The sequence below is a fragment of the Rhinopithecus roxellana genome, chromosome 4, assembly GCF_007565055.1.
Source record: "Rhinopithecus roxellana isolate Shanxi Qingling chromosome 4, ASM756505v1, whole genome shotgun sequence".
Lineage (NCBI taxonomy): Eukaryota > Metazoa > Chordata > Mammalia > Primates > Cercopithecidae > Rhinopithecus > Rhinopithecus roxellana.
The window spans coordinates 149,528,372-149,816,729 of NC_044552.1; the positions used below are offsets into that span (position 1 = coordinate 149,528,372).

The 288,358-nt window shown below is 47.2% G+C and overlaps 1 protein-coding gene across 1 annotated transcript; it reads right to left on the reverse strand.

Moving 5' to 3' along the window:
* Nucleotides 1–10,710: 10,710 nt before the first annotated feature.
* SMOC2 (SPARC related modular calcium binding 2) lies at nucleotides 10,711–228,405 on the reverse strand. Its single transcript, XM_010388342.2, has 15 exons — nucleotides 228,388–228,405; nucleotides 227,876–227,945; nucleotides 226,948–227,462; nucleotides 159,580–159,751; nucleotides 143,714–143,820; nucleotides 142,430–142,529; nucleotides 127,134–127,181; nucleotides 123,741–123,791; nucleotides 121,689–121,763; nucleotides 79,808–79,994; nucleotides 68,516–68,598; nucleotides 26,750–26,852; nucleotides 24,250–24,524; nucleotides 14,533–14,570; nucleotides 10,711–12,231 (listed from the first exon to the last, which is right to left on the reverse strand). Exons 1-15 carry the CDS (start codon nucleotides 228,403–228,405, stop codon nucleotides 12,214–12,216), a joined length of 1,860 nt encoding a protein of 619 aa, XP_010386644.2. The 3' UTR covers nucleotides 10,711–12,213.
* Between the last annotated feature and the right edge of the window lie 59,953 nt (nucleotides 228,406–288,358).

Here is a 288,358-nt window from a genome sequence, read left to right on the forward strand (position 1 = left end):
AACCCCCACGTGTTGAACATTTGGGGTGCCCTGGGCACCATGCTGAACACCTGCACCTGTCCAACCAACCAAGCAAGCATCATCCATCCAAACTCATCCACCCATGCATTCAGAGCTGGTAGCTCTCACGAGCTCAGGAGGAGGAACGCCTGTCCTCGTTGTTTGAACCGGCGGAGGGTACAGAGGACAAGGACAAGGCACTCAATGAGTCAGTGTGAAGATGCCTTGCCCTGCAGGGAGGGGATAGTCTCCCTGAGATGGAACCCAGGGAGGGCCAACTGGAGAGAATGGTGAGAAAACACGGCCTCGCTCAGGAGGGGAATGTAAACAGGACTTGATGGGTTAGGAAGCTGCTTGGCGAAGGGATGGTGGGCGGGCAGGCCTGGGTATGGGAGGGGCACCGTCAGGGCTGAGTCCCTGCTGATGGCTTGTGATGCTGGAGCGGGTTAGTTGTTCTGGAAGGAGTTGCATGACGGAAGATCCATGCTTTGGAATTGGAAACCATGAGACATACGGACAGATTGTAAGAGTGGCTCTTCCTCAGGCCTGGAGCTGGGCCCATCTGGACCGTCCACACGGATGGTAAAAATAAACTCACAGACCCCAGTCAGGTCTGATTGGAGCTTCCTCAAGCAAGGGAAATACAGGAGGTGCCCGAGAGCAGGGAGTTCCTTCAGGTTCCTTTCTGCGTCTCGTGTGGAGCCCAGGGAGGCAGAAATCCACCAGCTTAGGAAAGCGTTGCCAGAAGGACCCAGGAACACCTGCTCTCCAGGTGATGATGACCCTTGAGGAGCTGGTTCTGGCTCCAAGCCTGGCTCTGGGGCCTGCAGGACCTACTTCTCAGTCTGTGCTGTGCCTCCCTCCTGCCCCTACCCAAGCCACACAGACTGACTTTACCTCCCCTGTGTCTGAGCCTGAGACCGCCAGGCATATGAGAGCTTCCTCCGGGCAGGACTCAGAGGGTTTCAGTTTTACGGTTTGAAAAAGAGGAGGATATTCTGAGAGGCTTTTCTTTCAGCAGGGAGACACTGGAGCAACTGGGCAGATGACAGAAATGAGGAGGTGGGGAGGGGGCCAGGGTCGCAGGAGGGTGGGACCATCAAACCAACAATGGCAGGGCGGGGAAGGGGCAGTGTCTGAGCCAAGCTGCAGAAGGAAGAGGAGAAGCCTCACCCTCTCCATAGACACCGGAGGGAGAAGGAACTCCTGGGAGATTTGTGGGGTTAGGAGAATGAGGGTGATCCCGCCTGAAAGACTGAGGAGCCTCAAAGGTGTGGAGTGGGTGAGGTAGGTTCGGAGAGGCCTGGACCCAGAGTCAGGGGTGAAATCGTCTTGGAGAAAACGAGAGGAGGGTGAAGGCAGAGTGTTCCAGCACCATCAGATGGTCTCCACCGTACTCTTAAAGTGGAGATAACAAATTACAAGTGACATGAACGGACATAATTTTCCACCATTTCTCCAAGAATGCTCACCTGGAGAGGTGCAAAAACAGTGGGAAGGGGTATGGGGTTCACTCAGTGTTTGACTTTGCCCAACAGGACTCATGGAGAATGCCGTGATCCAGTGAGGACTCCTGATAAGCTGTAGGCAGCAGCCCGAGTGGAAGTCCAGGTGGCTTGGCGGACACACAGAAGGCAACTCACTGCCCATAGTCTGTGTGTTCATGAAACTGGAGGGTCATCTCTTAGGGTGGCTGATTTGGAGGGAGCAGGAGCTCGGGGTGAGATGCCCAGATTGGTGTCCTTGGAGGTGAGTTGTCTGCGGGGATGCCAGGTCTTGGGGTGCCTTTGGGAGAGGAGGACTCAAGCTGAGTGGAAAACTATTCACATGAATAAGATGAAAAACTGCAGAAATAACCAAGAATGACACAGGCATTGGGTGGAGAGGGAAGATGTGAGCCAGATGCTGAAATAGCCAGGAACGTGAGCACGTGCCCAGGAAGGCATGGATGCTGGCAAACGGGGGAGACCGGGGCAGGGCCAGACCCCCGGGGCTTCCTTGCAGGGAGGCTGGGGTAGGGGAGGGAAGAGGCATTGAGGAACAAGAGCTACACTGAACTTTCCACTTCAGCCAGGTTCCCTGCAGTCCTCAGACAGGCATTCATGGTCTCAGTTTCCAGGCAAGAAACTAGAATTCAGAAAACCTAAATAATTTGCCCAAGATCACAAACTAGTAGAGCGTGCCATGAGGTTAAACACCCCCTCCCAAATCAATTTAAACCTGCACAACTTCTCCTACCTTCTTTTAAAACTGGCATTATTTCTTCCTGTATTCATTTATTAGCACTCAGTGCACCTGGCCGGGGCCCTTGTGTTTGCTGGTCAGGTACTAGAAATAGAGAAAATGTCGGCCGGGCGCAGTGGCTCAAGCCTGTAATCCCAGCACTTCAGGAGGCCGAGACGGGCGGATCACGAGGTCAGGAGATCGAGACCATCCTGGCTAATACGGTGAAACCCCGTCTCTACTAAAAAATACAAAAAACTAGCCGGGCGACGAGGCGGGCGCCTGTAGTCCCAGCTACTAGGGAGGCTGAGGCAGGAGAATGGCATAAACCCGGGAGGCGGAGCTTGCAGTGAGCTGAGATCCAGCCACTGCACTCCAGCCCGGGTGGCAGAGCAAGACTCTGTCTCAGAAAGAAAAAAAAGAAAGAAAGAAAGAAAATGTCTCAGAGAAGAAGATTGAATGAGTACAAAGGGAAAGAAAGGCCAGGACTGTCTCCCACGTCCTTTGCACATGCAGAAACGCTGGCAGCCAGACCTTGGGAGGAACTACAGGAGCGACCAGAGAAGTATTATGGCCAGGTCCACCTCGCTGTGAGCACATGTGTGTCTGACTTCTAAGAGAAAAATTCCAAAAAGGAACCTGCTTTAATTGATTGGAAATGCATTTGATTTATAATCAAAAAAGGAACACTTTGGGCTCACTGCCAGGTGATATTAATCTCCAGGGCTTTTCAGTACCCTAAAGGTAACCAGCTGGGCTTGCTAGAAGGTCTTCCTATCCAAGTTGTACATAAGTGAATGATTTTCCTTTTAATTGTCAATCTGCACTTCATCAACCAGATAGAACACAGCCTTTAAGCCTTACTCTGCAAAATAGCAAGCTTTGTAAAACTTGTGGGTGTTTAGTATTTAACAAAAAAATAAGTTCTACATTTTTTTTTCAGACACAAAAGTCCAAAGAACTTAAAAAATAGTATGCTTAATGCAATTTATCGAATGACATTTCCATGTCACCATCTGAATATGAAAAATAGAAATCTTAGAAGAAGAAGAGTTTTTATTAACTAACAGATATAATTAAAGACAATGGAAATAAGTATATTAAGAAAATATATTCATTTAATTATAAAGAAGATCTTCATTTGATGTCTACTGTGAGGTCTGGACAATCCTTTGTGGAATCCAAGGTTTTTGAAATAGTGGCCATCATGACTTCATTTAATGAAATAATTAATATTGGTCATGGCTGGGCACGGTGGCTCAAGCCTGTAATCCCAGCACTTTGGGAGGCTGAGATGGGCGGATCACGAGGTCAGGAGATCGAGACCATCCTGGCTAACACGGTGAAACCCCGTCTCTACTAAAAAATACAAAAAAAAAAAAAAAAAAAAACTAGCCGGGCGAGGTGGCGGGCGCCTGTAGTCCCAGCTACTCAGGAGGCTGAGGCAGGAGAATGGCGTAGACCCGGGAGGTGGAGCTTGCAGTGAGCTGAGATCCAGCCACTGCACTCCAGCCTGGGCGACAGAGCGAGACTCCGTCTCAAAAAAAAAAAAAAAAAAAAGGTCAAAAATATAGCCTATGGTATCTAGAAGAATATACTTTCTAAATAGTGGCATGTGTATTCTCAAAAGAAGAAAAAACTGGTGAAACAGTGATGTGTTTATTCACATCAAACCTTCAAGCAAAGAAATTCTCAGCAGTCCCTATGGATCAATCGTGCATTGCAGCTCAGCTCTACCAACACACTGCAAACAACTAAGACTCACGTGAGCAAACAAAAACAGCAAGTTCTAGGAATGGTTGATTTTTTCTAGGAATGGTATGAAACAAAGGTGCTGTTGTTCAAACTCTGGGTGAAGGAATAATCCAGTGGCTGACAAACGTGGACACTGTTTCTGAGGTCAGAGTGAGAAAATAATCTTCCAAGAGTTAAAGAGCTGAGGTTCACAGCGGTAAGCTGCCCACTGCTTCTCCCTGCTGGGCCACGAGGTTAGCAACTTTGAAAAGTTTCCTCGCTGAAGTTTCCATGATCTTCTGTTGCTGTTGTTATTATTATCTTGCCTGGGGCATGTCTTGATAATGGTAATTAATGGCAGGACATAACTTATTTCTCAATATGCCATTTAATAGACACATTTTCTAGGCAAATATTTGGAAAAGTCAAAAATAACGGTCACTAAGTCTAGGGGTTGAGGGAAGAGACGAAGTGACACACATTCTCTTCTAAAGAAACCTATTGATTATTAAACATCTTTGTAGACTATACAGAGATTATTTTCATCCTTCCATTCAAACAGTGCTTTTGAGTGGCTTTTTCACATGATTATGAGGTGCTGTGGGGAATAGAAAATGCTTAAGTCGTAGGCTCTGCGTTAAGGACCTTGTGACATATGTGTGCATGCGTGGGAAGGATTTCCTCCCCAGAGGTGCAGTGTTTCTCGTTCATTCCAAATTAAACAATGGCAAGAATCTTGGAACTCTCCCTCCTTATGGGTTGGAACGTCAGAATCGACAGGTTCTGCTTTTACATTTTTCCTCTTTCCCAAACTGGAGAAGGCATTTAATGAAGGGCTCAGTGTGTAGCCCAGGGTCGGAATGTCTGGAAGGGCCTGAAGAAGCTGTTTAGATGCAAGGTTGGGGGAAGCCAGTCTTGGGTGCATGCATGCTCCAGGTCACACCTGTCTGCTTGGAGAAGCCAGAACTGACCACTGTTTCCTTCTCACATTTAAAAAACAATCTAACTACTAAGTCAACCTCCTCACCCCATCTGAAAACACATTTAACAGGCTAAGGCAGGAGAATCCTTTGAACCTGGGAGGCAGAAGTTGCAGTGAGCTGAGATGGCGCCACTGCACTCCAGCCTGGGCAACAGAACAAGACTCCGTCTCAAAAAAAAATTACATATTTTATTTTACTTTAAAAAATCCATTTCTTTTATTATAACAGGGCTCAGTTAATAAAATTACTTACCAAATTAAAAAGCCCATTTTCTTAGATGAAAGAGCAAGTGAGTTGACATATTTTAAATAATAAAACTGACATCTATTACAACGCTCAGAGATTCATGAATAAAACTGACATCTATTACAACGCTCAGAGATTCATGAATAAAACTGACATCTATCACAACGCTCAGAGAATCATGAATATGGGAATTTGAACTACAACATTCAGAGCCTTACCTCAGGTCACACTTTCAACATCTCTAGAAGCGATAAAAAGACACCTTTCCTCTCAACCGCAGTAGCCGCAGGAGACTGAAAAGGCAGTGTGAGGGCAGGCTGGTGGTGACTATAAAAATTCCAGCGTTTGCAACAAAGACACAATCTTTGTACTGAGCATGATTCCAACTTCAACATAAGGAAGCAAAATGTTTTTTCCTGAAGTTAAACACGAATAACAAGATATATCAAACTTTTTTCCATGTAACACACACGAATTGAATTAACTTTGAATCAACTTCATCAGTACTTACTTACTAAGCATTCAAATGTCCAGAGAAAGTAAATAGAAAATAAGGCATTTACTCTGTATAAAAGCTGGAATAAAAATCATTAGGTGTAAATGTACCATTAAGCCTGAGCCACTGGCACCTGTGGCTCGCGTTGCCCGCAGCCTGCCATAACCACGGTCCCTCCTCCGCCTGGCTTACAGAACTCCCATTCTTTCCTGGGCAGCAAATGTCCAGTTAAAACCCTGAAGCCAGAGACGCCAAGAAGAGACGTCGGCGGCCCATGAAATTCAGCAGCCTTCCACTAGATGGGACAGGGGAAAACTAAAATCATGAAATCTGCCATATTCTGCTTCCTGCCCTTGTTCTCCACCCTGGGTCCTGTCTGCTCAGACGCACAAAGACACAGGAGCCCTCTGGGCAGCGTGAGGAGGAAGTGGAGGGACCAGGGCGGAGGGGCCAAGACTTCTTCCACAGAAGCGGAGGGACCGGACTGCAGGGGCGAAGCCTCCCACGTGGATGGGAAGGAGAGGAGGGCCCGGGATGCAGGGGCGAAGCCTCCCCCCAGGGATGCAGGACGGAGAGGAAGGACCAGGGCGCAGGGGCGAAGCCTCCCTCCAGGGATGCAGGACAGAGAGGAGGGACCAGGGTGCAGGGGCGAAGCCTCCCTCCAGGGATGCAAGATGGAGAGGAGGGACCAGGGCGCAGGGGCGAAGCCTCCCCCCGGGGATGCAGGATGGAGAGGAGGGACCGGGATGCAGGGGCGAAGCCTCCCTCCAGGGATGCAAGATGGAGAGGAGGGACCAGGACGCAGGGGCGAAGCCTCCCCCCGGGGATGCAGGATGGAGAGGAGGGACCAGGACGCAGGCGCAAAGCCTTCCCCTGGGGATGTAGGATGGAGAGGAGGGACCGGGATGCAGGGGCGAAGCCTCCCCCCCGGGGGATGCAGGGCGGAGAGGAGGGACCAGGACGCAGGCGCAAAGCCTTCCCCTGGGGATGTAGGATGGAGAGGAGGGACCGGGATGCAGGGGCGAAGCCTCCCCCCGGGGATGCAGGGCGGAGAGGAGGGACCAGGACGCAGGCGCAAAGCCTTCCCCTGGGGATGTAGGATGGAGAGGAGGGACCGGGATGCAGGGGCGAAGCCTCCCCGCAGGGATGCAGGGCGGAGAGGAGGGACCAGGGCACAGGGGCAGCGCTGCTGGCTGCATCAGCACACAGGTTAGATTTCTGCCTGTCCTCTTGTTAACTGAGAAAAATCACTCGTGGACTTAGGCCGCTGGGATTTGGTTTTTCCATTTTCTATTTCTTATAAGCGAAGTCAATTGCTAACACTTCTGAGGAGTCAGCATGAAATTCCCCTATCACCTTTGGAGGGTTTCCCTCTGTGGGTGGTTAAGACCTGCCATTTCAGCCTGATGTGTATTGCTCAGGTTTGTGGATTCGGCTTTCCCCCGTCCTTTGTTCTCTTTCAAGAGGAAAATTCAGAATCATTTGATACAAAATGGTTCTGACAGCCACATTTGCGTTCCTGATGGCCTTTACTGAGCGCCTGTTTCACATCAGGCTCTACACCTACAATCTCCTGTTCCTTGTACAGTAACTCTGAGGGGGAGATTTCAAAGAACTGTTTTCTGGCCGGGGCTGAAACTGAGGAGGCTGGGATCCTACGGCCTGCAGGTCATGCTGCTGGTAAGCCGGGAGGCCCCTGTTCCATCTGCCTTTAACCCCCGTATCTGTGACTTCCCACAGCCTGACACTGCCCCGGCGTGCACGCCCTTCCTCAGCCTTTCCACTTTGTCAGAAGAAGGTTCAGCAGACAAGCGTGTGGAGATGGGAGTTTGAGTGGTGAGATTTCATTACTGTGAGGGCTGTTCTGCTTCCATTCCCTGTCACAGCCTGGTGACTTGTCCTGACCCACGTGACAGACTTTGGCCAGCAGATATTAGCAGACAGGTCACAGCTGAGGCTTGAAACATGCTTGTGCAGTCCCACTGACTTTCTTGCATTTCAGCCGCAGCTGAGCAAGAACCTGTCCCTCAAGACCCATGAGTCCCAGAGTCCCTGAAGGATGAGACTCCAGCCCACCCGTGCCCATCCTGACGCACAGAGCCAGTTCAGCAGCGCCCAGCCCACCCGTGCCCATCCTGACACACAGAGCCAGTTCAGCAGAGCCCAGCCCACCCGTGCCCATCCTGACACACAGAGCCAGTTCAGCAGAGCCCAGACTACCATACTAGACCCATACTAGCCTGACCAACCTCGACAACACACAGGGATAAAGACAAAGGTAAATGAGCATCGTATAATATTCATACTTTCTTTTTCTCGAGCCAGAGCCTCGCTCTATCCCCCAGACTGGAGCACAGTGGCATGATCTTGGCTCACGGCAACCTCCACCTCCCCGTTTCAAGTTGTTGGGAGCAGGCGCCCCAAAATCTGGTCATAAACTGGCCCCAAAACTGGCCATAAACAAAATCTCTGCAGCACTGTCACGTGTTCATGATGGCCATGACGCCCAGGCTGGAAGGCTGTGGGTTTACAGGAATGAGAGCAAGGAACACCTGGCCCGCTCAGGCATTCTTAAGCCTTGATCTGCCCCTCCCCCACACCCCACATTAAAGGCATTTTTAAGCCACAAACAATAGGCTTAAAGGCATTCCTAAGCCACAAACAATAGCGCCAGCGATCTGTGCCTTAGCGACATGCTCCTGCCGCAGTTAACTAGCCCAACCTATTCCTTTAATTCAGCCCATCCCTTGTTTCCCATAAGGAATACTTTTAGTTAATTGTATATCTATAGAAACAATGCTAATGACTGGCTTGCTGTTAATAAATACGTGGGTAAATCTCTGTTGGGGCTCTCAGCTCTGAAGGTTGTGAGACCCCTGATTTCCCACTTCACACCTCTATATTTCTGTGTGTGTGTCTTTAATTCCTCTAGTGCCACTGGGTTAGGGTCTCCCCGACTGAGCTGGTCTCGGCACAAGTGATTCTCATGCCTTCGTTTCCCGAGTAACTGGGATTACAGGCACCTGTCACCATGCCTGGCTAATGTTTTGTATTTTTAGTAGAGACAGGGTTTCGCCATGTTGGCCAGACTGGTCTTGAACTGCTGACCTCAGGTGATCCATCTGCCTCGGCCTCCCAAAGTGCTGGGATTACGGGCATGAGCCACCATCCCCAGCCCATATTATCTTTCTTGAGTAGCTTTGTTGTTTGCACACCTAGATTGTCCAATTGGCAGCTTATGATCATGTCAGTCATTTCTGCACATTGATTTCAGAAAAAAAGCTGAAAACATTCACCTAGATCATTCAAAAAATTTCTGGTGTGGCAATGATAGGCATGATTTATGAGTTGGTCGGTATGCTTCTAAAATAAACCTCCAATCAAGATATTTTTGACAAAAATACAGGAAAGCCTTTTCAGACATAACGAGGAGAGTGGGGGATGGTTTGGGGAGGGAGGCATCTTTCACTAGAAACAGGCACATGGCCTGGGTAAGAGAAACAGATTTCTGGTTTGGATTTGCAATCTTAATATTTTGCAATAAGAACCACCTGCACCCGCTCCATGCCTCCCCACTCCCTTTCCCTTACTATCTTTTTCAAGCTCTTTCAGTCTTGTGGAACACTTCATCCTCTCCTACCTACTCCAAAATCCCAGTTTAAGCCCCACCTCCACTAGCAGCTTTCCCTGACAACAGTCCTCTCCTAATGTCCTTCCCAGTATTGTCTTTACTGCACAATTGATCATCGCCAATGCTAAGACAGAGTTTTACAAAGATCACTTTTTTCTGAATAGAAAGAAAATTGTGTATGGGGTTGGGGTGGGCTGGGTGAATTTACCAGGACCAGGAGGCAGTAACTAATCCTGGAGGAAGTGTGTCCAGTTAAGATGCTACCACGACAGTCCAAGGAAAACACAAGGGTCTAAGCAAGGCAGGGATGCAGGTGTGGGGGAGGGGGACACAGGATGCAGGTGTCGGGGAGGCGGACACGGGATGCTGTGTGGGGTGTGGGGGAGGGGATGCAGGTGTGGGGAAGGAGGATACGGGATGCTGTGTGGGGTGTGGGGTGTGGGGGAGGGGATGCATGGTGTGGGGGAGGGGAACGTGGGGTGTGGGGGAGGGGATGCACGGGATGGGGGAGGGGGACCTGAGTGTAGGGGGGCGGGGTGTGGGGGAGAGGAATGTGAGGTGCGGGGGAGGGGGACAGGAGGTGTGGGGGAGGGGAATGTGGGGTGCAGGGGAGGGGCAGATCAAGGCATCCTCAGGCTTCTAGTTGTGTAACTTTGAGAAAAGCACCAGCTTTTTTTTTTTTTTTGGACACTGAGTCTCATTCTATTGCCCAGGCTGGACTGCAATGGCGTGATCTCAGGTCACTGGCAATCTCCCCCTGGCAGGTTCAAGCGATTCTCCTGCCTCAGCCTCCCAAGTAGCTGGGATTGCAGGCACCTGCCACCATGTCCAGCTAATTTTTGTATTTTCAGTAGAGATGGGGTTTCACCAGATTGGCCAGGCTGGTCTCAAACTCCTGACCTCAAATGATACACCCGCCTCGGGCTCTCAAAGTGCTGGGAGTACAGGCATGAGCCACTGTGCCCGGCCACCAGCTTTAATCAAAATAAGGCACTCTTTTTGTTTCTTCTGAAGTTTCCTATAGCACTGGGTGACGTCAGCAGCACTGGGCAGTGCGGAGTTAAGACTCACAGACAGATGACCTTCCACACGGTCAGGGCAAACACGTGTACGTGGCACACCTGGGGTGCAGGTTCCAAGCACTTTGCATACGTTAACAACTCACATAATTCTCTTCCCATGTGTGGAAGGAGGAGGTTCATGCATGCCACCAGCATCCCCGCATCCCAGAGGGGGAACTGAGGGGTCATGTCTAAAGTCACACCCCACTCAGGGACACAGCCAGGATTCCAATTCTTTCAGCCCACAGCCCTCACCTTTCCCTCCTGTACGGTAGACACCTGTACAATTAAGTAATTATCAAAGTCTGCATTTAGTTGGAAAAAAAGAGACTAACATAGTTTTAATAGCATACTTTATTTTAATCTAAGAAAAATGATTAAATTCAAAGGTCAGAAATATAAAAGATTATCCAAAAAGTTTAGGATCATAACTGTTTCTTAAACAACATTGGCATGTACTTGAGCTGGTTCTGTGGCTTCAAAGGCTTGATTTTTACCTTGCACAGTTTAAATAAGTAAGAAGCCTTATGCGATGCTCCACAAGCATCCCAACCTCACAAACATCTTCTACAAGGCATGTGTCAGGGGATTTGGGGCCATGAAGATGCTTTTCCAAACAACAGTCTGAGCCGAGATAGAATCACATTGAAGTTTCCGCTCTCAGACCATCCTCCAAACAGTTCCTCACAGACAGAGGGCGCTCTGAGCTCCAGGCCCAGGCCTGAGGGGGGCAGCTGGCTGTGCACGCAGGCCAGTTCTTTGGTCACCGTGTGGGCATTCCAATCCTATCCTTCTCTGCCAGTGCCACCCAGATGAATTTCCCATTGGCAAGTTCTTGTACCCTTGATGCATTCAGAAAAGTAGAAAGGAACCGTGGGGACCCACAGGCACTTCTCCCCGGCTGCCAACACCAGCCCTGGGGGCACCATGGATCCAGCTGTGCCTTCAGTAAGGAGATTGCTCATAATTGGTTCAGGTGAAGACTTTACCTTCCGGTAGCCCTGGGGTGGACCAGATAGGAGGATCATGTGGGGGAAAAACCAGGCAGACAAGCCTGTTAGGCAGCTCGGTCACACCGTGACTGGATTTACATTTTGGAAGGATGGGCCCCTCCTAGGCAGCCTCCCACCACCAGAACGACTCTCCGGGACTCGCTCAAGCCCCAGGGCAAAACTCAAACAGAAGCTTAAAATGGAAAAGCAAACATCCTTTGAGCCAAAGTATCACACCAAAGACAGTTTGGAAATAGTATTTCCTCCAGGGGAACTACCTGTACTTAACTGGATAGCTTTAGTGGTTGCGTGATTCATTGTACGAGCAAGATCTCTGGAAAGCAAAACAAGACAAACTAACAGAAAATCCCAAGAAACAAACCAGCCCGTGCATGTTAACTGCCTGAAGGGTCAACCGTACATCACAACCTTCCACGGAAATGTGGAGCTTCCAACATGATTCCGCAATGCTGTAAGCACAGCCATCTGGAAGTGACTGCAGGGGTTAGGGAAGCCATAGGATTGCAACCAGAGTGCCTAGAGCTCCACTGTTAACATGTGGAAGGCGAAGAAATTAAGCCTAAATGCATTCAAATACATCTCCACCACATACAGATTTCCAAGGTCAAAAGAGGACACATACATTGTATGTGATTAATTTTCTGAAGCCAACTCTCCATTTTCACAGATTAAAACAGTCTGTTTAAATATCTCATTTCTACAAAGTGAATTTACATTTAAAGTACAAAGTGCAAATACTATGTGTTTCTGTTTTTGTTTTCTTAATTGCTCGTTTGGTGAGGGAGTTTCCCACATGTCTAGGAACTGCCTTCGCTGTGGGAGCCATTTATCCTTGTTTCCTGGGCTGAAAAGACAAGACAAAAAGAGACATTATATTCAGAGGTGTGTGTCACTCGCCTGAGAAGACGAAGGGGCTTCCGGGAATGAACTGAACCAAAGAGGGCTGGGCAGGTCGTGAGGGGTAAGGATGAATGAGAAACGAGGAAGACATTTTGGACACTGGTAACTTTTTAACACTTTCCTTCCTTGACATGATAGAAATATTGGGGAAAATATATCATTTCAAAAAAGTAACATCCACTATAAATATTTTAAGTACTCAATACATTAAATGTTTTCCAGAATGTCTTATCACCTTGATTATACAAAAATAATTTTAATAATATAACTTATGCTTCAAATTTGATAAAGGCATAGTTGATTCTTAATTTTCCTTTTTATCTCTTTTGTTCACTATTTACCTCTTTAAGAAGAAATCCAACTTAAAAAGTTTGCTGATTATAATGATAAACAACGGTAACTCAGCACCTTGACTTTCAATTAAAAGTAATTTAGAATGAAAAAGAAAAGTAATATACAATCTCCTAGACTCAGTTTTCCGAGAGGGCCAATTCTTACAAATGTTGATCTGTTCTTCTGTTTTATTATTTAAGTAATTAAATTCTAAAGTTTAGGAGGTTTCTGAGTTGGCTTTTATTCCCCTTGATAAAGATCTGAAAAGGTAAGAAGACAAACCCATCTCCAACACTAAACTTGAGGTTTAAATTCGCTGTGCATAAAGACAACCCGTCAAAGTATTTTACCAGTCATTAAAGATGGCCAGGATGGCTGGAGGAGAAGGTGGACTAACATCTTAACTTATTTAATAACAGCTCTGACTACTCTGGAGTTGCAGTGGAAGCTGAAGAGATCAGGAAATAGCTTCTTTGGATTCTACGTTAGCATCATGCACCCTCCTGTGATCCCTTCTTTTGATAGTTCCTGTCTGGGTCATGCACATAGGGAAACCCTGGCTGGCTGGCACCATGTTATTCTTTGAGATGCTTCAAAGAAACATGGTGACCTTCAATGGCCACGGCCGGTAGGAGCCGCAACTAGCTTGCCCGTTAGGATCAATCCCAGTATCACAGTTTGCAGAAATAGCCACAAAATGAAAGGCATGAAGGTCCGCGCGTCCACTAGAAAAGGAGGGGAAACTGCTTCCGTTTCTCTCTTTGGAAAAAAAGAGCTGAAGCAGGAGGCGTGTGCTTTGAACTGAGTTCATTTAAGATGCGTGGAGTGCATGAGTACAGTGATTGCCGTTCTCGAATGAAAACAACTTCTGGAGGTCTTGGCACTCAGGGAGGGTAATTACTTTCAGACCAGCCCTGTTTTAAAGTGTAAGTGATTTGCGGTGAGATTTAAAGTTAAAACCATAAACATTTGCTAAACAAAGGAAAACGTATCACACATCTTTCCTCATGAAATGGTTTTAAATTACATCCAAGGTGTGTGCTGGCTGCCTCCACTTAAACCCACAACAAATACAGGGGCTTGCCTCAGGAAATGTCAACCTGACATCAAACAGGTGCAGGCAAAATAAATCACAAATTGACTCGTGGTAGCAAAGAAGTGAGGATTTTGCCCTGGCTTTGAAGGAGAGAGACATGAACCCACTCATGTTTATCTGCTGGAAAATGTTCTTGACATGTGATAGGTTGTGGCTTTGGGTGCTGGAGGACACCACCATCGCATCCTTTACTTGCAAATTGAGAGGGAGAACCAGAAACACAAACACATGTTTGTGAACACACAGCAGGAGCCGAAAGTCCCTTTTGGGAGCCCAACGCGTGTCTTGCTGGGACCCCAAAAAGAAACAGAAATTCACCCGTGTATGAAGGATGCCTCCTGTTCCTGCAACCTCCCTGACAAAACGCAGGAACCAAATTACAAACACTCAGACAACTGCTTGAAAAAATTCAGCGGGGCACAGTGACTCACACCTGTAATCCCAAGTGGACTGCTTGAGCCTATGAGTTCGAGACTAGCCTGGGCAACATGGCAAAAACCCTTCTCTTAAAAAAAAAAAAAAAAAAAAAAAAAAAAAAAAAAAAAAAAAAAAATCTACCAAACAAGGGAACTCAGAAATTTGTCTTAATAATTGAAAGTTAAAGTAATAAACGTTTTCAGTCAACAAGTTGGTGATTTTGGATAGAATTCTATAAGACTGCTTTAGTCCTCACAGGGTGTAGACAGTATGCTTGCCTCCCTTGAATTATTTCTTTTCTTGGAAGGTACTGGCCATTGCAAATCTACATAACTCTGAATTGTTATTGTATATAATTAAAAAAGGAAATGGTTAACAGTAAAATATAAACATACTTACCTGTCTATTAGACGTACTTTCAGTATTACCTCTGGGGGCTAGCAGGAAAAAAATATATATTATTAAAAATCAGAGACTCATTATTTAATGAAAGGTTCAACATAATTTCAGGAAGGAGTCCACATCACTTTAGGAAGGTGTTATCAATTGGCAAACTCATTTACATGAAAAAAAAATACATACAGTCATTCCTCAGCATCCAGAAGGGATTGGCTCCAGGAGCCCCGCAAACCCAAATCCTGCAATTCTCAAGTTTCTTATATAGTATGGTGTAATATTTTAATATAATATAAACACATCCTCCTATGTACTTTAAATAATCTATAGACTACTTATAATGCTTAGTGCAATGTTAACGCTGTGTAAATAGTTGCTATATACTACATTGTTTTTTATTTGTATCTTTTTTGTTCTCTGAGAATTTTTGATGCAAGTTTGCTTGAATCCACAGAAGAGCTAACTATACATGCATTGAACATAAATTATGAGTAGTGGATTATGAAAGTTACTATGTAAGTACTTTCTAACAACACAGATAGTCCAGCCTTAGAAGAATGTTTTACTTTACCCCAAACTCTAAGGTAAATCCACCTTCTCTGGAGAAGTGAATTCTAGATGTTTCTCAACCTTTCCCCAGAAGGAGAGGGTTCACGTCCCTGGGGTACCGGGAGCGAAGCCATCAGGATTGCCCCAACTAGGGCTCTTTGAAGTCTTTTGCTTCTATATTAAAACCCGGAGAAATGAAAGTGTTTGGCTCAAAATAGTTTTTTCCAAAGCTTCGAGTAGAGTCAAAGCCTGAGGGAGCTGTGCTGTCTCCTGGCTTCACGGCCCCTGCACAGCGGAGCTTCCCTGGAAAGTCTCCTTCCTGCTCTCAGCTCAGCTTCCGCACCTGCGTCTCCATGGAAACCTCTGGGACGCCTCCTAGGGGCTTCAGCATCCTCATCCCTTTCCCACTTTCCCGCACTCACTAGTGGGCTCAGTTGGTCTCAGGGTTTTAAATACTCTATTTCCTGACAGCTCCAAGGATACAAATTGCTGTCATCTTCAGCATGGACCTCTTTCTTTCCTCAGTCCAGATTATCACATCCAACTTCGTTATCTCCATGTGGATTTTCATTCAATAGGCAGCTCAAAAGAAACAGGACCCAGCCGGACTCATTATCTTCCCTTGCAAACCTACTTTCTGACATATTCCATTTTCAGGATACAGTGACCCCATTCTTGAGCTGCTCAGGGCAAACTTTTGGAGTCATGATCACACCTCTCTTCTCCTACCTTTCTCATCTCATCTGGGAGCAAATCCCGACCCTTGGTTCTCCTCTGCTCCTCCAGTCTCCAGTCAATCTCACTTTGCAGGGCCTCCTCCCTGTCCCCATCTGACGTTCCAGCCCTCCTGACCCTCCCTTCTGCCTCCTCCACAAGTAACCCCTATCATGCTGTGGGGTTTCCTATTTATCTGATGACTTGCTTCCATACCAAAGTGTAATCCCAAAAGAGACACACATTTCTGTGTGTTTACTGTTATTCTGTCAATGTCTAGAGCAGAAAGCACTTGGTCAATAGTCTTCAAATGAATCAACAGATGAGGGAAGCATCCTTCTTTCCATATTCCTTGATTAACTGTTGATTTCCATCCACTCAATAAAAAACATGGAATAAAGAGCAAAATTGTTCTATTTTCAAACTGTCTCCCCTTTGCCATAACGCAAGTAGAAACACAGTGTGAAAAGGTGCAAAACAAGCATATTAGGTAAATTGCAAAAACATTAAGCAGTGGCTAAATCTATGATTTTTTTTAAATAGCTGGTTTTAATGGTCTAAGTGCCCAAATGAATATTGCTGCTCATCTACTTGTCTTGACTGAAATGATTACTTTACAGGAAAAAAACAGGCCTTTCAGCCAACGGTTCAAATTTAAATACTATTAGAGTGATACTTTGAATCTATTCTGAGCCAATTTGGCTATTCACCAATTGCCAGTTTTTTGTTGGATTGTTTGCTGATTAATAGAATTCTCCCTTGGAGTTAGAAGTAGCTGTAAAGTTATAAAAGGAAGTAGCTGTAGATTACAGTTATAAAAAGAAGTGTTATAACTTTGTAAGTTTTATAACTGGGCTATGCTGGAGGCAGGGTGTGCTCTGCCCTGTCCATCCATCCTTCCAACGGTCTCACTCAGAGAAGCAGCCAGAGGCTCCTGGGCTATGCTGGAGGCATATAAATATCCTGGGATATGCTGGAGGTTAATTTTAAAAAGTTAATATTCTTTTTTTTTTTTTTTTTTTTTTGCCGGGGAGGATGGGGTCTCACTCTGCCACCCAGACTGGAGTGCAATGGCGCAATCTCGGTTCACTGCAACCTCCGACTCTCAGCTTCAAGCAATTCTCCTGCCTCAGCCTCCCGAATAGCTGGGATTACAGGCTCGCACCACCACGCCTAATAATTATTGTATTTTTACTTGAGACAGGGTTTCACCATGTTGGCCAGAATCATCTCGAACTCCTGATCTCATGGCCTCGGCCTCCCAAAGTGCAGGGATTACAGGCGTGAGCCACTGCGCCTGGCTGATTTCTCATATTTTTTAGAATAAAAAGTGTGCTGTTCAGTAGTGAGCAAACATACAAGAAACAAAAAAACTTAGTAGCACGGTGGTTAGAATGTTCTCGCTAATTTCTTCTTGGATCTTAAGGTTTTTCTGACTTTTTGCTACTACAAACTATACAGGGTAGAAAACATATGACTGATAATGAATTTTTTTTAAGTCAGAAAAAAGAAAAATTCCGTAAGGAAAATGAAAGGGCTGCAAAATCAGCTAAATATGTATCCGAGACCACAATGTTCATTTTTAACCATGACCAAATTGCCTCTTTTGCCAAATTGCAGTTTATTTTTCTAGGAGCGATCATATGCTTTCTTCTTGATTACTAAGAAGACAATAAAACTGAGACATATCAGATTATTCAGAGGGATCTAAAGAAGATAACTCAAACTTCTGCAGCAACTTAAACTTTTCACCTAAGATGATGGCATCAGAAGAGATCACGTTGTGCTCCACCATCCATCTATTCTTCCTTGCCAGGGTCTAAGCACTCCAGCCCATCCATGCCCCTTCCCTGCCCCACACTGTGCCTTGAGCCTTTGGAAGGTTCGCACCTTCCAAAGGTCTGAGAGGTTCCATCTCTGAGCATCCACCTCCCCTGTGGCTGTGCGAGTGGCTCAGCCTCTCACGCTTCTCTGCCACATCTCCCCAAGACCTGTGCTGACCTGTGCTGAACCTGCATTCCCACCCAGGGTAGCATGGTGGCAACCCACAGCCTTTATGCTATGTAAACCAGAAGGAAACGCTTGGGTCCTAAGCCATTGCGATTCTGTAGTCACTTGCGTGAAGCATGACCCATGGAAGGTCATGACTCATAAAGGTCACCTTCATTTCAGTCTATCAATATATGCAAGGAAAAAACATTTCCTCCCAGGGCTTTCTCCCAGAGCTACTGAGAACTCCATGTATCCTTCAACACCAGGGTCCTGCTCAGCCTTAGCACACAGCAACGTGGACCCGTCCTAGAAGGAACTGACAACCTTTCCACATCAGGATATGCGGCTCACAACAGTTGTCTGTATGCTGCTGCCACGTTCCAAAGAGACTGTCTAGGGGATTTAGCTTGCTCATGAGGGACTCATATCCTTCTATCAGAACCCAATCCATGGGCCAGCTCCTTGGAGAGTGGGTGTATTAACCATGACTTTCACTTCCTTTATCTAATGCTTTGACATCTGAACCTTGCTTATGCTGAAGAGGCTGCCCTCTGAGTTAGCCCATCCCCAGAGACAGTGAGGAGCAGCCTTTCCTATTCAGGCCGACCTACAACCTCCACTCTCACCCAGCCAACAACCTCCACCCTCATTCAGACAACAACCTCCACCCTCACCCAGCCTATAATCTACAACCTCACTAACCCTATAACACCCACACTCACTCAACCTACAAACTCTACCCTCACTCAACCTACAACCTCCACCCTCACCCAGCCAACAACCTCTATCCTCACCCAACCTACAACCTCCACCCTCACCCAGACAACAACCAACACCCTCATCCAGCCTACAACCTCCACCCTCACCCAGCCAACAACCTCAACCCTCATTCAGACAACAACCTCCACCCTCACCCAACCTATAATCTACAACCTCACTAACCCTATAACACCCACCCTCACTCAACCTACAACCTCCACCCTCACCCAACCTACAACCTCCACCCTCACCCAACCTACAACCTCCACCCTCATCCAAGCTAAACTTCCACCCTCACCCATATTATAACCTCCAACCTCAATCAGCAAACAAGCTTTACCCTCACCTAACCTACAACCTGCACCCTCATCTAAGCTACAACCTTTACCCTCACCCAGTCTACAACCTCCACCCTCACTCACCATACAACCTCTACCTTCACCCATATTATAACCTGCACCCTCAACCAGCAAACAACCTTCACCCTCACCCAACCTACAACCTCACCCAACCTACAACCTCTACCCCTACCCAACCTACAACCTCTACCCTCACCCATACTACAACCTCCACCCTCAACCAGCCAATAACCTCCACCCTCACCCAACCTACAACCTCCACCCTTACCCAACCTACAACGTCCTCCCTCACCCACCCTATAACCTCCACCCTAACCGAACCTACAACTTCTACCCTCACCCAGCCTACAACCTTCATTGTCACCCAGCCTATAACCTTCATCCTCACCCAACCTATAACCTGGCCACCTCATTTACAGGCAAGTCTGCCTGGGAAATCATGATAAGGGCTCAGGCCCAGTCCCTCACTTCCTCTGTCTCTTGGCTGACACTGGTGTCTCCCATGTGGCCTCCCACAGCACAGCATGGCCTCGTCTCCTTCGGATCTGTGAGTAACAAATTATCTTTTAATTGTCTCCTGATCTGTTTGCCAAATGACACCTCAAATTTCCTATCAATATACTATGTTTTAAAATAGTAGGACACATAGATGAATGCCAGACATTTGCCCTAACAGACCTTGATCCAGCCCAGAACGCCAATGCTAGTGTTTACACACCACACACCTTACCTACACACCACGCACACACCCTGCACACTGCATACCACACACACACAAACCAACCCCCCCACACACATATACACACACACCCCATATTTATACACACACCACACACACATGCAGTCTGAGCTGTGTCCTGCAGGTGGTGCAGGATGCGGGGAGCTATGGGTTCCTCTGGAAGGGTAGCATAGGAGCAGGGCCTCCAGGAAACCATCTTCTTAACTGCTGTGGATCTATCTTGAAATCATTTGATCCCGAAATTTTCAAAATTCTGTCACCATAATCACAGCTCTGGGCCCAATTATTCTACTTGAAAACCCACCAATTGCTGGAACTCACCCACCCCCCTCACAAACTGGAATTCACCCACCCCTCACAAACCAGAACCCACCCACCCCCCTTACAAACTGGAACTCACCCACCCCCCTCACAAACCGGAACTCACCCACCCCCCTCACAAAACGGAACTCATCCACCCCCCTCACAAACTGGAACTCACCCACCCCACTCACAAACTGGAACTCACCCACCCTCCTCACAAACTGGAACTCACCCACCCCTCACAAACCAGAACTCACCCACCCTCTCACAAAGAGTCTACATTTACTTCAGTTTAACGGAAGAAATTAGTAGACAGGAATCTGCCCCAGCAAGGGCCATGAACCACATGAACCTGTAGCACCAGGCTGAGGAGGGCAGAGGCCATATGTGGCTTAAGTTTTGGGTGCTACTCAAGCCACCTGACAATGGCTAACAGGAAGGAGTCCTTGCAAAGAAAAGACCAGCCTGCACCATCCAGGAATGGAAGATTAAAAGGTCAAAAATAGATCTACACTTGGCTCTGTCCATCCTTACTTTTCTCACTATAACCATAAAAATTAGCCTTCTATAGAAATGCAGAGACTGGCTTCCATAATGGAGGAGGAGCTACACAGGAAACCCCCAGGTGCCACAAGGTGTCACTCATCATGTGCAGATGGGGCAACAGCAGAATGTGAGCAGTTCCCTTCGTGAATCGCTGAATGGGTGTTCATCTTCCCTATGTGGAATCATCAGGGGTGAGGGACACCATGGTTCCCTGGCTCCAGTTGCTAATCTGGCTGTTACCTGCTCTCCATCTCCCCATCACTCCCCCAGGCCTCCCATGTGGACCCTGCTGGTAGGTTTTAAGTCTCAAAGAGCAATACACCATTTGTCTTTTGGGATCCTGAGCAGGGACCAAAATAAGAGAAAAAAGTGAAGAAAGCAGCTTGTTATGGTCTGAAGGTGAGCCCAAAGTTCATGTGCTGGAAACTCAATCCCTAATGCAGAAGCGTTGGGAGGTTTAAGAGGTCTGCATTTTGAGGACTCTGCCCTCATGAACAGGTGTATGCCATTATCTTGGGAGTGAGCTCCTAGGAAAGAACGTGTTTGCCCCCCCTTGCTTTCTCTCTCTTTCTCACCCTCTCTTCGCCCTTCCATTTGGGGATGACACAGCACAAAGGCCCTCACCAGATGCTGATTCCACAATCTTGGACTGCCCAGCCTCTAGACCCATGAGCTAATATATTTGTGTTCGTAAGTTACCCTATCCATGATGTTCTGTTACAGAAGCACAAAGTGGGCCGGGCGCGGTGGCTCAAGCCTGTAATCCCAGCACTTTGGGAGGCCGAGACGGGCGGATCACGAGGTCAGGAGATCGAGACCATCCTGGCTAACACGGTGAAACCCCGTCTCTACTAAAAAATACAAAAAACTAGCCGGGTGAGGTGGCGGGCGCCTGTAGTCCCAGCTACTCGGGAGGCTGAGGCAGGAGAATGGCGTAAACTCGCGGGCAGAGCTTGCAGTGAGCTGAGATCTGGCCACTGCACTCCAGCCCAGGCGACAGAGCAAGACTCCGTCTCACAAAAAAAAAAAAAAAAGAAGCACAAAGTGGACTAAGACACAGTCCCAGTCCACGAAGCCAAAAGCAGTATCGGGTGGCAGTAAGAGAGAAGTGCCCAGGAAACCCAATGGGCAGGTGCTGAATACAAAAAAAGGGAAAAGCAAGGACAAAATCACACATGGGCAACTATTGAGACTGGGCATTCTTGGTTATCCATCCAAATGCCTGCAGGGTTGCAGGTGTACCCCGGTGTGGGTGAAGGAGCCCTAACAGGAAGTGCAGCCCAGCACAGTGGGCGATTTCCAACAGCACTGCCCTTGCTGCATGCAGCACTGCTGAGGAAGACTCAGATCAAAGTGCTGATGACTGCAGTGCCTGTGTGTCCTTGTCTGCAAGTGTCAGGGATGGCAGCATCTGTCTGTGACCTCGTCCCCCCCAGGATGGCTGTGAAAATGAAATGAGGTCTTGAGCCATGAAGTGGGATTGGATATTGGATCATGAGCCTTGCCAGACTGTGGCAGCACGTTTAGTGCCCCTCTTCCCACAGTGGTGAGTGGGCATTTGCTGCCTTCATGCATCAGAGTTGATCAGCCCAGAGTGATTTCTTTTCTTTTTTGTCATGTGAGAGGCGAACTCCTCCCACACTTGCCAAAGAGTCCTTGATGGAGACAGAACATTGAACATAACTGAGGATTCTCTCTGACCTCATCGGATGACCGGGCCAGCACAGAGGGCAGCCTCCTGCACACAGAGCGAAGGGAGTTGGCCATAGGTACAGCCATCCACTCTCCTGTGAATACATCGTCAGGGTGGCAGGATGTGCATTAACCACAAAGGCCCTACACAGAAAGCTTCAAAATAAAGCTTAATTTTTCAGAGCTGACTTTTCACAGAGAAATTAGTAGGAAGTGCTTCACCATGACACAGATCTAGGCTGTCCCTAATTTGGTTGAATAGCACTGAGTGACTGTGGTGACAAGCACTAGGCCACCGAGAAGAGGAGGCAGACGATGGTCCTGCTTCCTCCAGGAACCCTCGGTCCAGGTTAGATCAAAGGGCCCCTGTCTCACAGCTGAGCTTCAAACACAGGAGGGTTTTTTTTTCTCTCTCTCTTTTTAACACGGAGTCTCACTCTGTCACCCAGGCTGGAATGCAGTGGCATGATCTTGGCTCACTGCAACCTCTGCCTCCCTGATTTAAGCAATTGTGCCTCGGACTCTGCAGTAGCTGGGATTACAGGTATGAGCCACTATGCCTAGCTAAATTTTATACTTTTAGTAGAGATGGGGTTTCACTATGCTGGCAGGCTTGTTTTGAACTCCTGACCTCAGGTGATCCACCCACCTCAGCCTCCCAAAGTGCTGGGATTACAGGTGTGAGCCACCACACCTTGCCAGGAGGATTTTAAAGACCATGGTAAAGCAGACCTCCTTCTCTTCCACATTTGTTACTGAAGTTAACAACAAATAAAAGAGTCATAAATGACAGGAATTTGAGAGGTCTCTGCTAGCCCTACCCAGCAAGTATTATACAAATCAGGAAACAGAGATCCCCAAGGACAGTGAGATCTAATGCACATGTGGAATGAGATCCAGCACACACGTGCAGTGGAATCCAGTACACGTGTACAGCAGGATCTAGCATATACATATGGGGGATCTACACACACATGCAAGGGATGGAGCACATATGTGCAGTGGAATCTAGCACAAGTGGGCAGGGAGATCCAGCACACACATGAAGGGGAATCTGGCACACGTGCAGTGGGATTTAGCACACACACGTGCAGGGGGATCTCACACACGTGTGAGGTGATCAAGCACATACGTGCAGGGGTATCTAGCACACGTGCAGGGGATCCAGGACACATGTGCAGGGGATCCAGGACACATGTGCAAGGGATCTAGCACACACGCAGGGGATCTAGCACACACATGTGCAGGGGGATCTAGCACACATGTGCAGGGGATCCAGGACACACATGTGCAAGGGATCTAGCACACACACAGGGGATCTGACACACATGTGCAGGAGTATCTAGCACACATGTGAAGGGGGATCTGGCACACATGTTCAGGGAGATCTAGCACACACATAAGTGGGATCCAGCACACACATGCAGGAGTATCTAGCACACATGTGCAGTGGAATCTAAGGCATGCGTGCGTCTCACAGTGCTGTCTCTGAGTTGAAAAGTCAGACCTGGGTTTTCCTGGCTTGCCTCCTGAGGACACTTGGGCTCTGGCCATCACAGGATTCTCTTGCTTCCTGTCACGGTTGGTTGGGTAGGCCAGGCCCACAAAAAAAAAGTATTTTCAATTGGTAAAACTGCTATAAGCATTGGAATGACTGGTCTGGGCCTCAGCAATGATTTTATGCCTCGTGAACCGGCCTGAACATATTGTTGGAGTTCAGGTACAGGGTTGGTGAGTTATTCCAATGGTTCCCAGGCTTGCACCTCAAATACCAGAAGACAATCCATTCTGGGGGAAACTAACCATGGTGAACAGTGAAAAGGCTCATTGCAAAGCAACACGGAGTTCATGCCCTTTGAGCCTGGGCTCTCCTGGGCAAGTAGCATGACATGAGTCATCCATTATCGTTATTATTCCTGCAAACAGATGACCTACAATTAAACGGCATATTTGATTTTTTTGCACCCCCAGGCCATAAACACAATCTGTAATTGTGCTTGTGAGAAGTGACCTCCCAGGCCTCAGGGCCTGACCACGGCCCAGGGTGGGGGGTGGGAAGGCTCTTACTGTGGCGCTTCTTGGTGTCTGCTTTGCCGTCCTCTTTAGCCACACCCAGGCAGCCCATCAGTTCTTGTACTGAGATGGACTTGTCATTATTCACATCACAGTATTCAACAAACTTCTTCACGCATTTTTTGGGCTTTGATTTTTTGCGAAGGAACCTCTTGAAGGGTTTGATTTCCTTTTTGCCGATGTCTCCACTGGAGTTTTTGTCGAGGAGTCTGAAGTACCAGTGCACCACGCGCTCCTCTAGGGTGTGGCTGGGGTCGGGTTCCGAGAGCCTGGCAGGAACACAGACGCCGTCAGGATGCTGAAACCCCTCATCTGCCCCTTTCTCGCCACTGTCCTTCCATCAAACCCACAACCCCTGCTTGTAGTTCTCATGGTCCTGGTGTCTAAGCCTGCAGCATTGGTAATCAGATATAACAATTTCAAGAAATAATTTAGAAGAACACTTTTAGCAAAGATTTTTCAGGTTGGATTCAAAATTGCAAATGATGCAGTGAATTTGTGCCCAGCAAAGATGCATTTGGCCTGTTCCTGAAGGACAAAAGCCCCCTTATCCTGGCTTCTGTGTGCACAGGACTGGCAAGTCAGCACATGCAGCTATACCCACCCGATACACCAGAACCCTGAGCTTTTCTAGCCCTGTAACTTTAATTCTTTTACACATCCTTTATGTCATAGGTATACCGGACGATGCAAATCAAAAACATTTTAAGTTGGAACTAGATAGTTTTCCTTGGATTACAATAGGTTCCATATTTTATGGCATAAATAAGTAAAACTCTTCTAGAAGGTCTGGATGGGAGTCAGATCTTTAAAAGTGCACCAAATGGCAGAAATGCACCTTCTCGTTGAGATGGAGGGTGTGTGTGTGTGTGTGTGCACGGGCAGGCCCCCCTGGAGGTGCTGGCCTCTGGATTCTGCCTGTTGGGATGAGCTGCGCATTTCCAGGTATGAGAACACCATGAACTCCAACACCACTGCCAATTTCTCAAACTTTCAAAGGAGTTTTTCAGATAGCAATCCATTTACTGCCTTCACTTTTAGTTTGCATTTAGTTTAGTTTGCAATTTAGTTTAGTTAGCAATTCATTTATTGCCTTTGTTTTTAGTTTGCAGTTTAGTTTAGTTTGCAAAATCAATCTTTCCAAGATAGAAGATGTAAAGTTGAAATTTACATAAAGTTTGACTCTATTAAATTTCTTTTCTTCTTTTTTTTTTTTTTTTGAGACAGAGTTTTGCTCTTGTTGCCCTGGCTGAAGTGCAATGGTGTGGTCTTGGCTTACTGCAATCTCTGCCTCCCAGGTTCAAGTGATTCTCCTGCCTCAGTGTCCTGAGTAGCTGGGACTACAGGTGCCTGCCACCATGCTGGGCTAAGTTTTGTGTTTTTAGTATGAATGGGTTTTCACCATGTTGGCCAGGCTGGTCTCAAACTCCTGACCTCAGGTGATCCACCCGCCCTGGCCTGCCAAAGTGCTTGGATTCCAGGCGTGAGCCCCCGTGCCCAGCCTGCTCCATTACATTTAATTTCCTACACATTCATGACATTTTCTGTTAGCATTGCCTTTTTATTGCCTTAAGTCTTCTTTAGCAGAGAGACAGTGAGAGGAGAGGCTTTTAGTTCAGGAGACCAAAAAATTCATCTAAAGTGGCTGAGATCATCAAGGGTTTGGGTGTCAGGGCTCTGGGGAGAAAGGTCAACATTCTAAAGAAAGAAAAAAGTGAAAATCTCCATGAAAAATTTATTTGAAAGAAACAGATAAACTATTGCTAGTTCAGGGGGAATATCCGATGCTTGAGATGCCATCGCAGTAAAACCCTGGGGTTCTCCACTCTCCCGAGGCTGATCTACAGAGGGTGGAAAAGAGGAGTGATGGGAAATTCACTGAAGTCCACTACACCGTGCTCCAGGCCCCAGGTGCAGGAGTGCGGGAATGTCTACAACGGACTCAGGGAACATTTCCAGGGTTCCAAAAATCCTATTTTGAGCAGTGTGAAAGTCTTTGACACAACCGAATCATACGCCTGAAAGTAGTTAGGATGGCAAATGTATGTGCTGTACATTTTACTGCAATAAACATAATCACACTTTGAGAACTTCAAATTAAACGTTGTCATTCAAAGTATTTAAAATCCAATGGATAACTCTAAAGTGCAATTTCAAAGCACAGAGCCCTCTGCAGGAGGTGCTCCCCCTGCCCGAGGTGTTCTGCCTGCCCTACTCCCCACCAACAGGGCCAGGGTCAGAGCCCACTACCCCATGGAGGCCCAGGAGTCACGGCTCAGGACCACGGACCCCAAGGGAGTGCCTTCAGTGATTTAGTCATGCTATAAGAAAAACCTGCTAAGCAACTTCCTGTGTTTGCAGAGGGCTCCTTTTTAAGGCCCTACTGTGTCCAAATAAGCTGAGAAGGTCGCCAATATGTAATGTTCAGACTTTCCAGATTCCCCGGAATTCTGGGACCCCACCAACTCATTGTCCCGCAGCGAACACAGCATACCTGCCTGACGAGGAGGAGGGGTCGGAGACAGCGTGGACCATGTCCGTGGACAGCGCATCCAGAATACTGGTCAGAAACTCATGCTTTTTGGCACCCGGGCAACCTGAAAAACGTGTATGTTTTCACAGTTAACTCATAAAGCACAACAGATTTTCCTCTAAAATACAGGGAAATGTTGTTTTAGTGTTTGGAAATGAGTATTTTGGGCTACCTTAATCTTAATGAGCTAGTTTAAACACAAACACATTGCGCTATGTCTATTGATTTTGAGCCATAGTTATTATTAATTCCTGTATTGTTTGAATTATTATGTGCGACTAAAATTCACAGGCATTAGTGTCTCACTGATCTTCAGAACTGCACTCAGAGGTGGGCGGTGTCACTCACCCAGCAAGCGTGACAGCAGAGGCACTGGGTGCTTAGGGACACGGGACATACGGAGTACATGCTGGGAGCACATGAGACTGGCCATCCTGGCAAACGAGGCCAGGGCCTGTGATTCACCACCACGCCCACCCACCCAGAGCCACCTCGCTTCTCAGAGCAGAAGGAGGCAGTAGGGCAAAGAGCAGGAGGTCCGCAACGCCCGTCTCCTGGGGACTTGTCCACACCATGGCATTGGCGCAAACAGCATCGGCACGAACAGTCTGCATCCGCAACACCCGTCTCCTGGGGACTTGTCCACACGGCGGCATCTGTGCGAACAGTGAGCATCTGCAATGCCAGTCTCCCGGGGACTTTTTCACACCATGGCCTCAGCGTGAAGAGTCAGCATCCGCAAGGCCTGTCTCCTGGGACTTGTCCACACCACGGCATCGGCGCGAACAGTCAGCAGCAGGGTTTAGTGCTCATAGCTTTGGAGCCCAGAGCTGACTGTGTATGGATTCTGGGATCAGGGAACCCAACATTCTGCAGTGTGCCTTTCCCCTCCATCCTTCCCTCAACACCACTCTCCTCTCACACCGGTTAGGCATTCCCTGAGCTCCATGCCTGAGACGCTTGTCCCACCCCAAATTCAAGATAACGTTTGAAAGAAGCTGTCCACTTTCTCTGGCGTCTTTCCTCCTGAGACGGCTCCCGGTGCTACTGCCCCAGTCACAGCTGGACACAGGCAGCATCCCGTGTCCTTAGGCCCAGGGCGGCATGGACAACGTGGGTCTCCTTGCTCTGGATGCCCTTTCGGCATAGAGAAGCCACTCAGCCGCCCAATACATGCTTGCTGGATCAATAAGCAAATGCAAGAGGTAGAAGCCCCACTCTCGTTTCCCCGATGAGAACGGCGGGTTTAAGAGCTTCACAAGTAGGCAGTAGAGAGCAGGGAGCAAAATCTGCCAATTCCAACTGGGTCTATCTGTGTGTAAATAGCCATGGGAGAGGTGACAAACGGAGCTCGTCACCATTTACATTTTGTTAAGTTTTTCTAAAGAAAGCTCTTCCAGAATTCAGTAGAAAGAAGAGAAAGATACTGAGGGGAAAACAGAAGCCAGAAGCCAGGCACTGGCCCTGGAAGGACGGCGTCCCCACTGCGCCACGCCGTGCACTGAGACTCCCTGCCAGGGGCGGCTGCCCCTCCCTGGGGCTATGCTGGGGCTGCGGATGTCCCACGGTGACTTCTGAGCCTGGAGAGCACCTCGGGCATTAGAACGTCTGCTCCGACCGTCCTCACCACAGCAGGAAGGGAGTCTACACCACACACCTTCTGTCCAATTTAGATTCCGTTTTTTACTAAGAAAAGTTTTAGACAGCCCCTCCAAAGAAAATCTCAGGAGCCCACTCAGTAAGTAGAAGATGTGGAGAGCTGCAGAGCCCAGGCAGGAAGCCGAGTGGGACTGAGGACAGCCCCTCCCCTGCCTTCCCCATGGCCCTTGGAGGAAGAATTGTCTGAGATGAGAAAGGCTGTCTTGGGACTCCTCGGGGGACAGGACAGGCTGACGGTGCTGTGGGGAAAGGCAGTGCCACACGTGCTTCTCAGGCCCCTGGGTCGAGGGCACATTGGCCTGGACCACCCTGGGTCGAGGGCACATTGGCGTGGACTACGTGGCCGTGGTGTGGACAGCAGCCGGGTCATTAGGAGACCAGCATGTTTATGCAGTTAGGGACGCCCTGGTTTTCCTACGTTTCTTTGTGACACTGGAGTTTTGTGTGATTGCTATTGAAGCGCACACAAGGTGCCAACAGCAGGACTCCAGTCATGCTGGCTTCTACTTCATTCAACACACATGTCAGAAAACAAATGTGCAGCCTTCACCAGGCGGTTCTGAGAGTGAAAAAAGGTCTGCCTTAGTCCCTTTGCACACAACTGAAAAAGGAGATCAAAATCTATAGAAAAAAGCCTCACGGCCACAGGGCAAATGCTACTTTCCAAGAAAGAAGTAACAATCTCATCGAACCCCTCAGAAAGGCAGAGGACCTGAGGCTGCAGAGGCTGCTGGCCGTGGTGCTTCCAAAGCTGCCCAGCCCACCCGACCTCGACTCCCTGGGATGGGCCTCCTGGTCTACAGAAGGCTGACCTCCCCGGCTGCAGGACTAACCAGGAAAGGAAATGAGAAAAACAACCTGGAGGGCTGAAAATACCTCCAGGGCACAGGCTCAGGAACACGCAGGCAGAAGCCCTGCTAGGCCAGCCATCCAGGAGAACTTGTCCAGGGTGAGGAAGCAGGTGCCGGGGCAGGTGAGGCTGGGACCCACGACACCTCGGGCACCTGCCTGCCGGGGCTGCTCTCTATGAATTCCCAGTCCTCCACTGGCCTCCAGAGATTCTGAGAGTAATATGGTGTTGATGAAGAAGAATATTATTGCCTGGGAGAAAAGGCATTTTAGATAATCCTCAGTACTGAACAGCTTTAAGAAAGAATTATGCTTATATTTGGTGTGGTAATAGGAATATACCCAAGGGGATTTTTTTGGCTGTTAATTTAATCATATTTCCCCAAATGAGATAAAGCAACACACTATTTCAAATGAGAAAATAATAGATGTTCATCACGAAACATGACTAACATAATGTAAAAGCCGCCGGACTCTTTAATGCCAAAAGAAAAACTGAACATGAAAAGCATAATGTACTTCTAAAACAAGAAATAGTACATCAGTCCTGCTCAGTCCTGGCTGCTTCTCCCACATCGCAGTCACCCCAGAACCTGGAATAATGCTTGTTACTGCTCAGCAATGACTGTACTTCAAAACTATTTCTGAAGGAAAAAAGATGAATAAAAATGAAAGATTACAAGCGATCAGAAGGAAAAAACTAACTTTCATTAAGTTAAAGTGAATGTTCACTGCATGAGAAATCACTAAAGTACCATGAAGTGAAAATTTTATCACCCTGAAATGTCCCAGATCTAGCAAATTCATGAGAGGAGCAACGAGGCTTGAGGTAAAAGACAAACGACCCCAGAACAGCTGGGTTTTCCCCACTGCTGCCCACAGGGAGCTATTCCGCTTCTCCCGTGATAGCTGTGTCTGGCACAGCGATGGCTGCAGAGACCCTCGTCCCTCACAGGGGTGCCGGCCCCTGCCGACCCTTGCTATAACTCCTCTGGCCCATCTTGAGAGCAAAGCCGCCCTTTGCTCTGGCGTTTCGCGGTGTGTGATTCAGCCTGGGGAAGCTGCTTGCTGAGAACCTGTGTGAGGAGCCTGGTGTTCCGGGGGGTCCTTTCTAGCACACTCCACCCCCGGCCTTCTTCTCACTCAGCTGCCTGCACCGTGGGGTCTAACGGCCCCTGTGAATACTGCATCATGGGAAGGTTGGCGTCAAAACCGCCGCATGCAGGCTCAGCGATGTACCCAGAGTCACTCTTTACTTTGGGACAGTTCCACTCACAGTAAGTTCTCCAACCACCCGCAGAACTGAGTTCAGAACTCTCAGGTCAACAGAGGCATAGCAGGAAGGTGCCACCCCACACACACTCCCACCTGGGTTAGACGTGCCAGGCCCTCTCCCAGCCCACACAGTGTGGGAGCGTCCTGCGCCCAGGCTCCTGGGGGAATAAGAAGTCAATTCAAGAAAGAAAACAAGATTGTTCTTTTCAAAGTAGAAACAGAGTAAGTTCACCGATTTATTTCCAATGTGTGGCAAAACAAGGAAGGGGGCAGCTTAGCCCGAGTACACTCAAGTGCTCCGGTCCGTCTGCAGAATCCGAGTTCTTGACGTCTGTTAGGTTTCTGTGCAAGCACTGGGTTCCATCCTGGTTTTGCCCCACGGTAAAGGTGCTGCACCTTACAAAGCCCTGGGTCCGTTTCAATCCTGGAGCCCGTCCAGTCAACAAAGTGGCTGAACTGGCTGGTCCCTGAGACCCCAGCCCATGGACCAGGGACTTTTCAGGAACTGGGTTAATATTCTAGGTGCTTTAAAAGCATTTTTGACTTTCACTCTTTCAAAATGAATGTGTTCTGCGCTTTCTATGAAACAGCCTTATTTTAAGAAACAAAAACCTTTTTTGTATAAAAATTCCTGTTTTTAGTAAGTTTATGTAGTTTCTTCTTTTCTCTTTGTCTTTTAAATATAAATGAATACAAGTTCCCAGCTGCTCCCTCAGTTACCTCCTCTCTGGATAATAATTAACTTTCACTTCCTTCCCATAACCTGGAATACTCAGTACTGCCGCTAAAGGAAATCAAACACAGGAGAAAGTGGAATTGAGTGGTTTCCTCATTCACTGATCAAGAGAAGAGACGACTGGATAACAGTAACCACACACTGGCACAATCATGGGGTCTGTGCATTGCCTGGCAGGTGAGGCCTGCAGGGTCTGGATAGGGAACACGAGGGAAGCAGGTGTATGGAGGGGGGCCAGAGATTTCACAGGTAAGTAACATTATTAGCTTATCAGGCATGAAGTGTCTGGGGATAATGAGACTCATTCATCTGGTTTTCAGTATCTAGCAGTGGCTTAAAAATTGGTTCTCTTAGTTTTATATTCAGCTCCAATGTTTAGGAAACTGGTATAGATGAGAAATGAAGAACAAAGAATGGATACCGAAAGTGCTTTCTTCTCTAAGTTGTTCAGATGCTTCTGAGGAGTTGTGTGTGCACACAGGCATTCACACCATCATAATTATCTATGTATCCACTCACAGGTTTAACTCCTCTGGCTTGGAAGTCCATAATTTCTATCAAGCAATCAGCCCGTGCTCTGATTCGCCAGCCATGGACCCCAGGAACGCCTTTGCTGGCCTGACGTGAGGGGTCAGGTCAGCCACCTAGGAAAAGACTGTCCTCATCTCCCATTGGGAGCCTGTGTGGTGAGCTAGGGGGAAACAGGTTCTCTCCGTCTGGGCCAGGAATGTGTGCCCTGTCTGCTGAGAACAACTGCTGGGCATCTTAGGGTCACTTTGCGGGAGGCAGCAGTAAAATGCCGTTTCCACTCTTATGCCCGGGCTGTCACATGTGGGTTAGGAGAAAGTCCACGGGGTTGGATGTTTGAAGACTTGGTCAGAATTTTAAGGTAGGAACTGAGCACTCTCAAAGCCTGTGTGGTGCCCTGAGGGGAGAAAAAGCCTGAGAAGAGGAACTCAGGTGAACTGAAGAGTCTCCATCTGGTGCTAACTTGCTGCGGGTCTCAGTTTCACTGGAATAAGGCAGAGGTTTCCCTGTCGGAGCGGCACTTCCCTGCGGGTTTTAGGCACACTTTCTCCACATTTTAAGAATGTATCATAGAAAAGTTTGAGTGTGCTTTAGTTTTGCGCCATTTCCCCCAAGGTAATAGAAATACATTTTAAACTGCAGAGTTAAAAGTAGACAGAAAATGAGACTTTTTTGTTGCTTCTAAGGGTTGAGAGAAATGGAAATAATGTTACTAAGATGTTTTTGTGACTCCTTCTCTCCTCCAGGAATCTGTAAGAAAGGCGCTGATAATTTCTCCTTTGCTATGAGTTGAATCCAGTTTTGCCTTGACACTAACAAAATTTTACGTTGACTAACTCTATGATGAATTTTAGGAAGCAGGATTTTAAGTCCCTTTATTGAATATAAACTATTTCAAACTACATAAAAGCAAATAGTTTCTAATTTTCTTTCTAAGTTATCTTTACTTGTAAACAGGCATTCACGGGTGAGTGCGGTGACTCACGCCTGTAATCCCAGCACTTTGGGAGGCTGAGGTGGGTGGATCACTTGAGATCAGGAGTTCGAGACCAGTCTGGCCAACATAGTGAAACCCCATCTCTACTAAAAATACAAAAATTAGCCAGGCGTGGTGGTACATGCCTATAATCTCAGCTACTTGGGAGGCTGAGGCATGAGAATCGCTTGAGCCTGGGAGGCGGAGGTTGCAGTGAGCTGAGATCGCACCACTGCACTCCAGCCTGGGAGACAGAGCGAGACACTGTCTCAAAAATAATAATAATAAATACATAAAATAAAATAAGAAAGGCATTCGCATCGGCCCAACGTCTGATTGGTCCTTTCTTGTGCACAGCTGGGTGCATGGAAGGAGCTCCAGGTACTGGGTAGTTTCTCCCTGACCCTGAACATCACTGGGGACTTACGATGAAGGTTCCATTGTGTGCACACCAAATAAAGGGCATCTGTTTTCTGGTAGAAAAAGCTCTTTTCATCTGGCTGGGGAGGGAGAAAGAGGGTGCCAATAACAGTGCCTGCATTTGGCTGGTCTTTTCACAAACAACTAGAAATAAAATGTAATGGCTACTCATTCTTACAGTTTAAAACACACCAACCTGGTACAGAAAAGAAGGGAAGATGAGCCACCGAGGGACAGCCCTGCTGACGTGAAGGCATCAGAGAAACAAAGAGGACACTCCCAGGGCAGAGGGGCCCCGAAGCCGTGCCCGTAAACACGTGTGCTCTCACACTTGGCAGCTCGGGATCACTGACATTTGCTGAATTTGTAAAGTCTGCTTCAAATCCTGACATTGCCAGAGTTAAAAAGCACTGCAATCTCAACGCTGCATCCCCAGCCAAAGCAGACTGCTCTTTCTAGGTAGTAAACGCTCACGTATTAAATGCTATGCTTCTCTGTTTTATTCCAAGCACAGATTTTTCTCCAGCAATCTTCAACGAGCATGTCCCGGCTGTGTGGTCCAGGGAGTGTCACACGGGTGATGGGGTTCACAGAGGCAGGACCACAGCATTCCTGTCTGATCTACACGTGGGGCCGTGTGCACGTCACCCTCATGCAGCTGACACTCAGCACCACACCGTGGCCTTGCGACCACCTGGGGAAACGAATCAGCACGTCAATGTCTGAGGGAGACACTCGGCACCACACAGCGGCCTTGCGACCTCCTGGCGAAACGAATCAGCATGTCAGTGTCTGAGGGAGACACTCGGCACCACACAGCGGCCTCGCAACCACCTGGCGAAACGAATCAGCACGTCAGTGTCTGAGGGAGACACTCGGCACCACACAGTGGCCTTGCAACCACCTGGTGAAACGAATCAGCACATCAGTGTCTGAGGGAGAAATTGAGGCCCACGTCTCACTCAGTGGGAGGCTGAAGGTTTGGATGTTGTTAAGAACCCTGACCTGTCTGGGGGTGGAGGCAGTAGTGCATCCTACATCCAGGTGGACGTGTGCCAAGCAGCTGTGGAGCTCTCCCCGCTGCCCCGTGGCCACGATGAGGCCAGAAAGAGCAGACCAGGTCCCTGCCCTCCACCACGTCTGTCCTGGCAGGGGGGGGGCACTGGTGTCATGTTAACCTCTGCTTGCCAGGCAGAGACGCGGGGGTGTGGAGTGAGCCATTTGGAACAGGGGGGAGAGTGCTGGGGGCACAGGGAAGGCCCCCAAAGACCCCGCATCCCAGGCAGCGCAGCATTCCCGAGGCCCTGAGGATGCCAGGGTGTGTCGAGCAAGGCAGGAAGGATGGTCCTAGGGAACAAGGCTGAGGAAATGAGGGGGACCCAAAACCCAGGGGGTCTTAGAGTCCAGAAACAAGTGGGCCTTATCTGAAAGGAAACTGGAAGCTGCTGGGAGAATCTGAGAAGTGGCACAATCTCATTTCTGTTTTAAAGTGTCACAGCGCTCCCTCTGTGGGTCTCAGCCAGCTGTGGGAGGCCCAGGAGCACAGCTTGAGGCTGCTGTGTGGTCCAGGGAAGGGGCTGTGAAGCGAAGTTCAGAGCGGGGCCTCTGGAGAGTCTTGTGAAATACGTTCAGGAGAAACCACGGAGCTAGAGGGCCTAGGGCTTTGGAGGTTTGGTTATAACCAGGGCCAAATAGAGCCTCTGGAACATAACAAGTACACAGAGATATTCCAAGTAGAACACAGCTCTGACGTCGTCCCCCAAGCCCGTCCTTGGGATTTAATTCAACTTCCACCATCGTAGTTCTACAGCCACAGAAAGGGGTGCGAGATGTTTCCCAAGTACCCCACTTGCTCCATTAAGCATCTGATGCCTGTCATTACATTTAAGACAAGGCTTTCCAACTTTTAACTTTCTATGCAGTTTAAACGTAAGAAGTAAAAGTATAGTGTTAGGGAAGTTTCTTCAGGTACTTTGATTTTGAGATTCATAAAGTGCCTGCAGCTTATAAAATGTATACAAAGTCTATTTTGATAAATCCCTCTCCAAATTGAGACCTGGTCAGGGCGTCATCCTCAAAGGCTTGGCCTTGGACCCAGGAGGCCCCTGATGTGGGGAACGCTGACAACATCAAGCACCTTTTTTGGACGATTCAAGACAGATGCAGTTTCCTCACGACAGGTACGTGCTTTAACCACCACGCAGTGGGGAAAGAAGTCCCGGCCAGTGACGGTGAAGAGCACATCAGTTGTACGAAATCAAGTTTAGCCTGAAGCTGCTTCCTTATCTATTTTAAGTTCGGCCTAGAGGTTTCTGTGTACGTTGTGAACTGTTAACAAGTGGAGGCGTCAACAGAACGTAGCCTACACTTGCGCCAGTCACCGAGTTTTGGCCAATCCAATGTCGCCAACTGTTCAAACCGTGTTCAAATGAGGCCGACTCCGAGCTGTAACCAATCCGGCCGGTCTGGGCCTCACTTGTGTTTTCCATCCATCACTTTCCTTTTTCTGTCCGCAAATCTTCTTCCACCCTGTGGCTGTGCTGGAGTCTCTGAGCCTACTCCGGCTTGGGCGGTTGCCCTGTTCACGAATCATTTACTGCTCAACTAAACTCTTCCAAATTTAATTCAGCTGAAGCTTTTCTTTTATCCGATGAAATTTGCTGGTGACTACTCATACTTTAAAAGAGGCACTAAAGAAAAAGCATAAAACTTCACAACCTTAAGCTGAAAAGAAAATCACTACTGTTATGCACTAACTCTACTTTTCTACATTTTCTAGATTCACGTTTTCGATACGTATTTTCATATTCTTGATTTTTCAATATATCTTCATTATTCTAGACAAAGAGGTCCATAGGCTTTAGATAGTGCTTTGATGAGTGAACACTGATAACTCATACACTGATAGAAGTGAGCACTTGGTTAGAAGTCAGCGCCTGAAAAGAATCAGGAAGTTCCTCCAGTGAAGAAGCAACCAGGAAAACCAAGGCTTTGGGTGCAGGTGCCTGCTCTTGGCCCTGCCTCCGGTCATCCATTAAACTGAGTGCTGCCGTAAACTCCCCAAGGTTCCTTTGACCATCACATTCCCGAAATTCTTCACCTTTGACTTTAATTCTCTTTTGGGTCAGGTCATCCAAGGCCAGGATGTGCACTCGGAATTTATCTCAGCTAATAAGTTAACTCTGAATATTTACCTTAAAGACTGACATGTGTGTTTCTAAAGTCCTCCTGCATTTCTCAAGGACAACGTTATGTCATTCAACCATTTTTTGAAAATAACAAAATGCTTAGTAAAAAGCACCAATTTTGCCCTCAAGGAGCTTTAGAATGAAGGTATTGGTGAAGAGGCATGGAGGGTTTATGGTGATATAGGTAGGACTGACATCAATGCTGTAGAGTGCACGGACTTTCTTCGGGTTTCACAGGCTTGAGGACGCATCTAGCATTTGAGGGGAGATCAAGCTGATGTCCTCTGCCATCCGGCGAGGAGCGAGCATTTCAGGGCACACTCATGCTTTAAGGAGGTGTTTTGTGCAATCAATATTTTGCCAAGCGTTAGGATTATTTCTGGTGTCAAAGCCTTCCTGATTTGCAAGACTTTGTTCTCACTCTCGGTGTTACTCAGCATGACAAAACAACTATTTCTGCTTGGATTTTCTCCTGAAAAAAATTTTTGGAACATTTCCAACTGACAATGAAATCCTTAGGTAGAACTAAGTCATTCTTAGGAATGACTTTTAAGTGTTTACTTTCAAAACAACTGGCCCCGGCAGGCTGCTCTAGGCCTCATGAGGACACCAAATATGCAAAACCAACTGCCCAGGAAGCACTGACAGTGTCCAGATGTTCAGGCACAGGCGAGCGCTTTTGTCTCTTTCTTTCCCCACGTATATAGTCTAGGAAATGCTTTCAAGTCAAAAGAGAAACTTTTCTTTCCAAACTCCTAATTTGTTTTTACTTCTAATAGTTTTTTTCTACAACATTCCCTCTTTTGCATCTTTTATGAGAAACTTAAGTCAGTCTTAACAACAAGATAGACTCTCTCTCTGTTTTTAAACCATAAAACTCTAAACATTCATGTATTGTTGTGATAAGAAATAAGCTTCCATGTACTAGTAAATATTTTGTAGCTCCAATGTCCTTGATTGATTTCAAGTGAGGTTACATTTTACTAAACTGAAAATATTTAGAGCAAGTGTTTTCTGCGCACGCTGTGATGTTGGGTTGTCTCCTCAAGGGCTAATCAGCAAACTACCACCGCCGAGGGGTTAGTCTAGTGGGGACTCTGGGGTTGGTGCCTGGCTGCCTGGTCCCCTCAGTGTCTGCAGCAGCCCCCGGGAATGCAGCAGCCCCCCGCCGCAGCCTGCCCCATGCTTCCTCTCCATGCTTCCCCTTCCCTTATCCAGCTGACAGGCCCCCCACCACCAATGAACCCTACCATGGAAATAGAGCGGCTAATTCTTCCAAATTGGGAACCACACAGTGACTACCACAACACAATCGCAACACAAGCACAATACAACACCAACCCCAAGACCGTGTGCTGATGTCCACGAGGACCTGGAGGGAACAAAGACTGGAGGTCTGACCATCAGGAGAGAGCAGTGAGTCGCCCTGGGGCTTCAACTACCCAAATACATGGAGTGCTTACCTCCTCAGAAACCCAAACACAAAACACATCTGCGCCCTCGAACCACAACAGGCAAAGGTGATGGCAGAGAAAGCCGACCCCCTGAGCTCCTCAGACAGATCTGCCCATGAAGCGAGGGCTCCCTCTCAGGAGGCTGTGGCTGGCCCCCGTTCTAGCGTCCCGGGTCACACCAGGGATTCAAACAGGACTGGGAACTGGGCCATTCTGCAGTCTCTGTTATCTTTTGGTTGAGTTTGTTCTGAAATGAGGGATGCAAGTAGCAGCGAGTGAGAAACGCTTTCCTACGCTGACATCCCAGGTACCTGCCTGGCGGACTCTGGTCCACCTGATGATGGAACCGAATGCGTTCTGAGTATTTGCCAGAATGCCTTCATTTAAGAATAGTTCCTAATTCTCATCAATTTCCAATGAAAAGATTGACTTAACCTACAGTTAGATAGAAGGAATAAGTTCCAATATTCAAAAGTACAATAGAAAAATTATAGTTAACAATAATTTATTGTATATTTCAAAACAGCTACAAAAGATCTGGAATGTTCCCAAACACAAAGGAAAGATAAATATTGGAGTTGACGGTTATCCCAGATACTCTATCCTATGCAGGTATCAAAATATCACATGCCTCAAAAACATGTACAACTGTCATATTTCAATGAAAACTTTTTAAAAGCATTTACCTCATTGATTTTTCTTTTTTGTAAACTATGGAATGAAAACAAGTTTGCAATAGTAGCCTTGGCAGAATTTGAGCAACAGAGGTTGGGTCTGATGGAAGCAGGTCTGGCTACATTTTGGAAGTAACTTTAAGCAAGGATTTTCTTTACATCTATACATGCCACTCAGAGCCAGAACGGGGAGCTCCAATGACGATTCAATGAATGAGATGCCAAACTATGGCTGCATCTGAACAAAGGAATGCTCAATGCTGACAACTTCAGCCTCTGAAACATTGCTAGGATGTCGGAACCAAGCCTGTAGAATCCCATGGTCTGTTTGTTTTAAATTTGTTTGTTTGTTTTTCCATCTAGATTTATAACTGAAGCCAGGTCTACACACAGTAAATGCACATGACACAAACATACAGGAATCATTTTCTCCTCTCAGGTCTCGTACACTACGGATGGGGCAGCTGGGCACTGGAGATTTTCTCCTTTTAAAAGACCGTTGGTTTCTTCGTTACATCAGCTCAGCCCTCTGTCTAACTATGAATCCTTTTCTTGGTTTGAATCTCAAGTAGAACAAGGAGCAGGAACACAGCGCTTCTGATTCCACAGTTGTTCCTGTATTAGAGACTCAACTGGATTTCCAGACCCTACACCTGGCAGCAGCCCACCCCAGGCCCCCAGCCCGGGGCACCGTCGCAGAGTCTTTTCAGTTAGGAAGGGCTGGGAGCAAGACTCCACTCCGCAGGAATTCCGGCTGTCCCTCCTGGTGGGCCTTCCCGGCCTCCTCCTCCCCAGCTGAACTCCTCTCTGAGCGGGAGCTCTGTGTGCTCTGCTCACCCTCTCGTTGAAAGCATTCCCTCCAGACCCAGCTTCCAGCAGCTCCAGGGCTAAAATCCACCCCGCCCCCACCAAGTAGAGCTAAAGATAACAGTAAAACAAGGCTGCTTTCATACCCCATCACAAGAAACATGAAGGAAGACATGTTTGCTTAGCGTCTAACTTAATGACACTCGCTCTTAAAGTTATGTTCCCAACCTAACAAAATGGAGTTGACTCAGTTTCTCAGGGTGTGAAGTAGGTTCTTAGAAAAACAAAGTCAAAAGGGTCTGTCTTTATACTTTCTATTTTTGTAAATAATAAGTGTTATTTAAAGAGAGCATTATTTATCTGGGGACTAAAGTCTGTGGCCCAATCAGCTGAACGGTGTCCCACGAACTGTGCCAGGGCAGGGACTGGCCAGGGAGTGCGCTGATGTGCAGGGAGAGGAAATCCTTCCTGGGCGGGGCGAGGCAGGGGCGGGAAGGGGGGTGGGGAGAGGGCGGGGAGGGGCGTGGGAGGGCAGGGAAGGGCAGGGAGAGGGCAGGGAAAGGGTGGGGCGGGGCACGGTGAGGCGGGGGGGCGGGGGAAGTGGGGGGAGAGGGTGCGGTGGGGCGGGGCATGGGGCGTGGGAGGGCGGGGCATGGGGCGTGGGAGGGCGGGGCATGGGGCGTGGGAGGGCGGGGCATGGGGCGTGGGAGGGCGGGGCATGGGGCGTGGGAGGGCGGGGCATGGGGCGTGGGAGGGCGGGGCATGGGGCAGGGGCACGCCTGGCCTCCTGCTCAGCATCCAGCACGCCCACCCGGGAAACACACTCACGCATGCGGCCTCCGCAGTCCCAAAGGCAAGGGAAGCGGAGGAAGAGGCTGCTCCTGAATTGCAAGCAGCACAAACAGGAATCCTTCTCTCTTCTCAGGGTCTCAGGCACTAGTTTTGCAGTTTTGTTAGGAAGAAGCAGTTTTTAGATGGAGGCCAATGTCGTGGTCTTTCACAGATTATACCTAACTTAGGAATTCGATGAATCAGTGGACTCGATGAAATGTTACCAGCCTGGTGGAGGCCGGGAACAGAAATGATGTTTTTTGCAAAGGAAAACGCAAACATTCGGCAGCTCAGCTGTATGCTTCTTCAGGATCGTCTAGCAAGTCTACACCCACAAAGCTGGGCAGCATTAATTTCTTACAAGTATTGTGATAGAATTGCGTAAGAAGACGCAAGGAGTAGAAAAGCGTATTCCATTAAACAAAGCAACCTCCCTGCTGCTGTCACCACGATAAGGTGACGAGCATGCAGGATTTCAGCCATCCTGTGGATGCCACAACTCACTTCCAGGTCCAGGAAACTGCAGAAAGAGTGACGACCTTCCCCACAAACACAGTCCAGCTCCCAAGAAGGCCGTGGCCACCCTGGCACACAGGCATCATCTGGGTTTATTAATGGAGCACACCCAACTTCACAAACTCCTTGGTTTTCATCCACACTTTCTTTTTCAGGTAAGGTTAACATGGTATTGTTTTTATTCCCAACATGCTGGCTTTCAAATTACTCTGTTAGATCCTCTGGGCCAACTACCTCAGTTAGAAAGATCAAAAAAGTGAATAAATAAACTCCATTTCCTCGTGTACCTCGCATCTACGTCTGGATTGAGTTGACTTGAGTGGATGCACAGAGAGGACTTGGAAGGATGAGGGAGGTGGGAGGAGGGAGGAGGGAGGTGGGCAGGAGGGAGGCAAGAGGAGGGAGGAGGGAGGTGGGCAAGAGGGATGAGGAAGGGATGAGGGAGGAGGGAGGCGGGAGGAGGGCAGAAGGGAGGAGGGAGGTGGGAGTCATATTGCCCACTGCTGGCCAGGGCCAGGCATGTATGCCCTTGGGAGCAGCGCAACACCAGCCTTGGTCACCAGCTCTCTTTAGGGTGAGCAACAAGCAGTTCTCAGGCAGCAGTCACAGCAGGGTCAGCCAATTCCTGACCTCAGGATCACAGTGACAGGGAGGTACCCTCGTCTGCAGTAGTCCAGCAGCAGCTTTGACCGCTATCACTTTCTGTCCCTCCAGCCATGTTGTGAGTCTGTACTCCTTCGTGGGGAGTCCCTGTGTGCCTGAAATAACTACAGTGGTTTCTAGCTCTACTGTCTGGTACATGTTTAAATAGAGAAACCTATCCAAAACAACATTATTAAACATGTGATCAGTTAGTCATGACACTGACCTCAACACTGGCATCTACAATCAACACGTTATCAGGAAATAAAGTGCATACATTTAGGAGAAGGCTGACTGCAGCTGTTCACATTGTACCGTACGGCTCCTGATGGGAAGACGCGTCCCTAAGAAACAGGCACTGAGACATAAGCGTCTGTCTACGTTGCTCTTAGTGTATGTGCTGGCGTAATGAGCTGGTGTGACCACCTGTGCCGGGCACCATGCCACTCATCCTTAACTGAATGCAGCTGATAAACGACTCCCAGGAATGGGGACAGCTGCATTAGAACCACTGAATCACATACTGGGTTGAAAACTTTCATGGTAGAAGTCTTTGCAGCAGTCAGCAGCTCTGAGTGCAGACGCTTCTCACAGGCTGGGGTCTGTCCTCATCAGTCACACAACACACCTGTTACTCTCCCTCCTCCCACCTCCCTCCTGCCTACCTCCCTCCTCCCTCCTCCCGCCTGCCTCACTCCTTCCAAGTCCTCTCTGTGCATCCACTCAAGTCAACTCAATCTTCATTGCCAGATTTCAATTTTATGTAAGATTGCTTTCAAATTAGGAGGATATAAATTAATTAGTGAGCAAAATGTTTATTTTTATAAGCTTCCTGGAATGATTTGAAGCGAGAGTCCTATAGAAGTCTCACCAAGAAAATGGTTAAACCAGTAAACTTTTATTTATTTATTTATTTATTTGAGACAGCGTCTTGCTCTCTTGCCCAGGCTGGAGTGCAGTGGCGCGATCTCAGCTCACCGTAAGCTCTACCCCCCAGGTTCAAGCAATTCTCATGCCTCAGCCTCCCAAGTAGCTGGGATTACAGGCATGTGCCACCGTGGCCAGCTAATTTTTGTATTTTTAGTAGAGATGGGGTTTCACCATGTTGACCAGACTAGTCTTAAACTCTTGACCTCAAGTGATCTGCAAAACTCGGCCTCCAAAAGTGCTGGGATTACAGGCGTGAGCCACCGCGCCCAGCCCCAGTAAACTTTTGACTCAGCAAGATTTATGCTTTAAAAGCAACCTTTAGACAGATGAACCTAAAAAATACTTTCCTCCAAAAATAGTTTCTTAAACATAAAAGGCTGATTAAAATAGACATGAAATAAAAGTGCTGGCAGGGAGGTTTGGGTGGCCCCACGCAGGGCCACGGGACCCCTGAAAGCACTGCCCCCATGGAATGGAATGATCTGAGGGTTTATTTTTTCCCTACGCTCTTTACTTCCTCATGGGATTTTGCATTAGCACCAGCTTAGTACATGTTAAACCTCCACAGCTAGATGATAAACTGCTCGATGTCAGGTGTACGTCTGATGAATACCCTTTATCCTGCCTTTTAAATTATTTATCACCTAGAGTAGGAACCACAGTTAGAGGGTAATAAAATTCTTGATAGATTTTGACCACCCCCATAAAATAGCTCTAAAGTTTGAAATAAGAGAGAACTCATGAAGCGCTCATGAGGCATGAGAAGGCTCTTCCTAGGAATCTGTTTATTGACCCTTTCAGCAAGGCTGTGCTCTACACCCTGTGGCATCAGGAGTCACTTAAGCATCCTTGAAGACGTGCGGGCTGCTAACTCATTGTTTAAATGAGCATCTGAAAATTGGCCTCTGAAAGTAATGTATCCCTTGAGCCAAATATAATATAGCCTATTTTATGAAACCACAATAAAGTCATGTTGAAATAATGCTTAGAAAGTGACTAAAAGCCACACACATTTTTTAGAGTCAAAGGAAATCAGAAATCAGGCTGAGAGCTCCCAAATGTTTGCTGTCCCTGGATTCACACAGAGAAACAGTGTCTACTATGGCCCATTTCTGCAACTGGAAAGCATTTAAATAACACAGCTTCTCCTATAGGAAACTCTCCAAAATAATTATGGTGCTCAGATGTCTGCCAAGTTTTGGTCTTGTAGCCTGGCCCTTGGAAAATCAGATGCACTATGCAAAGTTTTAGCTCCCATCTCAATTGCTGGACTTCTCTCTTACGACCATGAACTTTTAATAGTTCTGAAACAATGTTCTCTTCAGCGAGGGCTGTTTGCAGTATTCATTACAGACTCGAATTGGGCACGAAGTGGTAGGATCCTGAGACCTATGACCCACTCTTAAATCTACTGACCACCTGGGGAGAATATCCCCATAAAAAGGTTATAAATATGCTCATTTTAATCACAGCCAACTCTTGATGCGCAATTATCTCATGCAATAAGTAGTCCTGTGCCATGCAAAGTTACAGACACGGGCTCATGCAAATCTCAAAATAACCCAACAATCTCAGGACTTAGTATCATTCTCTTTTTCCTAATGAGTAAACGGAGGCTCAGCCGTGAAGTAGCCAGTTCAATGATAGACTGCAGGCTCTAGAAATCCCCTAGCCAGACTGCAAAGCCTGTGTGTATTAGTCCGTTCTCATGCTGCTAAATAAAGACATACCCAAGACTGGGTAATTTATAAAGGAAAGAGGTTGAATGGACTCACAGGTCCCCATGTCTAGGAAAACCTCAGGAAACTTACAATCATGGCAGAAGGGGAAGGAAACATGTCCTTCTCCACAAGGCATCAGGAAGAAGAAGTTCAAAGTGAAGGGGGAATATCCCCTTATAAAATCATTAGATCTCTTGAGAACTCACTCACTATCATGAGAAGACCAGCGTAGGGGTAACCGCCCCAGTGATTAAATTACCTCCCACCAGGTTCCTCTCACGACACTTGGGGATTATGGGAACTAAAATTCAAGATGAGATTTGGGCGGGGACACAGCCAAACCATATCACTGTGCCATAACCACATACTGTCTCTGTACAAAAACTCAACTTAAGCCCAAAATGATAGTGTCTCTGCTCCAAGAACACCCTTCCTGCTTTCCCACCTTGACCTCTGTTATTTTCTACCATGCTTTTGGCCCTTCTGTGTCTCCTGCAAGGAGGACTCACTTCTTCTGCCTCAATGGCAAGTGGCCAAGCATTGTATTGTGAAAGCTTCTGTATTGTTTTTTGTTTGGGGTAATTCTTAAATTATTGAGTTTTTCATATTTTCTTTTCCTCTTTCTTTACGACAGTTCAAATCTTTGTGCATGAGGGCCAAGGGCCTATTTCCTTGCTGCTCCAGAGTCCATGTGGCAAGGCAGGTGTGCAGCGAGCCAAGTGCAGGGAGCACTTACTTGTCCCCGCCCTTATCTGGGCTCCTCTCCTGCACATCCTGGGCCATCTACAGAGCTCTGGGGATTTGTCCACTGAAATTAAGAAATAGGGAGATGCAGATCAGGACCTCTGTGGGGTGGGGCATGTCTGATTCAGTTTCTGAAGATTTCAAATAGCGAAACATTTCACATGCATACATTCCTCCAGGTTCAAATTATTATCTGAATACAGCAAATTTTCCGAAGTTTATTTTGTGCATTATCCACCTGCCTACTCATTCCTGGCAGGAGACAGAGAGGAGGAAAATGAAGTCATCTCAGCCCCACATCCTCAAACAGCAGTGCAGACTGGGTTTACCTGGTTTCTCATCAACACTTGACAGAGAGGGAACTCCTGTGACCTGAAGCTGGAGAGACAGCTGGGGCTCCTGGGAGCTGATCCAAGGAACCCTGGGGAATGGGGAAGCCGCTCTGCACCTGCAGACCTGAGAGGAATGGGTGGGACCCGCAAGGCTTCCCCAGGAGCCACCATCTCTGAATAGAGGTCAGCGGATTCGCATCTGTTTCAATAGCTTTAGGGAAAAGGCATCGAAAGAATGGGCTGATGACAGTCTCTGGGAGCTTCTGAGGAGGAGCCACAGAATTCTGTCCTTAGCCTGCTCCTTTTCCAAAACCAGTTACAATGTCGTGGATGAAGAGACATTAGCCATCTGTATATCAAACAGAAACAGCATAAACACAAGGATAGCTTATAATAGGCTGGATAGCAAAATTTTAAAAAAATCATAGCTCAAAATTATGGTGGCTGCAACACTGAGCTGACACCTACAATATGAAATATAATGAAGCCAAAGTCATGCACCTGGGTTGTGCACGTGCTGGAGGTGCAGTGTTTTCAACAATCAAGTAATCACCAATTTGAAACTAGGCAGTGAAAAAGCAAATGCTTAGATAATTTCATCAACTCTCTAGAGTGAAAGCACTGCCTTTGGTAAGGGGAGAGTGATTATTTTCATACATGTTTCTGGTGTTGTACTTTAAAAGCAATTATCTCACAAAAATTTGTCAAAGAACGCAAAGTTGTTGATTCTTGGCACAACTATGTTCTGATAACTTGTTCTATGACTGTGTATGGCCAAAAGTTTTTGGAAAGAGATCTAATTAAGGACGCCCCCGGCCGTGGAGATGGATGGTTAATATGAATGTCACTTCTGATGTTCCTGAGATAGGCCATTAATTATTAACCAACTCAACCAACCATTAATCAAACAGGTAACCAAAAACCTCCTGTCATTGAAAAAATTTCAGATGAAGATGTTTGTAAGATTTGGGAATTATCATGCAATTTCATGGTGACAAAGCATCAGGTCTAGAGATGCTGAGTGAGGGGAACGGAGCTCACGTGTGATGACTGTGATAGGCCTGGATCTTTAGGGATTGCATGTGGAATGCAGGATCCACTCAGATCCCTGGTGGAGCAGCCCTGTCCTCCTCCAGGTCATCATCATCATGAGCCTGGTCTGGAAGGCTGAGCTTTCAGTCGAGGTGTGCAGGAAATGATCCCCTCACTCTGCTCTTCAGGGAGAATTCCTGAAGAAAGACCTCATGCAGCTTCTCACCTGGACCCACAGTCAAAGGCTGTAATGGGAAACTCTATCCTCCTTAGAAAACATGTAACACGAGGAGGAAAATACGAAAACACAACCAACCAGAAACAAGCGCACCAAACCAATGTCTGCATTCCTTCAAGAAAAGCATTTCCCAAACACACACCCTTCATTTTATTAGTTGCGTCCTTTTGTTTTCGTGTCTGCGGCGCAGCCCATGTCACCCTCATAGGAACATCATCTATCCTCCACCTACTCACATCTTTTTCATTGTTAATAAATTAGTTCAAAGCCCGTTTTCTCTGGAACACTCATTTCCTAGTCTTGCAGAGCCAAACCATTACTATCCTCTAAGTTTCTCGTGCCCAGTGTGTACCTACTTCAAACCCAGCACACTGCCAAATGCTCTGAGGGGTCATCTCTGATGTTCCAAGGCCAGACTTTTCTGGGACAGACTTCTGTTGAGTTTAGGGCATCAGGCCAGGCTAAGAGGGCCTCTCTTCTTTCGACCTCACACATCTTTAACAAGAAGCGGCCACGGAGGGAGAGCATTGGTGTGGCACCCTGAGTTGGAGACGAATGACACACTGCAAACATCTAAAGCTTTCTTCAGATGCCCCACAACATGACAGGCAGCCCCAGAACCCTGATAAATGAGGGTCCTCCTGAAGAACGGGACGGGAGCTCACAGCGCAGCGGAGCTCCCCGAGGGCTGCCTCCACCAAGCCACCCACCCCCGTGTTTCAAGCAACAGAACAAGCATTGAAAGAGAATGTAAGTAGGTTGGCGAAAGGATTTACCAAGTCAGCTTCATAAACACCAGTAACGGTTACACTTCAGCAGAGCTTTAAAAACATACTATTCCCCTAAACCGGTGATGGGAACTCTGCATGGAGACAGCTCTGGGACCAGCTTCCCCGTGCACAGCTTCCCCATGCACATTCGTCTGTTCACAGAGTCAGCTGCCCATTCAGCCGCACGTCCGCTTAATTAAAGGCCTGAACAGTCCATTTCATTCCTTGACGACTCTCAGCTTCCCCAGGCTGTACTCGAGGAGGGTGCTTTTAGACAGAAAAGGTGATATCTAGCTACAGGGATTCCTTCTTATGGAAACCCTGGACAATGTGATTTGTGGACAGTAATCCCAGCTGGATTAAAATTTCCCAGATGACAAGAGACCAGCTGAATTAAATCCCTGGGGTCCAGAGCTCAGGCAGCCTGGCACCCAATCAGCCTGTCCTGCAGGGACAGATGCCCTGCCTGGGACCCAGAGCCTTTGACAGCCAGCAGAACTGGGAGAGCAGCAAGCCCATCGGAAGAGGGCGATGAATGGGGTTTCTGGGGGGGCCGCCCCATCTTGATCCCTTCCCATGTGGGAAGAATCAAAAGACAGCACTGGGGGCATTTGGGGGTGACGAGGACCTGTCAGAGACCCTGAAGCCAAGGCTTGTGTGCTGCAGCTTGAGTGAGGGGACAACAGTGTGGCAGCTCCTTCCAGAGGACCAGCGATGTCACACATTGTGTGCACACAACTCCAGGAACAGCAAAGGCAGAAGCACAGCTGTTCCAGTGACTGCGAAGCCTCCTCTCAGAGCTCGAGGCAGCAAGCAGGGCTGTCAAGAGCATGTTTCCCCCAGAGAAGAGAGCTGAAAAGAGGCCGTGAGTCCCCCTCGCCTGCCCGCCGGCCAAAGCGGAGGGTGGAACCCCTGCACAGCCCACGTCGTGGATCCCCCCGTCCTTCCCTCTCAGGGACCGGACTGCCTCCCGCCCATGCCTCCGTGGCCGGCCCAAGGTTGGAAACTGTGTTCGGAGAAGAGTGGTCTCTGCAGCAGTGAATGGCCTGGATAAAGATCATTCTCCGGTGGGGCACCACGCTCAAAAGCAGGGCCAAGGGGCTGAAGGAAAGGCCTTCAGAGGTGGGCATCTACGAAGAGCAGGTAATGCCTTCGGCACAGTCCCACCGACTGTACCATGTACAGTTTAGTAATTGCAGCAGGCCCTCCAGAATCCTTGTTAAATAGACAGACAAGAGTGAGACACGGGGACTTAAGAAAACGAATTAGTCAAATAAAAGTATAATTTATGTTGGATACATGCTGCTAGTTTTGCATTTTCCAATTTAGACTATTTCTCCAAATTACATACTCCCATTTCCTAATGTGAAAGCTGTGTTTAGTATCTACTACAGAGTGTCCGGAGACCTGGCCCACAGTCTTTTAAACAGACTGTCACAAACCGTTACTGAAACAGGAAACAGAAATCCAGTTCCATTTCGGAACGAAGTGTTTCACTTAAAGCTCAGTGTTTACTTATATTTTTCCAGGTGATATTAATTTATGGCAGCACGATGTTCTCTAGCCCTCGGTTTTTATTTGGGAGGTAGCCACAGAGAGGACAACGGGATGTTACTGTTTTGTTTTCAAGAACGTGTATGTCTTGACCAGGCCCTTTGTTTTGTCAACCTAAAATATCAACAGAAAGAGAGGCTCTCCAAAGTGTGTGTTTATCTGGGAATGAACAAAGAATTGCAACCGCAGAATGCGTGAGCCATGGCAAACCTAGGAGGCCACAGGCGTGCCCAGGGAGGCCGAGGAAGGCAAGGGCTTGTGGGGTGAGGAAGGTGTCTGTGAAACACGCCTCCTCGGCAGGGATGGATGGCAAGAGTGGCGTTAGTCCAGGGCTCAACAGGCAGTTGCTGGCTGATGTCCACACAGAAGGCGTCTCCGTGGGAGCCTGCAGTGCCTTTGTGCAAGGCTGTGGTTTTCCCCACCAGTGTGTGTGACGGCCCCTCCTGTGGGCCTTTCTCCTCTGCTTAGCTGGGCTTGGCATAAACGACTCCATTTGGATTCTGACAACTTTCAGTTTCTAGCAGAGGCACAGTGTGAAAGTGCCCCTTGCACGTGCCCTCACGGCTGTGCAGTACAGTCCACCCCTGTGCAGGCTGATTACAACCACATCTCAGGGCGCAGTGGCTCCTGCTGTATGCTGAGTGCTTGCTGCCTCTCCCTGAGACGAGGACCGCAGGCTCAGAGCTAAAGGCCATTTGAATCTGCCAGTGACAAAGCAATATACGACTCCATTGAGTGGAAGTTTTTAACTGATTTCTTGTTTGAATTGGATCACATTGAGCAACTACCAGAATCACTGGATTTTGTAGTTTTCAGTTGCTTTCTCCTTAAGGAACACATCATTTTTCTTCCTGACATCCTGCCCCCAGAGAGTAATACAGACAAGAAGAAGAGGGAAATCTAATACAAATTAAAACTCAGCATGAAGCAAGCAATCAGGACATAAAATACCAATTCCTGATATTAAAACGAGAAATCTTTTCTGTGCCGCTGACATAACAGCTAACGGTGCACTCACCTAAATCTCAACAAACAATATCACACTTTTCAAAGGGCAATTTTTATAAGGTGCTTCAATTGTCAGCCTTTGGCATAACCCTGTGGTCGGTAGAATCAGTTTTACTAGAGGAGAAAGAGTGTCTATAATATACTCAGCTCACAGCTAACCCAAAGTCAACACACTGGCCTCTCAGGAACTGGGGGTGTGTTTTATGGTCATTTTCTACACCTATTTTTCTTGGGCTAGATTTTTACAACTATCTAACTCCTCCGAGGCTATGGGGCCTGGAGTGTGTCTCTTCTCTGAAGCTGGTTAAATGAGAAGCTCCTTGTCTTGAGAATCACATAAACTAAGATGCCTATAATCAAACACAGCAAGTAGAAGAATGACCCTCCTGGCATGTCCAGACCAACCCAGACCAACCCCAGCCAACCCAGGCCAACCCCTGGCAACCCAGGCCAACCCAGACCAACCCAGACCAACCCCGGCCAACCCAGGCCAACCCAGGCCAACCCAGACCAACCCAGACCAACCCAGGCCAACCCAGGCCAACCCCGGCCAACCCAGACCAACCCAGACCAACCCCGACCAACCCAGGCCAACCCAGACCAACCCAGACCAACCCCGGCCAACCCCGGCAACCCAGGCCAACCCAGACCAACCCCGGCCAACCCAGGCCAACCCAGGCCAACCCAGACCAACCCAGGCCAACCCAGGCCAACCCCGGCCAACCCAACCAACCCAGACCAACCCAGACCAACCCCGGCCAACCCAGACCAACCCAGACCAACCCCGACCAACCCAGGCCAACCCAGACCAACCCAGGCCAACCCAGGCAACACAGAACTGGGCTGTCAGGGCCCTGGGTCTCTATCACCACATTTTCAGCCTACAAACAATTCATGCGGGTGTAGCCCAACATCTCCTTCAGCTGTTACCTGAAATTCTGGTAAAGACCCCTGGAATCTGAGTGATGTCACTTCCTGGCGCACTCTCCAAGATACGCTGGCCATTAAACACAGGCCTAGGTAACAGAATGCATTAAGTTGCCATGCACTTTAGCTAAATGATGTTTGGCTTCAGAGTGACTGGCCTATAAGCCCTTCCTTTTGGGTGATAATCAGAGGGTAGGGCCCATTGCCTTCTGTGGTCCACAGTGATGCAGAGGAGACGCAGGCTGGAGCAGAATGTGGAGTGTCGCAGCCAACACAGACGGAACCCAAGTGCCTCAGGCCTGTCTGCAGAAACGCCGTGGCCAGGTGTTCCTATTAACTGCATCAATTCTGATTTCTTCATAAAACATAGGGAAAAATGCAGCTGTCTCCCACTTCTCTGGACTACCTCAAGTAATCTGGAACTGTGCCTGCAGAAATCTCGCACACATTGTCAGTTATTCCTGATGAGGAAAAAGAGGCTGGCGTCAGAATTCAGAGTTTTCTACCTTCTTTCCAAGCCACAGTGGCGAAGCGTCTGCCTCTGCACAGGGAGCAGAAATGCAGACGCGGATGTGAGTCTGTGCGAGGAGTGAGACAGGACTGTCTCACATAACCTAAAAGTAAAAAGAATTAATTCCTCCACAATGTAGATTGTCTTTTCCTAATCAGTGTAAGGAACTTGCCTCTTTCATGCGGCAAGACCTCTGCTTCATGTTGGGGCTACCTGAATAATTTCTTCAGTGGCTGAGGAAACAGGTGGTGAGCTCTTAGCTTTCTTAGAAAGGCAGTTCTCCTCTTAACCATCGCCTTGCTCACTGCAGAACAGGGGAGCCAGATCAAGACCTTCACCCTGCTGTCCAACAAGGCTCCTGCCAGGCGATTAAATATGTAAACATGGAATTCGCTTCCTCCTCCGAGGCCCCTCGCCTCTAGAGTGAGAAAGCCCAGAGCTGGCCTGTTTTCTCTGGGCCCACAGGCCAGCCTTCCTGGCTGAGCGGTGGAGCTGGAGCGGCTGCCCTGCCCTTACAAAGGGAAGAAGCAGGTCTGGGTGTGGAAGGCGTATTTGCTTTCAGTTGCTCCTGGGGCCCAGGGCTCACACGGACACAGGCACGTGGCTTGGCTTGGCTGTGTATACGCCCTCAAAGAGTCATAAAGAAAACTTAGGCTTTCCAAGAGCGAGTGCACAAAACCTGGCAGGAGACTGAGGGCTAGGTATTTGCTCCCTGGATTTGAGCCTATGCTATTTATTTTTAATAAAGAAAGAACAAGTAGGTGAGAAAGAAAACCACCAAAAGCAAATGCTACGATAAAAAGAAACTCGAATCCCAAGAACGCCATGAGGGGCATTTGAGCTGACCTTCAGGCCACACTGGGCCAGTTCCGAACCTCTCCAGGCCTCTCCTACAGAGCGAGGAGCTGAACCGGGTGCTCTCTGCTCACAACCTGCTCCAGTGTTCCTGCATCAAAGTTGCCGTCTGCCTTGGGTCTGAAACCCCAGCAAGCTGGAGGAAGGGGGCTCTGCAGTCCTACCATCCAGTGGCTTGATTCCTGAGGGGCAGCATCCTAAGCTCCATCTCCTGTGCCTGAGCCGATGCGGGTCTTCACGGTGAGGACGACCAACGTGCACCACCAGCCGCAGTGCTTTTCTACTGCCTGGAGCGCCAGGCATCTCGTGACCTTGGGGAGCAAGCGTGAAGCAGGAGCCCCTGGGAGGAAGGGTCGGGGCAGCACTTCACAGCATCCAGCGGGCAGGCATGGGGTCCACATCACTGTGTTCATTTTGGGAATTTGAGCCCCATTCCAGTTTGACCCAGATGCTGCTGGTGGCGGTGGTGGGGTGCCTGTGTGTCTGTGTGTCTGTGTACGTGTGTGTATGTATCTGTGTTTGTGTGTCTGTGTCTGTGTATTTCTGTGAATGTGTGTCTGTGTGTCTTTGTGTTTCTGTATGTCAGTGTGTGTGTGCGTGTGTCTGTGTGTGAATCTGTATGTTGTCTGTGTCTGTCTGTGCACATCTATGTGTGTGTATCTGTGTTTGAGTGTCTGTGTTTCCGTATGTCAGTGTGTGTGTGAATCTGTATTGTCTGTGTGTCTGTGTCTCTGTGTGTGTGTGCACACATCCGTGTCTATGTGTGTGTATCTGAATGTCTGTGTTTCTGTATGTCAGTGTGTGTGTGTATGTGTCTGTGTGTGAATCTGTATTGTTGTCTGTGTCTGTGTCTCTGTGTGTCTGTGTGTCTGTGCACATCTGTGTGTATGTGTGTGTATCTGTGTTTGAGTGTCTGTTTCTGTATGTCAGTGTGTGTGTGTGTCTGTGTGTGAATCTGTATTGTTGTCTGTGTCTGTGTCTCTGTGTGTCTGTGCACATCTGTGTGTATGTGTGTGTATCTGTGTTTGTCTGTTTCTGTATGTCAGTGTGTGTGTGTGTGTGTGTCTGTGTGTGAATCTGTATTGTTGTCTGTGTCTGTGTCTCTGTGTGTCTGTGCACATCTGTGTGTATGTGTATCTGTGTTTGAGTGTCTGTTTCTGTATGTCAGTGTGTGTGTGCATGTGTCTGTGTGTCTGTGTCTCTGTGTGCACATCCGTGTCTATGTGTGTGTATCTGAGTGTCTGTGTTTCTGTATGTCAGTGTGTGTATGTGTCTGTGTGTGAATCTGTATTGTTGTCTGTGTCTGTGTCTCTGTGTGTCTGTGTACATCTGTGTGTATGTGTGTGTATCTGTGTTTGAGTGTCTGTTTCTGTATGTCAGTGTGTGTGTGCATGTGTCTGTGTGTGAATCTGTATTGTTGTCTGTGTCTGCATGTCTGTGTGCTCCATTACATGAGAGGACAACTTCATAACAATTCTTTTCTAGTTCCTTCAATAATAGACTGCAGAAGGTTCTCCATATGAGCCTGCCTTTCAACGAGTGCTTTACTGTACAGAATGTTTCTCTAGTGAGCTCGGTCTACATGTGCGTGTGTTCACATGCAGCTCAGATTCGCTTCCATGTGGGTAAGACAGGTCCCCACAGCACTGAGTGAAACGAAGTTACAGAGGGTGGTGCCTTTAATATCAATCCACTAATCTATGAACAAATCAATAGCGCTTCCTCATAGCACTGTCAGGAGTCATAAATGAACTCATAGGGAAAGTGCCTAGGCTGACACCATCTAAGTTCTCAATAAATATTTGCCATTTTGAATGTTGTGGTGGTGGTTGTTGACCCTGCTACTGTGTCCATTTGGTCCTAAGAACGGCCCTGTGGGAAGTCGGGGCTTCTGTGCAGCGGTTCAGGTCAGCGCCCATGAGCTGCAGGAGCCTCCTCTGTGGAGATGCCCCACCCAGTCGCCAGGCTCTGTGACCTCGAGCAGTTGAGCACACCTCTCTCCCTCCTCCCTTCCTCTGCCCTCCCTGCAGCCACCGCACAGACAGCCCAGGCCTCAGCACGCATCAGCCACTCTGGCTGCCCCAGTCTCGTGCATCTCTGAACCATTGTCCAGGAGGCTGTTGAAGTGATTTTTTGGGGGGTCTCTATGTTGCCCAGACTAGATAGGAACTCCCAGGCTCAAGCAATCCTTCCGCCCAGCATCTCAGCTTCCTGAGTTGCTGGGATTACAGGCATGAGCCACTGCACCCAAATGATTTATTAAAAATAAAAATATAATTATTGGCCAGGTGCAGTGGGTCACGCCTGTAATCCCAGCACTTTGGGAGACCAAGGTGGGTGGATCCCTTGAGGTCAGGCGTCCAACACCAGCCTGGCCAACATGGTGAAACCCTGTTTCTACTGAGAAAAAAGGAAAAAAAAAACATTAGCCAGGGTGGGGTGGTGTGTAGTCCCAGTTACTCGGAGGCTGAGATGGGAGAAATGCTTGAACCTGGGAGGGTTGTAGTCATCCAAGATCACATCACTGAACTCCAGCCTGTGTCACAGAGCAAGACTTCATGTAAAAAATAATAATAATAAAAATGATAATAATGATCCATGTCTCAGCCAAAACTCTTGCAGGATATGGTCCAAATGCCTTAGTGGGTCTGACTGGAATCCCTGCAGCCCCCTAGCCTGCTCTGTCCTTTTAGAGTATTGCATGTTGACCTTGGTTTGCTGACTCAATCTCTACTAACTCCTTGGGCTTCCTATATTTAGAGCATTTCTATAGAAATACCCTGGACAATAGCGCAATAAGATAATTAAACAGAAACAGATAATCTCACTTACTTACATTTATGTAGAAGCAGAGCTAACTCACTGTCCAGAGGGACGAGCTATGGAGGCCAGAAACTCCTCTACCCAGAGGGGTTCCAGAAAAGATGCCACTGCATGCCCTTCCCAGTGTGCACTGAGGCTGACTGCTCGGAAGCTCAGTCCCACACTCAGCCCGAGTGCATCCAGCTTTCTACAGATTGTCCTCTTCATGGAGAAATGTGGGCATAGTGTCGGTCTCTGAGGGTGGCCTTGCACGTTCTCTACCTTGTCCCTTTTATGTACCCCAGGCACCAGGTACAAAAGACGGCTACTTTTGCAGTAAAGCATTTTGTACCTCAGCTTCCCCCTGACAAGGAGACTCTCTATGGAGATGTGGATTAGAGAAATGGCATCTCAGGGTGGAAAGGGCTTGGAAATAGTGGTGGGAAGACAAGACAGGCAGCCCCGCTCCTGTTGCTCTCTTGACACGGCAACAGCCTCACCTCTAATGAGTCAGTTAAGTGGTCAGGAAGAAACCATGCATACGTGAACTCTAGGGCTGCCTGTTGGGAAATGGTATGTGCAAGAAAAGCCAGGGCTGTAAACAATCAAGAGTAATGTCGACACATAGCACGCCATAGTGAGAACAGAGGGAAGCCTGCAGGGCACCAGGAGAGGCCCAGGCCTATCCTCTTCTCTCTCTCTCTCTCTTTTTTTTTTAATGTAAAGGAGTTTAATTGAACAATGAACAATTCATGAATCAGGCAGCCTCTCAAGCCAGAATAGGCTCTGATACTCCTGTGCAGCTACATGGTGGAAGAAGATTCATTTTTGTTCCATTCTTTGCTTCAAAGAGATTTATCCATTAGAGGCTGGGTGCAGTGGCTCACACTGTTATCTTAGCATTTTGGGAGGCTGAGGCAGGTGGATCATGAGGTCAGGAGATTGAGACCATCCTGGCTAACACGGTGAAACCCAGTCTCTACTAAAAATACAAAAAATTAGCCAGGCATGCTGGCGGGGGTGGGGTGCCTGTAATCCCAGCTACTCAGGAGGCTGAGGCAGGAGAATGGCATGAACCCAGGAGGCAGAACTTGCAATGAGCTGAGATCACACCACTGCACTCCAGCCTGGGCAACAGAGCGAGACTCCATCTAAATAAATAAATAAATAAATAAATAAATAATCCATTAGAGAAATTCCAAAGACAACAATGCTATTCTGCTGCATTTGAATAAACAATTTTACCCCTGAGTAAGGCAATGAGTGGTGATATGGTTTGGCTCTGTGTTCCCACCCAGATCTCACCTTGAACTGTAATCCCTATAATCTACACATGTCAAGGGTAGGATCAGGTGGAGGTGACTGGGCCATGGGGTCAGCTTCCCCCATGCTGTTCTCCAGATAGCGAGTGAGTCCGGATGAGATCTGTTGGTTTTATAAACATCTGGCACATCCCCTTCTCTCTCCTGCTGCCATCTGAAGAAGGATATCTGGCATTTCCCCCTCTCTCTTCTGCCGTCATGTGAAGGAGGACATGTTTGCTTTCCCTTCTGCCATGACTGTAAGTTTCCTGAGGCCTCCCCAGCCATGTGGAACTGTGAGTCAATTAAGCCTCTTACCTTTATAAATTACCCTGTCTCGGGTATTTCTTCATAGTAGTATGAAAACAAACTAATACAAGTGGGTTACTATTTAACAGAGCAAAATTGTAAATAAAACATGGACTTCAACTATATTTTTAAAGGGCATATCAAAGAATGCTCCAAAAAGTAGCATTTCATGGTAGATAATGTGTGTTCCTTAGGGGACACTTTTAAAATCAGAAATCTGACACTGGGAACTAACACTATTCTCCGGAAATCAGGGGATTATACGTTTCGAGTAAGTTGATTACATCAGGAAAAGCATAGAGAAAAGATGCATTAAACAGGACAGAAACTCAAAACACTAAAGTGTGTCTGCTGAAATTCACACTTGAACAATTTATCTCAGGAATTTCTGAAAGCTAATTAACAACTAACAGGCAGTCCACTTATCCTTCTCTGTCAGAGAGGGAAACCTCTGACGTTTCTGAAAGATGGTCCTTAATTTGACAAGTTAGAAGAGAACTAAGAAAAAAAGTAAATCATGCTGTCCGAGAAAACATCATAGGGGTTTCCATAGCCTGCGGTTATTCATCACAAGCCAGGTTTTGAGAGGTTTTCTACCTTGGTTGGTTATCCAGGGTGTCCAAGTAGTTTGACATGCAGCTTATGCATCAGGGCACTGCAGCCTTCGTCTGTCCAATTAAATTCTTAAGGAATTATCAGGAAGAACATAACTCAATTGCTCCTATCAGCTGGGCCATTTCCATTAGTCTTGCCTTTATTCTGGAAGTAATAACTGCAGTGCTCTGGCCAATATCCAACCTGGATAATTGGATTTTCCCTGTCTCGATCCCCCTTGGAATTAATTTCTCCTGCAGAAGCGATTTTTCACGTTCACTCCTTCACTCTGAACAGTGTCCGTGCTGCCCACACTGTCCGGGGTTCCATGACTCAAAGGGCACTATCTGGGGTGAGGGTGAAATGTTCTTGACATTGGCACAAGTCTGGAAAAGAGTTTACAAGAATTCTACCATAATCTTTTTAGACATAGGGAAAATTTTCGTATATATCAGTCTCCATTTTCCCAATATTTCAAACTGAAATAAGGTTGCTTTCTTGTTCAAGAGCATTCATCCCAGGGTCATAAACCTGCAATCCTCACAGCCAGGTCTCCACTCCAGAGTACAGGAGCTGGATCTCTATTGACTTGCATCTCCCAGAACATTGGCAGGTGCCGCCTATGTAACAGGCATGTAATAAATATTTGCTCGCAAAATTAGAAAAGAAAGGGATTTGTAATTCTCATGAGAAGGTAAAGCAGAGAAGGCACCATGCAGTCTTAGTATTCTGCCAGCTTTGGGTTTAAAGACACAGGGGAATCAGGAAGACAAGCGCTTCCAAGTGAAAACAATACACATGATTCAGTGACGAGATGAAATACAGATAGCTAAAGAACGCTCAAGGCATCTGACTTGCTTGGTTTGGTGGAGGGGAGAGACCACAGGCAAATATTACCTGCAGGTAGAGCTGTGTGTTTCATGCCTTCTGAGCAACCTGGTGCAGGGGATCTGAAGACCTGAAGGTGGTGACCACCAACCTCAGGGAGCACAGAGCCCGTATGGCAGGAACCTTGAGAGCGAGCTGGATAACAGCCTGCAGGAGCACAGTGACCATGACTGGTACGTAGAGTAAAAGGGCCGCAAGACACAGCGCATGTAAACCGAAGCTGTAGGCTTTCTAACCATGGCAGGCACCGGCTACACAAGGGACAGCTGGCCATGGAGACCTTCCGATTCCAGGCAGAGTCCCCACTGTCCGGACTGGCCTCACTGTGGTCTCATCTGAAGCGCACAGCCTCAGAGAAAGAAGGGCCCTTTTAGGAATACCATGGTGGTTTCCTGCCTGAGTCAGTGGCAAACATGAAGTAAGTGAGCCTTGCACTATAGGAGGTTTTAATTTGATTACGGTAGAGCCTCAATCAATTCAGATGAGATAGGAAGGAAGTCTAAACTAATCACTGTAGGCCAGTTAAAAGCATACTTGTTATTTTCAAGTGTATACCGTACTTGGAAGGCTTTTAAAGTAGTTAATCATTTAGGATAAACTGCTTTAACAGAGTTAGGAATTATTTGCAATAGAATAACAATTGTTTAGAAATTAATTTAATATATTTGATAGTGTTGGAGACCAGCTTGTTCTCAAGTTATTTAAACTGTCTCTGAAATATTGCTTACACTATTAATTTGTCTGGCAGACGCCTTTTTCAGGATGAATGTAAATCTAAACTTTATTCCGTCTCTCTTCTGCATAATCATAACTTTCAAAGTAACGCAGGCCAAACTGGCCAGAGCTGACTGTCCTGTTGTCGTTCAGAATGCTCCCTGCTGTCTTTGGGAATTTTTTAAATGGCACTTTATCTTTAAAAATCTGGCTCTAAAGGAAACCATAAAAGAACACAAGCCACATTGCTTCTAAAATAGCTCAACAATGTGATGTTGCAGTCACCAGCGCTGCTCAGAACTCAAGTTCCCTGATTCATGCTGACGGTCATTTTGTGTCAGGTCATCTAACACTTGGTTCTCTGATATTCTAGCAAATTCCTGGGTATTTTAAGATTGAGATATTTATTGTCCTATTATGTTGAAAAAACAAATAAAATTAAGCCCGTAAATTTCAGAAATTGGGTCCGAGTCTAGTGGAGTCTATGGAGTAGTGGTTGAAGGGCGCTCCAGCTTTCCTGCCATCGCTGTCTCTCCCCAGCCGGATGCCCGTGTGCCTGCTGTGTCGAGAGCCCATAGTCCCCGCAGGAGATGATGGCACCTTCCCCATCACCTAAGCTAGGCTGCTGACGTCCTGAGCACACCGTCTTCCTGTCTGCATCTGTGCACACCCCATGCGGGACATTCCCAGCCCATCCATCGTCATTCCCTGGCCCTGTCTTAACTCTTACAACCTCTCCTCAACTCTCCTCTTTTTTTTTTTGAGATGGAGTCTCACTGTCGCCCAGGCTGGAGTGCAGTGGTGCGATCTCTGCTCACTGCAAGCTCCGCCCCCAGGGTCACACCATTCTCCTGCCTCAGCCTCCCGTGTAGCTGGGACTACAGGTGCGGCCACCACGCCCAGCTAATTTTTTTTTGTATTTTTAGTAGAGACGGGGTTTCACCGTGTTAGCCAGGATGCTCTCGATCTCCTGACCTCATAGATCCGCCAGTCTCGGCCTCCCAAAGTGCTGGGATTACAGGTGTGAGCCACTGCATCCGGTCAACTCTCCTCTTAATGCCACTACCCGCCTCTCCTCGACACACCTCTTAATGCCACTACGCTGGCTCTTTGCCATTGGATGCCCAATGAATTGCAAGCCATGTGTTGTTAGTAATACAGACCAGCTGGTTTGTAGGGCCCAATGCGAAATGGAGCATGGGGGCCTCGCATTTAAAAATTAATTAGTTGATGGTGGTGATAGCACAACAATAAAGCGAGGGTCCTGTTGGAGCACTGGGCCCCGGGGCAATGGTCCAGGCCACTCCCACGCAGCCGGCCTTGCGCTAATAATACGCCATAGGACAGATCTGTTTCCTTGGATGGGAAATAAATGGGTGGATTAACAATCTCAGATTATTTTATCCCTGGCAGGCCCCATACACTTGGCAATCCATGTCAGCATGCCTCTCAGGGAAGCAACCTGCGTCCTGTGTGCTGGAGGCGTGGCCTCTCAGCGAGGTACTGGGCACATCCCCCACCTCTCCAAGCAGGCCATCCAATCAGGTGAGACACAGTCCCATGCATGGCAGAGTGAAGAACACAGTAAGGCCAGGAGGGGTCCCATCGGTCACAACAAGCAGTTCACATTTAATCTGGAGCAAGGAGACCCTGACCATCGGAAGCAACACAGGCCAGGTCTGGGGTTTCCAGACACTTCTTCTCGCTGCGTGGATGGGGATCAGAATCTACTTACAGTCTATTTGGAAACTCACCTGGAGGAAGCAGCAGGGCAGCCAGAGAGATGCCGCAGAGCTAGGAGCAGAGACAGGACTTGTCCAAGCAGATGTGAGTGTGGGACAAGAGCAGAGTGCCCCTGGCCCATCAGAGTCCTAAACTTTTGCTTGAAAGGTCGTGAGAGAAACCATGGCTCCAGTTTCCTGTCCTGTCTCCAGAGTCCACGAATGTAGTGCCCTGGGCCCCTGGGAGACCTGTCCTTGTGTGTGAGAAAAGCCCCTGCCCAGCCGCATCAGTAAGAAAGAGCCAGCCCACTCGGTTATTCACACCCAGCCGTCGAAGTGTCAATTAATAAACAGAAAAAGCGCCCAGCACCCTCCCGTACATAATTAGACATTTGTTAATCTTTCCTCTACATGTTGAAGACAATAAAAAGCCTTTGTTTATTTAATTTCTCTTTTCCTGTTCTTGTTTTTTTGAGAATGATGAATTCCCACGTTCCCCCAAGCCTTCTCCAATGTCTCCTCACTCTTAAACATGGAGACAAAATATCAACTAAAGGAAATATTATAATAAAACCCCACTGAGAATTTTGCTGGCCTTGCTGCAAGAGTAGCCATATCGCTCCTTCATAGTTCTCATCTTTCATGTGCCCTCTGCAGGGTGCATCCTGTCCCCCTTTTTTCCCAGGAGAAAAGGCAAGCACTGAGTGAAAGGCTCGCTTCACCTGTGTCCCCTGCACCTGCTCAGGCTCCCTCATCTGCTGGAGAGGAGCTCCCTGCAACACCCCCGCAGTGCAGCGGCATCTCAGGATGCTCCCACAGACACTGGTAAAAGGTGAAAACCACCTTTTACCAACCACTTGAGTCCACGGCACCCCTTGTCCCTGCTGTTCCTGTCTCATGAAGCCTCTGGGATGGCAATTATATGTGTGATTCTTCTAAGTTTTTATTTGCAGCAGTCTTTCCTCAATAAAACTGATTTAATGGTCCATTTCACTGTTATGCTTCCTAAAAACTGCAATTTTCTTCAAAAGTGTTACTAATCTTATTCATCTGCAAATTTAATTTCATATTTAGACATCAAATTTACTGGTCAAAAAATAAAATAATGTAGATTCAGCTCTCTCTTCCCAGTGGTGCTGTGTGGAATGGTCTCTTGCCGTATCTGGGACTCCCCATCCATACCCAAGAGGCTGAGTTGATATTCTTTAGGGATCATGCCACCAGACAGCTCACAAAAGCAGAATGCCAGGTTAAAAATCCTCTGTCACGGACAGCCTCGCATCCCAGCCTCCTCGACACCCAGTCCTCGTCCCAGCCTCACAGAGCATCTGAGCCTGTGCCCTGAGCAGCTGGTTCTGGCGTGAGCCTGTATGGGCACAGAGTACAGACAGCTCACCCAGCTACCCACATCCCCAGGATTCCAGTATTATGTTTTGTTCCCAGTTCAACTGAAATTTAGAAGACTCATGTCTGTAAATTCAGTTTTGATCTGACAGCAGGGATCACAGAAGTTGACATTTTCAGTAGCCAGAATACTGACACCTCATGCCACCTTTGCGAGGCTCTCAAAGGCCACCAAGCGAGGTCCTGGCCGGCTCCTGTCTGCTTCGTAGGAAAGGGAAACACTGAGGTCCTTACGCGTCACGTGATACCTGGCAGGAACGTGTTGCTCCTGGTCTAATTACCTTTTGGAAAATGTCCTAAGCTCCACTTAGGGCGAGGTAAGGATCATGATATGCTCTCTTAGAAAACCATAATTAATCTTGAAAAAAATTAGAATAGTGCTAAAATCGTGTTTGAAAAATCCAGTGGCTGCCTCTAAGGTTTCTACACGAGTCCAAGACTGTAATTACGCCGGCAATTGCTTGCGGCCCCAAGAAAAGAGACGCTCCTGGCTGTAGATGTGAAGAGGCCCTGTCCCGTGCCCTTGAGGGAGAGGAGGGAGAGGACTTGACCATTCATGAAGGCTGCTGGGTCTACAGAGCTTCCAGAGACACTTGGGAGAGAGGCGGTTTGACCAAAATAAAGACCATTTGCTAGACTGCGTGCCAGGCGGAGAAGCTCTGGGGACCCAGGAGGGGACCCTGGCTTGGGGGACAGGGCAGTAACAGAGGGGCCATGCCCTGCCCAGGCTCCCTGAGGGGCTCCTCATGCCACCCCCTCTGTCCTCACTCTGGTGCCATTGCTGAACCACCAACACCAGGACACCCACAGAAAGACAGTGCAGTTTTCCCCTGAGCTGGTGAAGGAAGGAACGGCTCCCAGAAGACGTCAGAGTTCCCCTGCACCTTCCTGACCCCCAGGGCCCAGCTCCTGTGCTGCCTTCGGGGAAGCCTGGACCACAGTGCCCTAGAGTGAGATCAGACTGCACGCAGCGCAGTTCGTCATGATCAGGAAAACGGGGGTGTTCCCCGCCAGTGTAGACCAAAACGAAGCAACACCCAGAGGAAAGCCAGTCTGCTCATTCGACTAAGATTGCTCCTGAGAATGAAAGTCGGCCAGAAAAACCACATCTGAGGAAGAAAGACACAATTGCATGAACAGGAAATGTGAGAGGAAGGCCTGCACTCTAGGCCATGAAATCACTTATTTTGACTTCACTTTAGATCAAAGTCTCCACTGTAAGTTTTTGAGCCAACTCCCCTCGGCCGATACTCCTGCCCTGAACCCGCCGGCGACTTGGCCCGCTCTGCTCTGGACAGGTACATCTCCCTGCACCTCTGTCTTTCGTCTGCATCTCCTCTCTGCGAAGGTCATGCCAATGGCCTTTTGCCTTGCTGCACCGAGGGCCTACGAGCCTGAATCACAAATGAAGCTGGTGCCACAGCTAAAGCAAGCAAGGGGCTGTGCTGGCTCTTTCCTCTCTCACTCAGCAGGAGGGGCCCTGAGGACTGATGGAGGTCACGAACCCAGCGCTGCTGTTTGAGTAAAGGCTGGGGTCACCCTCTCCCTGGATGGAGATCACAAACCCAGAACTGCTATTTGAGTAAAGACTGGGGTCACCCTCTCCCTGGATGGAGATCACAAACCCAGAACTGCTATTTGAGTAAAGACTGGGGTCACCCTCTCCCCGGATGAGATCACGAACCCAGTGCTGCTGTTTGAGTAAAGGCTGGGGTCACCCTCTCCCTGGATGGAGATCACAAACCCAGAACTGCTATTCGAGTAAAGACTGGGGTCACCCTCTCCCCGGATGAGATCACGAACCCAGTGCTGCTGTTTGAGTAAAGGCTGTGGTCACCCTCTCCCCGGATGGAGATCACGAACCCAGCACTGCTGTTTGAGTAAAGGCTGAGGTCACCCTCTCCCCGGATGGAGATCACGAACCCAGCACTGCTGTTTGAGTAAAGGCTGTGGTCACCCTCTCCCCGGATGGAGATCACGAACCCAGCACTGCTGTTTGAGTAAAGACTGGGGTCACCCTCTCCCCGGATGGAGATCACGAACCCAGCGCTGCTGTTTGAGTAAAGGCTGAGGTCACCCTCTCCCCGGATGGAGATCACGAACCCAGTGCTGCTATTTGAGTAAAGACTGGGGTCACCCTCTCCCCGGATGAGATCACGAACCCAGCACTGCTATTTGAGTAAAGACTGGGGTCACCCTCTCCCCGGATGAGATCACGAACCCAGCACTGCTGTTTGAGTAAAGACTGGGGTCACCCTCTCCCCGGATGAGATCACGAACCCAGTGCTGCTGTTTGAGTAAAGGCTGTGGTCACCCTCTCCCCGGATGAGATCACGAACCCAGTGCTGCTATTTGAGTAAAGACTGGGGTCACCCTCTCCCCGGATGAGATCACGAACCCAGCACTGCTGTTTGAGTAAAGACTGGGGTCACCCTCTCCCCGGATGAGATCACGAACCCAGTGCTGCTGTTTGAGTAAAGGCTGTGGTCACCCTCTCCCCGGATGAGATCACGAACCCAGTGCTGCTATTTGAGTAAAGACTGGGGTCACCCTCTCCCTGGATGAGATCACGAACCCAGCACTGCTGTTTGAGTAAAGACTGGGGTCACCCTCTCCCCGGATGAGATCACGAACCCAGTGCTGCTGTTTGAGTAAAGGCTGTGGTCACCCTCTCCCCGGATGAGATCACGAACCCAGTGCTGCTATTTGAGTAAAGACTGGGGTCACCCTCTCCCCGGATGAGATCACGAACCCAGCACTGCTGTTTGAGTAAAGACTGGGGTCACCCTCTCCCCGGATGAGATCACGAACCCAGTGCTGCTGTTTGAGTAAAGGCTGGGGTCGACTGGGGTCACCCTCTCCCCGGATGAGATCACGAACCCAGCACTGCTGTTTGAGTAAAGACTGGGGTCACCCTCTCCCCGGATGAGATCACGAACCCAGTGCTGCTGTTTGAGTAAAGGCTGGGGTCACCCTCTCCCCGGATGAGATCACGAACCCAGTGCTGCTATTTGAGTAAAGACTGGGGTCACCCTCTCCCCGGATGAGATCACGAACCCAGTGCTGCTGTTTGAGTAAAGACTGGGGTCACCCTCTCCCCGGATGAGATCACGAACCCAGCACTGCTGTTTGAGTAAAGACTGGGGTCACCCTCTCCCCGGATGAGATCACGAACCCAGTGCTGGTGTTTGAGTAAAGGCTGAGGTCACCCTCTCCCCGGATGGAGATCACGAACCCAGTGACACTCTTCAAGTAAAGGCTCAGGTCATCCTCTCCCCACACTGGAAAGCCCATTCAAGACCAGTGCTGCGGGGCCCTAGATAAGCAAAACCACATGGCTAGTAAGTCAGAGCTTACCAATATCACCCAGTACAGATTAGCCGAAAAGGTCTTCTAGTAGGAAAAGAAAAGCACCTACATCCTTCGCTCCCACCTCGCAGATGCCGGGAACACAGAGATGCAGTCTCTGCCTCCCCAGGAACCCTGTGAGGCACGGGGCAGAGCCTGCAAGTCCACACCCACACCACACAATGTACCCCAACAGGTGGGAACACGCTGGACAGGTGCATGTGAGTGGCCAGCCACCTGGGCATCCCAAGGAAGTCATCCTGAAGGATGCATGAGAGCCACAGGGGCTAAGAGAGATACAGCTCAAGCAGAGGGAAGAATTCCTGCAAGGCTCAGACACAGGAGCCACAGTGGGGCCCAGACACGGGAGCCACCGTGGGTCTTGGACACAGGAACTACAGTGGGGCCAGACACGGGAGCCACAGTGGGTCCTGGACACAGGAGCCATGGTGGGGCATGGACAAGGGAGCCATGGCAGGGCCCAAGAGACACACCATGGCCCCGACACAGGAACCACAGCTCAATGCAAGTGTGTGGTTCTCCAGCCTCACAAGAGGACCTGGGAGGATGTCAGGGGACTGGGGAGGCTGGAGAGACAGAGTAACCCTGTTATTTAAAACTCCAATCAGAGTGTGATCAGAGATGCCAGGGCAAGATAAAGTGAGGTGAACTTATCCAAGAAGAAGGTGTGGTTTTTAAAAAGGTCTGGTTTAAGAAGATCTGGTGTAGGAAGGTGTGGTTTAAGAAGGTGCAGTTTAAGGTGTGGTTAGGAAGGTGTGGCTTTGTGCCTCTTTTTAGAATTTCTGCTACACAGGATGCGATAGTCCCAGGAGGAAACCTACCAATGAAAGAATCTTCAAAAGTCAAAACGGTGACCCAGTCCTCACTATGTAGTCTCTTAAGCCAGACCTTGATCTCCTGTGCCATATAATAAAATGATGGCCTCCAAAGATTCAGGGGTCATTTGCTGCCAAACACCTGCTAAGTGTCCTACATAAGATGTGAATAAGTATTTGGTGACAAATACATGGCTCACCCCAAATAAGTGAATTTTGTGGGAAAATATTATCAGCTTTACATGGAAAATAAAGGAACTTCATTGGCAAAACCTTAGAAAAGCAACTTCAAAAGAAAACAGTACCTTTTAAGAAGAAAATATGTCAGCCTACATGGGACTTGAAGGATCTTTCTACTCAGATGTTGCCATGTTATTTTGGAAATAGGTTTCTCCTCTCTACCAGGAACAGCCTCTATCCTGGAGCTATTTTAAGACCTACTTGTTTTTTCCTAATAAGGATAATTATCTCCAAATAATCAAAATAATTAAGTGGTCATGAACAGCGCACTCCCAAACATCACAGCAACAGCACAAGCTGACCTTTGCACAGTTTGCGTCACACGGCTTCGGTGCCTCAGCAGCCTGGTTTTCGTTTGAGGTGCAGGCAAGGAAACGCCGTCTTCGTGGTGAGCATCTAACCATCCTTCTCCTCCTGTCTTAGCAGAGAGGAGCATGGTTTCTGTAGCCCTGACGTGCCCATCCTCACAGTGTGGGATGCTGTCTCTCCAAACGGCACGTCTGACACTCAGAGAAGACAATGACATCATTCCATGTTTCTCAATATCAGGGACTAGTTGTTCTCACTGGGCAAACGACTGTGTCATCTTTAAATCAGTAGTCTGGGTCTGGAGTGACACAGATTCGATTCCACCATGAAAAGGTCTTCCTACCACGTGCACTCCTGAGAGGCAGCAGAAGCTACCCTCTGTCATGGTCCCTTTTACCAATGAGAAGCACAACGTGACTTCCATCAATTGCACTCGTACCACATGTGTGAAGACCACAGTGCAGCTTGGCTTAGGAGTCATGCAACTTTGTGTTATAGAAAAAAAAAATAAGTTAAGAGTCTTGGACCATTCAAGAAGTACCCTAGGGGCAAGAGACAGACTGAAGTTTATGTGACAAGGTCAAGACCAACCAAAACCAGCAAATGTTTGTTGAGGGCTTTCCATGCAGCAAGCACGTGGGAAGTTCATTACGTCTTTTAAGGAAACATCTTGCCCACCAATATTAAAATCGGACTTCAGAGACAAGAGATCACACCAGATAAGGGAGGAGGAGAGCTCCCTCCTGACAGGGCCATCAGGGGGATGGAATTCAGCCAGCAGCTGAGCACAGCCTGCAGACACGGTGTCAAAGGCAAAACGCCCTCCACTAGGCGTGTGCATGGATGGGTGTCATGTTCACACCGTCATGATCTCTTCCCCCACCCTCACCTGCAAGATCCAGAAAGAAGCTGATTGGTTCAACAGAAAGCAAGTTGATTGCTCACACAAGGACCATACTCTGATTTAAAAAAAAAAAAAAATAGTAGAACCAACAGATTCCTCAAACCTGCCTCACAAGGAAGACACTGGGGAGGTACACGGCTGGGAAACCATGAAGAACTAAGACAAAGACAGCTCCGAAGAAGCCAAGTCAGTCAACAGCGTGGTGTTTACCAAGAGCTGGCAGAACAGCCACGCTGCGTGTTCCCAGAACCACGTTCTGCCCTCTGCTTCCCCGTGTCAAGCATTTTCATTACTAATGTTGTGGAATCGCTACGAACACGTAGCAATGAAAAATGTATACACTGTGGATATTCTGCTCTCCTCTGTCCTCATTTACAAACCGAACATCTTTACTTTTTACAATTTAAAACCCTTCTATCAATGACAGTATAAATAGTACAGGAACCACAAAAGTTTACTAATCAGGAATTCATCCAGTTTCTGCGAGAGACCAAGATTAAGCACGCACTCTAAACAAAGTACACGGTAGTGTGATTTTCATGTCTCTGAGATGCTGGTTAAACATACACGATCTGGAGATATTTAGAGAAAAAAAGGTCAAAATGAAACAAACAGCAAGTAGCTCTGAAGCTTCTCAATGATGTCAAATTTACCCCACGACGTCTTTTTGTGACTGCATTTTTCAATTATTTTAAATTTTAATTCACCTCTGTTTAATTCCAATATTTCTTTGTAATTAAACTCAATACATACATTCAACTCATGTTTTCTTAAAACCTCAACTTCAGCTTCATAAACTGTTGATTCAATGCAAAAGGAATGTCAGAAAATGACAGTGAACCATAGGTAGAATCAATAAAGGGTTCTTTGGGCTGTGGGGTTCGGGAACATCTAGAGATGTTGGGGTGCTGTGTGATCTGATTTGCAAGGGCCCTTTCTTTCTCTTCCGTGTCTGACCTTCCATACATAGCAGCAGGGAGGAGCCCCTCAGGTGCTCCCCGTGTGGCTCCTGGACCCCTGTCTCCCTGCATGGACTCAGCGCCCTCTGCAAGGAGGCAGGAGGCCCCAGAGTCAGACAGGCCACCTGGGAAATGGTCAGATATACTCTTTCATTCTACATTTGCAAAAAACTTCATGATGGGGCCTGTGGATTTGGGCCACACTTGTGGGTGCTACTTACCTTGTAGCTGGCGGCCCTTGTACAGGTCCCGGGCTTTGGCTGGGTGGGCCCTGGCCGTGTTGTCACATTTTGGCTGCTCATACCTATGGGTGGGGGGAAGGCAGGGGAAGGAGAGAGAAAACAACGGGCTTGAGACGGGCTGTGGTTTGTCTTCCATTTCTGCAGTGTCCTACCCCAGCATACACTGTGACCTGTGGCTCTCATGCTGCAACACCCATGACCTCACTCCTTTCTGTCACCTTTGTGGACATTTGGCAGAGAAAGCTATTCTTGCAGTCAGTAGGAAGAAGCACACTGTGACTTCAATCACACTGCAGGGCCGTCTCTCCATCGGTCTCTGAAACAAATCTCATCTAGCAGCTGCCAAGTGCCCACACCGCCCCTCCTCCTACTGCAGGGCTGTATGGAGCACACACCTCCCCTCCTCCTACTGCAGGGCTGTATGGAGCAGCGTCCACACCTCCCCTCCTCCTACTGCAGGGCTGTATGGAGCAGCGTCCACACCTCCCCTCCTCCTACTGCAGGGCTGTATGGAGCAGCGTCCACACCTCCCCTCCTCCTACTGCAGGGCTGTATGGAGCAGCATCCACACCTCCCCTCCTCCTACTGCAGGGCTGTATGGAGCAGCGTCCACACCTCCCCTCCTCCTACTGCAGGGCTGTATGGAGCAGCGTCCACACCTCCCATCCTCCTACTGCAGGGCTGTATGGAGCAGCGTCCACACCTCCCATCCTCCTACTGCAGGGCTGTATGGAGCAGCGTCCACACCTCCCATCCTCCTACTGCAGGGCTGTATGGAGCAGCGTCCACACCTCCCCTCCTCCTACTGCAGGGCTGTATGGAGCACACACCTCCCCTCCTCCTACTGCAGGGCTGTATGGAGCACACACCTCCCCTCCTCCTACTGCAGGGCTGTATGGAGCAAGTACTTGAGGTGTTTCATCGGAGCAGGAGTGTGTGCACGAGGACAGAGGGTGTGACCACTACCCCCACCCCGCCCAAGGAAAGGACACAAAGGACTTCAGGATTTAGATTCCTGTAGCACCAAAGGCCAACTCTTCTCCAATCCACCTCATGAAGCTACGAAAGTTTGCCTCAGTGTTAAAAAAAAAAAAAAAAAAAATAGACTCTCTGGTCCCACTTAGCATGAGTGGCAAACTGCAGGTTAAGTCCTGAACAGCTGGGGCTGACATCCAAGAGGGCAGGTGCCCTGGCTGCTGCGGCTGCCGGGCTCGTGGGAGCAGGTGGCTCCGAGGTTCTACTGAATTTGCGGTGGGAACCAGGGCGCCTGTCCCTAAGGGTGTCAGATCCAAATCCGGATAAACAGCTCATAAACACTGACATATGCGTGCCGTTCAGCAGCGCTTGACCAAGGCCTGCTTTGCCCAGGTTTTATCCTTGTCCTGGGTGTAGGGCAAGGACACCCCTCTCACGCAGACCACCAGCCTCATCCAGCAGAGGAGGTGGACATTTAAATAGAGCTAGGGCCACCCTGAGAACCTGCCTCCCGGAGCCCCCACCCCAAAGGAGGACGATCTGCTGCACACAGAAGTCCTTCACCGTGGCTTTCACCAAGAAGTGGAGCTTCTCAGTGGCATGAAGGAGACGCTAGGGAGGTGCGTTACGGGAGATGGGAGATTCCTGGGTCAGCGCACCCACTGCCCCTTCCTGTGGACTCGCAGGACCCCAGACAGCCCACATCAACCTTCCTCGCTTCCCGTCCACTCAGCTGACCTTACGCTGCATGGCGGCTCCCCAGCCCCCCGCCCCTCCCGTCCATGAGTGTCAGGCACGTGGAATCCTTCGTGGTGGCCTCCTCAGGCCCTGTCAAGTGACACACTGGGAGACACAGAGTCCGCCGGCACCGTCATGGGGCACAGGCACAGTCTTGGGGCTCTGGAAAGACTCCTTGGAAAATGAGGAAGATAAGCAGGAGGCCAGCAGGAGGGGGTGTGGGAGGAATGTGCCGGTCCGCAGCCCTGAGGCTGTCAGGAGGCCAGCGTTCTGCCGGTTCTCATCCTCTCCCTCTGCCCTATTTTCCTTTTCCATTCCTAAAGAAAGGGCTACAAGATCCTATTTACTTCACAGAGATCATTTTAGGTTCTATTTTTTTTCATTGCTTACATGCTTTTCAGTCATAGAAAATAAAACGAAATTTCTCTCTAAAGGGACATATGTAAAGTGTTCTAACAGAGGCCCCAGAGAGTCCAGCAGTCCCTGAGAGAGGACCCCACCCAGCTGTCATAAGAGTCAGGAACCGCACACTCCTGCCGCCCTTGGCTCCGAATAGCCTCTTCGATACCAGAAAACCTGCTGTCCCAGTCACACAAACTTAACATATCTTTTTGAAATGTTGTTTTTGAAATTAAAGTCTCTGACACACTCTGGCAAATAATTAAGTTATCACATTCTAACCAAAAGCCATCCTGGCTAACACGTGAAACCCCATCTCTACTAAAAATACAAAAAAAAAAAAAAAAATTAGCCGGGCATGGTGGCAGGAGCCTGTAGTCCCAGCAACTCAGGAAGCTGAGGCAGCAGAATGGCATGAACCCGGGAGGCGGAGCTTGCAGTGAGCAGAGATGGCACCACTGCACTCCAGCCTGGGTGACAGAGCAAGACTCCGTCTCAAAAAAAAAAAAAGAAAAAAAATGTGGGGATGGGGGTCAGCCCTAAGAGGTTACAAGAAAGGTGAACTCAGTAAAGGACCTGTTACCCAGCCAGGAATCTCCTAATGCAGCTGCTGCTGCGGCCGGCAGGTGAGGACCTGTTACCCAGCCAGGTATCTCCTAATGCAGCTGCTGCTGCGGCCGGCAGGTGAGGACCTGTTACCCAGCCAGGAATCTCCTAATGCAGCTGCTGCTGCGGCCGGCAGGTGAGGACCTGTTACCCAGCCAGGAATCTCCTAATGCAGCTGCTGCTGCGGCCGGCAGGTGAGGACATGTTACCCAGCCAGGAATCTCCTAATGCAGCTGCTGCTGCGGCCGGCAGGTGAGGACCTGTTACCCAGCCAGGAATCTCCTAATGCAGCTGCTGCTGCGGCCGGCAGGTGAGGACCTGTTACCCAGCCAGGAATCTCCTAATGCAGCTGCTGCTGCGGCCGGCAGGTGAGGACCTGTTACCCAGCCAGGAATCTCCTAATGCAGCTGCTGCTGCGGCCGGCAGGTGAGGACCTGTTACCCAGCCAGGTATCTCCTAATGCAGCTGCTGCTGCGGCCGGCAGGTGAGGACCTGTTACCCAGCCAGGAATCTCCTAATGCAGCTGCTGCTGCGGCCGGCAGGTGAGGACCTGTTACCCAGCCAGGTATCTCCTAATGCAGCTGCTGCTGCAGCTGGCTGGTGAAAAGTAAAACATTCACCCAGAGATGATGTGTACAAGAAGCTGGCTTCCTGAGGGATTAGTAAGCTCTTGTTTTTACCTATGCATGTTAAATTTGTAGAACTAGGGCACTCTCAGGGCTGAAAGATCTTCACTTCAAGCTCTGGGTCAGTGTCTTGGGGGCTGAATTGAGACCTACATTAGAATGGACACCTTCCTACCCGAGGCTTGTGAAGGGTGAGCTGCAAAGAGCCAGGCAAATGTCCCAGCTCGGAAAGGATGACGTAGACTCTGAGGATAGTCCCAGCCCTCAGGGGCCATCTTGCTTCTCAGAGTATCGGAGGGCACACCTGGTTGGAGCCCTGGACTGCTCTGTAGCATTAGAAAAAGGAAGTGTTAACATGAACTCTGTGTTGTGCTCCTGAAGCCCTTCAGGGTCAGTACTTTTATCCTTCACGCGGGCGGCATGAGACTAGATCATTTCTTTTTTTTTTTTTTTTTTTTTTTTTTTTGAGACGGAGTCTTGCTCTGTCGCCCGGGCTGGAGTGCAGTGGCCAGATCTCAGCTCACTGCAAGCTCCGCCTCCCGGGTTCACGCCATTCTCCTGCCTCAGCCTCCCGAGTAGCTGGGACTACAGACGCCCGCCACCTCGCTCGGCTAGTTTTTTGTATTTTTAGTAGAGACGGGGTTTCATTTTGTTGGCCAGGATGGTCTCGATCTCCTGACCTCGTGATCCGCCCGTCTCGGCCTCCCAAAGTGCTGGGATTACAGGCTTGAGCCACTGCGCCCGGCCGAGACTAGATCATTTCTTACCCTCATTCCGAATCTCCTAGCTCCAAAGCCATCTGGAAGCCAGCCACCCTGGATGGGCATTTCGGTTTTGTTCCAAATTTGGGCTAGAGGTAGGTTGCAAATCTCATCACTGATGTTAATATAAAAATATATATTTAAGTGACAGTATTCTGCTTCTTTTAATGAGTAGCATGAAATGCCTATGACTTGAAGAGTTGGCATTCTCAAGAGAGGAGAAAGAGGAGAAATAAGTCCGTTTATTTCAGCTTTGACCTACATCACCATTCTTTTCAATAGGTTTAGTTTAACTTATTTGTATAAGGAAAAACACAAATGTCTCTTCTCTCATTGCCCATCAGATACCAGGATCTCTGCCAGGGAGAAATGCAGTCCTATGCCCACATGACCCTCTGCTCACCCCACTGAGAGACACGCGCTGGGGTTGGAGAACAGAGGCTACAAACCTCACTGAGACACATGCTCTGGGGTCAGGGAACAGAGGCTGCCCAGATGTGAGGTAGGAACAGCCAGCGGTTGGATGGCAGACAGACAAAGCCTTCATCAGCCTCTCTGTTCTGGGCACAAATGCAGAATCTGGCCATCATCCTGACTCAGCTCAGTCTGACAGCCCCTTCTCACTCTCTCCCCACTACTGTTAGTGGCCAAGGGGAAACTTGCCCCTTGGCTCCCACCTGGACTCTACCATTCATGGGGGCCTGCACTCATGACAGGTGCCTGGACCCCTCCTTCCGGGATCTGCAACGACCAAGATGTCAATTTTGACACAAAAGTCGGGAGCACTAGGAAGGGCTGAAGCCTCTGCCCCTCCTCCTGTCTCCTTCAAAGTGATGGCTCCAACCAGGAACTGCACCAGAGCAAGCTGCCCCCACCCCCGCCTCGTCTGGGCACAGTGGCGTGTGTCTGTGGTCCTTGGGATGAGTCCACCACAAAGCTAATGCCTTTTAATTCTCATGCACGGCGACATGAGGAAAAGACAGGTCACATATAAAGGATGATGCATTTTATGTTTATAGCTTCTTATTGTTATTGGATTATTCAATGTTTCTTCCCCATCAGGAAATTTAGAGGATGATTAAAGAAAACAAACATTTTATCTGCCAACCCAGGTATAAATCAAAACTATAAAGTATCTCCCTGGGACTACTTGTTTCAGAAAATTAATAAGAAAATTGCACTGATGGAACAGCAGGTGTTTAAACAGAAATGGGACCTGGCTACTCAATAATGGCAGAATCACTGGGAGATGAGGGCTAGTGAAGCTGGCTGTGGCTTATCAGATACTGCCTAATACTGATTATTTTGCCTGGTGCCCAGTACCCATGTCTCCCCAGGTGATGAATTTAAACCAGTTTAAATTGCCAGCAGTGGGTTTAGCCATGGGCATATGATCTAATTCTGACCAATGATCCATTAATTAAATTTGCTGGCAGAATTCTAGGGAAGGTATTTTTGGCTCCAAAGAAACAAAGAGATGGGTTCCTGTGTCCTCTGAGCACTGTGGCATCTGGATGAGATGTCCAGATCTCTTGCAGCCATCCTGTGACCAAGAGGGGAACCTGCCTCATGGCCAAGAAAACAGAATGAGGGTGTCAGGGCAGATTTGGGAGAGGGAATGTCCTCGGCAACATTGCCAGGTGACAGCCTCAACCGAAGCTGAGGCTGCTCCACTGCTGTGCCTCTCAGGGAGATCACGCCGTCTCTGGTCATTTGTATTTATTTGTCAGTTTCTCATCACACTACATAAAACCAAAAGCTTTCTAACTGATATACCCCACCTTTTGATAAAAAACTGCACTGGGTTCTGGGGCTGGGCCCTCTGTGGCATTCACCACCTCTGACCGGGCTGGCCTTCTGCAGGCTTCCTTGCTCCCCTACCAACTTCTTGAGGTCTCGACTCTGATGTCAGCATTTCAGGGAGTCGCCCCTGCCATTTCCTTCAAGCTGTGCCCCATCCCAAGTCCCTCTTGTGGATTGTTTTTTTTTCCTCCAGAGCATTTGACATGATACCACATGTTTACTCATGTCTGCTAAGTGTGATGTGTTTGTTTGGCTTATTTTCTGCGTCCTCCCATTAGCATGCAGGCTCCATGGAAGCATAGACTGTGCCTGTTTTGTTCACTGGTGTACCCCCAGCTCCCAGAACGATGCCTGGAACATTGAGGGCATTCACATGTTTATTGAATAAAAGGTGAATGGATAAATGTGAGTATTTTTCAGGATTGTTGAGAGATTATATCACTCCTCTGCTAAACTGTCCCAGCAGCTTCCTAGGGGAGCTGGGATGTGACAGGTGTTGCAGTCCCATAGTGAGTGGGTCCACTCTGTTCTCTGGCTTCTACCAGCTCTCTAGCTGCTCCCCATCGCCCCTCCCCTATGACACCCCCAGTATTAATCTGTTCTCATGCTGCTGTGAAGAAATACCTGAGACTGGGTAATTTCTAAAGAAAAGAGGTTTAGTTGACTCACAGTTCAGCATGACTGGGAGGCCTCAGGAAACCTACAGTCATGGAGGAAAGCAAAGGAGAAGCAGGTACCTCTTCACAGGTGGCAGGATGGAATGAGTGCAAGCAGGGGAAATGTCAGACACTTATAAAACCATCGGATCCATGAGAACAGCAAGGGGGAAACCACCCACATGATCCAATCACTTCCCACAGCATAGGTCCCTCCCGCCACACGTGGGGATTATGGAAATTACAATTCAAGATGAGATGTGGGTGGGGACACAGCCACACCGTGTCACTCCCCATTCAAACACACCAGACTCATCTCTCCCAGGACTGTGCACTCCCTGCCCTCTGCCGGAAACAACCCTCCCCATGCACTGTGGCTACAACTACCTCCAGCATCTCAGCCTCAGAGAGGCCTGTGCCGGCACCCTGACCTGCCCTCACTGGGCCCAGCCTTGGTCTTCCCCCACCACCTCTACCATCTTTGTGTCTACCACCTGTCTAACTGTTTGCATGAGGAACCAGACCCTGCAGGCTGCCTCCCCTTCCACGTTTGTAACAAAAGCAAGACTCTCTTAGCCACAGACCCTGCTCCAGGTGGCTGTGGCCGCCAAGAGGGTAATCCTAGTCCAGCCCTGGGTACTGAAACAGGAACCACAACAGGTCCCTTCCCCTTTTCTCCCCAGCCCAGGGCAGGTGTGGGTCTGGGTGTTCAGTGATATTCCGGCCAATCAGCGTGAGGCAAAACCACCGCAGGTGGGTGGGGAAGGGTTTTCTCTGCTGACAAAAAGAAAAACAGTCTTTCTTTCTCCAAAATACATGATCACTCCTACATACGATGCCCTAACAGCTATGACATAAACAAGCCACAAAGCACCCCAGGAAGAGGAAGACGGCAGAACAGACGAAAACAACAACTACCACCCCCTCACCCACAACGATGTCTGACAATTATGTCTCTGAACTGCTGAAATCGTCCAGAACTTTCCTGTCTCTATAGAGTTGAGTGAGAAGTACATTTTGAGACTAGGTAAGCTTGAGGGCTTTCTGTTGGCAGCAAGGTACAACAGTTCTGGGTCTGACGCCCCCCTGGCAGAGTGTAAACCGCAGGAGACGTGGGGCTTCTCTCTTATTCAACGCTATTTCCTCAGTCCCTGGAAGAGGGTTTGAATGTTGTTGACAATCAGTATCTGTGGTGAATGAATGAATGAATGAATGAATGAATGAGTGATGAATGGAAAAGAATAAAGGTAAAATCACATGCCGAATCTAAGGAGTTGTCTCCATTTGTTTAATTTCAAGTTCTTTCTGAAACTCCAAGAAGACGGAGCTGCCCCCTTCTGTAGGCAGAAATAGGGAACGGGACAGCCAGAGACTTTTCTTTCTACCGTGAAAGCAGGATGAAGTCCAGGCGGAATGAAACCAGCAGCGATGGATGGGAAGAGAGGGGTTATCGTGTTTCTAGCCTATCACAATATTGGACGTTGGCAGGTTCTTCAGGGACAGCGTTATAAATGCTGATCTCATAATTTCAGAGCCAGTTTGAGGAGCTCTGGGTTTGACAGCTTACAGATTTTCATTGGCGTGTGTAAAACAGCGTCTGCCAGCGGTCTCCACCTCTGTTAGAGGGGCCTCACTGGGGGCTGGGGCTGCCCCAACTTATATGCACAGCAAACCAGCCAGAGCTCTAAGAGACGCAGAAACATTGCTTCCAAGAAAGGTTTCTTAGACAACAGTACTCCCTGTACACCTAGGCACAGAAACTAAAACAATCTTGGTGAAACAGGCATTAGTCAGCTTGAGCCCCTGGAAACTACAGTTTCCCCTACAAATGTCTACTGGTGACACTTGATGACAAATTTGGAAAATAATTTAGGAATTATTATATAATTCTCATACCAACACCTTGAAAAGGGTTGTGTTCTCTTCAGGCCCCGCAGAGCACACAGGTTTACGTTCTCTTCAGGCCCTGCAGAGCACATGGGTTTGAACCAATCCCCCATATATCAGCCCCGCAAAAGCCAAGCCTCAGCTGCTGGCCTCAGCACCCCTATGCAGTGTCGGCTGAGGGGGGTGTCAAGAGCAGGCGGTCAGTCAGGGCGGCCGGACGGTGGAGCGCCGGCCAGGAAGGGGCGGCACTCACACCCCGGCGTCATCACACTCCCCAAAGCAGGACTCCCACTGGGCCAGATGGTGATGGGTGGACCCGATCTTGGTGAAACAGGCATTAGTCCCCTTGAGCCCCTGGAAATTACACAGTTTCCCCCACAAATGTCTACTGGTGACACTAGATGACAAATTTGGAAAATAGTTTAGGAAGCATCCAAATGCTCATGCCTAAGCATCAGAGGTGACATCAGTGGCTACATTTGATAACATTTAAGAGATAATATTTTAGATTTTAAAACTATTTTTATATAAATCTATGAAAAATCAAAGTCAAATTCATGTTACAAAGAGCTGCAAAACCATTTCTACCCACGGTTATACAATTTCCATGAACACACAGCTCTTGTTCTTCGGGTGCTACAGTGAAATCCCTCACGTTGCTCCAACTCACACAAAACTCGAGTGAACAAGTTATTTTTGTATTTCAGACCCTTGAATAACTTTCATTGCCCTTGTCTTTAGCACAGTCTCACTTTTTCTAAAAGTGATGAATTCCAGGCACACATGTGTGAATACCATAAAAAGCCATCTTGGACAATCGGTTCTTTCAGCTTATGAAATGCTGAGCTCCCTTTGCCAAAATCAGGAGCAGAAGGAAGTTGCCACTGGTATTTGATGCTGTCCATGTTTCCACCCTGGCACTGGGCCCCAGAGCCACTTTTCAGATTCTGTCTGGCCAGAGTGGGGCAGAGGAGCCGGCGCTGCCTGTGAAGGCGAAGGCCCTGCTGCTCTCCACCTGCCATTCGGGCGGTTTTGGAGGCCATTAAAGAAACGGTTTCCTCCAGCTTCCAACAGCTAAAGTGGAATTTCGCTCTTGTCGCCCAGGCTGGAGTGCAATGGTGCGATCTTGGCTCACTGCAACCTCCGCCTCCCAAGTTCAAGCCATTCTCCTGCCTCAGCCTCCCGAGTAGCTGGGATTACAGGCATTTGCCACCACACCCGGCTAATTTTTTGTATTTTTACTAGTGATGGGGTTTCACTATGTTGTCCAGGCTGGTCTCGAACTCTTGACCTCAGGCGATCCACCCGCCTTGGCCTCCCACGGTTCTGGGATTACAGGCGTGAGCCACCGGTCCGGCCCAGCCACTGGCTTTAACAGGCACCTCATGCGCAAGAGCAGAGGATCGCCCTGCGCTGGGTGGTCGCGACTTGGAGACCCGGACCATCCAGGTGAGGAGGTGCAACACCCCCAGCTGATGGAGAGACTGTGCGAGTGTGTGGGGAGAGTGTATGTGTGAGTGTGGGTGTGTGGGAAGTGTGTGAGTGTGGGTGAATGTGCATGAGAGTGTGTGTGGGGGAAGTGTGCGAATGGGCATGTGTGTGAGTGTGGGGGTGTCGGGGGAGTTAGTGTGGGTATGTGTATGAGAGTGTGTGTGTGTGTGTGTGGGAAGTGAGTGTGGGTGAGTGTGTATGAGTGTCTGTGGGGGAAGGGTGCGAATGGGCATGTGTGTGAGTGTGGGGGTGTGTTGGGGGAGTTAGTGTGGGTGTGAGTGTGTATGAGAGTGTGTGTGTGGGTGTGGGGGAGTATGTGTGTGGGTATGAGTGTGTGTATGAGTGTGGGGGGAGTGTGTGAGTGTGTGTGGGGGGGGAAGTGTACGCATGTATGAGTGTGTGTGAGTGTGGGTGTTTGGGGAATTGTATGAGTGTGTGTGTGAGTGTGTGTGTGTGTGAGTGTGGGTGTTGGGGGAGTATGTGAGTGTGGGTATGTGTGTGTGGGGGGGGTGTGTGTGTGGGGGGGGTGTGTGTGTGTGAGTGTGGGGGGGAGTGTGTGTGTGAGTGTGGGTGTTTCGGAGAGTGTATGAGTGTGTGTGTGTGAGAGTGTGTGTGTGAGTGTGGGTGTTGGGAGAGTATGTGAGTGTGGGTATGAATATGTGGGGGGGGACTGTGGGGGGGAAGTGTGTGTGGGTATGAGTGTGTGTGAGAGTGTGTGAGTGTGGGTGTTTGGGGGATTGTATGAGTGTGTGTGGAGTGTGTGTGTGAGTGTGGGTGTTTCGGAGATTGAGTGTGGGTGTGAGAGTGTGTGTGTGGGTGTTGGCATATGTAAGTGTGGGTATGAGTGTGTGTGGGGGGAGTGTGTGTGTGGAGGTGTGTGTGAGTGTGGGTATGAGTGTGTAAGAGTGTGTGTGTTTGGCGGATTGTATGAATTTGGGTGAGTGTGTGAGTGTGTGTGTGTGTGTGGACGTGGGGGATGTGAGGGTGGGTATGAGTGTGTGTGGGAGAGTGTGTGTGGGGGGGATTGTGTGTGTGTGGGTATGTGTGAGTGTGTGTGAGTGTGTTTGGGGGATTGTGTGTGTGGGGGCAGTGTGTGTGGGGGGGTGGGGGAATATGTGAGTGTGCGTGTGAGTGTGGGTGTTTGGGGGATTGTATGAGTGTGGGTGTGTGCGTGGGGGCGTGGGGGGTAGTGTGGGTGTGTGCGTGGGGGGGGAGTGTGAGTGTGCATGTGTGAGTGTGTGTGCACGTCAGGGATGTGAGGGTTCTGCTTTCCTGGTTTCCACGCCCCAAAGCCTCCCGTGGTCGCGGGGGTGGGTGCGGCCTGTTTACCTTGTGGATGTGCCGGGAATGGGGCGCCCGGTGTCCACCAGGACGCACCAGCAGTACCCCGTGGAGGGGTGGCACTGCACTGGCTTGTAGAGGCCGCCGTGCGCACACTCAGGGATCACCACGTTGTCGTTCTTGGGCTGCTTGGCTTCCTCCAGGGCAGACTGGTGCTCTTGGTCACAGGATGACACTGCGGGGAAGAAGGCAAAAGGTGAGCAGGATCCGGGGACGTCGTCCCACATGCAGAGCTCCTGGGAGGCCACAGAGAACTGCCAAGAACGGTGTGGTCCTCCTTCACCCCAGGGGCAGGAGGGCCTGCCCGCGTAGGGGGCACAGCGGGAGAGGCGGAAGCTCACGCGGCTCCAGTACCCGCAGCCTGGCGCGCTGCTGTGATCCCGGAACTGTCAACAGCGCCCCCACCGCGACGGACATTCCTGCTCAACACGCAGCACAGCTCACAAGTCAGCAGGGGCAGTCGACTGCCTGGGAGAGGGGATCCACGGGCAGTTCTGACGCCCGCAGGACTCCTGAATGTGACCAGGCAAAACCAACCCTGTGGCTGGAAGTCTTCTCTGCTCCCTGCTCTGAGCCACCTGTCATCGAGGCTGGAGACTCCTCAGAGCGGGCCCCAGGGCAAGGTCGTGTTTAGACTCCAAGGCTGCCTGTGTGATCCCTCTGCCCTCATTCTCAGCATGCGGTTCATCGCCCACCCCCCCGCCCCCAAATGAGAGGATGACTTGGAAGAAAATCTACTTTCTCACCTGGGGCCTCCCCAAGGTCTGACTTAGGTTTAAGCAGAACAGGTGCACGCTATCTAAAAGTTGTTCATCCCCAAATCGTGAAAATTTCCACTGCACTATTTCCAAACCAAGCTTTGTTACTGAAAACTGGTGAAGAATAATAATGAGGTATTCATACTCAGCCTGTGAACCAGGCATCATGCTACGTGAATACCGAACTCACTCACATGCAAATAAAACAATGACAGAAATTCTAGGACCTCCCATTGCCACGTGCAAAGGTTGGTCTCTTTTTGTTAAACTCGGTTTCTCCTTGTGTTTAGGTATGTATGTCTGACATCCATCTTCTGCCCGAAATAGAGAAGCCAGGAATACCTGAGAATGAGTGCGTGCTGGCAACCCCCTCCTGACTGGCCCTCACCTGGGGGAAGAGCGGGAGCATCTAGGAATGAAAGACCAAGTGACCTATTGGTGGCTGCAGCAGGAACACGCAGGTGGAGCAGCAGGGGCAGCCTCTCTGCTCAGCCTGAAGGAAACTCGGGCTGGGACCTCAGGAATCTCTCCTACTGGAAGTGATTTTCCCCAAAGGGTGCTTTAAGACTGCTTTGAAGCTGATTAGCTACAGTGTATAGTTTATAGGGCTTTTATGACCCTGAAGGTGATATCAGACAGGTGGGACACATTAGGAAGCTGATAAGAGCTGCTCAGCACCGCCAAAGCTGGTGTGGTAAGTCCATATCACAGCCCCAGCACAAAGGATTGTTCTGGGGATTAAAAGCGATTATAGGTGCATTGTGGCATATTGACACAGTTCCACAAATGTTAGCTATTGCTTTATTTTTCCAATGCTAAAAGGATGCCTGGCTTATAACAGGCACTCAATACATTTCTTTTGAGATAATAAATAATTGTGATGGTATTAATGGAAACCACCCTGATTTTAGCATATCTAGCAACTCTGTTTAACATCTGAGGATAATCAGATACATAATTTTATGATTAGTCCATTACTGACTATATATGTTATTATTAGATTTTGTAAAAGCATATAAGTTTTGTGTCTTCACTGCAAGAATGTAAAAACAAATGTTACCTTTTGGACTCTCCCCTATAGTTCTATTCCAAAGTGACTAACAGTTACTTTCCCCTGGTGATCTCATACGCTGTACTCAGACACTTGAAAGAGAGGATGATAAACATTAAAGTGAAGTCATCGTGTCTGCTCAGATCAACATTTTTTTGAATAAGCTCAGAACTCACGGGTCATTCAAATCTCACAATAGGTGCTCAAAATCCGTTTAATGAACAAGAGAAGAAGCAGAAAGAAATCTGTCAATGACTGAAATTTCATATGATTCTGTCTTATAAGTTCTGTACTTTTTTGTGGGCTCCAGGTTTTGCTCAGCAAATGCACAGATGCATAAATAAAACCCACCTCTGGGTTATAGTAAAGAGGCTTTTGCCCCAATGATAACAAGGAAACTGGTAAGAAATAAAAAGGACAATGATTTGCATTTCTCTCTGAATTGCTCAGTAAGTTATTTTAGGTCGTGGAAGAAACTGAAAACAGCAGGGGTTGCGCTAAATGTTTCTGGAGGTTGTTGCTTTGCAGAAGTCCTCAGAGCACATGGTGCATCACTCAATGGAACTGCGTCTCCAGAGAGCAGCCACTGAGGATGGTGGGAACTGCCTCTCCAGCAGCACCCTGGAAACTCAGCACCGCTGTGTTCACCTGGCACCTGTTCATGCCTCTCCAGCAGCACCCTGGAAACTCAGCACCGCTGTGTTCACCTGGCACCTGTTCATGCCTCTCCAGCAGCACCCTGGAAACTCAGCACCGCTGTGTTCACCTGGCACCTGTTCATGCCTCTCCAGCAGTACCCTGGAAACTCAGCACCGCTGTGTTCACCTGGCACCTGTTCATGCCTCTCCAGCAGCACCCTGGAAACTCAGCACCGCCGTGTTCGCATGGCACCTGTTCATGCCTCTCCAGCAGCACCCTGGAAACTCAGCACCGCTGTGTTCACGTGATGCCTGTTCATGCCTCTCCAGCAGCACCCTGGAAACTCAGCACCGCCGTGTTCACGTGATGCCTGTTCATGCCTCTCCAGCAGCACTCTGGAAACTCAGCACCACCGTGTTCACGTGACGCCTGTTCATGCCTCTCCAGCAGCACCCTGGAAACTCAGCACTGCTGTGGCACTTCTTCAGAAATTTTATTAGTGCACAGAATTTATGGTGTGATGATCCAGACACGAGACACTTTCTGTGCTCTATCCAGGGACATGCTGCATCTATAGAAATCATTCTCGAAAATTCTTGAAACGTCTCTCTTGAGGATTTTATGTGATGTTTGAAAGCTTATCATAAGCAAAATAAGATGGATTAAATCAACCTCTTAAAATTTGATGAGGATGATATAAAATATCAAAGCTATTATAGCAGAGTCAGAAGAAACCTCGTGTTTGTTTATATAAACATCGTGGTTGATGAAGGCTGTTAACCCATGTAGTTTTATCTGATAAACCTGGCTCCATGAGGGAAATTCAAACTCATTGGAGAAATGCAATTCCATTTTCTTTTAGTAAGGGCCACAATGGAGGCAGAAGATCTTTAAACAAACTGATGATGGCTCTTGGGAAGAGAAGGCCACAGAACATAATTTCCACAGGTGACTGTCACCTCCCCCCGGGACATCCCAGAATGCAGCGTTCTGCAGGCAGAGCTGACTGGGGTGGTTCTCTCTGGCAGGAAACAAGTCCTTATTCTATAAAGGACTTAATGACACTGGTAGAGGGAGGGAGGAGAGGTGAATCCGCACATGACAGATCCTGTGTCACTATAGCACAGGAGATTTCCGTCCTGGGAGGCGCACGGGGCAGTGACTCCAGGAAGGAGCCCAAGGAGGAGGAGCTCAGCGATCCTCTAGAAAAATGCCCTTGAGGCCTTAGGAAGCATTAACGGTGCAGGAAAAAGGGAACTCAGTGAATCTGAAGATGGAGAGAAGCAGGATGGCAAGGGTAGAGACAGGGAAATAGGGAAGGAGAGGCTGTTCCCAGGATCGTGGTGGAGTCACCGGTCCACACAAGGACTACGGGGTGCATTACACCGAGGCAGAAATGTCGAGACACTTGGCTCTCTTAAGCGGGGGCAGGGAACCAAAGTTAAAGTTTTCAACTAATCATATTACTATTAAGTTATGTTTGATTCTAGATGGAGCAGGTGAAGCTTCCAAAAACGACCATGGATAGAGAAAAATAAAGCTAGAAATTCCGGAAATAATTCAGGAAAAAAAAGTAATAATGAATGATTACAAAATCCCTATTGCAATATTCCATTTTAATATATTAGATGAAAACAGGTCACTTTTCTTTCCTATTCAGAAGGCCCTTAACTACATCATTTTCTCATATAATAAATGTTGAGGAGTTAATGTATAAAGAAAAAATAATCTGAAAGAAAAAAACATAAATAGAAGCAATTCCGATACAAAGGCATTCAAGAGGCTGACTTTTAACGCACACACATACATATATATAATATATATTACTTATAGTGTTATATTAATTATATATTATATGAACAATATAGAATATGTATAATTTATTATCCTCCCAAATCACATTTTTAACCAAAGAATAGCCTTCCATTTAGTGTGTTAAGTTCACTCTCACTCAAAGCTTTGACTTTGCTTCAATCTGAAGGTTTCTGCTCTTGCCACAGAGTCAGTGACACCCTGCTGGTACTCAGAACCCATAAGGAAATGTATTAATTCTGCAGTATAAGTTCTGTAATAATTCTGTAGTATAAATATGATTGCATGGTGCTCTCTTTCATAGCTAGTTCTATTGCGTGGTTTGTGCTTTTCTAGTTCCACCAGCATTGCCTGTGTGCTCCCTGCCCTGACTGCTGTCTGAGGCTCAGATCCCCGGCCTGCAGGCCCGTGGGCCTCATCCTGAACACACTCCCGAAAAGTAATTAGCACATGGGAGACAGTCTTCCTGCATATTGTCTCATTAAATATTAGGCTAGAAACATGATTCCAATTCCAATTTACTTCTATAAATGTTGTTTTATAGAAACATGATTTCAATTCCAATTTACTTCTATAAATTCTAACTTTTATAGAAATATGATTTCAATTTCACTTCTATATATTTTAAGTTTTATAGAAACATGATTCCCATTCCAAATTACTTCTATAAATTTTAAGTTTTATAACCACGTAACAACTTTTTTTAAAATTTGTAGAACGCTACCTTTGTAAAGTTGGTAGAAGGTCTATTAAAAAAATATGAGTTCATTTCCCAAACTAGCATTAGATGCTTGTGACTTATAATGTGTCTGACAGTTTGTTCAAATAATCTGACAACCAAGTGGAGTTTTTAGATGATAATAAGTGGCTGCCAGACATTTATGAACATTAAAAAACACTCTTACATAATTACCTCATTAAATGAAGTCTACTTGATTCAATATGACGACGCCTGAAACTTTTTTATAGGGAGCAAGAACAAATCACATCCATTCTAAAAATGAAATCTCCATATTTGGCCATATTTCAAGACATCGCATGCTGCCGATGTAAGTTTTTTTGGCAAGCTCACACCCTTAAGAGCTTTGCATTAACATTTGGAGAGTTATTGCTCAACTTCCAGCAGGCACAGGATCCCGTGAAGCTCTTGAAAACCAGAGTACTTGAAAGTGTCGATCTGACCACCACCAGGCCACACCTGACCACCACCAGGCCACACCTGACCATAACCAGGCCGGCTGCCCCCTAAACTAATGCCACACCTGACCATAACCAGGCCGGCTGCCCCTAAACTAATGCCACACCTGACCACCACCAGGCCGGCTGCCCCCTAAACTAATGCCACACCTGACCATAACCAGGCCGGCTGCCCCTAAACTAATGCCACACCTGACCACCACCAGGCCGGCTGCACCTAAACTAATGCCACACCTGACCACCACCAGGCCAGCTGCCCCCTAAACTAATGCCACACCTGACCACCACCAGGCCGGCTGCCCCCTAAACTAATGCCACACCTGACCATAACCAGGCCGGCTGCCCCCTAAACTAATGCCACACCTGACCATAACCAGGCCGACTGCACCTAAACTAATGCCACAGAGACAGAACCCGCAGGCTGCCTCTGCCCAGTTCCAGCTTTTCCGTGTCCCCCCTGAGCTATCCGTGCACTGGCCTGGATGCCTCCCCTGGCCCTGAGTGTGCCACACAGCTCTGCTGCTGTTTTGTTTTCGGCTGTTGAGCCCATTGCTGGCGGCTGCGTGGTTGACTGGTTGTCATTGCTGTTATTGTCAAGGGACTCTGAATCCCTTTTCTCCACATCCAGTCTGCTCTGGGAATACAATGCTGTCCCAGACATACCTTGTTTTTAAAGAAAAGCATATAACATTGTTATTTAGTATCAGCCAACACCTTAAGAATTCTTCAGGAATTATTACAAGTATTGAAATTGTGCCCACACATTACCCCAATGGGCCTTAACTATTAAAGAAATGAACATCATAGTGACATTAATTCACGTCTAGTTTAGGTTGGTGGGTGCTGTTTTCTGTTACTCCCATCTTCTTATTTACTCTTTTTTTTTTTTTTTTTTTTTTTTTTTTTTTTTTTTTTTGAGACGAAGTCCACAGGCTGGAGTGCAGTGGCATGATCTTGGCTCACTGCAACTTCCACCTCCCGGGTTCAAGTGATTCTCCTGCTTCAGTCTTCAGAGTAGCTGAGACTGCAGGGACACACCACCACGCCCAGCTAATTTTTTGTATTTTTTAGTAGAGATGAGGTTTCACCATGTTGGCCAGGCTGGTCTCGAACTCCTGGCCTCAAGTGATCCACCCTTGACCTCCCAAAGTTCTGAGATTACAGGCATGAGCCACCACACCCAGCCAGTGTTTACTTCTATGTTAAGCAAATTTAATGTTCAAAGTCAAAGAGTTTGTATTTAAGTCTGTAGTAGTCATTCCAAAAATATGGCAGGTTGCACAGTGCGAAATGGAGAAAATAAAACAAGAGGAGAAGAAATAGGTTGTCTCAGTTCAGCCCCAGCCTGGCCACTCAGCTCCAATCCTGTAATGTAAATGCTGGGAGTCACCTGTCACACAGAATCTGCACTGGTCAAATGTTTGTGTCCCCTCAAAATTCCTGTGTTGAAATCTTTTCTCCCAAGCTGATGGCATTTGAAGGTGCGGCCTTGGAGCCCTCAGGAATGAGATGAGCCTTTAGAAAAGAGGCTCCAGCTGGGAATGAGATGAGCCTTTAGAAAAGGGGCTCCGGCTGGGTGCACTGGCTCATGCCTGTAGTCCTAGCACCTTGGAGGCCAAGGCGGGTGGATCACCTGAGGTCAGGAGTTCGAGATAAGCCTGACAAATATGGTGAAACCCTGTCTCTAGTAAAAATACAAAAAGCCAGGCGTGGTGGCATGCACCTGTAGTCCCAGCTACTCAGGAGGCTGAGACAGGAGAATTGCTTGAACCCTGGAGGCAGAGGCTGCAGTGAGCCAAGATCACGCCACTGCATTCCAGCCTGGGTGACAGAGCGAGACTTTGTCTCAAAAAAAAAATAAGGTCGGGGGGCTCCAGGGATCTGGTTTGTTCCCTTCACCATAAACAAGAGGACACTGCTTACGAACCAGAACATGAATCACCCCCAGCCCTCACCCCACCACCAAATCTGCCAGTGTCTGGATCTTGGACCTGCAGCCTCCAGAGCTGTGAGGAAGGAATTTCTGTTGTTTATAAGCCACCCAGCGGAAGGGATTTTGTCACGGCAGTCCAAACAGACTAAGATTGTGTGAAAGGAAAGGAAATGTCCAGACCCTAAAGTCATGAAAGCAAAGGGAAGTCAAGCCAGGAACTGTGTTCGGCAAACCTGCCTCTCAGTTTATTCCTGAATAAGAGGGTTACAAAGGTAAAAGACCTCCCTCACCGTTTGCCTGCAGGAAATTCCCGTGAAGCAAGGACAGACAGAACTCAGTCACCCCTCTGCAGCTCACCTGAGACAGATGAAGATCTGACGGCTTCTTCCACCCTACTGCTTCACTGAGCTAGACTAAGGCAGAAGTGACTGTTTCTCTATCCTCCTCTCAGATGTACATTGTATATTCAGTGAAAGGCTCATCGGAGACTCAAAAGAATGCAACCATTTGTCTCATATCTACTGAAGAAGTTGTCCTGCCTTTCTGGACTAAACCAATGTACCTCTTACACATACCGATTTGATGTCTCATGTATGAAGCCAACTGTGCCCCGACTACCTTGGGCACATGTCGTTAGGGCCTCCCGAGGCCATGTCATGGGCACATCCACACCCTTGGCAAAATAAACTTTCTTTCTCTTTTATTTATTTATTTTTTTTTTATTTTGAGACAGAGTCTCGCTCTGTCGTTCAGGCTGGAGTGCAGTGGCACGATCTCAGCTCACTGAAAGCTCCTCCTCCCGGGTTCACACCATTCTCCTGCCTCAGCCCCCTGAGTAACTGGGACTACAGGCACTCACCACCACGCCCAGCTAATTTTTTGTACTTTTAGTCGAGACGGGGTTTCACTGTGTTAGCCAGGATGATCTTGATCTCCTGACTTCGTGATCCACCCACCTCAGCCTTCCAAAGTGCTGGGATTACAGGCGTGAGCCACTGAGCTCGGCCAAAATAAACTTTCTAAATGGACTGAGACCTGTCTCAGATACTTTGGGTTCACAACAGTATCAAACCTGTCTAATTGCCTCACAAGGTGGGCAGGAGTTAGTGGAAGAATATATGAGTGTATTTAGAAAGAAAGATAAAGCATTTTGCAAAATTGAAGGGACTTTTTAAAATACTACAAATCATAACCAACAATTCTTTTAGACATTGCAATAGCATTATACCCTAAATGCAAATGTTTTCAGCTATAGCAAAACTATCAGTCTTTAGACAAGTAAATTTAGTTGCTCATTTTTATTAAGTACTTCATTAATCAAATAGCAAAACTCTCGGTAGGCTAGGTGTAGAGAAAAGCCTTCTCTGTCGGATAAAGAGCATACTTTAAAGAGTCTACAGCTAACATCATATTTAATGACAAAAGACTGAACACTTTCACTTTTAGATTAGTAATAATCTCACTACTTTTTTATATTTACAAAGAAAAAGCTGCTAAAATTAACATGTGAAGATGACAAAGTCCCAAGATACAAGGTCAACCTACAAAAACTACTTCTATTTTTATATACTGCTAATGAATAATTGGAAAATTTAAAAAATTAAATGTGATTTGTTATAATATCAAAAACATAAAAGTGCTTAGAAATAATTTTATCAAAGATGTACAATACATGGAAAACTAAAAGCATTGCTGAAAAAATGAACACCTCAATAAATAAAGAGATGTACCATGTTAATGGATGAGCAGACTCAGAAATACTTTAATTACCCCCAATTTGATTAGTGGATCCCACATAATTCCTATCAAAATCCTAGGAAGTTCTATAATAGAAACTGACATTATGGTTCTAAAATGTATAGGAAAATGCGAAGGACCTAATATATTCAAAGCTTCTTCTGAAAGAATAATGTTGGGGGACTAATATTACCATACTTGAAAAATCATTATAAAGCCAGTAATCTAGACCAGATGTTAGTGGAAAAAGGATAGCTAAGTAGATGAGTGGAAAATAATAAAAAGTTTATAAGTTTATAAAGTTTATAATTAAATAAAAAGTATATACTTTTGTAATGTATGTAAATATATGTATATGTTCAATCGATATTTGATGAGGCACTAAAACAATTCAGTAAGAAGGGAAAGCCTTCTCAACGAATAGTTCTAGAACAATGAGATATCCACATGACAGTTAAAGATGGAAAAGCCTAACTCACCATACACACAAATTTATTTGAGATAAATTAGAGATCTAAACATAAAACCTAAACATATAAAGACTCTAAAAGAAAATATGGAGACTATTATTGAGATACTCGGTTAGACAAAGATCTCTAGGGCAGATGCAGAAAGCACGAAGCACAAAAGAAAAAAAAAAGTGGACTTCATTAAAATTTAGAACTGACACTGACCAAAAGAGACCATGAAGAAATGAAAAGGTAAGCCACAGAGTGTGAAATGCTGAGGCTACTCTGAAACCTACTGTTACGTATTTACCCCCAGTGTAATTAAAACATGCACTCACAAATGACTAGTACAATCACTAGCACCTGGTATCTTTATTTGTAGTAGCCCCAACCTAAAGAGAAAAACACAAAATATCCACGAATTGGGAAATGCAGAACAAGCTGTGGTATCCGTACACAGTCTACAATCATGCATGTAAATTGCAGAGAATGAAGGGGTAACGCACGCAGTGAGAATGAAGCTCAAAACCATCACTGGATCGAAAAAAGACAGAAACAAAGGGGTACTTATGCTTGAATCCATGTACATGAAACTCTAGAACAGACAAAAGGAATGTAGGCCGGGCACAGCAGCTCACACCTCTAATCCCAGCACTTTGGGAGGCTGAGGCAGGAGGATCATTTGAGCCCACGAGTTCAAGACCAGCCCAGGCAACATGGCAAAACCCCATGACCCAAAAAATAGAAAAATTAGGCGTGCATGGTGGCACCTAGTAGCTGTAGTTCCAGCTACTCTGGAGGCTGAGACGGGAGGATCACTGGAGCCGTCAAGGCTGCAGTGAGCCGTGATCACACCACTGCACTCCAGCCTGGGCGATGGAGGGATACCTTTTTGTTTTTGTTTGTTTTTTGTTTGTTTTGTTTGTCTTTAAGTAATGTATGGAGATTGGAATCAAAAGAGCAGTTGCTTCCAAGAGTGAGGGGACATCGACTGGAAGTGGCTCTGGGGGGCTGTCCTGAGATGGAAGTGCTGTCTAACTTGACAGGTGCACAGGTTTCCTGGGTACCAGAACTGGGTAAAGCTCCTCCCACTGTGCACGGCCATCTGTGCATCTCACTCTCCATAGATGCTCCCCATAAACAACATCCATGCCTAAGTAAGCCTTAAAACGTGCTCCTAGTAAGCACAAAACAGGAATGCTAAGAGATGAGAAAATATTGCTCACATTTTAATTGGCAACATATTTTTTGCCTGTTTGGTATGTCTTAAAAATGAAGAGTATCTCAGACTCAATGATAGGCAAAAGTACATAGTCCACTTCCCAGAAAATTGCATTTAATGAACGCTTTTTCTTTTCTTTTTTAAGAGGACCTGGTGTTCCACTAGTGTACACTTGACTAAACAGAGACCTCTTACCACTAATGTGATTTAAACCACAGGAGTTGAGCATTCCCAACTCTGGCCAAGTTTGGCTTTATCTATGCAAGTTTCGTTTATAACTTTATAAGAACACTTGTGGGCCTTGAAGTGCTGACTTTATTGGCAAGAGGAGGTTTTCATTAGAAAGTGTGAATAAACCCACCAGAACGTCTCAATTCCGTTTAGGTCCCATGTTGGAAGAACTCAGATTCCTACCGGTGTGAGTCCAGTCCGCAACTGTCTCACGGGAGGTCTTCACGCCCAGCCGACTGTAACACCTGCAACCCTGCACGGCCATCTGTGGTTCTCTCTCTCATCTCAGCTTCCTTGGTGAACTTCTTAATCACCTGCTTCCATTTCCTCGGCCCGCCCCAAGTCTTGCTACTATTGGCCGGCCCGGCTCCCCACTTTTTGCCGGCCTGCTGCTGTGCTGCTCTGACGTGCAGGCACTAGTGTTTGTTTACCTCTGATGGCCTCTGCCAAGTCCTGATGACTGTGGCACCCACAGCCTGGAAGTTTTGGAAATGCTTGGTTTCCTCGTCTGTGTACAGCCTCACCCCTGACAGAGTGGCTGCAGGGCCCCTGCCCTCCTCCACCCTCCTCCACCCTCCCCCGCCCTCCCCCGCCCTCCTCTGCCTTCCTCCCTTCTTCAGCTTGTCCCACTCAGGACAATGACGCCCTTATTCCAGGAAGAAGAGACAGCAGTACTGGCCACTCTCTCTGTATCACCAGGGTCTCTGCAGCGCTCCCATAGAGGGGCTGGGTGCTCTTCCCTCCCTGAGACTTTGGGCCGAGCCTGTGAACTTAACATGGCCAGCAGGAGGTTGGGGAGCAACAGGCAAGGGGGGCTCCAAATTTGCTTGTGTGCGAGGCCTGGCTTTTGTGTCCCATTTGCTTGTGTGTGAGGCCTGGCTTTTATGTGCCTCTGTTGCTGCCATGAGAGGAACACCCCCAGTTTACTGATAAGTGCAAGGAAGATGAGAGACAGGGGGCAAACCCAGACCCCTGCAGCCTGGAGCCCCCAGCAGAGCCTACAGGCCAGCAGATGCCTAAGAAGTAAACACCCAATACACAGACATTGTCTGTTTATCTGCTGTGAAGGAACAGCTTCCAATACAACAGCCATTGGAGGAGTGAGGTAGGGCAGGGCTGAGCCCAGTGAAGAGGGGAAGGGGTGGGGCGGGGCAGGGCAGGGCAGGGCTGAGCCCAGTGGACCCGAGAAGGGGTGAGGCAGGGCAGGGCTGAGCCCAGGAGGGTGGGGAAGGGGCGAGGAAGGGCAGGGCTGAGCCCAGTAGAGCGGGGAAGGGGTGAGGCAGGGCAGGGCTGAGCCCAGTGGAGCGGGGAAGGGGTGAGGCAGGGCAGGGCTGAGCCCAGTGGAGCGGGGAAGGGGTGAGGCAGGGCAGGGCTGAGCCAGGCACAGACTCCTCAGTCCACACTGGCAGTGACTCCACCTCAGCTGCTCCGTCTGGATGCAGGTTATTTAGGTTTCTTCCTTCTACCTGTATTTTTCGAATTTTCTACGGCTAGCATGAATTACTTTTGAACTGACAAAAAGCAAGCAACGGTAACTTTTCCTAAGTAAGTAGCATGGCTCCTCCTGTTCAAAACGGTTCAGAATCACTGACTTCAGCTGTGACTGGGCAGCCTCTGCAAAGGTGACGGAGGCCGGAGCCTGGACGGGGCTGGCGAGAGTCCTGAAGGAGGCGGAGATTGTGGGTGGCAGCGGTGAGAGGGCGCCACAGTGTCCATGTGAAAAAAGTGGGTTCAAGAAAGATAAAAACCGGGAGGGGCAAGGCCACTGTCAGGAAAGACCCTCGGTCCCTGGGTCTTCCCTGTGCGTGTCGGTTCGTTTGAGCCGAGTCTTCTGAATGTTACTAATCCGAGTTCCCGGCAGGTTGGGTGTGCTCCAAACAGGTGAAAACACCGTGCGACGCACTCCTCCCAGGTGGTGGGAGCCTGCGCCTCTCGGTGGCGGAGGTGGCTGTGTTCCAGTCACATGTCTGGTTTCCTGCTTACTCTCTCCAGCTCTGCCCCACCCCAGCCTGCATTTCGGGCACTGCCACTCCCTCGGCCTCCTTTGCTACCTTTAATCCTCTCCTGCCCAGCGGTGCCCCCAAGAGCCCATGAGCTCTCAGACGCTGTCCTGGGACCCTTGGGACTGAGGAAGGCTCAGTGCTCACACACCCACTCACCCATTCACAACAAAGTGGGGAGAGCTAGTAACAGTCTCACACATCTCCGGCTACACTTGCTGTTAGCAGGATCGCCTGAGACTCCAGGGCTGTGACATAAAGAAGTTACCCCCAAAACCAATCCATGGGATCCCTTCAACAATAACCACAGATTCAGCCTGAGACTGCAGAGCTGTGACATAGAGAAGTTACCCCCAAAACCAATCCATGACATCCCTACAACAAAATAACCATGGGTTTAGCTCCCGCTCTGTGCCTGGAACCTGGTGCTGTGTTGATGGAGAAAGTCTCCAGCTTGGAGCTTGAGATGGAATGAAGAAACCAGGAAACCGGCAAATGGCCCAGATAATCTCGGAAGAACTCCACGAAGCAAGCAGACAAGCTAATGCGGACGATTTGGGGGACGGTGGGGCAGGACATCTCGGAAAGGGGGGTCAGAGAAGGCCTCTGCACAGAGGAGACTTCAGAGCTGACGCTGAAGGAGACGCTGGAGCCAGCGGTGAAGGCGGCTGAGTGCAGGCCCCACGTGTGGGAAGGACACCTGCACACAGCCCCGGTCGGTGAGGAAGGGAGGGGAGGGACTGCAGGGAGGCAGTGGGGTCCCAAGCAGGTCTGTGGCTTTTCAATGGAATCATTCACATCACCCATCCTGCCTAAATATCAGCTTGAGCTCGTGTGTCCACAGGTACATCTGACATCAATAATTGTTCTCCCATTCTTATCAAAAGTGAATTTCAGACTCCTGGTAACTATTAATAGGTAACGATTGATATTCATCTGTTAATAATTGTGCAATGATAGCATTGCCCAAAACTCAGTGACAGCAAGAAATGCGCCCAGCAGGAACGTGACTAGGGCAGCAACTCTCAAACGTCAGTGTCAGACCCGTCCGGGGGCTTCTGAAGCTGCAGGTGGCAGACGCTTGGCTGCAGGTCCCTGGCCAGCGGGTCTGGGCGAAGCTCCTGTGTCCTCTTGTCTAACAAGTTTCCAGATAATATCCATGCCAGGCACACATTTCCACCTGCCACAGATGTCCCCATGGGGGTTTTCTTTTTTTTTTTTTAGAATTGATTTTACTTAATTTTTACATGTGTTATCTTCATCAGTCACGGAAATTTTGTGGTTCTCTTTTTAATTATACAACATTTAAATAAGATGATCAAAGAAAGTAAAATATAAAATTTAAAAAGTGCCCCTTTAGTATTTGATTTGCTAGACAGGGCAGACCAGGTGTGGGCGCGGGGCAGGGGGAAGGAGACCTTGAAACTTACACTTCTGTTGGAATAAAATTTTTCGTATGTTTACTTTTGGTATAAAAACAAAGGGGGATTCAGATGCTAAGGTTGTGCCTATGACAGGCATTCACTGATGACTAGAACAATGAGATATCTACATGACAGTAAAAGACGGAAAAGCCTAACTCACCAACACACATACTGCATACTTTAACTCCCAGGGAATACTTGAAAACTCACTTTTACTTATTAAATACAAGATGCCTGCCATCACAGTTACATGCACTGTACGTGCTCTGTGCACTCTCATTTAATCCTCATAACAACAGAGCATTAACATTGTGTTTTAAAATTATGCATTAAAATGGTGTTTTAGGCCAGACATCGTGGCTTGCCCACACTTTGGGAGGCTGAGGTAGGAGGATCACTTAAGCCCAGGAATTTGAGACCAGCCTGGGCAACAAACTAAGACCTCATCACTATGAAAAATTAAAAAAAAAAAAAAATGTGGTGATTTGTGCCTGCAGTTCCAGCTACTCAGGAGGCTGAGATGGGAGGATCACTTGAGCCTGGGATGTCGAGGCTCCAGTGAGTCGTGATTGTGCCACTGCACTCCAGCCTGGGTGACAGAGTGAGAACCTGTCTCAAAAGAAAACAAAGAAACAAACCAACACCTGTGTTTTATCAGTGAGAAAGCTGAGGCTCAGAAAAAGTTGCTATCTTCCTCAAGATCACAGAGCCAGGAAAGGCTGCATGCGAGTTCACACTCACACTAGTGACAGACGCCCTCCGTCCCAAATACGGCACCCCTGCCTCTCCCAGCCTTGGCGTCTGAGGACCAGGCCCTCTCCAGGAACACCCATGAAAAGGAAAATTAGATACTATGGGAAGCTCATACTCAAATGTATGTTCTAAAAAACAGGGTTTGGATACAATGTATGGATCCAGTATCTTTGGAGAGAAAGTAATGACCACAGGTGTCTGTTCTGATTTCTTTCTTTTCACATGTATTTGCCATAGCAACAAATTCAGACATAAAGTAACCATAGACCTGTAAGTTAATTTCCATTCTGAAACATGACTCCTAGGCTCTGGTGGAGGAGGGAAAACTGCGTCTTAAGCGTGACAAAGACAGACCATCTCAGAACGCATCTCAGGGCCCCTGATGGGAATGCCTCCCAAGTCCCATTTGCCTCCACCCAAACCTCCTACCTCTCTCTGTATCCTCCCCGGTGTCCTCAGCATTTGCGGGGGGGATTACCTGTGTTGAAAGGCCAACTTTCCACATTTTTCTACCAGTGACAACCACATCAACCTAAGCTTTGAAAACCGGAGTCCAAGTTGGCCCTGACTCCATTCTCTCCTTGGCCTCGTTTAGCCTAAGTTTCTATAGTATTTCTTCAATCGCCTCCCTCCCCTCGCCCCTGGGTCCCCAACCCTGATCCACAGGGCTGCAAAGACCACCTCCACCCACCACAATCAAGGCCACAGCAAGTCTCTCCGAGTGATGTCCTCCAAGGACTGGAACTTGGTTGCTACTCATGAAGTTTCTTGATGCTTTGTTACCAGTGATGATAACATCCTCACCAGCTCCCCTCAGGACAGGTGCAAACACAGCTATGCCAGGAAAGCACTACAGAAATGTGACTTTATTCTCCTGTAAGATTCTGTAGAATTCGGACACGGATTCTATTTAAAGGAAGTTAATAAAAATCACCTGATTTTATATTTGGACGCCTTACAAAAACAATCAGAACAGTTTCCATTTTCCAAAAGTGCTGCCTTAGGGCCAGTGGCTTCATCTAATACAGCTGATTACAAATAAAACCAACACTGACAATCCTACTTTAAAATAGACTGTGATAGGCCGCATAAGCCAATAGTCAGAGGGGGCCACGTTTTTCCACTTCACTTTTCATGTGGACAAAAGAAAAAATAGTGGCTCTGAAAAAAATTGAGACAAGAAAAAGGAAACATCAAAATAGCATTTTGATAAAAACGACAGATGCTTGGGAACCCAATGCCACTGCCTGCCCCGAGGGGAAAGAGACACACGTGACTTGGGGATAAGGGTCACCCGGTTTGAATTCTCACTAACCATGTGTTCTTAGGTTGACCTTTTTAAAGCCTGTTTCCCCATCTGTAGAAGGAGAATAACAGCTTCTACGTGTTGCATTACTGTAAGAATTGAAGCCTGTCCGTGGTGGGCACTTAGGGCCGTTAGTCCCATTCTCCAGGGTGCACATAAATGACTTGAGGGCCCAGGACGCCAGTCAGGAGAGATGCACGCATCAGAGGCAGGAATGCCGCATTTTAGTCCGCCACACAGCGATCCCTACTTGAAAATCCTTAACCTTCATCCCAAGGAAGAAAAGATGCCACAAGCCCCAGACGTGCCCCAGACTCCACCGCCCTCGTCCAGTTCTTCATAGTAGGCATTTTTGCTGAGCCAGAACTCGGCAAATTCATGACATGAGATTAGAAAGCGGCTGTGTTAGGTCTTTGCCATTTGGTATTTTAGATAATCCCAAGAGACAACTCAACCCGTGGGGAGAATTCAACCCGTGGGGAGAATTCTTCTCTCTTCTCGGAAAACCCCAGAATGAAGCCATGCTTGTTCTTAGGAGAAACTATTGCTCTACATGAAGCCCTGGGGACCTTCAGCCCCGAACAAGGGCTGGTCCCCTTTGCACCAAGGGCAAGGAAGGTCAGGGCATGTGCTAGACTTGCAAAGAAATTATTCAGAGATGAAAAAACTCAAATTCAATGACAGCAGACAGGACAGAGACTGTCTGCCCCTGTCTCCTACTTCAATGGAATTTAAAGGAAAAAATAACATTGCGACAGCACTTTCAAGCTCCAAACACTTCCCATTCACTACCTCATTCAACTATAATTGCTAAGACTTCCTGAGGCTTAGGATGTGCCAGCTACGATGCCAGTCACTTTCCATGAGCTACCTACTTAGACCCTCAGCTCGCAAAGGACTCTCATCGCCCCCACTTCACAGACGAGGGGAGAAGACACCGAAGATTGCAGGGTGTGGCCAAGCTTCCAGCCATCTGGAGCTGCTACACACAGCAGACGGGCAGCTATGTGCAAATGCACAGTGATTGTTCTCACAGAATCCCAGGACCCTGTGAAGCAGGTGTCAGTGTACCCGAGTTTTAACTCTGCGGACACAGATGTAAGAGAGTGAGGTGACTTCCCCAAGGTTGTGCAACAAGTTATGGTAGAAGCAGAATGCAATCCAAGGGTTCAAACTCCAGAGTCAAACAAAGCTACTTCCATTTTCTTCAGGAGCCCAAAACTTAGAAAAAGATGGATTCAGTGGGGTCAGTAGTGATCAAGGCAGGTCTCTTCCAAAGCCAAACTCTCAGTTCTGGACTCAGCTCAGGGAACATCCAAGTGGCCACCTCCAGGTGCCACGCATTGCTGTCTCGTCACCTCCAGGGTCTCAACAGGGCTCTGTCGATGTGCTGCCCTCAGTGCTGCAGGGTCCTGTCCCTAAACCAGATCCAAAAGTGCGTGACTCTCATGCAGATGAAACAGGAGTGAATGAATCGCTGCTGGGAGAGGCTGCAGGACCAGATTAGAGCCAGTCCAGGATGAGGGTGCGTGTCACCCAGAAGCAGCCACTGGCGATCTTAGCAAGGCTGGGACATGTGTATAGAGCATTTCCCACACAGACCGGCCATGTGGAGAGATTCTGCTATTTTCTAGTTACCTTCAGCCTGATTGCTGGATGCAACATAACCATCACAATGGAAACCAGAACCCTCATCTGTAACTGAGTCAAAGAAAAAGAACCAAACATGTCAGAGTTCAGGCGCCAGCAGAGTCTTAACAGAGACGAGAAGAGAGACAGCACATGTTTAGATGGAATAAGGCATCCTGGTCCAGCAAAGTCTTACAGAGATGAGACAAGAGAGCACATGTTTAGATGGAACTGGCATCCTGGTCCAGCAAAGTCTTACAGAGATGTGAAGAGAGCATGTTTAGATGGAATAAGGTGTCCTGGTCCAGCAGAGTCTTACAGAGATGAGAAGACAGCACGTGTTTAGATGGAATAAGTCATCCTGGTCCAGCAAAGTCTTACAGAGATGAGACAAGAGAGCACATGTTTAGATGGAACTGGCATCCTGGTCCAGCAAAGTCTTACAGAGATGTGAAGAGAGCATGTTTAGATGGAATAAGGTGTCCTGGTCCAGCAGAGTCTTACAGAGATGTGAAGAGAGCATGTTCAGATGGAATAAGGTGTCTTGGTCTAGCAGAGTCTTACAGAGATGAGAAGACAGCATGTGTTTAGATGGAATAAGTCATCCTGGTCCAGCAGGGTCTTTTAGAAATAAGAAGAGAGAGCGTGTTTAGATGGAATAAGTCATCCTGGTGGAACTCTGGTTTTAGGATGTTTTTGAAACGTGCATACTTTTCAACAGGCAAAGGGCCATTTCAAAACAGCAAGTGTCACCCAAAACTCGGTGACTGGAATTCACCTTCCAGGGATTCCTTCTTCTGGGAAAATCTCCAAGACGGGCCCTTCTTTCTCCAGGTATAAAGGAAATCCCATGCTTGTTTGTGAGGAAATATCTAAATGCCTGTGTGTAGATGTTTGAGACTGAGGAGCAAAGTGCTTGATTTAAGCATGTAAACTAGATTTAGGGATCTGTGTTCACATCAAGGATGAGTCTCTTGTGGGTGATCCCTGAACAAGATCATGACATTGCCAGAAAACCTTTCTTCTACTTTACTTCTGCCTTGCTTCCTCGAGGAAACCTTCCCTCATTCCTTCCACCCCAAGGACTTGGATTGCCTGAGAATCCTGCTGCACTTAGTGGTTGGGGGCTCCATGGAGCAAGGCCTGCCGATTGCCTGTGATGCATCCATTGGGTGTTCCTGCTGTTAGACCAGCCATTCTCAGAGCGAGGTCTGAAGGGACCCCCCAGGGCTCCCTAAGGTCCTCGCAGGAGATCCATGAGGTCGGAACCACTTTTATAAACTGCTAAGGTGTTCTCTGGCCTTGCACTCTGGAAGCATGTGAGCCTAGGTGATCTGCAACGTCAACCATCTGCTGCCCAACTGGACGTGCCTTGGGTAGCGATGTGCTTAGTGCAGACATGTTCACTGATGTCAGTAGATGTAGCCCAGGATTAGAAGAGCTTTTTGGGGTCCTCGATGAGGTGAAACAACACAAAAGAATTTTTGTATCAAAAAAGTGTGGGAGCTGCTGAATTAGACCATAAACTTGAGCTATTTGAGAATAAGGGTTGTGTGTTATGTATTTACCTGTTTGAATGAGCAGAGCTGAGGCAACCTACACAGGGCTGACTGTGTGCACCTGCCCAGCATGGCCTCACCCAGTCTTCACCACTCGGCACAACTAAATCTGAGTAACTGCAACCTGACTAAGGCTAGGGCAGGGAGGGGACATCCCGGCTTCAGACCCAGGCCACGAGGCTCCAGGGTCCTGCGGCTAACCCTGGCCGCCCTGCCTCTGTCCCATAGTTGACTGCCTCCTGCCAGCATGTGGCTAACAGGCAGGGGTGCACTGGCCTTCAGCTGGGTGCTTGGGAGGACATCCAAGTTAGTAAAGTCACAATGACAGAGGACAATCCTGAGAGAAGAACTGAGTGATGATCAAGGAAGTCAGGCATCTTCACTGCAAAGCTGAACAAATCTGGAGCAACCACTGGAATTGGCTGGTGTCCTGTCATGTCCCTGAACAAGACGGAGCCAGGGGCACAGCTGGGGCCGGGAGCCTGGGGCGAGTCATTTAGCTGCAGCAGTGTGGGCGCTGTTTAGCGTGGTTTATTTTTTGGATGTTTTTGGCTGGTTCAAATGGCTCTGCCTGTGTTCTGCTTTCCACAGTAAAGACAGACCCTTGGCATGGCTCCTCCTTCAAACTTCACAGAAACACCCTCCACAGTAAAGGCAGACCCTTGGCACGGCTCCTCCTTCAAACTTCACAGAAACACCCACACCCCTGTGAGGAGATCCCCGTCTTCTCCACCGGGGAACCAAAGGGAGGTTCTGCTGTGTCCATGCTCCTTATTCTGGCTGTTTGCAGGGTCCCCACACCCTGCTCACAGGGGTGCCCCACCCACTACAGTAAAGCGCTGTCCATGCATTTATCTTCCCTACGATATTTTACTACATATGCTAGGAGAGTAAAAGATTTATCCTTATAGGGCTTATAAGGAAGGGGCGTGGGGAATCTAAGGAGGGAAAAATATTCTGAAGGAAACATCAGAAATGCATATTTAGTGCTCATTTTATAACCTACTGTCATTTTAAGTCACAGAATAACAGCCTTAAATGTTCAGCAGCAAAAGTGAGCCACTCGGTGCAGAGCTCTTCGCCGTGAAAATTAACACTGGGAGGGGTGTAGCCCCCAAAGGCAGACCCAGCCCACACCTGCCCAGCGCTTTGCACAAACCCTTCCCCACAGACACACTTCCTCCTGCCTCCCAGACCCGAGGGTGCTGCGAAGCTGGAAGCCCTTCCTGACAAAGAGAGAAAATACCTCAAGAGACTTCTTGGCAGGAGCATTCAAGTGGAGCAGAGTCTAAATGTTTAGCTCTCACAGATCAGCAGTACCACGGGAAGCAGCTCCCCACCCCAGCACGAAGTCACCTAATAAGGCAACATTTTGTTCTGGTTCATGCAAAGGGCGGCGGCCCCCATGTCACCCTCTGTGCCTACGTGGTGCTCGGGCTTTGTTTTGACTTGGAGAAAGGAGGGCCCTCCTGGCTGTCTGAAGTGAGACCAGCACGGCGTGTGCCAGTCTTCAGGGAGGTTGGAAAGGACAGGGTGCCAAGTCCAGCAGTTCAGGATGGGTCTGCACCTCGTCCTGTGGTGTCACCCACCAGACCCCCCACACACGTGGCACGGGATGACCTCCTGACTCAGGAGGAATTGCTCAGGCCCCTCAGGAGAAATCCGAGCTCTAAATACATCTGCAGACGTTCCAGGCAAACCTCCCTCCTCACCCTTCTCCAGAGCTGCTCTTGCACTCTTTACCTCTGTGATGTGACTTATATCAGAATATTCTCCAACTCCCCAAGGCCCGGTGGGAAGGTTCACTCTCCTGGGGATTCCCAGGGTTTCAGGCGACCTCTCCCCTGTGCTGCCCACAGGATCCACGCCGCGTTCTCCAAGCTCATTCCTGAGGACGGGGCTTCCTCCCAGCCTGCTGCCTTAATCCTGTTCCAGGATGGCTGCTGACCTGCCCAATAGGGAGCCCAGGCCTGCGGGGCCCTGGAGCAGCCTTCAACCTACCTGTCCTGCTCATGAGCATGCTTGGGGCCTGGCCTCCCCCACCAGCGCTGCCACACCACTCCAGCCTTCCTGGTGCTGGACGACAGTTGCCCGTGCGCTGCTCAGTCCCTGAAGGAGGGTCTCCAGCCACAGAGATCACATGTGCAGGGAAAAGAGGGCTGCAGGAAACATTGAGTGCGCTTGTTTCCAGCCTCCTTTCCTCGTCTGCTAGGGTGGGCCAGACATTCCTCCCCACAGTCAGCCCCTGTGGTGGGTGTGAGGCCCGGGTCCACCCATCCCTCCCCCTCCAGAGAAGGGTACGTGCCCCTCATGGCCAGAGAGCATATCCTATCCTGCTGGCCACAGCGATTGGTTCAGGGGTGGACGTGTGACCCAAGACAGTCACTGGAAATAAGATCTGGGACTTTCATTTTAAAACAAAAACCAAAAACCCCCACTGGATCGCTGGTGGGATGGGCAATGAAACCTGAGGGACACCACATTGGGGGCACCTGCCTGAGAATGACGCTGGTGAGATGAGCCTGCAGGGTGGGGAGACGGGGTCCTGCTGGGGAGACAGAGTCCTGAGGTGGTGGTGTGGAGCTGACACCAGGGCACACAGGGGCTGCGGAGTTCCTGGGAAGATTGCCTGCCCCATGCATGCTGCTCTCTGCCCTGTCACAGGCACTCACTACCCACACGTGTGTGTGGGCGGAGGCTACTCCAGCCCCTGTGCCTCCTCCCAGGCTGGACACACAGGTACAGCGGGACGAGCAGCACCAGGAGCAGCCTCACCTGGGGAGCCCAAGCAGAGCTGCCTTTCAGCCAAGTCCCCAAGAGAGCACGCAGCCTGGCCCAGCACCCGGGGATGTGGGGAAGACATGAACATCGCCTTCAGCGAACAAACATCGGAAACGTCAGTCTCCCTCGGCACGGTGCTTCCGTGAGTCCCCAGGAAATCCACACAATCACAGAAGCACAGAACATCGTATCCATAGAGAAGTATTCCTTATGGAAGTGTCCATACCAAAATACCAAACACGGTGTAAGAATCTATTCCTTGGAACTCGGTTTGGTCAACTATGTTCCATCATGCAATCATCTAAACAGAACAACACACGCCATGCTGTGGAAAAACGCCTGACAAACACGGCCACACCGAAGAATCACCGAGAGAGCTGACTCGGAGGCTGCATTTTTCCAATAACCTGAGATGGTTATGTATGGAGCACATGGAGTAACGTGCTGACGGCACAGGCGTGGTGGCACAGGTGCAGCACTGTGTAACAGAATACAGTATTCACACACCCACCAGTGTTTCCACTGGCAGTCATCACTGGATTATGCATTCACAAGATATTTTAGTTTATTTTCCTTGCTTGTTAATATCTCCTACAATAAACTTTTTTCTTTTTTTTTTTTTTTTTGAGAAGGAGTCTCGCTCTGTCGCCTGGGCTGGAGTGCAGTGGCTGGATCTCAGCTCACTGCAAGCCCCGCCTCCCGGGTTTACGCCATTCTCCTGCCTCAGCCTCCCGGGTAGCTGGGACTACAGGCGCCGCCACCTCGCCTGGCTAGTTTTTTGTATTTTTTAGTAGAGACGGGGTTTCACCATGTTAGCCAGGATGGTCTCGATCTCCTGACCTCGTGATCTGCCGGCCTCAGCCTCCAAAGTGCTGGGATTACAGGCTTGAGCCACCATGCCCGGCCAATAAACTTTTTTTACTAAGCAAAAAGATGTATTCAACTGCCATTCTGAACATGGTCAAGCTTGCACCTCAGCAGAGCCAGTTCTCAGGTAATACACACAGCAGTTGGTGCTTGGGGGCTGAGAACAAAAATGCATTGTTACGAAGGCCAGACCATGTGCCACTGTCACTGCAAAGAAGGTCGTGGGAACCCTGAACGCCACTCCTTCCGATAAGCCTGCACCACTCAGACAGCTACACTCCATTGGTTGCTAAAAACTTCACTATGAGTAATGTGCTCTTGGAAAAGATGAAGGGATTAGGAGAGAAAAGAAAACAAGCTGTTTAAAAAATACACTGCCCCCTAAACAAATAAATAAAACAGAAATAAGTACAGGAAAGGATCAGAGATGTTCCTGAAAATAATTAGACATCTACATTTTCCATCCACCACAGAATGATTAAAATACGCTTCTTAGTCATTAGTTACGTTACCTTCAGTTCTTCCCTTTCCTCCAGTTTTCTTTTTAAATTCTTTGCAAAAGTATTTAGAGTCCCTCTCCTAAGTGTGAAAAATGTCCCAAATATCTTGTTGGAAACAAGGCCCATGGTAGATGCTTCCAACTCTCCTTTCTTAGAACTTTCTTCAGTGCCTCCGATTTGCTTTCAAAGAGGACACTTTTCAAAAGAGGTGAAATATATCCCACCCACAACACAGAGCCCTGTGAAAACCTGGCTCCCTCCTAGCTGAGCACCGAGAATTAGCAGGAGCGTGCCCTGGGCCATCGGGTGCATTTATTTCCAGCATTCTCTCCTAGGCTTCCAAGGTGGGCAAGACCTTCCTCCCACAGTCGGCCCCCGCGGTGGGCGTGAGCCTGATGATTCTGGCAAGGCTCCTCTGGGTGCTCCTGAAGAAACTCCCAAGGAGAAGTCACATCTTCTCACTGTCTTCTGTACGACATCGCACCTCTCGTTTCCTAACTTCTTTGATGTTTTTTCTAGTCACCTTTAATTCTGTTCCTGTTCAGTTGCTCAGCCCATGGCCAATTGCTGAATATTTTTAAGACTTAACCCCGTTCCAGAGCTGAGTAGGATCCCTCCCCCGCACCCCCACAGAGGCAGCCTGTGGTTCCCAAAGGAGTGAAGCAACGTGGCATGGTGCCAGGACGATGGGACGTCCGCACTCAAAGAAAATGCTGTCTAGACACAGACCTTACGCCCTTAATAAATGAACTCCAATATATCACGGACCTATGTGTAAAACACAGAACTATACAACTCCTAGAAGGTAACGTAGGAGAAAATCTAGGCGACCTTGGATTCAGCGATGACTCTTTAAAGACAACCTCAAAGGCGCAATCTGTGAAAGAAATCATTGATACACGGGACTTCCTCAAAGTGGAAAACTTCCTCTCTGCAAAGACACCGTTAAGAGAATGAGAAGACAAGCTGCAGATGGGAAGAAAATCTTTACAGAACACACATCTGATAAATCACTTAGGTCCAGGCCAGGCATGGTGCCTCGTACGTGTAATCCCAGCACCCTGGAAGGCCGAGACAGGCAGATAGCTTGAGCTAAGGAGTTGGGGACTACCCTGGGCAACATGGCCAAACCCTCTACAAAAAAATAGATAAAAACTAGCCGGGAGCAGTGGTGTGCGCCCATCTACCCAGGAGGCTGAGGCAGGAGGATGGCTTGAGCCCAGGAAGTGGAGGTTGCAGTGAACCATGATTGCACTACTGCACTCCAGCCTGTGTGAGAGTGAAACCCTGTCTCAAAAAAACAGACAAACAAAAAATTATGTCCAAAATATATCTACAAAGAACACTTACAATTCAACAATTTAAAAAAACCAATTAATTAAAAATCAGGCATAATATCTGAACCGACACCTTATCGAAGAAGATATATCGCAGCAGATGTCAAATAGGCATATGAAAGGCATTTAATACCCTATGTCATTAGCTGATTGCAATTAAGGCAATAATGAAACACCACTGCAAACCTAGTAGAATTCCTAAAATCAAAAACATTGACAACACCAGCTGCTGGGGAGGCGGCAAAGCAGAGGAGCTCTCATGCCTTCCTGCTGAGACTGCAGAATGGTGCGGCCGCCACAGAAGGCTGCTTGGCAGTTCCTTATGAAGACACACAGAGTTTTACTGTACCATCCACCAATCATGTTCTTAGGTATTTAGCCAAGTGTGCTGAACCCTGATGTCCACAAAAATCTATATATGAGTGTTCCTAGCAGCTTTATTCATAATTGTCAAACATTGGAAGCAACTAAGATGCCTTTCTAGAGGTAAACAGATGAACTACAGTGCGTCCAAACAATGGAATACGACTCAGCACTGAAAGGAAATGAGCAATCAAGCCATGAAAAGACATGGAGGAAACTTAAATGAATATTAGTACCAGAGGAACCTTAAATGAATATTAGTAAGCAAAGGAAGCCAGTCTTTAAGGGCTGCATACTGTATGAGTCAGACTCTCTGACATTCTGGAAAAGGCAACACTATGGAAATAGTAAAACGATCAGTGGTTTCCAAGGGTGAGGGGGAAGGAGGGATGGGTAGGTGGGGCTCAGAGGATTTTCAGGGCAGTGGATCAACTCTGTATGACACTATGATGGTGGGTACTTGTCATTACACATTTGTGATGACTCATAGAATGTCCAACATCAGGAGTGAACCCTAATGGAAACTATGGAAGCTGGTTAATAATGATCTATCAATATTTGTTCATCGATTATAAAAATGCACCACACTAATGCACGATGTTCATTCCAGGAAAAACAGTGGAGGTGTGGGTGCTTAGGAGATACCTGGAAACTCTGTGCTTTCTGCAGAATTTTTTTCTCAAAAAGTAAAACTGCTCTAAAAGTAAAGTCTGTGAAAAAGAAATACTGTTGCACCCTCAGAGGAGATGCGAGAAGACGTGCTAAATGCTAACATGAGACTCCGACTCACACCATCCGGTCTGCGCCTGCGGCTCCTCACTGAGCTTCAGATAACGTTTCTCGACCTAATCAAGACCTCTAGTCTCAGAAATGGTTCTGGTTTCTCCCTCTCCTTTTATTTGCTCAAAACTCCAAATCTTTGCTTTGCCACCTCTGAAAATGACTAAAAATGTTACCAGATGCCATTGGAAACTCAGAGGTGTTCAGTATTTTATTGAGCATATACTAGAGATTCAACGTGGCTTTACAAATTATAAAAAGACACACACATACACACACATACACAAATAAAAGGCAGTATTTTTAAACACAAAGGTAAAGCATTAAACAAAGAGAAATATCTTCAGTAATTTATTAACTAACATCTGCTTCAACCTAAAATTTCGTATATACCCATAATTTAACTTCCTACGCATTTTGCTTGTAACACATTGCTATTTCAAAAATTGGAAGTAATGGTTTTAAAGTATTTTAGCGTTCATGAGAAAACATAATGATTGAAAACGCTTAACATTTAAAAAAATTATTGAGCCAATAAAATCTCTCTTCCCGAAGAAGTATTTTTAAGAAAGTTTTCTCATGTTTTTGTTTTAAATATTGACTTATAAAATTAAAGTATCCTTCTTTTTTTCTGATGCAAAGTCATACCAAAACAGAAAAACAAACTTATTTCCAAGTTTCCAAACAAAAGAGAAAAAATGCCTTTTAGTTGAGACTAATCTTGGAAAATTTATTTCCCAAGTTAACTTCAAAGAGTTATGAGCTGTAAAAACACGAGGTTAGAGAGAACGCTTCATGGTCGGGATTTAATTATAAATAAAGATGGTGGGTCTGTCTCCTATTTTCCGTATATCGTCCTGTCTTTTTTTATAGTGTCTTCCAAACAGTTTGCCAAATACTGCTGTGCATTTCGAGGATGATGGAATGTGCCACCCACTCTACACTTTGCAAAGTCTAACTCTGCATTAGAAGTGCTATAATAGGCTGGGCACAGTGGCTCACGCCTGTAATCCCAGCACTTTGGGAGGCTGAGATGGGCGGATTATGAGGTCAAGAGATCAAGACCATCCTGGCTAACACAAAAATACAAAATACTCTACTCTCTACTAAATGCTACTAAAAATGCAAAAAATTAGCCGGGTGTGGTGGCAGGTGCCTGTAGTCTCAGCTACTCGGGAGGCTGAGGCAGGAGAATCGCTTGAACCCAGGAGGCAGAGGTTGTGGGGAGCTGAGATCATACCACTGCACTCCAGCCTGGGCAACAGAGCAAGACTCCATCTCAAAAAAAAAAAAAAAAAAAAAAAAAAGAAGAAGAAGAAGAAAAAAGTGCTATAATATCCATAATAAAGCCTGAAAATTCGTCTGAGGCTTTTTTGCTCAGCTAAAAATTTTAGTTCTGAAAGTACATTAAATCCGCATACATACAAGTTAAAGATAAATAACCTACTGCAAGAAATTGTCATAAAGTCTGAACTATTATATTGCACATGCAGTGTACATGATTAGACAGTGCCCTAGAATCATGTACTGTATGGAGACTTGTGCAGTGGTGTATAAACACACACAGGCATTCAGAGGGGGCATAAAAATAGGATAGAATTATTTTTTCTAGGATAAATAATAATTATTCTTTCAAGAGAAACCTCCCTGCTGGCCAAGGTGGTAGACGCATTGCTGTAGCTTCATAAAAGACTTGGATTTTTTCTTAGTTCACTTCAACTGTACTTGGATGGCTCCCATAAAAATAGTAAAAAAGAATCACCAATCAAAAATAACTATTTTATATAAAATATATGTGACCATGAAAACAAAAGATAAATTTGGGGGAAATTCTCAATTCATTTTCAGTCAATATTTGACACACCGGGAGAAATTTCACTCCAGTTCACAATGGAAACTTGTGTCAAGGACAGACGAGAATCCCCCAGACCTCTTTCACTAGTATCCCTTTTCTTCACTAGACGTCACAAGCATTCCTATTGTAAAGTGGCTTTTCACTGGGAAGATAGTTGGGACATTAGGTGATTGCAGAAAGAAGGGTGATGGCGTTGGTGGTGCCATCGATAGACTTGAGGACAGAGGAGGGGGAAATTTCAGCTCCATGCTGAGCCTTTTATTGATAGGCTTTGTTTTCAATGTGAGAAATTCAAATCCAAGCCACACTGACAAAAATAATTCTATCCTGCTTGTTATGGATTCAAAATTCGTGAACGGAAGTCTTAACTCTGAATGTGACCATATTTGGAGATAAAGCCTTCAGGAAGTTAATTAAGGATAAATGAGGTCATCATAAGAGTGGGGCCCTGATCCAGCATCATTGGTGTCCCTGCAGGAAGATGGAGAGACCTAAGGAGCACACTGAGAGAAGACTACAGAGGGAAGACCACAGAGGGAAGACCACATGGAGGCCGGTCAGAGAAAGAGCCCTCACCAGGCCAGCCCTGCCAGCACCTCGAGCCTGGTCTTCCAGCCCCCAGAACAGTGATAGGATCCATTTCTGCTGCTCAAACCACCAGAATGTGCTACTTGTTACAGCAGCCCTAGCTGATTAATACACTCTATTCACACTTGATTTTTAAAGAAAGCCCAAGAAATTTCCTTAAATGAAGATTCGCTAAAGGAACTGCATTTATTTACAGGCAGAGTTGTCAGCTAAAATGCAAATACCACGTTCAATCTGAATTTCAGATAAGGAATAACTTTCAGTACCCAACATCTGCTGCAAACTTTATACCTTTTAAAATAGCATTGCCTTTTATTCTTCCCCATTCAGAGATGCTGTTGATGTTACTTTTACCAGCTTTACTAGCTTAAAAAAAAACATGTTCAAGGTCAAAGGAGAAAATTATCCAGTGAGATTAACCCCAAACCCTACCCTCCAGGTCTGGGTTAACCTTATATCAGTGGAATGCATCAGAGTACATTTCTTGCACAGCAGTGAGACCCGCTGCCTTAGGGGTAGTGAGCCCTGTGTCACCCTGAGTGGCAGCGGCTGCCCGTCATCAGCCTCCCGTCATGGGCTTGAGACTGGCTCACAAAGGGGGACTCAGGTGAGGCACTAGTTCCTCAGACATGGCACCAAAAGCATAGCCACAAAAGAAAAGATAGGTAAACCGGGCTTTACCAAAATTAAAAACACTGTGTGTTTCGAGTATGACAGAATGTGTCATCCACTACACTTTACAAAGTCTAACTCTGCATTAGAAGTGCTACAATATCCATAATAAAGCCTGAAACTTCCTTTGAGGCTTTCTAGCTTAGCTAAAAATTTTACCTCTGAAAATACATTAAATCCACATACATACAAGTTGAAGACAAATAACCTGTTGCAAGGATTTATCATAAAGTCTGAACTGTTATATTTCATAGTTTCTGATTATGATATTTCATAATCACTGTCATATTTCATAGGCGGTATACATGATTAGACAGTGCCCTAGAATCACATACTATACGGAGACTTGGGCAGTGGTGTATAAACACACACAGACATGCAGAGGGGGTGCAAAGAACAGGCACTGCTCTTCGAAGAACCCCACCAAGAGAGTGAAAGGACAGCTCAGAGTGGAAGAAAATATGTGTGTATCATAAATCTGGTAAGGACTTGTATCTAGAATACATAATGGAGTCTAATACTCAAATGGCTTCAAGAAACTTCATGTTTTGTCTTATACATAATTATGGGAAAAATTAAAGTAGGTACAAAACCTTATTGATAATAGTTACCATGTGTCACGGTGATCTGTACATTTTAAGATAAAACAATTGACCTAGAAGCTGCTTAAATTGCACCTCCAAGACCCCACCCACCCCAGAGGTTCTACTCTGGGGTTTGCTTTAACCATGACTAGAGGTGAGATGAGGCAGATGAGCAGCTGCCCCTGCCCCGTGCAGGCCTATGAAGCTCCTGAGATGCAGAGCTCTGACTGCTCCACAGAGCATGCCTCCGGTTGGGAGGAGTCTTACCTGGTGCTGGCGTGTGCCGCTGTAACAAAAGTGCCGTGGGCTCGACGGCTTATAAACAGGCATTCATTTTTCACAGTTCTAGAGGTCAGAAGCTCAAGATCAAGGTTCTGGCAGATTCAGGGTCTACTGGGGACCCATTTCCTGGTTCACGAATGGCGCCTTCTCGGTTGAGCTCATGTGGCAGGAGGGGCAAGGGTCTCCCAGGCCTCTTTTCATAAGGCACTAATCCCATTGCCCTCACGACCTCATCACCTTCCAAAGGCCCCACCCCCTAACACCATCACCCTGGGGGTGAGGATTTCAACACAGGAATTTGGGGACATACATACATTTAGACCATAGCAAGGAGACGGGAAACAAACACATGATATTTTAGCAAAAAGACAGTTTGTGTGTGTGTGTGTGTGTGTGTGTGTGTGTGTGTGTGTGTGTGTATGACTGTGTATCTATGTACCTGCGTGTAAATATACATACACACAAATACATATAAACTTTATATACATACACAGGTACACATATACACACATATACACACACATACACATATATAAACTTTATATACATACACACATATGTATACACACACACACATAAAACTTAAACACATACATAGATAAATCGATATTGTGTATGAATGCACGTGTGTGTTTAAGCTCAGGAATGTTGTAAAATGAAAAGTGAACAAGTGATCTGTGTGAGTTAAACACAGGATCCACCCCATGTAGAGAGATCGCGATTAACACTTGCTTTTTCCTAAAATGACAGCACAGGCTGAGTCTGTGGCGGATGTGGCAGAGGTGCCCAGTTGCTTCCCGAGCCGCCCCCTTCCTTGGCACAGACGGAATTATGGCAGGCACATAGCGAGTCTCCACTCCCAGCCCCCTTTCTGGGGGGTGTGCCTATGTGATGGTGTTTGTTCCAGTGAGATGGAGATGAACAGTGAGATGGAGGGAACAGGGTTGGTTTGATTCTGGGCTGGAGCTTTCAGGAGAAAGATTCTGCCTCCTCCTGATGATCTATCCCCTCCTGAAACTGTCACCCATGAAAACACGGCTAGGAGGGAACCAGATCCCTGCGTGATCACATGGAAAACAGCTCCACGGGCAATACTGTCCCAGGGCAGGACCATCACGTGATGAAACACTGCACTTCTGACTTGCTGAGCCTCTGAAATGTGGGTGCATTTCTTTCCACAGTTTAAGCTGCCTTATCTGATAAACCCAGATGCGTAATTCAGAAACACACCCTCTAACGATAAACAAGGCAAACTGAAGCGTCAGGCGGGTCATCTGGATCCTCGCCTACTGTTTGGGTGAACATTTGCAGTTTTTCATATGTAAACAGGGAAAACAATATCATCTCCTCATCCCCAAAGTGAGGATGGCATGAAAATGACACCTCCTCCGAGAATGCAGTGAGAGTCTCGTGTCTCAGGGCCAGAAAACACCTCCTCCGAGAATGCAGTGAGAGCCTCGTGTCTCAGGGCCAGAAAGGTGGGCACAGAGGACGCATTCTTCTTCAGTTATTGAAAGAGTTTTAAAAAATAAATATTACTTTCAAGACTGTTTGTCAGTGAATATAACTCTTACATCACTGAAACATTCTGTGTTTTGATGCAGATGCAACATATAACTGAAGAACATGTTTTCCAGTGCGTTTGAAATGACTTCTTTGCCCTTTCATCTGAAACACAATAGCCCGACGTATTCTGGCATTGGTTACTAACGCAACTTTCAGGCAGAAGCAGAGAGATACATGTCTGTGCCAGACTTTATCTGAGACACGAATGTAGGATGCGGGTACATAAAAGGGGAAAGATGATAAATATGAAGTAACAGAGGTAAGGAAAAGGGTTGCCTCTATTAAAAACATAAAGCTGTCTTTTTAGGGAAAAATAATGATGAAGTACATGTGTGGTTAGACACATATACATGTGCACACTCATGCACCACGTCATTCCTGGGGAATGAATAAAATTCCTTAGCAAATGCATTAACATTTTTTAAACTCTCAGTGCAATCATTGCCTTGATTGTAACTATAGTAATGCCTTGTGCTTGGCAAACAAGTCCTCATCAATCAGCACTTGATAAGGGTGACTAGGGAGAAAGATTAGTTCATTAATTGTACGAACTTTGCCCTTTCTCAAAGGAGGATGGACTGGTAAAAATATTTGGGGGGCTGGTAAAATTCTTTACTAGTCACCCAACATAAATCGTTGATTGCTCACAGCTAGGGAGAGCGTTGCTGTTGATAGAACAAGATGCAGTTGGAGGAGACGCCATTGGTGGGTGCTCCTTGGCTGGTAGGCGAGAGCTGGCAGGAATTCTCATCTTAGTGTGACCTGACCACATGAGTCATTTCCCAAAGGGTCATATTATTCATGGGCCATATGAATTATCTGTGGGTCTTTAAGCTAACTGATGGGAAGACCGTGGAAACGGAATCACAGTGAAATCTCTTCTACTATGTTTTTTTTTTTTTTTTGAGACAGAGTCTCACTCTGTCGCGCAGACTAGAGTGCAATGGTGCAATCTCAGCTCACTGCAACCTCTGCCTATGAGGTTCAAGCGATTCTCCTGTCTCAGCCTCTTGAGTATCTGGAATTATAGGTACCCACCACCATGCCCAGCTAATTTTTGTATTTTCAGTAGAGACGGGGTTTCACCATGTTGATGAGGCTGGTCTCAAACTCCTGACCTCAGGTGATCCACCCACCTTGGTCTCCCAAAGTTCTGGGATTACAAGCATGAGACACCACACACCTGGCCCTAAGTTACTATTCTTAAGTGTGAACAGCAAAAAGAGATATTTCACTCGGTTTATGCTTCAAGCCAAATCTGTAATCACAAGACACAAATTTCTTAGCAACAGGTGCAAATGTACTTCATCATTATTTTTCCCTAAAAAGACAGCTTTATGTTTTTAATAGAGGCAACCCTTTTCCTGCCTGGTGGAGGATCACTGGGAGCAGGAGCATTCACAGGTGTGTGCCACTGGGCCCCTCCCACACTGTCAGCCTCAGAGATGCCCCGGAGGCCAGCAGCTCTGCAAATCAGTGTGCCTGTCAATCTGCGGGTTGTGGGAGGAGGCTGGAAATCACAGCTCTGGGCTAAACCCTGGCCTCGGCCACTTAGAGATTTTGAAAAATGAACTTACCTATGAGACAAGCAGCTCCTAGTTCATAGGGCTAGTCTAAGAATCGGCTTCTGTGATGCATTAGAACACACAGTGCTTTGCCTGGTGCCCCCTGAGCATCATATGGGGCCAGTATCAGACCTCCTTAGTTCAAGGAGGACTTGAATGTCATTTAGATTTAGAAAACTGAAGTCAGGCAAATACCCCTCCTTCCAAGGCGAGAGCTCAAGGCCTGTGTGTACACGTGCTGGTGTGTGTTTCCAAACCGCTGCGATAGGGTTTGCTTTTATTACCGTTTTCTGTACTTATGTTGAAAAGCTTCATTCTGATTACTTAACCACAGTGTGATTGAATATTGAAATCTGAAAATCGAATATGATTGAAATTAAAACCTTCTTTTATAATTATGAGAATTGGATACATTCAGTTATGCATATTTTGGTAAGTTAATTAATGTTTTTAAACAACACACTTTTACAGTCTACACTTATGAGGTGGTACTTGCTTTAATTTAGTATTTTAATCTCTTCAAATGACCAAAAATTAATAACTTATGAATCTAATTGCTATCTTGATGTTTGTGTAATGTCATATTTGAAAAACAGAATAAACAGGAAAAACTTAGAAATAAAAAAAGAAAATATAATTTGTATCATTTTCCCATAGGGAACGCATTTTAGCATGATTTAAAGCAGAATCAAAAGATAATTATCTTTTGGCACTAATTTGAATATGTGCGCTAAAACAAAAATTATCATCCCTAAATAAAGCAGAAGTATTTCCACTGAGGGGCTCCGTGAACTGCAGGGCGTCCTGGACATCAAGGACTCTTCCTGGACATTGAACAGAACTGCTTTTAATGGTTTAGGGAGGAAGGCATTTTTCTCCCAAGCAGGAGGAGGAATTTCACAGATGACAAAACTGGAGGCCTCTATGTTCTCTCCAGCTCACAAGCAAACCTAACACAACAGATGAAAAGGCCGCAAGGTCCTGGGGGCTCGGCCTGGAGCAAACTCCTGGGAATCCAAGGCGCATTTTGGGGGGTTCAAACAGCCCTGGGCTTTTGGGAGAGCGTTGGAGGAGGCAGGAAACAGTCGCTTCCAGCGCCCGCGTGGGATGTGAAATAAAGGAGATGAAGCATCAGTGCCCGGAGCCCGCACAGTCTGAGAGGCCACGAGGATCAGCTTCCCGCGTGGGGAGGTACAGGGGCCGCAAGGTGGGCTGCTGGGGCCGGAGGGTGCAGAGCCGGACTCGCCTTAAAAACTAATCATCCCGAGGCCTCTCCTGCACCCCACGTCAGGCTTCAAAGATGCTGGAAGGAAGGAGCCCGCAGCTTCAAGTGGTTCCCGAGCGTGGGCGGGGAGAGAGTCCTGTGGGCAGCCCCACCCCAGCCGGGAGAGGCCACGGACCCCCTCGGAGCCGGGACCCCCACCCGAGTCCCTCCTTCCCTCCCGCGCAGCCGCGGGCCCCCGGCAACACTTCAGCACCCCGGTGCAGGGAGGGGAAGGCCTGGACTTGGAGGGGGGTCCCCAGCAACAGTGGAGACGACGCCTTGGGCTGAGACCTGCATGGCCCAAGGCCCCAGTCCTGTCTGGCCCCCACCATGGCGAGGAGGGAGGCTCAGAGGCCCTTAACTTCAGAGTCCACCTCGTCCACACGATGCCCCCAGCGGCGTCTGGACCCGACCCAGCCAGCAGCCGCCCACCCTGCTGGTATGGGGCTGCCGGGTGCTGCCTCAGGCTTAGGAGGACCGCGCAGGACACAGGGGCTCAGGGCAGAGAGGGGTCAACAGAGATGGGTGCTCAGGGCGGAGAGGGTCAAGCTCGAGAGGCCTCTGCCCTTCCTTTAAAGCGAAGGTGTGTCCGGGGCGGCCACTCCCTGCTGCAGGCTGCTGGGGGACTTTGCCCATCGGAATCCAATCTGGCCTAGGTCTGAAGGAATTCGGCCTGAGCTGCAGATCCCAATTTGGTTCAAACCCCGCAAGAGGCATGATTTAGGTTCCACAGTGCATGCTATGAGTGGGACCTCCTAACAGGCGGCCCTGCACTCCATGCATCCATCCCAAATCCCATGGGGAACAGGGTGCTGGCAGAGGGAGAAGGAGCTCCCTGGGCTGGCTGAGCCAGCACCCAGACTCTCTCTACCCAGCCACCTGTGTAGGTAACGGGAAGGTAAGGGCTTCCCTGCTTGGCCCCTGGTGGGAAGCTTGGTGGGGTGGGAGCTGCATGCTGACACAGCTCTTCCGTCTTCCTCATCACCCTGCGTCGCAACCAGCCAACCCCAGGACCCCAGGTCACAGGACCCCAGATATTTGGCGGGTGGAGACAAGAGTGTGTGAATTTCTCTGCGCGTTGAACCGCTTTTGCAATATGTGTTTTTTTTACTCTCTAACATGAAGTAGCCTTTAACCACTTGGTCTCATCCCGGCTAATGATTGCAGGCCCTGTGGTGGCATGTTTCCAAAGAAGGAAAGTCCGACCTGAAGAAGAGGCCAAGAGGAGCCAGGAGCTGGGCCCAGGGAAGCCCTGAGCTGAGCTTGCAGGCCAGCGCTGTGCAGACACCGGTAACAGCCAGGCCCACTTGGCAAAATCCATTTCCCCTCTTTATCAGGCACTGCTTCAGCTTTCGTTTTCAGTGATGTAAAGGCCCATTCAAAAATGCCAGAGAGAACTCGTGCCCGAGGGAGCACACGCCCCATGGTGAGAGGGACCCCAGCAGCAGATGCCCCCGGCATCTTGGGCAAAGTAAGACCCATTTCAGAACCAAATGAGGTCCCCAAAACAGAATGTAGATGGGCAGCCGACCTGACTGTCTCCCCGCGTGACAAAGCCCTGTGGCAGCATGGCTCTGTCAGGATTTGAGCACACGATGTTAAGGAAAGCAGCCAAATTCACCTTGCCAGCGGGCCACCAACACCGAATTGCCTTTAACTGCCAGCTCCGAGGACTGTGTGTGGTCCCACGTCTGGCCTTGTGTGCTGATCATCAGGAAAGGTCTTCCAGGACATGCAGTCCCAGAACGGCCTGTGCAGGCCTGAGATGGGGGGGCCTCCATGCCCCTCCTCTGCACCCCCACCCCTTCCAGGGCAGGCTGCCCAGGAGCCCAGGAGCCCAGGAGCCCAGCAGAATGCTTCTAACTTCCTAAGTACAAAAAAGTTTCTACAGAAGCTTCACAGAAGCTTCCTGAGCTCCTGCACCTATTTCTTACTTCTTTCATGGTCTCTTCAGTGCTCTGCATAATAGTAGGATACCTTAAGGGGTTAATTAATTGGTGGAAATCAAGACAAGTTTTTCAGCATGACGTTAAGAAATCTACACAGAGTAAGTATAACATGATGGGGCTTATCTGGTCCCCTGTCTTGTGGGAGACTATGGCACCTGAAAGCAACGTGATGGCAGCCTCACTCTGCCTGAAAGACGCAGAGACCTGGTGGGGAAGGGGCGCCGCACACAGCACACACAGTTCAAACGCGAGTTTTAACCTACTCGTCCCATGGAACAATCTTCCTACCAAAATGTGAAAAACGCTGATTCCTCATGGGGAACGGGCACCGCACACAGTTCAAATGTGAGTTTTAATCCACTGGTCCCATTGAATAATTCCTACCAAAATGTGAAAAACGCTGATACGTGGTGGGGAACGGGCGATGCACACAGCACACGCAGTTCAAACGTGAGTTTTAACCGACTCATCCCACTGAATAATTGTCCTACCAAAATGTGAGACAGCTGGCCTTCCACACATTCTCTGTCTTCCCATTATTTCTGAACGCTCCTTCCCTTGGGTCCTGTCACTACGGCACATGGTGGCAAATGTGTCTCCTCGCCCCAGAGACAGAGCCCTTCCTGGCTTTGACGTGCCACGATCATATGCTTTTTTTGTCTAGAGGAGATGCGTTTTATTATGAATGGGTTATGGAACCCTAAGCACCTCGGTGTTTGTAATTCATGAAGAGTGTTTGTTATTTTGTGAAGATGTTAGTAGCTGGCTCAAGTAAGAAAAAGTTGCAGTCTCCTCTTCAATATTTTAGATTGGTTTTAAAAGATATCAGGCAGAAATCCAGAGAGGACTTAATATGCCAGTAGGGAAGAGTACTAATTCGATTTACATTTGTTTAAATCTTACATAATTAAAAGACTGTATCTTACAAAATGTCTTATCTGATAAAATCTTGTAACTAGTTTATATATCTTCTATGAAAAGAGTAATAAAACAAAGATTATTTGAGACAGTAAAAGAATTAACACAATTTTATATTGATGGGAGAAATGGAGTAATACACTTTTAAGTAACAGGCAACTTCAGATTTTACTCATCTATTTAATGTATATTGATTCACATGATGAAAGTGATGATTTTCTTACCAAATGAGCCAAGAGAATGTTTGACTTATATATTTATTAAATTTAAATCAATATAAGTCTAATAGGCAACCTCTAGGGATGCATAGATTCTCTCTTTTCCAGTTATTTATCAATTTGGTTATTTTGTTTGTTTCATTCAGCTTGTTTTAAAAAGAGTAATGATGCTACAATAGGGCCCGTGGAACATATGCTGGTACAACTCTTTATTAATTTAATACATATTTATTGTGTGGCTACTATGTGCGAATTTTCAAGTGCCATCACTCAGCACCTGCAGAGCATCTCGGAGGGCAGTGAGGGACCACCCTTGGTGGGCTCTCTGCTGGAGCCTAGGGTGAGCAACAGGCTGGTGGCGGCGGGGGGGAGGTTCTTTGCCAATCTAAATCCAATCTGGCCTGGGTATGAAGGAATTCTGCCTGAGCTACAGATTCCAGTTGGATTCAAACCCCACAGGAGGCATGATTTTATTGTGTAGCTACCATGTGCAAATTTTCAGAGTAGAAGTCTTTTATTTTCCTTTGTAAGAATAGTCCCTTTTAAGAAAACTACTATCATTATATGCTCCAAAGCATATGTGACCGCATCTTCCTAGTGTACACATAGGCATTTAGATGCATGGCAACCATATTCTCTGTCTGTGGTAACAAAAGTCACATTACATTATTTTCATACAAATTCATGGGGAAAATATACTACTTTTAGCTGATATAAAGAAACAAGAGAGAAACAAAAAGCAATGCATTTTCAGTTTGGCCTTTTTTTATAAAAGAACATGAAAAAGTACTGACAAGCTAGGCAAATGTTTTAAAATACCCAAATTATTGTCAAAAATTATTTACATTTTCTCAAATGTGTCTACATGTACGAAAGATGATTATAAGTAAAAGTATATTTTAAAAGTAAAAATTAAGTATAAATGACACTCTTCTGATATTTGAAATGTCAAAAACAGTGGTCACTATATATATCCTATGATTGCTTGTCATTTCATTGTTAAAACTTAATAAATTAAATATTATTTTTAATGTCCTAAAATACCAACTAGGTGTTTCTTCAGCCCCTCAGAAAGAACGTGTAGCTGGAAAACTGGTATTAAACACAGAGTCCAGTAGCTTCATGCCCTGTGCCTGTAAGTCAACTCAATGCCATCTTTCGTGCTCCACTCATCTCGGCTGACTTAAATCAAATTATAGTGTGGGGTAACTTCTGTAAACTGGAATTTCCTAAAACATTATTTTCAGTCCCACTAAATACCAAAAGCCTGCTCAGTTTTTACTGGCTAATTATAATTGGCAGGTCAGTTGAAGTCTTGGAAATCTGCAAGTGGCAAGTGAGAGGTGAGACACAGAAATGTTCTTCTTCCACAAGCTTACATGGAGCTTAATCTGCCAAAGCCTGAAATGGTTACATTGGCTTAAAAAAAAATGTATATCTCCTAGCCTGGCACAGTGGCTCAAGCCTATAATCTCAGCACTTTGGGAGACTGAGGCAGGCAGATCACTTGAGGCCAGGAGTTCGAGACCAGCCTGGCCAACATGGTTAAACCCCGCCTCTACTAGAAATACAAAAATTAGCCAGGCGTGGTGGTGGGTGCCTGTAGTCTCAGCTACTCAGGAGGCTGAGACAGGAGAATTGCTTGAACCCAGGAGGTGGAGGTTGCAGTGAGCCAAGATTGCACTGCTGTACTCCAGCCTGGGTGACAGAACAAGACTTCCTCTCAACATAAATAAAATAAAATAAAATAATGTATATTTCCAGCAAAATCATTTACAAGAATTTTACATTTGTTTTTCAAATTAAGTTTAGGTGCTAACATATTTATTCTCCAATGGTTTTCAAGATCTACCAGTGTATTAGTCCATTTTCATCCTGCTATAAAGAACTCCTCAAGACTGGGCAATTTATAAAGGAAAGAGGTTTAATGGACTCACAGTTCAGCATGGCTGGGGAGGCCTCAGGAAACTGACAATCACGCAGAAGGTGAAGGGGAAGCAAGACACCTTCATCACAAGTCAGCAGGAAGAAGAAGTGCCCAGCGAAGGGGTTAGAGCCCCTTATAAAACCATCAGATCTCGTGAGAACTCACTCACTATCATGAGAACAGCAAGGGGGAAACCGCCCTCATGACTCAATTATCTTCACCTGGTCTCTCCATTGGCAGGTGCAGAGTATGGGGATTACAATTCAAAATAAGATTTGGGTGGGGACACAATGCCCAACCATATCAACCAGTAAACCTGAAACATACGGTGTTTTAATTAATCTCTCATATACAAATTGGTATGAAACAGAAATAAATCAAATAAAATAGCTTTTTAAAGTGGGGTGACCAAATTGAACAAAACCCAGTGTCAAAAGTGCATGAGACATGTAAAGGGATTAGTATCTCCACACAATAGGAAAAACTCATCTATAACAAGCATTTCTGAGAAAAATGTTATAAATAGGTGTTAAATGTTTCTGCCATGTGTGCCTGTAGATGGTGGGGGGCCTTTGGGGTGTGCCCTTCCTCATCTCAGCCCAGAAGGGTAAAGTAACAAGAAGATGCCACACAGCTAAGACTCTGGGCTGGAGGCAGTGATTTAAGAGTATCATGGGGCAGAAATCACACACTGGACCTGTGCCAGCTCATTTGGCATTGCACCACGCGAGCTTTACAGGTGAAAATCAGTGGACAGGCCCACCAGAGACCCACCATTGGGGTTCTGAGGTGGCTGCTGGCTTAAGGGGACTCAGGCACTTCCCTCAAGGGTCCTTTTTAGGTTGGGTCTATAAGAGGCATAGGAGAGAATTGAACCACTCTTAGTATCCTGAACTTTAATAAACCTTTTGATTTCTTTTGTAAGCAGAAGACTATATGGATGCATAACCACAGATAAAGTTTTAATGCATAAGCAGGCTCTGTGAATGTTTGCAATTTTTTTCACCCAAAGCTGATCGTAGAAAATTCAAGCTGTTACTAACGCTGTATTTCCTCAGCAGCTGAACGACGTTAAACGTACACAGCTGAACTACGTTAAACCTACACAGCTGAACTACGTTAAACCTACACAGCTGCTTCCCTTCAGTAAGAATCTGTGAAACCCTCATTTGAAAAGGCAATGAGACACACACATGCAATCAACTGAGAGCCTAAATGAAAATTACAGAACAAACCCTTTTCCATGAAAACAGTCAAAATCATTAACCGAAGACGAAGCGACCCGTTACTGGTCTTCCAAATGTCAAAACAGTCAGCTCTAAAAGGTGAACGTTCTCTCAAACACTGTTTTAGAGCAAACAAAATGCACACAATTTGGAGGATTTTAAACTAAATTACCAAAGTCTTTTAACATCTCTGAAATCAGGCCAGAAGCAAATTTATAATTATTTACTTATTAACAAACATCTCCAACTTATACCTAAAGCTATAGTTTGTTTGCCCTCTACAGAGAAATCTGTTAAAGACTTTAGAAAATTTATTTTTCAAATGCCAAATGTTAAAATACATGCTGGTGATCAAATAATCGGAATTATTTTCATGACTGAGTAACCAGGTGAAAATATTTACAGCTGACCCTGGAACCACAGGTTTCTGACGTCATGGGTCCACCGCTACAAGGATGTTTCCTTTGCCTCTGCCACTCTGAGACAGCAGGGCCAGCCCCTCCTCTTCTTCCTCCTCCTCAGCCCACTCATGGTGAAGACGATGAGGAGGACGAAGACCTTTATGATGATCCACTTCCACGTAACCAATAGTAAATATATTTTCTGTTCCTTATGATTTTTAATAACATTTTCTCTATTTTTGTAAGAATACAATATATAATACATATAACATATGAAATATGTGTTAACTAACTGTGTTATTGGTAAGGCTGCCAGTCTACAATAGGCTATTATTTTGGGGGGAGTTGAAAGTTATCCTCAGATGTTTGTGCCAGGTCTGCACCCCTCACCCCCGTGCCAGGTCTGCACCCCTCACCCCCGTGTTGTTCAAGGGTCAACTGTACAAAACACTTAACTCCAAAAAATCCATCATTTTCTACATCTATTAAATCCCTCCTTACAAAGTGATATCAGGCAGCGTCTTACCTGAATTCTTATTGGTTTTGTTCTGCCGACTTTTAACCTGTTCAGTCCAAAGGGTAGGGTAACGTGATGCAATATCTATGAACCAAAATGAAATGATAAGCATTTTTAATTCATCATGAACGCACAATGTTCCTTAGTTACATAGTGCAGCAAGCAGTCCGAAAGCCAAAATAAATCAATATAACACACATTGTACATTTGTCAAGAAATAGTTACAATGATTATATGCATGAGACAAAAGGAAATCATAACATACGTTTAAAATATTTTTGGCATTCTTCTCTTTATCCAAAAGTATAGTTAAAAGCTCTTTGGGTCTAGAAAGAATTCACTTTAAAAGAATCAGATTTTAGAAAAATACCCAAATGTACAAGAAGATATGCTTGTGTAGTTAAAATGGCTATTCACACAACATACAATGTTTTCACTCAGTTGAAAGACTCAATACAAAATGCAATATGTGAAATATAACTTTTGCCTGAAACTTTTCAGGAACACCCCTTTTGTAGTAATCTTGTTTAACAAGTAAAATTGAATGGGCCGGGCGTGGTGGCTCACACCTGTAATCCCAGCACTTTGGGAGACTGAGGCGGGTGGATCACCTGAGGTCAGGTGTTCAAGACCAGCCTGGTCAACATGGTGAAACCCCATTTCTACTAATAATACAAAAAAAAATTAGCCAGGCATGGTGGCAGGTGTCTGTAGTCCCAGCTACAACTGAGGCTGAGGCAGGAGAATCGCTTGAGCCTGGGAGATGGAGGTTGCAACGAGCTGAGATCACATCATTGCACTCCAGCAGCCTGGGCAACAAGAGCAAAACTCCGTCTCAAAAAAAAAAAAAAAGGAATATAGTGCAGGTCACTGTTAGTGCATGAGAGCACAGACCCTGAAGAAGACGTCTGGGTCTGAATGCCACTTGCCATTTACACCCAGATGGACTTGGGTCAATTGCCACAGGGCTCTCATCTGCGGAAGGGCATTCAGAAGGCCCAGGACTAATGGCAGCAGAGCCCACATTGTGTAGCACGCAGGGCCATGCAGCATTAGTTACCATTATTATTATTATTATTATTATTATTATTATTATTTGCAAAGCATAATGCAGTCCTACACTTCAATGTTTTGTTCATTTATACTGTGTATTCCTTACACTTTGCCTTTTAACCCTGGTCCCCTTTGACCTGGTAATTTTTTATACGGTAGTAAATACCTAAGACAATGTATTAAAGGTAAAAACAGGAAATCTATCCTTGTTATGACCACTTGTAAAGATGTGAAATGTAAACAGGTAAAATGGCCATACATTTTATATTATCTAAACTGTAAAATTTCAACTTAGAAATGTGTATTTAACGAAACCCTCATGAGAATGCGACATGGCAATATCAGAAAACCCCTCGCTCCAAAGACATCAGGAAAAACAGTGGGTGCCCTCATAAGGCTGGACACGGCCACACGCAGTCCGTTTCTGCTTGGGAGTTTGTTCTCTTATCCCTGTCTAACGTCATGATGTTTAGATACACATTTACCCAGTGAAATTATTTCTACAGCCAAGCAATTCACATTCCCAGCATCTCACAGTTACTTCACGGGTGTGTGGTTAGGAAATGTTTACTATGCCATCCATTGTCATTTCGTCATTAAGTATATTCCTCGTGCTATGGGCTGGATGTGTGGGATGCCATCCATTGTCATTTCATCATTAACTAGATTCCTTGTGCTGTACGCTGGATGTGTGGACTTGTCCATCCCACATAACTGCAGCTTTGCAGCCTGTGACCTCATCTCTCTATTTTCTCCATCTTCCCCTACCCTTGGTGACAACCTTTCGGCTTGCTGTTTCCTTCTTCTCACTGTTGGGGTTTTGTTTGTTTGTTTGTTTGTTAATAGATTCCACATATAAGTGAGATCATGTGGTCATTTCTGTGTCCGGCATGTTACACTCCTTACTGAATGGAGCTCTAACAAGATGACTCGCCCCACTTCCCAGCTCCACGCCATCCCTCGCGCTCCTCCCCAACCCAAACTGTGCGATCCCTGCCCCCGGCTCACCTTCTTCATCTCCTTGAGGCTGAGTCTCCAACGCCGGAGCCGCGGCATCATCTGAATTCAGAACGGAAAAGATTTGCAAGGAGACTACAATTATGAGAGTAAGTTAAGTAAGTGTGCATGCAGGTGGATGCTGAGGACTTGCACTCAGTCCCCACAGATCAACCATAACGCAACCCCACACAGACCCGACCGGATGCTGCCTGAGGCATCCACGCCCACTCTCCAGTCAGCTGCTATTTAAAATGCTCCAGGCTAGACACTGACCTAACTTCCAAGTGGAAAACATCCCATCAGTTCTAAACTCTCAGAGCCAATCACAGGCCATAGGGCAGATGAGGAAGGAATCAAAATAATTAGAGTAAAGAAAGTCTAGCCCTGGGAAAGAGAAGTCATAAATTTGGGCCACCGGAGGTTACAGAAGAGGGCTTAGCAGGGACTGGGGTGGGGTTGAGCAGAGCCATGTCCCCTTAACACGCCCTGTTTTCCCCAAGAGAAAGGCAAGGGTTGGAGAATTCTGGACGCCCTTCTACACCTCTGGCCCGCCCTCTCTCCACTGCTGCCCTGGAATAATCTAAGCGAGGATCTGAGGGGCGCATGGGGTGGAGGGGACAGGGCGAAAGTTATCAGAGAATGGAGGAAAGGGCGGGCTGGGGTGTCACAGGCCCCTGCACCACTCATGGACTCGCATTTTCCAAGTGGAGAATCTGTATTGAATTAATTGACACACACGTTGGGTTCCCTGGTAAAGTAAGAGGTTTTAAAAGGCTCAGAGACCTGGCAGGATGGCAGGCCCGTGAGCCAGGAGTCCTCCTCCAGACACTCAGGGCCCCACCCGGGAAGCAATCACAGGGCACTGTGGTGCTCTCAGGATCATCCTTTTTATTTTTATTTTTTTTCACTGAAGCTTGCTTATATCGTTTTGTTAAATAGTAACTTTTGGACTGAAATACAGGAAAAAGTGGCAAAGATGAGGTCCAGCCACAAGACTTATGTAGGTAACTAAGTCATGAACTTCCCAGTGGTCTAAAGAATAAAGTTTGTCATAAGACTTTATTTTAGGGGGAAAATCAAAACAGATTTTCAAAAAATTTTAACATTGAGCAATCTCTCGAAAACAGTTTGCTAGCTATCAAAATACTGACAAAAATGTAACATCAGTTATTTGAAATATCCAAGTCTAACATTGATAATAACAATAAACTAGGAATATTTTGTGGTTGAATATTTTACAATCTTCTTCCAAGAAAATAAAACAAATGGGAAACATATTTTAAACACAAGAACATACAAAAAGTCTTAAAATAACATATTTGAAATTTTTTGGAATGAGGGACAATCAAATACATTATTACTGTTGTGTGTTTTTGCTGAGGCCTCACCAAGTCACCACTCTGAGGCCACCAGCCCATTCCCCAGTCACTGGGGCTAGGCCAGTCTGAAAGCTCAGTCTGAATGGCAAGCAGGGAGGGCAGGTGTGGTCTGGGGACAGGGTGACTAACAGGCCCACTGTCCATTCCTCCTCTCAGCCCTGATTCTGGGCACCAGAGGCTGCCCTGTCCACGCTTCCCCCTCAGCACGGTCATCATAGGTCCTACTCCATGCCCCCGTCCCTCACAGACGGGGTGGCTCTGTCCCAACAGAACAAGGCCATTGGTGGCTGCTGAAGTCAGCCTTAAAGAAATAAAACAAAAATCTCGAAGAGCTGTGCAGTTTTTATTTTCCCTCTATCAGAGTCTGGGAAGTGTCTCGTCTTATTTGTGTCTGGAAACCAGCTCTGTTGCTTAATCCAGGTATCTCCTCTGCGTATTCTGGCCTAAAGTGGGGGGCGTGTTTTTTCCTTAACTCACTTTCATGCCCATGTACTAATTCCTCTAGATTTTGTTTACAGTGGGTACAATAAATATCATAATAAATAGGATTAGGAAATGGCCTCTGAAAGAAGATGATCCTTCCGTCTCCTCCTCCCTTTCCACATTTGATTAATTTTTCCAGTCATGAGATTGTCCCTTCCTTTCTCTACAAATATCGATATGCCCACCCCATTATCTTCTTGACTCAATTCACGCAGCTCACTATTGCTCTATGCAACTTTACCCCTTCCTTTCCAACCATAAACCCTCTCCCAACCCAGTGTCCCCATTATGCCTGTCATCATTTTTCGGCTGGAAAATGAGCTATCTTCCTTGACTGTGAGGTTTCTTCTGTCCCAGCTCACACCTGTTACATATTTCCCCTTCCAGGAAGCTGCTCCTGCCTCATTCTTGACAGGCACCCTCTGGACAGCCTGACATTTACTCTCATGCCAGCTTGTCCCTCCAACATGTCTGTGTCTTAGTAATACAGAACTCTTTTTGCAAAGGATCTTCTAGGGCAGGGACGGGCCTCAGCACAGTCTCCACACATGCGGAACGGACTGGTGGAATAAAACTCCCAATTTTTTTTTTTGTTGAGACAGAGTCTCACTCTGTCGCCCAGGCTAGAGTGCAGTGGCGCCATCTCGGCTCACTGCAACTTCCATCTCCTGGGCTCAAGCAATTCTCCTGCCTCTGCCTCCCGAGTACCTGGGATTACAGGCATGTGCCACCATGCCTGGCTAATTTTTGTATTTTTAGTAGAGATGGTGTGTCACCATGTTGGCCAGGCTGGTCTCGAACTCCTGACCTCAGGTGATCTGCCTGCCTTGGCCTGGTCTGTCTTTGTATTATTTGTGTTCATTACTGGTTCAGTACACTGTCATCTTGAAAACAACCTCTGACTTTAAAGGCTGATGTAAAAGAAAAGCAGAAATGTGTCCTGGTACTGAAGGGTGCTGGCCGAGGCAAGGGCAGAGAAGAGGATGGAGACTTTCCCAGGGGAGTCATGGTGGGCACGTGACAGACCCCAAAACAGGACCCGCAGGCTGTGATATGATGCTTAAGTTTAAGGGTTTTGTTCGGCTCTTGTTTGCACCAGTCTCAAAGGCAGTGATTGCTGTAGGTAGAAAAAATGGTTCCTCCTCCTTCTTGTAGGGAGGAGTTGAGGCTTCTTGATCAGGGTCCTCAATAACTGCAATGGTTTAGAATCCCACAGGGAGCCAAAACACTGAGCCTCAGCCCTCTCCACAGTCACAGACTGGGAGGCTCCAGGGGGTCCTAACAGTGTCTGCTGATGGTCCTGAAACAAGCCACAGAGCACAGGCCCAACACCAGTGATCCCAGCAGAGCACAGACCCAACGGAGCTGGTGATCGTAAGAGTGAATGGCATTTGCTGAATGAATAAAGAAGCAAGAAACTGGCTCGGCTCTTATCATTGTCACTAGTGGATGTTTAAACTTTAACTTGAGAAGTTATTTCACAGGATAGGTTAAATTAGATGTTGTATATTATCACACACATTTATTCTAAGATAGTTACCTGTTTTTCCTGTGCCTTCGCGTTGCGGTAACTTTTCATTGATGGAACCTAAAAGAGGAAATTAAGGAGTGGAGTGAAATGAAATTATTTTGGACTCTTAAATGGTCATCACAAATTAAGTTACGCACACGTTTTTGCTCCATTTTGATTAATTTGCAGTGCTTTGGCATGTTCTACTTAAATTCTGTAAGCTGTCTAGTACCTGAGGGGACACTGTCACCTAAACTCGCAGACCCGGGACTCAGCAACAAAAGATTAGTTTCTACTTCAGGTGCTAAGGGGTTGCACATGTATAGAAGACCTCAAAACCCAATATATTACAGTCTCTTCACCTGAAAAATGTCATCATAACCATAACATACATACCCATGTTGGGGTACTGAAGTGAATTAGGTAAAAAAGGAAACGTTTTTAAAATCCTAAGACATTACACAACCAAAGATAACTAAAAACCCTGATTTCGGCTTGATTCTGATTTACAGAGGAGAATGGTGAGGAACTACCTTTTGCTAGACTATTGAAAATCTACTAAGTAATGTGCGACCAAGTTTGAATGTTTATATGATGCTGAAAGGTGTATATTACAAATAGAAGTATAGTTCTTTCTCTTCCCACAGATTGACGCCGCTATACGGATCCACTTCCCCCTCATCATTAGTATACCTACTCGAGAAATAAAAACAGTTCTTCTCAGAGTTTGCTGGCAGTTGAATATTCTGTTCAGAATTAAGTTGGAATTCCCATAGCCATAGACACGCCCAGTAAAACTCAGCAGAAACATTTTGGAACTTGAAATTATTTGTTTCTGTTTTCTTTTTTTCAATGTTGAATATGACAGAAATACAGACCAACATTCACATTAAAAATATAGCTTATGACATTTTGAGGATGCTTATCTTATTTTTGGGAAATGCAATAGTAATGTGGCAGGAAATTTACAAGCAATTCATTGGACGGCAGAGAAAACGGAGGAACTTGGAGGCACCATCCATCCTCCGGCACTCTTGGCGGATGCTTCTTTGGGGTCGCGTTGCCCAGACACCCCTGAACACACGTCAGCGGTTCCCATGAAGGAACACAGTGCAGCCATCCCAAACCCTCCTCTGTGACAGGTACTCATCAGACAATGCTGACTTCAGGAAAGCTGAATGAGGATTTACACGGGAATGTTCTCAGCGGTTTCCCTGCTGGCTGCATATCTAAAAATAACTAAATAATATGCATTTGGGAATTTGCTGTCCCCAGGGGATAAAAAGGAACACAATTCTCCTGGTTCATCTACCAAAGCCAGCCCTTCTCTCTTTCCCGGCTGTTACTGTTACCATTTGGTTACATATTACGTTGTTTCCAGGCCTTGCAACACAAGGTTTTTCTTGGTAAGAATTCCTCAGGATACAAAGCTAACCTCACTGTGTGGCCACCTCCTGAAGCTCTCAAAATCCTCCTTCCCTTGTTTCTGCCTTTTGGACCATCTCTTTACAAATCCAGATTTCTTAAAGAGCTTAAGCTTCTTAGTCATCAGTTTATTTTTATCATGTGTTCCCGAAAGAGGCAAAAAGTATTTTCTACTTTTGACGGGAAATGATCATATTTTGGTAATATTTCTGAATATTTCTGTGCAGTTTTTAATATCATAAGGAAAATGTAAATATGCTAATAATTATAATATCCTTCATGGAGAGTTTCTCAATTGAAATAAGAAAATATTTTGTACTATACAGACAGAACGGTACAGACTGCAGATTCAAAATTTCATGAGGGCTGAGGTCAGAATCCAACATTTAAACATTCTCTACCCTCAGGCAGCCTCTGTCTCTGAGCCAACCAGGACTGTGGCTTTATCATCAGGCCCTTGCATTCAATCCGTGTTTACTTAAATCAATCCACACAAAAATAATTTGATCTTGTTCTTCATATGTAAGAGATAAATTTAAGACAGAACCAAGTGTTCCTGGATCACCTGCTCTGTGATTCATGACTCAAATATTTTACAAGACAGAAATTGGAGGAGATCCTGATAGTGCATTGACTTCACCTTTTAACTACCTTGGGATGAAAAGATGACGCCCAACCTTGCTGCCCCTGCCTTCCTGCAGGATCCTGGCCTCCAGGATGGGAAAATAGCTCCACATATTTCCACAGGCCAGCAAAGCCATGCAAACACACAAAGCCAGACCCCGAGGCTGTCACTGCATTTTTCCGGAGATAAGGATTTGCTGAACTTCCAAGTGTTTATAACAAGCAAGACTGCAGGCTGTACTTGCAGAAAGGGGGCCGAGAAAGAAGGGTGGACTGATACGCACATGTCTGCAGACAGTGCACACCTTTGTGAACCCTGGGCTGGACCTTAAGGATCTGCTTGCTGTTCACAGACAGAAAGAGGTTGCTCAGTGATCCACCTCAGCCTCGGATTCCAAAGGACACATCTGAATTGCTCCCATTTGTGAGATCCCCATCCCACCTGAATGCTGTTCTAAAGGGGTGGACTTTGTTGTAATGGGGATGTGAATTTCTGGTGGAAGAAACCACTAAGTACAACGTGAGGAAACATCTCTGCTTTAAGGGAGGAATAGTAGCTAGTAAGTCTTGTAGCTTAAGCACTTGGTTCAAATCCAGCTGCTCTCAGCCTCAACAACATGTTGCCAGAACAGCCCAGTGGAGGGAATGGTGTTTTGCTGATGGAGCCAGTGGTTTACACAAGCTCCTTCTGGACGCCCTTCACACGTGAGTGAGGACAGGGAGGTCTGTGGCACAGACGTGAGAGGGGTGAGGGGGCAGCTCCCTGCGGGGAGTCCTCCTTCAGAGCAGTTAAACAAGCCTACGGCTCACCCCTTCCGAGAACTTCGCAGCCCGGGGGCAGGTTTACAGCATCAGATGAGGGAGGTGAGAGAAAAAGAAAAGGGAACAGCAAGGACTGCATTCTCTGGTCCAGATGGCGTCTCTGTGCTACCCGGCTTTTCTCAAGGTTCCTGCCCTCCCATCCTCTCATCGGGACAACATGAGGGTGACAGGAAAGAGGGTGCCAATTTCTGAGGATGTGGTGCTGCAGGGAGAAGACAGGGCATGGGGGCAGAACAAACGTCCCTCCCTCCTAGCTCCGTGCCCCTGGCCAGGCACCTTCACCACGCGAAACCTCTGTTTCCTCATCTCTGGAGTGGGCAGTGTGGTGAAAACCCACCAAGCACAGCTGCATGGACCTAGGAGAGCGACCCACACATAGGAGTGCACGATGAACGTTCACCAAAGAGGTGCTGTGTGTGCCATCGGAAGCTGCCTCTCCACGTGCTCTGCTGGACAGGCAGCTGGGGGAAAGTCCCCTCCAGAAGAGCAATGCTCCCCATTCAGACCAAGCCATGCACAACACAGCAGCCTCTAGGAGGGCACCAACTGGCCTGCAGCCCTCAGGCCCTCGACGCCATCACCTTACGTGCATTCATTCATTCCTGGGCTCAGCCCCTCATACACACCCGTCACGTGTCCACAGGCAAACAGTGGCAGGGACGCAGCACTACACACTTTAGTCCAATTTGGGGAGGTGGGCATTAAACAGAATTTACTCAAGCAGTGTCTGTTGCAACTGTGTACACAGCTGATGTCTATATAGCTCTTACTGTGTGCCAATCCCTGCTATGTCCTTCACAGACTTGAAGTCATTTAATATAGATGCCAGCCCTGCGAGGTGGGACTGCCATTGTGCCTGTTACACAGATGAGGAAAGTGAGACCAAAGGGCTAAGTAACTGGCCCAGGGCCACTTAGGAAGCGGCAGAGCCAGGATCCAGGCCTGCTTTTGTAGCCATCAGGAGAGTTGACTTTGAGCAAACGCCTCTCTGAGAAAGAATGAAGGGGTGAGTAGGCACAGGCCAGAAAAGAAGGGAGAGTGGACCAGGAGGTCCAGGAGACCACGCACAGGCTGGCAGAGAGCAGCACACAGCCCGTCCACCACCACAGGGACATGCAGCTGCTCCAGACGCTGGAAGTGTCCCCTGCAAGCCCCACCTGTTAGGAGCGTTCTGTCCCCACTGGGCGCGCCCGCCTGGCAGGGCTCTCTCAGGCTGGAGCCTGTTGGAGATGGTATAGAGGGCCTGAGTCTGCTGTCCTGGGACCCGGACACCATGCACAGTGTGGCCTGTGAAGCTTGTAGGCTGTGGTTGGCATCAGATCCCTGATTTGATCTCAGGACCCTTCCCAGTTATGAACAGGCCAGGGGGTGGTGAGAAGGGTGGAACAGAGTGGTGTGTGAAACTGGTGCAGTGGGACAGAGCCGTCTGGGCACTGGCATGGAGATACCCTTGGAGTCGGAGTTCATGAAAGCCAGTCAGCCCCATGGGGATTCTCTGTCAGAGACAGCTCAGGCAGGTGCCTCTCTGGCTAGACAAGAAATGGTTTTCTACAAACAGTGACTTTCATGTTCATAAATAAGTTTTAAGTTTTTGAGCTAAAGATATATAAAATCAAGGGAGGAAAGAGAGAAGCCATCTACATTTTTTGCAATCTCATGCTTCAGTCAGCGTGAAGAGCGAGAGGGGACATGCAGGTATTTTGTGTGACAGTCCAGGTCCCGTCAGTGTCAGGGAGCACCAGCCATGGTTACAGAGCACTGCCCAAAGCGAAGGGAGGAAGCAACTCAGTCCCCTGGCGGTTCTCCTGGGTTGGCTGCCAGCGTCCCTGCACCACCTGGGATGGAACAACAGAACACCTGACCCTGGGGCTCATCTTCGCTGCTGAGGACATGGTCAGCAGCCCTCTCCTCTAAAGGGCCTTTTATCTGCACCAAAACACCTGCTTCTGCAGGGGTCACCCCACTCCCCAGATTCCAGCAGGGCTCACCCCACTCCCCACATTTCAGCAGGGGTCACCCCATTCCCCCAGATTCCAGCAAGGCTCACCCCACTCCCCACATTCCAGTGGGGGTCACCCCACTCCCCAGATTCCAGCAGCGGTCCCCCAACTCCCCAGATTCCAGCAGGGGTCCCCCCACTCCCCAGATTCCAGCAGCGGTCCCCCCACTCCCCAGATTCCAGCAGTGGTCCCCCAACTCCCCAGATTCCAGCAGCGGTCCCCCCACTCCCCAGATTCCAGCAGCAGTCACCCTACTCCCCACATTCCAGCAGGGGTCACCCCACTCCCCACATTCCAGCAGGGGTCATCCCACTCCCCACATTCCAGCGGGGTTCACTGCACTCCCCACATTCCAGCGGGGGTCACCCCACTCCCCCAGATTCCAGCAGGGGTCACCCCACTCCCCAGATTCCAGAGTGAGGAAGTGCCTCTGGGCTTCCCTGCCATGTCACACAGGTGGGCTGGGGAGGGCTGTCCCCAGATGCCCCTCTGAGGGCAGGGAAGGTGAACTCCAGGCCAGGCCCTTTCCCCTTCATGCTGACAGAACCGCATCCATCCACCCTGTGGGCTCCAGCCACCTGAGACTCCTCTGCACTCCTTAGATTGCAACAGACTGGCCATGGCAGGGAGGGCGTCCTCCCAGAGGACCCAGGGCACATGGCTCTCGGCCCCAGGGCAGCTGTACTGTGTTCTTAAGGGCTCTAGGCCTGTGAGAAGCCAACCAGCCACTTAGCCTCCTGGGATGAGTCCTAGCGAAGAACAGAACGTGCTTCTCACAGCCTGCAGAGTGCTGTATTAGGATGGACACTGCTCTCCCTAAATAGGACCAGCTTTCAGTTAAGCAAGTGCTTCTCACAGCTTGCAGAGTGCTGTATTAGGATGGATACTGCTCTCCCTAGAAAGGACCGGCTTTCAGCTAAGAAATAGACAAGGCCTGTGGACCAGTCGGGGTCTCCTTGGCATGAGCCAGAATCCCAGCACTGGCCGGCCGAGTGAGGTGACCACGGCCTCATCTTCCCTGCACCCTGAGAGCTGCCGCCATCATGTTCACTCTTGTCCTGACACTGGCAGGAGCCCTGACCCTGCCAGGGTTTATACCCCAGGATTCAGACACACACAGCACCTGTCCTCTGCAGTCCTGCTGCCAGAACTCAGGGAATGCCTCTGCTCTATCTGACTTCACCGGGTCCTATCCCTAAGCCTCACCGTGGCCACAGACTGGGGCCAAGCAGGACTTGCATGCACTCCTTGGGGGCATTCTGGAGCGGGGACGGCACGACCCAGGTCCACAGTACCACGGGGGACAGCGCAGCCCAGGTCCACACTGCCCTTAGCTCCTCCCACCTCATCTCCCCTCTCTCCACACTGAGCCCAGGGGGAGGCTTAGTGGAGAAGCAATTTGCACAGGGGGAATATCACCTATTTTCCATTTTCCTGAGTGTCCGTGGTCAAATAATCCTCAAGACAACATGACTGGAAGCAATAGGACCTCCTTCCTGCCTCATCCCAGGGAGGCCCCGGGTCACCTTGAGGCTGAGCTTCACCCCCTGGCCCATGTGGGACATTCAGAGTCACAGACACCATGCCCTGGGACCCACCCACCTCCTCACCCGCCAGCTCCCATCAGCCTCTGAAGGCGCTGCTCCCGAGTACTCTTTCTCTGTCTCAGCCTTGAGCTGCATGACCAGGCCAGAACCCCAAGCGGTCAAGACATCCCTCACCCAGGGTCAGGAGGGGCGTTGGCAGCCACAGACTCCCCCACTGGCCCTGTGACCATCCTAGGATCCCGTGATGAGACGGTCATGGATGGCTGCCCTGTGGGCCTGTGTTCCTCTGGAGGGAGGCCCCTCACCTCAACTCAGGACTTGGAGTGTGGGGCCAGCCACGAGCACCAGCACTGCCTGGAAACTCGGCAGAAAGCAAACTTTGGCCACACGGCAGACCTGCCAGGCCAGAAACTCCAGGAGCCAGCCGGGCCTGGGCTCATCAGGCCTTCTGAGTGAGGCTGGCACATGTGAAAAATTCGAGCCAGAATCCAGACGGGACGGCCGGGCCCCTGTGCCTGTGAAGCTGTGTCACTGCTGCATAATTATTCCTCATGTGTCCCCAGGATCATTGTCACTGTTCCTGTGTCTCCCTTCCGTCCCCCCGGCGGCACCGCCTCCCTCCTGCCACCCTCACTTCCAGCTCAACCTCAGTTTTGCCACGTCGGTGTTTCTGTGGGTGAAGAAACCACACGGAATCCATTTGATTTTGCTCAGCGAACCTTTATGTTATTCACGGACCTGGAGGAGAGTTTCGCTGGACTTTGTGGCACAGGCTTTTACACTTTGCGGGTCTTTTTCTATCCTAGTGATTCTGCCTTTAAACAGTTGGAACTCCTGATTTGAGGTGCATCTGATAAAAGGAATGTTCTGAATTTACTGATGTCTGAGTTAAGAACCTGATTCAAAGGCAGGAGAAAAATGCCTGAGTACAGCTGTATCACTCTTGCTAAAGGGCCACACGACATTTTAACAGCTTCATAAATCTTTTCAACATTTAACTGTTGTGGCTGCATATAGTGAAAAAAGGTGCTGGAAAATAATTAGCATTTGTCCAAAAATAATTAGAAGAAAAAATAATATACTTGTTTTTATATACATAAAATATCTCTGGAGGCTGGGAGCAGTGGCTCACGCCTGTAATCCCAGCACTTTGGGAGGCCGAGGCGGGCGGTTCACAAGGTCAGGAGATCGAGACTATCCTGGTTAACACGGTGAAACCCCATCTCTACTAAAAATACAAAAAATTAGCCGGGCATGGTGGCGGGTGCCTGTAGTCCCAGCTACTCAGGAGGCTGAGGCAGGAGAATGGCTTGAACCCAGAAGGTGGAGGTTGCAGTGAGCAGAGATCGCACCACTGCACTCCAGCCTGGGTGACAGAGCAAGGCTCTATCTCAAATAAATAAAAATAAATAAATAAATAAATAAATAAATAAATAAATTCTCTAGAAGCACACACCCATTATTTTTTAAATAGAGCTATACAGACTGGGGTCATTTACTTCCAAAGACCTCTTGATTTCTTTGGGAACATTTTATTAACTATCAGAGAATACAAGACAAAAGCCACTTGTAGATGAGGTGCAGTAAAGGGCTGTTTTACAGGATACTCTTCTCAACTCACGTGAGGTTCCAGTACAAATTGGCTGCCAAATTAAATGTACACTAAAGTACAACAGAGGTGCAGATTATAATCAAAACACAAATATTAGACACCAGAAAGTACTTTTTCCTGAGGTTAAAAGTAGTAAGTATTTTTCCTGAATAGAAAAAGTTACACCAAAATATTGTCTATCAGATAGAATAGCTGTGAATAACTCAACACTAAGTCCAATTTTAAAAAGAAAATTGAAGCAGAGGAAAGGCTGGGCCCAGATGGGAGCTTCAGGAGTCGTCAGCCAGGGAAGGACCAGGGCGGGATGCAGGGAAACCTGACTTCCGGTCCAGGTCCTGGCAGACGCAGGGACCTCCCACTCTTCCCAAGCCGGCCTGAAGCCGCTTGTCAGACTAAACCTACACCCCGTGGTCTTTTTCTTTAACATTTTACTTATTATTATGTTTTTAAATTCAGTATCATTTGAACACTTTCAGAATTTAATCTGAATCTTTTATTGAAAATTTTACAAATCCTGTGTTGGCTTTATCAAATTACTATTTTATCTCATCATGGATGTAAAATAAATGTCCTCGACACTTATTTATAAATTTACGTGTTACAGAGGAAATGTAACATATAAATGTAACATATTTTTCTCTGAAAAGAGTCACAAGTTTTTAACTGTTTTAAATGTTTTAATTTTTATTTTTTGTAGAGACGGTGAGGGGTCTCACTTTTGTTGCACAGGCTGGTCTCAGAGTCCTGGGCTCAAGTGATCCCCCTGCCTCAGCCTCCCATAATGCTGTGATTACAACCACGAGCCACCACTCCCTGCCTACAAGTATTTTTAATTGATAAAATTCAGATTTATATCTGATATTGCAGCTTGATTCCTGAAGTGACCACCTCTCATTGTTTTCATGATCATCTAGAAAGAGGCCTCAATTTTCAGTGCATTTCCTACTTCTCCTTAAGGTGGTTTGTTTTTACATTTTCTTTTACATTTCTTTCAATAGTATTGAAATATTTTACTTTAACAACTTTCACTTTTCAAGAAAAGACCTATGAAGGCTAAAGAAAAAGCCGTTTTGAGGTGGAGACACACAGCAAGCTGGATTCCCTCCGAGGCACAAGCTCTCCAGGTCAAGCAGAGCCACTGCACACTGGCCCTGAATGACTTCTACCAGGAAGTGCTTCAGAGATGTTGGAGACCAAACGCAGCTGCCTTGCTGATCTCGGGATCTGGGAATTTAATTATTCTGGGTGATCCTTTCAAGTCCCTCAGCTAGGTAGGGTCCTTAACTTAGTGCCAGGGAAATTCATGTGAAAAATTAAAAATTCAGTTAGCTTTGGCTTAGGAAGTGTATTTTTTTCTGAAGTCATTTAGGATACTCCTCCAAACATGGAATTCCACCAATTCAGATGGAGGACAAGACTTTAGGCCTTGCAGAAAAATGCAGAAGTCATAGTTAAATCAATGTATATCATGTACTGAAAGTGATTCATGCGAATCCAAGATCATCCATCGTTTATAACAGGGCCTTCCCCAAACACAGATTTAGAAATCTCTGGGATAAGCATCCATAGTGAAGACGAATGCATAGTCATGTTCAGACCACAGAGAGGAAATGCCTAGAGAAGGGAGGAAATTCAGACCGCAGACAGGAAACGCCTAGAGAAGGGAGGAAATTCAGACCGCAGACAGGAAACGCCTAGAGAAGGGAGGAAATTCAGACCGCAGACAGGAAACGCCTAGAGAAGGGAGGAAATTCAGACCGCAGACAGGAAACGCCTAGAGAAGGGAGGAGATTCAGACCGCAGACAGGAAACTCCTAGAGAAGGGAGGAGATTCAGACCCAGAGAGGAAACGCCTAGAGAAGGGAGGAAATTCAGACCCAGAGAGGAAACGCCTAGAGAAGGGAGGAAATTCAGACCGCAGACAGGAAACGCCTAGAGAAGGGAGGAAATACAGACCGCAGACAGGAAACGCCTAGAGAAGGGAGGAAATTCAGACCGCAGACAGGAAACGCCTAGAGAAGGGAGGAAATTCAGACCGCAGACAGGAAACGCCTAGAGAAGGGAGGAAATTCAGACCGCAGAAAGGAAATGCCTAGAGAAGGCCACTGACTTACTCCTGCCTATCACAGGTATCACACAGACTTTAGTAATTAAAACCAAATTATAAATTTGCATGTTATAGAGTTTGTTAGGAAATAAATAGGAAGGAACAGATGTCTTCTTCCCCATGCTACAGGAAAGACGCCTACGCCAGAGACAGCTGTATTAGGTGGAACAGGAAGATGTCCACTCTGTGGCGACAGGCCTATAGCTGCAGGGTACGAGGCCTGGTCCCTGCTTTAGAAGGCAGGGGTGGGCTGGGGGTCTCGAGATGGGCACCAGCTACTGCACATGGGCTGTGTCTATCCATCTTCTCTAACTCGAAACCTGTAGCTTCCTTCAGACACGGAACTCCAAGCTATATATGAAGATTCTTTGAATATTCAATATTAAAAATTCTTGCATGTAGGTTCGGCTTACAATATCTTAACCCACTTTGTACTCATGCCGGGAACCAGCTCTTGGTCAGGGTGCACAGTCACAGAGGAGAGATGAGATTAAAAACCTGAAGCTATTTCCAAATACTAGAGAATGGGCTGCAAACACCCTCTCTCGGCAAAAGGGCCTTTGTTTTTACCCTCTAATCCTGCCCCCAGCAATGTTAAGCTTCTAATCTTTGCGGGGGCAGTGCAGGTGGGGGCGGATGGGGAAGTAAAGAAAGAAACAAAAAGAAAATCCCTACAGAAGAAATAAGAACCAACTTTGTCTCTCAGGAGACACCTGGAGCCGGCCCCCGACCCCAGGACGAAGGACATGAGGGACTTGTTAGGTAGTGCGCACCCTGCCCTTTACTGTCCTTTCCTTGAACACTGGAGCAGGAGGGCACTCCCTGAGCATAAAGCCATCTACAGACCCCGCAGGCTGACATCAGCAGGGCTCTGAGAAGCACATACATCTCTAAACTGTGAGCAAGAAACACCTGCTCTCGGCAGCACAGAACGCGAAGTGGACTTGGATACGTCTCCGAGAGCTGCCTTCTTGTCCTTGCCACATCCAAGGCACCACTACCATTTGCCATCAACTTCACCCCACTCCCCAGAGCCCTTGACCATCTCTGCTCACCTTCTCCTATGCCCGACTCCCAGCCGGGTGTAAATAGGAATTCAAGGCCTCAAGAATTTTGATACTTTGGTGTCTGGGGGAGAAACATGGGTTATGGAGACAGAGATGTAGATTTACATCCTAGCTCTGCCACTTCCAAGCACAGAGACCTTGGAAAGTTTTCTTGCCTGTAAAAGAGTCGTTTTAACCCCTGTAGCTTAGGCTGCTATGAGGAACCCAGTGTTCAGCCCTGGCGAGTGTGAGCCCGTGGCTGGCGCTTCTGCGTGGCCAAGTCGGGGGCCGCAACGCCCAGCCCGCTCTCTCCAGCTCTCCAGAGCATCCCCAGAGGCAAACCTTAATTTTTCTGTTCCCCAAATCCCCCCTAGGTCTTTGCTTCCCAGCCCTCCCTCAGGCTCAAGGCTGTGCCTTTCTATCTTCTCCTTCTACCAGCTCCTAAGCATCTGGTCCCATTCCCCCTGTAAACATCCTCAGGGAAGGACGCTGGAGAAATGTGTACACGTGGGGAGAATTCAGCCTGCGTTACCTCTTTCAGTGGCATCGCATGTTTTCACATTTTAAATTCCTGAAATATTGACACCCATACAGAAAAGTGCACAAAAGATAAATATACACGTCATGAATTATTATCAACCAAAACCTGTGAAGACATTTTCCAGGGCAGGAAAAGGACTCCCCAGGTCAGCCCTGTCTACAGTCACAAAATTAACCCCCCTGCCCTCCACCGCATGCTAGCGACCATCACCCTGTGTGTGTGGTCATCACTCTCTGCTGTTCTTCGTGGTCGGCCACCCCTGGACACAACCCTCAGAGCTGGAGCTGAGTTTTCTGACTCTCAGCTGTGGGAGGATTTGTGGTTGGGGTGCCTCTGTGTGGGGCTCTGTGGACTCAGGAGGACATTAGCACACAGCACCGTTGAGGAAGGCACTGGACCTTTTCATCAGTGCTCACTGCTCTATAGGACGAACCAAGCAAATCGCAGTGTTCACCTAGTCAGACACCAACGGACATAGATCTGTTTCTAGGCTTTGGTTATTATGTGAACACTGCTGGGAACGCCCTCGCAGGTCTCCTCCCAAACAGGTGAATGCATTTCTCCTGGGTTCCCTCCCGGAATGGAAGAGCTGGGATCTTCATCACCCACATGCAAAGGGGCAAACTGATGTTGCAAAGGGGCAAACTGATGTTGCAAAGGGCAATACGAGTTCCCACCGCACCCACAGCTCTGTCCTCAGCAGCAAGTCACAGAATCGTGCTTTTTCATTTCTGCCAGCCCAGTGGGTGTGGAGGGGAGTTGCACTGTGACTTTAATTGTGACTTTAATTTGCAGTTCCCTGGGACTGAAGATCCTATGCACCTTTTCCTGCCTTTACTGGTCATTAGGGTTTTTCCTTTATAAATAAAATGCCACCTGCTCAAGACTTTTGGCCATTTTTCTGCTGGATTGTCTCATTCTATTATTTGATTAATAGGAATTTATGGATTAATAGGAATTTAGGTATTTTGCATTCATGGCTTTAAGAATACATAATTATGAAATAAAGGAATCCATTTCCTATTAAAGATCATTCTGAGACAATTGAAGAGCTGGGAGGCTTTGGGGCAAGGGCTTTCTCCGCTCTCCAGGAATCATGCGAGTCAGTGGACCTCCGTTTCCCTCCGCTGTGGCTGGCCTCAAGGTACATTGGCATGTATTATTCATAAACACACAGACATGCACTTTCTGAAAAACAGCTCCTATCTACTGCTCATTTTAAATCTCACTGTCTGATTTTCAAATTTTACAGTCTACTTCTCTGGTAACCTCGGTATAAACTTGAGGGCAAAAAACATTTATTAAATACTGAAATTTACCCAATTTTAGTAAACTTGGTGAAAAGTACTCCCGCCACATACAGACAGTGGATGCTGCAGATTCGCCGTTCTGTGTATGTGCTGACTTCTCCGTGAACCCCCGAGGGTGTCCCCAGAGGGTCAGCTCCCTGGTGCCTACAGATCAAGACGCTGCCCAGCTGTGGTCCGCGCTATTGACCACGATCTCACAGGTGATGCCCACTTTTCTGCTTCTCAGCATTATTTGTGAGGGCTGTGGTAACTTCCAGGAAGAAGTTACATTGCAGTATGCAAACACTGATGATAAATCCTTTGTGTTTGGGGGGTAGGTATACCCAACACCTCTCTCCCCCATAATTCTCCCTTCAATTTCAAAATTCTCTCCATAATTTGCCATGACTCCATAAAGCTTCCAGAGTGACCCTTGCATGACACTGCTCCCCCGTGCCCAAATGCGTGTGAAGGGGAAGCCTGGAACACAGCCGGGGATTAAGAGAGTTTTTCCATAACTCTGTAGACCTGTGGAATATACTAGTCGCACCGACCAGGTGAACCAGGGGTAGAAGGACGCTGGCCATGTCAGCACCAAGGGTGCAGCCAGAGGAACCCTGCCCCGACGTGGAAACACTGCCCCCCTCCCAGACAGCACCATCTATCTCCCCAGGGAAATTGCCCCTCGGCGTCGAAGCTTCTCCTCTCACACGCCTGGCTTCCTGCCCAGCACGTGTGCTACCCAATAAACACCAGACTTCTCTATGCAAAGGCCCGTCTACTCTCTTCCCCAGTCCATTCCTTGGACCAAACATTCCACATAGGCAGTTAAAACAAAAGGAATATTTCTATACAGTGAAAGGTTACTGAGACCTAGTTGGAAGCAGCAACGTGAGTAAACGGTACACTGATTTGATTCCAGAAGCAAGCCACTATGTGTAGATTGTACAAAATTCAGCCAACTTTGCACATGTTTTCTAAGAAAGTTCTTTGGGACCTTCCTTAATTATCAGATGATACCACTAGAACAACATAAATAGATGCCCCTACCCCCTACTGCTTTCCCCTCCGTAAAACAAGGCTCACCTCAAAATGCTGTTGTGGATGAAGGAAATAGGACATGAAAGTGTCTCTCAAAGTGAAAGAGGGACACACACAGACCCAGTTAATCTTGGTGATGTTTTTCTGTTTCATTTCCTCCATGAGTTTGCAACAGAACTGTTAGGTATACATGTTAGCTTAACTAAAGATATATTTCCAGCACTATTTAGGCTCTGGAGAAAAAGTTTTTACAAATGAACATATTTTAATTCCACATCGTGCATCCCCATGGCCAGTCACTGGAAACATGAGACCTTATGTCATTGCTGACTGTGGACACCTTCATTCTCATGGAATCCAGAGAGGTCATGAGTTCTGGCCAGGGCCATGGCTCAGGAAGCTTGAAAAATATCTGAATAACAAACAGAATTCCAGATTAAAAGATACCTGTCCCTTAAATAGAAAAAAAATCTAAAGGTAAACTCTAAATGTAAATGTTTCAAGATTGTACATGAAAAACAGGGAGAGACATTTTGTAGTTTATTATTGCTATATACTGATGTGTTTTGACTGTCTCAACACGTATGATCCAGGAATCTGGAGGGCTAGATCATAGCATTTCTTCATAGATGGTCTGATAAGTCTCCCCCACAAATTAATCAAACTTGGGCTGCAGATTATTTTCAAATAAAAATGATATAAATCATTTACAGCATGGTTGGCAAAAAAAATAACTAACGGGAACGAGAATATTTTACAGATTTTTAAACTTCTAATTTTATTACTTTTAGTACATCAGACCCTCTTACGAGTAATAAAATAATACAAACCATTTTGAAATTGACTTATGAAGAAAGAACCATTTTTCTTTGAAAACATGTACATACAAAACTAGCAATTTTCACTTTTTTGGCCAAAGAAAACATTTGGTCATTTCCACTGGTGACTCCAAGTCCTTGTGGTTATTTTAAACAATTAAGGAACCTGAATCATCATAACCCATCATGATCAGATGCAGGGCTATCTTCCTTTAGTAAGCTGACCTCCAGTCATATGCATACATTCACATAGCTTCGCCCTTCCCCTCTTAAAAACAAGGGCTCCCTAAAACGTAGGCTATGTCAGTGACGAGATCTGTTCCCACTGTGGCTCACAGTGTCACCCAAACTGGATTTCCCTTTGAATTATAAGTGAACCCAGGGAAGATGATTAGAAGAAATGGCAAACCAATTCCCTTAAAGCCCTCCACTTGGAAAGGCACGTCAGACCTACCCGGGCACCGGGGCGTCTTGTGGGCCACGGCAGTGCCGCTGATGGGCCTTCCGTTGGGCGTGACACACCAGCAGTATCCTGTGTAGCTGTGACACTGGACCTGCAAGAGAGCACAGGACAGGTGAGCCCTCCCGAGCCCGCAGCACAGCGCCTCACAGCTGCGAGGCCCACTCTGCTTTCTGCGGCACTGGCTCAGACAGGGGTCGTGGGATACCCAGAGCTACTTCTGTGGCTGCATTTGAGTCCTCAGTAAAGAAAGTGTGCAGGTCTTGACCCCAGGGTTTTAAAGACAAAAGGGGCCCAAATCAGCACTTTACTGACTGCTAGTGTGCACTGGACACATTACCTGTGAAGTCACTAATCCTCACCACCTTCCAGATGGAGCCCCAGCCCTTATCTTATGAATGGGGAAACTGAGGCCCAGGAAGGTCAGGAGCTCTCCACTGCAGAGCCAGGACAGCAACCTTGGCCTCTTTAGTGTTCACTCTGCAGCCTGCATCGCCCATTCCCCTTGCAACCACAGCCAGAGCAGCCAGTTCCTTCAGCTCCAGTTCCTCTCTCTCTCTTTCTGTTTCTCTCTTGTTTTCTCCCTCATTGTCTCTCAAAGGCCAAATGATGATGTAAACACACAGAACTCACATCATCACCCAGTGGGCCACAGGCATGTCAAAGTGTAGAACCCATGCTGTTTTTTCTGCCCCTATGTGGGTTAGCATTGCATGTTAGTATTCTGTTTTTCCTTAATAAGGAATAACAGCACTGACACACTCAAAACGGAGAGCCGGGTGACTTTCTCAACAGTGCCTTTGGCTGACAACAGGAATTTGACTTGGCTCAGCTCCATGTCTGTGGGCCCGTCAGGTTGGAATGAATGATCCCAGAGCTCACACTTGGCACAGACACGACTTTTAGTGTGTGCTCCCCATAATTAAAATCAAACTAACATTAAATTCTAAGCTGCAAGCCAGGTTAGCATGGTCTAATTGGCCTCACTAAGGAAGCTTCCTGTGCTAAACTCATAGTAATGAAAGTGTGAATGACAGCAGCAATGATATAAATGCCTGCACCAACTAAGAAATAAACACACACTTCATTTATGTGTCTATTTATGTCAAGTAGGCTCATCATGAGTTAACTTCTAAAATGCAGAAGGCTGATTTCCCCAGAGAACAAACCTGCTGCTGCTTCTGTTCGGCTCCCCCTCACCTGCCTTCTCCCCACACCCACTCCACATCTCTCTCCCTAATTGCCCAGGTGCAGAACCTCCCAAGCAAGGCTGGTAACCTGACTGTAGGTGCCGTCGTCATTGCACTCAGGAATGAACACTTGCTGAAACTCCTTCCGGGCTTGCTCCTGGGTGTACTTCCTTTCGGCCACACACCTGGACACGTCTGTAGGGAAGAACAGGGCAGAGGAGCGGTTATGCAATGGGAAGAAGATGGAACAGATAGGAACATTGAAAAATGCAAAGGCATGAGTCAGGCAGGAGTGCTAAGGACCTGGAGGCTGGAAGGGGCTTCGCAGGCAGCTCAGCTCTCAGCAAAGGGAGCCCCAGAAGAAGGGCAGGTGCCTGTCACACGCAGTCCTGGTCCTATCTGATGCAAGACCCAGGGGTGGGAAGGGCAGGACCATTCTCCACATTGAGTGAGTAAGAACACTGAGGCCCAGGAAGGCCTCATAGCTTATCCCTGGGGAAACAGGTGGCCCCTGCTTCCTGAAAATGGGGAAATGCCAGCTGTCTGGTGGGACGCAGGCAGGCTGTCCTCAGATTTAAGGACGTCCACCCGAACACACCAGGATCAAGTCCAGATGCAGAGGGTGGGCAGGGCTAGATGCCACCGTTAAAAACAGACCAAAGGGAACTGACTGAGGGGCGGGGGCCTTAGGACGCAAGGGGTGGGACTTCCAACCACAGCTGCAGCCCAGGGCGCCGTCCCACTGAGACTAGCCTGAGAGGAGATCTTGGCTCGTCCCTTTTCTCTGTTTCCTGTCCTGCCTCTTCCACCTTCACATGGAAATCCAACCATCACGTGGATAAAAGGGAGGGGTCTTCTTAGAAAGCCTCGTCCTCTGCCCCAGATGCTCCACATCCCACTGTCCCAACAACACTGAGATTTCACAGAAGGTGCAATGTCGCTGCTACTACTTAAGAAGACACCCCAAGGACGAGTAAAACTGGAAAAGTCTTTAGACTTCCAGAGACATGAAAAGCATTAATGCAGGATCCGTGTGTGCCATGAACAGGCCTTGTTTCTCCCTAATCTGCACAATCAGGGCCAGGTTAAGACACGTGAGGACCACAAAGTCGGTTGCTTACTGAAGCTACTCTCAGCCTTCCAGCTCAGGGAGTAAAAGCTGTGAGCACAGCATCAACATCAACCAGGCCCGCCTTTCGGTGCCCCCAGGGGGAAAAGGCTTGTCCTAAGAACAGCCTCCCACCACAGGAGAAGACGCCATGATGGCTGCCATGGGCCAACTGCCCCGGAAGCAGATCCTAAGAACAGCCTCCCACCACAGGAGAAGATGCCATGTTGGCTGCCATGGGCTGCCTGCCCCTGAAGCAGAACATACATGCACCGCTTTACTTCTTGGAATCATCACACAATATAGCTCAATTGAATTTTAAAACTTGAAAAATGGCTTTCCTTTTTTAAAAGTATTTCCAGATTTAAATCACAAGTGCCTGCATTTTGAGAGAGCACAAAGGCCCTCTCAACTCCGAGGACTCTTCTTCAAATGTTGTTCTTTTCGTCTTCAGATGGTGACTTTTTGACTCCCTAGTGGTTAAAGTTCTGGCTACGGCACAATGCGATCTGATTACCAGCCCTGGGCTCCACCCATCGCGGCGGACTCCTACAGGCTCTGCCTCTAACAAAGCTCCAGGGCCTTTATGCGACTCCTCTCTGGCTTTTGCAGAACCACCAGCCACATGCTGCATGGAGCATTAAGGGCCTACACATCTAAGCAAACGCTCCTCCATCCATCCCAACTTTGTGCCTTCAGCCTTATTCTGAAGTCTGGCCTAGCCAGCCAGCACTCAGCAACATGTGGTTTTAATGCAGTCTGTGTTTTAGCTGAGGAGAAATCACTGCTTTGCTGGACTTCTGTCCTCGTTTTTTAGTATAACCTGTGGTTTTGACTGTCTAAAAAGGAAAAGTGATATGCGTTCCAGCTTGCGAGGTCTCCATGAGGTACAGATGGAGCTATAAATTAGTTCTAATATTTAAGCCATCATGGAACATGCCAAGAAAGCTAAGTTTTCCAAACTCCTTGTGGGCTCCATTCTTGGCATGGACTTCTTTTAAAGACTTCACATTTGCCACTGGTCAGATAGTTCTGAAATCTGCAGCTCTTGGATTTAATAGAATATTAAATTCCAAGTTTATGTCTAGCCTATGGCAGACTATTTAGTCATAGGAAACAATTAAGACTTAGCATGAAATTACAGGGCCCACATAAATCATCACTCAAAATAAACCTGCAGTCATCTTATGAAGTAAAACTGCTACAGGGTTGTGGCTTATTCCACAGATTTGCTATTCCTTATTCTGGATATCTCATGTTAAATCAGGTTCAAGATCTTTACTACTGAGAAGAGCCTGAATAGCATCTGATAAGGTTCATTCTATCAAGAGGCACAAAAATCGCCAGGGAATGAGCACTCAGAAATAGTCATGGCCCCTGTGTGTTCTCAATATCACTCTAAGCCAATATATGCTTGATACAGACACATCTTAGACTGAATTAAATGCCCCTCTTTGTAAACATCAAAATATTAAACACACCCTCAAAATTATGCTGTTTCCAACTTTCCAACTTTTTAATTGCTTTGAAAGAATGGAGTGGGGTGCTTCGACACTGTGCCCTGGAAACCTTATTTACAGATGATGATGAATGTCTCTCCTTAATATATTTTCACTCTGTATGATTCTTTCTTGAGTTAAAAATTAAGCAGAGCCCAATCTGTTTAATGGCCTTGTTGAGATTCCACTCTGAACACTTTATGTTTAATGGTTTGATTATTAAATCCGCAGAACATAAGCAACATAATTTTTTAAATTATTGTATGACGGCTGGGCACGGTGGCTCACGCCTGTAATCCCAAGCCTTTGGGAGGCTGAGGTGGGTGCATCGCGAGGTCAGGAGATCGAGACCATCCTGGCTAATACGGTGAAACTCCGTCTCTACTAAAAATACAAAAGAAAGAAAAAAAAATTAGCCGGTCGTGGTGGCAGGCGCCTGTGTTCCCAGCTACTTGGGAGGCTGAGGAAGGAGAATCGCTTGAACCCAGGAGGCGGAGGTTGCAGTGAGCCAAGATTGCGCCACTGCCCTCCAGCCTGGGTTACAGAGCAAGACTGTCTCAAAAAAAAAGAATTACTGTACAACTACACATAACATAAAATTTATCATCTTATCCATTTTAAAGTGAACAATTCAGTGGCATTTAGCACACTGAGTGTTGGGCAACCACCATCTCGGCCTAGTTCCAGAACATTCTCCTCATTCCCAAAAGAAAACTCTATGCCTCTTAAGCTGCCATTTCCCATTTCCCCCTCACCTCAACCCTTAGAACTATCCATCTACCTCCTGTCTCTACAAATTTGCCTATTCTGGGCATTTCCTGTCAATGTAGTCACACACGAGGTATCCTTCTGTGTCTGGCTTCCTTCACCTGGCATGATGATTTCAAGGTTCATGTACGTATGTTCACGTATGTCTACACCAGAGATGGTACATCAATGTAGTCATACACGAGGTATCCTTCTGTGTCTGGCTTCCTTCACTTAGCATGATGTTGTCAAGGCTTATGTATGTTACAGCATGTTTCAGGGCTACGTTCCTTTTTATGACTGAACAATATTCTATTGTAGGGATGGACCATATTTTGTTTATTCATTCACTCATGGATGAACACTTAGGATCTTTTGGCTATTGTAAATAATGCTGTTATAAACATTCAGATGTAAATTTTTGTTTGAACGCTTGTTTTCAAGTCTTTTGGGTAGAAAGTAGAAATGATGGTTCACACGGCAGTTCTGCGTTTAACTTACGGAGGGAGTGCCTGCTGTCTGCCACAGTGCTAAACCGTTGTATGTCCAGCCAACAGAGACAAGTGTTTCCATTCCCCTATCCACCCAGAATTTATTTTGTCTTTTTTAAACTGATGTAACCACCGGACTGGGATGAAATGGTTTCATAGTACTTTGGCTCATAGTATTAGATTACTATAAAAAATATCTACCTCAAAGAAAAACTCAGCTGGAAATTATAATATTAATACTTTAATTAAATAAAATTGTTAATCTAATTGAAGAATGTAATCTCTTTTTACTAGACCAAAGAAAAACTTTCTGATGTGAATTTTGTCATATATTTTTAGAAAACTTTGCTCTTACCTGCAGAGCCGGGACGTTATAAATAAAGAATTCATCGTTGCTTAGCAAGGCATCACTAACAACAGGTTTTGTTTTGTTTTAGAGACAGCGTCTCTGTCAGCCAGGCTGGAGTGCGGTGGTGCCATCATGGCTCACTGCAGCCTCAAACTTCCGAGCTCAAGCAATCCTCTCACCTCAGCCTCCCCAGTAGCTGGGAAGATAGGCATCACCCTGATTGGCTAATTTTTTAAATTTTTGTAGAGATGGGGTCTTGATTTGTTGCCCAGGCTTCTTTTGAACTCCTGGTGTCAAGCAATCCTCCCACCTCCCAGAATGCTGGGATTATAGGCATGAGCCCCCACGCCTAGCCCTAACAGAAATATTTTGATGAATTTTTGGTTTATGGTAGTTAATTGTGGGAGCAATTTATTTCTACCTGTTGGATGGTATTTTCTCTCTCAGTTACAAAATAAAATCGGCTACAATCAGATCGCAAGCTTGTTTATGTATCAAGATATGTCATGGAGACCGTTTGCAGTGGCTCACGCCTGTAATCTCAGCACCTTGGGAGGCCAAGGCGGGTGGATCACCTGAGGTCAGGAGTTCAAGACCAGCCTAGCCATCATGGTGAAACCCCGTCTCTACTAAAAATACAAAGATTAGCCAGGCTTGGTGGCAAGCACCTGTAATCCCAGCTATTCAGGAGGCTGAGGCAGGAGAACCACTTTAACCTGGCAGGTGGACGTTGCAGGGAGCCGAAATCATACCCCCATACTCCAGCCTGGGTGACAGAGTGAGGCTCCGTCTCAAAAGAAAAAAAAAAAAGATATGTCATGGAAACCATTAAGTGTGATGCTCACTACAAAGTAGAAATGAATAGCAGTGTTTTATAATGGTTACTTATGAGGAGTGTTTTCTTTTAAACAGGAAGCAAATGATTCCCTACTTTGCTAGAATCTCTCAAAACAGGATGAGGCAAGAATCAGCAGAGACTGCTTTGCTGGACATTTTACAGAGAATTCTGGAGAGCAACAATGAAAAGGAAGAGTTAAAAGGGATCTTTGAGAAAACTTCAAAACAGGGCCATGAAACAGCGATCTTCACAGGTGATGCTGAATTTGGTAGTCCTAAGCCCAGAGAGTTCCTCTTTCAGGGACTCCTGTCTATAACAGAATGGAATAACATAAACACGCTAAGCTAGGCAAAAGTGAATCAAAGTAACTCCTTCTGTTGGTCTTCCAAGATGCTTTGTCTACACCAGAAATGATGCCTCAAGATTTTGATGCTGCTCAGCTTCCTACTGCAATAGGCAGAGAACTTTGGGACACAGGTAATTACTGCGGTGTCTCACTCATCCATATAGAAGGAGCAGCTAGCTGGATATGTGGTCAACAGATGCTCTGACTCTGGATCTCACAAGGTCACTGAATGGCTACAATTATGGCCACGGCCATGTAAACCCTTCAAATTCAGGCTCAGCTTCCACTACCATCTCCCCATGACCCAGTGCAGGGCTGGCCGGGACGGGGCTGGTGTGGGAACACCATGGACTGAACGAGCAAATGGCAGCCAGGCAGAGGACACATATGGTGCCTTTGTAGTGGCCACGGCAATGATAGCCCTCAGAGTGGCATGGTTTTTATTGATTTTGGCATCAAATGAAGGCAGACACTGTGTTTTAAAAGTTGTAGTATTTTACTCACCCATAATTTTGAAGGCCAGAGTCAGAAAACCTAAGCATGCTGTGCTGCAATGCTGTCCAGCAGAACTGAAGTTTTCTTTTCCATCCTAATATCCTAATATAGATGGAAGTGCTGTGATAAGCACTCCCAATCCCAGTGATCTGCAGCCTTTGGTCAGCAAAAGCAGCATGATGCATCCCCCCAGCAACAGACTAGTACATCCATCCGACCGTCCCTTGACCATAACCAGAATGACACTATTCCAGAGCTAAGGGAGATGGGAACGACATTTTCATTTTACATTAAGTATTCTCTTTTTAAATGCATCAAGGCAGAAACGATATTACAATAGGAAATCCCTAAATATGTAACTGAGATTGCCAGATTGTAAAGACAAAGTTAAGAGAAACTGCAAACCTGTTGCAAGACTGTACTACAGTATTCAGACAGCCTTTATAATATTTACACAAGAAACCACAGATCATACCCATCTCTATGAAAATTAGTAACAGTGATTTTCAACAGATCGAAATGGAATGATTGCATAAATGGTCACCAAATCTTTTGCAGGAAGGCTGATTAGAACCTTCCAGAGGGCAGAAGCTCCGTAGGCTGTGCGGAGAGGCCCCTGCTCCTCTGATGAGCCGGTGCCTTGGGTTTGGTGGTGCCGCTAAAGCAAACCGAGGAAAGGTCCTTTGGATGTGCAACATTCCAGGAACATCCGGCTGTGTTTCTGATCACGGCTGCACATGAGACTGAAGGCCCTGAACCTCCGGTTATGTCTACTCCAGCCTGTGAGGAGGGCGCTCCCAAACATCAGACGTGTTAAAATACCATAAGCGAGTTAAGGTAAACATACTCTGGGTAGAGCTTCTGCAAGACACAAGCACAGATCCAATTGAAGTTGCTTCCGATAGCTGCGTCTGCGGGAAGGAAATCCAACCTGGAAAGGGTGGAGCCAGGGATAAGCACCTGGCCCAGAAGCCCAGGGCACAGAATCACAGACACTCGTGCTCATTCACACATGCACGCATACACACTCTCTCACACACATGCATGCTCAGACACATGAACACACATTCATACTCAAACAAGGATGCACACTCACACACGCATGCATGCACACTCATGCACACACATAAACACTCACACATTCACACAAGCATACACACAGTCTCATACATGCACACATGCACGTTTACACACACACGCACACTGTCACACACATGCACACTCACACAAGGATACACACACTTTCACACATGCATTATTAAAAAACTTACACATTAAAATAATTATAAAGATTATTAAAAATAATCATAATTGCATATATGCTTGTGTGTGCATGAGTGTGCATGTGTGATTGTGAGTGTATGCTTGTGTATGAGTTCGTGTGTGTGAATGTTTGTGTGAATGTGCCTGTGTATTCATGTGCCTGTGAGTGTGCATGTGTGTGTGTGCGTGTGTGAATGTACATGAGTGTTCATGTGTGAGAGCATGTGTATGCTTGAGTGTGCATGTATGTGAGAGTGCGCACATGTGTGTGAATGCGTGAGTGTGCGTATGTGAGACGGTGTGTATACTTGTGTGAGTGTGCATGTATGAGAGTGTGCATGTATGTGTGTGAATGTATGTTCATATGCATGAGTGTCCGTGTATGTGACAGTGTGCGTGTGTGTGTGAATGTGCGTGACTGTGCATGTGTGAATCACACGTGCACACTCAATGCACATGAACACGCATTCACACTCATACACACACAACCTCACGCATACACACACGCAAGAGAAACGCACTCTCACACACACACTTTCACACTCACACCCCCGCATAGATTTCCTTCGTGGAACTGACCGTCTCTCTGAGGAAAATGAGCAGGTCTATGCCACCCGATAGGAGCCAGGTGACACTCTGGCCCCGGGCGCTTGTGCAGGGATGAAGGAGCTTCATGGGGACTTTGCGACTCCCGCTTCCTCGAAGGCGAAGGCGAGGTCGTGGAATTCGAAGGAACAGGCGGGTGCGGAGCTCTCTGGCCTGTTTCTAGGCCACTGAGTACAAGGAAGAGCTCGATGGAAACACTCATGTGATGGGAAAACCTCCAGAGAGAAAGAATTCTTAGGGTTCCTCTGAGCCGGCTCCTCGTTCTAGACATGCGAGGACAGAGTGCCCTGGCCGGGCTCGCGCTCCGGTGCCCTCAGCTCGTGGCTCTGAGAGTCTGGAGCTGGGCTGGGCATGGGGACACCTCCAGAGCCTGCCATCCACCGCCCAGGCCCCCTCCACAGTCCAGGGCCCTGCATTTCACCCACACAGGGGCTTCGACGTGGCTGCTGCCAGCGCCTCACCCGGCGGAGCCTGCCCAAGCCCAGGTGAGGAAAAGGCAGGTCCTCCCTGCGGGCCGCAGGGACTACTGCTGTGCTTTCAGGAAAACTGCAACAGAAGGAGCGGAGCGCATGGAGGGATCCCTTTGGGGAGGCCTGGTCCCTCTGGAGTGTGAGATGTCCATGGCTCCGGCTTCTTAGGCAGCGCCTGGCCTCGGAGCCCGAGAGCTCTCGCTGCTGATTGAAAGGATGGCAAAGCTGCTCCCCAGGCAGGGGCAGCCCCCCAGGTCCACGCTGGGAAGTGGAAGGAGCTGCACCTCGACCCGCATCAGGCAGGAGGCCGCCTGGCTTTCCTCCTGGAGACACTCCTGCCCCGCGGTTCCTCGCTGGAAGCATCAGGAGCAGGCGTGAGGCAGCTTGAGAAGGCCTGGGAAGGTACGACCCCAAACGCCTGCTGGGCCTCACAGCCAGGCCACGGCACCACCGGCCACAGGAGCACAGTGGTCCCCACCCCACCCCAGCTCTGCAAAAGCTGCAGAGAATGCCGGAGAGACAGCTGCAGACAGGTCTCCAGGCCAGGCCTCACAGCCGACTGTCTGGAGCAATCCTGAAGAAAGGAGCTTTTCCCGGGAAGCGCTGACACGAAACGCCTTGTCATGGCGCAGCGAACTTGGATAAGCAACCCCCAAACCGACAGTTAGGCTCCTGTTACAACCATCACTTGGCCAAGGGAGTAAACTTCTATGTGTGTATCACTCGAGGGGTGGGGTTCACCAACGGAAAGAACAGTCTCTAAACCTCATCGTAGCAGTAATCTGTTTTTGTTTGTTTGTTTGTTTGTTTTTTAGATGGAGTTTCACTGTTGTCGCCAGGCTGGAGTGCAATGGCACGATCTCGGTTCACTGCAACCTCCACCTCCCGGGTTCGAGGGATTCCCCTGCCTCAGCCTCCTAAGTAGCTGGAATTACAGGCACCTGCCGCTACGCCTGGCTAATTTTTTTGTTTTCTTTGTGTGTGTGTGTGTAATTTTAGTAGAGACGGGTGTGTGTGTAATTTTAGTAGAGACGGGGTTTCACTGTGTTGGCCGGGCTGGTCTCCTGACCTCATGATCTGCCGCCTAACAGTCTTTATAATAACAGCATGTGTGTTCATCTTGTGGAGATTTGAATCTGTGATACCTGTGGACTTCCGGCGCCCCGTGGGCCTCGTGTGTGCCAGGTGCTGGCTGAGTCCCACAGGCTCTCCAAAGGCTGCTGAGGTCATTGTGCAGCCTTGGAGATGGGTGCACAGAGCAATGGGTGGATGTTACAGCCTTTGTCACCACGTTTCTTTCACTCGGACTCGCCCGTTCAGAAGCTCTTGGTCCTCAGATCTCCAAGGAAGCTGCTTTTGTCCAATATGTGTTTCCAGAAATCTCAAAATAGTTCCAAGTTCTCCTGGCATTTGACTTTTTCTCTTTTTTTTTTTTTTTTTTTTGGCTTTTCTATGGAATGTCAGAGATTTTGTTGAAAAGAAAGACAGCCCCAAAAGTCTCAGATCCAAAGAAAAATATTAATGTATTTGCAGAGTTCTGAAAACACAAACTCCACAAATTTCTATGAAAATATGAGAAAAATGCATCAGCGTAAACCACTGCAGTTCTATTCAGGGTCAATGGTTAGATCACAGTGTGAAGTGTGCAGAACATTGAAATTGAATTTAATTAAACATGGATTCAACTATTTTAATTGTTATTTCCAAATAGTACATCCAAAAGAGACAGGCCTACAGAACTGTCACCCACCAAAAATGTAAAAGTGCCCCCAAAATACTAAAGACAGCAGCAGCCTCATATGTGCCAAGGTGACATTGTGCTACACTAGCCAAGGCCCACTCCAGGAATCACGTAGAGAAAACTTGGAGGTTTATTTGTGTTACACAAATGGTCTAAAGGGACAATCCCGTGCTCCCTCTTTTACCTTCAGGGAAAAAAACTCTCAACCTGAGTTTCGTTGTGAAATGTGCAATATTTATGCTCTTAGAGGGAAACAGAAGCACAATTTGCTCAGTAGGCACCAAGCCCTGTGTCTGTTCTCACCCTTCCTGGGCTCAGTGTGTTTTGCTCCTGCTCCCCAGGAGCCGCGACTGCTGTGTTTGCAGCACTGGGACAGGTTGGATGCTGGGATGAGTGTGTAAGTGACTGAGAGTATGACAGCCTAGAGGAAGGAGCTGGCCCCTTAGGGCGAGGTCTAGGAAGCAGCCAACCCCTCAGGGAGAGGCCCTTCTTCCGCCACGAGCCAGGATGCAGGTGCAAGGCTGCTTCTTTAGGAAAACTCCAACTGCAGATGGGAGGTGGAGGCCCCTTTTTAAAGGCAGCCTCCAGCAGGGAACAGACTTAACTGGAGGAAACATGTAGATGGAAAGCAGACCGAGCCTCTCCGAGCCCAGCCCCACATGCAAATCTAGACTATCAGAGAAGCGTGACACCCACTTATTTCAAGATCTATGATACACAGTGAACAATCTCTCCTCGGACTGATTTTAATGTTTGCTACCTTGGCAGCTGCAGCACCACACACGTGAGATTTGGAAGACTACAGGTGTCTGTGCATTCTTTCCAATAGAATCCTTTTGATTTAAGTTAAGACTGACTTTGGTTAGGTACATTTTAGTTTTGCCTACTTCTCCCTTATATTTTTTGTGTGTCATAAATGTATAGTATAAAACGACTTTGGTAACATAAATGAGAATTCCCACTGAAATAATCATCCAGAAAAGTTGGCTGAGATGCAGGTGCAAACAAACTAACAAGGATATGACCAAAAAGGACATCTGTGTTTAATTGACATTTGTTCTCCTTATCCAAAAAGAATGTCACTTTGACCCTGCAGCTGGGTATGGCAAAGATCTGAAGTCACATGCTGGGGAGACACCTGAAAAACCCACAAGCCAGAGAGGGTCACAGGTGCTTCCGCCCAGAGAGATGGACCAACCATCCTCCCTCCTTTGTCTAAGAAATCCCTCACACACTTCTCCTCAAAGGCTACAGCTAAAGCAGAGGCTTCCTCGCGGCCTTTCAATGGAATATCCAACTGGCGTTATCTAAGGGAACATGGCAAGAAAAGGGAACATGAAATTCCAAGTTTAATGAGGTGCTGTGACCTCCCCAGTTCTACAGCACTTGTTTCCACAAGCTGAGACTTTATAGGTAATCACTTCTAAAATCTTCGGTGATGAGTACATCATCTGATATTTAAATTTATTCTTAAATTGTTTCTCTTTTCTCAGCACAGATAACTGAGATTTATAACTACAGCCAAGGCATCAAATCACATCTGAGTCTTTCTCCAGTGTGAGTCTCACACACATCAGTCAGACGCAAAGGAGAGAAGAACATGCTTCCTTCAAGCCATGTACCTGGCTCCACGCCGACTTTCCATAACCCATGGCCTTGTGGTTTCCCAGGCGAAGCATGCTGGAAATCACGTTATCCCTGGACAGTTGTCCAAGGCACCACTGTCCTTCCTAGCCAACGAAGCAAGTCTTCTAGCAGTAGAGCATTGGTGGTGCAAGGAAGCAAAACGTGGAAGAAGACCCACTGTTCTTGGTGGGCGTGTCTCCCTGAGTCTGAAAGATGCTTCTTAAAGGAGTAGCTGATCTCCAAAGAAACAGACTGACTTGTTCTTTCTCAGATGCAGGGTAAACAAATTTGCAGTGTTGGGGCAGGCTACGGAAGCAGCACTTTGGGGTCCTATGCTTATGACCCCACAAGTAGGCACCACTAGGCTCTGGAGAACTCCCATGAGGGCACCCTGTGCATACCACTGTGTGCCCCATGGCTGGCCCTTGTGTGGAGGGAGGTGTCCTGCCACCCCGTAGGGCCCCAGCTGTCCACCTCATAGGAGGGTCTGAAGACAGCCTGGGTGTTGGGAGTGTCCAGAATCCTATTGAAAATCTCACATGAAACTGTTTCCAGTGCTAGAAGCAGGCCTGTCAGTTCCCATCTGGAGGATGCTACCAGGGACAAAGATTCTTAGAGTCCCTGAGTTCTGGGGAACCCAGTGCTGAACTGAATCAAATGAAGAGATGAGCTCCCTGAGAGGTTATCTGATGCAGAACAGCATGGACTCACTCTCAGCCCCAGTGCTCTTCGAGGAATCATTCAGTAAGAAGAAAATGCCAATTTACCAAATGTGTCAATATCAAGTAAATGTCAGGACTTATTAAAAGAATCAGGTTGAAGCAAATTGATCATAAAATTTTAGAATCACATAGAACCAAGCTGCTCAGGAAATGTCGGTTGTCCACTTGAATAAATTAAGAGTTTGTGTGTGTGTTTATGTGAGTGTGTATGTGTGTAGGTATGTGTGTGTGTATTTGTGTGTGTGTGTGTGTCTCCCATTAAATGAATCTAAGAGATTTCATCCAAGTTTTCACCAAGGGAATTAGAACTAAAATAATGTACAGTTTACTGAAACCTAAATGTCTACTGAGAAAAAAAACCTATAAGGACAAAATAGTGATATAGAACTATAGAACTTCAGGTACATTAGATTCAACAAATTATTTTCCTTTTCCTTGAGATAAGAAGGGATACTTAGGGAAAAAATAAATCAGTCATTTACAAAACATCATTTACTTTAAATGGTATGTTCTATTTTCCCTACACCACAAAGAAAGCTGAAGCAGCTATTGCTGCTGCTATAGTCAAAGTTTCAACTTGTGTTTTAATGTAGATAGTGCATACGAGTATACAATTCAGTGAAAGAATGTCAAATGCTTTCAATTTTAATCATGTTATCTTTATTTTTGTGGACTTTTTCATAGAAAGATATTTCACATCTGTGTTTTAAATAACTTTAAACTATTTTTTCTACTACAGTAAAATATATATGTGTGTGTGTGTGTGTGTGTGTGTGTGTGTGTATGTAGTTCTTTCTCTTTCACACATTTTCCAAGTGTTGTTATTTTCTATTTGGGCTAAAGTTAGATGGAGTCAGCTCCTCAGTGTGCGGGTACACTGGAGGGTCAGTGGGTAGCATCATCACCAACTATCAGCTGTTTCTAGAAGGGGCTGGCACTCCCTCAGGCCATAGAAAGTGGTTTTCCAGAGTCCCCATGAGCTGCTTCAAACAGATGAGTGTCCAGAGCCCAGCTTTCTGAAATGGATCCTGAGGTCTGGGGTAGGTTCCATGAGCTGGCAGCGACTAGCCCAGGCCACTTGCTGTGGTGCCTGCCACACCTGTCCCACTAAGTTCACGTCAGCATCTTTAAACTTTGTGTTTGGGATCCAGCTATGATACCGCCACTGCACTTCATTTATTTAAAGTATGAATCAAATACTTTTTTACTGCATTTTGTTCCTTGCAATCTCCGTAGCATATTGAGGTTAATGAGGGAATTAAAGTTCCATTTTCCCTTTGAAAGTAGCTCACCCCTCCATTTGTGGTCCTTTCTAAAGCACGCCAGGGTTTCAGCACAGCAAGACTCACTGCAATCGTGCTGGTGACACTGGGGCCTGGCACAGCTGGACAAAGGCCAAGGTGGGTGCTGGGATGGGGCAGCTTGGTGAGCTCAGGGAAGCATGCACCATGCAGAACAGCAACTTTCATGCATCCCTGCTCTGCCCGCGACTTCTTGTGTCTTTCCATTTTCCATAGTCACGAAAATTCCAGGATCCAGCACTCAGCCCTGCCAGCCTGGCTCCACCTACTTCCCTCTCAGGCCCTCCTGTCGGTCCTCATAGGACCCTCCGAGTGGGCTTTTGCTCCAGGGTCTCCATGACTCCCCCAGCGTCAGGGGAGGATAACACCATTATGTGATAAACACTTTAGAAACAGCATCTGACCGCAAAACCAGAATGGGACTTTAAGCTCCACAGCATCATTCTCTCTTGTGCCCTCAGATGTATAATAAAATCATCTTCCCAGGGACTCTTACTGGAGAATCTACCTGCCTACCTACCGTGCCCCATACCTGGCATCTGTGTAGCCTTTAAAAGCTGCGTCCTGAACTACTCTGACTTTGAACAAACTGTAATTTCAGAAAAAAAAAAATCCTTGATAATGAATAGCCATTTGTCATGGGCAAAGCCACAGGTGCATGTGGAGAGGAGTCTGACCTTTAAATCAGGAGTCTGTGCACACTGCAGGCAGATAAATGCATAGGGATTGGGTTTGCCACCGGGCAAAGACCAGGGCTCTAGAGGGAGTTTATCCTGTTCCTTGTTTTCAGAGTACTAAATCTGGGTAAAGTCACGTGTTTCTTAATAACAGGGATAAATTCTGAGAAATCACCCTGATATGGTTTGGCTGTGTCCCCACCCAAATCCCACCTTGAACTGTAGTTCCCCACGTGTCATGGGAGGGACCTGGTGGGAGGTAATTTAATAACCCCCATGGTGGCTTCCCTCATGCTGTTCTCAGGATAGTGAGTTCTCACGAGATCTGACGGTTTTATACGGGGCTTCCCTCTTTTGCTCGGCACTTCTCCTTCCTACCATCATGTGAAGAAGGATGTGTTTGCTTCCCCTTCCACCATGATTGTAAGTTTCCTGAGTCCTCCCCAGCTGTGCAGAACTATGAGTCAATTAAACCCCTTTCCTTATAAATATCCCGGTCTTGGGTAGATCTTTATTAGCAGTGTGAGAACAAACTAATACACACCTTTAGGCAAGTTCATCATTGTGTGAACATCATAGAGTATACTTACACACACTTAGGTGATATATACATATCATTGATATACCTATCTTTCCATATGGCAAACAGAATGTCCCGGCATCATTACTGAACGTCAGTCATTTCCCCTACTTGATCTCAATGCCAATATCAAGTGCTATCCAACAGGTTTCTATATCTGCTTCATTATAACGTTATGGGACCACTGTTGGACATGCGGTCTGGCATTGAGTGAAACATCCTTGTGGCTGTGTACAGGAATGTCTTCGTAACATCAGTAGGAAGAACTCTCAGGCCTAGAGAACATGGCAAAATCCTGCCTTTGTCGTCTGCAAAAGTAACTGAAATCTGTTTACCTGGTATTATATTGCATTCCGAAAGGAAGAGCAAGCGTGTTCAACACCGCGGGAAGCACAGGCCTAGGCACGGCACTCATAGTGCTGGTGTGCAGTGTGGTTGCTGGCTTGTTTCATTTAAGAGGATTGTTGAAGCTAATTGCCAGATGATGCAGAACATCATCTCAAAGGCACTTTTAGTCTCTGTGGTCTTTTTTCCTAGATAATACGACAAAGAAGGTAAATCTCTTTCTGAAAATAACTCTGAAATATCAGCATCTTTTGCTGAGTCAAACCCTTCATTGATGCAGGAAGCATTTCAATCTTTGGCTCTAAGCATTAGACTGTTAACTCTGCATCTAATTCTTAAATTGGCAAAACTGAAAATTGAGAGTATAAAATCAACACCAAAAAAATCACCAAAAACTGCACACGTGCTATTGTACACATCCCACTTGCTAAAAAGAAAAATGAGAAACAATCAGTAAGAAATCTTATTGAGAATAATTTTAGAAGACTTTGGGGAAAAAACTGAAATATTTGGATAAATTTCTTCCTTATTCAATGGAATAAGGCGTTCTAAGAAAAGAATATTAGATAAGTAAAAAAAGACTCTGTTCTTAAAATTCATAGAAATTACTCTTCTTCCTTACATGCTGTGAAAAAAATGCCAACATAAACTCGAGTTTGTAAATGTAAGAAGTTATCAAGTATGAAAATATGTTTGCATTCATTTTGATGATGGATGTCCCCATCTTTGGATGATCAAACAGCAGCTTACCTTTGCAGTTTCCTCGATATGCAATCTCTAGCTGGGGGTCTTTGCACTTGGCACGCTGAAATTCACAACGGGAAAGGAAGGTCCTTCCGTCAGATGCGCAGAGAGGTTTCTGAGGCGAACCCGCACAGTCCAAGCTACAATCCTTGTCTTTATCTTGATCAACTCTCAAAAACTTAAAGGAGAAAAAAAGAAGCCAGACAAGTTTAAAGACACATTCTTCAGAGCAGCAGAAAACAGAAGGCTGCCTCAGGCCACTTCACGGTCAGGAAATAAAAGCTTGAGGGATAACGCCCCCCGGTTCTCAACCCTGCCAAAAGCATCACATGCACATCTGAACATTTTAGCCATTGTCTGTTTCAAAAGCCTAGCTAATTTGGACGTTCTCTATATCAACATTGGCCGTCTGACACACAACATGTTGATGGGCAGTGGAAGGAATCACAACCTGTGATTTCTTGAATGAAAATTTATCAACTTTAAATAATTTGCCCAATGTTATACATACAATTTTTTTAAACCTTCGCAATGATAAAAGAACTAAAAATAGAGATTAGCCAAAAGCCGAAGCTGGACTCCAAGCCAGGGAGGGCACACAAGACGCTGTAGGGGCTGGATGGCCCGTGGGGAGCCCCAGACCTCACCAGAAATCCAGGCAGGGTCCTCAGGGCTCCCGACCTGAGGACTGTGACAGTGGCAGGTGTGGCTAAGAACAGGTAAGCCTGTGTGTTTTGGAGCTCACAAAGCTACTTGGCAGTGGCCTTGACCAGATTTGGGGATGAAGGCTGGAGCCAAGGGACAGGTGAGTAGCACCCAGAGGTGATAGGGCCTTTGCCATCTCAGAGCGAGCTATTTTTCACATTTGTTCCGTTTCAAACAGCGAGCTCTAATTTTCCTGAGAATAAGCTCACCTGCTGAAATGATTCAGGTTTATTTTAGCTAAGAGGTGAGTGAAAACAGATCATTGCCTTTCAGGGTTTTGTAAAAATGTGTGCTTTACTTAAAGAGGGCAGAGCCGGCACATAAACACATTTTATTCAGTTGAATTCTGCCACGGATGAGTCTCAATCACGTTTTTCACTTCACCAACACGCATTGCCTAAGCTCTTCCAGCAGTGGGGGGCGCCGCGGGGGCAGGCAGCTCCTGGGAGACATGGCCTTCGGGTGCTGTGCCTTGGGAAGTTCCTCCACCCGCTGAGACGCTGTCTGGATCTTATGAAATGCTTCGGAGTCATTCCTCGCCTCCCAGGCACTTGAGGCTCTTGACAGCCTCGTTCTCGCAGCACACAGCTGGCCAGAGCAGCGCAGCTTTGCACCCAAGAAAGAGGGGAAAAACCAGAAAGAAAACGTGAACCTGCCATCTGTTCGGAGGAGCCCCAGGTGCCTTCGTTTCACACAGGGGCCTGCCCTATTCATAGCTGTCTCCTACTGTAGAGGAAAAGATGGAATAACCTAAATCCTGTTCATTTTTATGTTTAAAGGGTGGTCTCTATGTATTTCCTGAACCCGTAAGTGAGGAGATGCTGAGGACTTAGGAAGACGCTGTAATTATCATTTTCTCTAAAGGAAAAGAGACAGCCTCGACATTTTTTCTCAAATAAAAGCACCCAGCATCCAGGCATTTGGAATTTGACCATAATTCTTGATACTTTACTGGTGCAGAACTAACAATGAAGTATGATTTCTCAGGAATAAGAGAACACACAGGTTATGTGTATGTTTCTCCCCTACCTCCTGTTTAATAGCAATTAAATTTCACGGGAGACAGTGCATGTAAGAAAATAAGCTTTTAACTAAGTTGTGCTCATTAATAAACAGCCCATTCAAGAAAAATAAATATTCCTATTCCAAAGAATTCACTATGTGTTAAAAGAACTCGGTTGAGAGTCTTAAAACTAATTCAAGATAAAAAGTACTTTGCTAAATTTAGAATGCAATCAATTGGACATCGAGTGACTTTATTTTAAAAAGAAAACTCAGAATTGCAGGGGTTTCTTATTTCTTTTGATTTCCACGAAGCAGTGCTATTTGCACAGGTGCAAGGAGCCCAGGTGTAAGGGTGGGGGGAGGGAAGGGCACACGAAGTGTCTTTGTGGATACCAAGTAGCTCACACATTAGAAAACCAGTCAGACAGATTCAATGGGTTAAAGTCATGGTCTATGCTGCTTCTTAATAAATTACTGGGTTTGGGCCAGAAGAAAAAGATTAAGACAAAAACCATTTACAAAACAGGTAAAAGCGCTCTTCAAATCTTAACATGTTTAAAATTTCTCCTTATAATATTGATTAAATACTTCTCTGACTATATGAGATAACGCATGGCATGAGAAGACATTAAGGAAATTTTGCCTCTGAAATACATAATTCTGTAGCTGTAAGATTTGCAAGGCCAGGTGCAGTGGCTCACACCTATAATCCCAGAGCTTTGGGAGGCCAAGGTGGGGGGATCTGTTGAGCCCAGGGATTTGAGACCAGCCTGGGCCTCACAGTGAGACTCTGCCTCTATCAGGCGTGGGGGGAAATTAGCCAGGTGTGGTGGTGTAATAAAATAAAGTGCACAATAAATGTGCACCTGTGGACCCAGCTACTTAGGAGGTTGAGGTGGGAGGATCACTTGAGCCCAGGGAATTGGAGGTTGCAGTGAGCTATGACTGTGCACCAGTGCACTCCAGCCTGGGCAAGTGAGACCTTGTCTCAAAAAAAAAAAAAAAAAATCTCAAAAGCACACACTTTCTAAATAATAGGGCAAGAGAATAAATGGTGTCCACGTGTTTGCTTTCTCTTAATGGGAGGTGCACACAGGAAGAAACGAGATTGAACAGAAGACAGGGCAGCTCTGGCAACAAAGCGCAGTGCCTGGAGAGCCTGCACAATTCTGAAAGTCACTGGGGACAGGTGGGAGAGTGGTTACAGACTCAAGCCTGTTTTAAAGAATCATTTATCCATTTTAAAGCCTGGACTTTCTCAGGTGCAGAAAACAGGGTCCTACTCTTTTAGAACAGAGAACCTAAATCTTCCATGCAAATATGGAAATCCCATTTCAGAGCCTGCAATGCGAAGCTTAAATATGAAAAGAAAACACAACTCTCCACGGGACATTTTCTCCCAGAGACGGACATTCCATTCACTCATTCATCCAGCATCTGAGAGACGGACGTTCCATTCACTCATTCATCCAGTATCTGAGAGAGGGACGTTCCATTCACTCATTCATCCAGCATCCGAGAGACGGACATTCCATTCACTCATTCATTCAGTATCTGAGAGACAGACATTTTCATTCACTCATTCATCCAGTATCTGAGAGACGGACATTTCATTCACTCATTCATCCAGTATCTGAGAGACGGACATTCCATTCACTCATTCATCCAGTATCTGAGAGACGGACATTCCATTCACTCATTCATCCAGTATCTGAGAGACGGACATTTCATTCAGTCATTCATCTGGCATCTGTGGAAGTTAGTTGCACCACTTTATATGTATTTTAGAAACCCTTAACTTCAGTATTTTATTGTCTTCACCTTCTTGCTCCCAGTCTTTAAGAATAAAGCCTCATGTTTCCAGTTAGCTCAAAAGTCAGACCCAGCTTGAACGGAACATATTAAATAGTTATTAAGTGACCCCTCTCTGTAAAAGGCATTCTACTGGAGGATGGGATTTTGAAGAAGAGCCTGCCCTCATGAAGCTGAAAATCCAGAGGGCAGAAATGTACATCTACAAATGATGACCATGCTGTATAAAGAAGAACACAGGTGCCTGAGCGGCTCAGAGGGAAGATCGGTCAAAGCCGATTTGGGGGGATATCTGCTGCTTCCTAAAAGATTATCTAAGGCAGAGGTCCCCAACCCTGTATTCATCTGTATTTACAGCCACTCCCCATCACTCACATTTCCCCCTGAGCTCTGCCTCCTGTCAGATCAGCAGTGCCATTAGATTATCACAGCAGCGTGAACACTATTGTGAACTGCGCATGTGAGGGGTCTTAGGTTGCAGGCTCCTTATGAGAATCTAATGCCTGATGATTTCTCACTGTCTCCCATCTCCCCCAGATGGGACCATCTAGTTGCCACAAAACAAGCTCAGGGTTACCACTGATTTTTACATTATGATGAGTAGCATCATTATTTCATTATATATTGCAATGTAATAATAGAAATAAAGTTCATAATAAATGTAACACGCTTGAATCATCCGGAAACCATCCCCCACCCACCGGTTCATGGAAAAATTGTCGAACATTCCTCATGCCAGAAAGGTTAGGGACTGCTGATCTAAAAAACCCAGAGAAGCTGGATGAGAAGCCATGTGAGCTGGCATCCCAGGGCAAATCCATACACGTGGATGTGTCAAGGCCAGCAGTAGGAAGAAATTGGAAAAGACGCCACTGAAAGCAGGCCTCGTGTGTCATCATGGTGGTCAGTGCCTCTCAAATCAATGCGCTGGCCTCACCTGAGGACCTGAGGAGACCAAGGTTCAAACAGAAAACAAGGAGGTGCTGGGCTCCTCCCTCCGGCAGAGGATTCTGAGGAATGTGCTGTCCTCACCACGACACAGATGAGGCCAATGAACAAACTCCGCACAGGATCTCACCAGTTTTGTGGTGCGGTTTTTTGATCCTCCCTGATGCACTAGACTGAGTCACAGACGCTCAGTGTGGGGGCATTAACATTGGATTCTGGCCACTGCAGCCTCTGTGGGACACTGAGAGGGCATCACGTTCCTAGCACAGTCTGGTGGTGCCACTGGGCTCTGCACCAACAGGGGAGAGTTAATGCTGGTTCTGCATTTTTCCAGCTGTGCAATCTCTGAGACTCGATTTGCTAATCTGAAAATAAGAGTAATAATACCTTGTCACCTTTGAGGTAGCCGTGAGGATAAAATACAAGCTCTTCCACATGTGGACGAGGACCATGAAGAAAACCAGCATGTGGGGAGGGCATTTGCTCCGACAGCCCTGCTGACGGAGGTGCCTTACAGGAGCACGGAGACTCACCAGGAGGAGCTCACTGTGGAGACGTGACGTAAGTGCTCTCTGCTTGTTTAGAAAACAAGCAAGGTGGGCAGGCATGGTGGCTCACACCTGTAATCCCAGCACTTTGGGAGGCCGAGGCAGGCAAATCACCTGAGGTCAGGAGTTCAAGACCAGCCTGGCCAACATGGTAAAACCTCATCTCTACTAAAAGTACCAAAATTAGTTGGGCATGGTGGTGGGTGCCTGTAATCCAGTCACATGGAAGGCTGAGGCAGGAGAATCACTTGAACCCAGCAGGCGGAGGGTGCGGTAAGCAGAGATTATACCACTGCACTCCAGCCTGGGCAACAAGAGTGAGATTTTGTCTCAAAAAAAAAAAAAAAAAATAGACTGGGTGCTGTGGCTCACACCTGTAATCCCAACACTTTGGGAGGCCAAGGCAGGCGGATCACGAGGTCAGGAGATCAAGACCATTCTGGCTAACACAACGAAACCCCATCTCTACTAAAAATACAAAAAATTAGCCAGGCGTGCTGGCACGCACCTATAATCCCAGCAACTCAGGAGGCTGAGGCAGGACAATCACTTAAATCCAGGAGGCGAAGTTTGCAGTGAGCTGAGACTGCACCACTGCACTCCAGCCTGGACAACAGAGCAAGACTCCTTCTCAAAATTAAATTAAATTAAATTAAAAAGTAAGTGAGGCGTGAATCAGAGACACTGAGCATCAGCTTTTCAAAGGCAGCTTGTCTTAGTAAGTTTAAGAGTCTGAGTGAAATCACTCAGAGAGTTAGGACAGTGGGGATAACGCAGGTCCCATCAGCACTCCTGACCCCCTTTTGCCTTTTCGTTCTATTTATTGGGTACCCACAGGACTTTAAAAACCAAGAACAAACGATTGAATGGGATGAATTTGTGTTAATCTGCATGACCAGATTACAGCCACAAACCCAATACATATGCAGAAGGTAACTGGGGCAGATGCAGGGCACGGAGGGCCATCGCGCTGGCAAGGCTCTGTGGTCGAAGGGAACATGCTGACCTTGGCGAGGGTAGAAGAGCAAAGTGACCAGGGACGTGTATGGAGCCACGTGAGCTCTGGTTTCTTCACTTGTCCAGTGGAGGTGATAACAATGATGCCTGTTTCATAAAGATGATTATGAAAACAAAATGTGACAGTGCACGAGAAAGCGTTTGGAAAAGATATGAAGATGTTGTTTGCAAGAAGGCCCTGGAGCAGAGGTCCTGCTTATTTACCATTTAAATGAATATAAGGTATGTTTGCCATTTCAACTCTAGTGTGTGAGCACTAAGGGATCCTCCTGCTGGTGATCATTTTCAAAGAGAAAATGAGAAGTGTGCAGTAAAAAGGGAACTAAATTAGAAGTTCAAGAAGAGACAGCAGGTTTCTCCAGGAAGCCTAGGAAAGATGGAGGCAGGTGCAGGAAAGAGGGCAAGGGCTTAGCCCTGCAACGGAGCTGCCAGAGCGAGGTACCTGCAGCCAGCGGGAAGACCCGAGGGATATGCAGGAGGACGTGGCCAGGGTGAGGCAGCCCCTCTCAGGACCAAACACCTGGAGACACTTCCACCTTCTGTGGGGAACCAAGACGGGCCTCTCGGGATGTACACACAACCAAGCGAGGCTGAATCCCAGCCACCCCCCGGTGACACTGCTGAGTACGGAGACCTGAGGCTGTGGTTCTCTCTGTTTACCACGCTGCCTTTGTTTTTTTTTTTTAGTAGACCTGCAACTTTTTACAAGTGCATTTACCAATGGTTTACTGGCTTTTGGTCCCCTCACCCAGGATTTCCTAGAGCTCTTGGTTCCATCTTCCCCCAACCTCACGCTCTGCAGGGTGGGCTTCAGCTTTCTGGCCCCACAGCGAGGGACGGAAAATGCAGGTTCCTGGCTCCAGAGGGAGGGACGGACAATGCAGGTTCCCGGCCTCGCAGTGAGAGATGGACAATGCAGATTCCTGGCCCCGCAACCAGGGACAGACAATGCTTTACTGTACTTCTTGCTCTGCAACTCTCTTCTCCTTTTCCAAAACATTTATTTTCTATTTATTGTCTTTCCCTGTCTCCACATCCATGTTAATTTCAATGACGAAAATGGTATTTTTGCGCCTTGTTAGTAATTTTTGAGATAATTTAAGAAATCTCTTAGGTTATTCATTGTTCCAATCCAGGTTTAATTGAGATTCAGTAGGAACTCTGTTATTCTAAAATTCTTCCTAATAAGATATGATGAGGATGGTGTTACCTTAATGCAATAATTATCTCTGGCAACGACAACAAAAGATTACGCTTAGCATCCGACCACAACTCTTACAGGTCAGAGGTGTCTAGAGACACAGAGTAGATTCTGCAAGTCCCCTATGAAACACTAACACAGCTGAACCTGCCCTCTCATAAGCAATGTCCGCTCTATCAGAGTCTTGTCATGCTTTCGGTCACTTAAAAGTGTTTCCAGGATGTTCATGCAGCCTCAGGAACCATCCTCATTGCTTTAGCTACAAAAGTGCTTCTTATCCAGGGTCTCGGTGAGGATCAAGATGCCCCTGGATGAGTGTGAAGCACTTGCGTGCGTCCTCAGCCGCCACTGTGAAGCAGTAACCTTGTAGACGCAGAATGCACGGGCACGGACTCTAAGCCCAGTGCTCCTGAGCCCACGGACGGTACCTCCTCGGGGGCAGAGACGCTTGTGCACCCACTTGGCCTCGGAGTCCAGCAGTGTCTGGCCAGCACTGAGGCTCAGTGAAGAGCGTTGTCTTCAGAGCCACATTTGCGTAGCCACCCAGGGTCCCTACAGAATCACCGGGGCAAGTAGCAGAGCAGAGAGAAGGTGTTCGAGAAAATGAGCGCAAGAACACAGGGCCTGACCATGCGGAGACCCTGGAACACCTCCGTGAGGGACCCTGTCGGGTGCCACGCGTGAACGCCGTCCTTCCACCCGAGTCAACAGGAGGCCCGCCAACGCCAAGTACAAAAACCTCCAGCATTCAGAGTTCCCTCCCTCCTACTTCAGTCTCCCCTTCTCTGGCTCTACCCTCTTTGGACGTCATCTCTTTTTTCTTTTTCTTTCTTTCTTTTTTTTTTTCTTTTTTTTTTGAGACAGAGTTTCACTCTGTCACCTGGGCTGGAGTGCAGTGGGGCGATCTGGACTCACTGCAACTTCTGCCTCCTGGGTTCAAGTGATTCCCCTGTCTCAGCCTCCCAAGTTGCTGTGGGACTACAGGTGCCACCACGCTCAGCTAATTTTTATATTTCTGGATAGAGACAGGGTTTTGCAATGTTGCCCAGGCTGGTCTCGAACTCCTGAGCTCAGGTAATCCACTTGCTTTGGCCTCCCAAAGTGCTGGGATTACAGGCATGAGCCACCGCACCTGACATGGACTTCATCTCTGTTAGCCTCTTTCCCTGCTCACAGCTTGAACACTGAGCACCTGGGCCAGGCATTGTTCTAAACACTTTACTGCATTAGTACCTTTAACCTAACCATCTTCTGCATTAAATGCTATCATTAGCCCAATTGTGCAGATAACAATGTCCAATTGTGCAGATAACAATGTGGAAACAGAGTGATTAATTAACTCACTCCTTCCTGATTGCACTGCTGGTCAGCATGGGACCCCAGGGCCCAGTCTGCTCCACAGTCCCCTATTGGTCTGGTTAAAAAAATGAAATGTGTAGCTCCTCACGGGCTCCCAGTGGAAAACTTACATGATAACTGGATATAAAGTAGTAGTTTCCAATTAACATGAAAATATACACAATGGAAATACATAAACTTATTTCCTTCACACGTAGAAGACAGTTAAAACTTTGGGAGGCGACACAGTTGGATTTCTCTGCTGTAGGCGTACAGGGAAAAAACAGATCTGACTTCTAACTTGAAGGTTTGACGCTCATCATCACTGCCCCATCTGCGGCACACTTCAGAGCTCATGTATATAGCTCATCGGTCTCTGGGCTGCAACTCACAAAAGATCAGATAAACTCCAACCTTCACTGATAGCAAAAGCAAACATGCTACCTGGAGAGTGATTAGCCAGTGACAAGATTACAGAGGTTAAATGAGAAGTGTCTGAAAATAAAAGTACAAATCAACCATGAAAATAAGTATGAAGCACGAGTTGGACTGTGGTTCCCACATGCCCAACAGCACCCGGAATCATAGTGGCTCTCAGTGGCAGCGTGCAGCACCGTCTCCCAGGCAGTGGACTCTCATCTCCACCCCAAAGACTGACTCATAGGACTGGGAGAACCCAGGGTTTCTCTGTATAGTAGACAGGATATGAGCCCTTGCCTTCCCCCCAGACTCTGACTCGTAGGGCTGGGAGAACCCGGGGTTTCCATGTGTAGTAGACAAGCTATGAGACAGGCTATGGGCCCTGGCAGTCCTCACGAAACACGGTCACATGTTGCGGCTCTCTGACCACTCAGCCCGCAGCAGGAAGGGCGATCCGGAAAGAACGGCTCCCCTACCATTCCAATGACACAGACAACCCCAATGACCCGACCTCTTTGATTGAAGAAGTAGCTCTGTTTTTATTACAGTATATAATTCACAAATTCCCTGATAGCCTTGACATTTTCTGGAACAGCTAAACTACCCGACAGACAGCCGCTCTTTCCCTCTCTGTCCTTAGGTTTCCCTGGAATAGTGAATGCATTTGCTGATGAAATGACATTTTCAAAGGCATTCAGCCAGTTTCTTTTCTGAGGCTCTTGCTCATTTCAAAGCATTTAGAGCAAATTACACTAAAATACATGTTAGAGAATATGAGAGGAACCTGGAAAGCCAGGGAAATGCATCCAAACGCCGAGATACCAGATAATTTGTTTCTTCGCCAAACCTCAGTGGAGACTGTGTTATTCGGTGAAATCATTTCCACTGAGAGGCATAACTGAAGGATTTAAAATAGGAAACATAAAAGGCAGATCCTTGCTGGAAACAATACGTCCGAGAGGCAGCTCCACAGATCACCTGTCTCCCACTCATGCTGGTGAAGAGAAACGGCTCCCCTGTGAAAGGAATGGGCAGCAGCCGTGCAGTCCTACGGGTAAAAGTACAACAAAATGGCCCAGCGTGTAAAGGTCAGTGTGACAAAATGATCCAGCATGGAAGTCAGGGGCCTCTGATCGCTGCATAAAGTCCAGGCAGCCTCCAGCCCTGTGTCTCCATCTAAAGGCAGTGAGACCTCATTTTATTCTAAATGTCACCCACAGCCCTTCAGAAGCCCCCATCATCACAGTTCTGACTGTGTCCATTTATTTTGCTTTGTGGGGGGCAAAACGTGGAGGTAGGGAGATCTCAAAACTAAGAATGCTTAGCTGCCAATGCAGGGCCACGATCAAATGACCGGAAGACCGAGTTAGTCTCTCACTTCATCTGAGCCAGGTTTTCCTGAGGAGACCATGGGCTCCTAACGGGGATTTGTCCAGTGCATGTCCAGAGAACGGTACATTCCTGGGGCAGGCCTCTTGCTCCCACTCAGGACTCCTGGGAACCTACTTCCCCCGTCACTGAGGGATCTGCACCCTCATTGCCCAGGCAGGCAGGAGGGTCCCTGAAGGAGAGAAGGCATTCAAGTAGACCTCCAGCACCTTCCGCATTCACCACCACATGCCACGAAGGCCACAGATATCTGTGAAAGGAAGGGTGAATTCTTTTCTCTGTAATAAAAAGAGCTGGATCCCCTTTGCCCACACCTGGGGGCAGGTGCAGAGGCCATCCCCTTGGGAAGGGATGTTGTCAGAGCTGGAGGCTAAATGGAGCTGCTCACAGGGTCATGCATGAACGCACGAAGATGCCAGCCCAGGCGCCTCATTCGACCACGAAGAGGTGAGGCTCCCAGCGATCACCTGGCTCCTCTGCAAGGGAAGGAGAACCGAGCCACAGGCCTGGGGCCCAGGTCCCTGCCCTCCACTCCAACCAAGACCCTCAACCACAGGGCCAGGGCTGGGCCTTCTTTCCCCAGGACCACAGCCCCAGGGCTCTTGCATAGCATAGCTTTACACTTACAGGCCTTGAGAGGAAGGGGCCGGGCCTGGGCCACAGAGCCCCCTCTAGCCCTCTGCCCAGCCTTGCCCACGCTTGCTGGGGCCACATCTTCCCCTCGGCCGGAGGAGAGGCAGTGGGGGCTCCGGTCAGGCTCCTGTTCCCCTCTCACCTTGGGTCACGCATTAAAACAGATTCTTTGAATTTTTGACAGCCTTTGTTTATGCGATAGCCCAGACATGGAATCCTTCCAAGAGAATTCTCCCCACTGTTCTCTGAAATAGAACAGCTGAAACGTCGTCACACCCCACTCAGAAGGGTCCCCATGCTGAGGTGCACAGTGCAATCTCGGAGATGGGCAAGGGAGGGCTCAGGAGGCCCCAGGGTGGGGGCCCTTGCCACTGCCTCCTGCAGTCCTTCACCCGACACCTCTCGGACCGCAGCTCTGTCCAGGTGCCGGCCAAGGAAGAAACCTCTCAGAAAGAAAGGAACTCTTGGGACAGAACTCAAGGCCTGGGTCGACAGGCGATTGGTCCCATCTGCAACTCCACCGTCACCTCCCAGCACGGGTAGGCTTCCTCCAGGCTTGGACAGTCCAACACACAAGCCATTAGCCTTTATTCACCTTTAAATTAACTAAAATAAAGTAAAATCTGAAGCCAGCCACTCATTTGCTGTGTGTTGAGTCCTCATGGCCTCCTGTGCTAGTGGCTGCTGTCTGAGACAAGGCAGCTCATAAATCATTTCCATCACTGCAGACAGCTCTTCCAGACAGTGTTATCTAGAAACAGGGATGGCAGGGCAAGCACTCCCCACCCTGGCTTCCCAAACCCCAGCGTTTTCCACAAAATGCCCAAGAAACAAACAGTTGCAACAAGATGAATACAAAAAACCTTCCTGGTTCTGTGACCAATCGAACCAATCCTAAATACCAAGCAGAGTAACTTAAGAAAAGTGTCTTGAAAATCACACTTTTAATTATAGAGAAAATAGAAACACCTTAATTACAGGAGGATGAGAAGCTTGGAGACTTTTGTGAAGGGAGTACAGAGGATTTCGAGGGACTTCAAAGGTATTTTAGACATTAATAGAAAAGAGCAAGGAGGCGGTGAGGGAGAGGAAATGCACGCAGGGCACCCATCGGCTTTGAGGTCTGAGCTCCCAGGTCTGCCTGGCCCTGACCGCCCATCGGTGAGGAGGCCAAGGAGGGCAGGGTGAGCCGCGTGGGTGGGTGAACCGTGTCAGTGGGTGAAGCCACCATGGGGAGCTGCACAGGTGGGTGGAGCCCTCAGGGTGAACCCTGCCGGTGGGTGAAGCCACCATGGGGAACCGCGCAAGTGAGTGAAGCTGTGAGCTAGCAGAGCCCTGTGACCCAGGTCACACCTGTGTCCTGCAGCCAAGGGCAGGCAGTGTGGGAGTGGCAGGCTCAGGCCTGAGGGGTTTGTGGAGCCCTGTTCCCCAGAAGGAGTCACCTGGGCTTTCTGTAAAGTGTCACCAAACGCTTCCCAGGCATTGTGAATTTCAGGGCCGTCGCCACAGTAAACACACGCTCATTTATTGTTCGGGAGCTGCTCACAGCATCCCACATCTATGATCTGTATTTTACAGAACAATTAAATGTGACAAAGAGATAGAATTAAAAACTCAGGTTTCCAAGGAAAATGTTGGAGCTCTGGAAGCGACCCCAGCAGCGGGCACTGGGAGCCGCGGACAAGGGCACCCCAGCTGGCATCAGCCAGTGGCCGGGAGAGGAAGTGAGGAAGATCCACCTGCCACGGTGGGCTTTCCACAGGGCCTCGGTTAGAGCAGGGTGGACCCGCAGAGGGATCTACACCTGGGCCACAAGGAGCCTTTCCCTGGGCCGCAGGTCCCTCCTTTCTGATTCACTCAGAGCAAGACAAAGCCCGGTCTGCAGGAGCCCACATAGGGCGCAGGAGTATGGCTTTCCCGGGACCACTCTGAGCCAGGAGGTGTCTGTGTCCTGAGCCCACCCTGCTTTGCTCTTACCTTAGACCCTCTGAGAAGGGTCATGGTGTGAGCAGGCTCCCTGCGGGTTTCAGGAATGTGCCAGGGGCGGGGCCTGGAGGATGCAAGCATGAGGGAAGGGGCAAGGCCGAGTGAGGTGAGCACACCCCGGCCCAAGGGAGGTTCCCGGTTCCCCCGGAACTGCAGGCAGAGGGAGGCCTCTGCCAGGATGGTCCATCCCAGGCCTCCCAGGCCCAGTGCACTTAGAGGAGGCTATGATTCCATCCCAGCAGCTGGGAGCAAAGTGGTGCCCACCCTTCCCAGCCACCTCCCTTGCCCTTCAGCTGCTCCAGCCCAGGGCTCACTCTCACTCCCAGCCCTTTGGGAAAGAATCGCAAAACCCCAGTGTGAGGAGAGCTGCATTTCTCCATTCACATCTCCTCCAAGTCTTAGGCTTCCCAGGAAATCAGTGACACTCTAAGCATAGTAAGTCAAGCGGCACTGCCCACTCATTTTCAATGCACTTAGGAAGTGATTTTGTTGGCTGCAAAAATGCATAGAAGAAAACATTTTCTGTGTGTGTTCATTTATCCAAAAAGATTCTGATGGGCATTTTAACCCTAGTAAAGTGTTTCAGCTAAAGCCAAGAAAAAGTCTATCTAGGTGTTAAATTCAGAAAATGAGAAGGAAGAAGAGAGGCCAAGTATTCACTCTGTTCACACATTTGCTGGTTGGGTGTGCATTAGGTGCATGTCTGCTGAAACCTAAAGAGACCAGCTTATCACATGCCTGCCCTACCACTGAGCTACCTGAGCCCAGACCAAATACTTTGCCATGTCATAAAGAATGCTTGCACTCAGAGTGTGTAGAAGGAAAGCTGCTCTTAGTAACATCTGGAATAACCATCTAATACACTTGCCAAGATTCGGACCAATATGCCTGGAATAATGTCAAACCAAGAAAACAATGAGGTTTATGATGGAAACAGAGACAAGACTTTAATTTAGGGTCATTCCAATGGCATCGGAATGATCCCACACTCATAATATTTTAAGGTTACCAAATGTACTTATGAAAGGTGGCTACCACATAGAATCTAATTTTGTTTTTTGAAGAGCAACTCCTCTGGAAGTTATTCTTGGCAGACACTGAATAGCAAGAACCAATTAAAATAGAAACAATAAAGATGGTTAGAAACTACATATGTCTGGTGAAATAAATATTCAGATGAAATTGATTTTCTTGGCTCTGTCATTTAACTAAGAAAAGAAAAACTAGCATTTATACACTTTTTTGAAAAATAAAATCAGGTCTACAATGTCAACTTGTTTGTCAAAAGCTAATTTTACCTACCTAGGATTTAATATCCCTAAAATGTTGATACTAACATATCAAATTAATATAATTTTAAGTTGCAAGACTATTAGACAGCCAGATCTTATCACAGTGGTTTCCATTCTGAAGATACCTTGGCCTTTGTACTTTGAACATCATTTTCTGAACAGTAACAGTTTTCCTTTGCTTCTGGAAACTTGTCACCTACTTTGCCATCTATACATTATTCACAAAACATTTGCTTTCATCATCATGCAAAGCTACAGAAGATCTTGTACAAGGTAAGATTATGAAGGAACAGGAATTAAGTTTTTAACAAATCCATACTTAGGCAGATCAATGTTCAAGCCAGTTCTTTAAATAAATCACTTTTGAGGCCGGGTGCAGTAGCTCACACCTGTAATATCAGCACTTTGGGAGGCCGAGGTGAGTGGATCATCTGAGATCAGGAGTTCGAGACCAGCCTGACCAATATGGTGAAACCTCGTCTCTACTAAAAATACAAAAATTAACCAGGCGTGGTGGTGTGCGCCTTTAGTCCCAGCTACTCAGGATGCTAGGACAGGAGAATTGCTTGAACCCGGGAGGCGGAGGTTACAGTGAACTGAGATCCTGCCACTGTACTCCAGCATAGGCGACAGAGTAAGACTCTGTCTCAAAAAGAAAAAAAAAAAAAAATCACTTTTGAGCATATCTAAACATTCCAACAATTTAGTCTTCATTCAAATTTGTGAACTCTTCCTTTGAAGCTACCTTCACAGTGTATGGAGAGCTCAGGGACAGTCAGCCTTGTGATGTCATGGGCTGATGCTGAAACCCAGATCCTGTTTGATTCTAACAAACCTACCACACAAGGAAAAGAAGGCACATTTCCTTACTCTGTAGACGGCAATTTTAAAGCCAGAGAAACGCAACATCTTGCCCAGAGTGACAAATTGTTTTGTGGTGGTGAGAGGGTGTCAGGACAGGTATGTGCCTCTGGTCACCGTCCACATTTTGTCTTGTTCTGTGGTGGTTAGAGGGTGTCAGGACAGGTATGTGCCTCTGGTCACCGTCCACATTTTGTCCTGTGAGACAGTGCTCTCTCTAAAATGTCAGCAGCCTCATAGGTCACATCACCTTGAGACAGAAAGAAAAGTCAATTTAGAGAAACCTGCCTCGCACGGCCATGCTTTTCATTTAATCTTGCGGTAATAACTGTGGAATTCGTCACAGATGCTCACGTGTATGTTTTCCGCCACACTTTTTCACCCCAGCACTGGACTGTTGTTGGTTTTGAGTGACACCGGCGACTGTCAAGTTGAGATTAGTCAGATTTGATCAACCCACTGTTGTGCGAATTTGTCCCTTAGCCTAGGACTAGTGAGCTGAGAGGTGGCAGAGCTTCCTTCATGTTTGTATAGTTCTTGCTTTGAAAATAGAAGGTGAACTGAAAGCTATGGAAAGGTAGGTGGACGTCTTGTGGATTAAAAATGACCATCATGCATGTGCGTGTGTGCCTTGTATCTTGGTGAGGATGGGGCCAGCCAATGGTATTCTCATGTGCTTGGCAAATTAAAACTTCCAGTTTAAATACAACTGACTTTTCTCATTTAGACAGGAAAGTCCTGTATTTTTGCTTTCAAGAGAAATATTCCCTTCAGATACAACCTGTAATTTCTCTTCCATGAATAAAAAATCGGGGAGACATTATTTTGTTTAATTAAGCACATTAGTAATGCCAGATGCAGACCAGTAAGACTGAGCCATGTTCAAAGAAATTCAGTATTAGGAGACTTCCTTCTAAAGTGAGAAAATGAAGTTTATCAAAAAGAAGAATGGGGGAGAAGGTGTGGGTGGCTCAAAAATGGTTAAAAATAATATTTCAATGTAGTTAGCAATACCTAGACTTACTCCAGAGAGAACTTCAGATGTTGAACAGCACAGTTCACCCTCCACGGGGTTTGTAATTTCTGTAGTTAAGGTTCCTGGTTAATTTTAACTTATAATACGGCCAACAAGCAATCTCTTTAAAAATAACAAAATAAAATCACAATTAAGTAAACTCAATGGCTCTTCTATATCTGTGTCTGACAAGATTAGACACATTCCCACAACTCATGCAGATATTTTCAATAGAGTATCAAATTAATGTTTTGGTTTAAGTTTTTATTAAGTATTTTATTGTTATTATCAAAAATGTTTTTGATGTTTAAATATGCACAGAAAGCTCTGGCTGACTGGTGGGAGTTACCCACAAGGATCTTACAGCTAAATTGATCCCAAATACTTATTTTAAAAGATGCTCCATGGGTGACATCACCATGAAACCAAGCAGCCTTCACCTTCCAGCCACCAGAAACTTCTCAGACTGTCATGAGGTCTTGGAGACCACCTTTCCTAATTCTTGTCTTGACTCTCATCCCACGATTCGGATGTTATGGAAACTAACATCTTCGCGTTATCTTAGCATGCAAAATTTCACCCGCGAGAGTTAACTTGTGATTTTAATAAAAACAAAGTTGATGTCTGTTCAGCATCACCTGTCTCTTGCATCCTCACAGTTCAAATTCTCCAGCTTCCACAAGACCGAGATCAAAAACACTGCATTACTCAGGTGCGTGAGAGCAAGGCTGGCGTGAGCAGTATGTGCCGTGATTTGCACAAGACGATGCAGAAGTATTTCCTGCCATCAGGAAGGACCTCTCCAGAGTCCTACAGGGTCACCTTTTAATGAGAGAAACCAGCCGCCCCTGCTCCCCGCAGCTGCCCTGCCGTGTCTCAAGTCATGCATGAGCATACCTGAGCAGCAACAGAGGGCTCACCTCCACCTGCTGCCCCACTCAGTGCTGAGCAGGAATCCAAATCACAAAGGCAGCCTCAGCCCAGACTCAGCCACAGTGAGCGTGTGGTCAGGATGGAGGGTGCTGAAGACAGCAGACATCCCAAGAGATGCCAACGTTCTTCCAGGGAGCCCTGGGCCCAGGCATCACAGCGGGTGCACTGACCTGCTGTCTCAAAACACCCAAGGGGTCCACATGACATTTTTAAAATCTCAATTTTACCCCTCAATCCACTGATAAACCTAGGGGTTTGCATGGAGCGATTTCTAAGATCCCACCAAGGCTAAATCCTGAAATCTCACTTCACACCACTTTGCTTCCGAGTGGCCACTGTGAACTTGAAGATGGGTGGGCGTGCAGGCCATCGGGGGATGAGTGAGAGTCATCTGCCCAGCGAAAAGTCCCCTCTGGAGCCCACCTGGTGTGAAAATGCCTTGTATGTGGCGTGCCTTGACGAGACACAAGAATACTGTGGCCTTCAAAGGAAGAATAATTGCCGGAGGGTCTCTGTCTTCCTCTCTGATATATTTCACTCTAAAACACAGTGTGATCCAAACAGACCCAGACGATTCGATATATTTCACTCTAAAACAGAGTGTGATCCAAGGGGACCCAGGTGATTAAATATATTTCACTCTAAAACACAGCGTGATCCAAGGGGACCCAGATGATTCGGTTGAGAACCTGGGTCCTGATCTGCCTGCTGCGAAAACGTCCAGGAGTCTAGGATTTCCACGCCCCCTCCCACCCACAGTGCCCTGGCTTTCAGCACATGGATGCACCCCACAGATTGCCAGGAGTCTGGAGAGGCCAGAAACAGGTGCTCTTAACAGCCCTAGGAGGAGCTGCCCTGTGACACCCAATCTCACACCTCCAACCTCCAGAACTGAGTGAGTTTCTGCCTGAGGCACCCAGTTTGGATACATTGTTACAGCAGTTTAGCAAACTCATGCAACTGGCACCCTCATAAGAAGAGAAAACAGATACAGATGGACACAGAGGGAAGAGAGGGAAGACTGTGTGAAGACATGGCGGGAAGCGGCCGTGGGAGCAGACAGCTGCATCTGCAAGCTGAGAATGCGAAGGAGTGCTGGAGACACCAGGAGCTGGAGGAGACCACTGGGATTTTACTCAGAGTGCAGGTCTGCAATCGCCCAGATTTTGGACTGCTGGCCTCCCGAACTGGGAAAGCATAAATTTCTGTTGTTTTAAGCTACCCATTTGTGGTACTGTGATATGGCAGCCTAGGAACTATTGCAGATGTATTGCCTTGCTCTATAATAGGAGAGAAAAGCAGTAAAATCCTGCACACACTGCCGGTCACCCTCCTCAAATATTACTCTGGAAATCACCATTACTAATAAACTATGCTGGCACATAAAATTCCTCAATCAGAATGATTATAGCATTTTGCTGCTTTACATATAAAATATGCATGTAAATTGCAAAAAAAAATACTTAAAAGGAGAACTACATCGATGTATAGATTGTGTGACATGTATGTTTTTTAATCAAAGGTAATTTTTGGCCAGGCACAGTGACTCATGCCTGTAATCCCAATACTTGGGGAGGCTGTGGTGGGTGGATGCCCTGAAGTCAGGAGTTTGAGACCACCCTGGCCAACATGGTGAAGCCCTGTCTCTACTAAAAACACAAAAATTAGCCGGGCATGGTGGGGTACATGTAATCCTAGCTACTCGGGAGGCTGAGGCAGAAGAATTGCTTGAATCCAGAAGACGGAGGTTGCAGTGAGTCAAGATTGCACACTGCACTCCAGCGCCTGGGCAACAGAGTGAGATCCGTCTCAAAAAAAGAAAAAAGGTAATTTTAAAATTAAGTCAATATTTAATTATTTTCTACATATGGTAATTTTCAGTGCATGAGATAGCTCAATAAATACTAAAATGCACCATACAGAAGCAATTCCCAAATACTGTTGGCATAGCATCTCTTATATTCTGAAATAAAGACTGCCTTGCCCATCACCCTGATGAGTAGTCAATCAAGTTGACTAATTCATAAGCCAAATATCAGTCGCTCCTGTCCACTGTAAGTTCATTTAAGTTGGAGCTTTCCCCATCTGCAGCTGAGATCAGAACACTGGGGAAAACAGAATTTTAAGGGGCCCTGTGGAGGTGTAGCTTTGCCTGGGAAAAAGATTTGTCTAGAACTCAAGGTTTCAGAGCAACCAGCAACAAGAACTAGGGAGATGTTTGAGTGCTGAGATGGCCGCCGGGCAGAGGAGAGGCTGGGAGAGGAGCCCAGAGGCCAGCGAGGGCTGTGTCACTTAATTCTTGCGTTATCTGCAGTTCCCTGGCCAGACATCGTTACACCAAAAGGTTGCAAAAGACCTTCTAATGAGTGAGGGGACGGAGTATGTCTCTCTGCACGCTGTCCAGCCCTTGGTGTAAGATAACTCATGTGTTGGTTTATGATTTTCTTCCAAGAAGTGGCAACCCTATGGAGGCTAAGGTCTTACCCTGGACTTTTACTTGGTAATGAAAAAGTCAGAAGACACGGATTTGGATAGCAGAGAGTTGGAACTAAGAATATATATATATATATATATATATATATATATATAGTAAAATGCCATAGAACCACAAAAGAATATGAACAAACAGAATAAGCCAGATAGGTTTTCACATCATCAGCCTCCAAAACAGTTCTGATCCTTTGGTGAATCAGTCGGTTTGGATGTGCTCACAGCCAGTGCTGGCTTGGGGAAGGGAGGCCATAGGAACCAACTCCAAAATTAATGTGATAAAGAACAGTTCTCTTCTGTGTAAGAAGACGCCAAGTCAAACTTCCCATCTCTGCTGCATGGCTTACTACAAATTTTCGGGAAGAAGTAGCAAAGAGAAGACACGGTGCAGTTCTTTCATAATTTTTATTTCCTTTTTCTCTCTTGTATTCAATTGCACAAGGAAATATGTGGGTCCTTTGCAAATGTTGGAGTGCAAAGCTTCCATTAAGCAGTGCAGGGTGTGCAGAGAAGGAAATGATGTGAGTACTCAATCTACAAGGCTGTTGGATGGATAAAATGCTGCCTTGAGAATGTAGACATCTAGCATTTTCTTTTCCAGTTCTGCCACTAGACGTTGTATTCAGTGATTTGGGGAACAATATTACATATCTATGTAACTCCTTTACTTGCTCATATTTGTTCTGCTGACATTAAGTGAGCCAGAAACCATGCTGAACCAGGGACACTAAGACAAACAGTCCCCACAGTAAGAAGTAGAGAAGATAAATTATTATGATACCATACACAGGAACTGTAGGAACGGTACACATCAGTGCAAAACAGAAGCAGAAGAGGAAGCAGTTGCATAACCCTTGCCCCTATTTCTCGTCATTTTCTGTGACTCAGTTAAATGTTTGGAATTGCTCATAACATTACAAAATAAATCTATTAGACGGAATACTTTTGAATTTGATGAAGTCATAGGAACCTATCAGGGAGACTTTAGAAATTTATTACTAATCCATGCATATTGAGATACAATTCCCCTATCATAGAATTCATCCATTCAAATTGTACAATTCGATGTTTTAAGTTTATTCACAGTTCCACAATGCTATTAACACAATCAATATGAAAATATTTTCATCATCTCCCCCCCTCAATAAAACACAGCTATTAGCAGTCACAACCCCTGTCTCTGCACAACCTCCTCAGCCCTAGTAAATGACTAATCTGCTTTCTTTCTCTATAGATTTGCCTATTCTGGGCATTTCATATAAGGACTCGTGAGGTCTTTTGTGACTAACTACTTTCAGTATAATGTTTCTGAGGTTCATCCTTGTTATAGTGCGTATCAACACTTCATTCCTTTTTATAGTCAAATAACATTCCATTGTGTGAATAGGCCGCATTTTACTTATTCATTCACTGGCTGATGAATATTCAGGTTGATTCCACCTTTTGGCTGCTATGAATAATGTTGCTATGAACATTTATGCATGTGTTTTTTTGAGGACTTTTGCTTTCATTTCTTTTGGTATACACCTAGGAAAGGAATTACTGTTTCATGAGAGAACTCTGATTAAACTTTGGAAAACTGTTTTCCAAAGCAGTTGAACAATTTTACATTTCTCTCCAAACTATATGAGGGTTTTTCCATATCCTTGTCAATACTTGCTATTTTCTGACTTTTTAATTCCAGTGCATAAGAAATGCTGTTTCACTGTTTTTTTTTCCTTCAATTATTTGTATTATGGTAAAATACATATAACATAAAATTTACCATCTTAACTATCTTTAAGTGCATAGTTAAGTGATATTAAATACATTCATTATGTTGTATAACTATCACCGCCATCTATCTCCAGAACCACTTCCAACTTGTAAAGCTCAACCCCTGTCCCCATCAAACACTCACTCCCCATCTCCCCTTCCCCAGCCACTGGCTACCAGATTCTACTTTGTCTCTGATTTTGTTGACTCTAAGTAGCTTCTATAAGTGGAATCACACAGTGCTTGCCTTTTTGTGACTGGCTTCTATCACTTGGCATCATGTCCTTCAAGGTTCATCCACGTTGCTGCCTGTGTCAGGATTATTTTTCTTCATTTTAAGGATGAATAATATTCCCTTTTATGTATATACGCCACATTTCATTTATCTATTCATCTGCTGGTGGCCTTTTGGGTTACTTCCATGTTTTAATTATTGTAAATAGTACTGCTATAAAAATGGGTATACAAATATCTCTTTGAGAACCTGCTTTCAGTTCTATTGGGTACATAATCAGAAGTGGAATTGCTGGATCATACAGTAATCCTATTTTTATTTCTTTGAGAGACAACCATACTGTTTTCCACAGCAGCTTTACCGTTGTGTATTACCACCAACGATGCACAAATGTTTCGATTTCTCCACATCCTTGCTAACATTTGTTATTTTCTGTTTTTAAAACAGTAGCTATTATAATGAGTGTGGGTTGGCACCTCATTGCAGTTTATCTGCGCATCTCCACGATGCTAAGCATGTTTTCTGAGCATGTTTTCATGTCGTTAGTGGCTACTGGTATATCTTTTTTTTTTTATCTTTTTTTTAAAAAATGTCCATTCAAATCCTTCGCATAAGTTAAAAATCAGGTATCTTCTTTGATTTGTTAAATTTTAAGAGTTCTCTGTATATTCTGGGTATTTATCCCTTGTCAGATATATGATTTGCAAATATTTTCTCTCATTCCATGGATGTCTTTGTACTGTGTTGATCGTGTCTTTTGATGCACAAATGTTTGAATTTTTCTTAAAGTCCAATTTGTATCATTTTTCGTTTGTTGCCTGCGCCTTTGACATCATACCTGCGAAGTCGCTGCCAAATCTCATGGTGTGAAGCTATTGTCCTTGGCTTTCATCCAAGAGGTTTACAGTTTTAGGTCTTACTGTTAGGTCATTAATCCACTTGGAGTTCATTCTTGTATCTGATGTTAGGTAAAGGTCCAGTATCATTCTTTTGCAAGTAGATATCCGGTTTTCTCATGCTGCTTATTGAAAAGACTGTCCTCTTTCCAATGAATGGCCTTGGAACTCTTGTCAAAAATCATTTGGCCATAGATGTGATGATTTATTTCTGGGCTCTCTATTCTATTCTGTTGATCCCTACATCTGTCTTTAGGCCAATATCATGCTGTTTGACTACAGTAGCTTTGTAATGAGGTTTCAAATCACAAAGAGAGAGTACTCAGTTTTGTTCTTCTTAAAAATTATTTTGGCTAGTCAGTGTCCCTTGACATTCCACATGAATTTTAGGATGAATTTTGCTATTTATACAGAAAATGTTTTTGGAATTTTGATAGGGATTGAGTTAAATCTGTATGTGTCTTTGAGTAGTATGGACATCTTAACAATACTGTACCAAAACAGAGATATAGACCAGTGGAACAGAACAGAACCCTCAGAAATAATACCACACATCTACAACCATCTGATCTTTGACAAACCTGACAAAAACAAGAAATGGGGAAAGGATTCCCTATTTAATAAATAGTGCTGGGAAAACTGGCTAGCCATATGTAGAAAGCTGAAACTGGATCCTTTCCTTACACCTTATACAAAAATTGATTCAAGATGGATTAAAGACTTAAATGTTAGACCTAAAACCACAGAAACCCTAGAAGAAAACCTAGGCAATACCATTCAGGACATAGGCATGGGCAAGGACTTCATGTCTAAAACACCAAAAGCAATGGCAACAAAAGCCAAAATTGACAAATGAGATCTAATTAAACTAAAGTGCTTCTGCACAGCAAAAGAAACTACCATCAGAGTGAACAGGCAACCTGCAGAACAGGAGAAAATTTTTGCAATCTACTCATCTGACAAAGGGCTAATATCCAGAATCCACAAAGAACTCAAACAAATTTACAGGAAAAAAATTAACAACCCCATCAAAAAGTGGGCAAAGGATATGAACAGATGCTTCTCAAAAGAAGGCATTTATGCAGCCAACAGAAACATGAAAAAATGCTCATCATCACGGGTCATTAGAGAAATGCAAATCAAAACCACAATGAGATACCATCTCACACCAGTTAGAATGGCGATCATTAAAAAGTCAGGAAACAACAGGTGCTGGAGAGGATGTGGAGAAATAGGAACACTTTTACACTGTTGGTGGGACTGTAAATTAGTTCAACTATTGTGCAAGACAGTGTGGCAGTTCTTCAAGGATCTAGAACTATAAATACTATTTGACCCAGCCATCCCATTAGTGCATATATACCCAAAGGATTATAAACGATCCTGCTATAAAGACATATGCACATATATGTTTATTGTGGCATTATTCACAATAGCAAAGACTTGGAACCAACCCAAATGTCCATCAATGATAGACTGGATTAAGAAAATGTGGCACATAAACACCATGGAATACTATGCAGCCATAAAAAAGGATGAGTTCATGTCCTTTGTAGAGACATGGATGAAGCTGGAAACCATTATTCTCAGCAAACTATCACAAGGACAAAAAAACAAAACACCGCATGTTCTCACTTATAGGTGGGAACTGAACAATGAGAACACTTGGACACAGGAAGGGGAACATGACACACCGGGGCCTGTCGTGGGGTTGGGGGAGGGGGGAGGGATAGCATTAGGAGAGATACTTAATGTAAATGATGAGTTCATGGGTGCAGCACACCAACATGGCACATATGTACATATGTAACAAACCTGCATGTTATGCACATGTACCCTAGAACTTAAAGTATATATATAAAAAAATAAACAGTACTAAAACCGATCCATGAATATGGGATGTGTTTCCATTTGTTGATGTCTTTTTTAACTTCTTTTGGCAATGTTTTATCATTTTTATTGTACAAGTTAGTCACATTATTTATGTCAAAGCATTTTACTTTTTATTATTTTGAACAGAATTGTTTTTATGATTTCCTTTTCAGAGTGTCCATTGTTAGTGTACAGAAATGCAATTCATTTTTGTGTTTTAATTCTATATCCTGATACTTTTCTGAATTCATTTACTGGTTCTAAAAAGTTTTTTTTTTTTTGTACAGCATTGTTAGGGTTTTTTAACACATAAAATCATATCATCTGCAAAAGAGATGATTTTACTTCTTCCTTTCCAATGTGTATGCCTTCCTTTCCAATTTGTATTTATTTTTCTTGCCTAATTGTTTTAGCTAGAACTTTCAGTACTATGTTAAATACTGTGGTGAAAGCAGGAATCCTTGCCTTACTCCCGATCTTAGAGAAAAAACTTGTGGTCTTTCACCATTTAATATAATGTTTACAATGTTTTTTTTTTTCCATATATGGTTTTTATTATGTTGAGGTAGTTTCCTTCTAGTCAGAGTTTATTGAGAGTTTTTAGTCATGGAAGTGTGTTTAGTTTTCTCAAAAGCTTTCTTCATCTCTTGAGATCATGTTTTTACCCCGTTATTCTGTTACTATGATGTATCACATTGATTGATTTTTACACAGTGATTCATCCTTGCATTCCAGGAATACATCCCACATGATCACGGTGTATATTCCTTTTAATATGCTGCTGAATTCAGTTTGCTACATTTTGTTGAAGATTTTGGCATCGATGTTCATAAGGGATATTGGCCTCTAGTTGTCTTTTCTTAGAGTGTCTTTGTCTGGCATTGGAATCAGAATAATGCTGGCCTCATACAGAGAGTTAGGCAGTGTTCCCTCTTCTTAAATCATTCAAGAAGGATTAGCATTCGTTTTTTAAAGTTTGTTAGAATTCACCAGTGAAGCCAGAGGTCCACAAGTTTTCTCTGTCCAGAGATTTTTGATCACTGGCTCACTCATGTTAATAGTTATAACTTTACTTAGGTTTTTTCATTATTTAGTCTTGGTATGTTTTATTTTTCTAGGAATTTGTCCATTTTAACTAGATTATCCTATATATTAGCATATAATTACTCTTAGTAATCTCTGTTAATCCATTTTCATTTCTGTAGAGTTGGTAGTACTGTTGCCACTTTTCTTTCTCTCTTTTACTTAGGAAAACCCACTTTCACTTTCTATTTTAGTAATTGGAATCTTCTCTTTTGTTCTTAGTCCATATAGCTAAAATGTCATCAATTTTATTGATCTTTTCAAAGAACCAATTTTTGGTTTCACTATTTTTCCTCTATTATTTTTCTGTTTTCTATTTCATTTATCTCTGCCTTAATCTTTATTATGTAGTTCCTTCTGCTGGATTCAGGTTTAGCTTGTTCTTATTTTTCAGTTCCTCAAGTTGTAAAGGTAGGTTGTTTTTCTTATTTTTTAAAGGACAGAATTAATAGCTATACATTTTTCCCTTACAACTAGTTTTACTGCATTTCCTAAGTTTTTGGTTACTTTCTTTTGATTATTTTTGGCATGGAATATCTTTTTCCATTCTTTCCTTTCAGGCTACTTTTGTCTTTAGACACAAGTTACATAACATCTAAAACAAGTCTCTTATAGACATCATATAGTTAAATTTTTTATCCATTCTGATAGTCTCTGTCTTTCAATTGGAGAGATTAATCTATTTACATTTAAATTAATTCCTGATAAAAGGGATGTACTTTGGTCATTTTTCTATTGATTTCTTACATATCTTATAATGACTTTGCCCCTCATTTCCTGCATGTCCTGTCTTGTTTTGTGATTAGTTAACTATTTGTGGTGCAACATTTAAATTTCTTTCTCACTTCCTTTCATATGGACTCTATAGGTGTTTGTTTTTGGTTACCATGAGGATTACATGTTACATCCTAAAATAAGAACATTTTTATTTAAATTTATACCAGCTTAACTTCAATAACATACAAAAACTCTGTTCTTTTAGCAGCTGTGTTCCTGCCTTTCAATTGTTGTTTTACAAAATCACATCTTCATATATTCTGTACCCCAAAGCATTAAGTAATAATTCCTTTAAGTGTGTTAGTCTCAAATTGTGTAGGAAACAAAACGTAGAGTTTTAAACCATGTTACAATGATACTATCTTTATAACTGACAAATATTTACCTTCGTTGAGATCTTTATTTCTTTATGCAGCTTTGAGTTACTATTTAGTGTCTTTTATTTTATCTTACAGGACTTCCTTTGGCATTTCTTACAGGAAAGATTTAGTGGGAAGAAACTTCCTCAGCTTTTATCTGACAATATCTTAATTTTTGAACTGTTCCTTACTTTTGAGGAATAGTTTTGCTGGAGATAGGGTTCTTGGCTGACAGTTTGATTGTTTTGTTTTTGACTTTCCTTTTAGCACCCTGAATTTATCTGCCCACTGCTTTCTGGCCTCCAAGGTTTCTGAGGAAAAATCTGCTATTAATCTTACTGAGGATCCTTGTATGTGAGAGCTACTTCTCTCTTGCTACTTTAGAAATTCTCTTTGTCTAGGCCGGGCGCGGTGGCTCAAGCCTGTAATCCCAGCACTTTGGGAGGCCGAGACGGGCAGATCACGAGGTCAGGAGATCGAGACCATCCTGGCTAACCTGGTGAAACCCAGTCTCTACTAAAAAAAATACAAAAAACTAGCTGGGCGAGCTGGTGGGCGCCTGTAGTCCCAGCTACTCGGGAGGCTGAGGCAGGAGAATGGCGTAAACCCCGGAGGCGGAGCTTGCAGTGAGCTGAGATCCGGCCACTGCACTCCAGTCTGGGCGACAGAGTGAGACTCCATCTCAAAAAAAAAAAAAAAAAAAAAAAAATTATCTTTGTCTATTGAAAGTTTGGTCATAATGTCTCTGTGTGACTTTCTTTGAGTTTATCTTTCTTAGAGTTCATTGAGCTTCCTAGATGCTTATATTCATGTTTCTTCAAGTATTCTCTGCCTCTTACTCTTTCACTTCTACTTCTGGGACTCCCATAATGTGTATGTTGGTCCACTTGATGCTGTCCCACAGGTCCCTTGGTCTCTTTTGCCTTTTCTTCCATTAAAAAAAAAATGCATTTCTCAGACTCAGTGATTTCCATTTTCCTGTCTTTAAGTTTGCTGATTCTTTCTTCCATCTGCTCAAATATGCCTCTGAATCCCTCTAGCAATTTTTTAAATTTCAGTTATTTTGCTTTCCGGCTTCAGAATTTCTTTTTAAAATTCTTTTAGGTTTCCTATATCTTTAATAACATTTTCATTTTGTTCATATATTATCATCTTTACTTTCTCCACATATTTCTTTAGTTCTTCAAGCATCATTAAGATAGCTGTTTTCAAATGTTTGTCAAGTAGATCTGCTATCAGGTCTTTTTCAAGGACAATTTTATGTTGATTCATTTTCTTCCTTTGAATATGCCACATTTTCTCATTTTCTGTATGCCTTGTAACTTCTTGTTAAAAACTGGATATTTGAATTTAATACTGTGATAACTCTCAAAATCAGATTCTTCATTTTTCCCAGGGTTTGCTTGGGGTTTGTTGTTGTTAATTTAAAAAATAATTTTTTTCTTATTGTGGGCTGTCTCTGTTCCAAGGATGAGACTGAGTGTAAACTGAAGGTCCTCTCAGGTCTTTTCTGAGCCTGCACCTTTCTCTGAGCATGTGTGGTCACTTTCTAATTCTCTCCATATATTAAGTTGCCTTTGAATGTCCTAGTCTTTAATGTCTGGCTTCCAAGGAGGAAAAAGTAAAATAAAGGGTTTTGGGTGAAGTGTGCCAACCCTTTAAATACCTTGGAAATCACTTCACCTGGTGGAGGTGGGAGGCAAGGGTTGGGACAATGGGGAAGATGCAACAACAGTGTCAGCTGCCACCTTTTCATCTGTACCTCTGTTATCAACAGCTGCAATCAACATTCACAGCACGACTTCCTCATATCTGAAGGACGGCGTCTTTTTCCCCCTGTTCTGGTTCTCACAAACTGCATGCAGGCTGTTCCAGGAACATGTGCACAGCTTTCATCACAAGGCTGGGTTGGAGAGTGGGTAGCCGCTACTGTGCTAAAGCCGAAATGAACCCAAATTAACGACACTTTACTGCCCAAGCCTTTATCTAGAAACGGCAAGCTTTCAATGGACTCCAGAGTTCCAAAATAGTTACATCAGAAAGATTTTGCCACTGCAACTGTTATCTAGGTGGGAATACAGATTTCTGATGTTTCCTTCTCCATTTCCTCCAAACTACTAAAACTTTTAATTTCTTAATTCCCTTTATGCTGTAAAATAGAGATGCCTCATAAATATAGCTTATACATACATTGTAACAGGTTTCCAAAAGATCTCCTGTACATAGTCTTCCCAATGCTCACAAGTACAAATCGAACATTGTATCTTAAATTGATGATTAATAGCAGAATCATTCTCTGTAAACCAGGGCTGTTTTAGACCAGATACTCCAAATCATTCAACGTTCCTGACTCCTTTCCCCGAGACAGGGTCTGACAACCAGGGATGTTCTAGACCAGATACGATAAATCACTCAACGTTCCTGATTCCTTTCCCCGAGACAGGGTCTGACAACCAGGGCTGTTCTAGACCAGATACCACAAATCATTCAATGTTCCTGACTCCTTTCCCTGAGACAGGGTCTCACAACCAGGGATGTTCTAGACCAGATACCGTAAATCATTCAATGTTCCTGACTCCTTTCCCTGAGACAGGGTCTGTAAACCAGGTCTGTTCTAGACCAGACACCACAAATCATTCAATGTTACTGACTCCTTTCCCCAAGACAGGGTCTGACAACCAGGGCTGTTCTATACCAGATACCATAAATCATTCAATGTTCCTGACTCCTTTCCCTGAGACAGGGTCCCACAACCAGGGATGTTCTAGACCAGATACCATAAATCACTCAATGTTCCTGACTCCTTTCCCTGAGACAGGGTCCCACAACCAGGGATGTTCTAGACCAGATACCATAAATCACTCAATGTTCCTGACTCCTTTCCCTGAGACAGGGTCCCACAACCAGGGATGTTCTAGACCAGATACCATAAATCACTCAATGTTCCTGACTCCTTTCCCTGAGACAGGGTCTCACAACCAGGGCTATTCTAGACCAGATACCACAAATCATTCAATGTTCCTGACTCCTTTCTCTGAGACAGGGTCTGACAACCAGGGCTGTTCTAGACCAGATACCATAAATCATTCAATGTTCCTGACTCCTTTCCCTGAGACAGGGTCCCACAACCAGGACTGTTCTAGACCAGACACCATAAATCACTCAATGTTCCTGACTCCTTTCCCTGAGACAGGGTCTGACAACCAGGGATGTTCTAGACCAGATACCATAAATCATTCAATGTTCCTGACTTCTTTCCCTGAAACAGGGCAGACAGAGATTAGGCACATCCAGCACAACTTCTTTCTCTCCCATGGCAGCACACAGGACTCTAAGGAAGCTGGGAAGCTGTGCTGTTTGAGGAAATCACTGAGTTGAAAGTTCTCTACCTCAAATGAACCCCTTACTTGTCAACCTCACCTGCTGCAAGTCTGGGCATAAGGAGATCTTTGTTTCAGGCAGTTCATTTTACTTTGTTTCTTTATGAATACTTACTTTACTACCATTTTCCAACCTTACCTCCTAATGCTGTGCTTACCCACATTGGCCTCCTCTTACAGGTGCAGATTCTACACACATTTAAAGACTTCCCTAAAACCCTGCCTCTAGTAAACCATCATCTACCACTCTAATAACAAGTATCCTTTCTCTAGCCAAATTCCTACCACCATCATCTTCTTGGCTACACCAGGAGACATTTTGGACTATTCATTTTGGACTGTCCTCTTGTGGTCCCAATTCTCTATGCTTTACCTTCCCAAGAGGACTTTAGGTCTTCAAGGCCAGCAACTATGGCCCAGGACTCTTGTACATCACTCTAACGTTTGGGAATGAGCTCACAGCTGGCATCTAAGGTGTCAAGATGAAATGACCCCACTTCCCTTCATAGGTAAAAGGACTGCCAGAGCATGGCATGCCTTAGGTCCTTACAACAAAGACAAATGAATATCCTACGTGCTCAGGGGTTCCTCTGGGGGATAAAAGGGAAGTAGCAGGGTAAGGAGAAGACTTTTACAAGCAGTTTTCTCAAGGAGAAGTTGGGGACAATAATCCCACCTTCACTGGGTCGTAGGAAGAATTGAGTGGGTCGTGGAGTGTGAAAATGCTTTGTAGAATCCGCAGTGCTGCAGAATCGTCCTTTACTTCTGTTATGTATTTTTGGCTTTCATCCCCAGTAGATCCTTAAAAGTCAAGCACATTAGGGGATGGTTCTTTAGAGCACTGCATCCAAAGTAGTTTCCCCACCTCCTGTTCTGACTCCCCCCTTCCTCTGCCCCAACACACACACACCAAGGTGTTATATAACAGCGAACAGTCAGGGCACACAGCCAATGAGAAACAACCCTGCTTCATCACACACCTCTCTTGCACCATCATCATGTTCTGTTCAGGACTTGAGATGTCCACAAAAGAAAGAGAAAGGGCTCTGTTATGTGTCCAGAACTTTCCACTGTACTTGTCAATTCTCTTAGTAGAAAATAGATGTTATAAAAAATACCAGCTGGTCATACTTTCCAGGAGAAAGAGATAAATAATTAGGAGTCCATTTAAACACACATGTAATGACTCAGGACCATGTTACAAGCCCAAATATACCTTTTCATGCTCTACAAACTGAAAGGTGAAGAGTAAGATTTGGAATCTCAGAGACACGCAGCAGGACCAGCCAGTGTGGGCATGAGGCTGCGGTTGCTGATCTTAAATGTGCAGTCCACACACACAGGCTTGAGGTTTGGATATCTATCTGAGCAATTCTCAATTTTGTCTTTGGCGTGGGCTGGAGTGTCCACAGGAAAAGCTGTTCTTTCAGGATCTGAGCCCATCTGTTCCTAGCTGACACCAAGGTTTGAAAAGTGCAGACCCATATGAAAATGAAACTACATCAACTGCTGCTTTTAAAGTTAACCAACCTTAATTGGGACTTGAAAGTATTCTAATTTCGTCCAACTTTGGTTAAAGGTTTGGAACCATTGGTATTATTGCACGCAAAAGTCTATAATGAATGTAGATTCTTAGATTGAGAACCAAGGAAAATAAAGTTGCTGATGCTGAACTTTAAGGAGTGACGTGCTCCAAGCAGTTCCAAATGTTTCATAAATGCAGAAACTCTGACTAATTCTATAATACGTCTTAAAACCCCTTAAAGTGTTGATAACTCTTGACCCAACAATTTCACATCCAAAATATATGTGAAGAAAAAATCAGAAACTCACATAAATTATTATGTACAATGTTGTTCTCTGCAATATTATTTTTAGTAGTAAAGTAAAATTTAAAATTAAATGTCCAACAATGAGTTTGACTAAATACATTATTATAAATACACATGTATATATATACACACACATCTATATATATAAAAGTACTAGTTCATTTAAAATACATGTAAAAACTATAGAATATATTTGTTATATATTTTCAAACAAAATATTTTAAAATACAAATATAGAATATGACCCCAATTTTATATACACCATGCATAGACACACAGACACACACACACACACACGAGATAAAAGACTGCAAACTGTTTAGTACTGCAAAACTCTAAATGTTTAATCTCTTAGTAATGATATTACAGGAAAACCATAGCAAAAAGTAAACACACCAAACATCCAATGAAAAATAGAAACTGCCATGTTCTCTTCAAATAGGTTTAGACATCACTTTCTCGTCTACTAAGTGATTAACTACTGAGTGATTGATTAAATATATATCACAAAAATTGTGGGTCAAAAACACTCCCATCATAGTTATTTCCACTATATCCGTTGACTCCCAAATCTAAAGTATAGCCAAGACTTTCATGTATTTCTCAACTGCCTCTGCACAGTTGGAGATAAAGTAAAAATAGAGTTTGAATCAGAAATCAATATATCAAATCCTAGTTCTATCTTTTCATGCTTGTGTGTTATTGGGTGACATACTAAAACTTCTGCAACCTCATCTCTGTATCTATGAGACTGGAATGGTTCTGGGAGACCACATGTAGGAAGGTCCTAAGTGGACTATGGTTAGCAAACCCCAGCCCTTCCATGCCTCCTGGTCCACCTGCTCCTGCCTGCCCCTTAGTTAAGAGACAGCCCCCCATGAAGCCCACACCTGGAGGACCCTGACCCCATTCCCCTTAGTGCCCGTGCCCACTGCCCAGCCCTGCGGCTCCCACCCATTGACTTTGGAGCTGTCGTCTCCCTCTCCTGCCTACTTCACCAATACCGCCCTTCACTACTTCCTCTTCTAACACCGAGCAGTGTCCTGTCTCACGCCAGGTCTCACACGTGGCCTCTCCGGGCCACAGATGTGTGGGGAGCAGGTCTCAGTTCTTGTCCTCCATCCCCACTCTGGCCTCACCCTCCTGTCAGTCTGCTCAGTCCCGACACCGCCTTCCAGACCCATGTGCCCTCATGCCCTGTCCCCCAGGGCCAGGCTGGCCATGGCCTCCCCTCCCCAGCCTGCCACAGGTTTACAGAACATCTCACCTGTCTTGCTCAGAGCCCGCATGAGACCGTGCTTCCCTCAGGGATCATGACCTGGTGGGGGAGGGATTGAGCAATGTTGTACACACCACGTGTTTCCACCTGTGCCTGGGACATTGGCACCTGCTCTCCAAATGCTTTGGGAATAAATGAGAGTGAATTTAATCTACATCCACAGAGAAGAGGAAAGAAAGGCACTGAAATGTGACATTCATCAAACATGCCAGGACTATTCAAGCTGCCTTTCACACACATCAAAGTTCAGCTTCACCAAAGCAAGGGGAGGCCAACGAGCCCCAAATCACCCACAGCAGGGCCAAGATTTGAATTAATCTTCCAGATTCCAAACTCTTCACTAGACCGTGGTTTCCTAAAATGAGAAACCAGCTGACCAAAGTGTGAGGCATAAGTGCTGCCCTACCATAAAGGGATCGCATCTGAAGCTACAGCCACCATGACCTTACATTCTTTTTTCTTCTTTCTCTTCAAAAGTGTATCTGAATCCTTAGTTCTAGATGAGAAGCTTTCTAGGTAGTCAGCAGTATGATATCACTTACGAACAGAAAGGAATCGCAAATGCATCCCCATAACTATGAAACTGTAGTTTAGTAGTCAAAACCTCTTTATGGCACTACAGCATCTAAATACAGAGTAATATAAATGCCTCAAAAGGTTAAGGAAGTATCATTTCTTACACGTTTTCTACATAGAACATCAGCAGCAATAACTGCTGTGTCCTGCCCTGTTCTGCCGGGCTGGTCATTGTGCTTTACCGTGTATATCAACGATGCCCCTGGAGTTGTGCAGTGCACAGCCTGCACAGCTGTGCCTGGTGGTCGTGGCTGTGGCACTATCAAGGAGGCAGTTGCATATGCCTCTGGAGGTTTCACTGGACAGACACGTTTGTAAATTATCGAGTGCAGATAGTATTTAAAGGCAGGGACATAGCGGCATTACTGAAAGAGCTTGTAGAGAGAGGGCAGAGAGGCCAGAACCAAGGCGCCAGACCACGCCAGCAGAGAGAGCTCAGACAGAGAAGCTGGAGCCTGGAAAGGAAGCTGAAATGGACCAATCAGTGGAACAAAATCACGAGAGGGTAGAATCAGCAAAGGGCAGCAGGAGATGCTGGAGGGAGGAGCGGGGCACTGTGAAAGGCGCCCCAGGAAGCCCCAGTCCAGCTGGCAACGCAAGGTCGATGCAGTCCTTAGCGTGCCTCCCGCTTATGCACAGGTGCACAGAGCAGATGCTCAGCATTGGCCTCCCCCATAAAACGTGCAGGAGCCTGTGAGCTGTACGAAGCCAGGATCGGGTCTGTGCTCCTTCCCCGGGGTCTTGTCTCCTGGGCTTGTGCTAAATGCTCACTATCGAACGAAGCAATCAGTCGATCAGTGCATGGATGAACAGAGGAAAGAATAAAATCCCACCATTACACTGAGCCCTCACACAAGCCTGCGTGGAGAGGCGAGCGGGTTGTTAGGCTAAGTGCTGGATTTAGAAGCGACTGAGATGTGGTAAGGTCAGTGATCTGCCTAACGTCATACAGCTGGGAAGGGACAAGACTGTCTCCAGACTCCAGATCCCATTAATTCTCAGCACACGTGCCGTACTGTCCCAACAGGCAGCAGCCCCCTGGCCTCCTTCCTCACACACACGCTCACACCCACCGAGACACACAAGATACTAGTGCTGGAGGAGTCTTGTTTGTGAGAAGACACTTTCCATAGCAGCACTGGCTTTGCATAGACTGTGCCCTCATCAGTTACGGTGACCTGTTTCAGCCCTAACTGTTCCTCACCCAAGTAAGGATGACAAGGACGGCCTGCACCGAATTCTCAAGATTTGGTCTGTTTCTAACAAAGACACAGAGTCGCCAGTCTTCTCTGTCACCTGGAGCTCAATGCACTTCCAAAAGTCCTGCCCACACAGTCACCTGGAGCCATTTCAGGCAGAATCCAGACCTGCACCATGCTCCTTCAAGAGAATAAGCAGAGGCATCAAGGAAGTGAGAGAAGGTAACAGTATTGCTTCACAGGCTCACCGCAGGGCACACAGGTGGCAGGTAAGACCGCAGGGCACACAGGTGGCAGGTAAGACCACAGGGCACACAGGTGGCAGGTAAGACCGCAGGGCACACAGGTGGCAGGTAAGACCGCAGGGCACACAGGTGGCAGGTAAGGGTGGTGCTGCAGGCAAGGGACCCAAGCAATGCTAAACGAGCCGTGACACCTGGCAGTGCCTGCAGTCCTGGCTGAGCCTGGAGGGCTTGAACTTTTGAGCCATTCAATACCCTTCAGTAATGCCAGCGTCTTATAAACATGTAGGGGGATCCACATTCTGGCCACCCGGCTCTAGGCATCTGCCTCACCCAGGAAGGCCTCAGTGGTCCCAGCCCTGATCCCACTCCCTGCTCTGTCCACTGGAATTCTGCTCTGGGGCAGCATCCGAATTGTAGTCACCTTGAGGGGTGGAGGTTGAACTTACAATCATACTCTTCATGTTAACACACAAAGGGCTGCTCAGCCAAAGGACAAAGGATTTTGCAGGGTTTTGTCAATGGCCAGGTGACAGTGGAGAGGGTTTGTGTGAATCGGAGCCTTCCCCGGTGCTGTAGCATCACAGACGCACCCATCAGCAATGATTCTGATGGAAAGACAAGGCTGAGCACCAAACGGTGTGGGAGGAGGCGAGGAGAGAGCTTCAAAACATCACGATGCTCCAGTGCAGTGCTTTTGAATGAGAAATAGGATTTCTCCATTTCCCCTATAGTATTAGTAAAATATGAAAAAAAATTGATTCTAAAAAATCTGAGTTTCTCCTGCAATGTGTCCTAATTATGCCTTGGAGGGGAAAAAATGTCGTATTCCCATCCATTTGCATGAGGATGAGAATTTTACTAAAGACGCAAGACTCCCCAAAGCAATAGCAGTTTAATATTGCAGCAATATGGAAAGTCTTATCAGAATAAACATGAGACATTGTTACCTTAGGTAGCCACACTCATCATTCAAAGATGGGAGCCTGCTGCCCATCCTACAATCTCCAATACTTTTTAAAAATATCTTTAAAAAACTTGCTTTGTTAAGGGAGCAACTTAAAAATTGTTAATTGCAGTGTTGGCCAATGGCCAGGCGATAGCAGAAGAGGGCATAAAAATAAATATATACACCAAAGGAATAGAGTAGAGGTGCCAGAAATAAGCTCTTACGTATATGGGCGAATGATTTTCAGTAATGATAGCAAGATCATTCAATGGGGGAAAGGACAGTCTCTTCCACAGGTGGTATTTGGAAAACTGGATATCCACATGCAAAAGAATGAAGTAGGACCCTTACCTAACACCACAGACAAAAATTAACTCAAAATGGATCAAAGACCTAAACCTACAACTCAAAACTATAAAACTCCTAGAAGAAAACATGGAGGAAAAGGTCATGACATTGACTTTGGCAGTGATTTCCTGGCTATGACATCAAAATCACAGGCCACAGCAGGAAAAATGGATACAATGGACGGCATCGAAATGTAAAACTTCTGTGCATCAAACGACTCCGTCGTCAGAGTGGAAACGAAACACACGGAGTGCGAGAAAAGACTTGCGAATCATTTATCTGACAAGGCACTGCTATCCAGAATATGTAAAGAACGCATACAAGTCAACAACAAAAACCACCCAACTGAAAAATGGGCAAAGGACTTGAATATGGAGAGATGCTCAACATCATGAATCATTAGGAAAATAAAAAGGAAAACCTACTGATGAGAGATCACACCCAACCCATCAGGATGACACTATCCAAAAATAAATAAATACACACACAAAACAAAGAGAAAGAGAGAAACACAGAAATAACAAGTGTTGGTAAGAATGTGAAGAAAATGGAGTCCTTGTACATTCTGGTGGGAATATAAAACGATATAGGTACTATGGAAAATAATATGGTGGTTTCTTGAAAAAGCAAAAGTAACCATTTGATCCAGCAATTCAACTTCCATGTACATATCTATGAGAACTGAAAGCAGGGTGTTGAAGAGATACTCATGTCCATAGCAGCATTAGCCCAAGTATCCATGGACAGATGAAGGCATAAGCTAAAGGTGGGGTATGCATACAATGGAATATTACTCAGCCTTATAAAAGAAGGAAAAGCTGAACTATGTTACCGCACGGATGAACCTTGAGGCCATTATGCCAGGTGAAGTAAGACAGTCACAAAAAGACCACTACTGTATGATTCTACATATACGAGGTACTTAGAGCAGAATTCATAAGGACAGATTGATAGAGACAGAATTCTTGGAGCAAATTGATAGAGACAGAAAATAGAATGGTGGCTACTAAGGGCTGGGCTGAGAGAAATGGGTCAAGTTTCATTTCGCAAGCTGAAAAAGTTCTGGATATTGGTTGTATAACAGTTATATATCCTTAAAACAGAACTCAGCTACACACTTAAAATGCTTAAGATTTTTTAAAAAGGTTAAGGTGATAAATTTTATGTGTATTTTACTTCAATTGAAAATATTTAATGAATTACAACAATATTACAAAATTTAGCAGATATAACAAAATTTATATATAATAAACTCTCAGCATCTCATATTTGATATTCCTTATTTGTTTCATGTTTGGGTAAAAATTATTCTGGAAATGCCTCAAATGACAGTGGAGAGAATCTATACTTCTCTTTAATTATCAATGTTTTGGTATCTGTGGCTTTGGATGTGTTAAATATGACTTCATTAAGAAATCAATTTCTATTCCATGGAACCCTGGAATAGAAATACTTTTCTAAAAACATAATTATCCTTGTTTAAACATAGAACAAAGTAATGTCACAGGAGACCCAGTTTATTTAATTTAATTTTGTTTTTATTTATTTTATTTTATTTTTTTGAGATGGAGTCTCACTCTGTCACCCAGACTGGAGTGCAGTGGCACTATCTCAGCTCACTGCAACCTCGGCCTCCTGGGTTCAAGTGATCCTCCCACCTCAGCCTCCTAAGTTGCTAGGACTATAGGCATGAGCCACACTAACCCCTGGTTAATTTTTCGTATTTTTGGTAGAGACAGGGTTTCATCATGTTGCCCAGGCTGGTCTCAAACTCTTGAGCTCAAGCGGCCCACCTGACTCGGCCACTCAAAGTGCTGGGATTACAGGCGTGAGCCACTGTGCCTGACCAGGAGACCCAGTTTAAAAATTGGGGTTTTTAAGAAAATGAATTATTACAAATATATACCACAAAATAGCTTAACCAACAGGTCTTTTTTTAATCAAAATGTGAAGACACTTGATAACGGAAAGAGTAGGAAACTATGTCCAAAAGGACTCACAGCAGAGACTAATACTGAGAGACTAACACTGAGACTTTGATTCTGAGACCTTGGAGTATAGGAGGATCACCACAAAGCCACACTTCAGAACAAAGCACGTTCTGGATCTGCCCTGTAGATTTTGGAGCAGGGGGTCAAGAGAGGATCCAAATCACACTGTTATCCAGCCCTGTGGGTGATTCTGATGGAGATTAGCCTTGGCTCACAGCAGAAGAAACTCTGCACTAAAGCACACAGTCACTTACAAAGGCCAATTTTGGGAAAATGAATATATTTTAAAGTTCATATGTATTTTCTGTGAGCAGATAAAACTTAGAGAAAATTATTGTTTCTAATTTAGTCTTCCAACCCAAGACAACGAGAAAGACATATGCACAATGTCACTGAAAGGAGTGGAAATTTCCACTGGACATCTTGAAGCGGTGAGGAAGCACTCCTAACAAGGCTGCACGTGGGAACTCTTGGCACTGCTGGCCATGTGGTCAGTCTCTGCAAATGTCATCGGCTCTGACCAGCTCTGCTGGTGGAGAACCAGGGGCTTTGCTTGTTTCACCACAAAGGCTTGTGATTTGGCTTTCTGTACAGGCCTGGGTTTGCACAATGGTTTGAATTGCTGAAGTTTATTGATTTCAGGACACCATTTAAAAACAGAAAGATTTGCAAAATTGCTTCTGTATTCAAACCATGACCCTCTGAATTCTATTGATCCCTGAAGTTCAACCAACGAAGTCTGCATGTTTATATACACTAGTGAACCCCTATCTGTTTACAAAACACATTAAATTACCCCTAGCAAAGCCTGTCCCTCCTTTCAGTTTTGCCAAACTTTACCGGGGCGAAAGCACTGCTCTGTTTGGAAGTTCCAAAGAGTAAGAATCTGAGAACCTCCAGCGGTTCCACCATGACTGAAACCGCTCCTTCCCAACAGGTTCCCCTCAGGGAGCAGTGGCAAGGCCCTGAAAGGACTGGCTCTTACCTCTTTTTACCAGTGAGGGGCCTGATAAGAACCAGCCCCTTTCACCAGGGGAAGGACTCTTGGAGTAAGAACAGAAGGGCCACGTTGGCTGGGGCCACAGCTGGGTCTGACCCGTAAGAAACAAGAACAGGAGGAAGTGACTGTGAGAGAAACACCACTGGATCCATCAGCCAAGGTTAGCCAGACCTGCCTTAGATAAGTAATCCCAAAATGCCAGCTTGTAGCACCTGATGGCTGTAGGTATACTGCTTCTAGAGTTTCTTCTTGAGACCAAAAGAAACAGAATTATGGAGAAAACTGCTTAACTTATTAAACTACGATTTAAAGACATTACTGAGAGATGCAGAAATGAGCTTTACAAATAAAACCTTCACAGTCCACCGGGTGTGGTGGTTCAGGTCTGTAATCCCAGCATTTTTGGAGGCCGAGGTGGGCGGATCATCTGGAGTCAGGAGTTCGAGACCAGTCTGGTTAACATGGCGAAACCCCGTCTCTATAAAAATACAAAAATTGGCCAGGAGTGGTGGCGGGCGCCTGTAATCCCAGCTACTCAGGAGGCTGAGGCACGAGAATCGCTTAAACCCGGGAGGCCGAAGTTGCTGTGTGCCGAGTTCGTGCCACTACACTCCAGCCTGGGCAGTAGAGCGAGACTCAGTCTCAAAAAACAAAAAATCTTCATTGCCAAGACCAGCATTCAGAAGAATTTCTAAATGGTGCCCACTGCCCATGGCAGGGAGAAGGCAGTGGGGGCGGGGGAGGGTGGCGGGAGTGGTTATAGGTTTTCCTTAAGGAGTATCTGCAAATTCTGAATGGGGGGATTCCCTTGGCTCCAGAGTTTTGAAAATCACTGACCTGAAAGGCTTGCCAACACTTTAGAACAGGTGCTTCTGGAATTCCAGCAAGGCTGGCAGAGCCCTGACCATACGCACTCCTCACCTGCTGTGATCACTGCGGGAAACAAAGCACCGCAGCTCCCCTGCGTCCCTCGATATAAACCCCCGTGTCCACAGCAGGACAGTGTCTCCAGCTCCTCATGGTGCTCATTGTTCACACTGACTCAACAAGAAAGACTTGGTTGAACCAAGGAGAAGAGAAGAGTACAAACCTCAGAGCTCCCCGAGTGCCTTTTATTACAGGGTAATTGTAAGTGAAATGCATCCATTATTTTTTTTAAAACAAAACAAAACTTGGTACTTTCTGAGAAATGTAGATAGATTTGCAGATAACTATTTGCTATAGTTCTGTGGTATATAAAATTATACAATATGTACATATATTGTAAATCCTTTTGCATAACAAATAATGCATTAAATTTAAAAACATCTATATAAGGATAGCATGCTAGGAGTATCAAAAGGAAAATAATCATTGATCAACAGGAAAAGTAGCCAAATAAACTCAATAGGACACCTCATATAAAAATATAATTTGGTATGGCTTTAGTGAAATATATTTCACATACCATAAAATTCATCCTGGTCAAAAATGTAATTTTTAGGGGGAAGATCACTTGAGCCCAGGAGTTTGAGATCCACCTGGACAACACAGTGAGATCCTATCTCTACAAAAACATGTTTAAAATTTTGCAGGGTGGGCGAGGAGCGGTAGCTCACGCCTGTAATCCCAGTACTTTGGGAGGTCAAGGCGGGCGGATCACGAGATCAGGAGATCAAGACCATCTTGGCTAACATGGTGAAACCCCATCTCTACTGAAAATACAAAAAATTAGCCGGGCGTGGTGGGGGGCGCCTGTAGTCCCAGCTACTCGGGAGGCTGAGGCAGGAGAATGGCGTGAACCCAGGAGGCGGAGCTCGCAGTGAGCCGAGATTGCACCACTGCACTCCAGCCTGGGCGACAGAGCGAGACTCCATTTCAAAAAAAAAAAAAAAACCTTAGCATGGTGTGCTGGTGCATGTCCCCTGGGTGTTGAGCCCAGGAGTTCAAGGCTACAGTGAGCTGTGATGCCGCCAGTTCACTCCAGCCTGAGCAACAGAGCAGGACCCTGTCTCAAAATAAACCTCTCTGTGTGTGTGTGTGTGTGTGTGTGTGTGTGTGTGTGTGTGTGTGTTCGCGTGCACGCACATGCGCGTGTAAGTTTTATTTCAGTTTGGTAGCATTGATTTCATTGTTAATCTCATTCCCACTGCAGTCAGGAGGGCAGAAGTGCTGCAACTCCCAAAACGTGGAGTTCCCACCCATGACGTGACCAGCGCGGCGCCGCTGGTGGGGAGCCTGTCCCTTCGCCAGACCGCAGGATGTGGCTGCAATGGCGCAGCCTGCCCAGCATCCTGTGGGCAGAGCTCAGAGTAGACAAGGGAACTGAAGCCACAGCTCCCTTTTCCAAAAGGAATGTTGGAGGAGCGGCTTGGGATTTACGGCCCCACCGCGCCATTCACCATTCCTTGGCCCCACTGAAACATCCGGGAGAAACCAAGCGTCCAGGATGACTTTGACTTTTGGCGCTTCTCCCCACCCCGCTTCCTCCCTCCACCGGCCTTGGCTGACATGGAAATAAACATGTTGCAGGTGCGCCCTTCGTGGAGCTGGGGTTTTGAAGAATTCGTCCTCTGGGACAGATGCAGAAAGCCCAGACAAAGTGCATGCACAAATACTATGACAAATATGCTTTTTTCTTGAGACTTTTGGAAACTCGCTACAACTCAGAAGAGCAAAAGGAGAAAGTTGGAGGTGATCTCCTCATCTCCTGATCCAGCAGGCAGTGGCCTGACAGTGAATGCCCCTCCAGTGCCGCCCAAGTGTCTCTCAACCCTTCCCCCACCACCAACCCACAGAAGCAGCTGATCTGCCCTAGAGGAACCTCTGGAGCAGCGCACAAGAGCAGGACTCCAGCTGTCGGAGCAGCACCTGGCCTCATCCAGAGCACCCCAGTTCCAGCTTTCAAAGTGGTGCTTCAATTCATTCAGAGCTCCCCAGTTCCAGCTCCCAGAGCAGCACCTCGCTTCATCCACAGCTCCCCAGTTTCATCTGATTTCCTATCTGGCTTTCACAAAATATGTCACTTTTGTAAAATCTCTTGGCAAAAAAACAAACAAACAAAAGCAGCAGCATTTTTAATAATCACAAATACAGTAATTTGTCCACATACACCCAGAATGATTCCTACTCTCTTACATAGCAATTTCTAAAAGTCTTTTTTTTTTTTTTTTTTTTTTTCTGGCTGATCTGATGGCTTATTAGCAGAGAACTGTGTGTCCCTAAGTTTCATCTAAATCTTGACCATTTGAGAAAAGTCTCTTCATGAAGATCCCGGAAACTTTGCAAGAAACGAAAGTGCCTTAAGTTTGCTGTCTTACCACGTAGAGCTTAAGTGTAAAGGACAACGTTCTATCTATAATCTAGGGTTTAAAAAGAAAGAAAAGACCGCAGAAAGCAGCAGCAGGATGGAGGCCTATTCCACTGAGTGAAAAATATATAAACAAAAAACAAAGAGATTCGTTTTGTTGTTAAAAAGAGAAAGGAATGCGTGTGTTGAAGCCTTGGCAACCAGTGACCGGTTCAACAAGGCAGCAGACAAGCGCTGGGCAGGCTCCTTCCTTCCATGAGGCGGGGGCCAACTCTGGCTGAGAAGGTCTGTGTGGGGCAAGGGGGGGCCGCTCCTAGACATAAGTCACTCACTCTTCCAGGCAGGGCTGCCCTGCGGTCTGTGGGGCCACCGGAACCTCTCAGACGCTGCCACTTCCATCCACCTGGAGTCACCCCGGGAAGGCCCAGGCACCGTGTGGCCAGGTGAGTTTGTGCCTCAGGTTTCCAGGGCACTTCTGCACCTGCCATCTGACTTGCAATGCTCCTCCCTGGCACTTTTTTATTCCTCTCCCAAATGCTTCTGTTTAATTTTTCTCTGATGGCAGAATGAAGTTAACTAGTACAATCTGGAGAGAAATCTGGAAACCTTCAAAACATTGCTATTTACACGTTCAACGATAAAAATGTTTAAAAGGCTGTGGCACATGATGTTTGGAGTTGTCCATTTGTGGCTTCATGGAAATGCTACCATAGTAGATTCTGGCATTTTGGTTTCTGGGCCTTAGATGCAGAAAGTAGGTTAAAAAAAAAAAAAAAAAAGGAAAATCCTGATTGAATATTCATGAAACAGATTATAACTGAACCAATCACTTGATCCCAAAATGTTTTTTTCTTATTGGAGAACTTGTCTACCCTTTCACAGTGGAAATAATACATCCAGGAATGGCACCAGATAGGCTGCCCTACTGGCAGATAGTGATGGCTAATCATTACGGAGCATCATCAGAAAGCCAGTCTCCAGAGCTGTTATCCGAGTAGCCAAGTGGAAGGAGATTCATTCCTTCCTTCCTCCCTTCTTTCCTTCCTTCCTTCCTTCCTTCCGTCCTTCCTTCCTCCTTCCTTCCTTCCTTCCCTCCCTCCCTCATTCCTTCCTTCCTTCTCTCCTTCCTCCCTTCCTCCATCCCTCCCTTCCTTCCTTTCTCTTTTTATTTTGACAGAGTCTTGCTCTGTTGCCCAGGCTGGAGTGAGGTGGCACGATCTCATCACACTGCAGCCTCTGCCTCCCAGGTTCAAGTGATTCTTGTGCCTCAGCCTCCCAAGTAGCTGGGATTACACGCACGCGCCATCACGCCTGGCTAATTTTTGTATTTTCAGCAGAGATGGGGATTCACTATGTTGACCGGGCTGGTCTAGAACTCCGGGGCTTGAGTGATCCACCTGCCTAGGCCTCCCGAAGTGTTGGGATTACAGGCGTGAGCCACCACACCCAGCCAGGAGATTTCAAATCCTGGTGATAAAATATGACATAAGGGAGAAGTCCATCCAAGTTCTCCAGACATCATCTCAGCCGATGTCTCTACAGGGCAATCTCTTCCCACCTAGGAGTGTGCCCCCGTAGAGATGATGCCCGAGCAACGCACCTGGGCCTGCACCTTGCCTCAGGAGGAGTCCGGAAGTGTTAGAGTGTTAGGAGAGTCTTCTCTCAGGACGATGCTCTCTGTACGCACAGGATGTTACTCAGCCGCACCTTAATCTTCCTTCTTCCATTTCCAGACATCTCACTTCATTTTCTCACACTCCCCTGACTCCTGGGGATACCTCGCTCCCCACATCTTCACATTCCTCCATATTCTGATTATCAAATTCCCTTAAATGTTGACATGCATTACTTGAAAAATGTAAAACTAGCAGATTTTGGTAACCTCTCAAACCCCTCAAAATAACTGCTTCTCCCCAGGCCTCACTGGGGAATGAGCCTCGAGTATTTCAGCACATACACCAGCAACCAGTGCCAGCTCAGCCACCGACACTGTTTCAGGATCGCTTTCTAGAAGCATCATTTCCTAAAGCCTTCATTTCTTCACAGCCAGTGTTTGCTATTTATGAGAATGAGATTCTCCTTGGGGTAAGTACAGGAAAAGGGGGTCTATTACTTAATATTAGGAAGACAATTCTGCACTTTAATATCTTCTGTGTTTTGTTTTGTTCAGTGCATTTGAAGTTCAGTGAGCCTGAGCCTCCGGTGGGAGCAGGGCCCCTGTCACACCACGGCTCGCTGAGCACGTGCTCCATGAAAGCCAGGCTCCAACTCCCCTGCGGGAATGGGACTGCTTTTTGATTCAAAGATTGTCCTCAAATAAATGTGGGAGCCTTCCTATTGGCGGTGTTTTAGTGTATTATTATTAATTTCCAACTTTATAGAGGTCGTTTGAATCTTACAAACTACAGGAATGTCAGCTCCTCTCACCATCTGATCATCCACTTAGAATCTTTCCCAAGGCTCCGTCCTGCCTTCCACCTCTCACTAAATCACACAGCTCTACATAGAGAGTTGGCAAAGCAAACTAAAAGTGCCTGAGGTTAGTCACTTCCTAAAGAGATGCACCACCTCGACACATGGAGACTCTCAGCCCAAACCCTTTTTCTCCCTGAGTCCTCTAAAGTCACTAACTATTCTTCCTCCCTAAATATCTCTTCAAAGCTTGCAGCCTGAATTTCTGAGGAACGTTCCAGTCATGTGGCCTCATGTCATTCATCATAAGCCACCACTGGAGAGCACCAAATGGAGCTCATGAGACGTCTGGGAATTCCAGCACCACGGAGATGAGGTCTTGGTCATGTGGGACCTGCTGGGAGGACAGGGGACCACCCTCCTGGAGCAGCAGCCAGACCTTCGAGAGCTGGGAAAACTTAAAAGAGGGGGCTGAGCTGGAAGGACCTTGGAAGACAGGGAGGCCAAGCCCCAGCAGGTGCCGGGAAAGGATAATTCAACAGACAGACAAGGACATATTTACAACCTCATTGCAGCTTCACTGCAAAAGTCAAACTTCCCCCAGGACACTTTGTCAAACTTCCCCCAGGACAATTTGATAGCTTAGCATCAACTTCAGAATATGGACATAGTCTTCGTTACATTTCACAGAACTGGAATCCCTGTGTCCTAAAAGCAAGCTAAATTGATGGGTTCTAGGGATCGAAATCACTCAGCAATGAAAAAGTGTGCCTCAAAGTTAAGGGAAGAAATCAGAGGATGGGCAGGGTAGGGGAAGGGTGCAGTTCATTACTCTCAGTGGATCTGGACAAGGAGACCCACCATAAAGAACCCTCCTCAAAAAAACATTAAAAATAAAAAATAAATAAAATAAAGAGCCCTCCTCCAGTAGAAACTGTGAGAAAGGGAGAGAATGTGTTGGTGACAGTCAGAGGAGCTAAAACACTAAGGCATCGTCCCATTGCCAGGTGAGCCTAGTGATGCACATGGCATCCTTGACTGAAAATATCACAGCTTCTCAAATGATAGCAGCCCTGAAAAAAAATGCATAGGACATGAGCACCACTGTAACAATACGGGTAGGGAAATGCCACTGGGCATAATACAGTGATGTTAGCATGGCCACCTCATCTGCATGGCTATGTCAGCTTACCAAACTTGGGTGACAGCCAGATGTCTCCATTTATGTCAAATAGTGAGGCTTAACCCAATTAAATATGCTACTAGAGTCGAGATTTTAATTAACATCCGAAATGCTTTCAAGTGCACTAAAACTCAGTATCAGACTCTTACGAAATATTAAACGAAAAAGTTAAGAAAATCAACATGAAGTCAGATGAAAGCCACTAGAAGATTAAACCTGAGTTTCATTCAATTGAAAGGGTGAAAACCTAAAAAGATGTCATAAAAGTTCATTTTTAGGTATTCTCTAAAAGGTGCCTAACAAAATTTTACGAGTGATTCACTTGCAATTCAGAGTGTACCTAACACCATTGAAAAGTGAAGTAAATTTTTCTTACGCTTTTGATATGGTTTGGCTCTATGTCCCCGCTCAAATCTCAGCTTCTGGCCCCCATAATTGCCATATGTTGTGGGAGGGACCTGGTGGGAGAGGATTAATCATGGAGGCAGGTCTTTCCCATGCTGTTCTGGTGATAGTGAGTATGTCTCACGAGATCTGATAGTTTTAAACATGGGAGTCCCCCTGCACAAGCTCTCTCTTTGCCAGCTGCCATCCATGTAAGACGTGACTTGCTTCTCCTTGCCTTCCACCATAATTGTGAGGCTTCGCCACCCACGTGGACCTGTAAGTCCATTAAACTTATTTCTTGGTAAATTGCCCAGTCTTGGATATGTCTTTATCGCAGTGTAAAAACAGACTAACACACCTTTCAACCAAAATACTGCCTAAAGCCTGGGCACTTCTACAGACACAGGCAGGAACCTCTGGGTTTAGAGCTGAGGTCCAAGGATTTCCTTGGCCCTCCGTCACACTGACCCAGTGCATAGATCATTACTCATTATCAAACAAGCATTTTAATCAAAGAAGATCTACAATATGTTGACATTATTTTGCATCTTTGATTCCCACAAGTGATGCTTTTGTCTCTTAACACATTTCCACCAAAATAAGTTCTTCATAGTGGATGTAAGATACTTTGAGGGTTTGGATACAGAGATCACAATCAACCTTCATGTTAAAATGTGGCATTAATTCACCTTTAAATGTCAAGTTGGCAAAGATTGTGGCAGGAAGTTGTTGAAGCTGAGACAAGACACCTGGCCCCATGCCGGGTTCCTGAAGCTTCCCAGGGCTCAGATGCCCTATTATAAAATGCAGGGTCTGGGTGGGCAGACCTCCAAACCCCTCCTAATGCTCAAGTGAGGGAGGTAAATGGAAAATAGACTGATTCTCTTTACAATATTCTACCCCTAAATATTACTAAGTAAGACAGACATAAAATGTTTATGTCCTCATTATAACAATATTCTAAGAAAGTCACGTGAGGAAAGTCTTGAAAAGGCCCCAAAATTGTTGGGTAATACCACTGTGGGCGAACATCACTACTTTTCAAAGTGTCTATTATGTTGTTACATTGCTTGTAAAATTCCTTTAATTACCTTAGAAGGATATCCCATAATTTCTTTCTAAGCAACTGCTTGGAGGACTGGGGTCTAGGGGATTTCATTTGAGGAGTTTTGTGGTCATTTAAATACATAGGTCTTAAGTGTGCTTAATTGTGGTGTGAGTGTAGCCATGTAAGTGGGCAAATGCAGCGCACCAAGAATATCTTTTGGGGTATCAGTCAATCAAAGCAAATTTTATCCTGTTTACAACAAATTAAACGTTATCTTTGAAAGATTTCCAAAGAGTTCAAACTTCTAGTGAGAGAAACATTGATCAGGGAAGATATTTGAAGCCTGTCACTTGAAGGAAACGTGTGATTGAGCACCGAGGAAACCAAAGCACAGAGAAAATAAATTGGGCCAGTGTCAATCACACTGACCTGGGGGCTCTTCTCACCAAGGTCTCACCCACCCCGGGGCCCACCCACCCCAGGGCCCACTCACCCCGGGGCTCTAGCTGCAGACCCAAGTTCTGTTTCCTTTTCACACATAAGGGCGCCAGGATCCTGTTTCATCAACTCACTTGGATCATCTCAGGCATGACCGAAGGAACTCATCTTCCCCACATCAGGAGTATCTGCTTCCCGATGTGGCAGACGCCACCTTTCCGAGTTGTCCTCAATGTCGCGCTTCCTGCCGATAGCCCAGATGCCCCGCCGTGGACCCAGGTGTGTCTGTGACCTCCATCAAAACATACCTACGAAGCTCTAGACGCTCGCATAGCACGAGGCCCATGCCCCAGCTTTGAGCTTTGGGTTGACATAACTGGCACTGATGACATCACTCCTGTCAAATCATTTGCTCCAGGAACGTCCTCAGGCCTGTGACCTAAATCTATCACATTACCTCGTCCATCTGTGTCTCAAGTTCCTCATCTGCAAAATGGGAACATTTGGAGAACCCACCACATCGAGGATGTTGCAGGGAATAGAGTTTATTTGGGTAAATTACTTTGAAGAAGGCCCTGGATATAGTAAGCATTATTCATAATTATGACCACGTTTCCACACTGTTGATTACAACAGAGGGAGTTACTTAATGTCCATAAATTAAACTTCCATGTTACACTATTTTCCGACACACACTTAATACAATGAATCAGCTTTAATTATTATACAATGAGAATTAAAATAAGCAAACATCTTCCTGCTGTCTGCTTCCTTTACACCAAGGAGTGGGCATTTAGACCACTGCAGGGTGCAGAAAGTGTTCCGAGAAGGAGAGGTGGGGGTGTGAGGCACACAGCAACATGGCACAAACACAACTGCAGGGCAGGGGGGCATGACAGAACACGCACTTCGCATCTCGAGCCTGAAGACAGCCCAGACAGGGGTGCAGGCTGGTCCAGGCCCCTGGGAGCCTTCGTTTCTCCCCTGAGGAGCCTGGACCCCATTCCTCAGCAATGAAGGCAAAGGATGTTGTCAAAGACACACCAAGATCACACAGAACTCAAAAGACTGCACTCCAAAGAGGCTGCACTTCCCATTTTACAACATGAAAGACTGAGACTCAGAAGCTGGTCCAAACCCATGGGGAGTGGGAATCCAGGACTCACAACAGCACTGGTGACACCAAAGCCCAGGGCCCCCAGGACAGGCAGCAGGTGCCCCCAGAGGGGCAGGGTGAGACCGTCTCCCTCCCAGGGAGGCTGCTGCATCCCAGTTCTCTCTCATGAGCCAGTAAGCTGGTGGCCCCAGGGGAACTGTCCCCATACCCTGAAGCCTCAGCACAGCCCAAGCTCTGGATCACACTGCAGGATTATGTTATCATGAGGTCCCCTCAGTCTTCCTAGGAGTTTAATCATTTGGAGTAAGTCCAAGAGGTCCAGGTTACATTGATTCCAACTCAAGAGTGTGTTGCGCAGCAGGACCTTCAGGGCCCATCTTTGTGGCAGGTAGGAAAGACCGGCCACTCCCTGTGCTGCCCCTCGCCAGAGGGGTCCTCCACTTTGAACTGACCATGAAATACCACCAAGAAAAGAGAAACAGAACTGGAATGCTTCTATTAGATTCATTAGAAAGAGAAGGGAAGAGAGAGAACAAAATAGGCTTGGAAAAATTCCAGGGCTTTGCCGAGCTGGGCCTGCCATCCCGCTCAGCAGGATCAGGCTGATTTCCATTAGGACCAGCCCCAGAGAGGAGGTGGCGCCACGTGCATTCGCGGGTGTGGGGAGGGCAGGCCTGGGCTGGGGCTGCAGCGAGCGCGAGGGGAGGCTCCCACCCCGACAGCGATCACACGCACGGCTGGGAGGACGACACGCTGGGATCCTGTTCTGGGAGGATTACTCTGCCGCATACATATGATCAGTGCAGGCTCCTATGTATTTACAAATGGTGACCCCAGGCCACTTTGTGATTACTGGGCACCCCACGGAAAAACGAGGCGATGAAGTCATTGCAGCTCCAGTGCAGGGTCGGTGGTGCCATTTGTCACTGAATCCATCACAGTCAGCCAGCCCCTCAGGCACTGCTCGTGTTGAAGATGGGGTTGGAGGTGTAGCATCCCAGTGGTTGGCGTCACATTGGGGTGCTGGGGCAGCTTTTCAACTGGGTTCTGACACCTCTGTTGTAGACATGAATGGCACTCACTGGAAGCTGCACTTTGTTTTTGTTGAAAGTGTCTAAACGTATGTTCCTCCTAGCAGCCCTCGTGGACAGTCCAGAGGAGCTGCCGTCTCCAGGTGACCACGGAAGGGAGAGCTGAAAAGGGGCGTGGTGGCACACTGTGCCTGAGCCGACATGAGGATGCAGGGCTTTGCTGTCTCTCCCAGGTTGTGCACAGTTTGCCAGAAGGAGACAATGGAGCATGACGTGGAGCAGTTGCCATTTCACATGAGCGTGTGCATGCTTGCCCTGAGCAGCTTCTTCAAAACCCTGCAGCCCCAGTCTTCTTGTTGTTGCTTTTCCCCTGAGCTCATGCCTCACGGGCAGAGGGATGAAGACTGAACTCATTCACCTCGATGGACGTGAGGACCTGCTCGCCGCCCACAAGGGGCAGCCCAGGCTTTTTCCTGCCCTCACACCGACAAGCCTTTTGCTTGCCACCAAAAACAATGCATCCAGAGTCCTCTCCAGGAAATCCCACCTTCTCCTCCTGTTAGCAGTACCTGATGTCCGACAATCCGGAAGCACCCTCCTAAAAATGTAAGGAGGCTTCTCTGCGATCAGCCTGACCTGGAGCACGTTTTGAAATCCAGCACTAGGGAAGCACCCTCCTAAAAATGTAAGGAGGTTTCCCTGCGATCAGCCTGACCTGGGGCGCGTTTTGAAATCCAGCACTAGCCAGAACATTCTCGTGGGAAGGCCGCTTCCCTTCTCAAGCTTCAGTGCTGGGGTTGCCATAAGAGGAAAGCTCCAAGTGGGAAAGTCGCTGTGGCCACCAAGTGGTACCGGGGACTCTCCACGAGAGACCCTGCTGGGGCGCTGTGAGGTTCTCGCAACACCAAAGGCGTCTGGTGTGAACGGAACCCACTACAAGGCTTCTCTTTGTGACCTGCTTCAATGCAGCCCAACCTGGTTGAGGTTAACTCAAGGGCAGACCCATGGCCTGGGAATGGCCGCCGCCACCTGCCAGCCCTGCAGCCCCTCTACGCCCCACCCACCCTACCTCAGTCTTGCAAAAACCCAGAGCCTTGCTCTTGCCCCACACAGCTAATCCCAGTCATAAATGGCGACAGCCAGGCTGCGTCATTAGGGAACGACGTGTGTGGGACCCTCTTTTAAACTATCTATCAATTGAACCAGAAGCAGATGAAGTGACTTCACAAAGCTCAGGGAAGACACATCGGCCCACACGTCCAGCTCCGAGCGGTGACTCCTTCTCAGCAGGCCCGTGCCCCAACGCCTACTCTGCACTCCCTGGCTTTGGGGTGGCCCTGGTATGAGGTGTCTGCAGTCAGAGGTCAGGCTGGGGGCATCTCCACCTTGGCCTGAGTGCTGCGCCCTTTCATAGGAACAGACCGGGAACTCGGGAAGTGAGGTGAAGACTCTGCCCAGACGTTTGCACGGATTCATGGAGGGGTCACCCTCGTCCTCTGACGCTGCTGAGATGCGAGGTTTTGAATCCATATCGATTCTGTCACTTGTAATTTTCTCCCCAAAGCTGCCCATTTGTATAAAGTGAGGCGAGGTTGTTTGGTTTGTTTTAAACCCCTCAGGTCTTCCTCTAAGTCCAAGGTTTCTGACCCCCAGGATATAATGGTTCATTCTATGTCCTTTCTGTGATATTCAACCTCAGTAATTTTGAGCGGCACCCCAGAAATAATAATGAAATCTGTACCTTTTCTTTACATTTTATAAAATCTGTGTAACCTTTATAAGGTGAAGAAGTATCCAATGTTCTTCAGAAAGTTCATTTTAAGAGTGGAACAATAAACAAGTATAAACATGAACATTTTTAAGTAGGAGAGAATGAGGAGAGAAAAGGGCCCAGCCTCTCAAAGCCGAGACCTGAGGGCCACCCACCAAAGCCAACTGCCAGGTCAGCCCGGGCTTGGTGGCCGCCGAGCCAGCGTCCTTCCTACCCCTCTCTCTAAATCCATCATTTCTGATTCTGCTTAGAGAAAACCATGATTGGGACAAGACACAACATGGGAAAATGCTGAGTTGGTTACTAAGTAGTTCACTATTTAATTCTTTTATATCTTAAAGAAGAAAACTCATAGACCAGACCCCAAGTTGGCTGCCCTCCTCTGGTCCTGTCTGGGGCCAATTGAAGGGTCACAGCCAGGCCCTCCTCAGCACCCCCGGGCTGCACCTCAAGCTGGCCTGGTTCTTGGACAAAGCCCCAGTTCCTCCCAAGGCCCTTCATGGTAGCCTGTCCTCACTCCGCCCCGGCACCAACTACAGGGGACCCTAATGATGCCTCCCCTCCTGACCTGGGCTCCCTGAACCTAATACGCACAGCCCCCGAGACCCCAGCCACCAAGACCCTCCAGAGTCAGCTTGAGAGCCGCCTTTGGGTCAGCGCCAGCCCCTCTGCCCCATACCATTATCCAGTCTCAAACCGGGACCTTGGCCACAGGCCGTGCACCTGTGGCATCTGCTGGAACACGGACCACGCACAACCTATCCCCATCCGCGTCTTCAGCACGTGGCTGGCACAGGTGCAGCTTCAGGATGCGTCCCATGGAAAAGTCACAAGCTCACCTCCAGCTCGAGACACACGCCAAGTGCTGTGGTATGATGTTTTTTCACGTATTTTAGTGGGTTTTCTTTTCCCTTTCTTCATCAAAGCCTCCTCTGTTCTCCAGAATGTGTGTTTAGAAAATCCCAAGAACAATCTGATCAAGCACCAGCTGAAGGGCAAACGGTCTACCTGCAAACACCTGGTCTCACCGCCCAGGTGCTTCCCACCTGCAGAACCTGTCAGAGCCACAGTCTGGCCCTACCTGGGACGGGGAGATGAACTGGGGGCGCGTGTCCTAAGAGCTCCGGGTTTCGTGCGGTGAAGTTACGAGGGGCTATTTTCAGTTCTGAATGAACCTGGAAAACCCAGAAAGCATCTAAAGAAGAAAGGGCCAAGAAAATGTGTGACAAAAATAAAAAGCCCAGTTAGATTTTGACTGAGGTTAGTTCTGGGTTAGTTCAATTCTTCTTCACAAACGCTTCAGCGGTGCCTCAGTTCTCAGAGCCACAGAGCCCTCGGGCCTCCTCATCCTTCCTGGGGGAGCCGGGACACACCGAGCTCAGAGGCAGCCCAGCAGGAGAGACTGCCACAGGGCAGAGTCACAGGAGGACATGGAGTGGCCCCCTGCAGGCATCATGGACTGGGTGGAGCCTGGGAGAAACAGAGACAGAGAGATGAATAAAGACAGGGAAATAGAAAGATGAATAGAGTTAAGAGAGACACAGAGATAGTACAGAGATGGACAGAAAGACAGAATAAGACACACAGAGACAAGGACAGAGAGAGAGATGGAGACAGAAATAGAGGGGCAAAGAAAGAGAGATAGAGAAGACAGAGATGGAGAATGGCAGAGACCCAGAGATAGAATCAGAGAGACAGAGAAAGAAGGAGACAGAGAGCAGAGATAGAGAGACAGAGATGTAGTATGTAGAATGGCAGAGATCAATAGATAGAATTAGAGAGATAGACAGAGACAGAGAAAAAGAGACAGGAAGAGACAGAAAGAGATAGAGAGAAAGAGACAGAGACAGAGAGACAGGAAGAGACAGAGGCAGAGAGACAGAGACAGAAAGACAGAGAATGGCAGAGACTGAGAGAGAGAATCAGTGAGACAGAGAGATACAGAGATACAGAGGGAGACAGAGACAAAGAGACAGAGACAGAGACAGAGAGAGACAGAGAGACAAAAAGAGAGAGAAAGAATGGCAGAAACTGAGAGACAGAACTGAGAGACACAAAGCGAGAGAGAAAAAGAGAGCCTTGCCTCTAACTCTCCATTTGGCTTTGCCAGGGAAATTCTTTTCTCCTTTTTGCTGAACTCCAGGATAGACTGAGAAGAGTAAGGAGGAGACCTGGAGACGAAGGCACAGCTGGAAATGACAGGGCCGCAGGGTGACGAAGCCTTGAGGCCACCGCACTCCCTGGCTGTCCCACACCCTCTTGGGGCACAGCCCTGGGTCCGGAGTTCCTCCCCCACCCCTGCCCGCATTTGTCAGGCCACCCTGAGCACACTCTAGAACAACCTGTACCTGCCTGCGTCCGACAGCAGATTCAAGCCACACTGCCCTGAATTTCTCAGGGCGGGTCACCCTGAGTGTCCAGCCAAGGCCCTGGGGACTCTGGTGCAGAAACAGGCTGTGTCCTCCCAAGACCGACTTCCAGGGAACTCTGCCCCCGGCCTTGCTGTCAGAGCCACTGGGAGGAGGGCGTCTTGCATGGAGCCGGGAGGAAGCCCCAGAAATTGACAGAGCATGACCTGGGAGTCAGCCTGGTGTCAGCCTCCGGGGAGCAGAGTGGGGCAAAAGCCTCGGCCTGGCGGGCTGCCCTCCTCCCTGCTGCCTTCTAGAATCAAAGTTGGCCAGACAACCTACAGATATGTTTGGAATTTAACAAAACAAAACGAAAGAGAAAGGTAGTAGAAACGAGGGAAGGGGCTAGGAATGGTGCACAAATCTAAATGACAGCTGCTAATGGCTTTTCAAAATTTCCTTCAGATTTTGGGGTACAAAAAAATGCAAGTGATTTTTTTGAATATCTGAGCACAGAAATTTTGATTTGCTGCACTTATTGTTCTTTTGAGTTAAAATCCCTCATGAAAATCACATGTCTGAGAATCCTATCACTGGAGAACACTGAAATATAATATTCATTTAGCAAATAAAATGAGTTAAGTGATTGCTTTAAATAAAACCCGACTCACAAAGTGGACTGACCTCACAGCAGAAAGAAAATAGCACCCTATTTAGCCAGTCCAGGCCCCAGGCAGGCAACCCGCCTCACACTCTCCCCCCACGCACTCTGGTTATTTTAAAACCAAAATTTGGCTTCAATAACATGATACTCTTATCTGATATGTGGGTAGTAATACTGAATGTAACATGCATATCCCAGACTTCTAAATAAAGTCAGTAGAACCATCAGGCTAAAATTAAAATGTCTCTTCTTTTTAATTCCCTAATTTAGCATTTTGCATCATGAGTCAATTCTTTAAAGCTGGAATGTTGAACTCACGTGAGGCAGCAGGCCCGTGGGGTCTTTTTGCTGTCAAGGTTGCAGAAACTTTGCTGGTGGTGGTAACCCCAGACCCCACCATGGGACCCTCCCCTAAAAGACAGAGCTCAGCCGTTCTGGGGCTCCCTCCTGTGGTGGATTCTTGGAACCAGGGAACCTGGGAGACAACCTCTTCCAAAAAAGGAGAGGGGCTTCGCCTCAGACTAGCTGGGTGATTGCACCTGGATGTTTCCAGCAGGGTGTGTAGAAGGTGGGAGAGATGCCGAGAGTACCAAAAAAGAAGTTATGACTCCACCTGGATTTTATCTCTAAATGAAAAGAAAGCTCTATCTTTGGTAACTCTCTCCAAAAGAGAAATCTTTTAAGAATGAAGAACTGACGTTCATACTCACAGATCTGTGTATCCCACACAGAAAGAACTTAACAGATGTGTGTGTTCAGGTCAGACAGATTGCTCACTTTCCTTAGCCTAAGATGTTTACAAAACCTAGAATATATATAGAGCGAGAGACAGAGAGAGAGAGCGCACGTGCGAGAGAGAGAGAGAGAGAAAGAGAGAGAGAGCTGCCTGGCAGGGATTCTGTGAGGACACAGGAGATCATGTCTGTGAAGGCACAGAGGGAGGGCTCTGTCATGTGTTAGGAGAGAAAGGTACAGAGTGTAAGGGCGGTTTATTATTCTTACAGGCACCTTAATCCCATGTTCCAGGTGCACTCATCCTGTTTCTGGAGAAGGTGTCCATGTTTCCAGAAAACAGCCTTTGCATGTGGTAGAATGAGGCAGAAAGCACATTGTTATGACTATTCAGAGCTCATGGGACAACGTTCTTCACAAAGTGTCAATTATTGGATTAGTGTAAGTTTTTAGAGTAGCATTTCCAGTTACATGTACTTGTGAGTTCAATTTAGCATTTTACTGATGATTTCTAAGACCTTGGTTGTGGGCAGGGGCGATCCGAGGGAGGGAAACTCAGTATTTCATGCTCCTGGCCTTTCCCCTGGGGAATAAATTCGTGCAGCAAATGGAAAGGCAGCCTCAGGGAGTGAGCTCCAGCCACACCCATTGCTTGGGAGAATTAAGGCCAACCCATTCACCGGAAGAAACAGGACCATGTAACACATTTGCATCAACTGGTGGCTGTATTTCCAACCTAGGATAATGGAATCAAGATGAAAATCTAGTTTTAATAAAAATAATATATAAAGTATCATGTGGGGGGTGCCAAAAAAATTTAAAAAACAATGAGTGGTGGAAACTAGTTTAGCAGAATCTTAAATTTAGAGACACTTTTGCACTAGTGAAGCAGCAATTAGTGCCATCTCACAAGGTCACATTCGGGTTTAAGTGACAAACTGCTTGTGCAATAGTATATCTGGTTTTGGGACCACATTCTTCAAAGGATATCAATGAACCAAAGCTCCAAACAGAACCCAGTGGACAAAAGGAATTGAAAGTGTCAGGGCCTGAGATCATTCCTTTTCATCCTGGGAAGCAGCGTCTAGTAAATGCATCCAGCACTTCAACATGAGTATTTCATTTAATCTACACAAAACACTCCAAATACTAGAAGAGAGAACCCAGGGCCTGAGAAGAAAGGGGTAGAGGAACAGGGAAGAGAGGGACCAGCTGGGAAGGGTCCCATCTGCTGACAAGCTAAGCATCTTCTTTAAATACTTAAATACTTAAATAAGTGGCCCTGGAAAATAGATGATGTCTATTCCTGTTGATTCATTAATAGACAAATGTTTAAAGATTAGGCTCTCAGCCTTCATTCAAACACAAGCCCTTTAGGCATTTCTAGTTGACAGCTTCTTATACAGGGTCCAAGAGGAATTCTCCTTAGAACAAAGTTTGCTCTATGGTGACTGGCATGACAGCAGGCCACCAGAATGCTCACATTATCTTTCTTGCTTGGTGTTCAAAACTGTATGGACATTTGTATTCCAAAGACAGAGGCCTAGACTGTCTTTGAAAGGGTCTAGGCCTCTGTCTTTGGAATACATAATATGTCATATTATCCTGTCATATTATCCTGATTGTCATATTATCATATTATCCTGATTGATTCAACAGTAAAAACTACCTTCATCTTTTCTCTCTCCTTCCTTTTCTTTTTTCTCTTTTGTCTTCTTTTTCTCCTCCTCCTGATAGATAAGCACATCTCAAGGAAGCAGCAATGACAGTATCCTGATTGAAACTCACTGTCCCTTGGGAATGTAGGACCACAGGACGCAGTCCTGACCAGGGTCGGAATGGGATTTGAGGGGCTGCTAACTGTTTCTTCTTTGATGCGGCCATTTCACAGTGAAGAATATGACTGTCCCTTTAAAAATATGTATGTTACAAAATTTAACTCAATTGTTCTTTGAAATGAAAGGATGACAGGACAGCACGTGTTTATTTTACGCTTCATTAAAGGTAATGAAATCTTCTAGAGGGTCCGGAAGTGCTTGTCAAACACAGGGAGCTGGACCGCCCAGAACCTTAATGCCAAAGAATGGCCATGCACGGTTCATCTGGCAGTCCCAAGCCACCAGCCACCGCAAAACGAAAGGACACTAACTTCTTTTTTCCAAGGTACATTTTAGGTTAGTTTTAATTGTACTTAAAAACATTCTTGATTACGTCGACCCACATCCCATGTGGCATGAATTAATATACAACCAAAACCAAAAATATACCCTAAAGTCGGCCTGATTCTTTTTCATTCAGATCTCTCAAATTATTTTTAAAATTATAAGCACATATGGAATTTCCTTTGTTATTTGAAATTTCTATCTCCTATTTAAAAGTAATTCTCTTATTTAAAAGGTGACTATATTTTACGAAGTCATTTTCCTTCCATTTGATTGCTAATGTCAGGAAGAATATTATAGTGACCGCTACAAATGTGAGGAAAGTTTGTACACAATGGTTCTGAGATACAACTTTAGATTTATATTTTTTTCTCAACGCTATAAGAAACGCCGTGGCAGAGGAATAAGGGGGCAAGCATGTGGGTGGATTCATGTGAAGACAGATGAATCTGCAGACACTGGGAATCAGACAACAGAAGCTGCACACAGGGAGCCACAGGCAGGTCTGCATTCACTTCTGAAGACGGGCTACAAATGTGGTTCCATGTGAGCGAAGAAAGAAAAAACACAGTAATTAGGTGTAAAACAACTGAACATCGGGGTTAGATTTTGAGCTGCATGTTAGACCTACAACACTAAGTGCAATCAGGGCATCGTACAATGGTAAAATTGGAAAAGCTTTGGTGATATGTGTCTGCCCAACACAGGGATCCCATTAAGGTAATACCAACCCTACCATTCTAAAACTGAAAACGTGCCCAAAGACATTAGAATTATTAGTCTACTCACTCCAACAACACGTTTCCATCCTTGCTCAAAGTGCTATGAATATGTTAATTAGTACTTCACTTTGAAACGTAAATATGTATCACGAAGCTCGTGGTAGGAAGAGGAAGTTTAGCACAAGATGTGCATAAGCCTCACTGCCTCAGTGGAGAGAGAGTAGCCAGCACCATCCTCCTCTGCATCACCGTCCTCCTCACTGCTGTCCTCCTCCCCATCGCCATCTTCCTCCCCATCACCGTCCTCCCCATCGCTGTCCTCCTCTCTGTCATCCTCCTCCCCATCACTGTCCTCCCCATCGCTGTCCTCCTCTCCATCACCATCCTCCTCCCCATCACCATCCTCCTCATCACCGTCCTCCTCCCCATCGCCATCTTCCTCCCCATCACCGTCCTCCCCATCGCTGTCCTCCTCCCCAGCGCCATCCTCCTCCCCATCACTGTCCTCCCCATCGCTGTCCTCCTCTCCATCACCATCCTCCTCCCCATCACCATCCTCCTCATCACCATCCTCCTCCCCATCACCATCCTCCTCATCGCTGTCCTCCTCTCCGTCATCCTCCTCCCCATCACTGTCCTCCCCATCGCTGTCCTCCTCTCCATCACCATCCTCCTCCCCATCACCATCCTCCTCATCGCTGTCCTCCTCCCCATCGCCATCCTCCTCATCGCTGTCCTCCCCATCGCCATCCTCCTCCCCATCACTGTCCTCCTCATCGCTGTCCTCCCCATTGCCATCCTCCTCCCTATCACCGTCCTCTCCATCCCCATCCTCTTCCCCATCCCCATCCTTCTCCCCATCGTCATCCTCCTCCCCATCCCTGTCCTTCTCCCCATCCCCGTACTCCTTCCCCCACTCTTCTCCCCATCACCGTCCTCATCCCCATCACCGTCCCCCCATTCCCATCCTCCTTCCCATCACCATCCTCCTCCGCATCCCCATCCTCCTCCCCATCCCCTTCCTCCTCCCCAGTGCCATCCTCCCCATCTCCATCCTTCTCCCCATCCTCATCCTCCTCCCTATCCCTGTCCTCCTCCCCATTGCTGTCCTTCTCCCCATCCCCATCCTCCTTCCCTTCCCCATCCTCCTCCCCATCACTGTCCTCCTCTCCAGTGCCTTCCTCCTCCCCAGCGTCATCCTCCCCATCCTCATCCTCCTCCCCATCACTGTCCTTCTTCCCATCCCCATCCTCCTCCCCAGCACCTTCCTCCTCCCCATCCCCATCCTCCTCCCCATCCTTGTCCTCCTCCCCAGCCCTGTCCTCCTCCCCAGTGCCATCCTCCTCCCCAGTGCTGTCCTCCCCATCGCCATCCTCCTCCCCAGTGCCATCCTCCCCATCCCTGCCCTCCTCCCATCGCCGTCCTCCTCCCCATCTCCATCCTTCTCCCCATCCTCATCCTCCTCCCTATCCCTGTCCTCCTCCCCATTGCTGTCCTTCTCCCCATCCCCATCCTCCTTCCCTTCCCCATCCTCCTCCCCATCACTGTCCTCCTCTCCAGTGCCTTCCTCCTCCCCAGCGTCATCCTCCCCATCCTCATCCTCCTCCCCATCACTGTCCTTCTTCCCATCCCCATCCTCCTCCCCAGCACCTTCCTCCTCCCCATCCCCATCCTCCTCCCCATCCTTGTCCTCCTCCCCAGCCCTGTCCTCCTCCCCAGTGCCATCCTCCTCCCCAGTGCTGTCCTCCCCATCACCATCCTCCTCCCCAGTGCCATCCTCCCCATCCCTGCCCTCCTCCCATCGCCGTCCTCCTCCCCAGCGCCATCCTCCCCATCGCCATCCTCCTCCCCATCTCCATCTTCCTACCCACCCCTGTCCTCCTCCCCAGCCTCCTGGGAGTAGCCCCATGCCTTCTGCTCTGCTCCTGAAAGCCCAGGTCACCACCAGGAGGGCTGCTCAGGTCCAGTGCAATGTTGCTATCATGGCAGAGAATTCGAAAGAGTCTTCCATGGGAGGATTTTCCTCCCTCACAACTCAACCCTCAATATCATCAACTCACCACTAATCCTAGTCACAAATCCCAGGTCAGTTTGGGCCTGATCTGGGAGAATGCCTACCATCTTCCTGGCCCACTGTGGCTGACACATGGGACAGCCCTGACCCGGGCAGGCAAAGCCTTTGGAAGTCAGACAATGTCCCTAATCCCAAGAAAAAAATCAAATGTCCATGGTGGCACCCGGCTGGTACGCAGGGTGGATTTATTTGATTCTAGTGCCTTGATTGATCACTGAACAGAGTAAGAGATAAACAAAATGCCCTAAGATCAACTTACATACCACAGCAATTTTTTGCCAACAAACTGGTGAACTTGTCCTTTAAGAAGTGACTAAAATCCAACAGACTCAGTATCCAAAATGAGATGGGTCTAATGGCGACCTGCACTCAAGGGCTCCGAACCCCTGATCAAACACACCACAGGCCATCGTGTTTACCTATAACTCTTCCGCCTTCAGAAACTTTATTATTGGAAGACTCTTTGCCGAGAACCTCAAATGTTAAGAGTTTGCCTACCCTTTTGCCCCCAAAAAGTCTGCCCTCGGCTAGGGGCTTGGGCAGGGATGGGAACGGTGAGAGATGCTGCAGCTGGCTCCAGGGCAGGGCCCAGGGCACCCACACTTTAGCAGAAGGAAGGAGTGTGAGGAACAGAAACTAGAAAACCCTTCAGGGAGTCTCAGCCATTGCTAACATAGAAATAGCAGCATCAATGGTCAGTATCTTGGTAAAGAGAAGCAAAGGAAGTTTCTTCTAATTTGGGCAGAAGCATAAAAGAGAAAGAAAATCGATGACCAGCCATGGCGGGTGGATCACTTGAACTCAGGAGTTCGAGACCAGCCTGGACAGCATGGCGAAACCTCATCTCTAAAAAAACATACAAAGTATTAGCCAGGCATGGTGGTGTGTGCCTGTAGTCCCAGCTACTAAGGAGGCTGAGGCAGGAGAATCACTTGAGCCCAGGAGGCAGAGGTTACAGTGAGCCAAGAGCACACCGCTGTACTCCAGCCTATGGGACAGAGCAAGACCCTGTCTCAAAAAATAAAACAAATAGATGACCAGGCAAGAGAAGACTGTAAAGTGGGCAGAGATATGTACTGAAAGAGAACGCAGCGTGGACATGCTATATTGACACTTGCCTTAAGTGACAGTTTAATTGGTGGATATGCTACGTTATGTCATACATAATAAAAATCAAAATAAAATTGTGGTTCATCAAAAAGAAGTCATTCTGAGACTGTCTCTATGTTGAAAAATCTAGTTAAATTTAGCCAGATATAAAATTTTCATTTGTACTTTTTTTAAACCTAAACATATAAATGTGATTTCATATTTTACTTGGTTCTATTTATTTGTGTTTTATTACAATCTTTGCTGTTTGATGTCTAGCCTGGAACTGGAAAACCATATAAGAATGTCTGTTATTTTCACATTCAGAGCTATTTCTTTTTAGCCCATAGGAAATTAGGAATCAACAAAATATTAATTCATATTATAAAATCTTTCCTCTTGTGAGCTACAGTTAAATGTCCAATATATTAACTGTTATACATACTTTACAGACATACAATGACTAATGCTGGAATCTTACTCTATTACTCCATCAACTGGAGAAACATAAGGGCTGGCAGTTCTAAAGAGTATTTCTTAAATTTTCTCCTCTAACTTCAAAATCCTACTGGAAATTCATCATTCTAAGTTTGTGTGTTGTATGTATAGAACAGTTTATCTTTTGTTTTTGTTTGTTTTTGAGAGAGAGTCTTGCTCTGTCACCCAGGCTGGACTGCAATGGCATGATCTTGGCTCACTGCAACCTCTGCCTCCTGAGTTCAATCAACTCTCCTGTCTCAGCCTCCCAAGCAGCTGGGATTATAGGTGCATGTCACCACACCTGGTGAATTTTTGTTTCTTCAGTAGAGATGGGATTTCACCATGTTAGTCAGGCTGGTCTTGAACTCCTGACCTCAGATGATCCGCCCACCTTGGCTTCCCAAAGTGCTGGGATTACAGGCATGAGCAACTTTGTCCAGTCTGGTTTATCTTTTAATTCAAAAATACAGAAATGTTACCCTTGACCTCCAAACCAATGTTCTGCTGACAATCTTAATAACAACCCCTATTCTAAAATCCTGGATTGGCAAGAAGGCTTATTTTGATTTGGAATTACTGAGAAATCTGTTCGGTTCTGAGCCATTGCAACTGACGTTACATCCATGCCCATTGGCTGCATGGTCTTGTTACGGCCTGCAATTGCTTATAGTGTTATTTACGGTCTTGATTTCACAGCAAAATTAAAGTGACTCTTCCAGATGTTTGGGTTTTTAGACGCCATGTAAATGGGCTTCTAAGTTGGAAAGTTTTGATTATGTTTAGTTCTCTCCTCCTTAACCACCTTCGTGGTCCGTCTTCTACTGGGGAATGCAGTAAAGCCCTCCCAGAGCATGAAATGGACTCAAGGCATTTGCAATGGAAGAAGAAAGGAAAAAAAAAAAAAAATCACAGTGATTCCCTTGAAGATCCAAGGCTGACTGAGAACTACATCAAAACAGGACAAGGTAGGCATTCCAGACCACAATTGCTCAGACATGGAATAGCATTTTTATTTTTGCTGTTCCAGCAAAATCAATATTAAATCATCTCATAAACTTGCTAGTGAAACTTTAAAAAAATTACATACAGGTAAATATTGTTTTCTTATCACCTTTCTTTTCTTTCAGAGCAAATAAACACAAATAGGAGTGGGAAATAACTGTTTCAGGTCTGTGGTTGTGCATTCCGCAAGACCAATAAGAGGCATTTACCAGGTGCCAGACGCTCTGTGAGAAGATGAGGGCTCAGGATGAAAGTCAACTATAGTCTGAGAGGTGAAGCGGTAGTGTGGAATTGTAAAGTTCCTGAAGACAGTGCAAAAAACAGTGCAGGGAACTCCCCCTGAAGAAAGAAAAATAATGGCAGGTTGACTTGAGAAATATTTGGATCCACTTAGTGACCAGGGGCCCTTCAGAGTCTCTCAAAACTTCAGTTTCCTCATCTCTTGAATGTGGAGACAACAGTACCTTGAATGAAGTCGTGCATATGAACTTAGGGGAGCATTAGGTATTGGCAGTAAGAGAAGTCTGAGAAGGATGGTAATGTAATTTCAACATTCTAAGTGTGAGCAAAATACGAGTTAGTCAACATGGAAATGAATACTTTGGCTCTAACCAAAAACTTCTGGGAAAGGGGTCACAGGCAATATTGTTCTTCTCTCTGCCTTTAAAGAAATAATCTAGGCATGGGCTTACTGGTCAGTCCATCACAATTCATATAATGACAACCATGATAAAGTTGAATAATTGTGATCATGCCTCTTTGCTCTTTGAAAACAGAATTATGTGGAATAAAAACCATTTATACTAGAGATCACGCCCTCATCTCAGTCATTCACAGAAATAAAAAGGAAAATGGGCACTGTGTGGCATTCGATGTACCTACTTCTTCAAGGAAGAAATTGACCTGGATCCAAATTAGGGCACATTGGACACACTTAAGAACACCATTGTTGACTGGAGGTGAGAGGGTCTGAGCGATAACCAGGAGGTTGTGCAAAGCCATCAGAAAGTCACAATGAGAGACACAGAGAGCCTCACGGTGCCATTTCTAAAGAACGACTTTGGTGAAGAGAATAGAGATCGTTACCAAGTAAAGTGTATTCTCTGAGTCTTAAACATAAAGTAGCAGAGGTGAACACACCAGCAATGCCCGGCCCACCAAGAAAGCACGCTCACCATAGGTGGGGAAGAAAAATGCATGGTCCTGAGAAGCCAGGTGTGGCAAACTGAAAGCCCCAGAGAGGCTGACACATATCCCTGCTTCTAGATGAGAAGAAATGAATGGAGTAGAAGGAGGCAGAGAGGCAAGCTTTCCTCCTTGGTCTACACAGTCCCACACGGCCTACTCCCACAGAGCCCACATATACACCCAGAGCCAAGTGGTGTGCTCTGAGGATCTGTGGCAGGTGAAAATACTGCAAAGCCGAATCCACACACACCTTAAGTCCACAACGCTATATGCATTGATAATTACGGCACCAACTGATAACACTCTCTTATATGGACCCATGGCATGGGCACCATCAAAATAATGTTAGCTGGAGAACTCACATATAGTAGGCGCATTAAAAGCCTTATCTTTAATCCTCACAACATGCTTGAAAGATATCATGTATTCTCATTTTACAGAGAAGGGGACTGAAGATTATGAAATTAAGTAACTTACCTAAAGTCACACATCCAGCAAGACCCCCAGCTGTGAGTCCCACCCGCTGCATGGACTGACGCTGCCTGTGATTTATTAAAGTAGGTAGGATGCAAGTTGTAGGGAGAGAAGGCCATTCTTTGAATGAGGGCCTCTGGAAACAAAAGAGATTTCCACAAACCAGGCGGCAATTTGAAAAGAGATCAGCAGCACCGAAAAATCCTGCACATCGAACATTTCCCAGTGACCAGTCAGTTCTCAAGCCTGCCTCAGTTACTTTGTAACTCAACTACTTGATTTTCTAGACTGGGGGTGGGGTGACAAGAAGTGTGCCAAGATGTGTTATGGCTTTAACCTTTTCTCTGGGATACTGATTTTATTTGCAAATGTAAGTTTCAGGCAAAGTGCTCTTGGGGAATGCAGCCAAAGGGCAAAGCCCGCGTGGGGCATCAGCTCCTGCACAGAGACCCCACATGCAGTGGGTCTCACCACAACCCAAGACATCCTTGGGGCAACCTCAAGGAGGCAAAGGGTGAGAGGGTTCAAGTAAACAGTTAGATGAGAAAGGGGAGAGAAGACAAGAAAACCTGCTGAGTCTTAAACTGTTTTAATTACTAACCACCTTGATTCTGCTCTTCCCAGGGGACCCACAGGCCCGACCCCACCCCCACACACCCAGGGGAGCAGGCAGATGCCAGTCTCTACTTTTTACGCTTTCAGAAACCCTGAAAATCCGTGTCAACTGTAGGTACCTGCTGCTACCGTCCTGGAAGAAAATGCTATGATCTCCTTTGGAGAACTGGCCTTGGTTTCTGTGTCTCCTCTAGTGTGCTGTAAGAGTGTGTGGGGGTCTGTGAGTGCATACGTGCTTGTATTTATGTATAGATGCATGTACAGATGTGCATATACATGATTACCTCCAGTGAGTGTCCTCTGAGGGCCCCCTCTGCGGAGATAAAGGATCTTCAGGGAAAGCCTGAGTGTGTGAAAACCTCCTTGGAGCCCCAGTTAGCAGTTTCTAATCTACAAGTCATTTGTGAGACACAAGGCAGGGACCCCGGGCTGCTGCAGAAGAATTTTAGGTATGAGCAATGAACTCACAAACCATCCTTCACACTGCTAAAACGCAAAAGAAAGAAGACGAAGAAAAAGTAAAAGAGAAAGGAAAGATGCCCACATGACTGTTTTAAATTTGCTGAAAGGCAGAACCGACCACAGCTTATTTCAACCATCTTTATTTTCAATACAATAAACACCTTTAGGACAAGTCCCCCGCCACTTAAAAGACGGCTCTCCACCAGAGGCATTCTCGCTACCTTCGTGTTTTCTCAAGCACTTGTTCAAAAACACATTTAAGTGGAATGTTTTCGTTTCTGGCGATTGCATTAATGATGGGTTTGCAAACCCTGCAAGCCCACGAGGTCGGTTGGAGCTGGGGGCTGCAGACACCCGGCCCTGGCCCAGCGGCCGCCGCGGGTTGGCTTGGCCGGCGGGGGCTTGGCTCGGCCCCCTCTACATAGCTCCTCGTTTGGCACCACGTGCCTCGGCCGGGCCAAGGCTGTCGCACAGAAGTTGCAGCTCAGAAAGAAAAACACACAGCGGTCAACCGCGGTGACCCTCGCGCTCAGGAGCGCAGCATCCCTGCCACGAGGAAGAACCCAGAGGCCCCGCAGAGCGGGGAGCCGCCGCCTCCCTCCAGCTCTGTCCTGAGAAAGGAAGAAAGCGCTTCTCTAGTAACACTCAGGCCCGTTAAGAATCATCTGTAACATCATCTGCTTCTTCCTCGGCTCACTTAGGAGGGCCTCTGGGAGGGTTAGATCCACTAGTGGGGCCCACGACTGGCAGTCCCCTCACCAGGCGAGAGGCCCGGGATCCGCGCGGCGCAAGAGCCCAAAGCGGCCGGGGAAACGCGCATCAGGCCGGGTCCCGGTGGGCGAGGTGGGCGCCCAGTCCCGGCTGGTCTGCCTTGGCCTTGGGACAGTCCGCAGGGCGGCGCAGGCGCTCCCAGACCTGGTTCCCCGCAGGCTCAGGCCCAGCAGTGAGTGCGGGACACCCGAGCGCACCCGCAGCTCCCACTTGTCCAAGGTCTGCAGGACCCCAGGATCCTCTCACAGCCGGGTCAGAGCCCCCGAGGCAGGTGGGGTCCCAGCCAGGTGGAACCCGAGGAGCCCTTCGCAGCCGCGGCAGGATCCCGGCGGGCAGGGTCCCCAGAAGCCCATCCCGACCGGGTCCCAGGTGCACGCTGCGGTCCTACCTGCTGCAGCCCCGCAGGCGGGCGAAGGCTCCATGGCCCCCGGGGCCACCTGCTCCCCGTGCCCGGGCGCCTGGGCCTGGAGGGGGGCGTGGGGACCCGAACCCGGCGGGCGGCAAGAGGAGGCACCAATTAAGCGCCAGGTCCCGCGGGCCCGGGCTTACCGTGAGCGCCGAGAACTTCTGCTGCGGGCACCGGACGGAGCAGCACCGCCAGCAGCAGCAGCCAGCAGAGCTGGGGGAGCAGCATAGTGGCGGAGGTGGCGGGGGCGGGAGATCAGCCGAGCTCTGCGCCCTGGCACTGCTACCAGGAGAGCCCCGAGGGCGATCGCGGCCCGGCAGGCGCGTGGAGGGGCGGCTCCGCGATGCTCTCCCCACCGCTCCCGGCGGCCCTGCTGGAGCAGCTCCCCTGCAGGCACCCAGAGGTCCTCCGCGTCCTTTGCGTCCGCCCTCGGTCCTGTCAAATACCCTGGAGCTTCCCGGATCCTCCCCTCCCGCCCGCCTCCCTCCTTCTCCCTCTCCTCCCCCAGCCCCACCTCCCAGCGCCCGCTGCCGCGTGCCCGCTCCGGCCCAGAGGCCGCCCTGGCGCGGGTCTGCGGAGCGAGAGGTGGCGTGGGGGCCACCAGAGCTGCGCGGTGGCCTGTCGGGGCTGTCTCTGTGCCTCCTTCCCCGCGCGCACACTCACACACACGCATACACAGACACACGCACGCACTCACGCCCACGCGCGCACCCTCGGGGGCCTTCCAAGCACAACCACGGGACGCACCGCGCCCTCCTCACGCCCCAGGGTCCAGGCCTGATCCGCGCAGGATCAGCCCAGCGGGCCTTTTCATCCACAAGGGTTAACGCCAAGCTTTGGCCAGTCCCCAGACTCCCGGATTCTCCTTGACCTCCGCCCTCTAAGGCCCCCTGGTCCGGCCCAGAACGTAGCCTCTCAGAGGTGCTGAAGGATCAGCTGCGCTCCAGCAAAGGCAGCTGGGAACACATGTCCAGAAAAGGCTGCGCGGGGCAGCCTGCCTTTGGCATCTTTACACGGAGTTATCCACGGCAGGGATGGTGGAATTTAGGTCCTAAAGATCCTGGGTCTGACCTGGGCTGTAGCCTTGATCCTCTGCAAGTGGGGGAGCAAGTGGTTGGGCGTCATTCACAGACACATGTGGCTGTATGTTAAACAGCTCTGTCAAAGCATTTCAGGTGTTTATGCGGGGAGCACAGGGCTTGTGGAGGTTGTAAACTCGCCCGTGGAGACTACGTTAGAAACCAAGAAAATTTTGCACACCCAGATTCTGGATAATATCCATTGCAGACAACATTGCTGAAATAGTTTAGCCTTGGCTTATAACTTTACAGGAAAAAGCCCTAATTCTGTCTCACACAGAAAGCCAGAAGAGTGAAGATTTGTTCAAGAACAATGAATCAATTGACTTGTCGGGGCATTGGGGAAAGCACAAAACATCGAAAAATCCAAATCTGAGGTTTCATCCGATGTCTAGCCCACTGCTTTGGCTATGAACTCTGGGGGAGGGGGTTGTATCAGCAAGTTCTGGGACTGGCTGCTAAGGCAAAGGCAATGCTATTGCAACCTTTCCCACACAGCTTTACCGGGCAAGTGATGTCCATCGGGCCACGAAAAGACGGGAAAGAAATGTACCTTTTCCTGAAGGAGGGCTACTGTCAGAATTCTCCTTCAAATTCCAAATACCAGGGAATCTATTAAGTACTTAAACACATTCCTCCTGGTTTAAGGACTTAGAAGGAAATTATAATAAAACTCTTCAGGGACTGCTCTTGCGTCGAGAAAAACAGGTGAGCAGAGCAGCTGCAAATGATTAAGTAAATAGGAATCACTGTTAGGAAACTGCAGTGAAAATTAAAGTAAAGAGAAAATAAACACTACATACCACTAATTCTAAGATTATCCAAAGAATAAAATTTACACTCAAAGCTGACATACTTCCTTTAAGAAGCATTTGCTACTAAAGAACCTGTTTTTCACTTTCCACTTTATTGAGAGTACTGCTCATCAGAACTCAAAAATTTGAAAGCATGTTCATTTATCCACCGTCATCCACTGCAAGAATGGCAGACAAGAAGTAGACTTAATTATTCCCATTTTACAGATGAGGAACAAAAGTCAAAGGGGCCAGATGTCTTAGCCAGATCTCCTAAGCAACAAAATCAGAAACAGAATGCAGATGCTAAAACCTGCAGTACTGGCAAATCCACTTCACTTCCTCCGGCAACATGGAGAACAGAAGAAAATCCTTGGCCCTCCGTACCTTTTATTCAAGAATCTCAACACGTCTTTCATGTAGCAACTCCAGAATCCTCTGGGAACACTAGATAAATGAAATGCATTTGTCCAAAACTCTGACAGATAAGGCAGGGTTGGAGCCTTTGAAACCCCTTTCAAATCTGGAGGAGCTCATGTGTCCTGAATGCCAAATTTTAGTTTCTCAAAATTCTAGAAATGGAGTTTGGAGAGATAATCAGTTTCCATTTTTATGGAGAAAAACAATATATTTATTTAAAACACTGGGAAATAGTTATGTCTGTCTTTTATTTGTAAGTCTTCAAGAAAGTTATTACTGGCAGGAATGCCAGAGAGCTGTCATGTTAGAAAGGATAGAAAACTAATTCACTTACTTCAAAGTTAAGACAGGAAGTGATCAGCTCTATACTTTCCAAAGAGTTCCTACAGGATGCAGTAAGAAGTTCCCTTCTCTTGGAAATGTAGGGGTGTGTGTGTGTGTGTGTTTTAATTTAAAAGTGATGCAGGGCCCATTCTAAAATGTGGCTTATGCATTCAGAATTTAAATGCTTGTCACTGATGAAAGTTACAATAAAGAACAGCAAGAGAAACTAATTACCAAGGACTCCAGCTATTCTCACATTTCTAAACTAACTTTCCCTCTTAGGCCATTAGCAAAATGCTTTATCATGAGTATTGGCTTCCTTTTTATTTATTTTACTATGCTAAAACTGCAAAAGGATTTTATTTTCATTATAGACATGATATGATTTAGTTATTATTTCTGGCTAATTCATGTTTAGCCAGAAAACTTCTGGTTGGCTATTTTCCCATCTCAGTATGCAAAGCATAACTTTAGTCAAATATCTCTCTGTTGATGCAGTGGCTTCCAGTAATCCCCTCTGCCATCACTAAGTATTGTCTGGGACTGAACTCGGGTCACTGTTCATACTCTTGAGAATCACCCCACATCATCAGTCACCTACCAGTCACTTGTTTTATTAATGTTTCCTCCTGGTTTCTACTTAATCATGGGAGCAGGAGTCTTCACCGTTCACTGGACTTTCTTAGGTAAGTTCTGTGTGATTTTCCTTTTAGACTACCCCCAGGCTGAACCCGAGAATCTCTAGTTCCCCAGGTTTCCGGAGTCTCTGTCCTCTTGTTGGCTTGTTCATTCTGATGGCTAGCATCTTCCTTTTAATTTGTTCCCTTCGACCCATGGAAAAAGAATGCACGATCTCCCCATCAATCCCAGGTTTGCAGCACAAGCTCCACAGCTCCACAAACCTGTGAGCCATATAGAAAGGAAACCACATCGGTAGAATTGACAAAATCAGAAGAGAGCACCGGTGAGGCTGTCACTGCGGCCGCAGGATGAGGCCAGCATTGACACACCACATCGAAAAGTGGACAGTGGAGTTGTGTGTTTGATTCTTGGGCCTGACTCAATGGCTTTCTTCCTATTTTGATATACTTAAGTAACAGAGAATTTGGACTTCGTGCTCAACAAAATAATGTAAATAAGTTTCTTCTTCCTAAGATGCCTGAGGACAATTTTTATGATAATACTTTCCAGGTACTTTGTGGAACAGTTTTTAAAAATAATTTCAGCTTTTATTTTAGACTCGGGGGTATACGTGCAGGTCTGTGACATGGATATATTATGTGACGCTGAGGTTTGGGGTATGAAAGACCCAGAGAGTGAGTGTAGTACCCAATAGGCAGCTTTTTCAACCCTTGTTCCGTGCCCCGCCTCTCTAGCAAGCCCTAGTGTCTACTGTTCCATCTTTATCTCTATGTGTACCCAGTATCTCATTCCCTATCTCAATGTGTACCCAGTGTCTAGCTCCCACTTAGAACATCCAGTATTTGCATGTCTGTTCCTGCACTAATTCGCTTAGGATTATGGCCTCCAGTTGCATCTGTGTTGCTGCAAAGGACATGCTTCCATTCTTTTGTGGCTGCAGAGTATTCCATGGTGTCTATGTACTACATTTTCCTTGTCCAGTCCACTACTGATAGGCACCTAGGTTGATTCCGTGTCTTTGCAATTGTGACTAGTGATGCAGTTAACACACAAGTGCATGTGTCTTTTTTGCTGGATGGTTTATTTTCCTTTGGATACATACCCAGTAACGGGATTGCTGGTTTGAATGGGAGTTCTATTTTTAGTTCTTTGAAAATCCCCAAACTTCTTCCTACCGTGGCTGAAATAATTTACACTCCCACCTACAGTGTATACACATTCCATTTTCTCTGCTGCCTCGGCAGGATCTGTTGCTATTTGACTTTTTAATAGTAGCCGTTCTGAGTGGTGGGAGATGGTATCTCATTGTGGTTTTGATTGCATTTCCCTGACGATCAGTGATGCTGAGCATCTTTTAATATGTTTGTGGGCTTCTCGCATGTCTTCTTTTGAGAAGTGTCTGTTCATGTCCTTTGCCCACTTTTTAGTGAGGTTGTTCTTTTGCTTATTGAGCTGTTTCAGTGCCTTCAGATTCTGGACATTAGACCTTTGTCTGATGCATAGTTTGCAAATATTTTCTCCCATTCTGTGAGTTGTCTGTCCACTCTGTTGCTAGTTTCTTTTGCGTGCAGAAGCTCTTTAGTTTAATTAGGTCCCACCTGTCAATTTTTGTTTTTGTTGCAATTGCTTTTGAGGACTTAGTAATACATTCTATGCCAAGACTGATATCCAGGATGGTGTTTTCTACGTTTTCTCCTAGGATTTTTATAGTTTGAGGTCTTTCATTTAAATATTTAATCCATCTTGAGTTAATTTTTGTACATGGTGAAAGGTAGAGGCCCAGTTTTAATCTTCTACACATGGCTAGCCAGCTATTCCATCACCACTTATTGAATAGGGAATCCTTTCTCCATTGCTTATTTTTCTTGACTTTGTTGAAGATCAGATGGTTAAAGGTATGTGGCTGTATTTTTGGGTCCTCTATTTTGTACCTTGGTCTATGTGTCTATTTTTGTGACAGTACCACACTGTTTGGGTTACTGTAGCCTTATAGTATACTTAGAAGTCAGGTAATATGATGTCTCCACTTTATGGAAATTTTTAGTAAATGGTTGGGATGTGATGGGTGTTTTATACACATTATCTAATTAACTTTCATGGAAACTCTATAAAATGGTTATTTTACAGATGAGAAATAAGATCCTGGGAGACTATAGAAATTACCTGGATTTACACAGCTAGGAAGCAGTAGGAGCAGAATTCAACTCAATTTTCAGTTTGGTGTCCAGGATCTCTACCATCCAATATTCTCCATCTCAGAAACTATTGAAGAGTATGTGAACTAGAGTGAGAAAAAGCTTGGGGTCCAGAATCTCCTGCCTGATGTCAAGATAATCAGTTCTTAAACTTTTTGAAACCATAAACCCTTTCGAGGTATGATGAAAACCATGGGCCGTTTCACTAAGAAATGTATGTGTGCACATGTACACAAACACACACTCATTCAGTAACTCAGCCTTCTGCATAGTGTTTAAGATCCACCACCAGACCAAAGGAGAAAGCCCTTCACAGCTGGTTCTGACTTACTGGTAATGCTTCAATCCCAAGATAATGTTTCCAAAGAAAGCTCTTTTTCACAAAGCCAGACACAAGACTGCTACATTTACAGTGAAAACTGTCCCTGTAAAGTTGATGGGAGATGCTTGTGCCATTCTGAAAGGATGTAGTTCTGGTGTTGGAGATATGGTCTATCCAAATAACCAACCTTACCTCAAGTTGAAACACGTTGCCACTGCTATTATACATAGCCCAAGTTTATTGAAGTCTATTTGTAATAATATCCAGAGGCCATGTTAGCCTTTCCACTCAGGAAACAACTTTCATTAGTATATGGAACTTGCAGACTCTATCAGCTGCAGAGCTAATAAAGGCTGACCACTACCAAGGCTCATTAAGGCACAAGATGTGCTCATGGAAAGAGAAGGAGATCTGGTGAACTTTCTAGGAGGCATCTTATTCTAAACTCAGATGATCTAAACTACTTTCGAATTTTTGCTCCTTGTTAAGTCAGTCTAGAGATCCCTTCCTCCTTTCTTCATGTGAGACCCGCCTTTAAAGAAAAAAAGTTTTAAAATGGCAACAGAAAGCTTGCCAAGAAAACTCTGGGGCAGTATGGACCACACAGGTACAATTTATACCGGCAGAAAGCAACGTAAGAAGATACTCCAATAAAGAAAGCTTTGATCACCTTCAGCAGTTTTCCCTCCTCTTCCCTCTCTTCCCTAGCATAACACACAGGCCAGGACAGCGTGCCATTAACCCTCCACTTCTGCCTTCCTCCCTCAGCCCTAAGCTGAGTATTAAAATGAATCATACAAAGAGAAAAATCCTTAGGTATTTCAGACAAATAGCATAGTGCCTGGGCTACATAGTAATGGAAACAGTAACAAAAAAGACATTTGTCCCGTGACCTTACAGTGCCAACAGGATTTTACATCCTTCCTGGAACCGTCATCCACCATCAACTGACTTTGCTTCCTCTTAATCCCAGCAGCCTCCTCTGGCTTTCACACAGGAAGCCATCATCTCCTTGGTCTTGGCTAGTTTTGCCCACATCCTGGGCAAATTCCTTAGCTCTTTTCCTCTCTATAAAATAGTGCCCTAAGGTGGAGATTCAGTTACATTATTTTGGACATTTTATTACTATTTCTATATGTCCAGATGCTTGCCCAAATAAAACCGGATTTATTCTTTGATGCCTGTACAGTAATTTAGCTACAAGAGCACTGATGCTAATGGCATTTCTGCAGAGGCCAGCTCCAGGGACGCCATGCACACAGGCTCCTCTCTCCTATAGCTGACAGAGGGGCATCCTTGGCTATGCCAGATGCCCACAATGTGTCCATGGCTCACAGGGGTGCACACAGGATGTGCAAGGCTGGGGAGTGAGCAGCATGTCTGTGCCCCAGGGTCCCTGGACAGGAAGGTGCAGGCATGCCAGGCCCTGCATGGCTGGAGGTGCTGGCAGAAGGGAAGGTGGAAAATTACACAGCACCTATCTGCTGCTTCCTGGCTTATCTGCCCTTAGTAAGTCTCTTTGAGCACTTAGAAGCTCTTTCCTCTATCTCCTAAGTAATTATTCATTCTTGTACATGCTTGAGCGTCTCCAAATGCTTTTTTGAACGATAGAACCAAGTTTAATAACCACACCACTGTACCACAGGCAATACAGCAAGACACGCGCCATGTACTTCCACATGACACACGGACAGGCGATTAAAAAGGCAGGAAGCACTTCTGTGTAAGTGTGCCTCGACCCAATAGGAGCAAAGGAAATCATGACTGTTTCGATTCTGTTACCTGGAAGGAGGCAGCTTAGTTCAAGGATAGCAAAGAAATTGGTGCTTACATTAGACACTGCAATAAGCTTTGCAGTCTGTTCCTCAGCCTCATGTTAAATTCCGGGACTCAGGTTGTGTGAAGGCTTGGCACTTCTGAGTGCGTATAATTTGCAGTGCTGGTCTACAGGGAAGTGTGGTTGGAACTATGTAGCCAAAATAATGGGAACATTTTGTTTTTTGTGTATTATTCAGTATTGGTAATTTGGATCATCGGAGGCAATTTTCAGCCCTTTATTCAATTTTAGAATTTTGTTATTATTTTAAGAATTTGCCAGGTCATTTTGTGACCCTTTTTTTCTAATTCATTTTCCACCTGTAAAATATTGGATTATACATGAAATACCTATAGGAAGCATGCCATTATTTTATGTATTAGTACAAAAAGAAAAAAAATACCTCCAATTAAATTATGACTCAATACTTTCTTGCAAGTCTCTTTAAGTCACCCTCACCTCAGAGGTGCTAAAATATCAGGAGAAATGAGCAAATTTTAATTCAGAAAATTGGACATGTCTGCGCTCTGCAGTTAGAACAATGGTAAGAGCTAGTAATGGGCTTGTTTTATATCTTAGTTTACTATTTTTGTTTCAAATAAGAAAAATGTATATCCACTAAACCCCCACAAAGCCAAACAAAACAATCAAAACCAAACAATCAAAAAATTAAAGAGAAACAAAAGAAGAAGCTAAACCACATTGAGATTTCTCCCAGCAAAGAGGAGAGGTGGGTGCAAACCTTCCTGCCCTCTGCAACATGCCTGCAAGGCAAGCATGAGGAGGCTTTAAAAGTGTAAAGGGATAAGGAAAAAGGAAAAAGACGAGGAGACAACATGCAAGAAAATTCCAGAAGCTGGAAAGCAGACAGAGAGTAGAAAGCAACTTAGACAGCAGAGGGAAAATCCAAGATGCAGTCGGGTCCAGCTGGCACAAAAAGATCAGGGTGAAGATGGTGACAACGGGATTCCCCCAAGGACGCGACAGCCAGGCTCCTCGATGGCAAGAACTCGGTCCCCAGACCTCGCCACACACTTAGAGCCACCAAGCAGCGACGTCTTGTTACCCTTACATAGGAGCAGACACCAGCAGTCACCAGACATTTGAGGACAGCCTCTCCTGTGAGAGGCAAAGACTCAAACGGACCCAAGAAGCCAGAGACGGGAGAGAGCCCAAGTGTGCACAGGAGCAAGCCTGCCAGAAGGAGGACAGGAGAGACAGCCTCCCTCCTCCCTCCTGCTCCTCCTCCAGCTCTGCCCGTCCCCCCTCACCAGACAGGCCCAAAGGGGAGTGGGGACCTGAAGAGAGGAGAGGGAAGCCGAGGCTTCCCCAGAATGGATGGGGCAGAGAGCAAATTGAAGAGATGGGGACAGTTAGGGGTTCCAAAGACTTCCTGGAAATGTCGGGTCCTTGGATGGTGCTGCTCAAGAGAAAAAACAATGAAGCCATCACAGACTCTGAAAGAAATATGAAAAGTCAAAACCCTGAGCCAGATCGAGAGTGGCACTCCCCTTTTCCACTTAGGGCCCTTCCTGCGGAGCAGCCAGTTCCATCCAACACGCCTTCCCCAAGAAACGCGAGAGACAAATGAGAAAGAAACCTCACCCTCCAGCCAAGCCAGTTAACAAGGCGGGCACACGCCACACTTCCAGGGGCCTCCTTAGCTGCAGCCCTATTGTCAGTTGTCAGCACTCTGCCTGTTTTCTTTTTTGTTTATTGGGGTTTTTTGTTTTGTTTTGTTTTTTGAGATGGAGTCTCGCTCTGTTGCCCAGGCCGGAGTGCACTGGCGTGATCTCGGCTCACTGCAACCACTGCCTGCCAGGCTCAGGTGATTCTCCTGCCGGAGCCTCCCAAGTAGCTGGGATTACAGGCACCAGCCACCACACCCAGCTAATTTTTGTATTTTTAGTAGAGATGAGGTTTTACCACGTTGGCCAGGTTGGTCTGGAACTCCTGACCTCGGTGATCTACCCGCCTCGGCATCCCAAAGTGACTCTGCCTGTTTTCTAATTCCATGCAGCAACAGGCAGCCGTGTCACTGAACTGTTGCCACTTGTTAACCAGGTCCCACTTCCTCCAGAAAAATAAGATTTTCCTGACCTTCCTGAAAGCTTCCTCCTGCTGCCTCCTGGAAGTCCAGAATTCCATGAAGAATGTGTGCAGGGGTCTAAGCTCTCACCAGTACACTCCCCAGAATTCCTCCAATTCCTCACTTTCCACCTACTCCCCAGTTTCAAAGGTTCTTTTATATTGCAGGGGTCGTCTTGGCAGCACCTCACTTCCAGGTACTGATCTCTGCATCAGTTACATTTTGCTGCATCACAAATCACCCCAAACCTTAGCAGCTGCGAAAAACAGGCATTGTTACCTGAGTTTCTGTGGGCGGGGAACAGGTGTAGCTCCTGTGGGTCCTCTGGCTCCAGGCAGCTCACACAGTGACTGGGGCTGGGCTCTTGTCCCAGAGCCGGATGGGGTGCATACTCCTGAGGCCCAGTCCCCCACCATGTGGTCTTGCCATAGCATTGCCTCCCAGATGGCCGCTGGCTTCCCCCAGGCCAAGAGGCCCAACAGCAAGCAGGAAAAGCACCCAAGACAGAAGCCGTAGTCTTTCTATGACCTAAACTCAACCGTGTCACCTGCCAGTTTGCTGTATTCTACTCATGAGGAGTAAGTCACTAAAGCTCAGCCCACACCCAGGGGAGGGACCACCCAAGGTCACCACAGGGGCAGGAGTGACCTTGGAAAATCTCCCAGGCATAGAAAGCTTGTTTCTAGATTGAAAGGGCACCCCACGTGCTCAGAGAAGTGAAGGAGCCTGGTCTAAAACCAGGCACTTCATCAGGAGCCTGCAGCGCAGCCAAGAGAAAAAATCGTCCAGGTGTCCCTAAGGAAACAGGCCATGTTTGACAGACATACACAGAAACACAAATACACATACACACATACATGTACACAGAAACCACACACACACAGACTCACACTACAGACACACATAGAAACAAATACACATAAACACAGTCACACAAACACACATACATGCATTACACATAAACACACAGACACTACACACAGACATAGAAACAAAAGTGCATAAACATTCACACACACACATACATGTACACAGAAACACACGCATACACACAAACACTACACACAGACCCACAGACATAGAAACAGTCACACAAACATGCATACACACATGCATTACACATAAACACAACATACACACAGTCATACATAGAAACATACACATAAACACATCACACAAACACACATATACACAAATGCATGTACACACACAAACACACTACACATGTAGAAGCAAATATGCATTAACACAGTCATACCAACACACACACAAACACACATGTACACACAACCACATATACGCATAAATTCACTACACACAGACATTAAAACAAATACACATAAACACATTCACACACACATATACACACAAATATACACATACATATAAACACATACTACACATACATACATGGTAACAGTAATACACACACCTACAGACACATAAATCCATACACACACATGCACACACACACACGAAACACACACAGATACACTCATCTCCACCAAGTTGCCCTCAGCCCAGTCATCTGGAGAGAGCCATGTGTTCAGCATGCCGACTGGACCCAGGTGCCGTCCCCTGAGCCCACCCCGTCCCCAGGTTCCCTGCCAAGGCGGCTCCACAGGAGACTGAAGGAAACACATGGGCAGATCTTGCTAGTCCTGAGTTTCAGAAAAAAGTTTAAATAACTGTTGACAAAGTTGGGGGCACAATAAAAAGCACCAGTGTAGAAGGGGGCGTGGACGGAGACACTGTGGGGAGGCAGGAATTGCATTGTTGGTTCTCTGTAGGTAGCAGACAGGAGGGGAACTAGGCATTGCAGGACTCCTGATTATCCATCAGGGATTAAAAATACTTACAGTGATTGAAGTTATATGTGCTGTGCTGAGCCGAATGCCAACGAGCCTACCAAACACCAACCAAAGAGTTTTGCCTTAACCCGCTGTGGGGCATGTGTACCACTGAGCTTGTCTTTGCTCAAGCTGAGCGAGTCGGTGCCTGGAGATCTGGCAGGTCTGCAGTATCAGCCCTGCACCCCCGAAGGCCAGCTCGGGAGCCCCTGCTCCAAAGTGGCCGCCAGCTCAGCCAGCTCTTCTTAAAATCATACTGTTTTTGTGCTCGTACTTTCTCGTGTCCTAACATGTCAAGCACCTTCACTCCTTGAGTGAAAGGATGGTAGCAGAAGGCACAGTGGACCCCGTGAGAGGTCTGCACTCTGTGAGGTGTGTAACCCTGCACTGTTGGGCGTTGGCCATAAGGACGGTGCTATTTGGGGCTTTTTTCCTTCCCTTAGCCCAAAAAACCCAGCCTGTGCCCTGCTCACTCCGGCACGGCCCATGGGTGTTTGGAATGTGTAATGAACATCTTCTCCAGCATTTGAGGGCACAAATGGCTTCGAGCTGAGATAAATCACAGAGAGAGGCTACCTGGCACAGTTTGGCACATGTCTAGAATTTCCGTTTCCCTCCAGGCGCTGGGTTTCTGGCCCTCAACTCCTTGTCTTTGTCCCAATGGAAAGGGACAGTTCTTGTTATCTGTGTTATTTTCACATTTGCCTAGACTCAACCCTTCCAGCATGGCTGTCCCTAGAGGAAGGGTCTTTTGCCTACCAGGTCCGTGGGTCACACTTTTGTTTTCAGGTTGTCCAGGACTCACTGAACTTGAGAATGGGCTGGCTTTTCCCTGAATTTGGCTCTCAGAAAATCTCTGACTAACATTTCTGCTATTCCACTTCCTTCGACTGATCACAGTGCTTCCACCGCTGCCAGGCTGCTGGGATCAACACCTCTTTCTTCCTGTCTCCTCCTACCCGCTGCTCCATCACACTGTGTTCCAACTAGTCAGGCAGCTGCCTCGGCCCCCAAGCTGTGAGATCCTGCAAGAGATACCACATCTCGGTTTCCCCAGCGTCTGGCATGTTCCCCAGCACAGACTAGGCTTGTCTATAACTTCTGATGGAAGTCTAAATGGGGGACCAAAGAGGACTAGAAAGCTAGATGTCACTGTGGATGACCGTGTTAGATATAATCACAGAGGATATGGAATTGAACTAACTCTTGACCATGTTAGATATAATCACAGAGGATATGGAATTGAACTAACTTTTGAAGGATGGGTAGGAGTTTGCTCAAGGCAAGAGAAAGGGAGGTATTCCATCCACAGAATAATGGCCCATCGAGGTAGGAACTGAATGCTGGTCCATGAAAAGCTATGCATGACCAGAATAGAACTGAGTAGAGGGTAGAGGTTCACACAGCTACATGCATGAGGTCAGACCCAACTGTGGTGAGTCTCAGACTCCAGGAAACAAAGTCAAGTTTTTATGAGCAGCGATAGGGAGTCACTATATTATTTGCAGTCATCCAGAGAAATAAAACCAATAGTATGTATATATATAGATGAGTGAATTACATATACGTGTGTGTGCGTGCGTGCGTGTTTGTGTGATATACATGGGGGGAGGGAGACAGAGGGAGAATGCTATCAAGGAACTAGCTCATGCAGTATTGGAGGCTGGCAAGTCTAAGATCTGCAGGGCAAGCCAGCAGGCCATAGACTCAGGGAAAAGTTGATGTTGCAGTCCTGAGTTCAAAGCCCCTCTGGAGGCAGAATCCTTTCTCCTCTCAAGGCCTTCTGCTGACTGGATGAGGCTCAACCACTATAGAAGCCCAACTGCTTTACTCAAAGTCAACTGACTTAAGTGTTTATCTCATCTAAAAACTGCCTTCACAGCAATATTGAAACAGATTGGTCAAACGCGGAGTACCATGGCCCAGCCAATTGGACATATAAGTTAAACCATCACAGTCACTATACGTTTCTGAGCCAGGGAGTAATAGCAACAATAAAACTTTAGAACTGGAGTATACTGAACGGGGCTCTTTAGGAAGAGTTCTCTAACAGTACAGAGTTTTATCAACAGCATCATAAAAATACTTATTAAATCACCATTATGTTTCTGGCACCACCCTAGGTCTTTTAGCAAGGGAGATTCTCTCTTCAAAGAAAAGAATAAGCAGATAAGAAATTATAGTCAATATAAGTTGGAATGGACAGCTCAGTTAATAAATTATCTGCAGGCTTTTCTTTTTCCTCCTTTTGATATGTCCTCCCCTTTAATAGCTTCAAGAAGGGGAGGACAGAGAAATTTAAAAGATTTTATCAAGGTGCCATCACTTCTGGTGACCTTGGCATGTCCACTTCAATGAAAGATTGACCAGATCAGAATTTAAGATTGAAGAAGTTTGTTGTTCATGATAGCGCCTGCTTTCAGTTAATTATGCCTGTCTTATTTTATAACTCATAGGTAAGATTGGTGATAGTAACAAAAGAACAATAAATCTATGTACCATAATATCTTGCCCTAAGTGTATAAAAATTAAGGTCATGAAACTAAGCTGCACTGTATAAGGACATATATAAAGAAAAACAAGGCAATACTACCCAGCGACATCTGAATAATGTCTATCTCTAAGGGAGAGGAAAAAAGCAGGAACAGAAAGGTGGCTTTCTAGGATGCTGGAATGTTCTTCCTCTGGTTGTTGGTTACATACATGTTCATTTTATTATCGTTCTAAGTGTACATATATTCTTATACTTTAATGTTTGCTTATAATTTAAATTTCCTTCCAGGCTTTGAGTTTCTGGCTCCAATTTCTTATCTACATTCTAACTCGAAAGGATATTTTTCATGTCCTTTCAGTTGTTAAATTCAGTATTTTGTAATTTTAAAAGTGGAATATTAAAATAAAAATAGTGCTGTTTTGTCTAGTACACATGCCTAAAGTGGACTTGCTTTACTCTTATCAGCCACCTCTTAACAAACTAACAGGCGATAAAAGTGGCTTAAAAATAGTAATAAAAAAGATACCCATCCATGGTAAACATTCTCAGAAAACTACTAATAGAAGGAAACTTTTTCAACTTGATTAGAAATAAAGCAAAATAATTGCTCCCATCACTCTTATTCAACATAACACTAGGAGTTTGAGCCACAATAATAAGACAAGACAAAAAAAAAGGTATACAGAATGAAAACAAAGATGTGAAATTGCATCATTTTGCAGGTGATATGATTATTGACATAGAAAATCCCAAGAGATCTAAAAAACAAAACAAAATCCTGTGGAACTAATAAGTGAGTTTAGCAAGGATGCAGCATACAAGATAAATATGCAAAAATCAATCATATTTCTAAATATTAGTGACAGACGTGGAAACTAAAATTTAAAACACAATACAATTTATAATGACCTCAAATAAATAAAATGTAACAAAACCTAACAAAACATGTACAGAATAAGTATTCTTAAATTATAAAATGCTGATGAAATAAATCAAGGAAGACCTAAGTAAGATCTGTGAAGATGCATACCATGTTCATGGATCAGAAGCCCTAACACAGTAAAGATGTCAGTTCTTCTCAATTTGGGTCATAGATGTAATGCAATTCCTATCAAACTTTCAGCAATAATTTTTGTAGACATAGATAAGCTTATTCTAAAACTATATGGAAAATATATAGGCAACTGAAACTATATGGAAAGGCAAGAGACCAAGAATTACTAAAACAATTTCAAGAGTAAATATAAAGTGAAACTCCATATGATGTTAAGCCTTACTCTATAGTTATACAGCAGTATGGTATTGCTGGAGAAATAAATACACAGATCAATGGAACGGAATATAGAGAACATAGAATTAGATCCATAAAAATATGTCCAACTGATTTTTGATCAAGTTGAAAAAACAATTCAATGGAGGAGGAATAGTCTTTTAACAATAGTTGCTAGAGAAATTGGACAAGTATAGGTAAAAATTAAATTGAAAGTAGAACCTCAACCTAATTTCACACCTTTTTCAAAAAAATTAACTCATCTTTTTAAGAATCATGAACTTAGCCCATTTATGCCTAGTGTTCCATTATCAGAACAGTAAGCACGTGGGAGTTATTTATATCCTACTGCTCAAGGTCATCACCAAGGTCTGACTGCAAAAATTCAAATAATTGCAACCTTGGGTATAAATGGGTTAAATGTAAAACCTAAAACTATAGAACTTTTAGACAAAATATAGAATAATATATTTTAGAATTAGGATATTATGAACTGAATTGTGCTCCCTGCCTTTAAATTCATGTATTGAAGACCTAACCTCCAATGTAATTGTATTTGGAGATAGGAGATAGAATAAAGTTAATTGTGATCATAAGGGTGGGGCCCTGATCTGATAGGACTGGTGTCTTTATAAGAATAGGAAGAGACACCAGAGCACTCTCTCCTCCCATAACACACACACACACAGAGGAAAGGCCATGTGAGGACACTGATAATGCAGTCATCCATGAGCCTGAAAGAGACACCTCACCAGAAACCAACCCTGCCGGCACTTTGGTCTTGGACTTCCAGCCTCCAGAACTGTGGGAAATTAATTTCTATTATTTAAGCTGCCCAGGCTGTGGTATGTTGTTATGGCAGCCCTTGTAGACGAAAATATAAGGATAAGCAAAGAGTCTTAGACTTAAAACCAAAGCACGGTCCACAGAATGAGAGGCTTTCACTACCTACCCATTGTGTCTCTTTAATGTTTATACTATGTACATATACTACTTATTTAAAATAAAAATAAACTGATTTTTATCTTAACAATAATTATTAATTATATCACAATTATTAGCTATAATAATTATTAATTTTATATCAAATTCTGATGTAGAAATTAGTCATCTGCTCAAATGTTTTATTGTGAACTAAAGACTTTTTTATTCAACTTGGCTGCATAATAAGTTCTTTTCTTTTTTGTTGGGTGTCTCTCAACCCTTTTGTATGACATAGTCATTTGCCTTTCTTAAAATGTTCATGGGCTAGGCACGGTGGCTCACACCTGTAATCCCAGCATGTTGGGTGTCCAAGGTGGGCAGATTGCTTGACCTTAGGATTTTGAGACCAACCTGGGCAACATGGCAAGACCCCATGTCTACTAAAAATACAAAAAATTAACTGGACATGGTGGTGCATGCCTGTAGTCCCAGCTACTCAGGAGGCTGAGGTGGGAGGATTGCTTGAGCCTGGGGTTGGGGGGAGGGCAGAGATTGTGGTGAGCCAAGAATGCACCACTGTACTCCAGCCTGGGTGACAGAGTGAGACCTGTCTCAGAAAAAAAAGAAAAGCTCCACGATTCTCAAATACAGTCATGATACCATCACCACTTCTCAAAGGAATTATTTTAAGAAGAAATGTATCTTTCTCTGTACACTGGAAATTATAAAATATTCATAAAAGAAACTGAAGATAATAAATGGAAAGATATTCAATTTTTATGCATTGGAATAAATATTGTTAAAATGCCAATACTATCTAGAGTAATCTATAGATTCAAGACAACCTTTATCAAAATTCCAATGACATTTTTCACAGAAATAGAAAAAAAAATCCTAAAACTCATATGGAACCATAAAAGACTTCAAATAGCCAAAGCAATCTTGGAAAAAAAGGATAAAGCTAGAAGCATCACATTTCCTGATTTTAAAATGTACCACAAAGCTTTCATAATCAAAACAGTATGATATTGGCATAAAACCAGACACAAACCAGTGGAATATAATAGAGAGGAAAGTAATAAACTGAACTTCAACAAAGGTGCCAAGAACACATCTTAGGGAAAGGAGAGTCTCTTCAAATAAATGGTGTTGGAAAAACTGGATATCCACATGCAGAATAAAAAAATTGGACTCATATCATACCATATACAAAAATCAACTCAAAATAGATTGAAGACTTAAATGTTAAGTCCTGAAACTGTAAAACTACTAGCAGAAAACATAAAGAAAAGCTTCTTGATGTAGGTCTTGGCAATTAATTTTTGGATATGACTCCAAAAGCACAGTCAACTAAAGCAAGGATATACAAATGGGACCAAACTGAAAACCTTCTTCACAGCAAAGGAAACAATCAACAGAGTGAAGAGGCAGTCTATGGAGTGGGAGAGAATATTTGTAAACGATACCTAATTAACCTAATAAGGGGTTAATGTCTACAATATGTAGGGAACTTAAACTATAGGAAGAAAACAAATAATTTAAAAGTGGGCTACGGACCTGAATAGATATTTCACAAAAGAAGACATACAAATAGCCATCAGGTATTTGAAAATAATGCTCAGCATCATTAATCATCAGGGTAATACATATCAAAACCACACCAAGCTATTGCCCCTACACCTGTAAGGATGGCTATGATGAAAAAGCTATGCATTGGGGAGGATGTGGAGAAAAGAAAGCTCAGCACACTACTGGTGGGAATGTAAACTAGTACAGCCATCATGGAAAAGAGTATAGAGGTACCTCAACAAATTTAAAACAGAATGACTGTATGATCCAGCAATCCCACTTAGGAGGATATATTCAAAGGAGAATAAATCAGTGTCTTGAAGAAATACCTGCACTCTCATATTTATTGCAGCATTATTCACAATAGCCAAGATATAGAAGCGACCTAAGTGTCCAAAGATAAATCGGTAAAGGAAATGTTGTATACAAACACAATAGAATATTATCCAGCTTTTAAAAAGAATGAAATCCTATCATTTGTGACAACATGGATGGAAGTAGAGGATATAATGCTAAGGGAAATAAGCCAGTTACAGAAGAACAAACACTGCACAATCTCATGTATATGTGAAATCTGAAAAAGCCAAATTCACTGAAGAAGAGAATAGAATGGTGACTACAGGGGCTGGCCAGGGCACTGGGGGGACTGGGGAGGAGTTAGTCAATGGAAACAAACTTTCATTTATGCAGGCTGAATAATTCTGGGAATCTTATGTACAGTGTGATTACTGTAGTTAATAGCAGTGTATTATATAGTTGAAATTTGCTAACAGTAGATCTCAGATATGCTCAACACACACACAAAAAGATAATTACATGATATGATAGATGTTTTAATTAGCTTGATTGCAGCAATCATTTCACAATTTATACACATATCGAAACATCATGTTGTATGCCTTAAATATATATAATTTCTATTTGTCAATTATACGTCCATAAAACTGGAAAAAAAGAAAAAAAAAGTATCTTTTCATTGGTATCTTTCCTGTTTCTCTGAATCCTTAGATAGGTGGCCCTTAACTCCTGGTTTGTATGAGGCCCATGTGGATACTGATGAAAAGCCTCAGCCCCTCGGAGGCATTGTGCAGGCGGCTGTGACTCCGTGCACCTGGGCCGAGTGAAGCATCTTCATTCAGGGCAAAGGGACTTTAAGGTAGACTCTGCAAGAGACACCAAGCAACTCTGTGTGTGTTTTCGGGGGTGGGGCACATAAGTAAACAGCAGGTGAGCTACATCAACCCCATGTGCAAGGGGAGCCCCTTGGTGTGACACGTTCTGTGTCCCCAGCAGATGGGGCAATGTTGTGGAAACTCAAAATCTATTTGGAGAATTAATGAAGTAGGAATGAATCACTAGGGGAGGTATAAAATCTCAGCCTCCAAGGGTTGGAGAATTCCCGGATGGAGTGTCTCCAGCAGGAGCACTGCAGTGACTTTGGGAGGCTGAGCTGGGAGGATTGCTTGAACTCAGGAGTTGGAGACTAGCCTGGGAAACATAGAGAGACCTCATCTCTACTAAAAATCACAACTTCAGTACTCATACTCCCCTCATGACTGATTTCAAGCTAACCACTGGCTCACGACATTCCTGCAAATGTCACTGTCAGCTCTTGGAAGCCGGGATGGCTGCTGTGGCCATTCTGACTGTGCTGCACAACTTGTCACTGACGGAGCTTTCCTTAGAGGAGGGTGCAGGAGATCATCAACAGAGTGGGTGCAAAGGAGCTCACGAGGCCAGTGCTGCAGAGTCAGATTCGGGGCCTTTGTCTCCATGTGTATGCAACGTCAGTGTGCACATCTGCTGACGTCTGCTCCTATGTCCTCTCACGCAGCCTTTGGGAAAGGGACCCCTGGAATGGCGTACTTCCTGACAAGTCCCAGACACTGGGACTGGCTTACAGTGTAGGCTGATGGGGCCCTGCATCCTCTCTTAAGAGTATAGGGCTGGAAAGTAGGTAAATTGGGGATCTGAGTGCACTGCAGAGAGGAGGGTACTGGATGCCCCTCAGAGGCCAAGGTAGAGGGTGACCCATCCAGCTGACATTGGAGCTGAGGATTAAAGATGCGCAGAAGTTTCCAGGTGGGGGAGGGAGGATATTCCAGGCAGAGAAGCATATGTGGGCTGATTGTGAATAGATTTGACTATTGTGATAGAGTTGCAAACACGTGCTATTATATCCCACTGGCCTCATAATGCAGAAGGCATTCTGCCCCTGCGAGGAGCAGCAACCCCGCCTCCCACCCCTCATTCCTTGTTTTGTACAGACAGGGGTGGATGGATGCCCAGAGGCCACACGGAGAGGGGCCAGCCCCCACAGTGCTTCCTGGAACAGGGACAACCGAGGGCTCAGCAGTCCCTTACAAGCGAGGCGGAGTGGCCCTAAAGCCTGGCAGAGCAGGGAAGGAGGCAGGGGAGGAGCAGAGACTGGGTGCTGGAGCCCTAGTATAGCACAGGAAGGGGGTGACTCAGGCCTTGGCCCTCAGGCCTGTCTCATCTGACCCCTTGATTTGTCAGCCTTCCCGTCTCTCTCCCTTCCCCAGCATTATAGTCTTAACACTGAGGACGCAGGGCCCTACCAACCTACACAATAACCACGGCCCGGTGTCGACGGGGGACATGTTAGAAAGTATGCTGTTCCAAGGGTTCATTTCCCAAAGGTAACACAAGACACACGTGTCCTGCTGTGAATAAGACGATGGCCCTCATCTGATGGTGGAGGGACACGTCCCCCATCCCCGTTCTGCCCCGTCTGCCCCTCTGAGTTGGGAGTTTGCTCTAAGGGAGAGAAAATGCAGCTAAAAATGGGGCAAAATTCACTTCTTTCTGGTATGCCATATGATTTTTACCCAGGCAAATCTTTTTGTTCAATTTCTTCTCTTTCGATCATCAATGTTGCATACATGTTAAGAGGCAAAGGCCCCGAATCTGACTTTGCAGCACTGGCCTGGTGAGCTCCTTTGTACCCACCCTGTTGATGATCTCCTCCACCATCCTCTAAGGAAAGCACAGTCAGTGACGAGATGCCAAAGCTGCCATCCCGGCTTCCAAGAGCTGACAGTTACATTTGCAGGAATTTCGTCAGCCTGATCAGCTTGAAATCAGTCCGGAGGGGAGTATGAGTACAGGAATTTGTGAATGCTACAAACCTCAGGCTTTTTTCCCCCCAGAAAGCCATTGCTAAAGATTTATGCTCACCCACTGCCAGCACAGCTGAGTGTGACAGGCCTGGAGGAGGGCAGTGGGATGGGGGAGTAGAGGGAGAACGGCCAGGCCAGGCCCTGGGGAGCCTGGGCAGGGAGGGTGCAAGAGAGTTCTGTGCAGTGTGGCCACCCTCAGCTCTGCTCTGAGTTAGAGGCTCACTCTGGGTGCTGGGTCCTTGGGGGTCCATGCAGCCCTCAGCTCTGCTCTGAGTTACAGGTTCACCCTGGGTGCTGGGTCCTTAGGGGTCCAGGCTGGAGTCAACTAGGGAGGTGCATTTATTTGTCTTCCAGGCACAATCTGGTGATTATGCGGGTGAAGACCCAGGAGGGGAGAAAGAAAGGCAAGTGGACTCATCTGAGAGAGGCTCCAAGGTGCTCTTGGCAAGGCTTGCTGAGGATTTAATTAAGCAGACAAATGAGAGGAGAACTGGTGCATGGTACATGGAGTTCTGGCTTAGATGGCTGAGTGGGTGGGGTTGTCCTTTACTGAGACAAAATGGAGATGAAACAAATCTGGAAGGAGAAGCTGGAATTACATTTTAGGCAACTGTCAATTTTTTATCCTTCGATCATCAATGTTGCATACGCGTTAAGAGGTAAAGTCCCCAAATCTGACTTTGCAGCACTGGCCTGGTGAGCTCCTTTGCACCCACCCTGTTGATGTTCTCCTCCACCATCCTCTAGGGAAAGCACAGTCAGTGACGAGATGCCAGGTGAGCAATAGCATATGAGACTGGAGTGCAAAGGGCAGGGCTGGACATCAGGCTGAGGAAGGAGCAGCAGAGAGATGAGATCTGCGAGTGTATTCATCCACACAGGCCGGAGAGCCTTGGCCATGACCCTGAGCTCCATCAAACCCTCCTCCTCTAACTAGGGTAGAAGTGGAGCTCACAGGAAGCCAGGAGCAGTGCCTCTTTTGAAAATAAATGTGCCACCTTCCCCTTTGAAACGGGCCTCTGGTGGAGATCTTCATCTCACCCAGAGGGGTCTGGCGTCCCCCACCTTCCCTCCTCCGAGTGAATTTGCTGTCCGTCTCTGCTCCCTTGTCCCCTCTCCCCCTCTCTCTTCCTCTTCGCCCTCTCAGGAGGCGCAAGTGCATTTTTTGGCTTTAGACAACAAAAAACTTCAGAAGATGTTTACTCCTCCCAAAATATTGGCAATCTCATTGGAATCAGGCTTGGGCTCCCTGGGGACTTGATCTACTTCAGCCCGCGCTTCGGAGCATGTCCAGAGAGTGGAAATAAGGTCTGGTCCACCAGATGTGAATAGCATTTCTGTTTCAGCCTAGCATAGCAAATGCATTTAGAAAAAAGGCCAGAAAAAAACATTTCACTCTTGGTCAGCCAGGCAGCACGTGCCAGGTGTGTAATTTTACCTTTCATCAACAAATGAGAATTCTTGGCTCCTTTTACACCAATTTTGCCTCTTCTTCAGCCCACCTGGGACGTGCACAGCTTTTGACATGTCTTCAAGTAAGTTTGCTTTGCAAAATGGATGGGCATTTAGGATGAGAAAGACAGGATTCATGACAGCCGACTGTACACCGAGAGCTTGCTGTGTCCACATCGCTGAGCTGGGTGACTGGAGCAAGCCACAGGCCTGGCCACAGGCCAGCACAGGCTGGCTGTCTACACTGCGGCAGCCAGTGTGTTTCAGAGTGATCTGATGCTCTCCTTTGCTTCTGCACGAGAAGACTATGCCACAAGGCCCCCGGCTGCCCCAGGGCGCCCCCTGCCTGTGTCCTTTCAATACACAGCGAAGCTAGCAACAGCCAGAGGCTGTGACGTGAGGCTTTCTTCAGTGAATCCAAGATGATGCCAATAACAGCTTCCTTCCCAGCAGCCTCCACAGTTCCCTGGAACACCGGAGCACCGGAGTGCCCAAGGCCCACGCTCAGCCAGGCCAGGAGCTGAGAAGCTGAGTCTTTGGGCCCCAGTCTTTGGCAACACTCGGCATCTCTTTGTTTCATGGCACCCTTCAAAACCAAATGCTACATGACTCCTGGGCATTGAGTAACACCTCTCTGTGTCTATAGACAGGTGCATAGGGTGATGGAGGCATTGGAGAAACCAGCTTAAATAGAAAAACTACATTTTAATATGCTCGAGTCACTTCAGCCCCTAATGTTTACCTCTGTTGGGTTGTGCACCCCATGAATTCCTCTTACACATGCAGGAAGGCACCGTCCACCTGTTCTTCTGAATCTCAGCTGTAGCCGTGTCTGTGTTGATCCACTATGGACCCACCGAGGGCTGTGTGACTTGCCGGCAGCCGCAGAGGTTCTGCGCAAACACCGCAGGTGGCGCTACGTTTGGGTTCACAGGTGAGCCCAGGCGAGCCGCCTGTCTGCAAGACAAGGGCTTGGATGGAGGCATCCCAGGCTCCACCTCCGATGGCCTTGCTTTCCTCCAGCTATGAAGGAACCTCATGGTAAAGCATGTGTGGCTCTGGGCCAACTTTTTAAACATTTGAGAAATATCTAATGAAGAGTTTGTGTGCCAACAAAGGGTGGTATTTTTATTATAAAGGTGTACTTGGTCTTCACTGGGAGCTCATAATGGAATTCCAGAGCAGGATGCGTGTGGCATCGCTGCCTGGGTGTCTGCCAGAAACATCCAGAGGGTCCAGGAATGGGTCCAAGGTGTAAGCAGGGCATCTGGGGGTGCTCTGTCAGTGCAGGGGCCGTGGCTGGGCAGGCAGGCAGGCATGTGGGCTGTGTGTTCTGAGAGGCCTGCCCAGCGCGTGCGAGCCCCAGCATCTCAGAGCTGGGTCTGCAGGCTCCACTCCCCATCCTCTGTCCTCCTGCGTCTGTGGCGAGAGTGCCCACGGGCATGGTGTGCAGGTGCCAAGCTGGAACGGGAAGTCCGCGTGGCATCCCAGCCTCCAGTCGTGGGTCCTCTCTCTCTGAGGCCACTTGGCGGGGCAGCATGAAACCAGACACGCTTCATGCAGGCATGAATGCTTGCATGTGACTGGGTTAGGAACAGGCCCACAGAGACTCAGTTTCCTTTTCTATAAAACAGAGAGCATCGCATCTGTCTTGAAACAGCAACGTGGCTGAGATGTGATCCCTGCCCCTGGGCCAGGCGCATGGTCACTGCCCAGTAAAGGCCAATTCCTTTCCATCCCTAGTGACCACACGCCATCCCTCTAGGGAGTCTGTGGCTGTCTCTCTTGGGGCGCCAGGCTCTGGCCGGCTCCAGGGTAGTGGTCTCCCCGCAGGAAGCTTTAGCACCAACGCTGACAGATCCCAGGGCTGCGGGTGAGACTTAACCCTTTCTGAGCACAGAACACACGGTGCCTCACCCCATCCAAAGGGAGAGGCAAGACCATCAAGGCAGGAAGTGCAAGCTGTAGCTCCCACCTTGGATCTAAGTTCTCCTTTGGGCTTTTAAAATCCCACACTCTGAAGCGGCCGCACCCTGCTCCAGGATTCTGTGACCTTGAGACCTTTCTTTGGGTGGTCACCTGGCACCTCCCAGCCCTCCACCCTTGACCCCCCTTCCCCCCAACAGAGAGAAGCGAGCCTGGCTTCCACCACACCGTTCCCCTTGGCTCAGGAGGGGAATGTTCTGGAAAAGGCTGATCCCCTCTCCAGCTGCAGATGTTGTGCTGCTGTGACTTGTTCTTGCATCGCTGGAAGCATTGGGCACTGCTTCCCGTTTCTGATATTCAGAGCACAGTGGTGTGGACCAGACGCAAATTTTACCTCTTAATGGAAAGACCACAGCTGCTCCGACGGTTGTGGGGTGACCCCGGTCTCCATGCTGCCATGTGTCTCCGTTAAGTACTTGCTGTAGGCAGAGCAGTCAGGTCACGGTGGGAAAGGCATGGAAGAAATTAAAGAGGAGACTGAGAATGATTAAAGTTCCAACTTCTTGTGAACACACAAAATGTTTACATGACAATATGTCAGCAACTGCGAGTGATATAGTAAAGAAACAAAAGGAAACATATCACTTAGGGTGTGTAGGGGGATGAATAGATTTGGGCGTGGTTGATTAATCAGGGGAGGCTTTTGAAGGAGCTAAATTTTGAGCCTGGTCTTTAAGGAACAGACGTGAATTGGCAACGCCGGGACTACAATGCAGACATGCCAAGATAAACATAGCCCTGCACAGTGGGTCCATAATATCTCTATTCTCTCTTTGTGTGTGTGACTTCCCACATACAAAATAGAATCTGTGCTTTAGTTAAGTTTACTCACAGACTCTCATTACAATCCTATATTCAGTGACTCATAACTTTCTGAAAACTTTTTGGCTGAAACTATTTAGTCTTGTGTTTTGTTTTGGTGTTTTTTGTCCCCGAAAGGTGATTTTGTGTGACTGTTTAAGACTGAACAAAATTGTGTGTTTTATTTTTGAGTCATGGGAGAGGGTATTTAAAAAACAGTCTCCGCTCTTCAACATAATTTTTAAGTGGTACGGCCAAATTATTTAGATTTCATACGCTTCTGAAGAATGTCTGGGTTATTCCTAAGGCTGGCCTGGTTTATTTGTGGACATGATCTTTTTCTATAACACCAAAGGGCTACAGATTCATCATTTTCCCCCAAACACTGATGATGCATCTTCAAGACCGTAAGTCCAGTTGATTTTACAAGGGTGAAAATGCCTCACCGCTCCTACTCAGCGCCGGTAAAAACGAGCAGGGGACATTTTACAGGACCTCGTTTACAGAGTCAAGTAAGGCAGACTTTCCCCAAAAGCGGCTTCGGTGACCCTTGAGGCACACAGACCGGAGCTGGGGCATTTCTCACCCCAGGAAGTCAGTTCTCAGGAAACTTCTGCAGGGTAGTCAAGAATTCATCCATCTCTTTCCTTCCCCCAACCTGCACATGAAGACGCTTGGAAGGAGCCCGCTGTAGATGAGGGAGGAAGAGCCCATCTTAGGAAGGGAGGGAGTTTTGTACCCTGGGCTCCCTGACGTCTGTCAGACAGACCGAGGTGTTTCTGAAAGACGAGGGGTGTGTGGAACCCCTCGGGCGGGAGCGGAGACAGACGGAGCAAGGTTTCCCTTGCCCTGCACAGCCCATCCCTGCCAGACCGGGGCCACTACCCAGGCCTGGGATTTCTCAGTCTAGGGCCATGATTAGCAAAGTTTTGAAAAAGAAAAAGCTGCCGTAGCAGCTCCTCTCTACAAACCTCTTGTGCTAAGAAAAGGAAAATATTCACAATGATGTAAATAGACTTAACACTACTGACCTGGACGCTTACAAATGGTTATGGTGGGAAATTCCTATTATTTTATAGGATGTGATTTTTACCACAATTAAAAACGTTACAAAGGAAAATTCCCAGGCTGAAAACCTGGCAGCTTGCCTCTCTTTATCTGCCTGAGGAGAACGGCCTCCCTCCGCCTGGACAAGCAGAGCGCAGTTCTCCAGACCCGGCTCAGGCCTCTGCAGCCGGAAGGGCGTCTCCCTGGAGAGCGGGTCCATCTCAAGCAGTTCCTCTCCCCACCGCACCCATCTGCGCTCATGGCCGAGCTGTTACGCCATGTTCTTCGTATTGTTTCTTGCATGTCCAGTCTATTTTCCTGGCTAAAGTGATCATCTCCCTCAGTCAGAGACCTGGCAGCATCTACTCAGGAGCTTCTCCCGCAAAGCCTCCCAACTCCCACGCCTGCGTACTCGCTCCCGCAGGGCCCGCCACCCGCGCGTACACGCTCCCGCAGAGCGCACCGCACTCACGTACGCGCTCCCGCAGGACCCGCCATACTCACGTACGCGCTCCCGCAGAGCCCACCGCACTCACGTACGCGCTCCCGCAGGGCCCGCCATACTCACGTACGCGCTCCCGCAGAGCCCACCGCACTCACGTACGCGCTCCCGCAGGGCCCGCCGTACTCACGTACGCGCTCCCGCAGAGCCCGCCACACTCGCGTACGCACTCAAGCAAGGCCTGCCACACTCATGTACACGCTCCCCCAGAGCCCCCCCATCCCCAAGTCCACGTACACGCTCCCACAGGGCCCTGCACGCCCGCGCACACACTCCGGTAGAAACCATCACATTAGTGTACACTCTCCGGCAGAGCCCGCCGCCCTCACTTAAACCCCAAGAAACTGGAGGGCCAAGGTTGGGGATTAAACCTAACTACATTTCCTCTCTGAAAAAGGCCTATTCAAGTCAAGGGGATGGTTTAAGGTATGTGCCTACCAGGATGGGGGTGACAGAAGAGAAAATGACACCCACAAACTTTTTGGAAAGCAGACGGGGTTTCTGAGCCTGCGGCGGGGGAAGCTGAGCCCCGATGTGACTTGAGGTAGAAAATTCTTCCAGGCTCAAGTCCTGGAGGCCCAGCCGCCTCCGGCGTGTGTGAAGAGCCGGCTGCGCCCGGGAGTGCTGGGGAGCTCTGCCTGGATGCCCCCTCGCGCCATGCCTAGGTCTCAGCGGCTTCTGGAGGTGAGTCGATGGGAATGGTCAGAGCGAGGGTGGACAGGGACGCCAGCCACCACGGGGCAGGGAGGTCCTGTGAGACCGGGAGGGATGTGAGCCAAAGCCCGGCCTCTTCCCCGGCTCGGCTTCCAGAGCCTGGCGGTGAATTATTCACTTTCCAGGCAGAGGATTCGGAGCTCTACCCTGGCACAGAGCTCAGGCAGGACGGACGACCCGGCCCAGGTCAAAGCAGGGACATTTCTCTTCACCCGCCTGGCTAAATATCAGAACCACACTGTCGCTATGAGCACATTTGTATAAATATTTGAGTTAAATCGTTATTAAATTGCATATGATTCATTCCATAATTATGGTTCAGTACTTCTCAGTGAATCATTCAGTGATTAATAGTTTCTGGATTTAAAAAGAAAACTTTCAGGTACAATCAGGAGAGACACCTAAAATAGAGACCCAGGAAAAACCCTAGGAAATCAAGACGCTCGTGGCAGGGAGGACAGACAGGTCCCCTGGCCTGCCTTCTAGGCGTGCCCAGAACAAACCCTTTTCTCGTGGGCAAGTGTCACAGGTCACGTGCACGGACGCCACGGTGCCCCCTCGCTTTCCCAATTTACCTGCACAGACGCCACGGAGCCCCTCACTGTGCCGGGTCACCTGCACAGACACCCCAGTGCCCCTCGCTTTCCCAATTTACCTGCACAGATGCCCCAGTGCCCCTCACTGTCCCGGCTGACCTGCACAGACGCCATGGTGCCCCTCGCTGTCCTGGGTCACCTGTACAGATAGATGCTGCAGTGCCCCCTCACTGTCCCGGGTCACCTGCACAGATGCCACGGTGCCCCTTACTGTGCTAATTCACCTGTATGGATGCCGTGGTCCTCAGCTGGGTGCCAAGAATGTACCTCCACTACAGCTTCTCCAGTTTCTTCTCTACACAAAGATTATGATCTCACACTTCCCATGTGACAATAGAGGAATGTAGTTTTCTGCAGAAATTGGGAAAAACAGTAACTGTATTTTACAACAATAACTGGAAAGGACGTTATCTGGTGGATAACGTGTTTCACACCAGCTTCAAGGTTTGATCTACAGACATGGCATTTTGGGGGAGCAAGCCAGGCCCTGCTCATAGCCCTGAGCTATCTGGGGCCATAGTCACTTTCCACAAGCAGGCATGAGTTCTCCAGCCTGAAGCAGGCTGCTGTCTGGTGACCTGGAATGACACAGCAGTGCTCCTTGTTCACACTTCGCCCCAAGACCGGCCGCTGCTCCCCACCTCTGACCTTGTCCTCTGTCCACAGTCATGTTGCCTGCCTTTCCCTGGAGCCGACTGCCTTGGCCACCCATGGCTTTGTGATGTGCATGTTCTGTGAGGAGGTTGTCACCTTCCCACCCTTGTCTTGACCCCCTCGTCTGTGAAGGAGACCTGTCGCAGGCCGGCGGAAGCGGGTGAACGCTCGTCCAGTCCCGAAGCAGGGCCACGTGCTCAGAGCCGTCAAAAGAGAATCTGTTGCCGTGACTGTTTATGGCAGCTCGTTGTGTGTGCCCGCAGCTGCTTTGAGCATTTTCCTTACATCAAAACCTACTTCATCAAAAAATAAAATAATAATCACTGTGAGGTCGATAACATCGTTACTGCTTTGGGGGTGAGAAAATGCATGCCCAGCTCACATGGCGAGGCCAGACTTAGCCATCTGACTCCAGCGGCCACAGGCCTAACTGCCTCCCAGCAGCGGGCAGGGAACCTACTGGTGGAACTGACTGGCTCTGGCCACTCCAGGAAAGGAGGTGGGGGCGGGGCGGTGGGGGGGTCACCCAGGGCCTTGGGTTCAGCACAATGGAAGGTCTTCTAGAACCAGGTCCCCTCCTGCCCACCGTGCAGAGCTGCTGGGCCGGATATGCAGGGTGGTGAGGGGCCCATGAAGGAACGTCTAGAGAGAGACCCAGTCATGAAGGGCCGGCGGCCAAGAGCTCCCCACTGCGCCCGCCCTGGCAGGCTGTGCACCACAGGCCTGAGAACAGCCTTCCTTTCACGCGGAGTCCAAGGCCCGCCAGGCTTCATGCACGTCTGGTGTTTGGATCCCATGCCTAAGAAAACGTGTGGGTGACCATCTGGCTGCGCAGATGCCTGCAGGGCCAGGGACGGGCCACCCCTCCTTACCAAGGGCAAACAGCCTCGCGACGACGACGGGACAAGCTCTGCTAAGTAGTCAGCCACAAATTTGTTTTCTTTGAAGGAAATAAGGAACAATTTTTCTATTGTATAAAACCAAAAATGTAGCACTTAATTCCAGTGTGATTCACTCTGTGAGCAAACTTAGTTCCCACACTGACCTCAGTCTCAGGGAGTACAGTGAGGGCTCCCTCCACCTCCCGAAGAACCTCAGAGCTGTGGACCTTCCCTCCACTCCTGGGCCATTCGCCCATGGAGGCCTAGGTTCCCATAACTGATCTCCCACCTGAGCCCTAGGGAAGCCCAGGGCACCCCAAGACTCTCTGCATCCTGCTGGGAGCCCCCCAGCTTCACCTCTGAGTCTGACACCAGCTCTGTGCGGCTCTCATTGGCTGCAGCTGTGCTGGTACCTTCTTGATGTCTCTCTGACAGCCACAGATGTGAGGTGTTTGTGCACAGTGAATCCTTCAGGGAAGTGTTGTGGGTCACAGGGAACAGGTTATACATCGCAGAAAACATCACGTATCAGATACCCCCGTTTTTTAGCAACTCTAATGTTTTAAACTTATTAAAGTAATCATGAACATGGTTGCAGAAAAATCTCAGCCAGTGAAAAGGGTCATGCAACAGAAAGCGAAGGTTTTTCCGTCTTTCAAGTCCCTCCCACGGCTCCAGTGTCTGGTTCCAGAGCCTTTTGTTTCTGGCTTTCAGCTCTTCTTCTGAGCACTTCCATAATTCAGAATAGTACATAGATACCACTAATATGCAGGCCCACCGATTTCTAATTGTTTTCATAGATAATACATCAACACAGTTTAAAAACCAAAGATTATTCAGAGCTATCCAGTGACTCCTTCTCCCCTGTGCACCTGTCTGCCCCTTTCCCACTCCCAGAGGCAGTCATGTTTCATGGTCTTCCATGTGTCCTTTGGGAGTTTATGCACACAAAAGAAAATAGAGATAGACCTTCCTATTTTCAGCCTTTTTTTTTTTTTTTTTTTTTTTTTTGGAGACGGAGTCTCGCCCTGTTACCCAGGCTGGAGTGCAATGGCACAATCTCGGCTCACCACAACCTCCGCCTCCCAGGTCCAAGCGATTCTCCTGCCTCAGCCTCCCAAGTAGCTGAAATTATAGGCGCACGCCTCCAAGCTCAGCGAGTTTTGTATTTTTAGTAGAGATGGGGTTTCTCCATGTTGGACAGGCTGACCTCAAACTCCCGACCACAGGTGATCCACCGGCCTCGGCCTCCCAAAGTGCTGGGATTGCAGGCGTGAGCCACTGCGCCTGGCCGTTTCAGCCTTTTTTTTTTTTTTTTTAACACTAAAGATAGCACAATGTAGACACTGTTCAGGACATTGCTTTTTCACTTAGCAGCTGATTTTAGAAAACTTGCCATCTGAGCACCTGGAGACGCTGCTGCTTCTTTTGTAAACTCCGTAGCATTCCATGGCCCTGTGAGCTACAGGTTTTCCCACCAGCCCCTCGTCGTTGGAATCTGAGCTGCCCCAGGTGCCGTTTGCACATCAATGCATGTGTTTGCAAGGACATAGGATAGGGCAAGGGCATTGCAGGGCAGGGGTTCACAGGCGAAGGGTGTATCTGTGCACCTGTGCACCTGTTCTTCAACACACAGTGCTAAATTGCCCTCTACAGGGATGAATTCTTCTGCTTTTGGATATATCAATTTTATGCAGTTATCCACTGACACGTGAAGTTCAGGAATTTAACATTTACGTTGCCTGTCACTGCCCGCTTCTTAGCACTTCTCAAATCTGATCATGGCTCTGTTCGAGGCCTCACCTGCAGACTATGCCTGTTGCTTCCCCGCATTGTACCAAAAGGAAATGAGCCAACCTGCACTCCCCGCTCTCCTCCCTTCCTTCCCACCTCACAGCTCTGTCAGAGCCTTCCTTCTAGATGATTAAAGCATGCAGCTGTCACTTTCCTTCCTATGCAATGACTCTGAAATGTTCCTTATGCTGATTTTAAACACTTAAAAATGTCATTTATATTTTATCCTTTTATAAAATTATTTCCCTGCATAATTAAGTAGCTTGAGACTGTGTTCAAACTAGACTGCTTAAAGGAAAGCATTTCTGCTGTTAAGTGGATATTCTTTCCTTATACTTTTTCTGCTGCTCAAAACCATGTTGAATTTTACTTTGCTTTATGTGCTGTTTTATTCACTCAACAGATACTAATTGAGTGAGGACTGGCTGTGTCATGGTCAACAAGCAGACAGAACACCCCATCCCTGGAGCTTATGTTCTAGGGACACAGAGCACGTGGAACCGTTGGGTTGGGGGGGAAGCCAGAGGCAAGGCCATTGTCACCTGAACAAGGAAGAGGAGAAGGCTTCACTTGGAAGGTGACAGCTGTGCGGAGACTTCAGGAAGACAGAGAAGGAACAAGCCATTTGGATATCAGGGGAAAGTGCCTTCAGGCTCAGGAGCAACATGGGCAACAGCTCTGAGGCTGCCTGCTGTGTGGTCAGGGTGGTCAGGCAACTCCTGAGGCTGAAATGGGCCCCAAGGGGGTGGTGATAGGAGAAGTGAGATCAAGTGATCAGGGTGCAGTGCCTCGAAGGCCATGCTGAGAAATTTGGATTTCAGTCGAATATTACTGGAAATCACTGAACTGTTTAACAAGGTGGTCTTATTGTCTGACTTGTGTTTTTAAATCAGAGCACTCTCTCTGCTATGAAGATAATAAATTGGGAGGGGGATGTGGAACATGAGCAAGGGTGGAAGAAGGAGGATGGTAGAGCATTCCAGAAAAGAAGTGATGGTGGCCTGGGCCAGTGTGTGGCAGCAGTGGTGGAAGATCTGGGTTCAGTTCTCCTGGGCCCCCAGCTTGCCCACTGCAGATCTTGGAACTTCTCAGCCTTCACAATTTTATGAGCCAATTCCATATATATATGAAAGAGAATTTTAAGACTGAGTTTTCTGAATTGGTTCTGATATTTCTAGAATTGGCTCTCTAATCTTATTAGAGTTAGAGATGCTAATGATTCTATTCTATTTTCCAGCGGTAAAGAGAGCACTGGCGGTCCATGGCATGATTTGGAAATAAAGACATGCAAAATACCTCCACTGGATCCTCCTAGTCAAGCGCTGATAAGAAGCAACGATCTGGATAACAGTGAATATGATACTTTCAAGCATGTTTGGAAAATGAACAAATAGAGTGAGATTGGCTGGTTGCTTCTGATGTCACTGGACAAAATGGGGAAAGAAAAGAAGGAGCTCAAGGATTCAAATTCCCAACTCACGCCCCAGATAAATGATCTGAAGCTTCTATATGCGCCCTAAGGAGACCTTCATCTCCTGTAGCTACAGGGTTCAGATCACTGAAAATCAAACCCAGAATCTCATCCTGTACCTGGATGAATTACAGCCCAAGGTGAACTCTCAGCCTCTTAGGATGTCTACTGTTAAAATGAGGTCATTGAATGGGAAAGAATGGAATCCTGTAAGCTAGGACAAGGATGTGTGGGAAGACCCTGGTGAAGCTGGGGACATTGATCTCCTAAATTCTGATGAGTCTTTTTGCCAACAAACATGGCCTTCCCACCCGCAGTGGAAATGGCCTCTCCACCCTCAGTGGCATCAGCCGTTCTACCTCTGTCTGAGGGGCTTAACCTTTCTTTGCCCAAGGACGTGGTGATGACTTTTCCTGAGGCAGTTGCCATGCAAGACAATTCTGACTTCTCAGGGGCCACCACCATCACCACCCATCTTTTGTTTTGCTTCTGGACCAATCACCAGACTCAAGTCCCTGCAGACCCCCAAAGGTGAGATTCAAAGTGTGCCCCATGAAGCAGGACACTACTGTCCAAGAGAACTACATAGGTTTTCTAATTTGCACAGACTGAAATCAGGGAGCACTGTGGAAATGGATATTAAGGGTGTGGGATAATTGCGGAAGAACCTAAAGTTGGACCAGTCACAATTTTACTGATATGGGCTCAGTAAGCAGAGGTTCTTCATTTAATGCTGGAGATTGGGAAGTGACAAAGGGCTCTCTCAGTATGTGGGGCTAGTTGTCAGTGAGTGAAGTGAAAATCTCAGGCCTGCCTGGGTCTAACGTAGAGGAAGAGATTCAAAAGGCTTAGAGATATTGGTATATTAGAGTGGATTTGTCATTTAAGATCTACTCACCCACACATGGAGGGTTCAGAAAACATTCCTCACAAATTTATTTCTCAAAGTGTCAGTGACCGCAGTGACATCTAAGTTCTGGAATTAATGTCTGTTCAGAGCCATGTCTAGTAGTCCCTGAAAGGTTTAATTATTTCCTTTTCACCAATGCACAGTTACTTTGGAAGAAAACGATAGGTCTCTGGGGGAAGACTGGGAGAAAGATTAGCAGTATAATTTTTGGCATGTTACTGGGGTACTTCTTTAAGGGGATGTGGCTTCCTCTTCATTCGGGGTTTCTAGGTCTGTAAATTGGCTCAAGTCTGAGAGTTAGTTGAGGAGCCATGATTCTCCATTTTTAATTCAAGTTGGACCTTTGTTCATTTGACCTAAAGCTTTTCTGCTTATACAGATCAAGTAAGAGTTCAATAGGTTTCCTATTTCATTTCCAGAAATGCCATAATTAACAATGCCATAGGTCTGCTTCAGTCAGACAGTTCTGGTTGCCTCTTTGACTCTGCTATTCATCATGCGAACTCTGCCCACCATGCCTCTAGCAGTTGGGTCCTCCCCTTGTCTCCGGCCACCCTGGGATCCAATTACTCCTGCTGCATTTAGGTTTTCTAATTGAGTGGCTGCAGTTTTCACTGTAAGTTCTGGTCTATAGAGAAGAGATCATAGAAGTGATTATCAGAAGGGATCGTCCTTCAAAAATTCCCCTTACTAACTTATTTCTCAAAGTATTGGTGAAAGGAAAAAAGCAAGTCAAAACCAACACCACATCCCTGAAGGGATTGCAGAGATTAGCGCCACCATCAAAGGCCTGAAGCATGCAGGTGTGGTGATTCCCACCACATCTCCATTCAGCTCTTCTATTTGGCTTGTGCAGAGACAGACTCTTGGAAAATGACAGTGCAGTCTTATAAACTTAACCAGGTGGTAGCTGTAGTTGCATCTGCTGTAGCAGATATGGTTTCTCTGTTTAAGCAAACTAACACATTCCCTGGCATGCAGCTACTGATCTACCAAGAGCCTCTTCCTCCACCTCTCTTCATAGGCAGTCTGCTTTCGGCTGGTAAGGCCAGCAGTGACCTTCACTGTCCCACTGAAGGGGTCTGTCCCCTCTCCTGCCCTGTGTCATGGTTTGTTTCCAGGAATCTTGTTCATGTTTTTCTTCCACACAATGTCACACTGGCCCATTACATTGACATTGTGCTGGTTGTTCCTAGTGAGTCAGAAGAAGCAACCACCTTACAATTACTGGTGAGACATTTATGTTTCAGTGGTGGAAAATAAATCTGACAAAAATTCTGCGGCCTTCTAAGTCAGTGAAATTTCTAGGGGTCAAGTGTTGTGGGGCCTGTCAAGAAAGCCCTTGTAAGGTGGAGAAAGGCTTGTTGCATCTAGCCCCTCTTACATCCAAGAAAGAGGCACTATGCTTAGCAGGCCTACTTGGAGTTTGAAGGCAACACATTCTTCCTTTGAGTGTGCTGTTCCAGCCCATTTACTGAGTGACCTAGAAAGCTGATGGTTTTGAGTGGAGCCCAGAGCAGGAGGAGGCACTGCAACAGGTGCAGGGTGCTGTGTCAGCTGCTCTGCCACTTGGGCCACTTGGGCTGCTTGACCCAGCAGAGCCAGCAGTGCTTGAGGTGTCAGTGGCAGACAGGGATGCCCTGGGGAGCCTTGGACAGGGCCCTGTAGGTGAATCTTAGTGCAAGGCGTTAGGATTGTAGAGCAAAGCTTTGTCATCCTCTGTGAATAATTATTCCCCTTTTGAATACCAGCTCTTGGCCTGCTCATGGGCCCTAGCAGACAAAATGCTAAGCTTTTTTTTTTTTTTTTCTGGATATGAAGTCTCACTTTGTTGCCCAGGCTGGAATGCAGTGGCATGATCTCAGCTCACTGGAACCTCCACCTTCTGGGTTCAAACAATTCTCCTGCCTCAGCCTTTTGAGTAACTGGGATTACATGTGCGTGCCACATCTGGCTAATTTTTGTATTTCTAGTAGAGACGAGATTTCGCCATGTTGGCCAGGCTGGTCTTGAACTTCTGACCTCAAGTGATTCAAGCGCCTTGGCCTCCCAAAGTGCTGGGATTACAGATATGAGCCACTGCCCCTAGCCTGAATGCTAAACTATTGACCCACCAAGTTGCTATGTGATCTGAGCTGCCCTTTGTGAACTGGAGGGATAGCAGAGATTAGCACCACCATCGAAGGCTTGAAGGCAAGGATGGAGATTCCCACCACATCTCCATTCAACTCTTCTATTTGGCTTGTGCAGAAGACAGGCTCTTGGAAAATGACAGTGGATTATTATAAGCTTATGATACCTTTTGTTGTGAAGTGAGTCCCTTGATGAGAAGCAGTGCTGCGTGAATACATGATGGCAGATAAGGCATTCTGTAAGAACATGGATGGTAGTTTTGGCAGAAACATTGCATTCAGGGACAGAACATTCATATCTAGAGTATCTGACCCACCAAGCTGTAAAGTTGAGCATGCACAGTGATACCCTGTCCTCAAATGGAAGGGGCGTGCCTGGGATCCAGCGCAGTAGGCCCTGAGGGCACAAGTAAGTTATGTAAAGAAGTGGCTCAAATGCCCACAGTCCCCACCCCTGCTCCACTGCCTTCTGTCTCAGCCTGCACCTGTATCCCCACCGAGAGTTCCCTGTGATCATTTGAGAGAGGAAAGCAAGGCTAGAGCCTGGCTTCCAGATGGTTCTGCACCACATGCAGGCATCACCCGCAAGTCGACAGCAGCACTGCAGCCCCTTTCGGGGACGTCCCTAAAGCACACAGTGAAGGGAAACTTGCCTGGTCAGCAGAACTCCAGGCAGTGCATGTGGTTGTGCACTTTGCTTAGAAGGAGAAATTCTAGATGTATGCTTTCATGTCCGTGTATGGGCTGCAGCCAGTGGTGTGGCTGGATGGTCAGGAACTTGGAAGGAACATGATTAGAAAATTGGGAACAAGAAACTGTAGGGAAAAGATATATTCATAAACCTCTCTTAGTGGGTAAAAAAAATAACAAAATAACCATGAAGATGTTTGCGTCCCATGTGAACACTCACCAAAGGGTGCCTCAGCAGAGTGGGTGTTTAGTAATCAAGTAGATAGGATGACCCCTTGTGTGGATGCCACTCAGCCTCTTTCCCCAGCCACCGCTGTCATTTAGTGGGTTCAGGAACCAAGCGGCCTTGGTGGCAGAGATGGAGAATATGCATGGGCTCAGTGACACGGACTTTCACTCACTGCAACAGCCATTGCGTGGCCAGTCTGCTAGCAGCAGAGACCAACCCTGAGCCCCCAGTGTGGCAGCACTCCCAGGGTGATGAGTCAGCTGCTTGGGGTGGGATTACATTGGGTTGAGTCCATCACGGAAGGGGCAGTATTTTGTGTTTATTAGAATAGATACTCTAGGTGTGCATTTTCCTTCCCTGAATGCTACACTTCTGCCACACCTACCATCCATGAGCTTACAGAATACAGCATTGCTTCTTATCAAGGAACTCACTTCGCAACAAAAGAAGTGTTAACAATCAGCCCATGCTCCTGGAATTCAGGATCTTACTGCGTTCTCTGCCATCCTGAGGCAGCTGGCTTGATGGAACCATGGAATGGCTTTAGAAGATGCAGTTACAGCACCAGCTAGGTGGCAGTACCCTGTGGGCTGGGGCAGGGTTCTCCAGAACGCTGTGTGTGTTCTGAATCTGTGTCCGATAATGGCACCCTTTCTCCTAGAGCCACTGTCATGCTCCAGGAATCAAGAGGTGGAAATAGGAGTGGCACTCCCTATCACCCCCTAGTGACCCATTGACAACATTTTTGCTTCCAACTTTATGCTCTGCTAACCTAGAGTCCTTAGTTACAAATAATACAAAGAAAGGCATGCTTCCACCAGGAGACACCGCCCTAATCCCACTGGACTGTAAGTTAAGACAAAGAATACAAAGAAAGGCATGCTTCCACCAGGAGACACAGCACTGATTCCGTTGACCTGGAAGTGAAGACCAATGCTCTGCCACTTCAGGCTCCTTCTGCTTCTGAATCTGTATGCAAAGAAGCGAGTCCCTGTGTAGCTGGGGTGATGGATCTTGGCTTCTAAGAGGAAATTGGCCTATACTACTACACAGTGGAGGTAAGGAAGACTGTGTCTGGAATACAGATTTCTGAGGCTGTCTGTTAGTATTACCCTGCCCTGTGATTAAGGTCAGTGGAAAACTCAGCCTAATCCAGGTAGGACTACAAATGGCCCAGAACCTTTAAGAATGAAGATTTGAGTCACTCCATAGGTAAAGAACCATGAGCAGCCGAGGTGCTTGCTAACAGCAAAGGGAACACAGAGCGGGTAGTAGAAGAAAGTCGTTGTAAATACCAGCTATAATCATGGGACCACTTACCAGTCATGTGTTGTAAATACCAGCTATGACCATGGGACTAGTTATAGGAATGAAGGCTGTATTCCTCATGAGGATTTTCTCCTTATTTTGTTATGAGTGTGAGAGTGTGTGTGTATGTGTGTGTGAGTATATGTGAGTGTGTGTGTGAGAGTGTGTGTGTGGTGTGTGTGTATGAATGGCCCAGTCAAGTTGATGCATAAAGTTATCCACGAGTCCACCTCTTGTCAACTTGGCACCCATACACATCTCCTAAAGCCATACTTAATCTCAAAATAAAGACAATAATAAGGTCGTAATTTTTCCTTACGACCTTAATAAGATTAATTTATATGTGTGTATATATAAATACCTATGTTTTCTCTTCTCTCATTACCTTATGTAACATATGATGTGTTGACTTTATATCATAGTATTAAGTATTGTTAATTTTACATTATACTATTTAAATCATGGGATATCAAATAGAAGCCAAAACGTCACCCAAGGACTTTGCTTTCTTTTGCGGGAAGGAGCTAGTACATTTTTGGTTGTACTCAGGACAGTTATATCATGATAGGCAGAATTATGACCTTATGATTATCTTGATTTTGAGATTAAGTATGCTTTGAGGAGATGTGTACAGGTTCCAGGTTGACAAGAAGTGAATTATTGTGGCTAATTTTGTGTTGACTGGGCCATGAACTGCCCAGACATTTCATTGAGTGTTGTTTCCAGATGTGTCTCGGAGGGTGTTTTGGATGAGATGAACATTTGAATGGTGGACTGAACTCACCCATTGCCCTCCCCAATATGAGTGGGCCTCGCTCAAGCAGTTGGTGATCTGAATGTAACAAAAAAGCCAAGGAAGAGGGACTTCCTCCTGCCTCTCTGTGGAGCTGGGACGTTGGTCTTTTCCTGCCCTTGGTCTGAAATGGAAGCACCAGCTCTTCTGAGGCCTCAAGCCTGCTACCTTCAGACTGGAACTGAACCCCGGGTTCTCCTGGGACTCCAGCTTAACAGCTTCAGATCGTGGGACTCCTCAGCCTCTATAATCACATGAGCTAATTTTTTATAATAGATATCTTTCCGTCTATCTCTCTCTATTTATCATCTATCTACACATCCATCCTATTGGTTTTATTTCTCTGGAGAACTCTGCCTAATTGAATCAGCAGGGAAGTGAAAGAAGACAGGACAACAAGAAAGTCCAAGCCCAGGGCCACATGCTATTCCCATGTTACGGGTCGGGTGATGTCAGGGCAGAGTGAGACTAAGGAAGAAACACGAGGCAGGATGAATGCCAGGAAGTGGGGGCCTCAGGTGTTACAGGAAGGAAGGATTTCAAAGATGAGGGCAAGGTTGTGCTACATGCCACTGGTAGACCTGGGAAGAGGAACATGAAGAACGCACAGTTGGATTTAGTAATAGAGAGGTCCCTGGGACCTTGTCATTACCAGCATAGGCGAGGGGGCAGAAGAGTGGATTCAAGAGGAGCCAGGAGGAAAAGCACATAGCAAGTGGGGGCAGCGTGTTGGGGGGTTCTGATATAAACACCAACAGAGAAACAGGGCACTAAATGAGGGAGAAAGTGAAGTAAAGTGGGAGGATTTTTTGGGAGATAGGAGGAAAATAGCATATTTTTATAGCTGTGAAAAAAATCCAGCAGAGAGGAAGCAATGAGGGGCAGGGACTGGAGCAGGGCCAGAGGGGATGGGAGCCAATGCATGTGGATGGTGAGTATTTTGTAGTTATTTGTTTTCTCAGGGTTTCCAACTAGTTATTTGTTTTCTCAGGGTTTCTTGCAGACAACGCATGCCTTCCTGACATAGCCCCGTTCCTCTGGGTCTTCCATCATGAAGCTTCTTGGACGGAATGTGCTTCCTCTTTGAAGAGTGTCTTCCAGGGGCTCTGACTGCCTCTTCCAGACTGATTTCTAGGATCCCTGCCCAGCTGTCCTCCTGGTCTCTTCACCACTGAATTCCTGGATTAATTCCATTTCTTCTTAAATCAATCCCACATCATCCTTGTTTTCTAGATTCCTTGTATGATTTACTGAAGAAAATTGGTCTTTTAAAATCAATGTCAATGTGGAAAGTAAATTTTATTATTCTCAGTTGGTCTGAAAATGCCTTCATTTTCCCCTTCTCACACTTACTAATAGTTTGTGAATTTGGGGTTCAAAATCACTCTTCCTCATCACTTCGAAAATGTTTCTCTTTTTCTCCCTTAAGGGTATGGTAGTTTGTATAGTGCGATGTTTGCAGTTCTGGTTCCTGTTTTTGTAGGTAACACTTTTTGGTTCTTTCTGGACACTTTTTATTTTTTGTTTGAGATGTAATTTCACTCTTGTTGCCCAGGGTGGAGTACAATCTCAGCTCACTGCAACCTCTGCCTCCCAGGTTCAAGTGATTCTTCTGCTTCAGCCTCCTGAGTAGCTGGGATTACAGGCATGTGCCACCACACCCGGCTAATTTTTGTATTTTTAGTAGAGACAGGGTTTCACCATGTTAGCCGGGCTGGTCTCAAAATCCTGACCTCAGGTGATCTGCCCGCCTTGGCCTCCCAAAGTGCTGCGATTGTAGATGTGAGCCACTGAGCCTGGCCTCTTTCTGGACACTTTTGGTATCTTCTAGTTGATGATGATTGTAATTCTGAATTTAAACAGAATATGATCTTGTGCACTTCATTTTCCATTGATCCTGCTCCACACCTAATGAGTGCTCTCAGCCTAAGGATTTCTGCCTTTCTTCAGCTTGACATTTTTCTTGTGTCACGTCTTTGATTGTTTTTCTATCCCATTTTCTGTTCTCTCCTAGTGTCCTTGTGAGAAGGAGATCAGGTTCTGAGCTTAACGGATCGCATTCCTTCAACTTCCCTTCATGTTTTTCACCCCTTTGTCTTAATCCTTGTTCTGAGAAATAATCTGGCTTTTATCTTCAAGTTTCCAAATTCAATCTTTAATTACGTTTACTCTATTATTTAACTCCTTTATCTAAAACATTCCATCACATATATAGTATTCAGAAATATTTTCTTATTCTTTTATTATTCAGTTTTCATAGAAGCTTTTTAAAATTATTTTTAGTAACCCAGGAGCATTGATTTTGTGTCATTCAGATGTTTCCAGAGTTCTGTTCTCATGTTTCATGGATAATTTGTCTTCCACGCTGAATCATTTGTTGGTTCTGTTCACATCAGTTGTCTCTGTTGATGGCACAGAAAGCCCCGTTGGTTGTTAATTTGCATTTGGGAGCAAAAGGCCAGGTCAATGAGGCATCTGCCTTTCTCAGGCACTGGCATGCACAGAGAAGCTGTACTCTCCTAAGACAGTGCCTCAGTTTCTCATAGAATTCTCCTCTTCTGGCCTGGAGGACCTGCCTTTCCTTAGTCCTCCAGAGAGCCAGCTGTGCGCATCCCATTGCCCTTCCCTGACCCCTGGTGTTTTCTGAGATGTGTGTCCTCTGTTTGACTTACTCATCCACCTGACACTCTCTCATCTTTTTATCTCCTCAGCTTCAGTCAAGCTCTCTGATCTGCCCTTGGTTCTCCCGTCTGTCCTTATTGCTTTTATGATTTTACTCCCTTCTTTACAACTGAACTACAATGGAATGGGCCCTGGGCACAACGGGTGCTGAGTGGATGCGTTTTGTCCACCATCTTGAACCCCAAGTTCCTAGAAGCCTAACCCCAGGGATTTCTCACCTTCTCCAAGTCTCTATGCAGAACACCCAGGCTTTGCCCATCCATCTCCCTATTTTTCTCTCTCCCTCACCTCCTGACACCCCCTCTCTAACACTACGCAGGAATTCCCAATGCTTCTGACTCCCTTGCACATAACAACTCAAGTCTGTCCAGCCGACACTTCAGACCAGGCTCCCTATCTGCATTCATTTATCAACAGGGTTTATTAGGGGGTCCACCTAACAAAACCACCATCCACTCTTTGCAGAGATCCTGGAAACCGTCTTCATAGAAGACAATTATAACTATAAATAACAAGTATCTCCCTCTTGTACCTGGTTAAAAACTTGTCAGATACCAAGAAGCCACATTCTTTGGCTTTGCTAAATCCCTCCACAAGAGATGGGAGAGCAAGCTTTCTTTGCCCCCAAGATTACCCCAATGCGACACTATTTCCTGACATCGTTACCAGGGACAGTCGCTGCCAGGGGAAGCCCGTCTGGTGCAGAACAGGATGGTGGCAGAACGTGCCTGTGACTGTAGCCCATAGGCAGGTCCAGGGTTCAAGCACGTCACTCCTGTCTCTGGAAATACAAGTTCCAGAGGGGCTTCCCACTCTGGAGGAAGTTCGTAGTCTATTCCTGGGTTAGAGTATAAAGTTGAATATTCATTGTTTTGAGTAAGTGAATCAGCATTTATTCATTTCCTGTAACATCTTGAATGCATTGTAAGGCAGATATATTCCCTCTGTTCCCCAGCTGACATTTCTGACCCCAGTCAGTTGCCTGGAAAATGCACTTTACTGATCACAGGACATCAAATAGGAGAATAAAATGGATGAATTTCTGATGTTGGAAAAAACTCCCAAAGCTCCTGCCCGTTTGAAGATGAATCTGTATGAGCATAACTGAAAACAAAATGGGTTTGCAACTTGCAGTGTGGTAGCGTGTACTGATGGGGGTGGTATAAATATCTTCGTGTTACCAGGGCTATGGGCATCCGATAACCTCATGGATTCCATGCTTTGCTGGAAGGGTCCTTGGAGGAGGGCACCGTCCAGGATGTTGTGATGTGCTCGCCTCTGGCCGTGGGCGGCGGAGCCCTGAGGCTTCCGGTGTGAGCTGGACCGCACTCTGTCTGGAGCTCTGTCTGCTCAACTGCCCTCAAAGCGCTCATCGTTCGGCTTCCGTAACTCACTTTATTTGCTCTGACTCAATCAGTGGTGCACATCAGGGGTTTTTATTGACCAGGAAGTATCCAGGGCTGGATCTGGACGGGACTGTGTCCACTCTTGGTGAGACGTTTCCATTTCAGCAGGAAGCATTCCCACATGGATGTTCTGGAGCTCTGGCTGAAGCACCTTTAACCGTGTTGTTTGGGAAAGGTGTCTGTTCACCTTTCCTTGGCTTGTTGTCAGCCTGTGGCTGTATCCATTTCGGTGTAAGACACATCTGTTCCTTCTGACCTGTTCGCCTTGACATGCGCGTCCTGGCCTGTGATTAATTTTCATTTCCATGGCTGTGCCGTACGGGAGTAACCACGTTGTTGACAGCTTGTTAGGCAGGCGTCCCCGAGGGAGACATTGAGAGTCTAGTTATTGGACGTTAGATTAAAGGATGCCAGTGAGGTTCGTGTCTGCTGTGGGCCTGGTCAGCCGGGGTCTGCAGCATCGCCGCTGGGGCTTTCCTCCTGGTGACGGGGCGGGAGTTTGCAGCTCGGAATTGCTGCCGGCAAGCACAAGGCGGGTGGGTCTGGGTGCATCTCGGAGAGAATTATTCGTATTCCTGTGTTCAGAACAGAGTCCAGTACTTCACATTCCTTTCTTATTAAATACTTGTTACAATCTTAAGTCGTAGAGGCCGTTGTTACCTTTTCAGAGGAGGAAACTGATGACCAGCACATGCTGCCGGCCAAGGTCTCCCAGCGGAGTGAGTCCTAACCCTGGAGACTCCGAATGGGACTTTATGTGGAGATGACGCCTTCACACAGGTAATCATGTCAAAACGAGCTCAGCACTGTGCTCCCTCATCCAACAGGACCCGTGTCCTCCTGAGAGGAGGGAATGCGGAGACGCCGTGCCGTGACTGGTGTTATGCTCACTGATCACCGGTGGAGGACATTCTCGAAACAGGAGGGTCCTGGAGTCAGTCCCTCCCTGGCTGCTTCCGAGGGAGCCTGGCCCTGCTGGCACCTTGATCTTGGATTTCTGGCCTCCAGAACTGTGAGAGGATACATTCCTGCCATTGATTTGTTCCTTGGTTTATGGGACTTTGTGAGGTTGGCCCTAGAACACATGCCTGAGGCCACAGGCCTGAGACAACACAGCTGAGGGGTCAAGCAGGGTGCCGAGGCTGTGCTGAGCACAGAGCTGGGAGCTCCTTCGCTCTGCAGGTGCCACCTTCCCAGGAGGAGTGTGTCACGCTGCCAGCTGCATCCCTAAGTCCTTCTGCACCTGTCTCAGCATTCAGAATGGCTCACCCATGGCGCCCACCATTCATCTTCCAGACCCCATCCTGATGTCCACACGGCCCTGGCTGTCTGGTCCCCGTGAGGATGCTCTCCCCAGTCCCAAACAGTGAGTAGTTACGAAGATCCCTCACAGCTTCGGAGGCTACAGCTCCCTGACTCACAGTGGCAGGTCCCTGAATGACAGGCTGCAGGTCCTGAGTCACAGTGCCAGGTACGGTTTCTGGGGAGGACCCTCTTCCCGGTGTGCAGATGGAAACTTCTCATTGTCACCTCCTCAGGTGGAAATGGGAGTGAGGGCTCCAGCATGTGACTCTGGGTGCACGATTCTGTCCATCACGAATCCCACCCTGGGCCCTCCGGTGGGCTCTGGGAGTGGACGCAGGTGTGGGGACGCCCCCAGTGGCTCCTGAGGGCGGGAAGCTGCCACCGGAGCAGCGGGCGGGGAGGGGAGGGCTGAAGGGGCAGACTGGAGGGGCCTGCCCACATTCTAGTTACATTTCTGTGCACTTTTGCCTTTCCGTTCAGAAAAGCCTGAAGGTACAACCTGGTCCTATTTCCTGTGCCCAGCGCCCAACACAGTGTCATGGATGCAACCGAAGGTCCCGCACGTTCACTGAGCGAGGTAGTCAGGAGCGAGAGGGAAGGAAGTGAAAGAAGAGACACACCTGCAAAATCAGGCAGACGGGGCCCAAGCGAGAGGTGCCCAGTCCCGGTAGGAATTAAAGGGAACTCCTGCCTGGGGAATTTGGAGCAGCTGGACAAGGCCATAAGGGTGATTAGGATCTTGACCGGTGGAGAAAAAGACAGGAAAACCTGGAGCCTGGCCTGGGGGAATACGCAAACATATTCTGAAGCCAGGGACTGACTCAGGTGTGCTGTGCAGGGAACTGATGGGGAGGTGTCACCAGAGTCCTGGGCCCGAACGGGCAGTCACCAGCGTCCTGGGCCTGGACAGGGAACTGTGGATGGGGCCTGAACAGGTGTCACCAGCGTCCTGGGCCCGAACAGGTGTCACCAGCGTCCTGGGCCTGAACAGGTGTCACCAGCGTCCTGGGCCGGAACAGGTGTCACCAGCGTCCTGGGCCTGAACAGGGGACTGTGGGCGGGGCCCGAACAGGTGTCACCAGCGTCCTGGGCCCGAACGGGACTGTGGACGGGGCAGCCCAACAAACAGATGTGGGTTGTCTCACAGTCTCAAAGCCAGAAGCCCCAGGTCCAGGTGCCACAGGGCTGGCTCCTTGTGGGGCTGTGAGGGAGGCTCTGCTCTGGCCTCTCTCTGGCTTCAGTGGTTGCTGGTGGTCCTTCCCCCTTCTCCCTCTCCATCGCCATGCGGCCGTCATCCCCTGTGCACCTGTCTCTGTGCCTCTGAGGACACCGTCATATTGGATTAGGCCCACATTCTCCAGGGGGACCTGTCCCTCAGCTAAGCCCAGCTGCAATGGTCCTTTCCCAAATCAGGACACCTTCCCAGGCACTGGGGGTTGGACTTCAATGCACGGATTTTGGGGAACGTCTGCCTTCTGCCCAGGTAGACAGATTTTGCACTCTGTGTATTAGGCTGTGTGGAGCCATGGAGAGTTTGAGGTTACAGTGACCACGGGAGCAGCCCCAGCTCTGACCTAAGCCCTGCACTCTGAGATCTTAGCTGTGCTGACCTGGATGTGGGAGAAAGATTGAAGGAGGAAATTAAGGCTTTCCAGAGGTCACGTGAACCCTGTGCAGAGCCTGGACCCGAAATGAGGCCGTGAGAACAGGAGGAAGGGACAGGCCCCGGGACAGAGTCCAAGGCAGAGTCCTCAGAACGCTGTCTCAGATGTAAGTGGCAGGAGTAGGGGCAGGGGGAGGCGAGGCTCTCCAGAGGGGCAGACCCCAGAAGAGGGGATGCTGGGGCAACCTGGTGTCTGTGGTGAAACCAAAAGCTCAAAGCTTAGTTGTGAGTCATCTGTTGATGAATCCACTGTGCCACTGATCCCTTCATGAACCCCTTGCCCATTGCTAGAGTCGACGCCTCTCCAAGCTGGGTGTGAGTGGATTCACCCGTTTGCTAATTCAGGGGCTCTTTCAACTTGCTCAGATTCCCTGTGGATCAGGGCCCAGTGCAGATGTGACCCAGCCACACCAAGCCTGGGCCCTGTGGACGTGGGCTCCGTCATTGTGACACCACACATGGGCTGGAGAGATCCACCACCGTGGGCCTCTACGTGGGTTCCCTCATTGCAACACTGCACACAGGCTGGAACTCCCCACCACCCGCGGGGCTCTTGCAAGTCACTGGCTCCGGCTTCCGTGACCCAGCACCTCAGGCATGGCTGGCCAGGACCAACTCCAGAGTCCCTTGTCTCCAACATGCCCAGTTCCACGCATTCCTTCTGGCACAGCCCTGCTTTCCCCAGGGAGACCCACTCCATGCCCAGCAGGCCAGAGGGCAGAGAGAGGTGGAAGATCTACCACCTCCTGCCGGGAGCATCTGGGTTATGCTGGGCCCTGTCTGGGCTGCCTCACCGGGTGTGCAGGGCAGCACCCAAATCACAGGACTAGGGGCTCAGCTCACAGAGCTTGGAATTAGCCTGCCCAGCCCCCACCGGGCAGATGAGAAACCTGGCCAGGGAGGCTTGGGTTTCCTCAAAGCCAGGAAGCTGGAACGTGGACGAGCAAGGCGGGGGAACCCTCACTGTGACACCCTTCTCTGCAATGCTGTATCTGTTCCTTGGAAACCGCCAGGATGGTGTGACAGGGACACCGAAGCCTTCCTGTCCCCAGAGGCTTCCCGCTCTGAGCACCTAAGTACAAGCTGAAATCTCTAATTCTGTTTATTTTTGTTTGTTTGTTTGTTTTTGAGATGGAGTCTCACTCTGTCACCCAGACTGGAGTGCAGTGGCATGATCTTGGCTCACTGCAACCTTTGTCTCCCAGGTCCAAGTGATTCTCCTGCCTCAGCCTCCCGAGTAGCTGGGATTGCAGGTGCATGCCACCATGCCCAACTAAGTTCCTGCATTTTTAGTAGAGACAAGGTTTCACCATGTTGGCCAGGCTGGTCTCGAACTCCTGGCCTCAAGTGATCCGCCCGTGTTGGCCTCCCAAAGTGGTTTCCTTATCCAGGAGTGTGTTCAGAGCCTTGGCCTCTAGGGATATGCACATTGCCATTTGTCAATATTCTGTCTGAAACACTGGGCACAGGGAGAGCAGATTTCTGGTCCTGAATCTGTCTGGGTGAGGTTGACTGGTACAGCTCCTCAGTATAAGGGAGGAGTACCTGGAGCTATGAAAAAAAAAAAAAATATATATATATATATATATAACTACCAGAGCCCATGACCGGGCCTGCTGTGTGAGCAGGAGGTGAGGAATAAGATAGGTGTGCTGTGGAATGAGGACAGGACAGGTGTGCTGGGGATGAGGACAGGACAGGTGTGCTGGGGATAAGGGACAGGACTGGTGTGCTGGGGGATGGGGACAGGACAGGTGTGTTGAGGCATGAGGGACAGGACAGGTGTGCTGGGGCATGAAAGACAGGACAGGTGTGCTGGGGGAGGGGGACAGGACAGGTGTGCTGGGGGAGGGGGACAGGACAGGTGTGCTGTGGGATGGAGACAGGACAGGCGTGTTGGGGCATGAGGACATGACAGGTGTGCTGGGGATGAGGGACAGGACAGGTGTGCTGAGGGATGGGGACAGGACAGGTGTGCTGTGAGATAAGGACAGGACAGGTGTGCTCTGGGTGCAGGGGTGAGGAACTGGGTTCAGCAGAGGGCAGAGCCGACCTCCCAGCCCCCAAATGTCCCCCAGGCCTGCCGGGAGTTGCGGGTGTTCTAGAAGCCCTGAGTCTTGGGGTGAGGCATCCAGAGCAGCTTTGTTGTTTTGCTCCCCATGCTTCATGTCGTGGGGACTCAGGAAGCTCTCCTGGGCTCCTGGGCTTCACCTTCTGTGCTCACTCTTCCTTGCTGTTATTTGAACAGGGCACTGCTTTGTTCAAACACAGGCTGCACTTGGGAGGAGCCGTGAGGGGACCACCAGGGTCTCAGGACCCGCCCGTCTCTCTGGGCATGGAGCTGCGCCGCTGCCTTTGCTGTGAGGTTGCTTGGTCCCTCAGGAAGGAGGGTGGGTGGCTAAAAGGAGGAGCATGTGCGGGACATGCACGTGTCAGTGGGGCTCATGACGTGGGACCCTGAGCAGCGGCCAGCAGAGCCTGCATGCTGACAAACTGCACCAGTGACAAAGTCAACCTGTCCCAGCCCCACAGAAGGTTACGCTGGAGCCTTCTCAACAGTAGCTAGTGCAGCGCTCCAGGCAGTCCAGGGCAACAGAGGGCGGGTCAAACACCCTTGGGCAGTGCAGCTTGCCAGCCTTGGGATCTGGTGTTCAATTGATCAATCACTGTTTAACCATTTCCTGCTCCTCTGGCCCTTCCACAGAAACCAGAACTGTGGGTCTGCAGGCAGAAGCAGGAGGAGGGAAGCCAGGAGGGGCCCCATTGATGCACGACCCATGTTGTGAATTCCCTTATTTTTATCAATAGTGCCCGATTTTTTAAAATTAACAGCATGTAGGTGAAACCGTGGTTGTAACAAGCAGGAGAGGGAGGCCATGAAGAGGAAGGGAAAACGAGGCAAACAGGAGGGGATGGGGCATCCACAGGTACAGGGAACCTCGCCCCAGCAAACCTCATTTCCTTGGCTGAAAAAGAGATCATTGAGTCCTTGCAGGGAACAAAGAGATACTGGAAATTACCATTTCCTGGAGGGTGGCAGTGAATTCAAGTCAGAATCAATCCTGAGATGTGGCCACGCACCCACCAGGGCTACAGGAATACAACTGAAGTTCCTCCATTTTTGTTTAGAGAAATTGCCAGAGCTCTCCACTGTGATTACTCAGAGAAGGACATGTAAAGAGAGAAGCTCAAAACTGCCCTCACAAGAGGGGATGGGTTTCATAAATTACAGAACAAGATTCGTGTGGGATATAGGACAGTTTTCAAAGTACTGGAGTCAAGAGAAAATGTTTCAGTCTGGTCTCAGTGTTTGTTTTTTGTAAGCGTGTTTACACAACGCCCACAAGTGTGTGCCGTTATATGGAAGCTGGTATCTGTACCTGAGGATACGAGTCACTGTAGCCCCCAGGGTTCTGCGCTGCTTCCTCCTGTAACCCCTGCAATAGCCCAGGGGGTGGTTCCTATTATTAATATCATCACCCTTGAAATGAGTGCCCTGAGGAAGTGCGTGTTACCTGGCAACTCTAATTAATTCCATCTGACCACAAAGCACGTGTGCTCACTGCCTCCCCGGTGTGCACACAGTGTATCCGTGCATGTGCCTATGTTTGCATGCATGTGTGTATTTTAGGAAATAGATCAAAATTTGAAGAGACTTCCAGGTGTTAAGATGATAACACTTCTTCCCGTTCTTCCTCCTTACAATTCAACTTTTCGATGTCCTCTTTTAAGTCTGTACTGCACTGTAATAAGAAAACATGTTCCGCTGAGAAGCAAGGATTGGCAACAGCACCATGGGTTTGAGGCCGCACACACAGATGGGGCTGGTTGGCCTGGGCTGGGCTGGGCTGGGAGCAGCTGGAGAACAGCTTCCGGCGGTCGGCTGGACAGCTCCCCCTCGGCTAGAGGATGACCCCTCTTATGCCTATGGAGAACGCTGTGGAAATCACAGCAGGCGAAGTTTAAGCCCTCTGGACCTCCCTCATCGGGCACAAAGGTGTGATGGTTTCTTCTGTTCAGATGTGAGGATAAGGCAGCCAGGGATTTGGGAGACAGTAGCAGGAGCAGCAGGTACTGCTCGGGTCAGGAGGCGATGCTGTCCTCCCACCTCCAGGAGCCAGGGTGTCCCCGGGGTCAGGTGAGGAGGGCAGGCAGAGGCGTGAAGGTCTCTCACCCCAAATTTTCATGCTGCAATAGAGGACCTGAGGCCATGGCAGGCAGCAAGCTCCCCCGCACCCTGGTGCAGACAACTGGTCACTTCAAATTCCTACCTGGAAAAGGACACTGGGTTTGGTTACAGGAGACAGCCGACCCAACCACGTCCCCCCATAGCGGCCGAAGCAACTGCCTGTCCGTCTGACCCCAGCCCGGGGCCGTGGTGGTTGGACTTTGCCACTGTGCTCCTCGCACCTGTGTCTGGTTTTGTTGACTCATTTGTGTAAACAGCTCTGTGTGTGCTGGGATTTCTACATCTGTGTGTCTTAAGAAGGTTTGGTTTCCCAGGAAACAAGGGTCTGAATGAAGGTGGTTACTGTGGGAGGTGGTCTCGGGGTGTGAGCCGGGGATGGGCAGGGAGGAGGGGTGTCATGAGTTGCCCGCTTGGCAGCTCTGTGGGACTCTGGGCACCAGAACACAGCATGCACGGCAAGCTTCCTCCCACGAGCAGGCCTGGCTCCCAGCACCCTGGCCTGTCTGGAGCAGGGAAGGAGGCCCTGGCTGAGGCTGCAGCCTCAGGATCCCTGGGAGCTCCCACCAAGGCCCGAGGAGACACCTGGCCCCTCACCAGGCCGCCACCACGTGTGTTCAACCTCGTACATGCTCAATACACTCCTAATGAAAGACTATCAGAAACTTGAACAAATCTTACCATGTAATAATTTTGGGAAATCGCTAACTTTTAGTGTGCACCCAGAACATGGTGATGCTATTACAAGAAATTAAAATATTTTAAACAACAGAATATTATTTCAACCAATCTTATTTCAAGGGCAGGGACCAAGACTGTCCTCAATTTGTATAACTGACAGAGCTGACATCCAATGGAAGCTTTAAAGACTGAGTTTAGTTGAACATACCCAGGTATTGCTCTATCTCTGTATGTGATGTGGGCATTTTCTGTATATGTAGCTTAGTTTCTTACGGGCTGTCGAGTTTTTGGTTTGTCGACTCAGAAGTCACTTCCAGGGCACAGTTCATGGAGGCGATGTTGAATACACAGCCCGTGTGTGTGGTCGGCCGGCTCCCGCTGCCGCAGGCGGCCCTCCATATGTTCATCCTGCCTGCAAGGCCAGCAGCTCTCACGAGAACAGCGACAACTGCTGATGCCGAGCCGAACGACAGTGGAGCAAAGCAGCATTTATTTTAGCAGAGTAAGTACACAGCAGTCATCGAAAACCTAAAGTAGGGGTTTCCAAACTTTTTTTTTTAGCCTCAGACTCAGATTTCTTTCTTTAAAAAAATCTTGCCTGGAAAGGCAAACAAACAAAATAGATAAAGCAGGGCTCTCCCCTCTGAGGCAGGCCTGGTGGCCAGAGGTAGGCCACCCTCTCCTCCCCGGGGACCTCCAGGGCTTGACGGAGCCCCTTTGATAGACAGGCAGAAACACAGGCCTGAGAACCTCTGCTAAGGACAGAGGCTAAACAGAGAGAAGGCCCCAGGCTTGGGCCAGTTCTACACAATGGGCAGCTGAGACAGAGGGACAGCTGCACCCTGCCGGCTTCCTCCACCCAAGGGCCCCTGCTGCCATGTGTCCCCATCTCCTCACACCGCCCCAGCCATCCACGGCCTGCAAGGCCTCTGAGGACAGAAGAGGAAGAGAGCCGCAAGGCTGGCATGGACATAGCCCTGTCCCCTGCGGTTCCTTCAGGGCAGGTCCTGCTCTGAGTTCCCCAGTGGCAGCTGCACAGTCCCACCGCAGGAACCTCAGTAAACGTCACCCACCAAAGACTCAATGCTCAGGAGGTGACTGGCCTGTACACAAGGCCTCCGGAACCTCCTGCACTGAATTAAAACTCAAGATGGGAAAGGCTCCCAAGCCCTGGAGCCCTGACAGGGGGTAAGCCCCCAAGACCCCAGTTCTGTCCAGACTAGCCCTGAACTTGGATGTGTGCAAGCACTCAAGGCAGGGGTGGACCAGCACATGCCTGCAGGGACTTTAGTTTAAATGTATATGATGCATACATATGATGAACACATATACACACGTGCGTATACACATGTGGCATGTACACACACGATGTAAATGCATCTGGCGAGTCCACATGTGGCGTATACAGATATGCCCTGCATATACAACATGGCACATACACACATGATATATCCACACATGATGAGTTAAAACCAGGCAGGAAATTGCCTGAGGTGGCCCAGCTGGAGGAGGTCTTTGAAACCAAGCGCAGGACCCTCCATTAAAGAATAATGGCATCAATGGTCACAGTGGTGCTGGTGCACAGTGGAGGAGAGGGGGCTCCCTCCCTCACGTCCCCTTGGGTCACAGAAATGCTGGTGAATGGTGGTGGAGAGGGGGTTCCATTCCTCATGTCCCCTTTGCTGCTGTTTGCTTTAATTATGTGTTTGCATCCACATAACTACTTTTGGATTCTGTGACTCAAAGAAATGCAAAATTAAAAAATAAATCTGCAAAAGTCCACCTGGTTTTCAATCAAACCTGTCTTTCCTTCCAACCTCACCCCTCCTAAAAGAGAAAGGAAAGCTGTTGGGTGAAGTGTGGCTCCTGGCCAGGGACAGGGATCAGCCCAGGTGTGCGGCAAGCCCAGTCAGATGGCTGGAAGTGCTGCCAGACTGTGGCAGGGACTCACAGGAAGGCAGTGCCCTCAGCCAGCCTCCAAGGGTATCTCATCAAGGAGTAGGGATCTTCCAGCACCCCCAGGCCAAATGTCAGCAGAAGGTTCCACAACCTCCACTGCAGTGCCAGGTCTTTTTCATAATGTGAAAGCAAGAAAACAGCTTGTGTCTGCAAGAGTGGCTGCAACATCCCAGCAGCCTCCATAGAACACATGTGGAATGCACGCGCAGTGCCATCCACATTCACACGTGTATACAAAGCACCATGTTCTCTCACACACGTCACACCAGGAGGAATGGGTGACTGACAGTTTCCAGTTTAAGGAACCTGGGGCTATTTGTCCTTGTTGACTTCCAGCTGGGAGGAAACACTGGCACAAGGAGTGTGTGAGACAAGCCCCACACCTGGGCAGGCACACCTGGGTGGGCACACCTGTGCGGGCACATGCACTGCAGCCCACCTCGGCCAAGGCCTCCAGGTACCAGCAGCTTGGCAGGCAGCTCCCATGGCTTTGCAAGACTGGCAGCTGCAAAACCGAAGCCAGACCCACCGGCAGGCACAGAGGTGCCCTGCTCGCCGGGAGGATGCGTCTGAATTATTTCCGTCTGCCAACCCCCAAAAGTCCTTGTCTTTCAGAACGTGAGCAAGACCGCGGTCTGGCTTCCCATGGGTGGAGCAGAAGGCTTTCCCCATGGTCATGCCAGGGGCACAGATACTCCATCCCCTTCCCAGATGAAAATGCAGACCTCCTCGGTTTGGCATCAGAGTGAAGGCAGAGCTGGGACTTGGGTGATCCACGAACCACACAGGCCTCTGCTCCTGTCCTTTCTTGTGCATCAGAATTCGGGACAGGACAACCTCACAATATTCTCACACGTGCATTGGGGAACTCAGTTGCCATGTCCACAGGCAAATTCAATGAGTTTCCTAAATATTCCCTGAGGTGTTGAGTCACAGCCGACCACCTTTCCAAAATTGTTTTCATAGCTCTTCCGCCCACTTGCATTTGAGATGGAATTATGCCCAGATTCAGTGGGGGCAGTTCCACCGGCCACTTAGCTTTGTTTCCCTCCCTGTTGCTTTCAAGGGACGTGTGCAGTCTCCATAAAGGAGCAAAAGGATTATATGGGGCTTCTCGAAAGAAGGAAAATTTGAAAAAAAATTCTCTTCATATGGGTATGTTTATTTCAGATTCAATATATAAACTGATCTTACTTGCTTCAAATAGTCAGTTGCCTCATCAAAGCACGTAATAAACATTATTAACCCTGCCTGGCTCTGTGCGCCCGGGAAGAAGCCCCATGGGAGGAAGGAGGGGGCCAAGTCAGAGCCGGCCCTGTCCCACCCACAGACGAGTGCCCAGGGAGTCTTCGTGGACCCTCGCCTGAGGCCTCCGTGACTTGAGTATTTCAGGCTGTTTTTCACATAACTTTGGTTTGATTAAAACCCCAAATGCATTTGGCCAACCACATTTCCCTTTAATTTTTTAGCATATATTTATTTTCAGGGAAATGTCAGCCATGCATTTCTGATTCACTCTTTGTTGCCTCCAAGTTGGCTGGTGGTGGCGGGGCGAGTTCTCGCGGGTGCCCCGGGCTGCCCCAGGAGTCCGTGAGGACGGCGGCAGGTGTGCCCCAAGCCCTTGTCTCCTCACATTCTGGAAACGGGCCCTGGAGACCAGATGGATGGTGATAGCACAGAGAGAGCCTGTGCGTGTGCGGGGCAAAGATGCGTTTTAACTCTCAGCAGCAGATTTGTGGTGATGTTGAAACTCCTAACCCATGATTTAGGAGTGGTTTCTGACTTGGAAAAGCATGTTTTCTCCGCCCGGACTGACAGAATGCTCAAGGCTGCCAGAGGCATCCCAGGAGGCTCACGCAGCCGGCCCCTCTGTCCGGACACCCCCATAGGCCAGACTGCCCTGTGGCCCTGTTTCCCCAGCTCACCAGCTAAGGGCTGTTCACAAAGAAGAAGAAAAATGGTAGAACTTTCATGAACAGTGTTCACGTTAGGAGAACTTGCCCTTCACCACACACCCACTGAAACAATAGCGCTTCCTCCCAAGGAAAACGGGAAGCTCCGGGAGGAGTCTCAGGTCCTGGTAGGTGACAGCAAGCTTCAGATCCAAGAGAGATGAGTCTCATTTACATTAAAAAAATAATTCACTCTCAAAAGCAGGGGCACTGCTCAAGACTATATAAACCTCACACTCTACATTCCTGAATGTACTTCAATAATTATAAATGTGGGAATGCACAGTCCAGGAACTGGGAAATTAAAATGTAAGATTCCAACACATTTACTCAATATTGATGTTGAATTCTCCATGTGTCATGTGGCCTTTGCCGGGAGAAGTTGGCCTTCTGACCAGACAGTTTATGGACAGACTTACCCTTCACTTTTCTGTAGAAACCAACAGAGCCCCTTTCAGCTTCCACCAGGTCCTTAGGACAGACGATTCCTCCCCTTACACACAGGTGGTGAAAAAGCAATTCCACGCAGAAAAAAACTACTAACCCAGAATTATCAGATTCTTATCAAGCTTTAGCAGATTCAACACCAGAAGTAGGTCAGAGGAAACTCAGGTCTTTGCCTAAGTATTTCTATAGAAGTTCCATTGTTGACCAAGAGAAGACATGGGCTTCTCATTGAACTTTCTTTTAATGGGCTCCAAATTCTGTGATAGATTTTTGACCAACTTGAGTCAATAAAAATGTGGTGACTTTAAAAACTAGTAACTTAAAACTGCCATGCACAAACACACACACGCATGCAAACACGCACACATGCACACACACAGGCACACGCACACACGTGCGCAGACACACACACACGTGTGTGCACAAAAGCATGTGCACACATGCACATGGACACAGGCACACACACGAAAACACGTGCACACACGCATGCACACATGCATACAAACATGCACACACACATGCAAACACACACACATATGCACACACGCACACACACAAATGGTCCACAACACATTCTCCTCCTTCTGAAGGCCCGTGCAAAATGTCTCCTCAGCACCAATATTCCAGCATCCAAATCCCATCTGCTGGGTCACTTCTTGTCCTGGAAGCTGACCAAATATTTGATCAGATCACGGAGAAGTCTGCCCCATGCTCTCCCTGGGTCCCAAGGCTCAGGGCCCTGTGACCACACCTGGGTGGGGGTAGGTGGTGTCCATAAAATACACCACTGATGGTGGCCTTCCAGTGGTGTTTTCAGAAGCAAAACTAACTCACTGTAGGTGGTTCCTCAAGAACCGGTCGCCGTCAGCTGACCTGGGCAGCCCTGGCTTTGAATCCCAGCACAGGGCTCTGTGACATTAAACAAGGGAGTTAGCCTCTGTGAAATCCTGTCTCCAAGCCTGTCAAATTAGGACATTAATGCCGGCTCCCCAGGATTTTAAATTTTAAATTACGTGGAATAAGTAGCATGTGCATGACAGAATTCTTAGGCTCTAACACGTGCCTAGCACACAGTAATTCCTGCCTCTTTCCCCTAAAGCTTTCACCACCCAGCTTTCACCGTCCCGGTTCTACCTAATTTGCCACAGCCCTTGAGTTTGAGTAACAGCTGCGTGGGCACTTCTGAAGGTTTGGAGAACCCTTGGTGACGTTACCCACCAAAGCACTGAGCGTTGTGAACACCGCGGGCAAGCGCATGCAGCCCCGGGGGCGTCAGACAGAAAGCGGCAGGCGGGGGTGTCAGGAGCATTTCCAATGGACCTATGTCACAACTGCGCCTCAGTCCAACCCTGCACCAGCCATCATTTTTGGTTTCTCTCCTGAATAAAAATAATAAGCAGGAAAAGCTAAAGACCTATGACCGTCCTGTGCAGAAAACCTGTCTACGTGTCCACAGGCTGCAGGGCCACTCTGGGCAGTCACCGGCTGAATGCCCGTAAGGCTCCGAAGGGACACTTTTGGCACCAGCTCATGCTGTCATTCATGCGCTCTCGTGGAGTCCAGCAGCCCTGCCAGCAGTGGGTGGTGGAGGGGTATCTGGTGGAAACGTGACCATATCGTGGAGACCAGCAGCCCTGCTGGTGGTGGGTGGTGGGCGGGTGTCTGGTGGAAACTGACCACATTGTGGGGTCCAGCAGCCCTACTGGTGGTGGGTGGTAGAGGGCGGGTGTCTGGTGGAAACGTGACCACATCATGGAGACCAGCAGCCCTGCTGGTGGTGGGTGGAGTGGGGGTGTCTGGTGGAAACGTGACCACATCGTGGAGACCAGCAGCCCTGCTGGTAGTGGGTGGTGGGCGGGTGTCTGGTGGAAACTGACCACATTGTGGGGTCCAGCAGCCCTACTGGTGGTAGGTGGAGGGCGGGTATCTGGTGGAAACGTGACCACATTGTGGGGTCCAGCAGCCTTGCCGGCAGTGGGTGGTGAGCGGGTGTCTGGTGAAAACGTGCCCACATCGTGGAGACCAGCAGCCCTGCTGGTGGTGGGTGGTGGAGGGGTATCTGGTGGAAAAGTGACCACATCGTGGAGTTCAGCAGCCCTGCTGGTGGTGGGTGGTGGGCGGGTGTCTGGTGGAAACCTGACAGCAGGTGACTCATGGCTCCCATACTGGGCTCTTGTATTTTCTTTGAATGAATGTCACTCACTGTTGTGCAGATGCCCACAGCCTGGCACCTTGGGAGTAGGTAATTTTCTAAACAAGGACCCTGGAGCTTGAGGGTAGGGAGGGCATGGGTGGCAGCAATGGCTGGCACTCGGCAGGCCTGATTAATTCACCTTTTTAGCATGGCTTGGGTGAGAGACTATTGGAAGTTCTTTCTTAATTATGAAGAAATTAACCTGGAAGGTTTGTACCTGTCAGAATCACGTAACTTCAACATGAAGGACATGGCCTACCCGATGTGGAAGGTTGAATCATGATGCTCACAGTGCCACGCCCTAATTCCCAGAATCTGATGCCTGCGGTGCCACGCCCTGATCCCTGGAATCTGATGCCCACAGTGCCACGCCCTCATCTCTGGAACCTGAGGACATGGCCTTGCGTGGCAAAAGGGGCTTTGCAGATGTGACTGAGGAAAGGGCCTGGAGAGGAAAGAGGACCCTGGATGATCTGGGTGGGCCCTAAATTTCCCTCAATCAATCACAGGTGTCCCTGGAAAAGACAGGCAGAGGGCCGCTGACCTCGGGAGAGGTAAGGGCCATGGTGTCAGGGGCAGGGGTTGAAGCAATGCCCTCTGAAGATGGTGGGGGCCAGGAGCTGAGGACCACGGTGGCCTTGGAAGCCAGAACAGGCAGGAGGGGGTTCTCCTGGAGCCTCCAGAAGGGGCCGCCCCTGTGGACACTTTGACTTGGGCCCAGTGGGACTGATTTCTGGCCCACGGAACTACAAGACAGTAGATTTGTATTGCTTTGAGCCACTAAGTGTGTGTGGTTTTTGCAGCTGCAGTGGGAAAATCACACGCCCCATGTCATGAGTGCATCACCCAGCAGGGCTGTGTGGACTCAGGCTGTGCGGGACTCGAACTCAGGCTGTGTGGACTCAGGCTGTGTGGACTCGGGCTGCATGGGACTCAGGCTGCGTAGGATTCGGGCTGTGTGGGACTTGGGCTGTGTGGACTCAGGCTGTGTGGACTTAGGCTGTGTGGGACTCGGGCTGCGTGGGACTCAGGTTGTGTGGACTCGGGCTGTGTGGGACTCATGCTGCGTAGGACTCAGGCTGTGTGGACTCAGGCTGTGTGGACTCAGGCTGTGTGGACTCGGGCTGCGTGGGACTCGGGCTGTGTGGACCCCGGCTGTGTGGACTCAGGCTGTGTGGACTCAGGCTGCATGGGACTCAGGCTGCGTGGGACTCAGGCTGTGTGGACCCCGGCTGTGTGGACTCAGGCTGTGCGGGACTCAGACTGTGTGGGACTGAGACTCTGCCTCCTGCCGGTCACTCAGCTTTGCCCCGACTTGCATGCGGTCATTCTCAGACTAGGAGTAAGAAGGCACCATTGCACCTAAGTAGACGAAATCCAGTGGAGAGGGGAAAATCTCTCCGCATGTTTTTTTAGAGCAAAAATCCTTCCCCAGAAGCTCTGCAGCAAACCTTATTTTTGGACTAGTGAGGGTGTATCCCTTAAAGCTGGGGTAGACTCAGCTTCCTCTGAGAGGCACCCTCTGTATCCAGGGCATTGAGCAGACGGCACAGTCTGTGGAAAGTAGAAACTGGGGGTGAGTGGGAGAACGGGTCCAACAGGCAGCCATTGGGACCTGGGGTAGAAGAGAGGAGTAACCTCAGGAGTGTGTTCCGGTTCTGACGCTGATTTATTAGGTTGCCAGGGAAGAACAGTTTGGAAATAAAGTTAAATTAAATCATAGACATGCGAGGAATGCTGACAATTCTGGGAGAGGCCCGAGGGACCGTCTCTTGCTTCAGCCAGGAGGAAACAGAGGTCCCAGGGGCCTGGCCGCCTGAGCTCAGGCGTCAGCCGGTATCAGAGCCGGAACAGGACAACTGTGCGGGAGATTGTTGGACTCACCGTGTCCTAGTGGGAATTGGCAGCTCTGGCCAGTTAAATATGAGTAGGTGTTTAATTCAAGTAGAAGAGGAAATCGGAAAGATCTATCCATCAAACCGCGCAGCTGGGAGGAGCTCGCCCACACAGCTGCATCTGCAAGAAGCATGTGGTCGCATGGCCTGTGTCCGAACTGTCTTTCGGGGACGACCCCACCTCCGAGGCCGGGGGTGCCTGGAGTCCCATTCTATCAATGTCAGCCTTCCCAGCTGCATGGGCAGGTGGGGAGTGCAGACCACAGATAAGGAATTCTCAGGGGTGAGAACCGCAGAGACACTGAGGTTCCCAGAGCGCAGAATTCAGAACTAGCAGGTTTTTTCTGAGCTCCGCCCTAGGCTATGTGGATATCAGAAGTCAGGGAGAGGTGACCTCGCCTGGAGGTCATCACGGTGGTGAATTCCAGGCCGGGAAGAGTGGAAATACAAACGTCAGATTTAAAAACTCACTAATTTATTCCTCTTAGATTCACAACTGGAGGCTGGTGGAAGAACAGAAAATATCCACAAGAAAAAATAGAGTGATGATGGTGTTGCCACGGGGATGAGCCAGTCCTGAACCTGGCCTGTCTGCCACGCCCAGCACTGTCGCCAGGACACAGGTTCCAGCAGCTCCCTTTAAGGGAACGCAAGACAGCCTGCCGGTGTCGCTCAGGGCGGTGCTGGGGAGTTCCTGGAGTTGGCATCCAGCGTCTCCACCGTCACCAGGTGGGGCCCTCCGGGAAGTGGAGGGCCGTAAGGGTCTTGGCCCTTAATTCAGCTCTATGTCCTGGCTGCTTCACGATGCCAGCCTTCTCAGAGCCCTCTTTGGAAACTAAATGCATACTTTACTGAATCAACAGATTACTTAGCATCTTGTGGTATGAAAATGCAAACCCCAAACCAAAATCAAACCAAACAAAAAGCCCCCAAGAGATGCCTGTACTTTAAAAATGCATTTAGCTGTGTGCATCTGTGACAGGGCCCTCTCTGGGGTCTCAGGCTTTTATTTTTACATTGTAACTACAGGAAAATTATAAACATCAGATTTTATGAGGACCTGGAAAAAAGATATATTAGCTTAGATATTCTAACTTATCAAATGTGTGGACACCATTATGTTGATAAATTTAAGATGTTCACAAACAGACAGATGGAGAGAGATGTTTAAGGGAAAACCATTTAAAAGATTATTCCATCATATTGACCTGCTTCTAGAGACAGATGGGCCAAGCGTCTAGCTGGTACCCAACCTTTGATTCGATGTGGCTATTAAAATAGGGGTAATTAATTCTCATATTGAGTTACCTCGTTAAGAGCAGAGTGCTGCACAGCGGAGAGGGCCAGCCGTGCCGCAATGGCTGAGAGGAAAGGCCAGGTGACGGGGGGCCCAGCTGCACCTGGTTCTCGTCTGCATCGCACCACCCCAGAACAATTCCTCCTTCACAACTTTAAAAAGTAACTCAAAATTAAACACGGCTGTCCCGGCTTTTAAGATGCAAAACCGGATTCACAACTGCGTCTTATTACTAAATATCCATGGGCCATTTTCAAATAAGAACCCCAGTACCTAACCGAGTATGTGGGCAGAATACCCTAGAGTTTACCTTGGCACTGATATTACTTGTCTATAGTTCGGCTCTCTCATGCCTCCTCTCACTCAGACTTAAAATAATACCCATGGCTACTGTTTTAGGACTTTTTCTCTTTTTTTTTTTGGACAGGGCCTTGCTTGTTGCCCAGCCTGGAGTGCAGCGGCACCATCACGGCTCACTGCAACCTCAAACTGCTGGCCTTGAGCAATCCTCTCCCCTCAGCCTCTCAGGCAGCTGGGACTACAGGTGTGTGCAGCTGGGCTCAGCTAATATTTCTGGTTTTTAGAGATGGGATCTCACTTTGTTGCCCAGGCTGGTCTCAGACTCCTAGCCTCAAACAATCTTCCCACCTTGGCCTCCCAAAGTGGTGAAATTACAGGCGTGAGCCAACATACCCAGCCTGGGTATGGTAATTTAGACCATATTTTTAAAATTTTTTATCATAATAAAGTTTCCTTAGGCACAGTTGACTATAATGCTGAAAAGAAAAGAGCCATGGATTTCAATCTCCTAGATTTCCCTGTCCACATCAGCCTCAGGATGAACACAGGAGCTCACTCCCAAACAAAAACAGGAGGTAAGATGAGGCTGAAGCGGCGGGGGGAACAAAGGCGCTGTGAGGGGAAGGGCAGAGCCTTTTAGGGGCTGGTCTAATCCAGGAGAACGGAGGACCGAGGCAGCACCATGGGTTCCCATCAGAA

Bases quoted from the DNA above. Each gene is read 5' to 3' on its own strand.
- SMOC2 (XM_010388342.2), bottom strand. The intron at 227,463-227,875 runs GTCAGACCCAGG...CGTGTGTGTGAG, and splicing joins GGATCAAGGCTACAGCCCAG to TGTGCGCGCGGGGAAGGAGG. The intron at 24,525-26,749 runs GTATGCTGTGTT...TGTTCCTGCCAG, and splicing joins CCCTCCTCCTCGTCAGGCAG to GCTCTCGGAACCCGACCCCA.